Below are 288,358 nucleotides of genomic sequence, written 5' to 3'. Positions count from 1 at the left end.
CATTTGTAGTGATGAGGATCATTTGTTGGCCATGAATTCTTTAATTTTTTTGTTGAATTCTTTTGATATTTTTGACATATCTTTTCAATTCCTCTTCTAGTGTCAACTATTTAAAATAGTATTGTTTATAATTGTGTATAAAGACATACAGCCTAAGTTCCACCACTATAGCTAACTTTAAGTGTGGGGGTTCTGCAGTTTTAGGTGCATTCGTGCTGTGGAACAATCTCTAGCACTTGGCTCATCTCAGAAAACTGAACTCAGACCCATCACAAAGAGCGACCCACCTCCTAGCCAGCCAGGCAGCCGCTTAAACCCCCATTCTATTTCCTGTCTCAATACACACGTGTAAACAGAGTCCTACCATGCTGTCCTTTTTGACTGGTTTGCTGCATTTAGCAGAATGACCTCAAAGTTCATGTATGCTGTAGCCTGTGCTGGAATCTCTTCCTTTTTAAGTTGGAATTTCACTCCGTATGCACTGCCCGCATTTTCCTCCCGCCCATGCGTGTTCCAGTGGTCGCTTGCATCATCCCAGCTTTTGGCACTGTGAAGGACAGTGCTATGAGCATGAGCATGCAGCTGGCCTTTCGAGGACTCGTCTTCTATGCTTTGGGGTGGAAGCTCACAAGCGGAATTGCTGAATCACACAGCCCCGTAGCACGAATCGTTAGAAGTTCTTATTAATAAAAACAAACCTGAGGCCAGTTATTGGGGTGAACACTGGGAGATCAGAGAAGCAGAACAAGCCACAGCTACCTCACCTCACCAGTTCCTGAGCTGATCCTGTTTCCTCAGACTGGAAGCCTCTGAGTCCTCGTCCAAATGGATCTCAGCTGAACTGCTGCTCAAAAGCCTAAAAGCTTAACCGGCCTAGTTCCTGGTTTTCATGCCTAATATACCTTTCTGCTTTCTGCCATTACTTCCTGGGATTAAAGGCTCTTGTTACCAAGTCTGGCTGTTTCCAGTGTGGCCTTGAACTCACAGAGAGCCAGATGGATCTCTGCCTCTGGAATGCTAGGATTAAAGGTGTGTGCTACCACTGCCTAACTTCTATGTTTAATATTATGGCTGTTGTGTTCTCTGACCCCCAGATAAGTTTATTGGGGTGCACAATATATCAACCACACAGCCCCCATCTAATATTAATATGTACACTGGTGGGTGCTCATGACGGGATTTTTTGTTTGTTTGTTTGTTTGTTTAGGATTACAAGAGCACCTTGGTCAGAGAGACTTTACAATCAAACAGGGGGTGGCACTCCCTGGACAGAGCTGAGTCTGTGACTCTGAGGGGCCTCGCACTGGGGACAGTTCCTAAGATAAACATAATTCATAGTGAACTATGCCCCATGTACTACTGTAAGATCCACCACTAGTAAAAGGGGCACAGAAGCTATGAAATGAAGAAGAAGAGAGGAAAAGAGACAGAAAGCAAGCGCTGAGGCACCAAGAGGAGCTTCTCAGAAGGACTTTGCCCAGAGAGACAGTGGAGGAGCAGATGCTTTGGGGCTAAGGAAGCTTCATCCTTGCCTCTCAGCTTCGCCAAGCAGTGGACTCTCAAGGATGGCATTTCTCTAAACTAGCTGTTCTCTCTCCTCCATGTCTCCTCCCTGTGTGACAGCATGTTCCTGGAGAGGGACCTTAACGTCAGCCCAACATGACTGTATATCTCAGGAAGGCTGAGGAGAATGGACACCAAACAGGAAACACGGCTTGACAGTAAGCAGGCCATTGGTGACCAGTGGGTGTTCAGTGATTCAGGAAATTTGACTGCAAACGACCAAAGAACTGAGAGGACTGAGTAAAACATGAAGGCTGACTGTGTTGTGGAACAGAGTATAGTGGGCAGCCATTCCAGCTTTGATCTGGAAGTTCCAATCCCCATTGAGGCTTTGGTAACTGTCACGCCTACAAGGTGGGGCCAAGAGAAGACCCTGAAGACCTGAGATCCAGATGTGCTGCCTCTCTTGGTTCCTGGACCCTGGACGCTGGAGCTAGACCGAGCAGAGTTCTCAGGAGAACACCACCGGACTGAACTATGTCTTTCCCAGATCTTTCAAACAACCTATCCCTTAATTTGTAAATTACGCCACTAAATAAAACTCCCTTTTAAGTACGTGGAGTGGCCTTAATAATTTCACCAATAACAGAGTTCCACAGAAAGAATGTCGTAAAACACAATGCCCTGGAGATCTGAGGGGAGTGACTGCCCAAGGTGTGAGGAACCTCAGAGGGATGCAAAGGCTTTCTGTGGTCATCAGAACATAATGTAAGATCTAAGGAACAGTGCCTTCAAGTCACTGAAAGTAGGGAGGTAAAAACGAAGACCTAACACAAATTGTAGTCTCTTTTTAAGCTAGTATTTTGCAAGTATAATAGGTTATTTCTATCCCTGTGAGAGTCTATTTGTTTTAAAATAATGCTATTAATTGAAAACAGTCTGAGTTTTCTAATACCTCAATTTCATTTTAATAATGAAAACCAAGGAAAATGCATCCCTCAAACAGAAGAAATGAGTCTCATCATGTTCCATGCTGGAGTGGGGAAGGAAGCCAGATGTAGAAGACTATGCATTTCTATGTGAACTTAGATAATTCATTCTTCAGAATCTATACCACAAGGATACTCCAGTTTCTAGTTTCTTTCCCTTTCTTCTGACCCCAAATTAAATGCAAAGCACCTGGTGAAACAATTTTGCTCATATTGATGCTTCACCATTTTGCCTACAGGGTGAAAGAAAAAATTACTTGGGGTTTTATGGGTTTTGAAAAATTATTCAAAAATACTCTGGCAATGTGTATTGGAAAAGGAAAGTCAGGAAAAAAGGAGGTAGAGAATGAGGGAGGAAGGAGGCCATCAGAGGTCTCACAGAAGAATGGAGGAAGAAAGTGAAAAATATACAAGAACAAAAATATAACAAGATGAGCAAAAGGTTGTGTTTTAGAGTGAATTACATTTCATAGCGTCAAGAAGCAACAAGCAAGACAGATGTGGTGGTGCACAGCTTTGATGCCAGCCTTCAAGTAGCAGAGGCAGACAGAGATCTCTGTGAGTTCAAGGTCAGCCTGATTTACAGTGAGTTCCAGGCTGGCAAGAGCTACATGACAAGATCCTGTTTCAAAGCAACATCAGCAGCAACAAAAACAAAACCCCAACCAGGCCATCCTAACAAACTACTAACAGAGCATCTACATGCAAGCAGTCATCAAGTTCTAATGGGACAAAGTGGGGTTTGTGGGAATTCAGGACTGTAGTTGCTTCAAACTAGACCTGAAATTTAAAATAAGAGAAGCTTACTGTAATCTAGCAGAACATGAATACAGAAGACAGCAAAATGATACCAGAGCCATCGCCCAACTTCCCTTGGCACATTCTCTAGACTCTGGGTCAGCTGTTCCTTAACAGTGTAGGCAGGAATCTTGCTCTGTCTTGCTACTTAGGATTTCAGACGCTAAAACTATGGCTAGCCCACAACAAATGCTCAAGAAATACTTGTTGCACAGGCATTTGATCAATAAATTTACATAGATTTTTATATGTAAGCCTCGGGGCTTGGAACCAAAGAAATGCAGATAAATGTAATATATAGTCCCCCATCTAGAATGTGGGAGGGGAAAGACACTGGAAGGGTATGATAGGTAATCTTCATTGGCAACCTGACTGGACATAGCATCACTGTGGAGACACAATGGCCGGGTAGAGATCTGAAAGCATTTCCAAAGGGTTACTTGAGAAGGGAGGGCACCCCCAGAATATGGGTGGCACTATCATCTGAGCTTGGGGCCCAGCCTGAACAAAAGGGAAAAGGAGAAAACAAGATAAATGCCATGCATCATTCTTCTTTCTTGCTTTGTGACCTGCTGAGATATGAGTAACAGAAATGTTCCCATTGCCACTGAAACTGCCTGTGTCATGCCTTCCTCAACATGATGGACTATATTCCCCTAAACTGTGAGCCAGAACCAATCCTGCCTCTCCATGGTTGCTCTCTTTTGTCAGGCACCGGTGAGGGCAATAAGAAGTTAACTATTAGAAAACTTACAGTGGTGAGAGATAGAAAGTGCATATACGAAGGCAAGGCTGGATTCACACTGCCTGGGTTTGAGCCTGACTCTGCCATTTCTATCTGCCATGCTCAGACAAATTAATAAGCCTCTCTCCATGCTTCACTAGAATACAGGGCCACCACAGAGACTGAAAGAGTTAATATACAGGAATTAGGAAGTACACGACACAAACTAAATGCCAAGGAGTGGAGAAGTGTAAAGCTTCTATGAGAACCTCTAAGATAAAGAGTGAGCTTGGCCTGGTGCCTCTGGCCATGAATCTCAGTTACTGAGAAGGCTAAGACAAGAGTATCATGGGTCGACGGCTTGGCTGGGCCAAACATGGAATAAGAAGGAAAGGAAAGATATACAGAAATAGAGAAAGGTTAAAGTCCAAAGGCAAAAGATAGAGAGGAGACTTTAAATTAAGAAAAGCTGGCTAGAAACAAGCCAAGCTATGGTCAAACATTTATAAGTAGAAATAAGTCTCTGTGGTTTTTTTTTTTTTTGGAGCTGGGTGGTGGCCCCCCAGAGAGAAAAAGAGTATAAAAAACAACCAACAATAGCTGTGTCTTCACTTGGCTGTTTGCTTTGCTGTGCATAGACTTCCTTTTAATTTCATAAACTTTATTATTTAAAAAAATTGCAAATAAATAAAAAGATCACACACCAAAGTTAACCAGATCCAAAGTCCATAGAACTCAACAAACTTCTCTATAGTTAGCATAGACACTTGGAACGGAAGCTGTGGAACTTCACATTAAGTTTTTCACTTTCATTATCTAATATATTTTACTCACTTATCCAAAAGCTTTTTCGCTTTCATGACATTTGTTAACTGCTGACAGTATTTCCTGAGTGACTGGTGTCCTATTCAGAAAGTGCCTGTCATTCTCTACCGTTTCCTATATCAGTTCTAACAATTTCAAGTCTTACATCTTTGATTATTTGGAGTTTATTTTAAGACAAGGTGAGAGACACCAATTTAGTTTCATATGTGTCTATGAAAATTGTGAAGTCATATCAGTCACAGGAAAATGACTGTGACTGACAACAGCCACATTAAGTAAATTAAGTCAGTCTCAGAAAGACAAACATCCTTCCTGGGTCCTAAGGCCACGATGTTGTATGTGTGTGGATGATATGAAAGGAGAAGCAAGCTGATCTAGCTCAGTGGTTCTCAACTTTCCTCACACGGCCCTTTCAATATAGTCCCTCGTGTTGTGATGACCCTCTCGACCCTAAAATTATTTCATTGTTGCTTCATAACTGCAATTTTGCTACTGATACGAATTGTAATGTAATACCTTATATGCAGGATATCTGATACGAGACCCCTGGGAAAAGGCCATTCGACCCCCAGAAAGGGGTCACGACCCAGGTTGAGAACCACTGGTCTAGCGGAATGGGGTGGACTTGAGACAAAACAGAATCTTTTGTGGAGCAGGAAATGAGTCCTACCAGCCTCTCAATCTCCTCAGCCCTTCGCCTGTCGATATCCTATACTCCACATCTGTGAGCTGGACATTTCTGTTGTTTATAAGCCAGCAAGATGATAATGTTTTTGTTAAAACAGCCTAGACCAAGAAAGAGCCTCATTTAATTTATAAAATAACATCTTATCTCTTTATATCCCTTTTCAAAAGAATTATGAATTCATTATAGGAAAGTTAAAAACTAATACTGGGCCATAAAAATACAAGTGACTCACAACCCTATTCACCACAATCATCATCCCCAATTTAATATTTATCTTTCCAGTATTTATACTGGTATATTGATTATGCATTTTTTATTTCAAAAGTACGATCATGTGGCATCTACTGTTTTACAGCTTGAGCTTATAAAATTAAAAGTGAACACAATTACATGTCGTTTAGTGTTCTTCTACATGATCAATTTTAATGAGAAGTGTTCAACTCTGTGAGTGTATCGTAATTTATTTTTATCTACTCCCTTATGCGAGCATTTGTTTCTTTTGTTTTCTTCTACCGAGCATTCCTATTGATAAATCTCAGCACACATCCTTAATTTTAGCTTTCCTTTTTAATGTGCATCAAAGTGAGGGAAAGAAGCACAGAAATGTACTCTGCAAGATCACCCCATGCTCAGCCCCTTGGACCCTTCCTAGAAAGTGCTATGTGTCTGTCCCAGGGGAAGAGCAGGACTGGAGACACTTATGTGAAGTGGACAAATCCTGCCTGGGTGGGGGAGTCCAAGGAACAGCTGCTTCAAGCGTCTTCTTAGCCACAGTCACTAAGCATCCAAGAGCCAGCTCCAGGCTGGTGAAGCTATGGAGCCCTATCTCCACAGGCAGGTGATGGATGTAGCCAAGAACCCTCCTTGGAGCGCTACCCAGGGACAAAGAAGAGAGGTGGTCAGAATCTCCTCCCAGCAGAGATCTTTCTTTTAATGAACTGATGGATAAAACAGAGCAACTGGCTCCTCCAAAGTGCGATAGCTGTGGTTCTCTCATGCTATTTCCTAGGGTTGGGTGTCTTAGACTGCTGCATATCTCTTGAGCAAGCTCAGCCAAATGGACGCTGAAAAGAAGTAAGAAAATTCCATCATCTGCCAGGGCTTGCTGCCACCTACATCATCATGAATACACTATCAGATGGAAGGTGAAGAACAGATGGAAGATGGAGAAGCAGGATGGGGGAGGTCTGCAGCTCATTCATACAGAACAAGAGAGTGGATCAACCCAACCACTGTGCTCACCTGGAAGCCAGCATTCAAAGGAAAAGCAAAAGAGCAGAGCAATGCAAACACTCTTTGATCCCTAAGCCACTGTCTTATTTCTAACTCAAACAAAAGCAAGCAAACAAATAAAACAGCCTTGTAGTTATTTACTAAAACTTGCTCTTGGTAAAGACCTCTGCTGAGTCCTCTGGTTTTGCTGCATGGCAGCTGTCCTCCAGCTTGTTCATCACACCTTAATTATTACCGATGCGTCATCTGCTCTGTGCAGGGTATACTGTTGCCAGGTTTGTCCATATAGTAGTAAGCAAAACAGATGAGTCCCTCTCTCTAACATGGTCAATAAATTAACTAAAGCGAGACAACAGAGGCAAGTAAGTGGTTGTAAAATACTGTGGAGGATAAACGAGGAACCATCACAGAGGTCAAGCAAGCTCTGCAAGGGTGATACATGAGGCATCTGCCGTGGGGAGAGCCTTGCTGTTATTCACGAGTTGTTTCATTTTCCTGGACCACAGGAAGACCATCTGCTTGCTCCTCTGCATCTAGGTGTGGGCACATGGCTCGTGGGCACAAGAGGCTTTTCCCACTTCTGAGCCTGGCATAGACACTCCATACATTTCTGTGTCTCACCAGGTGAATGCATGTGATCCTGCTGAGAACTCTGAGAAGAGACAAGGGGATGGAGAGCTCATGAAGTGGCCACACAGGACATGGCTGATCCTTGTACATAACATATACATCTACCATAACCACACTGGATGGTGTCCTGAAGGGCCACATAAGTTCAAATGTTTTAACCCTCTGACGTCTAGAGTTCTGGGACAGAATACTTAGCACTTAAACAGATCTGGCTGTTATTCCCTTCTGCTATTTCCCAAACAGGAGTTTGGGACTGCCCCTTTGAAAATTTTATTGCAAGAAAATAACAACTCTAAGAATAAGGAGGCTTGGAAGTTACCAATACAAATAGGAGGCAGAGGGTTGATTGTTACAAACACATCCATTTCTGGAGGAAACTGCTCATGACAAGAAGAGAGGAAATGAACAACTCTCTGGAATACAGGCCGCCTCCCAGATCATCTCCATCTGAGCTGACCAAGTGCATCCCAGTGCCATCTCGAAAGGACTAACAAAGCTACCGTGACAGTTAGTTAGACCCCCTCCACACCTACTGTACTGGATTCAGTGATCTGACACACATTAACACGATAAACAAAACATTGGAGCTGGGCTTGGTGCCACAAGCCTGTGATCACAACCCTCTGGAGATCCACACAGGAGGACTGACAAGTTTGAGGCCAGCTTGGGTGACACAGAAAAACCATTTCAAAAAAACCAGTGAATGAATGAATCTTGAAGACCCTAAATAATACAGAATAAAATAACAAAAGGAAAAATGCAAAGGAAACAGAAGAAAAAAGGGAAACTAAATCAGACAGCTTTGGTGCCTGTTCCCCGGATGTTTGCTATTGGAGGGTGCTTTTGTCACAGGTCCCCCATGTTAACAGCCCAGTCAGCTTCTTCCCCATGGCCTTGTTCTTTTAGTGATGTGGGTCTCCTGGCAGTCTCCTCTTCCCGGTGGACTCTCATCTATCTTGTATTCCATCAGCACTGAGGGATTTTGTCTTTACATCAGCGTCTCTCCTGTGCTCTTATGTTATAGAGTTCCTTTGTCATTTAGTAAAGAAGTTACTTAATCAAATACCCTCCTGCCCCTTCACATGCTTTCATTTTCAAGAGCTGCTAAATATAAACTTCCCAGAAGACACTTCCCCTGCCCACAGATTTTAAGCTTGCAGCAACTTCCCAAGAAACCAATAAAGCAATACAAATCTTTAATGCCTGCTTCTTAAGACACAACCAGATTAGGGACTCATGGTTCATCGGGTGACACCATGCTGACCAAATTGACTAAACACTGATTAAATTTAGGAAGACTCACACAGTAGCTCCCTAGTGAGTCCTGAAGGGACCTAACTTAGAAAGGGACAGAAAGATAATCACAGCATGGTGATATTTGCAGTGTCTTTCTGACACGATTTCCTCATTTTGTCCACCTAGTGGTAAACATAATAGATATGAAATACAGAAACCCAATATTCAAAAATGAGTCAAGTAAGTATGTGTTTTAAAGGGCTTTGGATTGTGGAGAGAAAAGAGACAAGGAGAAGGGGCGGGAGAACGGGGAGGAAGAGGAAGAGAAAGAGAAGAGTAGGAGGGGACTGGAGGAGAGGAAAGGGATGACAGACTGAGACTCAACATGTCTGCCCTTTCTTGTTCAGAAGACTAAACTTGAAGCCTGAGGATTCTTTCTGGATGTGGTTTCCACGATCTGATTTTATTTGGTGTCCTGCAAACCAAATACTGAACTCTACAATGGCCTTGATTACCTAGCCTCTAAAAGCTACCCGGCTATTGACCTGCCTTTCTGCTTCATCATGCTGGAAAGACATAATAGTGCATATCTCTCACAAGATTTGTAAGAAATCAGAGTAAGCCATAAAGCTTTAAAAGTGAAATCTATCTTTGCCACAGTAGGTTCAAGGAAGCTAAAGTGCTAAATAATTCTAAGGTTGAATGATAGAGATGGTGAATAGCCAGGATAAGGACATTCTTTATTCCTTACACCTGACAAAGATTGCCTGGCAATCTCAAAAACATTTGCTGGATATGGGCATTCCATGTCTTTCAGAATCTTTCCTGTATATGTGTAATGATTTTTGAATAAGCAGAAACCATGGACTGAAAGAAACTTTATTTTGTATCTTTCACTATCCGTTTCAATTGGTTTCAGGTTAATTCTTCCCTGACCAGAAAGACATTTAGAGAAAACTGCAGTTTTCATAGATGACTTTTATTTGTTTGCTTGTTTGGGTTCTGGGGTAGAACCCAGAGCTTTTCCCATACTAAACATGCCATCCCAGAGTCACCCTCCAGCCTTCACATGGCTTTGTTGGGCCATATTCTGGTGTGATTTAGCTCAGCTTCTCTCAGTTCCAAGCTCTGCCTGTTAGGGATTAGAGAATCCATCCATATCCCCATCCCCCACCCCCCACTTGGCTCTTCCAAGGCTATACCTGGTCTGGTCAGCGACAGTCTCAGTCTCTTCTGGGTCTCTGGGACCAGCTCAATGGTAGGATGGAGACCTGGGTAAGGAGCAGGGCTTCCAGAGAAGCCAAAGCCAGGACGTTAGCAGGCCCTTCTGTCTGTGGTAGCTCAGGAGAGCTGGCTGCTGGCTGCAAAGCATCTTCTTTACCTGCAGGAATGTGGAGGACCACCTTCCCTTTGGAGCTTCCATCCCTCTGGGAAGCTCTCCTCACAGAATCTAGACTGACTCCGTGCTTTGTCCTTGGAGCCCAGGTCATTTGTGCCTCATGGGCAACAGTCATGTCCTCTGTCCCGGCACACCTAAGATCATCAATCCCAGAGCTGCTTGCTTCTTGGGTTTTCTACAGTGGGCCAGGTCCCAGCTGTCCATGTCCCGCAAATACAGAAAACCTTATTTAAACTCTCCAAGGAGTCCAGCTCATCTCCTTATATTGAGGGGAAAGGCAGGGATGTCCCATGCCTCCCTCTCTGGGGAAGGTGAGATTTAGAGCATAATATGCACTTCTCTCGAAAATTCTATGGATGGTGTTGAGCCACAGCTTTATAGTCTCATCCATCATGTTGAAATCCACAGGGAAAACTTTGGGTATTCAGTCTAAAACTGAGGTTAACATAGTTCCATTTTAGTTTATCTTATTTTATGTGTGTATATGTGTGCGTGCGTGCGTGCGTGCGTGTGTGTGTGTGTGTGTGTGTGTGTGTGTGTGTGTGTGTGTGTGTGTGGTGTGGCTTCTAGGAATCAAACCTAGAGCCCTGTGCATATTAAGCAAGTACTTACTACTGATCTACAACCTTTAGCCTAAAACAGTTCTACCTAACATGGTATAGAGAAGAACATTCAGCCATACTGGAAAATATGAGACACTATACTTCCAAGGCAGATAGTTAAGGCTGTTATAATCACTCCATCACACTTTACATTGTCCATGTTAAGTGGTCCCTACATAAGGCTCAGCTTCTCCTAGTGTGGTTTCAAAGTACTCCCCTAGTCAGTTTTGGATTCTTAACTCTCAGCTGTGTCTCACATCGTAGAAATCTCCTGGAGATGCCAAAGGATCAGATTTAGTCATATGCAAATTTGGCTGGCTCTGTTCCCTCTCTAATTTAGGTCTTCTATTCTCTTTCTGAATCTGTACTAAAAACCATTGACTTCACACGCTAGAGTTAGGGAACTATTCTGAAACACTGACTCCATGGCATTTTAGGTGTTGGTTTTGTGTTTTGCTCCTGAACCCAGTGATTCCGGCTTGCGCCATTGGCTAGAACTATTGCAATCATTTCTCTAGAGAACAGGAGTCACCTAGCACAATGGCCGGGAACAAAGGCTTTGGCTCTTTCTGTCTCACAACCTTAGGCATGGGCTAAAGGGTTGGAAGGACAGCTGTTAAATAGACAAAGGCCCCAAAGAAAGTCCTACAGGCTGCGGAGTCTGCAAACCCAGCACATGCTGGTGGCAAGGCACCAGAGGATGCCAGGGAGACATGGAAATGGGGATCAGGCTTAAGTAGCCTGCCATGTTTCCATTAACTACGTGATGGCAGTAATTCAGAGAGAGCCTGGCCTTGAGCTGTCTGGCTGTGGTGACCATGGGCTAACACGACAGTGACTTTGGGAAATAAACATTTCAATGACTGCTTGGGGCTGAGAGACAGGTGACAGTATCTAGGCACAGACAGCTCAAAGTATTAGGTGAGGTCCCTGGCACCTGGACAGATAGTGAGACAGGAACCTGGATACTGAACAACATTCCTGTGTGTATGTCTATGTGTGTGTGTGTGTGTGTGTGTGTGTGTGAGAGAGAGAGAGAGAGAGAGAGAGAGAGAGAGAGAGAGAGAGAGAGAGAGAGAGAGAGAGAGAGAGAGAAGAGAGAAACTTGGATCATCTAGGGTTTAGAACATATCAGAAAGGTCAGACCTGGGACCTTCTCTGTGGCAACCCTCCTACCTGCTGCTGCACTTAGACCCCAAATGAAAACCAGACCTGCAGGTACCTGACACTCTGTTCAGTCACTCATCTGCCCATGAGGTTGTTTTCAGCCTTGGCTGTCATGGAGAATGTTGCTAGGAGCATTCACACACCCATTCCAAATGCTATTTTTAATGTTTTGGGGGAGCAGAGAGTAATTTTTTAAAAGCATTCTATAGAAGAAAGCTTCCAACTGTCTGGAATCATAAAAAACAATCAAATTCACTCATTTCAAGAATCCATAAAGGAAGCTGTTGCTAGGGTATCTAAGCTGCCATTAGGAGAGCTTTCCTGTCACAAGCTTTGGAAGAATAATGACAAGTGGCTTTCTGGGCTCTGTGCATTTAAGGACTATACTTGGCTGCCATCAAAACACTTGGCAAACTTTAAACTTGCCACTAAAATGTTTAATAACAATTACAACTTAATTTCTCAGCTCCGAGTAGGAGAAGACAAATGTACATTAATTCCCCTTCTTGGGATTTTTATGTTTTAGTTACTGTACACGTAAGTAAATTAGCAATGCTCTCAATTTTGATCATGGTGACGTAAAGCTCTGAAGAATATCATGCCTTATAAGTTTATTCCCATGCTTTATCAAATGCCTACAAATAAATCACATTGTAGCCCATGGAGCCTAGGAATAGTCCCTTGCTGTTTGAAGAATGGCTAGAGAAACTTTGGGGAAAGCTCCCCTTTATTATTCAAATTATCACCCCAATTTACCTGCTTCACTAAGTCAGATATTCGAGCTTTGGTGCCTTCACACAAAGAAACTCCTCAGGTGTGAAAAATGAACTCATTTTCCCTTAAGTTTCTCTTGTTTGATCCCTTACACATCATCTTGCTGGCTTCCAGTATTTTCCTGATATTTGGTATTTTGAGCAAAATAAAAGAAAGAATAGCATTATTTGGAACTGGCAAAGAATATCAAAGGGTGATGTGTCCCTAGGATGACTCAGTGGCAAAGGATGGAGGCCACAGCAGACACTCACCCACCGGGAAGGACCCAGCTCTTTCTCTTCTCTCTCTCCCGCCCTCCCTCCCTCTCTCTCCCCCCCCTCTCTCTCCCTCTTCCTCTCTCTCCCTCCCTCTCTCTCCCCCTCTCTCCCTCTCTCCCTCTTCCTTTCCCTCCCTCTCTCTCTCCCTCTCCCCGCTCTCTCCTGCCCATCACTGTCACCTTTGCTTCTACTGTTTCACTAAAGATGCTCCCATCTCTCCTCCTTCCAGAGTCCTCTGGCCTCCCCTCACCTCTATTGTCTCTGAAGCACCCTAGCTACAATTAAAACACCAACAACTGTTGTTTGCTCCACTGCTCCCAGCCTGTCTAGTCCTACATACTATTTATCATTGGCTCAGTTTCAAAGTCCATACTCCTCAGCTTCACTTGTAAGACCAGCCATTACCAGACTCCAGGGTTTCTTCCAGATCATGTTTGCACTCAGCCTTGGATTTCTGAATAAATCCATTCTCCTTGGGTTCATTCTGACTTGCTGTCTCCATATCTCACCCGGCGCTATTTTGTCTTGGAGAACCCCTCCACTATTGCAAACGTCCCCATCCTGCATCCCATCCCCATGCTGCTTCACCTACTAAGTCTTCCTGACCCTCCCATGTGCTCTTCTAGACTCTCATTGAGAGAGGTCCACTTGTCTCTTAAGATGCTGTCACTTTTCAGCCCAAGCATTGACCACATGTGATTCTGCTCAATTCCTGAAGCCTCCTGCTTTACAGAAACTCAGGGCAGACACATGATTCACATGGGCTGCTAGGCGACAGTACACAGTATGGCTACGCTCTCTTCTAAGAAGGCAGAGTCTGGAGTTACATGCAACAATAATGATACTGTGTGTGTGTGTGTGTGTGTGTGTGTGTGTGTGTGTGTGTGTGTGTGTGTGTGTGTGTGTGTAAGAGAGAGAGAGAGAAAAATAGAGAAAGAGAGAGTATGCCATGCCCTACAATCTACTGTCTATCGCCCAGACTTCAGATAAAGGCTGCATTTGCCATTCTTACTTGACACTGGAGCATGGAGCCGATGAGAAGTTGTTTGTGCCAGGGGAGCAGAAACTTCCAAAAGTGCTGGATGAACACAGAACAGTTTCCAGAACACAGAACGGTTTCCAGCCAATGCATACCTTTACTCCTGCTTCCAAACAGCTCTAGTCATTAAAGCAGGGTGTCTTACTCTGTGGCCTCACTGCATAGTAGTAAGCAGACTTCAGGTAGAGCAAGCAGGGTGTAGGCAGGACAGAGATCATGTTGGGTCAGCCCTGGCTGTGCTCTCTATGATAGACACATCTCCTTCCTCCAGAGAGGACACCAATAGGGCACCTTCTGCAACTGTCAGAGAAGCAGGTGGGCACAGACTCAGGCTGGCAGAGTCTCGGGACTCGGTTTGCCTGTAGGAAGTCCCTGCACCCTTCGAGGAAACTCACAGGAAGCTCATTAACCAAGGTGCTGGAGTCATGCCTCCTGGGACTACTAAATGGACGAGAATCAACTTCTCTCTTTTGTCCTCACCTTTCAATGGTATACACACACGCTATTGAAAGGAGATGTTCTTAAAAGAATCTGGGAGAAAGGAACTGAGCCCTGGAGCAGGTGACATCTTCAGACAGAAGCCAGCCCAGGCTCTCAGGCCCATGCTCCTGTGGACTGTCCAGATCTCTGTTGTTGGTTTTTGTTTGTTTGTTTATTCTAGCATTCAAAAAATGGAAGTCATTCCCCCAGCTTTATTGAGAGCCCCTAGAAATAGATATAACATTGTAGCATGTGTTTAAGAGCACACACCTGAAATGGCAGGATTGTCTGTGAGCAGGCCTCCCCCTCTTCGGATTAATTTTGCCTTAAGCCTCTCAGCTCCAACCTGGGATGTTTCTACCCCATTGTGCTCATCTCATGGCCAGCTCAGCTGCCAAGATCATGCCAATGTTCCCTCTTTGGGGACCCCGAGCCCAAAGTCTCAGACATTAGTGAGCCTCCCTCAGGACCCTGCTGACTCCAGGCGCTTTGCCAGTTCACCTAATCCATTCTGCTGGCAAGAGCTGCTGCACTACCAAGGCCAGGGCTGCATTAGCAAGCAATTTGCTTACCAGGGCTTGCTTTTTTGAGTTGCTATTAAAGCACATTTTCTTGGTCTTCCTAACAAACATGGGTAAGTAGATTCAGCAGCCAAATGACACTGAGCTATGTCTATTTTACTAGGTAAAAATGTTGGTAGAAAAACTTTAATAACCACAGATGCATTGATTCCCAGGGTTTTGTCTGTTCTAGTACCAAAGATAAAACCTAGGGCCTCACATATACCAAGCACAGGCTTATCTGCCCCAGGCTTTTGCTGTCTTTCTTGACTGCTGAGACGTACAGCTGTGTTGTTTCTCTAAAGAACTGGCCTGGCATAAACACAGCCGTATTTAGATCCCTAGACTAGGATCACAGGAAAGCTGAGATTGACGTGCAGCTCTGTGTTGCAGAATAATGTGATGTGGGTTGAGCTGCAGAGAAACGGTACAAGGCAAGGCAGAAGGTTGGAACTGTGACTTTTGAACAAAGATTCTGTGGGAGAAAGAGATGGACAGCCAGGCCAATAATGAGGAGGAGAGCACGCTAGACCGGGGAAAATGGCAAATGCAGAGGCCCTGACATGTTCCTCACATGACTGGCCAATTGCTGATCATGGGTATTCAAGATGCCTGGAACTCAGTAAAGGAAGGAAAGAGGAAGAAGGTATAAGACAAAGGTGCAGTGGAGGCCAGAGGTCTGAGGCAGGAGGAGGGTCAGCAGAGTGTGGATGTGGAAGAATGACACATGTACCAGTGGAAGATTCGATCATGATTAGCAACCGAGGATCGACAAGGTGAGGCTGGAGCATGGTTCCCCACAGTCAATGCTGAGGACGAAGGGTGTGGCTTGTGAAGGTGTAGATGAGGTGACTTGGCTGGACAGGCTGAATACAAGGAAGAAAGGGAAGGAAGGGCCTTGCAGGGCTTTCTGCAAATGCACCAGAGAAATGGGGTGGCCACTGGAAGAAAGAATACTGACAAGCAAGGCTGTCTGGTCCGTTTGGGTTTTCTGTTTAAGTTTTTCCAAAAGAGAGAAACAACAGTCTGCTTGTCTGGTGTTTGGGTTGGAAAACCACTGATGTGAGTGAGAAGGGGAGAGGGCAGAGTAGACAAGGGGGTGGGGGGGGGTGGAGTGGTCCACAGGGACAGTCACCTCTTCTGGGAAAGGGCAGCTAGGGTAGAGCATCCACCCTTGAGATCGGGAAAGGCAAAGCACTGGGAACTTGGAGATCCTCTTCCGACAGCCCCATCTTTTCCACAGATGAGCGTAAGTAGGACAAGGGGTATGCCAGTCACCCAGAAGTCACCTCAGAGACAGGAAGCACTGTGACATGAACCAGCTGACTCTTGTTTGTGGGTTCAGACCAGATCAAAGGAAGGCAAAGCATGGCAGCGGCGGCGGCAGCATCTGGTAAAGAGGCCACTGCCATCTAGGACGGATATGGTTCACTCTTTTGAGACTAGCATGGTAGCAATAGAAATGGGAAAATGATCAGTGTCTAAATATACTTTAAATACAAATAAGTATGAAAGCATCACTGAGATCGAGGGAGTATTGTTTCTTCCCCGCCCCGCCCCCAAAGCCAATACAACGAAACCAAGAGTCATTATTCCAGCCTTGAATACTAAATCAATAACATTTTAGTTGCTTTTATTGACAAGGATCCAGTTTTTAACTAGCAAAGATTATTCCAGAATGGTGGCAGTATCAATAAGTGATGCCAGGGAATACATAAAACTCTGTTGGCACTGTAAAGCAATATCGAAATGGAAGCTGTAGTTAAAAGCAAGGCGTCTGTGTCTGTTCCAATAAGCCAATTGGCAGGAAGGAATCAATAAATCACAAAATGAGTGTGGAAAAAATACTTTGAGCTTTCCAAGATCAAAGAAGGGGTAGTAAAATATTAACTTGATGTCTTTTTAACTCTCATTTCTCAATATTTATTAGTGTTTGCCCTCCCTTGAAATGAGACTGCCATTATGGGCTCTTCTGATAAATGATAGAGTTCTTCCTGGTGGCCCCTTTCAGTCTTCCATTCTAGCCCATCTCCTGTTCTTTGTAATTCCCTTGACCAGCAGGACCTCTCTCTACTGGGACAGGCAAGGGACCTCCATCCTACTTCACGTCCTCCATCCCAGTCTCTCCAGGTTTACCTGCAGTCTGCCCACTGGGGCTTCTCCTCCCGGCCCATCTCCTTCCTCTTGGGCCTCAGCCTCATGATACAGATCCAGGGTCCCCCTAGCTCTTCCAAACTTTCCTTCTCAGCCTTTCCTTCTTGCCCATCTCTAATTCTTTGTTACTCCCTGCAGACCTATAAAACAGCTCTCTACCAGGGACCTCACAGCCACCACACTTTCGCTAGACTCCAGATTGGGTAACAGCAAGAAAAGAAAGGAATTCCCACCCAACAAAGATGAGATCAGATATCTATACCAAAAGATATCTCAAACATCATAACTCCAGATGTTTAGATCCCATTGCAAAACCACAGACATAACACTATACCTTCTTCAGAAGCTAGCAACCCTGACCTTAGATTATTAGTCTCCAAGGAAAGCATTTCACCTGAAGCATAAGACAAGGACTTCAAAATAGCAGTTATGAATATGTTCAAACATCTTAAGTAGAATATGAATTAATGAGGACCATGAAAAGACACATACAGTTGAATGAAATAATGAAAACAATTCAAGACATTAAAGTAAAATTTAGCAAAGAGATGGAATCACACATACACACACACTGAGAGAAAGAGAGAGAGAGAGAGAGAGAGAGAGAGAGAGAGAGAGAGAGAGAGAGAGAGAGAGAGAGAGAGAGAGAGAAATGGATAGAAATACAAGTGTCTCCAAACACTCTGGTATTTTCTGTTCTCCAGTGTGATACTCTTAGCCTGCATTTTTCAGTAACTCTCCTCTCAGTATCAAGACCATGCAATGCTTTGATCATTTGTAGCCCAATTGTAGTATTGAGGTGATGCTGGTATCTCCCCACTTCCACCCAAGATCCTGTGTGTGGATGCTCTCATAGATGAAGCAGAAATATGCAGATTTGCATGTCAGAGGATACCCTCTGCTGCTGATCTTCACCATTCACCTTACCTGAGAAAGGTTCTCATAGCTGCTGCCTATGCTGGGCTGGGAATTCCTTTTTTTTTTTTTTTTTTTTTAATTGTTTTTCGAGACAGGGTTTCTCTGTGTAAAAGAGTTCAAGACTATCCTGGAACTTGCTTGTAGACCAGGCTGGCCTCAAACTCACAGAGATCCACCTGCCTCTGTCTCCCAAGTGCTGGGATTAAAGGTGTACACCCACAGGGTCATCTGCTTCCAGGAATTCTGCTGCCTCCACCTCTTATCCTGCCATAGAAGTGGGGGTTACTAACAAGTGCAACTTCATCCAATTTTTTATGTTCGTCCTGGGGATTTGAACTCAGGGCCTCATGCTTTTGTGTCAAGGCTTTATCCACTGAGCCATCTCTCCAGCCATCCTTTATAGATTCTTAAGAATTCTTTAAATACCTAAAATTTTAGCGTGATACAAACAAAATACACCAGAAGTCCAGTTCTTCTATTCAAATTCATAGCAGTCAGTAATGCCTGCAAAACTTCCCAAGGGGCAGAAGGCAGAAACCCACTCCTCCCCTTGCAGTATCTTAGGTTGTTTGAGAAACATTACCCACAGCTTTTGCTGCCTCAGCATTCTCTGCCGTACTTAGGGCATTTGAGGCAGATCCTATGGGGGGAAATGGCATATTTGAGCCATACAATTAAACTCCTACTAAACACTAAAGAAAAATTAAAGATACACAAAGACTCAGTATGGTTCATTGGGAGAAAAAAAAACAGAACAAGAATCAATCTAAATATTTACCAATTCATAATGATTAAAATAAATTTTATTTTATTTTAATGTGGAATTGAGTTGTGTACACCAGTTAAAATTATATTAAATATTGCCAGTAGGTATGAGGGAAATCTCATAAAGCCCTTCCCCTAGATTACAAGCCACTGGCAATCAATGGCTGCTGAGAGAGAGGGAGAATCTGTTTTCTTCAGGAACAAGTCCTTGAAAGGTTACCCAATCCCAAGTGATCAGCCCTAAACACCTACACATATGAGCAACACTGAAGGAACTCGGCAGGCTATATTTATATACACATATGTATATGTATATCTATAACAATAACTAAAAAAAGAGATCATGAATTTGGGGAACTGATGGGGGCACAAGATGAGTTGGAGGAGGAGAGAGAAGGGTCAAAATAATATAAATAGAGTACTCACTTATGAAATTATCAAAAAATACGGAAGTGTCGGTGATAGGTTTCCCTCTAAGATCCATGACCACACTAGCCTCAGGGAAGTTGGCTGGGTTTCCAGTACTCAACATTATCTCTCTCCTGTTGAGCCGGACATAAGTCCAATTAGACAGCTGTTGGTTACTGCCAACATATGAGTGCTATTCCACCCTCAGGTACATCTTGCCATGCTTGTTATTGTTGTGGTTCATAGTCATCACTATTGCTTGATACCTTCTCTTGGAAGCCTGTGTAGCTTCTTCTAGTACTATGAAACTCTGTCCCCAGGGAGCAAGCTTTTGGGTCCGATCCAGCTCAGCTCCTGAGTCTTGTGTCTGAAGGTCATGGTGTCTCAGCAATAGGGACTTATCTCTAACATCTGGGAGGTAACCAAGGGCAACAGCAATGACAAAGTTTGGTGGTGCGGGGGGCAAGTCTTCAGGATGTCCCTGACCAACAAACAACTCAAAGGGAAGGGGGTTTCTCATGCCTGGTACTGCTCATGTGTGTTTGTTTTAAATGCATTCTAAACACTTGTCCTCATACCCACAGATGAGCGTAGCGCTAACTGCTCATCAAAGAATCTTCCCTTTGCAACAGATGGAGACCATCACAGAAAATTGCAACCGCTCAAAATGCAGAGAACAACTGACCTGACCGTGGGGTGCTCAGCCCCAGTGGACTTACCTACAACACAGTTTCTGTCCCGAAGGCTCAGAGAACATTGAGGAAGAGAGTGTGGAAAGACTGTAAGAGCCGGGGGACCAGGACATCTGCTGTGCGACAAGTATAAGAGTCACAGACATGCTAACATGGAAGGGGGACACTCCATAGGCTCCACCCCTAGACAAAGAACTACAGGCCACTAAGGACTGCTGAGAGAGGGAGACATCGTCTTCCTCAGAGAAGAGCCTCTAATTGGTTATCTAATGCCAAGTGGTTAGCCCTGAATCATAAACTTACCAGCAACATTAAATTAACTATGCAAGCTGCATTTGTATATTTATGCATATGTATGTGGCAATAACAGTTAGAGAAAAGGAAGTCAAGAATTTAAGAGAGAGAAGGGGGTGGGAGACATGGGAGGATTGGAAGGAGGAATATAAAGGGGGAAATGATGAATTCATAATTTAACTTCAAAAACTAAATTAAAAATTTATATTTAAAAATACGTCAAATATAAAAGTAGAGAGATACTTATAACAGACTTTAAAATCAACCTAACCACAGTTTAATAAAGAGAAATTATATCTTTATACGCAAGTACGTCTGTGAAGAAGATGTCTTCTAAATGCAGATTTTTTTTTTTCTGGTAGCTTGTCCTTTCTCCTCATCATTCTTTGTTTTAACTTGTCCACAAATACCATCTTGACATTCTCTTATTGAAAAAACTGTCAGTAAAATTTGTTAAACATGGTGTATGGGGGCAAACAAGTCTCCAATAAGACCATCTGGCCAAGTGTACCCTTATTGCTTTTGACCTTGCGGGCCTTCTAGACATGTGGTTGTGCTTGAGCTTAAGCCACAGTATGCCCAGAGATGGCCTTCTTCCACGGATCTGTGACGGTCCTCTCAGTGGTCAGGCTCTCTGTCATCTCAGACAGCAAGTGGAAAGACATGGGCCAGCAGCAGGGCCTGAAGCCCCAGAGACCTCCCCTGATGGGACCCTGAGGCTGCTTTCCTATGTACAAAAGCAGCAGGAGCGTCTTGTCCCTAGATGTGGCCAGGACATCTCTGGGGACTGGGGGGAGAGGGACCCCCAGGGGGTCAGCTGAAAGCCCCAGAAAGAGAACCCAAATCCAGCCTCTGTTTGGTCAACGGGTCTCGGGCATAAAATAACTCAAAGAATTGCCAGGTAATTCCAGGGACACAGCCCAACAGAAGGACAAAACAATCTACAAAGATTCCTTTCATGTACGAATCCCCCAAAGAACTAACTTCTAATACCTTGAACTTCAAACAAGGTACTTGAAAGTAAGACTAAGAAATGGGCAATGGGAGGTAAATTAAGTATGGCCCACCAGGAGCTCTCTTATCACAAACTCACAATCAGGTATAAGGTGGTTGAATTTACTGATAGCCTTGATTGTGACTAACCACCGAGGGAGGGGAACCCTGCCCCCCACTCAGTTTCTGTTTTTTTTTCTCTAACACTGAGAACCAAGACACCAGGTAAAAACATACAGAACTTTGCAAAGCAAAACACAGCTGAACGCATAGGCAAGGCCCAGCATGGACTGGCTTTTTTCATCTCCGTGCCATCTATTTACATAGAGAGAGCATGAGGCCTGTTTGCCTGACGCCAGCGTTCCAAGCCGCTCCCTTGCCTTCACCCTCTGTTTGATTCTAGAATTTGCCCGTATTTAATTCTGGCCCATTTTCCACGCTGAGCAGAGGGCGAAAGCTTGAGTGCGCTCCCTCTTGCTTCAACACTCATGCCAGCCCGCAGCCCTGCTGGCCTCTGTGACTCTGCCAGCACCCCTCTCGGAGACATCTGTTGCCTTGCTTAAACAGAGAGGCCTGGAAGCACATGACTGGCCCATGCAGAACTAGAGAGTGCCGCTTCCAACAAGAGGCTTATGTCCACCTTGCCTCTCCCCTGTCACTTCCTCCTCCAGCCTAGGCCTCAACAAGTGGCCAGGCCTCGCACAAGCTGTCAGGGACAGATGCTATGTGAAAAGAGGAAATTGGACTCAAAGATGCTACAGCTTTTTTAATTAAGTCCAACCTAAAAGCCAAATAGCAAGGCATGAAATGAGTACTTACTGTGGAAGAAAAGAAAAAGAGAGAGAGAGAAAGCAAGCACCAGGGATTTCAAAAACAAAGGCTCTGGTTCAGGTTAGCCACAATGCGCTGGCTCTGCCAGATGTCATTCAGCCTTCCAGGTGCCTTTGCCTGGGCCTTGCATGTGCATTCTGTGCTGGCACACAGCTTCCCTGTTTCCTTATGTGATTTTCTTCCCCTATCCTCCACGGGCTAGTGCAGTTGGCAGGACGAAGTGTGTCCACACACAACCAAATGCCCACGCTCACCTAGACATCTCTTGAATTCTCCCTCCCTCCCTCCCTTCTTCCCTCCCTCCCTCAACAAACTCACTGAGTGCCTGCTCCATGCCAGGCCTGGCTTTCCATGCTAAAAGCAGAAGGATCACACCACTGTGGCTTCTTCCTCCCAGCTCCCTGCGTCAGTTCCACTCAGTTCTTTGTGGCTATTTTTTTGCAGTTTACCATGTGTCACCTGCTCGGTTCCCTCCCCTATTGTCCCTCTCTGGGTCCTGTCAGATAAGTAAATCCAACCAGAGCCTGTGAAAGGCGGCGAAGGTGTAGGGAGATGACCATGTGGGATTTTAAGATAGAAGAAATATGTGAGGAAAAAAAAAAAAAAGACAAAGACAAAATCTTCATGGAAAGAGATTAGAAGGTGTAACCTTGAGCCACCAAAGATAAGCTTTAAGATCACCCCAAAATGTAGGTGTGGCAAGCCAAGAGTTTAATTTTTCTGATTCCCCGCCCCCCCCCCCCCCCCCCGCAACCATGTCAGTCACAGAACAGATTACATGCATTCAAGAAAACTTTTATACATCTCAAACTCAAAGAGGGAAGCTCAGCTGTCATTCTGTCTGGTCTAGAGACCAGGAAAGCAGGGAGCTGCACATTACCTAGAACCCACGCCTCTGACTTGCTCTGCATTTTACACACAGCACCAGACAACTGAACTTCCTTTGCTGTGTATCACTGAGTGATAATTTGCATTTAAGTTGTGTTTATATATATTTTATACTAATTTCTAAAGTCATAGTTTTTTGTAAACACCACATGGGATGGAGATAAAGGACTTAAGTATATGCTTGTTATGAAGGTCCAGTTGTAATGCTTGATGGTTCTCACAATATGCAACTTTTTTTAAAGAAATGCTAGAGTAAATTTCTAACAAATATAAACCAAAATATTAGGAGAGGAAATGAGCCCACTCTAAGACCATGTCCATCATTCTACAACAACTGAGTCATTCCACCTTAATATTATTTCAGAAGAGTTGGATGCCAGAGACTCTAGCAAATGGGTTTGAGGGTTATTTTTGTTAGTTTTGTTTGTTTGTTTTTGTTTGTTTTTTGTCAACTTGACACAAGCTACAGTCATCTGGGAAGAGAAACCTTGACTGAGAAAACGTCACCAACAGATTGGCCTATAGACAAGTGTGTGGAGCGTTTTCTTGATTGATGGATGAGGGCCAAGCCTAATGTGGGCAGTACCATTCCTGGGCAAGTGGCCCTGGGCTGTTTAAGAAAGTAAGCTGAGCAAGCCATGCAGAGCAAACAAGGTGTGTAGCATGCCTCCATGAGCTCTGCTTCAGTGCATGCCTCCAGACCCCTGTCTTGAGTTCCTGCACTGACTTCCCTGGATGATGGACTACCAGCTAGCTGTAAGATTAAATCAAACCCTGTCCTCCCCAAGTTTCTTTTTATCACAACAATGGAAAGCAAACTAGAACAATTGGAATCTTTGTGTTAAGTTACAAAGATCCACAACCCAAACTGCCTAATGCAAAAGAGAATTTATTGCTCTTTGGACTAAAAGAAGGGAACCAGGTGAGTCTCATCTTAGGAATTGGCTGGACATGTGATCCAAACGAAGACAGACGCTTGAGTGGCATCCACCCAAGGTTATGTCCTGCTGCCTGCCTTTCCCATGACTCACCCTACAGTTCCCTCAGAAGGTATATAATGAGTCCATCTTACAGCTGAGAAATCAGGGGCACTGAGTCAAACTTGTCCAAGAGGGACCCTTCAAAAAAAGGCAGAAAAATCCAAACCCAAGCAGTCTGGCTCCCTAGTTGAAACCAAGTTTACATTTCCACAGGTTCCTCCCTGCTCTCAAAAGTCTCTCTTTGAATGTCACAGATCTTACACACCTCAGATCAGAGAACAGAGGGTGCTCCACCAGGAACAAAGGGCCTCAAAGTCCAGAAGAACAGGACAGCCTGTCCCAATAGAAGTGACAGTTACGGGAGACTGAGACCCAATACTCAGTGATCACAGCAACACATGGCCACTGCACTGCAAGATCAAACTGGACAGCAGTTCAAGTGCTTCCTTTGAAATGATCTGAGAGAAGCCTAACCCTTAGGTAATTGCCGGAATAAGTGGTTGGAATGAGAAATGTCTCCCCCATATCTTGGGCATACGAACATTTAGTTCCCAGTTGGTGGCATTGCTTGGGAAGGTCTAGAAGGTGTGGGCCTGCTGAAGGCCATACATCACTGGGGCAGTTTTGAGAGCTAAAAGGCTTACCCATTTCCAGCTCGCTCCTCATGCTGGTGGTCCAGGATGTGAGCACGCCACTTCCTTGTTCTACAGCCATGCCACCAATCTTGCTGTCTCTGCCATTATGGACTCTACCATGCTGCGACTGTATGAACTTTTTCTTTTATAAGTTAGCTTGGTCGTGGTGTTTTATCACAGCAGTGGGGGAGTAGTCAATAGAGTAACAGAAGCCTGGTGGTGATTTTCCCTTTTATGTAATGAATGTGAAGAAGGAGGCAGGTTTGAAAGAAAAGAAATGAGGTCATCAGGACAGCTTTATCTACCATCATGGTGTGGCTCCACTAAGCACACCATCACAGGCTTTGCTATCCCTTCTTCATGCACCGTGGAACTGCAGAATCTCCTCTTGGGGATGGATCTAGGAACTCTCCTATCTCTAGGTCCCCTTTGAGCAGATGTTGTCCCGGGTGTGGTCAAGGACAATTCTTCCACTTTTTAAGGCAGGTTTTACTTCTTGATTCTGCTGCTAATCATGGGGTCCTCCTGCTAGAAAACTGGTAAGAAGACAGGCAGATGGCTGTCACCACAGGGGGTGGCAAGTCTCCTTTATCTCCCCCACGCCCCTACACATGCACACCTCTTCTTCGGGGCCTCCATACTCCCTTTTGTATCTTGTCTTGATTTAACTCTCCTTCTCCAACTATCAAGGACAGACTCCCCTCTAGACTAAAATCAAGTTCTGTCTCAGTCTCTCAGGTATCTCGGGGTTCATTCTTACCAATAGGTGTTATGAGGTCCCCTAGTCTTTATGTTTTTCTGTAAGCATAAGTTGGAATGACAGAAAGAAAAGGAAACAGGAGCAAACATTGGTCACCCAAGGTGAAAAACCAGAAAGTATTGGGGTGCTTCTCCAGGGGAAGATGCTGCAATATGCTTGTAAGGGATGGCTAAATCACTTCCTGTCTGGAAGGGACCAGAAAGAGACTCAACAGCTTTTATCTGAACTCCAGGAAATAGTTCACGACAGCTTAATGGTAGCTTTATAAGCTGGATAATTGCCATTAGAAGATATGTAACTAAAGGATCAAACACTGAGAGTTGGTCATCATTATAGTGCAAGAAGAGGTCTCTGACCTCAGCCATGTCCAGTTTCAAGTTCTCTCAATGACTCCAGTGAGGCTAGCTGTGCCATACTTATAAAATGGAGAGCCGAGATGCCGGGAGGCTGAGCAATATCATTGGGTGGTATCATCATACATGGTAGGCCCCCACTCTCCGATGAGACACACAGGGATGAGTGGTAAGCCTGCATTCAGCTTAAAACAAACACTTGGCACATGACTGTGAGGACATTCATATGTGAGAAAGGAGATCTGGTAGCCTCAGTGAGTGGTATGAGTCAGCAATGCACTGTGGTTGTCTAAAAGCGAATGTGGTCTCAGGCAGTATTAACAGAATGTAATATAGAGACAGTGGCTCCTGCTGGGTTTGTTGTTCATGTGAAGCAGACCACACCAGAGGTTCACCCTTGGTTCCTGACCTTGCTCTAACTGAAGTTTGGTGGGAAAGAAAGTATTAGAAAGTCCTGTGAGGACCTGGAGATACGGAAGATAGATTGCTTCTGTGGAACAAGAAGCCATATTTAAAGACATGAGAAATTGTCCTGCAGAAGAAGCTCCACTCTCTGCTTGTTCTATGAATCACCTATGGCTGGACTTAGCTCAACAGCAGCAGGCATTATGGGTGACCAGATTTTAATGAAAAGAAAGAACATCTAAAGAAATGGCCCAAAGACGGGAGAAAAGAATGTGAGTGTGTGTGTGGCGGCAGGGGGGCGGGTAGGGAGGTGGGGATATTCAAACAGAGCCTGGGATGCTGTAAAGGCCCATGCAGAGATGAGATGAGTGGGATCTGAAAACTGTATTTCCCCAGGGTGCCTTGAGGAGAAGGGATAAGGGGCAGCTGCAGACAACAGGAGTAAGTTGGTCAACCAGGAGGACACCATAGAGCACACCGGGGTGCCCATCTTGGGGAAGATGTTGCAGAACAGTTGTGAAGAGGAGATATCATGTTTTCTGGCTAGAAGATGGGGAGGCAGACTCACCCACCTTGTACCTCTCTGCTCCCCATTACAAGCAGAGCAGTGCCCCAACCTGTCCACACAAAGGGCTTCTCCCCCAAAGGAAAGGTTGTATGCAGCCACTGGACTGGATGGTTCCTTTTTGACCCTGATGTTCCAGGATGAGTTCTGGGGTGAAGTGGGTTATCTTTGAAGCCAGAATCCTGGGGGCTCTGCTCTGTGCATATTTACTTTCTGTTGCCACATAATAAATCCACACAAACGTGTTGGCTTACATCAGCACTCACTTCCCAAGTCGATTCTCTGTACTCTCAGAGTACAGGTACGGTACTTGAGCTGGGCACCTACCCAGAGACTGAAATCAAGTAGTACTGCATTGTGCCTCTCAGTGGGGCTCAGAGTCCTCTTCCAAAAATCCCATGGCTGTTGGCAGAGTTCATTTCCCATGGCTGATGACCAATGTCCTCATTTCCCTGATAGCTATTGGCCAGGGTCCACTCTTAGTTCCCAAAGGCCGCTTTCAAGCCCTTGCCACATGTCCCCCTCTTACAGATGAGCTCAACATGGTCATTTATTCAAAAGAAGAGAAACACAAAAATCTCGTTCTTTAAGTCTCTTCTCTTAGGGAGGCCTATACCCTCTTTTAAGGACACACACCTGATTTGGTCAGGCCCTGCCAAGACAGTTTTCCTTTTGACTAGAAAATCAAGTGATACTTGTAATCCTTAAAGAAAAAAAAAAAAGAATTGCCGGGTGGTGGTGGTGCACGCCTATTAATCCCAGCACTCGGGAGCCAGGCAGATCACTGTGAGTTCAAGGTCAGCCTGGTCTACAGAGTGAGATCCAGGACAGGCACCAAAACCACACAGAGAAACCCTGCCTGGGGGGGGGGGGGAGAGGAGAAAAAGGAAAACAAAGAAAAAAGTCTTCCTTCTTGCTGTAACATGTAACCTAGCTGGGAGAGTGAATACGCATCCCCCTTACAATCCTTCCACACCGGGTAAGAGCAGATTCCAAAAGGTGCATTCTATTCAAGGGGCTGGACTAGCGGGTGCATTGTAGATTTCTACTTATACCTGCCTTTTCTACTCAAGGCTTTTTGTCTTGGGTGAGCCATTCTTGCTCTCTGAAACTCAGTTACTTTGTCTATACATTCCAAAGGATGACTCCTCAAGGGGTCGCTACAGGTTTCCATGAGATAGACACAAAGCAGGACCCTGTAAGCTGCCAAGAAGAGCTGCGAGCCTTGTGAGCAGGCTCTCATGGCACCAGAAGAAACGACTGAATTCAGTAGCGTTTGCTCATCCCCAGGCCTCTGTGCTCTAGACACCAACAGGGAAAGTGGGTCAGGCCTCCATGGAGAGGCGGCTTCTGTTTCTTTCCACTGGCCAGCTCTCCTCTCTGTGGCCACTTCCACCGCTTGGCTTTAATCTCCTCTGGCCCTTCAGGGGTCTACCACCCACAGTCATCCTCCTCTGCTCCATGTGGCCATTTCTTCTGGCTTTCTCCTCACTCCTCTCAGGACTCTCATATTTTGACTCTGAGGGATTTGGCGTTATCAGCCGCCATCATCAAGCTGAGCTCACACTGTTCCTTAGCCAGCAGGCATCCCATCCTGATCCTCACGGTGTGGGTTTTCCTATTAGTACTCACCACTCATGGGCTCTCAAAAGTATTTGTTAAGGCTATGCATGATATTGTTTCAGATTCCTAACATTATCAGATTTTGACCCATTTTTCCCATTTTTTTTAGCACAGTTTAGCACCCCCTTAATAGGGAAATTCCCCACTATAGTCAAAACATTACTCATTTTGTAACGATGCATTATTTTTTTTGTAACAATGCATTATTAAACACAGTTTTTAAGGATTCTTCTATCATGCAAAGTGATTCGTCCCCGGGGTTGCAATCCACTTTGCAGATGTAGAATATAATGAATGGCCAGCCAGAAGAGGAAAAGACAAGCCAATGCAGCTTGCCAAAGTCAATGAAAACAGCCAACCCAGTGGCAGACCTTCGTAGTATTTTAAAATGTCGTGCATTTCATCACTTTGCCCTGCACACAATAGGTACACAGTAGACATTTTTTGAGTTGGCTTGAGGTGTCTCAGGAGAAAGCTGTTGGGCATAATTGAGGCACTAGCTCAGGAAGAAGGGCACTGTGGGTCCATTTACTTAGCATCTATTGCTAAATCCTAGGGTGCAAGTTTTCAAAACAGGAACATGAGCACCAAGGAACACAGTCCACGGCAGAGTGCTTGTATGGACAAATAAGTTGACATGCATTATCGGTTACATCTTTCTTGCTAGTGGAGCACCAGGTGAGGTCATCATTTCCATGCTGACCTGTTGTGTCTTGTCATAGCCTCATCAGCATTGCCGTCTCTGCATTGTTCATGGAGGAAGCTGACAGTCCTGGGCCTTCCCGTCACCAGCTCTGCCCGCTGAGGCCTCTGCTGCTCTGTGTCCTCAGACACAACACAAGCTGTATCCCAGGAGTCAAGGTCACCGTGTCAGTCCTAAAGACGTGAGTGCTTTAAGGGGTTTTAAGACCCAAGGCTCCCTCCCTTGTCTATGCAATGGACTAGCATACATCTCTTGCAGGTGAACGTTACATAAAGCCATCCAGGTTTTTTCCTGGCAAGGAATTATCACTTCTCACAGCGTGGAGAACAGACAGAAACTGCTGTTTATGGGAAGAAAGATAAAGACCCTTAGACATGCAGACCCTTCTCAGCCCACACAGGTGTCTTAAACACACTTTGCCGTGAGCATGCCAACCGTCATGCCGTGAGCATGCCAAGCGTCACTTGGTAAAATCACTACGGAGACACCTTTGGCCACAATCGTCAAATTTACAAGCATATGCACTGCCTTTGATGTAGCTATTCCACTTGAGAGTTTGATCCTAGAGATCCCTTACATGTGTGAGAAAAGACACAGCCTTGTTTATAAGAGCAGACAGCTGGAAACGACCTAATGTCTATAAATAAACCTTGAGCAAGTAAAATTCACACTCTTCAATGGAAATACTTTTTCAGGCAAATAGCAAGGTACAGAATAATTAATGGTACCTTGCTGTGGGATGTTAATGTATGTCCTGTGGGAGCCCTTCTTGGGTTCCTTGTGGCGTTACCCAGCAGGTTTGCATAGAGGATGATTAGGACCATGGGCCTGAGTGCAGGTGTCTGAGATGGTCTGCACTTGGCTGTACTGGGGGATGGTCTGTATGTCAAGTTGCTCTGATTGGTCAATAAATAAAACCTGATTGGTCGTGGCTAGGCAGGAAGTATAGGCGGGACTAACAGAGGAGAAATAAAAGAACAGGAAGGCAGAAGGAGACGCTGCCAGACACTGCCAGGACAAGCAGCATGTGAAGATGCTGGTAAGCCACGAGCCACGTGGCAAGGTATAGATTTGTAGAAATGCGTTACTTTAAGATATAAGAACAGTTAACAAGAAGCCTGCCACGGCCATACAGTTTGTAAGCAATATAAGTCTCTGTGTTTACTAAGTTGGGTCTGAGCGGCTGTGGGACTGGCGGGTGACAGAGATTTGTCCTGACTGTGGGCAAGGCAGGAAAACTCTAGCTACAGTACCTTAGCATTTTGTAAAAAATAAAACAGAAAAAAAGGAAATAAATAGGCAAAAAGAAATGCACAGAAATAGTACCATTTTCAGCATGGCAAGAATACATGCAAGGGCACACAAGAAGATGGCATTGGGTGTGAGGACTGCGTGCTAGATGTCAAGACTGTCGTGAATTTTGAATTTTCAAGTGTCCTCACATACTGCTTATTCAAAATACAGCCCTCAAAAGCATGTGAGGCTGTCAATGGTAAGCATTCCATTAGTGTAGCCATAGTTACAGACCATAAGCCCTATGAATGCCTGACTTACGGCTGGGACCTTTGTATCCCCTCCCGTTTTCTTTTTAATGATAAAGTGGAAGCCAAGGTTGGGCAGTGACTTACAATCATCCCACTCACAGTCAAAGGTTGTTGTCATGAACACCTGTGTTTCCAGGCTGATTGCTGAATGCTTCTCTTCACGGCTAAGCTATGGGCAACAGAGCCGAGGGCCGGGTCTACACCCAGCACCTGGAGGATGTCCTGCCCCTGGGGGAATGTTCATTGGATAAATTAGTTGAGAAACTTATGAAATAGTGTCCTTCAGTGGTAGGAGCAATGGCAAGGGTCACTGAAATCATACTGTGGCCCATGGAGGGTCACGGGTGGGAACAGGCGCACCACACCCACACATGTGTAATCCACCAGGCAGGCTGTCTGCTCAGCTGTCCCCTCCACTCCACACTAAATGCTGGTGTTCCCTGTGTTTCCGCTTCAGCCTTCCCTCCCTCCCCTCCTGCCCCCTTCCTTGGCCTTCTTGGTTGCCCCGCCCATCCCTGTCAGCCCCTTCTCTCACATGGGCTGAACTAGCACCTGCACTTCCCTTCACCTCCAGTCTTCGGTTTTCCTGCTCCACGTGACCCACACCCTAATGCTTAACTCCATCTGCACATTCCTCACCCTCCTACACTCAGCTGCTCCTAAGAGGCAATTTATTTCCCCACTGACCAACCACCCTGTGCATTGTCGACCGTAAAGAACTCCCGCTTACCTTTTTCACCCCACGAATTCTGTCCCCTGGGTGCGATCACCTGATCCTGTTTCCCTCCACTCCAGCTTTTGCCGACACTTCCAATGGGGGGGAGGGGGGCTTTGCTTGCCTGCCCACTCCTGCAGCCTGATTCGGGTCCCACCTGCCATCGGATCATGATCTTCCAGCTGCAGAGAGCAGGCTGCCTTCCTCTCCTCCACAGCAGCCCCCTCAGGCCCCAGCAGGTCAGAAACAAGGGGACACCCACCGGGCTGCTCTGCAGAGCCTTCGGCTTCTCTCCAGACTCCACATCTCTACTCTGAAGCCACACACTCCACAAACATGGCTACACCCTTGTCCCGCCTTTGGCAGGCTGGTCTCTCTACCGAGAGGTACCTCTCCTTCTGATTTCTGGCTGGGGAGCACCAATCAATCAGGTTCAACTCTCTGGTTCTATGAGAAGTTTCCCTGAAAACGCAGTTTCCATCCCGGTCCCTCTGGTGCTCCGAGCATTGTCCCTGCCTCGACTCCAGCGCTGCTGGTCCTGTTGCGTAGATGTTTGTCCACACGCTCTCCATCCCTGGTGAAGCAGAACCAAATCTGTAGCACTGATGCCCACAGCGAACAAGAGTCTCAACAGCAAACATCTGTCGTCCACATTTATTCCACTATCTCAAGAATAACCCACAAAGACTGTCGTGCATGCACACTGACACTCTAAGAGCCACCTGCAGTCATGGTTTTTATCACCGTGGTATTTTTTTGTGGTGTCCCTGTGTCCCACCATTAAAGAAAGCTGACATGTGAGAGAAGGTAATTCCAGAAAACATGCTTTGATTTCTGTATTTTAGCAGGCTGAGGCCTAATTTCAGTCACCATGAACAATTCAGCATGGTTATTTCCCCGGGTGTCCTTTTGACTTTGTAAATAATCCCAGCCCACAATCTCAGAAGCACTATATTAATATTCCACAGAAGAAAATGGATATACGGAGTGCTCCTGGGTGAAAATATTATCCCTGGAGATACAAGCCTGAGGCAGACAGGGAAGTTCAGCTGAAGAGAGAAAAGAGATCCTTGAGCAGGGCAGGACCTTCCAGGACCTTCTGGAGACTGACTCCAGAAGGATCCAAGTTGGGAGGACAGCCAGGATGGAGCAGGGGGTGGGATGGGGTGGGGTGGGGGGATGCTCCTGAAGGGGCCATCCTCCTTATCAAACAGGTGGCAGCCTTGTGGTCCATCTAATCCCTCTAATTACAGAGGACTTGGCTGGCAGTCAAAGCTGGGGTGAGGGGCAGTTTTAACTCATTATGGGGCTGGCCGGACAGAAAGGACACCTGCCAAACGGGTGGCAGCTCGTGCCAGATTTCCAACCCACAGGGAGCCAGGATCCTCAATCCCTACCCCACCCCGAAACAAAATAAAGCCACCCTGGAAGCTTGACCCTGAGCCTGCAGCAAGGGGATGATGGACTTAGGTTACCTAGGTTTCTGCTGGGACATCAGATTTCAGCAAGGCACATTCTCATCTCTTGGTGCTAGGTCCAAACAGCCAATGGCAGCCCAATTCCTCCTGTCCTTGTCACACTGTGGCTCAGATCAACATTTTCCAGACACATGGTTTTATAAAAGTTTTGCTAGAACAAGATCTATTTTCTCTCTACCAAAGCAGAGCTGGGTAGTTTCAGCAGAGGCTACATGGCCCCTTGAAACTGAAAATATGTATTACATGTTCTTTGCAGGGGACTTGGCCAACCCTGCCCTAGCAAATGCCCAGGCTGCACTTTAGACCAACGATAAGCAGATAGTCCAGGTGGGACCCAGACTCAAGTAAAGCTGCCCAGGAGATTTCGGTGGGCAACCGAGGGTACGAGTGTCTGCTGAAGCTTGATGCTGTAAGGCCGAAGTGCTGGACAAGTCAAACCTAAGCTTCCCTCTCCTCTCACTATGACTCAGACAGCACAGTGCCATATTGATGGGCCAGGTCCACAATCCTCATTCTGCCATACTAGCTACATACCAATAATTGGTGTAACCCTCTATGCCTTGGTTTCTCCATCTGCAAATGGGGATAAAAACATCCACTCCTTAGGGTTGTTAAGAAAACTAAAGGTCAAGATCTATGGTGCATGTCAATATTGTATGTAGCCTGTGCACAACAACCCTTAAGAACGGGTAGCAGCATCAGGATGGAGGAGATGGGCTGGCTCACCACAGCACAGAGCAGTCAGGAGGACAGGAAAAACTCTCAAAGCCCCCCACATGACTAGAAACACCAATGTGAGAGGCTGAGCATTGCTTCCATGGGCTGCTGAGAAAGTTCTGGGTAGTATGGTGATCAGAACAGCCAACCTGGGTCGGCAGGTTCCTGGTTCAAGAGAGTCTGAGCAACACTCACGGCTGAGTCCTGCCTACTTCTCCCTGAATCGGCTAGCGTTCTTGGATTTGGACCCTCGCTTTGATTCTGATGGCAACGCTGGAAGCTTCTGGTGAATACTCACGGAACTCTTAGTGCTTTGGGCATGCACTGAGGCATATGGGTACATCCAGGAGCAGCTGATCTTGTCCTACAGACTTCCACTTCGTGCCTACCTTGTGCCTCCTCTGTGCCACTGTGAAAGTGACGTCAGTCTGCCAAGTCTGTACTCTGATAACACAAGCAGGGCTTTGCACTCAGACACTAGATGACTTCTCCCTTGGGAAAACCACTGGATGCTTCAGCAGCATCTGAAAGCTGTGAGGGTGTGCTGCAAAATCCCTGGGGCTCCTCACTCCGTACTTAGCTCCTGGCCTGCATCGGGTGCGAAGGACAGTCACTGCTTTGCCCTGCAAAGCCTAGGTCTTACACAGTAACGCTTCCTGGCTGGTGTAAAGATGGATGCTTAGAAAACTGAGCAGAACTCCGTTGCAGTCGGACAGAGTCAAGGGACCCAGGAAACCAGGCAATGATAAGCCCGCAACCTTCCTCAGCTGAGACAGGAACAGGGCTCTAGTCACAGCTGGGGACCCAAGCACACATGAAGATTTCAGGTTTGTTCTAGGAGGCTCAAGATGAGTAGCCTAGCCAGTGACATTCTACACTTATAGAAGAAGTCTTGACACCACACCAGCCATCCTACCCGCCATGGACCCTGAAGCAAGCATCACACAGTGAACAGAAATAGCAGCAAGGATAGGCCACAATAAAGGAAAGAGCCCTCGGCACAGCGGTGGCATCTGCATCACCTTAGTAACTCTAGATAGCATGATGATAACAATGGCTTGCACTCACTGGAGGCTTCCACAGATGGGATGTTCACTGACATGCAATTTCTTAGTGAATGTCACCACCATCCAATGAAAACTTGGAGGCTGGAACCTAGCACGACTGTAAGGATGTATCTTAGTCACTGTTGTATTGCTGTGAAGGGACACCATGAACAAGGCAACTCTCATTTTTTAAAAAAGGCATCTAATTGAGACTTGCTTACAGTTTCATAGGGTTAGTCTATGATCATCCTGTCTAGACAGGCATGGTGCTGGAGCAGTAGCTGAGAATTTTACATCCTCATCTGCAGCAGCAGGCTGAGGGAGAGAGACCCTGGGCTTGGTGTGGGCTCTTGACACCTCAAAGCCCACCCTTAGCTACATACTGCCTTCCACAAGGCCATACCTCCTAATCCTTCTGATCGATCTCAAACAGTTCCACTCCCTAGTAACTGAGCATGCAAATATATGAGAGGCATTCTCATTCCTGACACCGTGTAAGTGGCAGGACTGAGATGTGAACTCAGGGCTCTCTACAGTTCCCACTGACTCCCACTTCGTGCTCCTATATTGAGATATTCAGCCTCTCAGAAAGAGTGAACTCCATCTACTCACATATGCTCCTGGATGGGGATGGAGAAATATACCCTCCACCCTAGCAGGAGATTCTCTAGTGAACTTGAGGGCGGTTCTGGCTCACCTGGTAGCTCTCCTCATCAATTACTTCCTATATACCTCTTTCCCATCCCCTTCAGAAGTTTTGGATATCTGTCCCCCTCCTAACATGTCCGTCTCCTCCATCCCTGCCACAAAAGACTCCTAAACTCTCACATCTTCTCTCCCCCACTGCAAGACTCTGTTCTTGGCTGGATGCTTTTTCAGATCAATGATAAGGATTTACTCATGGACCAGCAGCCACTTAGTCTCCCCAAATACTGATGAAAAACATCCTATCTCTTATCTGTCTACAAAGAAAAACCTCTGACTGGGTCCTCTGCAGACAAAGCATTGCTACCTGCTGAGAATTGTCCCTTATCACACTGGTGAGGGACAGAGACTGCAGACAGCCCACCCACCCGGGGACAGTGCTGCCTGGGGTGACCACCAGAGCCACCTGATGCTGAGTGACTCATACCCTCCTGCTGCGGGAAACCAAGCAGGGTACCAGCACCTCCTCAGAAGGCTGTGGCAGGAAGTGAGACCTTAGACGCAAGTAATTAGTCAGTTCAGTGCTGGTTGAGAAACACTGTTCCCCAGAACTTTGACTTCCTTGTGGTTCTGTGGTTGTTTTGTTTGAAATAAATATTCATTTATTTTCCAATAAAGCCAAGCCTGGTGGCCGATATTTGTAATCCTAAGTACTTGGAAGGCTGAGGCAGAAAGATCATGAATGAGTCTGAGGCCAGCTTGGGCTACACAAAAAGATCCTGCCTCAAAAAAAACCAACAATAAAAAAAAATTGAAAATAAAAATACTCCCCCTATTTCTAACCCAATGCAATCACGAGTTGCCACAGACATAGCACTCAATTGTTCTTTTCACTTGCCCCAGCATAAGATGCCCTGCATCCATGGCAGTTCTCCAAGATGTGACCATGCAGTCTGGCTCTTGGCTGCAGGCACGTGGTCTCTGCTTTCTGCCCCTCCCCCCTCAATCCCCCACACTACTGATCCCCAACTCTGTCCTCTGTAAACTGACATGACTAGAAATAAACCTAGATTCAAGGTCCCCTACCTGCTGCAGTTCTGGAGGGGCCACAGCACCAGTGCAAGCCATTTTCCCAAGGACAGAGAATGAAGCTGAACTTTTTTTTTTTTCTGAGCCACATTAAAAACCACGTCCCTGTGCTACAACACCCGAACATGGTCTGTTTGCTGTTTGGTTTTGTGAATCACTTTTCTTTGATCTGCATATTAGCCACAGACCGACTGGCTGTATCCACTGTCATTCTCTCCAGCAAGCAAAGCCTGGTGGTGCTGTGCAGAATTCCCACCCTTAACAACCCGATGCTCTCCATTCACGTTCATGCGCTCTCAGCTCAGCCACTGTCTGGATCACTGTGGGGGTTAGGGAGGAGTCCCAGTGAACTGAGATGGTTCTGCACCCAGGAAATAGCAGATGAGCCGGGTGAAGGGCTGTGTGGGCTGGCTGGCACGCTTACATCTCAGCTGCTCCTGAGTCCCACAAGCAGGAGCCCATAGAGAGAGAGCTTGCAGCAGCTATTTCTCTATTTATTATAAAGCACCGTGGAATCTGGGAAGAGGAAAAATGCATGTGCTGTCTTGGCTAAGTGGATCACTGATGAGCTGAGGTCACATGTTGAAAGTGTGGAGAGGAGACTGTCTCACGCTCTGGATTATCTTGTTTTCTGGTCCATGCACAAGGGCTTAGCTGAACTGCCCAACAGGGCCTTTGACGTCTGTTTTCTTCTACTGTGTGTCTGGGGTGTATTGGGAAGTCATCCACACTATGCAAATGCCAAACGCCAGGAAAGCCTGTGCTCAGCTCACCATACCCACTTTTTGCTGGTGCAGAAATGTCACATTATACAAGAGAGCCACATGTCACAACCAGAGACAGGCAAATATGTGGTGGCGGGGGCATCCTGGGAAGCGGTGCCAGCATGGACGGGGAGACTGGGGCTCCCTGAAATCACCACAGGAGGTGTGAGAAATCACAACCACATTGTCCTAGTAATGCTGGGACACTGTTCGCTTGCTCATTCTCATTCCCTCCTGCAGAAACAATGAAGTTCTGCAACAGATTGGATACAGAAGCAGATGTGAGATCCAACCATCTCCCACTACACCAGACTCCAGGGAGCCTCAAAGTGAAGTAAAACTGGGACTCATCTCTCACTTATTATTTTATAATAAAAATAATTTATGTTAACATGTAATCGCCATATTGTTTGGAATAAATTGATTATTTTTTTAACACTTCTCAGTTTGAAGTTGTAATATGGCAAGTGTTATGCAACATGACCCCCATCCTGGGATCTATAGTTGTTGCTAAGAGAATAAAGAGGATCAGGGTCCCCCAAATTTGGGAAATACTAACCTGGAAGAAGCTGATACTTCTTGATACCCACAGGACGCACCCTTCCTTCTCTAGCCTGCAGCAGAGTGTCTGCCTTGGGCCTGGGTCCAGGCCCTCCTCCCTGCAGCCTTATTACTTACTCTGTCAGGACCCTTACTACTGAATTATCCTTATTCTGCCTGTTACTTTGATCCTGGAGGTTCACAGTTGTTTATTTTGCCTGGCAGGGCAGAGGATGGCATTCCTCAGTGCCTCAACTGTCAATCACCCACCATCCAGATGCATATGAGTAGCCCAGCTGGCCCATCAATCAAACAAAGGCTTCCCTAAGTTGATAACCAGAAAGAGGAGGACCAAGGAGTTGGAAACAGTCCTAAGCCTAGGCTCCTGAGACTGAGGAGCCCCATGAATCAGTGATGCGGGACTTGAGCTGCCAGGCCATCAATCAGTGGATGGCGGGCTACAGATTAAGTGTCTGTCCCCTTCTGTGTGTGAAAAATACCACAAACACACCAAGCCCCAGGCAAAGCTGCAGGTTGGGGGGGGGGAGCTTCAGCAGCATTCCTAGCAGGGCAAAGGTGGATCCCCACTCCCAACTGTCTCTGGATCCACAAGGAAACATCCACCTGCACCCAAGCACTTGACGAAGCACCTTCTAGACACCCGTGGGAAGGGCTGCAGGGAGAAATGTGAAGATGGACAGAGAACGGACCCTCCCTGCCTTCCAGGAACCTTCCAGCAGCAAAATGCAAGCTCCGTTTTTATCTTATTTCTCTGCTTTGCTGCTTTGTTAGAGGCCATGAGAATATGATGGCAAATGAAAATGCTACCAAAGGAAGCAGAGAAACAGAACCCTGAATAATCCATGATATCTGAGATGAGAGAATTGACTCTGCGAAAGACATCGCCCTGTTTCTCCTTTATAAATGTGATTTCTTCACCTCCAATTGAATTGTAGACTCAGAAAGAACCTGGTTTCCTGCCAAACTGAGGCTTCCCCCATCCACCTGGGTGAGCTTGTATCCCCAGGCAGCGTTCACCTGAAGAAGCCCATAGGAGATGATCGCAAAGACATACCGAGCCCTGGAGCTTTGGGGAGATGGAAAAGGGGTCTGGATCATTTCGAACTGCAGAATGCCTGCTCTTTGTTGGAGCCCCCATAAAGCTGTGGGTTAAAAGAGTGGCATGAAAACTCCTGTGAGTATCACCTGTTGTTACCAAACCCGGGACAGACATGCTGCAAGAGGCTGACAGTGCTCGCTGTCAGCAACTCGTCTGCTTGCTGTTCATGTTAGGTGGACAACACCACAGCCGGAATAAAGATACCCTGGACAAAGCGGCAAGGAGGAAGAAGGTGGGCTGGGGAGTTGTACGCAAAATGTTTGCTGAAGACATTTTCCACGCCCACCTCCCCTCCTCCCGTTCCTCTCAGCTCTGCCACCCCCACCTCAAGTGGACTCATCTCTGTTCTGTTTGTCAAAGTTTCGAAATCCCGGCAATTCTCTCATTTTATGCTTCACCTAACTTTTACAAAGATGATCACGATCATTAGTTCCAAATATATGCACTAGGAACTCAAAGTCCCAGGAACTAATTAGCTGAGTGCTTTTAAGGATTATCTGCATATAAAACATTAGATGAGGTTTATAAATACAAATGCGCATCACAAATCACTTCTGTTGGGAAAAACTGTAACTTTTCTTGCGGCCACAAATTCTGCTCCCCCTGCCCAACAACTCTGTCCTCCTCTCCCTCCAGACCCCTTACCTTCTTCCTCTGCTGGGCAGCTGCAGATGCACAAACTCCAGCGAGCGCCCCTTCCTTTAGAAGGCAGTTTATGGAAAAGTGCATAGATCTTTCCAGAAGGGCACACTAGACTCAGAACCTGGGTTCTCTCTGTGTGAATGGAAGCAGTGGTCATACTGCCCAGACAGCAAGGCACTCTTGAGGATTATACATAAAGTGATGCCTACCACACACTCAGCTCCATCTGGCGTATGATAAGAGGTCGCTCACGATTCAGAATAGGAGGAGAACTAGAAGCTGTAGATCTCAGGGACTTTTTCTTAGCCCCTCTGTGTTCTGCTTAAATTGGTCTAACAGGGGACAAAGCACTTGATTCCCAGGAGAAAGCTAGGATGCAGGTGATAACTATCCCATCTGTGTAAGGGAAGGAAGCTGAGGAAGCGCCTAAGATGGCCCAGCGTAGGGTCAACAGTCATCAGTAAGGGGATGGAACTCAGCCAGGGTATGTGTGCCATTCACAGGCCCTGAGAGGGGACAGTTTCCTCTAGTTGACATGCTCAGTCCTTCTTCTATATTATGGTCCTGCATCATCTTAGGAACTGGTGTTGAACTGAAGAATAAAATGCTTTAAAGGATGTAATATGAAGCACATCTCCAACTAACAACTGGGGCCCATCTGAGGCCCCTCCTGTCCTGGATATATATATATATATATATATATATATATATATATATATATATATATATATATATATATCTTGCCAGTAGCTGTGGGGAGCAGTGTGCCATGTGCAAGGACTTGGCTCCCAACAGCCCAGCTGTTGCTGCCTTCTGTGACCCAAGCCCCAGTTTAGCAGTGAAGATTACAGGCTGGCAGCTGTCAATTATCCAAGGCAGATCCACTCCCTGTGGCATCCCACATCTGGAAAAGCCTTCCTTGGGAATCTGTACAGAAGCATCCCTGCATTCTCACCTCTATTAATAGCTTCAATGCTGCCTAGAGAATAGTGTTGTCAAAACACGAAGGAAGACATGGGAAACATACAGGAATCAGTAATTTTTAAAATTCTCTTTAGCCAATACTGACAACCCAGAGCAATGTTAGCTTTTTTAATGTAGCATAATATTTTAAAGAAAAAAAAAACTGAAAATGGCAAATATCCTATCAACAATCTATTTTTCCTCCATTACCTAAAATGGATGACATTTTGAGTAAGACACATACACTAAATGTGGGTAACTGCTACCCAATTCTTAGTGTCAGGCTTTGAACTAAGCAAAGAAAAGAAAGGTGTTCAAATGGATTTTTGCTTGCAACATACATAGAAAATATACAATGGGTAGAGGAAAGAAAAAGAATTCAATACAAAATATTTAGCCTTCTCTATAGAGAAGAAAGAACTTTCATGGCACAGGGATCTAAGTGGAGATTAAAGTCTGACGGCTGTCATCAGCATGAAGGGGATTGGGCTGTCCTGCTTTAAGCAGAGTCATCCAAATCAGATACTACCCAAAACATGGCTCTGGTGAGCCTGCCACAGTCAGGGGAGCCCGTTCTTGTCCAGCACTATGGGAGTACTCTGAGGTGTGAAGAATGTCCTTGATTCTCTTCAAACTCTTCATCTAGTCACCACAAATCACCAGCCTCTCAGAACAGAGACACCCTGACAAGCCAGCTTATGACACCAGGGGATGCAAAAGGTACCAGTGCTTCATCAAGGTCCTCTGGCCCATGCCTGTCAAGACTCCACCCCTACCCCCGATCTCCTACCTCTCCAGGAAAGTCGTTGTCTTTTTGTGTCCTTTGCTAGACTACTGGGGGATTTGCACACTGTGGCCAACTGAAGAAGTTGTTGGGTTGTCTTGGAGAGCTACAGGGCAATGTGGAATAAGTTCTATCTCAGAAGCTAAGCAGGGCTAGGCCTGGCTACTATTTGAATGGGAGACTCAGGGCACTGTGCTCAATGATATGCCTGCCAGGGAGAGATGTGGAAGTCATTAGGAACTTCATGAACATGCCAAAGGAAGAGGGGGGTCTCAAGTGATCCTGGAGCAGAGGGCTGAAGCAAGGAAGGAAAACATCAAGAACAAAGGTAAGATCTGACCCTACTGAGCCTTCCTTTAAAGATGAGTGGTCTTGAAACACAAAATGAACTTACCCTACCCTGGTAGATGACTTAAATCAATGATATATCTATCCTTCTAATGTTCTGTTTCCTCATGCATAAAATAGGGTGATGTGGCTGGGTGGTAGTAGTACACACCTTTAATCCCAGCACTCAGGAGACAGAGTCAGGTGGATCTCTGCAAGTTCGAGGCCAGCCTGGTCTACAGAGTGAGATCCAGGGCAGGCACCAAAACTACACAGAGAAACCCTGTCTCTAAAAACCAAAAAACAAAAAAATAGGATGATGTCTGTCACAGTAAGGGGGGTTCTCAAGCATTACATAATTCATCTAAAACTTGAAATTCAGCATTTTGCACACAAATGGCCAATAAATGCTAGATCCCATCCAATTGCCTTCACATCTTATCCACTGAATTGAGAATCAGCAAAAAGAAAGCTTTCAAATTTTCCCAGAAAATGTATGATTTCAGAAATTCTTGTTCTGTTGTTCTATCTGATAAACAGTGTGGTCAGTCTGTGATTTATCAAATTCCTTGCTCCTACTGCAAGGTGCAAATGCTTCCTAATGCCTAGCAGCTAATGGATGCTCATTCTTCAGACACATTGCAGGAGGGTTTGGTAAGATGGAGGGAGCAGAAGTTATGGAAGAAGGACATAATGAATTTTCCCAGCTCTGGACCAAGACATCTAGAGAATGCTTCGCAAGGCTCAGGAGTGTCTCAGGGAATTTCCTGTGAAGCACCTCAGTGTATAGCTACTGTATTCTGTAGGGGACATGCATGTTGACAGTCATTTGGGCAATATGTCATATAGCATGAAAATATCTAATGGAGTGTTCTTGAGATGGATTTTCACTAAGGAAGTAATCAAACTTCTGTCCTTTAAGACAGTCTTCATGAGTATCTTGTTATTGTCATCAGCCAAAGCAAAAGCATTCTGTGTACATTGCTACTTAGCATCCGGATTCCTAGTCTCACCGAGGTTTCTATTGAGTACCCATGTCTTTGCTGGAGGAGTCTCTCATGCTGTTCATGTCTCCTAAGCGATTTTCAAAGCTCCCTTCCTTTGTTCACAGTCTGCTTCAGACTCCCTCAATGCAGGGAGTCTTAAGGAAGGAGAAGTGAATGCAGAAGAAACCAGGGCATCGGGAGCTGGAGGGATGGCGCAGTGGTTAAAAGCACTGGCTGCTCTTCAAGAGGACCTAGGTTCAATTCCTAGCACCCACATGGCAGCTCACAACTGTCTGTAAGTAAAAAAGAATTTAAAAAAAAAAAAAAAGAAACTAGGGCATCAAGAGGTTCTGTGACACTGGCCAGTTTGAGTCTAGGACAGCAAGTGAACACTTTGCACTCTACTGGGCAGCAAGTCTAAAATCAGATGAACAACCAGAGAAGTAGGAAGAGTGACAAGAGAGCGTGCACACCCTATACATGTGTCAGGGAGCCACAGAGGCTTGAAGCTGAGTAGATAGTACTTTGAGTGAAGGGAATCAGGGTCATGACATGGACTGTACAAATGAAATAGCAAAGACCAGAGGGAAAGGCGTTCTGTCATGTGTCCCTGACACATATTCCCCTGATTCTAAACATATATTCACCATTGACTTGGGGGTCAGTTTGTCCAAAATCTTCATACCAGCTACTCTCCACCCTCCTAATTTGACTTTATCATGCACATAAGATTAATTCTGATATAGTGCCCTAGCAACTAAATTACTTCCCTGAGAAACAATTGGTCTCTTTTTAAAAGCCAATTGTTTACTATCAAATAGAGCTGTTTAAGAACTTCTATCTATCTATTTATCTATCTATCTATCTATCTATCTATCTATCTATCTATCTATCTACCTATCAATCATCTATCAGTCTGGGGACATGCTTGCCATGGTGTACATGTGAAGGTTAGAGAACAGCTTTCAGGAGTTGGTTCTCTCCTCCACCACATGAATCCTGGAGATTGAATTCAGGTCATTAGGCTTGTCAGCAAGTGTCCTTGCTCATCAAGCTATCCCACTGGCCCCAAATTTAGTCATTTTTGTAGCTTTAAATGATTATACTTTTAATTTTTACTAGTGTTTTAAATACACATAACATGTATTTTCCTGTCTTGGCCATTTTTCCATTTACAGTTCAGAGACATGAAGCACAGTTGCATCACTGTGCCACCACCCCAGGCCACCTGCCACCCACCACTCACCTCCCACCACCCACCTCCACTCAATTTTTGTGTTGCAAAACTGAAACTCTATACTCAATGAGGCCCAGTGTCTTTTTGAGTAAGGAAGTTTCCCTGCAGAAATAAAGCAAAAGAAACAACTAGGTAAAGAAGAAAAGGGTAGAAGTAGAATCAAGTCAACACAAAGAAAACAACTACATTCAACCCATTATCTTTACTGACTTACATAAATAGTTTTTGTCACCTGCATTGACAAGTCTGGTTACTTGATGAATAAAATCAAGTCACGTCCTTTAGTGCCTTGGGACAGCAAAGACAGGAATAAAATGGCTGTGCACAGAAATAGTAAATACATACATAAATTAGCAACCTGATTCTGATAACATATAACTCTCTTTAAGGTAGTACAATTTAATTTATACCAGCCCAGCAAACAGAAAATAGTTTAAAGTATTAGTCATATATTAAGTTGTATCATGATTAACTTAAAGCAGACTTAATGCATCATTTGAAAAGTATTAAAAGTGATCCTATGCACTTAGCATATAAAATATTCTACATATCTTTTTTTTTTTTCAAGACAGGGTTTCTCTGTGTAGTTTTGGTGCCTGTCTGGATCTCACTCTGTAGACCAGGCTGGCCTTGAACTCACAGAGATCTGCCTGGCTCTGCCTCCCGAGTGCTGGGATTAAAGTTGTGTGCTACCACCGCCTAGTTTATTCTACATATCTTTAATTCCAATATCTTTCACCCAAAAATATTATCAAACTAATGTTGTTCTATATAAAAGATGACCTCTTCTGTGCAGCTGGATGGGAAGTTTGATGGACCCTAAGTCCTGGCTTTGTATTCACATCACTTACATTAACTTTTAACAAATAAGGTGTTAGACATTATAATCAGGACTGGAGTCTGTTAGTCTGGGGCCAATCCCTGGTCCTAAGTATTCTTTAGACTTCCTAAAGATCTTCATGTGTGTTCAGTGAGTGTTCAGGTATAAATAATGCTTGGAGCTGTGACGAACCATGGAGAGGGCAGGGGATGCTGACCCTTCCTTAATTCAGTGATCTTCCTTGAGACTCTGATGAAGTCGTGGGTCACCTCCCAGACACCCCTGTCAATCTGCACAGGACTACAAACATATTTCCCCTCTCATGGACTCAGGCCTCCCAGAAACCCACCTTCAATTGTGGGGTACAGGACATAAAGAGACAATAGCAGCCAAGATGGGCAGTGGGAAGCCTGTGCTGCAGCACAAGGGTGGAGGGGCCAGGGCACCATGAAAATCAAGCAGAAGGAGGCACCAATGACAGAAGACTGAGGGGTGTGGTTGGCGAGAGACCGCTGATCTAGCGTCTGATATTGAGGATGGGGATGGATAGCTGCTGGGCCTGCTTCCCGGGTCTCATCCTCCCTACCTGATCATAGGCTTAGTTCACTCTATTCCCTGGATTTCTGTTTCCTTTTGCTCAAGTCACACGGTCTTCACTGACTTCCAGACTCCCAAACAGAGCACCATCTCTCCCTAACCACACGCCAGGTGCCTGGTTCTAGTCCACCTCCCATCCTTTCTCTTCTACATGTCCTCCTGTTCTCTCCCTTTGCCACGCTCACTTAGCTTACCCATCAATAGCATTCTTGACTTTGTAGCACTTCTACTGTGACTTTTTTCTTCACTTTTCTGCCCCCCCCCCATTATATGTGGGTTTGCCAAAGCTCTTTGGGGAAAAATATGTTTTCTAAAAAATGGCCATAATAATGTTTCTAGTTCCATATAATCTTCTATGACATGATGCTGTACTCTTCCCAGGAGAAGACTATTGCAAGACTACCATGCTATGAGGAAGCCAGTGTCCGTGTAGGCATGATTAGATGATTCTAGCTAAGGTGTGGGACTTCACAGAGTAAAACAAACCTCTCCCATCTGGGTCCTTCTAGAATTTCTGATTGGTCCAAAGCATGTTTTTTATTTCATTTATTGAATTTACAGTTTGTTTTATAGCAATAGTGACAGTTCTTTGCTGGTCGGTTGTGCTCTGAGGGGAGGGTCTACATCTGATTCTCTAAGAGTAGAACAGACAGGAACATGGTCTTCTCAGTGAGTGGATCCACCAGCTGAGAACCTTGCCTTTTTGACAGGACAAGATGGTATAAAGTTTCCTCCATCTTGTATTCTTACTGAGGCCATTTCAGATTCAAGTAGAGTTTGATCTCCTTGATGGAGAATTCCACAGAAAATTACCCAAAGAAACTGAGGTCAAGATGAGATGTCTCAGCTAACCCGGCTTTGTTAAACTGCTTGCTTGCACAAAATCTCTCACTGCATCTGTGAAGTAAGACACCAGGATGTGGTTTTTGCCTTTAAAAGTCCCTTGCTCTAAATGCTTGGGGCTATAGTTGGGTCCCCAGATAGTTGAGTGTAGTCCCAGTCAGCTGGAATAAAGACTTTTAGTTGGCTATAAACTGTGTCTGAGTGGTCATCTCTGGTGAGCTCCCAGGAACATTTTCAACACATGAACATTTGGGGGGATATTTCATATGGAAAACCATAATACTCAGCACTAGCCACAGTATGTAAGAAGGAAAGTAGAACATAATTGAAAAGTAGTGTTTTAACTGGAGATTACTTCTAAAAACAAAGCAAGTGTGATTTTCTCAATGAGGATAATGGCTATAAAAATCTTTTAGGGCCTAAGAGGAAATAGTGAATTGTTCACTAATATAAGCTCATAATCACTATTGTGTATGATAATATATTTTACAGCATTGCCCTTTTCATCCAATATTTTATGAGACAATTTTCTTAGACTCCTGACATATGTAATCACAATTGCCAGCCTATAGTTCAGGTCACCTTTCAAGAACACTGACAGGCTCTGGAGTACAGCATCTTCACATTTTATCCAAGGTAGAGCACTTTGGAGCTAGCATATGATGCTGTCTAAGCCACACTATGCACTTAGAGAACTAACATGGCCAGTTTTATTTGATTTCCCACAGAAGTGTATTCACGAACTACACAAAGTCAGTCACCACCAGGTCCTTCAATTCCTTTCTTGCATGATCTCATCTGAAAAGGTAGTGCCTGTGATTCCTAACAGGTCCATCTGGGAGGGCAAAGTCCTGAAGAATCATGACAAACCTGCAAATCAGTTTCCTCTAGAATGGCCGTCACTGGGTGAACCGTATGTATAGCCAAAAGTGCCATTTATTCAGGTAACTATAACCATGTATCCTGTTAAACATTTTTGTGGTTCAAAGTAAATAAATGAACTGCAGTTCTGGTTCAGACAAAGGACTTCATCAGGATACAAGGACAAGAGAAACTTCTAAGTCCTGAGGAATTATTTTTCCAAGAGGAAATGATTACTGTATATGTAAACAGGTCCATGGGAAAATATGTATGAACTGGAGGAGAGAGGCTTGTGGCTCAATGGGAGTTTGAGCTCCAGGTGGTAAACAGGAAGTCTGTAAGAGGTGATACCTGGAGGCAAAACCTCACTGGGAGGAAATCATGGCTTTCCAGGAGAGAAAGTGAGAACCAAAACATCTCCTAATAAGTTTTAAAAGGATTTAAGAAACAAAAAGAAAAAAAGAAAAGAAAAAGAAAAAAGAAACAGAGACCCTCTTGTGATCACATCCTAGGCATGTTATTTAGTACTTCCCATAGTCTTGAGTCTGTTTTCTTCCCCATTCTGTAAAAGAGTTGACTGAAGAACAGCATGAGGCAACATACAAAACACAAGGAAAGGTAAACAGCCAGCCAGCTGGATAGAGAGTTCCAGGAAGCACTGGATGAAGGACAACCACAGTGGTTGACAAAAGAGTGCCTTTGGGGGTCAGGGCAGGGAGTCTTCACCACTACAGAGTATGAATGGATTCCTGACATATTCATTAAGCACCAGGTCCTAACATCTCCCCCTCCATGTATTCGCTGGAATTTTGTTGTGGTGGCAAATATTTGAGATACATAATTAAAGGAAGAAAGAGCAATTGGTGTCAAAACTCAAGAGGTGCATGTTTGCTCAGACCCCATTGTTGTGGGACTGTGGTAAGGCAGAAGTGTTGTTTGTGGAGGAGAGAACGGAGCAGAGCAGAGCTGCTTACCTTTGGCCAGTCAAGAGGAAAAGAGGGGGAGAGGAGAAAAAGAGGAGGAGGAGCCAGGGCAAGATAGGCTCTTCAAAGAGACACTGTTAGTAACCTTCCTCCAACTAGAAAGGCTACAGCATAATGACTCACTCTGCATGACTAATCAGTGGATTGACCCAATGATGAAGGTAGTGTCCACCTTCAACACATGAGCCATCTCGGGCATACTTCATACAGAAAACCATACTAGCTAGCAAAAGCCAAGGTGTGTTAGGAGGCCAGGAGAACACAATTGCGAAGTGGTGTTTTAACAAGAGAGCACAACTGCAAAGCAGTATTTTAACAGATTATTTCTAGGTAAAACTCACTGTGAGTTATATTTGTCAGAGGGAGGCACAGTGTCACAGGGTGAACAAAGGAACTTTTGTTCTGCTATTAGGAGAAACTATGAGACATATGACCAAGGAAAACAAGAAGGATACACAGAATTAACAGGCTGGAAAAGCAGGCTATAGTTCACAAATCAAAGCCCAAACTCTTAAAGTTGCAAGGCAACAGGAGAAACCCCGAATCAGGAAGCTATCTGATGGCTCAGCTTCAGAAAGGAATCCTGGGTGGCAGAGCCCTATCCTTGGCTGGAAGTTGGGAGACTAGCACTGCCTCCACTCAAGGTCACCCATTCTCCAGGCTTCTTTCCCCATATCCAACCTGTCTCATTCACTGGTCCAAAGAACATCCCAGAGCACAGCTCTGATGTCCTTCGGCTCACAGAGGTATTGCACAGTTATCACACCACCTTCTATTTCACAGATGAAAGAATGCTTGACAGTTCTGAACTATCTCTTTTATTTTTACATAGATAGTGCATTTGCATGACTCAAGTCCCAAACTAAACAGAAATAGAAGAACATACTCAGAAAAACCTTCTTTCTATTCCTGCCTCCTGCAAGTAGTCATTTTTCATTAGTTTCTATCTATAGTTCAGTTATATTTGTTTTTCACCCAGCTTTCCTGAGATATAATTGATAAATAAAACTGTGCCTTCCAGGTGTACAGTGGAGTGATTCGATTCACATATACATTGCGAAGTGACTGCCATAGCAAATCAGTTAATACAAATCATACCTATCACCAGTTACCATTTGCATATGGCAGGCAGGGAGGCCACTTAGATCTACTGCTCCCAAATCCCAAGTGCATAACACAGGATCATTAACTAGAGTCAGAATTCAGGGGTCTCCAGAAGATAGTATATGCTTTGAATCAATGTCCAATGTATGGTATATTTTCTCCCATAGCCAGGATCTACAGGTCCAGGATCACCCCTAGTGACCCACTAAGAAAACTTTTGCTTCTTGCTCTGAGAACTTAAGTTCTGCTGACCTAGAAGTTTTGGTTCCAGAGTAGGGAGTGCTTCTGCCATGATCCACAACAAACATGCCATTGAATGGGAACCTCAGACTTCCCTCTGGCCACTTTGGGCTTCTGATGCCTTTCAGTCAACTAAGAAAGGAATAACAGTATTAGGAGGGGTGATTGACTCAGATTGGCAAGGGGAAACTGATTGCTTCTCCACAATGGGGGTAAAGATTATTTCTGGAGTACAAGACATCCTTCAGGGCATCTCTTGGTGCTATCATGTCCTGTGATTAAAGTCAATGGGAAACTACAATAACCCAATCCAGGATGGATTACAAAGGGCACAGACCCATCAGGAATGAGCATGTGGGTCACTCCTCCAGGAAAAAAAGCCAAAACCTGCTGAGGTACTTGCTGAGAGTAGAGGAAATACAGAATGAGCAATAGAGGAGGGTAGTTATGAATACCAGCCGAGGCCATGTGACCAGTTGCAGAATCCATAATTATAAGCAACATGAGTGTTTTGGTCATATTTTGTTAAGACTGTGCTTGTGCAGATAGTTGTGTTTTCTTTCCTCAATTTCTTTATCATGTACTATAACATCAATTAAGAGAATATAAGTGGTTATCGTATTTAAGTTTGAGACACTAAAAGAATATCCCTCTAAAGACATTGGCACCTATTCTAAAATGTATGTGTTTGCAGTTGTACAAGGTATAGTTATAACATGTTAGGCATAATTATGACCTTTTTTTTGTTTATTTGTAAATTAAGCATGATATAAGGAGACATGATTGTGTGTGAAATTGACAAGGGGTGAACTTGTGGTGGCTGTCAACTTGACTACATCTAGAATTTACTAAAACCCAAGATACTGGGCATACCTGTGAGGAATTTTTTTTTTTATTAAATCATTTGAAGTGGGAAGACCCACCTTTCATCCAGATCTTTTGCAGTGGGAAGATACACCTTGAGTCTGGCCCACACCTTCTGTGGGCAGCCTATAGGAAGGACATGGAAGAAGGACGCTTGTTCTCTTTTCCTTCTTGCTCTTACTCTGTCTAGCAAGTCCATTCCTTCACTGGCATTGGAGCCTACTTCTTCAGGGTTCCAGCTGAGACACTCAGCTTCATGGACTGAACAACTACTGAGTTCTTTGACCTTCCACTGGTAGACATCCATTGTTGGACTAAGTGGACCAGAGCCTGTAGACCCCCGATAACATACTCTGTGTGTGTGTGTGTGTACCCTCAGCAAGCACCTCAGCAGGTCTTGGCTCTTTTCCTGGAGTGACCCATACCTTCATTCCTGATGGGTCTGTGCACTTTGTCATCCATATGCATACACACACACACACACACACACACACACACACACACACACACACACACATCTTCTAAAGAACCTTAGTACATATAGTAAATAGAAGTTTTGCCTTTAAAAAAAATAAAAAACAGTCTCAGGTAGCCCAGGCTACCCTCAAACTGGCTATACAGCAAAGGAAGACCTTGAACTTCTGGTCCTCCTGGCTCTACTTCCAAAGCTCTGTGATGAGAAGTATATAACACCACACCCAGCTCTGGAAGTCTCACCTGCTGAATAATACCGTTTCCTTCTGAAAATAGTACAAATGTGTTAGGAGTGCATAGACATGCCTTGTATGCCTATGGTGTTTATACAGGGATATACAGTGAATGTATGATGAATACACACTCTTTGCTAGCCTTCTTTACACACAGTGTAACACACAACACCCATGGTCCCGAGCCTCTGCTTTCTCTCTGTCCTATGTATCTCTCCATATTCATACATAGATTTTTTTCCTTATCTTTTTTTTCAATCGCTGCATAGGACTCCATTGTGCTACATCAGAGTCCATCCATTCAGTGAGTTTCCCAGAACTGGAGCTCTGTTGTCTTCAACCTTTTGGAATTATAGTGATGACTCAGCAATATCCTCATAACATGTTATCTCTCCTGAGTATGGACAGAAAGACTGAAGTAGAACTGCATTGTACTCTGCTAAAGAATGCCAAATTAACTCTTTTCAGTGGTTGTGTAAGTTTATACATTCATCAGAAACCAGAGTTATGGTTTCCAGTCTGGAAGCTTTGCTCATGGTAATGTTTTCCTTCTGTGTGACTATTCTCATGACTATTAAAAAAAACACCTCATTTTATTACTTGTGTCAAATTAGTCATACAGAAAGCAAGTGGGTGATTTTGAAACAACTATACAATCTTGGGTGATGAAACCAACTTATAAGATTTTATGAAAGAAATCAAGTTTAACCAGGCCCGGGGCAGGGGGGGGGGGAGTGTGGGGCAAGAAACTAGGTAATCAAGAAAGGCTGCCAGATTCTCAGGCAGGTATTCTGGCCAAGAAGGATGAGCAAGTTGGAGCAAAATCTTGTGTTGATTCTTGAACACAGAGCTGACGAATGCAGTGTAGCCCAATGGTAGGAAACCTTAAACTCCATGGGCAAAGAGTTCTTCAGAATTTAGGCTACAAGTGTGCACATACACCCTAGTTTGCCCCAGGGGAGTCATCGTTTCTTCCTGTCACCTTAGCATCTCTTTTCATATCAAGAGATACAGTATAGACAATCAATTGTACCGTCAGTCATTCCACATAGGAGAGCCACCATCCATATGAGATGAAAGAGAGGAAGAGAGAGATTATAGAGGAGTTGTAAATAAGTTTGAGTTCTTATACGTACAGAAAAGTCCATATAAGTTGAAGGACAGAGATGGGGGCAGGACATCATGAGGCAGGTGACAAGAACACAAGGAAAAGGACAGTAGGCCTGACTCTGTGCCAGCTGGTATAGACACAGCAATTTCTTTAACCTTTCTGGAGCTATACTTACTTACCTGTATTTTAAAAAAAATGCCCTGGTTGGATTCCAAAGTGTCCCATCAGTTCTAATACTCCAGGTCCTACACTTTTGCTACTCTTAGGTGCAAGGCTATGGGAAGAGAGGGAAGCAAGGGTTGAAGTGATGGTGACAGATAAAGAACAGCTAGGACCAATAGTAGGAGGCACAGGAAGGCAGAAATGTTGCCTCTGAGACATGAAAGAATGCAAACCACTGAACTGGACTGGGACTTGTAGATAGCTCAATCCTATAAGCGCTGTGCTGGAGAACACACAAAAGCCATGAAGTGGTGACCTAGACACATAGCACAGCACACCAATGTGTGACCAAGCCACATGGAGGTGACCAGTGGAAGTGGGTGTGGGATGGACTACTTTTAGAGACTCCTGGCACCTGTCTTCAGTAAGGCTGCTCTTGGTAGCCAAGTCAAAGAAGAAGAGTACAAAGTAAACATAGCTTAAAGGGTCCAAGTTTCAGCCAAGCAGCCTGGAAAAGCACAGTGGGCTTTTCATGGCCGGATCTGCTGACAGCTCCTGCCTTCATTGACAAAGGTTCTGAAGGGGACCCATGCTCTGTCCCAGGTACTCAAAGAAGACCCATGCTTGTAGCTTAGACTCCAAGAAAGCATCATGAGTTTTGACGTGGTTTTGTTTTTCTAGTGGAGGGTTTTGAAGCTAAACTCCTTTCTGTTGGGGGCTCTGTGACTTCTGGAGAACCCTGTCAGGAGACCTGGGGGAGGGGTATCAAGAGTCTTCTTCCTCAAAGGCCTTGGACCTGTTCCTTGGAGAGCTCAAGTTCTCTAACTCGGGAGATCAAGTGGTCAGGCTTCCAATGATCATCAAGAAATCATCCATGCCAGAGCAGCCTGATGCCACTGCACAGGCAGTGGGTTAAAACATAAAGGAGAATGAAGCCAGGCCATGTGCAGGAAAATGGATGCAATCAGAGATTATCATTTCAAACAAATTATGTCAATCTCAGCAAAATAAATATCATATATTTTCTCTCATTTGGGGATCCTCCATCTTATACAGATGCATGAAATCATGCATGTGTATATGATGAGAAAGTAGAAGAGAAACTATGCAGGAACTTAAAAGAGACTAATGGGTGGCTGGGGTAGAGGAGTGTGGGGTAGTGTGCTGATATATTGTATACCCTAACAAATTTGCCTGAAGATCAGAGGGACAAAACAAGTTACTAGATTAAACATAGAAGCCAGGCAATGTTGGCAAACGCCTTTATTCCTAGCAATCTGGAGGCAGAGATCTGTCTAGATCTCTGTGAGTTCAAAGCCACCCTGGACTACATGAGTTTGACTCAGTTTAGGAGAGAAAACAGCCAGGCAGTGGTGGCATACTCCTTTAATCCCAGTACTGGGAAGCACACACACCTTTAATCCCAGGAAGTGATGGCTGGGCGGAGAAAGGTGTATAAGACATGAGCAGACAGGAACTAAAATGAAGTCTTTAGGCTGAGGAAAGCTTTTCAAGCTGAGGAGTCCTAGAGGTAAGAGGTGGCTTGTTCCTTTGTCTCTCTGATCTTTCAACATTTACTACAATATCTGGCTGTGGGTTCTTTATTAAAAGACTTTTAGAAATTCATGTTGCAGGGTAGGATGTGCAACCTGTAGACTGTAGATGAAAATGTCCCTCTGAACGCAGTGCCATGTAAATGAATATATGACAACAAGACATTATCAAAAATGAAATGAGTTCAAAATAACCCCTTCAGCTTCTGGAAGAGTATAGACATGTATTTCCTCTCCATCTTCTACCATTTTTGTGTGTGATAAAATCATAACTTTGGTGGGTTGTCTATGGGTATACTATGCTCCATGCATTCAAAACCATAAAGGAAAAGTAAAATGTTACCAAGTGGAAAGATTAGAACATGCTTTTCTTCTTCCCTTTGAGTAGTCATATGCAGTTCCTCTTCTAAAAAATAGTTTTCGGTCAAAAAGTTAAGTAAAAACAAGTAAGAATGAGTTATCAAGCTGCTGACCCCTTGGATGAAGCACTGTCACTTGACCTGGTGACTCCCAGATAAAGGAAGAAGGCCTCTGGGGCTAGGGGGCAGGGCTCCTCTCATTCAGTCATCCCAGACATGAGACATGTCCTTGCAATTAAAGTCCAGATTATGACGTGACAGCACCTCACTGCATAGCTCCAATTATTAGCCAGAGGTGACAGCCCACCGTATCATCACATAGAGATGTCAAGAAAGAAAACTCAAGAATGAGGCAGGCACCTGTTTGCAGCCAAACTGCTCTGTCTGAGAAACATCTAGGTCTCTTTTACTCTGGCTATCGGGAACCTAAATACCAAAGGAAGGATAAATTGGATTAGATTACATTTGGAAGAGAGTTCCTGTAAGAGGCTCCGCAAGTTCTGACTGCATTTAATGGCATTAAACAGAATCTGTTTCTGGAAAATGGCTTTTGCATGCCACGGGTTGCATTTGAGATAACGTTCTTACCCAAAATACACCAGCACAAAGGGCTAAGATGAGCACAGCCTGCGAAAAAGAAATGTCAGTGAACCCGTCAAATTCTCCACTGCCACTTCCAGAAAAAGAATGTAAAAAGGGCAGGGATGGGGACAAATCCTGGTTGCTTGTTCGATCGTGTGCAGATCCTACTGAACTTGACTCCCCTGAGCTTGCCATCTTAGCCGTCTGCAAGATCTGCTCCAAGTCATTGCTCATTTGTTCCACCCAGTCTATAAAGCACACACTTACATTGAACAGGGAGACAAGAGGAAAGAGATGAGAAAGAAAAATGGCATCCAAGTTTTTCTTCTTCTGAAGATTACTTGGCCTTTTCCTTGGGCCTGGGAGGTTTGAAGGGAGGATCCTCACTGGGACAGGCATTCCTTCTTCTGTCTCATGATTATTACCCTCATACCCCCCAGCCCCCGTCTCGCTCTGTAGCCCTAGTGCAGGATGGGGGGCAACGCTGAAGAGACCGCATGCAGCACACTGCAACAACCTGCAACAACCGCCATAGGAACCCCTCTTTTGACTGCTTTTCTCCCCAGATGAGGCGGAACTGAGCTGTAAGACCCTACTGGAGCCCCCACCAAGCAAAGGGAAACTACAGAAGCAGATATTCTCTGTCCACAATCTACCTGTGCACGCTGGGGTCCCTTCTTCTAACCCTCTCCATCCGCTACCCCTCCTTCTGTCTCCCAGCGCTGTCCATCCCTTGGTGTCTGCTCTGTAGGCTCTTGCTGTATGTAACCAGCTTCCTCCTGTGCCTCCGCCCAGTGATCTCACCTCACTGTCACCTTCAAGCTGCCTTATGGGAATAACTTCAACAGTTGTTCAGAATGGCTTCTGTGCTGGCTCCATTCATTGGCTAAGCACCCTCACGAATGAACGTCCTTTAGGCAAATTTGCCTGTACTGCAGAAGCTGGAAGGCAAAAACTACATTTCCCAGGCTCCTTTGCAGAGACAAGTAAACTGAGCTCTGAAAAGCAGGCATGCTGGCGTCAGCTTTGAAAAGGCATGTCAGTCAAGGACTGTGAGAGAACACTGACTCTTACAGAGATGGCATGTGTGATTTGTCTGGCATGGCCATGACAGGGGTTCCTATGGTCAGTCTCCAATAACACCAATGTGGAACATGAGTGTGGTATCAAGGGAGACACTGCTGAATAGTCTTGGTCCTTCAAGGCCCCTAATGTAACTCTTTCCTGCTTAGACTTCTACTGCCTGTGAGAGTGACACTTATCGACACTGATGCTTGTCATCTACCTTCATTATTTCCCCCCTTAATGTACCTTATAGATGAGAGGAAACTTCTAGAAAGATCCAGAGTTCAGGAGAGACTAGACAGAGGGTTTGAGGCTTGAAAGGCTAGGATAACATGCCCCTGTCCCCTATTTTACATGAACACATGAAGTCTTACTTGAGAAATGGCGACTCTCTGTTATTTTGAACACGTCTTAGGTTCCTGCCAGCACTGTTCTGTCACTTCCTGAACTGGAATTTGCTAAAGGGCTCTGAGCTACCATGCGAATGTGTCACACACACTTGCCTTCAGATAACTTCCAAAAAGGAGAAAAAAATATAGCCACATTCATTTAGCACTGATCAGAGCCAAACAGGACTCAGCCCACTGCCTGTAGGCTCCATGTCCAGGGACTCAGCCAATCACATATCAGAAAGAAAAAAGAAAGAAGAACATTTCTTGGAAAAACATTTGCATTTTTACTAAAGATATGCAAACATTTTGTCCTTGGCATTATTCCTTAAATCATTCGGTATGACAATTATTTACTTGTGCTAGGTCTTACAAGTCATCTGGAGGCAATTTAGAGTACATGGAAGATGTATGTGTGTTGGCTATATGTGAGCACTATGCGATTTTATATAAGGGATTTGAGCATCCTGATCCAGAGGAAAGGTATCCTGAAGTAAATCCCCTGTGGATACTGAGAAGTGACTATAGTTAACACTTGAGGTATTTAATTCAGGTGATTTTCAAAGTAACTGATATTACCATCCCTACTTTATCAATAAAGTAACTAAGAGATAAAGGATGAGTAATTTGCCCATTAGCAGGACTGAATACATCTGTAAGGCTTAGAATTGGAATTCAAATCCACACTAGATCTAGAACCTGCCTCCAATATAAGCTGTAAATCCCTCGAGGGTAGCAGCGTGGGTCACTAGTTCAATTTACCACCAGTTTGGAAATCTCTTTTGTGGAAGATACAAGTATTTACGACAGGCTTATGATGCCTTTCCTCCTTGCAAATACAATATCTATTTTGTTTGGAGGTGCCCTAAACCCACCTCAAAGCTACATTTCTCCAGCCACTCACTGATCAAGTGATCCAGATCTTTCCAAAGAGAATCATGGAGTATGTGTTGGGGAATTCTGGGAAAGGTTTGCTTTCTTGGTGTTGGCCTCTCTGGTACCCCCTTTCCTCTTTTACTGGAAGGAACCTATAGGGAGGTAGAGGTAAGTCGGCCACTTTCAGGTAACCAGGATGAAGGCATAGAGTAAGGACAGGGGAGAAGTAAGAGAGAAGGACCGGGGGCTTCTGTACCTCCAGGCCTGTAGACACATCTCGGGCAGCTTATATGGGAATCTCCCTAGCAAATCCCTGTCTGACTAAGCTACTGTGAACTGGCTTCTGCTAACCGAGTGTAATGCAGCCATGTGCCACTCCCTGGCCTTTGTGTTTTCTTCTCCATCGCAGGAAACTGCCTCCTCATGAGATGGCATTTACACTTTTGGAGGTTACCTTTACGAACTAGTGTTTCTTCTACCTACATAAGCCATCTCTGTGTGTTCTGAGCACTTGGACTACAGCATCTCATGCAGTCGAATGCACTCTTGTGTGGCAGGCTGATCACGCCCACTATTAAGGTTAGGAAATGGTACTCAGAACATGACAGTTCATCTCTGAGCAGTTGCTGCAATGGCTTCCTTGGCTGCCATGACAGACAGTTGGTGGCCTTAGAAAAAGGATGCCCAAACACCCTAATAGGTGGGCCAGAAACCCCATCCAAGGACTGAGGAATCTGGATGCAGACATCCACAGCTAGGCCCCCGGGTGGTGCGCTGGGAGTCTAATTAGCAAGAAAGAGGAGGGTTTATATGAGCAAGAATTGTTGAAACCAAGGTTGGATAAAGCACAGGGACAAATAGCCAAACGAATGGAAACACATGAACTATGAACCAAAGGCTGAGGGGCCCCCAACTGAATCAGGCCCTCTGAATAGGTGAGACAGTTGATTGGCTTGATCTGTTTGGGAGGCAACTAGGCAGTGGGACCAGGTCCTGGGCTCGCTGCATGAGATAGCTGTTTGAAACCTGGGACTTATGCAGGGACGCTTGGCTCAATCTGGGAGGAGGGGACTGGACCTGCCTGGACTGAGTCTATCAGGTCAATCTCAGTCCTCGGGGGTGGCCTTGATCTGGAGGTGGTGGGAATAGGGGGTGGGCTGGGGGGAAGGGGAGGGGGGCAGGAAGGGGGAGAACAAGGGAATCTGTGGTTGTTATGTAGAACTGAATAGTATTGTAAAATAAAATAAAATTTAAAAAAAAAGATTGACTCAAAAAAAAAGAAAGAAAAAGAAAAAGGAAACATTAGTCTCTTGAAGTTCTGGAAGCTATAAGTTTACCATCAGGTATCAGGTGTGCCAGGTTCCCTCTGAAGTCTCTCAGAGGCCTTTATTCTTGTCACATCCTGTTTCTATTAGTTGCCAACTTATTATTGGTGTCCTGGCTAGTGGCAGCAGCACCCAGTTCTTCCTTCTGTCCTGTGTTGGGCCATACCTTTCCTCTTCTCAGAATGGCACTAATCAGACTGGACCTGGGCCCCACCCTAACCCAGCATCATATCATCTTCACTACTTACACTTTCTAAGACATTTTCCCAACTAAGATCACATTCTGAGATTCTGGATGGGCATGAGCCTGGGGGAGGGGGTGTCTTTCACCTTGGCACTGGCAAAGCTGTTACTTCCGTCTCAGCTTCTCTGTTCACCCACCTTTCTGTAACTGTTCAGAGCTTAAGAGGATGTGTCTGATCTGCTTCCGTGTTAATAATATGTAAGGCGACAGAGATAGATATGAAATTTAAAAGCTTATCCAGTAGCCTACAGCTTTTCATTATTTGATTAAATAGTTCATCCTGGTTTTAGTTGCTTGAGTGTTTAAAATAAGTGCCATGTATAAAGTCTTATATGGTCTTGAGTGGTATGTAATCAGATTCTCTTTCTGTGATGCATACAGAACTAGTTGGAATTTTGGCTTCACTTTCATCGTTGAAAATGAACATTCACAGTTAACACGTGCCAACAGATTCAACTTCATTTGAATCTTAGAGCACGGTGTGGGGAGCATGAAACCTCTGTTTACCCATTCATTATTGGTAAGTCTAGATTGTCTTCATTCATTCTCTCTAAAGGTGTGTGCATATGTCCCTTAAAACAGGCTTCCCTAGAAATACTACTTAGCCTTTATTCAGTACTCAGCATGCTAGGTGCCACCGATGCACATCACCCCTGCAAATCTAAAAAGCAATATTATAAAAGGGAAATACTTTAAATTTCAAGTGCTTATAAGCATTTTACATAGTAAATGCATAACCAATACCTATGGATTTTAGCGTTTTTATTCCATTTTGGCAGCCTTCCCCTCAGTAACAACTGGAGAATATGAACTGTAAAGAAGTCCGGGACTCCTGCCTCTGCACAGTTCTGAGGTGAACTCTCCACTAGTGTTCTCTGGTCGAGATGGGTGCCTCTGACACAGTGATAAAGCATAAGTAGATTAATCTCCTATCTCAACATTTCAGGATAAGAGGGAATGTTAATTCTCTTACAGACTTATCAAAGAGAAACCTGTGCTCATTTAAGGATTAAAAAGAAAGCATTTCTGATCCAATAAGTCTCCTACTTCATTTTAGTAATGGATATATAATTTCATTTTTGCAATGCAGATAAAAGGATATTTCCAATGAGAATGTATCAGCAAAGGTGTTTTAAATGGCTAACTCTTGGTATGGAGTCATCCCCAGACTGAGTTACCACTGTAGCTGTTACAGCAGTCGGAACCAGCTGGACTCTCTGGTGGTGAAGGGAACAGCTACAACAGACAAGTGGGTGATAAAATCCTGAGCCTAAGTGAAACTTAGTTAAGTGAGTAGGGTGTTGGGACTGCAGAAGTATTCACAAGCCATGTACTTCTTTCACAGGCAAGACTATAAAGATCATTCTGGTAAATTATTAAATGTGACATCATCAGAATACTTTTATTGTCCTATCTAAAAAAATTTTGTTTTTTTTTTTTCTTTTTTTTACCTGTGCATTTTTGAAGTACTAGAGATTGAACTTGGGGTATCAGCATGCTAAGGAAGTGCTCCACCAGAGTTATTCCCCACCCCTCAAAGACATTTGAGGGCTGGAATCAGATCCTCCCCTGAAGAAGGAACTACATCTGATCTGGAGCCTGGACAAAAGAAAGATGTAATGAGAGAGGACCCAACAGGACCTGGAAGAGCAAGGCAAAGCCCCGGATTCCAGTCCTGACTCATGCTATCACATGACCAGAGTTTAAAAGTCAATGCATTCAGGGGCTGGCTCCCAATTTACTGCAGTACCCCCACCCAGAGAGTAGCTAAGGATTAAATGTTTAACAAGCTCCCCGATACATCCTCTGAGGAACCAGCCCCAGGAATCTATTGATGAAAGGAATCTACAGGAAAGATCTAGAGCCCAGGAGATTCTAGAGGCCTAAAAAACATGGTTAAGAGTGTGAGAACCAGCCGGGCGTGGTGGCGCACGCCTTTAATCCCAGCACTCGGGAGGCAGAGCCAGGCGGATCTTTGTGAGTTCGAGGCCAGCCTGGGCTACCAAGTGAGCTCCAGGAAAGGCGCAAAGCTACACAGAGAAACCCTGTCTCGAAAAAACCAAAAAAAAAAAAAAAAAAAAAAAAAAAAAAAAAAAAAAGAGTGTGAGAACCATGGAAGATGTGTGGTAGATAAACCATCTTTCAGGGAAGGTTATCTGATAGTAGTCCAAAAAAGCAAGCCCAGGAGAGAGACTCCAGTCACTTGCCTATGAAGGAAGTCAGCATGAGGTGCAGGGCCTAAACCAACGTCCCAACATTAGGAGAAATGAAAGCCACTGATACTGGTAGAGACCTGGCTAGTGAGATGGAGACAGATGAAAGGATTGGATCAGTAGGGAAGCAGGATGAACTCGGGTCTGACTGTGAAGTTAGCCAGTCTAGGTCTCAGCATTATGGTCCAATAGCCAGTATCTTTCTTCCTGATGGAACCTTTCGGGACTGGGACCGTTGCCTGTTATCTCTCTCTCCAGATTCCCTGATCTTGCCCTTAGCAGCCTGGACAGACCTCCTTCACCACCTCCAAGAGAGTCAGCTCTGAAGATTAGACTGCTTTTTACTATTATGGGCAAGCTCTCTCTCCAACCCCAGAATGCTCGCCCCATCTCACCCTCACCCCCAGCTGCCAGCTCAGCTCATTGCTAGCTGCCAGTCTCTATCTGCTCTCCAATCTGTGCCTAACCAAGCAGGGCTCCCAATATAACAATGCCTTTCCTACAACAACAAAGTCTCCCTAGAAAACAGAGAACTCTAACCCTTGACCACCTGAGGCTAAGGAACACAGAGGATGTTTGCCTTGTATGGCTTTTGTTTTGTTCTGCTTTGTTTTTAGGTGGAAAGCAAAGCCATGGGAAGGGAAGGCTGGCGAGGAAACAATAGAACAGTGTCCACGCTCCTGTCCCCATGGCTGGGATTGTGGTAAGATGGGAGGTCAGAGCTAGCTAAGAGAAGGTCAGATCTTTTGATGCACCACCGAGCATGCGAAGCTTTTTCATCTGTTTCTACTCTTTTCTATAAACCAGGGGCTGGTGATCTTGCAGGGAAGAGAATCAGACAAGCCCCAACTCTTCTGGGCCCAGGCACAGAGCCAGGGTGCTCTCTGTGTAGGGTGGTCCTTCAGCTATGGGCCACAGCATCCTTGAGCCTCCTGGAGTCTGACATGGGTAGAAGGCTGGCAAAACATGTGGTCCCTTGCTTTGGTGGAGGAGGTTGGGAGGCAACATTCATAAATGATGAAGAGGGAAGGGGCAGCCTCTGCAGGGTATATGCAATTTGCAGGAGGGAAGAAAGTCCTGCCCTCCCTTCTTTTGCTAGCTGTGGTATTGAATAGTATCGGCAACATTTGAAAAGGAAAGTCTGAAATGTGTGGTTCTGCACTCCCCCACAATCCAGTTAAACCAAGGAAGAGGTTAGTGTCTGCTCAGACCTCTGAGCCTACTGATGTCTCCTCAAGAGTGCCTGTTTCTCCCTTAGCCTGCAAGAAGATCATTCATCTCTCATGTGGGCCAAAGACATCACCACTTCCACACAATGTTCCGGGACACTCCTGGCATGCCAGGGCTTTCCTTCCTCTAGTTTCTAATAACATCTGATACATAACTTCATCACGACACACAACACTTTACTGCTGTAGACTGAGTGCTTGCTGTCCCTGTTCAAGTCCTATGTTGCTGCCCCCCAGTGATGGCCTGGGAAGTGATTCGGGCACGGGGTGGAGCCCTCTCAAATGAAATGAATGCCTCCATTAAAAGGACCCCAGAGAAATCCTTCATCCCTTTTACCACATGAGGGTAGAGTGAGAAGACAAGCTTTCACCAGACACCAAATCTGCCAGGACCCTGACCTAATGTCTGGTGTTTACAGGCTGCCTAAGCTAGGGTATTCTACAAAAGCCGGAATGGACCCTTAGGTCCTTCAGACACGGGGACCACTATTTATCCTCATCTGTGTCCTACTTATTATTGACTCCACAGCATCAGCAAACAGCTGCCATGGCCACTGGCATGCTCCCAACTCTCCAACCTACTAATAAACCAGTGAGTAGAAACAATGTCAGCCATGGTCTGATCTTGACTCTCCACTCCGGAAACACCAAGGCAAAAAGGCCTCTCCAGAGACCCATTTTGGCTACTAACTCCAACAAGTAAGTTTCCTCTGAGATTTGGTCCATTCAATGCTACTGCCTGCTCTCCTCCCCCAAAGCTGTGTGGACAATGATGAGTTCTAGGACAAAGCAGAAGAAAACAAAACCCTCCAGGAATCTCTTGCTTCAGATAAGAAGTCATTCTCTGTATGGTGTAAACCCCAGATGAGGACCTCACCATGGGCGTCACCACAGCCTCTTCTATAAAACAGGGTGAAGTTGTTCTACACTTTCTGTTACCATGGGCCCTTGATGAGAACCCCATGAACATCTGTTGAATCAAACAGAATTCTCTGGTCACTTTTTACTGCAAGGTTTTACCTCTCGCGAGAAGCACCCAAATGGAAGAAGAATTGACCTTGGCATTAAGAGGTTCATGTTGTGTATATGTACAAGGGTCTACTCCATCAGGTGCCCAGTTGGAAGCAACAAGGCCTCCAAGGCAACAACTTCATGCTTGAAGTACAGGAAGTATTTCCAGAAGCTGAGAGATAGGGATGAGGAGAGCTGGCCAGGCAGCCAGCAGAGTGAGCAAATGTATGGAAAGGAAAAAACAGAAGGAAGCTGAGTGAGCTGCCAGTCCTTGTCTCGTTGTACTGGGTATCCTGGGTGCCCCTCGGAATCCTAAAGTGAGGATCACCACACCAGCTGTGTGGCTATAAACAAGTTCCTTAAACTCTTAGTGTTAAGCCTTATCATCAGTAAGGAGAGATAATACCCTGAAAAGCTCTTCTAAGAATGTACAGTATATGGAAAAATATGGTAAAGGATAAACATAAAATAAATGCAACTTTCAGCAATTGTTTTTGCTATCATTACTGACATGTCATAAGCTCCTTGAAGATAATTTCCTGCCTACTTATACCCACTTAAGTATACAACATTGTATTTTGCCCAAATTCAACAGGTATAACGTATGTATTTACCTAAGTAAGTCAGCCTCATTGCAACTATATTTTTCTCACTGTTCTGGCATTTTTTGTTTTCCTCTTTAAAGTAATTTTTTGTGCATTTTTTTTAGCTTCATTATATACTGAAAAGTATATTGGAGGCATGAAACATGAATTCCCCACCACGACTTTACAAACTACCTAGGGACAGAATAACAATTGCAGTAAGTATAACGTCATAAAGGTCCCATAAAAGAAGTTCTGTGATACTCTGTATCTAAAAGAAGGAAGGACATTAATAAGCAGGAAAGAGAAGAACGCAGAGGGCATTGCACACCCGGACTACTTGGCTGAAGGTGGGGCAGTGTGGAGCACATCCTAGAACCTGCGGGTGACCTGGCCTGCCCAGGATGTAGGGATCTGGAAATGTGGCCTGTATGACAGTGTGGGGGCAGACTGAGAGAGGCTTCGAGGTCTAGACAAAGACTCCGTACTCACAAACAGTGGGCAGTCACAGGTGGCACAGCCTGAGACCCAGAATTCTTTCCCAGCCAGTCCAGAGCCAGCCTTACCAACCTCAACAGTCCCTGCCAAGAGTCAACAGCTCTGGTGCCTTCACCTTGGAGTCTTCCTACAGAAACGGGAGTCTCATCTCTGCAGAGAAAGATGGGGAGCCAAACCCATAGTGCTTCTTTGAAATTCTTACAGCAGGGAAGGGGGCAGATTCAGCCACTGCCAGAATAGCTTGTGCATCACTCCGTGGCTCTGTATGGGAGACACACTGTGTCCTTCCTGATCTCCTGACTTCTGTCCCCAGACAGCAAGGGTGACTGACCACAGCACCGTGGCTTTCTATACCAGCTTCTCTTCCCAACACTTTCTACTCTGCAGAGAGGAGAGGGGGGAAGTCCCACGCTGGGAAGTGAGAGTGGAAGAGCATAAATAAGTAAACACATCACTTAGGATGACGGCAAGGAAGGGGAACTTGGGTGTGGGGCAAGAAAATAATGGTGTAGCCAATAGGCTTAACCTTAAGCGCCACTCAGTGTTTCCTTTTCAGTTTAGAAACCACTAAAAAAATTAAGGAAAAAAAAAAATCCCAGGAAGTTCCCTCCTCCATGTTAACAATAGAACAATCCAGGGCACTATTTCACAAGGCACTTTCTTTTTAAAAAGAGAGGCACTCAGTGTTCAGATCTGATGGCTCCTGACTGGTCCTGGCTTGACTCAGGTGTACTTTGGTGCTATAAATAGCTCTGCAATCACGATGAACTGCAATTAACTTCAGACTTATTTAAATTATGTAATTTGAGATTGAAAGGATATATTGGCAAGAACATTAGCACCGAACGTGGGAATTTCAGATTCTGTTTCCTGCATAGCCTGGAGGATTGGTAAATTCATCCTATGTCTTTTTAATTTTTTTTTTCTGAGGCTGAGTCTGGTGTCCCTCATATTGTCCCTTGAACTTGTTATACAGCTCAGAGGCTGGCCTTGAACTCTGGTCCTTCTGCCTATACCTCCTGAGTTCAGGTTATAGATGGGAAGACATTGGGCCTCTTTCTTTCCCCAGGACAAGCTCCCTCAGACAGTCTCCTCCCTGGGTCCCTTTCTTCCTGGGACTCCTCTCACACGGGAAGCTTCTACAATAACTAAGGAGGTCCTCCACTCCTCCATGTTCCCAGCATGCTCTTCCTCATGGGAAACATCCCTTCATTTTCAAACCCTGGCTCAGCTGTCACCACTAGAAAAGGCTTTGCTCTTTCTGTTGGCTGAGGATCCAATCCAGGGCCTTGTGCATTCAAAGCACACACTCTATCACTGAGCTAAATCTCCAGTTCATCAAAAGACACCCCCTCCTCTCCCCCCCAATTCCTTCACACTGCTATCATTTGCTCCTGTCCATATCAGTCTCCTCTTCAAGGCTGAGAATCTCCGAGGAGTGGACTGCATTTCATCTTTTTTCCGTACATACAGCCCGTAGTAAAAGAAGTGGTGCCTAGCAAGATGCTCAATACATAACTGTAGGAAAATGAATAAGGAAAGTCCCTTCTACCTTCCCTGAGACTTGCTTTTACACTCAAATTGTTGCTCAGCTACTGTTCTGCAATCTTGCTCACCAGCAAGCATTTATGAAAGAGGTGCTGATTCAATGGCTCTCCCTGTCTCATCTAAGAGATGACATCAATACTCACTCTGTCCATGAAGTGAGGCGGGATGGGAAGAGGGGGGATGAAGGAGCCTAGGACACCACTCTCCTGGGGGCCTGAGGTATGAGGCTCATCTTTTCAGAGAAAGGGACTTTGGGAGCCAAGCCCGTAGCACAATGTCCTTCAGGAACCTCTCAATGGGGAAGTTGCTCATGCCCTCAATCTGCACTGGAGGAAACCAAGATGGAAAATCCAAGAGGTGCTGTCCAGGGGCCAAACCTCAGGCGCACCAAGCTTGCCATGCCAACACATAATCAGTGGGGGAAGGCTGGCTGCCTGTGGAACCGAAACGGGCCCAGCTCTATTTTGTTTGGCCCCCATGATCTTAAAAAAAAAAAAAAATGTTTGGATTAGCTACCAACGGCTTGAAGACGGGGAGATTCAGCACTAAACACTTTCTGGATTGACTCTGAGAAGACTGAGGGGTGCCCCTTTTGGATAAATGTGCTTGGAGGGAATAGAATATGTGTTCCGCAGCCCACTATGTGCCCGCCCACTTCACTCAACTGCGGAACCTCCCTGAGACTTTGCCGTTGGATTTGCAAGCTCCAGCCAAGGACTGGCAAGAGAACCTAAGCTGTGGTCTGAGGAGAGGGAAACAGAAGGACACAGGCCAGAACGAGGGAAGAAGCCCTGGACTCAGAGGTCAAAACCACCCTCACCCCTTTTACGGTGCTAGGGTAGAATCCAGGCCACCTATACATGCTATTCCAAGCTCTACTACTGGGCTACACTCACAGATTCTCAGACCAAGGTTGGGAACTTCTAGGGCAGTGCCAAGTGAAGCCTAGAAGTGATGCTTTTAGGAAACATTACAGCGGAGGCCAGAGTTGATAGCTTTTTTGGTGTGTGCATATGTAGGTGTAAATACAAATTCTTAGACAGGATCTTTCTTTTAATTTCTAGACACAGGTATGCAGGATCCTGCTTGGCATGTCTAATGACGATGTCAAACTGAACATCTCAAAAATGAGGTGTTGATGGGGCCCTCCAAATCAGCTCCTTGTGCTATAGCTCCCACCTCAATTAAAGATGCTTCCAATCATTCTCCAGCAACTTTGAAGTCCCTTCAACTCTACATTGCCTTACTCTCATGGCTAATGAATCCAGCTCTAGCTCTGCTTTCAAACTAGTCTCAAAACCCAACCTCTCCTCACCAGCCAGTCTGCCATCTCTCTGGTCAGAGCCAATGTTTATCTCATGGGTTGTTGGCACAGCCTCCTAGCAGATGTCCCTAATTCTGCCAGGTCCTCTCTTCTCAACACCCACCCCAGGATGTTTCTGTGAAAATAGGTCAGGTCACATCATTAGCTTAATACATTCCAGTGAGTTCTCATTACTTGGTGACAGAACCCATTGCTGGTGCCTCTAAGATCTCCTCTGACCTCAGAATTATCCTCTGCTCACACATGCCAATTTTGTGTACTGTTGTACCAATACTCACCCACACCAGCCATCTTCAAGCACTTAGGGCACGCTTACACTTCAGGGTCTTGGTACTGTTCTCCTGATCTAGGCTCCTCTTTCCCTTAGATATATATGAACTAGTTCCATCATTTCCCTTAGGTTTCATGGAAAAGTCCCCATTTCAGGAATGCCCACATCCACCATCCTCAAGCTCAATGTCCTATGTCCCCAATTCTAGCCTTCGCTTTCCTCATTGATGGGCCTGCATATTTGAATGGAGGAAAGATTTATTTTGGCTCACAATTACAGAAAAATTTTATTCCATCATGGCTGGGAAGGCATGTGACCAGATGCTGGTGGCCAATTGCCTCAGTGTACACAGATTGAACCAACAAGAAGCAGGAACCAGGTAAGAGCCTCAAAGGCACACTCCTAGTGACCTATGTCTGACAGCCAGGCCTCACTTCTCAAAGGCTCTACAGACTTAATTAGTGCCACATCTGGGAATCAAAACGTAGGCCTACAAAAGACATTTTACATTCAAACCATAATATATCTTTACCCTATTTTAAAGATTCTAATTTACTTATTTTATTTCTTAAGATTTATTTATTTTCTGTGTTTGCCTATATGTAAGTGCACAAGCATGTGCAGTGTCTGTGGCAGTCAGAAGTGGGTATCAGATCCTCTGGATCTGGAATTACAGATGTTGTAAGCACCTTGTGGGTGCTGGGAATTGAGCCTGACTCCAACAAGTGCTCTTAACTGCAGAGCCATCTCTCCAACCTCCCTTTATCCTGTTTTTGTTTTTGAAACTTTATCTACTTTCATTTATTGTTGGTTGCTCTCAGCCTGAGTGCAGGCTTCTCAAAGATGTTCCCTTCTGTGCTTCATTAGCTACCATTTGCTCCGTGCCTGGAAGAATACTTGGCATATCATTGATAACTAACAAATATGTGGATGAATGCATCTTCTCTGTATCTTCCACATATTAAGATCATGTTTCCCTATGATCATTGCCATGAGAAAGAAAATTCAGTATGCTGCCTGAAAAAGTGAAATGGAAGATGATAGACATGTTATGGTGGATGTTCAAGTGTGAGTGAATGGAGACAGAGATCCAAATGATGGAGTGACGTAAGTGTATATGACCATGTAACAAGACGGTGTGTAGCAGGAACGATCAGACTGGCATCTGTTAGATCTTGCCCTGGCCCCTTAGACACATATACAAAGCACTGTGGAGCGAGGACGTTACTAGAATTTCCCCACTCTGTGCATGTCATTCAACTCCTCTTGCACTAGCTCATCCCCTCTTTGCATCTTCCACTGGCTTAAGAACCTCTGCTTGGCTGGCCCTGTGGTCTCTGGCTCTATTGCTCAACCTCCGGCTCCGAGCATGTCTCCTGCCTCAGGGCTCACCCTTGTTTCCTGAGTTCCTCTTGGCATTGGCCTAGAGAGGAGCTGTAGGGTGGGAAGGAGCCCAGGAGAGTTTCTGAGGTACTTCCTCCCCATTTGATCATTTTCACCCATCCTTTGAAGTTATCTGGGGAAACGATTAAGTTTCACGATGACTCTTAACTATGAGAACAGAAAGTTGAAATGTTCAGAAAAGTTTTAGACAGATGCACACTAAAAAACATGTCATGTTTGTCTGAAAAAAAAAAAGAATGTAGTGCGAGGCTCTCTTTAAAAGGCAATGGGAGGATGAGTTACTGAAACAATCAGGAATCTGATGAGGAATTTACAGACCTGCAAAGGCAAGGCCTGGAGCTGAGAAATCTGTTTCCCAGCACCCTTCGCCACTGAGCCAAGGGTGAGATAAGGCATTGCTAATTCTAATCACATTGAGCATATTCTATTATATGCATCATAATGGAAAACAAGCTATCTTGGGGTGATGAAGACTTATCTGCCTCCAGAACAGGGTGAGACTGAGGCCTTGGCTTAAGACCTTGATGAAAGTGGCTGTCTGGTGTGGAACGGTACTGGCACTTTGTGATATATACAATAACGGCTCCAAGGAAGACCACATCCTGATCTTGGAATCGCTACATATGTACCCCAGGAGGCACAGGGGACATGCAGGTGTGACTAAGGAACATGAGATGGAAGGTTATCCTGAACTGTCTGGACAGGTCTAAGGGAATTACAAGTCCTTACAGGCAGAAGGCAAGAGAATCTAAGACAGGAGATTCTTAGAAAAGGGAAGCATAGGTCATAGTGATGCCAAGGAACATAAGAAGCTTCTAGAAGATGGACAATGTGAGGAACAGATCCTTCCCTACTGCCTCCAAAAGGATTGCAGTTATGATGATCCACTTTAGAACTCTAACCTTCCAGAATTGCAGAATGTCCATGCGTGATGTGTTCAGCCATTGGATTTTGGTGATTCATTACCAATCAAGAACTAAACACGTATCTCTCACCTCGCTTTTAAATCCAGTCTATTAGCCGATTTTGTGTAAGAATGTGCCTGAGGTGGAAGTTAGCAAAACTGTGTAAAATCACAATTCATGTAGTGATGGTGAACAGCAAAGATACAGGCCCACAAGTAGTCGCAGTGAGCTCCATGAAGGGGCCATAAGAAACTCCAGCACTCCCACACCACTGGTGTATGTATTAAGTTATAAGGATGGGTTTCTAAGCAAGTCTGCACTGATCACTCATAGTCATGTATACTCTTTATGGAGCATGACAGGTATACTCTGGATCTAGCCGGAGAAGGCCAAGATGGCAGCTGGTGTTAGTCACTAGCCCCATTCCACTCTTGGCATCCTTTCTTACCTTCTCACAGAACTCCTTCTCCATCTTGGGCTCTTGTTGAACATCTGGGCTGCTTTCTTCCTCCAGCAAATGCTTATCCTTCAGGCAACATCAGACAAGCCTGACGATTTCCTATCAGACACTAGAAATAACCAGTGTCTGCAACATGTGTGAATCAAGGGGGCATCTGCTTTTCAACAAAGACCAGGTGGAGACTGTAGGCGCCACAAGACCAGGAAGAACTCAAGGTCTTCATCATCAGTACCCCTCATCCCTACCATTCCAGGACTGGGATTTGGCCATGGACCAGACTTTATCACAGTACTAGACAACCCACCTCCTCCTACATTAAATATTAGCATCCCATGTTTGGGTGAAGCTCCAGGAGCCTTACTGGGAAAAAGGTACAATAAAAGTCACTGTCTTGCTAATGTTACCTTAGCTTTCAAATTACCCATGCTATGAGGAATCCTCACCCCTGACAATTGACAACAGGAGGACAGAAGAGTCACATGATGACTTGGGACATGGCATTGCCATGGAAGTCTAAGACATGGAAAATAAGGCATTAAAGTTTCACTGGACTGAACCGGGTTCGAATCTTTAATCTACCTTGTAGCTTTGATGAACATCCACAGGGCCTTTGGCCACTTTGATTTCAGAGCACCCATTACTCAGACAGTCGAGGTTGCTCCCTATACTCAAAGTGAAAGTTTTTCTGAGCTTTGACAAGGAAGTCCCAGGCAAGTCTAGAGTTAAAACTTGAGGTCAATGGAGGGCTTCATTGAGGTGTGTGGGCCTCATTAAATACTAGAAAACCTTTATGATGATGAGGGTGAGCTCCTGTAAAGGAATGAATCTGGAAGGAAGAGAAGAGCGAACTGTGTTGAGAAGTAGCTCCTCCTTACAATTTGTTAACATAATGAAACCTATCTTTCAATGGGATCACGATCTCAAACAATTAATCTTTTAATTCAGTCAGCTAGTCACTCTATTAATTTTCTATTGCTGCTCTAACTAATTACCACATGCTTGGTTGCTTAATATAACTCACATTTATTATGTGGCCATTCTGGAGGGCACAGCTTGAAATGGATCTCCATGGGATAAACCCAAGATACTGGGAAGGACTTCATTCCTTCTAGAAATGATGAAGAAGAAAGCATTTTCCCCCTCCCCAGCCTCTAGGGTTGTCCAAACTCCTTAAGTGTGGGTTCTGTTTCAAGGTCAGCAATGAATGACCCTTTCACTTTTAATCTCTCTGCTGTAGACTTCTCTGTCTTCCTCATTCACATTTCAAGGACTTTTGTGGATATCTTGGGTTCACCAAGAAGTTGTAGGTCAGTCTCCCCATGTTACTGTCAACTGACAGCAAGCTCCATTCCATCTGCCAACCGCACTATAGTCACGGGCTCCAGAGATTAGATGTGGGCATCTTTGGGGCCATTATATGACTGCTATAAATACTTAACAAATTCCCTAAGTGCCTACCTCTGTTGTGAGATTGTGTAGGGATTTTGGAGATAAGCTGTTTTGACATAGTCCTTACTCTTCAAAATCCAACAATGCAGACAATGGTAATAGCCACCTAATAGCTATGGTTGTTGAGCAGTTTCTGCAGTCCTGACTGAATTCTCAGCAAATCCCATGATTTAACTCATTTAACCATGGATTCACCCTAGGAATAAGATGATATTTTTATTGGCATTTTATAGAAAAGAGAACAGTACACAGAGACTGTGCAGGACATGTGACTGCTTTGCTGGCAGAATAAGGTTAAACATAGGGACTCAAAACCCTAGAAAATGGGCACTGAACTTGTGTTAATTTCTTCTTTAATATAACCCCCCAGAAATGCACTAATTGAATAAACAAAAGTAGAGAAATTATAGAAATAAAGTATACTTTCAAGCTAAAAGAAAGACTAAAGAAAATTAAGTCATAAGAAGAAGTGTTAAGAAAACTGGGTTCTATTATAGATGCATGAGAACAATTCAATGAAAAGTCATTGTCCTCCCTGTTCCTTTAAAGTAATGTCTGTCATAAAAATAACTGAAGTTTTCATGGGAAGTATAAATAATAGTTCTGAAAGAAGCCTACAAAATTTAATGGCATCCTGCATTTCATGAGCATTCAACAACTCTTAAGATATGTGAATGCACACAGAGGGGATATGCCATCAGCTCAGATGGGAAGGGTGGCCTCCACCAGACCCCATCACTGCTAAAAGAGATGCCTCTGTTCCGAGGTGGAGATAAATACCAGCTTTAGCTCTGAAGCTATGAGAATGAAATGAACCTTAAAAAAAATGTAAGAATGACTGTTGCCTAAACGTGGTAATTACATCTGTTGGATGTAATTCCAAGAGAGAGAAGGGGAGAGAGAGAGAGAGAGAGAGAGAGAGAGAGAGAGAGAGAGGGAGGGAGGGAGGGAGGGAGGGAGGGAGGGAGGGAGGGAGGGAGGGAGGGAGGGAGAAAATATTTTTCTTAAAGGCAGAAGGAACGGTGGTTCTGGGAGTTAGGCTTCTTGGCTATGAAAAGAAATCTGATATCTGATAAGATGAGAGTACCCACTGGCCACTAAACTAGAGAAAAGGTTAAGGAAATAAAAAGGATTTTTTTTCCCCAGTAGAATTGACAGGAAGACTGGTAAGAAAAGTGATATTCCTATTTTAAAGTCCTGTTTCACTCAGATCCTGACTATAACAATGACAGCAAGTTCCTGAACCTATTGTCTCCTAATGACGTCCTCCCCAAGCGTCCCAGGTTTACATTCCCGTTTACAAATCAGACGATGAATTTCCTCACTGGCCTCTCTCAAGTGCAGCCAGAGGTCTCTTGGTCCCTCTCAACTGCAGCCAGGGGTCTCAGAGTCCAGATGCCCTTTCTGCTCCTCACACAATCAGCAGGATCACAGGATCCAGACACCGGGGTAGGGTGAGGGCAAGGGGTGTTACCATCTGTGCTTTGTTCCCAGTGGTGTATGTGTCAAGCAACTGTTGATTTCTCTAGCATCATTAGTAGTAAATATAAAGACTGAAAGTGCAGTAGCCTGAAGAGGGCACAAAGAGGGCCTCTGTGGGACGCTCTGTCCGTGTAGAATGATGCCTGTGTATGATGAAGGTGAGCAGACCAGCAGAACAACAGACCAGGCAAGGTATGTCCTATTTTACTGAAAGGAGAAAGTCAGAATGCCATCCTTACACACGGACGCCGTAAACCACCATGCTAGCGATAGTACCCGAAGTGTGATTTAGTCCCGAAGGAGGCATGCGCAGGCTGGGAAATAAGCTGGAGGGCATCCACCCCAGAGTGCAGCACCCTTGTCTCATATTCACACGGCACGGCTGCTGCGCCATCTTTGTTCTCTGCCAGGAATCAGAATGTCTATTTATGTATGTTCCCTTGTTTCTTTTACTCCATATTTTCATTAGTGATTCAAAAACTTCGTTTTCATAAGAAAGATGATGAAAAAGCAAGAAGAGATCAATCTTGAGGTGTAGATTCCAAAATGAAAGTGAATTATGGCCCGTTAGACTCGGAAACTTGGGAGATCAGGAGCAACAACCAGCACAGCGCAGACCGTAGCAATGGGCTGCCCATGAGTAACATGGCAATGTAAAGCTAATACTGTCGTCGGTATACACCGAAGACATCCTTGAACACACGTCCCTCCAAACCCACACACCTTTCCTCTACTAGTAGTGAGTTCTAATGAGCTGACCATGCTGTCCTTCACTTCTTTTGTGAACCTGTAACCTGTTGTTGTAGCTGAAGCGTCCAGTGATGAGAATGAAGTAATGCACCAAGAACCAAAGTCCCACTTGTGATGAGTGTGTGTGTGTGTGTGTGTGTGTGTGTGTGTCAGAGAGAGAGAGAGAGAGAGAGAGAGAGAGAGAGAGAGAGAGAGATCAACTTTGAGCTAAAATTAAGTAGCAGATACACAATGAAGGGCAGAACACTTTTCCCCAGAGTGAGCACAGTACCAGGCCCAGCATGCAATGGGCCTTGTTTGATACATCACAGCCTTCCTGGCAGGCTCATCACAGTGCCCTTGGCAGTGAGCAGTGCTGGAAGAACAGGTTTACCAGTTCCTGGTTTCAATCATAAACCAGACAACATTGCTGTCCCCCATCTGCAAAATGGGCCTAATGAGAACTCTCCCCTGCAGAATGAGTACACTAAAAACATTTACAGGCCTCGAATCACAAGCTTGATGTTCGGAGATGCAAGCTGGTGACTCTCCACCTGCATGCACTTTACACTGGTCAACATCAACAAACTACAGCATCTACTGCTCTTGGCAAACAAATAAATGTCACTATAGGCAATGAAAAGGCTTTGTAGTCAAGTCACAAAAAAATATTTAAAAGGGCTGGAGAGATAGTGTAGTGTTCAGAGCATCCTCTGCTCTTGCAGAGGACCTGGGTTCCATTCCTAGTACACTTTAGGTGGCTCATACATGCCTGAACTCTAGCCCCAGGGGAGCAGATGACTGTCTCATGGACCCCGAGAACACTTGCACTCTGTGCATGTACCCCTCCTCAGACATATACATATATTTTAAATAATAAAAATAAGTTTGAAAATAAAATGTTATTCATTTTCTAAAATTCAGGATTTGGAAAAGTCAACAAGAACAAATTCTTCCCATGTGGGGAAAACGGACACACACTGAGACACTTGGTAGGTTTTAAATGTACAGAGAGCTTTCATTAAGCAGATAAGACAATGGATGAACTCAAATTTAAAAGGAAGACAGATTGAGTTTATTCTATATTATAAAAATAGAGAGAGATCAGTCAGGTGCAGTGGCACACACCTTTAATCCCAGCACCTGGGAGGCAGAGGCAGGGCAGGTGGATCTCTGTGAGTTCCAGGAGAGCCAGGGTTGTTACTCAGAGACATCCTGCCTCAAAAACTTTCTCTCCTCTCTCTCTCTCTCTCTCTCTCTCTCTCTCTCTCTCTCTCTCTCTCTCTCTCTCTCTCTCTCCCTCCCTCCCTCCCTCCCTCTCTCTCTCCCTCCCTCCCTCCCTCCCTTCCCCCCCTCTCTCTCTGTGTGTGTGTGTGTGTGTAGAGAAAGGTAATATAATGTTGAATCCTAGAAATATCTTTTAAACAGACAACACACTTTCCTGAGACAACAGAAATAAAAGCATTCTAGAAAGCAGACAAGTGGTCAGAGCTTACCAGCAAGGCTGACAAGCACTTTCTGTAGAGTCGGGAAACTGCTTCAGACTTTGGGGGTATATGTCTCCGTTCTTGTACTCTGCTAGTGATAACAGAAAGCAGCTCTGCTCACATGAACGGGCCTGGCTGGGGTCTGATAGCACTGGATTTACAAAAGGTGGCAGGCTGGGCTTGGCCTATGTGCCAGGGTTTCCAGTTCCTCATCTAAGGCTTCCTTCCAGTTCTAGGATCATAATATACGGAACACAACAGTAGCACCTGCTAACAATCAGACCAAATGAAAAAAAAAAAAAAATACCATCCTTCTCTACCATGGCTGAAAGATATGTCACTGGAGTTGAGGGAATTCTGTCAATTTAAAGTCTGATAACATAATTGATGACCATGACAATTCATCTGGATAATACATCATTGGGGTTTTTTTCTTGTTCTTCTTCTTCTTAGCAAAACAGGAGAATGTTTACATATGTTTATGGCTGTAATATCCAGACTTTGTAATTCAAGTGTATAATATTACAATCTGGTGCACTTGGCAGCACATGCCACTCGCTGTCTTCCTCATTGTGCCCGTCAGTGGGAAGTATTTTTAGATGAGGTGAGGACGTGTGGGGTGACGGCCTCTCGGTCTTTTCTCCAGCCGCCACTTTCGTCCTAAGCATCTTCACCTTCCCCCGACTCCGGCACGCTGGGCCAGGGAGCTAACTGGTGGACAGCAGATGGTCACACTAGGTGAGGAGGGACAGAGCCAGGCAAACCACATCCCAGGGAGCACCGGGGGTTAAAGCCGGAAATTGACTCCATCCTGGAGTCCGTGGGCCAAAAGGGGAGTGCGTGCGCGCGTCACTGTGCTGGAGAATGAGGCCAAGTCGGAGGAGAGCGGGGAGCAGGAGGAGGAGTGGGTGAGAAATGAGCATCCAGGAAGGAGGTGGGGCTGCAGGGCCAGAGGCACACTGCTTGGCACCCTGCCCTGGGGCTGGTGGGTGGACTGGCCTCCTTGAAACCTGGGTCAGAGCAGACAAACAACCCCCGCTTTATCACTGTGCCTGAAGCCAAACCCTCTTGGACTTTGATCCGGTCAGCTTCTCTGCCCTCCTGTATTGATTTCCTGACATTATCCAGTAAAAAGACGGTTGGTTTCTTAAATACAAATGAGTGAAACACAATTTCAAGATGTAACACCCACAAATACATGTATTACCTATGCACACACATAACTATGTACATGTGCATATGCAGTCATCTTGCAGGATCCATGAGCAACTGGCTCCTGGGCACCCTGTGGATATGGAAGTCGCTGTATTTTCAAGTTCCTTTTACAAACGGGCATGATATTTTAATATAATTTGTGCATATCCTCTCAAATACTTTAAATCACCTAATTTACTTATGATAGCAAATGTAATGTAAATGCTATGCAAATAGTTCTTATGCTATGTTTCATAGGAAATAAGAATGGGGAAATGTCTGTGCATGTTAAGGACAAATGCAAATTTTTTTTCTGAATATTTAAAACTCCATGATTTGTTTATTCTGCAGGTGCATAGATACAGAGGGTGTGTGTGTGTGTGTGTGTGTGTGTGTGTGTGTGTGTGTGTGTGTGTGTGTTACATGTGTATTGTGCATGTGTGTGGTGTATGGTGTGGATGTGTGTGGTGCTCGTGTATGTGGTATGTGTTTTAAGGCATCCTTTCTATGCATTATGAGCAATAACATCTAGATACTGTATTTTTTAGTAACATAGGGCAGAAGCCTTCTGTCTAATTTGAAATCTTTTGTATGGCAATATACATGATGGACTAGCACATGAAAGGTTTGCAAACTGGATTTACCAATGAAATAGTTGGTATTAAACAAAGAAAGAGAGATAGTCTTTGTGTTATTTAGAGTTATTTCTGTTGCAAGCGAACCATGTCAAAAGCCTGGTTCTAACTATTTTTGATGAAAGGGGGAAAAGAAAAGCTGTTGTAGCCCAATGACCATGAGTAAAACTTAAGTGACTAATGGCTTCGGGATCAGACAAGAAGCAGGACTCAAGTTTGCTGTCTGTGCTCTGTTTCCATGGGGATGTGTCTATCTCAAGTCCCAAATGTATGATTCCATGATAACTCCAGCTACAACCCAGCAAGAAAAATCCAGACCAAATGCCTGATGGTTCCAGAGCAGTCACATTCCTTTGCAGTCCTTGTCCCTGCAGGTCCTATCACAAGTCATTCCCGGAAGCTGCAAACCCAGGCAGACTTAGTGAGGGAAAAGCAGGCCCCATAAGAGTGAATTTCCCAGAGAAGGAGATATAATACCAAATATCAGGCTCTAGGCCTTACCAGAGAACTGAGCCATCAATCACATCCACCTCTATGGAGTGAAGGATGAAAGCGGAATGCACGTGACCCACTGCAGAAAGGCGGTTACCAACTTAGGAAGGCAATTCCTAGTCAGAAAAATATGAAAATTAAAAACTGACTCATTTGAGTTGGAGGCCAGCCTGGGCTACATAGAGAACTTGTGGCCAATCTGAGCCATATAGCCTAAAACAATCCTGGAAAAAAAAAAAAAAAAAAAAAAAAAAAGGAAGAAAAGGAGAATAAGGATGTAAACAAGGTCCTTAAAATACTCAGACATGAGGTCCTGTTATAGGTCACTATACACTGTAAAAAATAAGAGGAAGCTATGTGAGGCTCAAGAGAGTCTCAGACAGAAACTGCCTTCCTCCCAGGAAATTATCGATTTTTTTTTTTATTTTAAAAATTACGTTCAATGAGCTGCTCTTCAGCTAACTAAAAAAATAACCAAAGACTCATCATCAGTTTCCCAACACCAACCTTGATGGGCTGGTTTATCCCCAGGCTCACTTAGCAAACTTACATCATGGAAGTTTCCACGAATTCCAAATACTTTAGTTCACTTTTCTCCCCATTCATAACACTAGATTTCTGAGAGATAACTTTAAAATGTTAAATTTCCTTTCATTTTCAAAGCTGTGGAATGATACAGGCACTTGATCAAGAAAAGACGGCCCATTGTTCTTTGCTTTTTCCTCAGAGAGAATTTATGTCTCAAAAGACTTTTTTTCTTTTTTTAAGGAAAGTGATTTAATATGGCTCCTCTCCAGCCCAGAAAACTGCTATAAATTTAAAATTCATCCTTATATACAATGTTCTTAATTATAAGATAAGTAATCTCCCTTGTTCATTTAATTCCACCCTCTTTATCTTTTCAAGTGGAATGACACGTGGCAAACACCATTTGAGGAGTTTTATTAATAAAGACCTAATCCCACAGCTTGTAGGACACGGCTCAGAATAATGTATTAACAACAGGCAAGCTCGGTGAATCTGACACCCTATCAATAACCAGAACTGCCCTACCCCTTCCTGTGAGGCAGTAAGTCACTGCCCCACCCCTTCCTGTGAGGTAGTAAGTCACTGCCCCACCCCTTCCTGTGAGGCAGTAAGTCACTGAGGATGCGGGGTGGGGAGGGATGTGATATTAGTCTCACTATGTATCTGGGAGAGCTCACAAGAGGGACCAATGCCTGTACACTGTACTTTGGATGTCCAACAGGGTTGACCTTCCTTCCTCGGCTACGGGACTGGACTACACTCCACCCATCATGGAAAACTAGGCTGGGAAATGAAGACGTGCAAAAGTACGGCACTGAAGTTGTACAGAGCCCAATTGCTTTGCCAAGACAGTCAGGGTTGGGGGTAGTTTAAGGTAGTGTAGTGGACTGATCTGGGAACGTAATCACTTTGTATAATTTTGTTTCTCTCTGCCTAACCCTCAGGTAAGTATGAGCCCCAAATACTTCCCAATAAAGTTTGCAACTGGACAGCTAGCATTCCCCCCCCCCAAACCCCGCTGATTTATCACATCCAGGTTTAGCAGCATATGTTTGGCCATTATTTATGCAACATCTCCTTATGTATTTATATTTATTTCTTTTGAGATAAGGTCTTGCCAAGGAGCCGAGGATGGGCTTGAAATGGAGGCCCTCCAGCATCGGCCTCCTGGTGTTGGAGTAATATGCACGCACACACCACCTGTTCCCCCATCCATCTTGAGTTAGACAAATATCTGGATTAATTTAGCTAATCTTTGACACATGTGAGGGCACTCAGGAAGGCAGTTACCAGCCTCCTTTTGTCTGCTGTTAATCTTTAAGGCATTTGAAACCGGCTAGCATTCCTAACTTTTGCAATTCCCTGCAACTCACTGCAATCTTGCTGTGACTGAAAATGGAGGTGTCAACTGAAGCAGGCTACAAATGGCCAATGGAGGGGATCAGCATCTCAAATCATTTCCAAAACCCAAATAAATTCTCCAGAATGGAAATCTGCCCTTCTCTCTATTTTCGATCTCCAGGAGGCGATACATGTTTTGCTCATTATGAATCATTCTCTCCATCCCTTTCTACTGAAGCCAAGAAGAGGAAAGTGTACTTAGAAGCGCCTCACTGGCTCTGCTCACAGCACAGCATATGACAATAAGATCATCCCGTGCTTTCTCATGTGAAAACATTTGAATAGCACTTTAGCAACTCCAAGACCATTCTAAATATACAACCGAAAACGCTTTATTAACTCTAATTCCTGCATGAGCTGGTGGTTCCAGGTCATTTCAATTGTTCTTCACAATACCGTTTTTTATAAACAGAGAGGGGATAATTTCCGTATTTTTGCAGATATTTTCCACTGAGACAAAAGCCCCCAATGAGAGTCACGCAGTTAGCCAGAGAGAAACGACCCATGAGCCCTTAGATTATTTTGTGCCCTATGATTTCTTTTTAAACAATGTAGGGCTTTAGAAATAAACCATTTGTGCTTTCAACAAAAGTAGAAATTGTTTGTAATGTGCGATTTTTATATCTGCATGTTTTAGATGCTGGGGTGAAACTCAGACTTCCATATTCTATGCATTTACCCTCCACTGAGTTCCATCCTCAGCCTGATTTCTTCCTATCATAACTGACAGATTCAGTTCGATTTTAGTAGCCTCTGACCACAGGCAAATACCATTTCAGTTAAGTTTGCTGTGTTCACTGTGATGTCAATTAATCATAAATTGTTTCATAATGTTTTATAATTGGGAAAATTACATTAGTGGGCAACAATCCCACCTAATAGTTTCGCTTTGGTAAGTGGCCTTCAAATGGGCTTAACTATGAAAGAGCATGTGAGCCTGTCTGTCTTGCCATGCTGTTGTTCTTAAGTTTAGCCAAATGTAATTACTTCCTCCCCCATGATGAAAAACTTCTTGTTCTGTTTCTTCTTTGTCTCTTTCTTTCTTCCTTCCTTCTCTCCCTCCCTGTTATTTCGCGAGTGTGCGTGCGTGCGTGCACGCGTGTGTCTGTCTGCCTGTGTTCCTAGAGACAGAACCCAGTGCCCAATGCATGAAGCACATTTACCACTGAGCTATTCCTACAACTCCAGCCCTCCGCCACCCCTCTTTCTTTTGTGTTTTGGTCTCTCTAAGGCACTTAGGGTAGCCTCGAACTCACTGGTAACCCAGGGAGGCTGCCCTACATTCTCAGTCCCCCTTTTCAGCCTCCTGGATAGCCGAGGTTACAGGCCTGTGCCAGCAGGCCGAAGTTATTGAAATAAAAGAGGCTTGAAGTTTACTGCCACCATGTTTGAAGGCAGCCAAGACAAAAAGATTTTCATACTTTTAAGCCATTAAGAAATACGTCATGGGCACCATGGGGTAGGTATGCCACATGACAAACCTTCATATATTGCTGAAAGGATGGACAAACTCAATAAAACCACTTTAGCAAACCCTGGCAGTCTTCTGTTGAAAATGTGTACACCCTGATCTAGTAATTCCACACAATAATAATAGCAGCGCAATTTGAGTAATAACCTCAAATTGTAAACAACCCAAGAGGCCAAAGAATGAAGAGGTAAACAGAGATAACTGCATAGAAGTTAGAATATTCTACAGCACGGAGCCTTGGGTAGACACAACAGATGAATGAACCTCAAAAACAGCGTGGAATGAAAGAATCTAGTCCCAGAAGTATTCTTAAGGATGTATCACTTGGTTTTGTGTATGTAACATTGTGTAGCCTGTTAAATTGATCCAGTATAGAATCTGTGGTTAATGGGGTGTGGGGAAAACCAGTTATTAGAAAACAATTTCAATGGAGACCCAAGGAGACTGGCGGTAGCTGCCTGGGATAGGCTGAGAAGGCTATGGGCAGAATGGAAGACTAAAGCAATGGGAGGGGAGTGATGGGACCACAGAGAACTCCAACCAAAAAGAGAGAGGGGAGGGTGAATTCTTCATCCAGCATCACCGAGAGGAAGAAGAGCCTGGTGCTGTCAGTCTGTTTCATTTCAGCCATTCTGGCAGGAGGTAGCATACACTGTTATTATCTGCATTTCTTTGAGGACTAATGATGTCATACATTGTTATTATCTGCATTTCCTTGAGGACTAATGACATCAAACATTGTTATTATCTACATTTCCTTGAGGACTAATGACATCAAACATTGTTATTATCTGCATTTCCTTGAGGACTAATGACATCATACATTGTTATTATCTGCATTTCCTTGAGGACTAATGATGTCATACATTGTTATCATCTGCATTTCCTTGAGGACTAATGACATCAAACATCCTTATTATCTACATTTCCTTGAGGACTAATGACATCAAGCATCTTTCTGTATGTTGTTTGGCAACTGTGATATTCTATTCTCTAAAGGACTGTTCAAGAATTCTGCTGATTCTCACCCCAATTATAATTGGGTTGAGTGTATTTTGCCCATTGTTTTTGTGGAATCTATATATTCTCGATACACTTTGTTAGATATACATGTCTGTACCACTTTCTTCTAGACTCTCTTTCTTTGACCTATTCATGTACCCTTAGCCAATACCAGCCATACCACCATAATGATGGTTGCTTTATAGTAAGTCTTAATAACTGGAAGTATAAATCCTCTTTAAGTTCTTAATAATGCTTCATTATTCAAGGCTCTTCATATTTCCATTTAGATTTTGGAGAAATTTTATAATTTTCAAAAAAAGACACTGGCTTAGGTTGAAACTGCCATTAAAGCTATAAATCACATTGGGGAGACTATCATTTTTATAATTCTTTCAATTGGTAAAAGTATATGACTAAATTTAATATCATTGAACTCCATTTGCTTTAAACATTTACTTTTAGGTTCAGGGAATATATTTGGTGGTGATTTTTCTTAGGAAAAACTTCCGCTAATTCATAGAATGAGTTAAGAAATGTTCCATTTTCACTGTTCTCTAGAAGTGTTTGTGTAAGACCAGAATGAATTTTCTTCCTTAAAATTTTGGAGTAATTTATTCCTAAGCAATATGGGTTTGGGATTTAATTTCTGAGAATGTATTGACTTGTTTTCTTATGTAAACACTAGATAATAGATTATTATGATCTATACTTTCTTTGGGCATATTTTTGTAAGTGATGTTTTTAAAGAAATTAGTCACTTTCTCTAAGTTGTCCAGTTTATGCATATGAAATAATAATAATCACTTAGTACTGTCTCAACATCTATATTACCTGTAGTAGTGACTCCCTTATTTTCCATGATGTTCCTAACTTGTGTTTTCTCTTATATTTTTCCTTGATTGGTGCACTAAGCCTTTACCAATCACAGTAATATTTTCCAGAAAGCACTCTGGGTCTTGTCAAATTCTAAGTTTGTGTATCTTTTTCTCTTTCTTGGATGTCTGCTAATGGTTTTGCAATCCTGCTCCTTAATGTGCAGCTGCCTCGTGCCCTGGCCTGCAGCAGCACAGCATTAGCCTCAGTGTTCAAGGAGATTCTACGAATCACTATTGGCTCTGGACTGTGGCCACAGCTATTGTGTTTTCACAAACTATGATTCAGGATTTAATTTGCTGATTATTTTCTGGTTTCCTGAGTTGGAAATTCCAATGAAAACTTCTACTTTTTTGCACTACATACATTTAAAGTGTGAATGGCCCTCTAAGTGCTGTCCCAGCTCACTGTTTGCAAAGGCTGCATTTTCATTAGCTCTGATGCTCATCTTGAAACACTTTTCTGCTGAATGGAAATGCCTCCAACGTGGGTTATTTTAAATTTCCCAAGTATTTGGAAATTTCTTAGTGATATTTCTACTACTTAGCCTTAATTCAATTTTATGCTGGTCAGAAGATATATATTGATTCCAATCTTTTGATATTTACCCAGACATACTTTCTGGCCAAAATATATTCAACTTTGTTAAATGTCCCATAAGCACTTAAAATCATTCATGCACATATTTAAAGAAACAGTTGTTGGGTGCATTACTCTATATTAGTCAATTCGATCAGTTAGCTAATCATAATTTTCAATTTTTTATTCACACTTTTCTTTTTGTGAGAGGGGTATGTGTGTGTGTGTGTGTGTGTGTGTGTGTGTGTGTGTGTGTGTGTGTGTGTGTGTTGCATATGGCCAGAGGCCACTGTGTGCCTTCTTCTGGCATTCTCTCCCTTAGTTGAGATAAGGCCACTCACTGAGTCGGAAGCTCACTGTTTTGACTATGGTATTTCTCAGTACGCTAGGTGCTCTGCCTGTGTTACTGAGGAGCTACAAGGTTAGGGCCTGGGATGCAATGAGGAAATGTCACAATCCCAAATGAAACTAAAATCATCCAGAGTACTTCAAAGTTTACAATTAATTTATAAACCATTTTCTTTGATCTGTCTTTTAAATGCAAGATGAAACTTCATTTTTATTAGTATCTGAACTCTACCAGGCAATCCATCCTTTAAACAAAGTGAGTGGCTTCTGATTACAAATCCAACCCAGCACCATGCTAAGCCATTGAGGTTGCCCCTGACTAAACTACTTTCCTAGAGACCTCCCCCTCCATGTTCAGAGCCTTCCTCTCCACTCACCTAAGCCCTAGCCTTCCAGTCTGATGCCCAGGGGGATGGTGCTGAGATAGCACGTTATCACACCCATATCTTTTATTTAGACACCCTTAGAAGCATGCGCACACTCGAAAGGAAATCACTTATTTGCTCCAAGCGTCTAAAGGAAGAGCCAGAGTTAAAAACAGTAATCCTAAAGGACTTTGGGACCTTAAACACATCCTGTAATCGACCTTCCAACTAAATATTTATACTCAAATAAAAAAACCATTGTTGGGACCCTTTCATCTGGAAGATTAAGCTTCTACTTTAAATTAAAAGATCTGATGCATCACAACTGCCAGGGCTGTTTCAAACATCACAAGAGCCAGGGGTATGTGTTTCCTTAGCCTTCCCAGTCTACTGGTGTTAACAGAGGTCACAATTTAAGGGTTGTTTTCCATTTATATGGAGGACTAATAAAGAGCACATGAGTAGTTTCCAGATAGACAGGGCTATCTGGGAAGAAATGCTCTATGCGCATACTGCTAGTTAAAAATATGCTGAGTCCTCTGCAATTACTGTATTGGCAGAAAGGCCAAGCACCAGGTCAGATAACTACTGTGGTTTGCTCTTTGCAAGGCACAGCCTGAGATGATATAAAAATAATTATATGCACAAACCAGATTTTCCAAACTGCTTATTCAGTTTCTAGGTCAGTATAGCTGGTCAAATCCTCTGGAAGTTAAGGTTTACAGCTGACCATGAATGGCTAGTTTGCTTGTATTTCTACTGTGTGCTGCTACATCTATTTAGACATGATGTTTAGTCCTCATTCTCCAGAGACCTCTACTCCTAATAAGGACAGTTAAGTCAGAGGACATCAAAGCCATGCTCCTGCAGAAGTTGAATACTGACTTCATTACTATGTAATTAAAACTTCAGGCTTCACACACAACCTGGTAATCAACTGCTTGCAACTCAAAGCAGCAGGATGGATTATTTTCATGAGTACAGCCAGCTCCATAGAACACAGTAATTTCCCTTCAGTTCAACCAATTCTTCATCATTTGTATTTTTTTAATGTATTAATTTTGCCTATATAGAAGGAAACTGGATACATCAGCCAGTCTTTATGAGTGCTAGACTACATTAGTGTTTCAGAAATGTAAAGCATCTTCTCTCTTAAACCAACATGAACTTAACCTTGCTTGTTGAGATGTTCACTGCTAGGGAAGAAGCGAGGCCAGGCATACTACAGGCCCAGAGGGGGATGGGAACAAACCACTGCCAGAGACAAATCAAGAGGCAGCAAATAAGAAATGCAATTTCATAACAGATCTGAAGAGTCCAACAAAGGAGACAGTTTCAGGAGACATGACCAATGGGTTTAAAAAGGGACATGTGCCGGCAGAGAGGCCTCTTGGCAGGTTTCCAAGCTCATCAGTTCTCTGGTTTCTGGTGGGATTTCCACCCACCCCTGTGTCCTCCACCAATTTCCCCAACCCTAATTGTCTTCTCCTTCACTCAGATACACTACAGAGTCTCTGTGTCTGGAAATTAATCACTATTTGAGAGATTAATTGGAATTTTAAAGTTATTAATTGTAATTTCCTCTTCCTCTGGCCTTTTTTTTTTATTATTTTAAGGGAATCTACAAGGACTCCTTTAGTGGCTAAAATGTGTCTTAGAGAGAGGGAGAAGAAAGCTCCACCCTACAAAACACCTCCCTCTCTGAGACTTAGTTATTACATGTAGAGAATTACTTAGACTTAGTTACAAACCACACCTGAGGATTTAAGAAAAAAAGTTGGTTTACATAATAAGACGATGGATAAACTATTAAAATGTCCAACAATACCATTTCCACTCTCAGCTGCCTCCTATTCAAAGTAAATCATTTAAGGAAGAGGAGTTGATTATTTTAAAGCAAAAGAAAAGATAATACCTAAAACTTTCCCCCGTGGACTATGGTCATTTGAAGTTTTATTTCCCCTGGGAATGGAATCCTCTGCTGGATACCACAGATATGAATGCATGCACACACAGACCAAATACATAACTTTGCACTCAGGTACATCCTTGCCCTGGAATGACATGACAACAAGTATTTCCAAACATTTTTTAGGCTTATTTGTTATTCTGTGTGTGTGAGTATTTTGCCTGCATGTATATATGTGAACCACACGTGTGCCTGGTGCCCTCCAAGGTCGGAAGGGTAAGCCAGATTCCTTGGGACGGTTGTGAGCCACCAAGTGGGTGCTGGGAATTGAGCCTTCTGGGTCTTCTCCAAGAGCAACAAGTGTTCTTAACCTCTGAGCCAACTTTCCAGCACAGCAGTAAGTATTTTTAATCATAAATAAATGTCTCCTGGCACAACATAAACACTGAGTTGCAGCTCAGAGGAAAGAAAAACCTTGGGTGCATGCTGATTTTAACAAAGCATTCTTTATGGTAAGGAACTACAAAGCTGGTTCCAAGCTTTACAAGACCCTTAATCCAGACATCTGGAAGGCTTCTCCAAACTGTGACATTTACAGAAGCCCAGACAATGAGAAAGTAGGAGCACCCTATTGAACCAGAATAGGTACCTCTGCCAGGGAAAGTAGAGGAAGTAGCCAGCTTCTCCTTGCAGCCTGTACATCCTCAGTCTTGAGGCCACACTGTACCACCATGCATCAGAGTCTCCAGGTAAAACAGCTGCTGGCATCAATGAGAGGATGTGGAAAACACAGGACGCAATGAAACTTGGGCCAACTCTGAGCATCAGCCGTCACTGCTATCGAGGATCTCCCGAGTTCTGTGTCGTGTGGCAGAGCTGCTTTTGCAATTTGGGCTGTGAACTTTTTCAGTGAAGTTAATGTAGTCATTCATTTTGCTTTTGCTCATTTAAAAAAAAAAAAACAACAACAAAATTTGAAGAGCTTATGATGGATGTAATAGTCTTTCTGCTGGGAGCTGGTGACCCCAGGGTCCCTTCCTTCAGAGAGCGACAGTCAACTAGAAACACTCTAAGGAGTTAAAAGTTAGCTGCTGCATATTTCCTTTTGTCCCTAGAGCCAGGTAAGGCTGGAACCAAACCTGTTCTCAATGTATATGAAAGAGAGCCAGGGAAAAGGAATAGGAAGGGGAAGTTGGGGAGAGTAAGATCCAGGCCCTGACATCTTCCTCATACTTTATTCTATAGATTAAGTGTTTGAGAAATTTAATCAAGTAAATAATAAATTAGCATGGAGCATATACTCAATCATAGAAGGGTTTATTTCTCTCTCTGAAATTATAACTATTAAACATACTCAGACGTGACGATGGTTTCAGCAGTTTAAGCCTATCAAGTCGGTCTCCAGCAAGGACTTTGTGTTGAATGGGGCAGATATAAGGAGTGCTCCTTACTGATGGACACAGAAGATCATGGAACGGAAAAGAGGAATTCTGTAAAAGCTGAGATGAAGTTGGAGGTTCCTGTCACAGGCAATGTCAGTTGAGAAAGCCTCCCCCATCCTCAGAGAGATGAGGCTTCCCAGAAATGTCAGCTAATGTTGCAACGTATGGCCGAAAGGAAGTGGTAGGCCAGGAGGCCAGGGGAGAGGTTCCTCCAAAGTCCACACGGGACAGGAAGCAAAGCATTAACAAAAATGTGAGGACATCTGGTGGGGCAGGAAACATGCTAAGCCACCGGGCACTATAAAGGTGAGTAAGACCAGTGCCTTCCCGATTACTCCAGAGCCATAGGACAGGAAGCTGTATTTGAGCATAAACTGAAGTCCACAGGGGGAAAGGAGTGAACTAATGTAATTGGAGGTGAGGTGAAACAGCATTTATTCTTCAAGGAAGCATTGGGAAACACTACCTCTAGACCCAGAGGGAAGAAAACATGACCACAGCTTCCCTCCACAAAGGTCGCCAGTTTCCCACGACAGACAGATGAATTAAAGACAGCACTGTTCAAGCTTTTGGTGAGTGTGCCCACAAGTTACAATCATAATAATAGTGCATCCTCTCCCTCCCCCTTTATCCCCCCCCACCCCCTCTCCTCACCTCCCACCCTCCACCCCCACCCTGCGCCTGAGCCCTTACCAACTGAATATTTACAGATACATGTTGCCAGGCCTGAGTTTTGTTTCAAAATAAACCAGGGCATTGGGGTAGGATGGGATGACCACTAAAGCTAAATGTTTGTCTTTAGGTTAGACTATGTGAAAACGCTTCACAATAAAAAAGTTACTTAAAATATGAACTGGTAACAAAAGCCCACCAGACATGTAGGAGAAGATGAAAATTTAAATGGCAACCTAATACAATGATGCTATTGAGTGTAATGAGTTTAAATATAAACAAACGTGCTTTGAAAGCTGGGATTATATGATCACCAGGTCTCCATATGCCATATACTACATCCACACCCCAAGCAAGCAAACTGGGTCTCATGTTATTGGGGTTCAAAGCCAATTCAAGATGTTTCCAAAGTGCTGGCCGCTACCCTGCAGTGGACTATGTCCTCAACTTGGAAGGCCTGGACTCATTTTTCTATTAGTTCTTTAATAATGCTGTACCATGAGTTTTGATCATAATCACCAATTCCTACCTCATTTCCCCGAGTTTCCCTTCCACGACTTTTTGTCTTTCTCCCCAAATCAAGGTCAATTTGTACTGCCTAAATATTCTTGGATGTGTGGCCTTCCACTCAATGGTGGTTGACTTACAAGAGGCTACACTCTTAGGGAAAACTGGCCCTTCCTTTCCTAGCAGCTAACAACTAGTTTTCAAGTGAATGAATACTAATGCAACAGAAAAAAAGAAACAGTATCAGAACATTTTACACTATAAAACCATTTCCATGGGTATAGATACACACATGTGTATTTTGTATGCATAGCATGATGTGTTAGTCTGTTAAAGCCTAAATCCAAGTATGGCACTCTCCTCTAGAATTGTCACACTCATCGTAGAAACCAAATTCCTGCAAGGCCCAATGGAACCAGCCATGATTTGTTTGTGTCCTGCTTGGTCCCTTTACCTAGCACTCCAGATCACCGGTATTGTTTCTATTCCTGCAACATTTCAAGTGCATGCTCCCATGGGCCTCAGTGCTTGTGGCTCCGTGCCTGGTATGGTTCTTGCACCACAAGCTACACAATGGTTCCTTTACCTTCAAATGTCACCTTTTCAGAAAAGACGTCTCCAACCCCATATTTCAAAATTCAGAGCCCTTGCCTCTTGCCTTCTGTATTTACCGCTGTTTTTGTTTTCCGCCCCCCCCACAGAAGTTCCCACCTTCTAATTACATATTATATATAGTATAATTATATAGGGATGCATGCATATCCTATGCCATTTCTTCTGTTTACTATCTCTCTGTCTTTCCATCTCCAGGAGGTCCAGAGTGTTTGCCTTTCTGGTCCACAGCAGTAGTTTCTCTCACACCTAGAATACCTGTGTATTTGTGCAAGTAAATGTGCACCGGACTGTGATGTACAATACATGTATTGGTGTGGGTCACACAGCCTTGTGTGACAGTGTCTTGGAGCACACTCATGGAGCTCTGAGGGACTCAACATTGAAAGGTGAATGCAGCACACACACACACCCAATAGTCCTTCCTACCTCACAGCTGGGTGCTGTCTACGGAAACTGCCGTTTAAAGCACGTGGGGCAGCAGAGCTGCAAGTGGAAACAGTATTGCTCCCTTGAGCAGCCACCACAGCATCACAAATTGGCAAGAAGAGACAGGCAGTCAGAAAATCATAAAAATTTCAAGACCTTCTCAGACGCTCTGGTCTGACCTAATCATTCCACCGAGGAGCGTCAAAGTTACAAAGCGGTACTGCCGTTTGCCCCAGGGCACACAAAAAGTAAATGCTGAGCTGAAACTAGTGGAGACTTAGGTCATGTGACTTTCCACCTAGAGATCTCCACTCACCCTGCCCTGCCCTTAAAAAATGAGAAACAGGAACGGCTCCCCACTAGCGCTCTGCCTGGCCTCTTTGCTTTAAAAGTCACCTGAAAGCCTTTCTGCAGCTAGATGCCAATCACCTCTTCCAGGAGAGCCCCGGCAATTTTGCAAGAATCTCTATTTTAAAAAACAAAGAGCTGCTAATGATCACTATTTCTCATAAATGAAAGCCTTAAAAATTCCCTGCCATAGCAACCGGGAGAAGTTGACTCATCTACTATTATCCTGTGACGTTCTAATAATACAGTTCCCGTGTATGTCAGGCCCAGGGGTGCTAGTCTGTCAAGAATCAAAACTTTTAACCCCCACAGTCCCATTTTTTTTATTAGAAGTAAAGGGTCTGAACACTTTTCACATCAATACATCTATGTTTCCCAGAGCCATGGGCAAAGTCGTGTACCATAAAGCATTAATAAGAGAAAGTGGTTCTGAGAAAGGCGTAGATCTCCTGAAGTCTGTCCGGAACAAAGCAGTTTCTCGGGCAGTGACGTTCACACAGAGTAGATGGCTGGAACTGCCCTCTCCTCTGACCCTGAGAGGTCATTAGAACTTCATTCTTTGAAATGCCTGTCAAGGATCTCTTGGTTCCCATTTTCTTAACAGAACTCTCTTCTGTCTGGATCTTCAGAAGATGCTAGCCCATTCTCATTCCAGAAAAAGGTTTTGACTGGACAAAGAGCATCATGGGAATCCTACTTCCTGGCCTGTGATGGGTTTACACCTAAGCATGTGCCAACACTGTAGCCGATGAGGAAAAGGAACATTTGCTGCAGGTACCAATGCTTACCGGAGAAGGTTTTCCAATTTTCCATAGAGCCAGTGGGGGAAAGAATCTAGAGATGATTCCAAGACTGTTGTCACCTTGACACCAGAGTGGTGCTAAAGAAAAAAGCTCACCCGTGAGGAAGGAAGAGCTGAGAGACTTGGGGAGAAGCAGACAGGGTGAGAGGTCACGGCGCACAGAACTGTGTGATGTTGGAGGTGTAGTACCCTATCCCCCAGGACTCTTGCATTGTGGCCAGGAAGAAGGGCTGTGCATATGTCTGTCACCCATGCTGCTGTTTTCCTGAGATAAGCTTACTGGTGCGTGAGGAGTGGGTCCCAGGGCTCTTGAGTTAGAGGGAGCTCAACATGTGGCATTAGGAAGTGGGAGGACGGATGGGGTGAGGAGGCAGAGCAGCTGCAGAGGCCAGCACAGAGCACATCAGTTGTCACTGCTCTTGTGCTAGGCGATTCAGAGAGGGGAGCCAGACTTCACCCCAGGGAGGACACAGACACCGGATCCGCTCTACCTCATTCTCACTTCCCTTCTGGACACCAGGAAAACGCTCCTGTGAGACATTAAGAAAAGAACCGACAAAGATGTTCCAGTCCCGGGGTCGCTGTCGCTGCCACCCTAGTCTTCACCTCCACTGGCTCCTGGCCAGAGCCGTCACTCTGTCAAGCTGACAGTCTCCACACAAAGGGCAAAGAGGAGAACGTCTCTGCAAGCCAGTGCTGGGGAGCAGCAGGTGTCTGGAAGATGCTCATTAACCGGAGTCAGCAGTATACATTGTTGGCTCCTGAAACGCTCCTGTTTGTGCTGATTCATAGTTTAGATGTGATTGGATCAAACGCATTTTTCTTGACTTTTTTCAGGATGAAAGTCCACACTATCAGAACACCTGAGAAAGCTATTCCTCTGCAGGGTTTTGGTCTTTCTAAGAAAGTGTTTCTTGTGTAATACTGTGATCTTACATGATCAAAGGGTGCCGCTGGCCCTTTGACGAGAAATAACAAAAGAGGCAGCTGAAGACATCCTTAGGGACATCTGCACAGCCAGGAAGAGATGCTTCGGAATGTTTACACAGCCAGCCTTCGGAGGGCGCAGCAGCAGATGCACAGCTGTATTAGTAACCATAACTGGTCAGGGGACACTCAGCTCTGAAAGACTCACATTCTACTGGGAGGGTATTGTGTCCAGGGTTTGGAATGCTAAAAAAAATCTAATTAACTAGTGATGAAAAACGTGTTAATTGCTTGTCCAACATTGGGGAAAAGACCTGCTGTTCTCCCCGTTCTTCCGTGGGAGGGGGAATGCCCCTGTCCTTAGGGGACAATGGAAGAAGAGGGGGGCATTTGTCCAGTGGAGGCTGAGTGAGCCACTGGTAGAATAAAAATGAATGTGGAAATAAAGGGGAGATAAGGCCCCGGATTCGCCTGCCATTTACAATTTTGGCTATTCAGGAGAGTGCGACAGGATTGCAAGCCCATGGTCTGTCTGAGCAACTTAGTGAGACATAATCTCAGCGTGAAAGTTAGGAAAAAGATCTGGAGATACTGCTCAGTGGCAGAGTGCATGCCTAGGATACAGGAGGCCCCAAGACCAATCCCAGTACCACAAGGGAGGGAAGACAGGAAGGAGGGAGGGAGGGACAGGGAAGGAGGAAATGGGAGGGGGGAGGAGGGAGGGAGGGACAGGGAAGGAGGAAATGGAAGGGATGCAGAAAGGAAGGAAGGAAGGAAGGAAGGAGTCCCACTGGGTGACATGTAAGTGATCAATGGGGTGGGCTCAAATGCCTCCGGATTACTAGCATCCTGTCCAGAATGGATCTGTCCTGTGAATTTTTTCCTATGGTCTTATTACCTCGTGAACATTTTGCCTTCTTGTTTTGTTGCTGTTGTTTTAGTATGGGTTTATTGTTGTTGTTTTGTTTTGTTGAGGCAGGCTTTCATTGTGTCTCTCTGGCTGGCCTGGAACTCCTTTGTAGACTAGGCTGGTCTTGTACTCACAAAGACGCACCAGGCTGGGACTCCCAGGTACTGGAATTAAAAGCACATGCCACTATGCCTGGCCCTCATTTTTATTATATTAACTTTAGCATTTAAAAAAGTAATAGCTTTAATGGGATACAATTAACAGATACCACACAATTCTTCTGCTAAAAAATGCAAAATTTAATGACTTTTCCTGTATTCATAGATATCTGCAACTATTACCACAGTCAAATTTAAATAATCTCAGTGTCCCAAAAGACAATTCCTACCTGTTAGCAGAGTCTCACTTTCGTCTCCACCCCTCCCAACCTCAGGAACAACGAATCTACTTCCGAGTCTATGATTTCTCTCTCCTGGATGTCTCATATCAGTGATATCAAACACCGTGGTCTTCTGTGAATGGCTTCATTCACTTGCCACAACGTTTCTCAGGCTCATCTTGTAGCATGTAAATTGCATCCCTGTATTTACATTTCCTGAATCTGTATTTACATTTCCTAAGTGACCACTATTCACTTCTGCGGGAGCTTGTGAACTGATGTCCTGGTTCAGAAAAGACAGTTTGGTTTTTGTCGGGAGTCTATTGACACAAAGAACTACTTTGTATATTAGGAGTTATATTTGTATATTGTGAATTTAAAGAAAAGCAATATTCTGAAAGTCACTGAAGCAGGAGCCAATGTGAACAGGTAGCTAGTCTTTACACACCTGGAACATGGGTGCTCCTCTGACAGAGTGCCTGACATATAAATATTTATGTTTCCTCACATCTAGCCACTGAGTGTCCCCTGTATGGTGGGTACCACTCAAAACTTCAACTTTAGCACTTAAAAAACAAACAAAAATTCAGAGTCGCGGACTTGATCAGGAGGGGTCAGAAAGAGACAGAGAAAGGAGGGAACATCCGGAGAAGATTGAGGAGAGAGAACACTCCTAAGTTGCATGGTGGCTTCCTGGTCACTGTCTTGTATGATTCACAACACGCAGGTCTACTGGCAAAAATTCTCTTGCATATGTAGACAGTTCTCTAGGGACACCTGGTTGCCTGCGTGATGGTCTGCAAGCAACGCGCATCCAGTAGACCACACATCAAACTTGGGTATTTTCCTGCGAGGTAGATCTTCTCCTTCAATGGTGGGCAACAAGCCACCACCCCTCATCAGCCATGTGAGCACAGGATGGAATCAGTATGTGGGCTGCTAAGCCCCGATGCTCCCCAGTAGATTAGATGTGTCCTGGGCTTTCACAACTTATGATATTTTACATTTACAATGTGCTTATTTGGATGCAAGCCATGTAACTTGAGGAGAATCTGCACTGCATAGTACATATTAGTTAACTTAAAGAGCCAGTCCTCTGGGTAAGAAAGTATAAATAATGGCAGCCCTGAGAACTGTCTAAACTAATTTTAAGTGGCATTGGCAATGTGGGGGTACACCCTGGCTGGCTTGGTTCTACTACAATCCAAGGGTTTGGGAGGCTGCTGAGGAAGACCTGGTCAATGTATTAAGAAAAGGTGTGTCCAGACAGCAGACCATGAGTGGAGTTATCACCCAGGCAGGGCACTCACAAAGCCTCTTTCTGGAATGTAAATAGCTTAAGAGCAGGGATTTTGATTCGTTTCCCCCCATGAATTTTCAAGTCTTCTATACAGTCATTTACAGATTCAGTCCTCAAAGTCTTGTCAGTCCATTTTACAGACTCAACAGCCCAGGTTAACAGAGTCCACCACTGCTGGTGATGCCTTATCAGAGGTGTGTGGCACAAATGCACCCACCTCTGTTTACAAACCCCAACAACTGGATGGTAGAAACAAATTTCTGTGAGTTCCATGTAAAGCAGAGGAAAGAACAGCCAGCCACTCAAATGGACTGGATTCATTGCTAGGAAGAAATGTAGCTCAAACTCCAGATGGAGTCAGACATGTCTCCAGGAACCTCTGAATGACAGATTTACACTCAGCTATTCATGAACAGGAGATGCTGCAGGGCATCTCCTCCCCGAAAGGCTGCTGTGCCTTTTTACAAAACACTACACTAGTGCAGTACAGTACAAGGCTAAATAGAACAACAGCCATCAGCAAGCTCTTAGGACAAGTGACTTTCAAACCTCATGATGCTGGACACGCTTACCTATCTAGCATCTGCTATGGCTGTTCCTAGCCAGAATCTAACATTAATTATGTCAGGAGAGTTTGCAAAGCCCTTGTCAGTTGATTTTTCCTCAGAGGAAGACTCTCTATTGGGGATTGGGGGGTAGAGGGAGGTGTGTAGGTGAGTTTGGCAAACCAGCATAGGGCCCTTGGGTGGTCAAAGTTCAGCCCTAGCGCATAGTCATGTCACAGAGAAAATGAACTTCGTTGGTCAGAGTACCTTCAGCCCCAGACATTGATCATGAGGGAGGTGGCAGAGAGTGTAATGGGTATACGCCAAGGGGGGCCCCAACCCAAAGCTCACAAGTCAAAGGGCACATGCTGTGGGAGACAATACAGTGCCCTCTGCATATAAGAACCAGCAAATAATAAACACGCTTTAATGTTCCCGATGCTGTCTGTGGGGACAAGCATTGGAGAACAAAGTGGCTAATTTTTCTATAATAAAGTGAATATGAATGAGCAACTTAAATCAATATTAGGCACTGGTATTATGTGTATTAATATCTACATATCATTAGCATAATCCCAAGTGAATTTTTTCATTACTAAAAGTAATGCTAGGCTTGACTTTTCATTTCCTTTGGTATTAACTTATATGCAATATAAATTTGGTTAGAAATAACTTTTGTTTGAAAGCTGATCTACTTCCACTCTCTGTGTAGACATAGAAAGACACACAGATATATGCGTGTGTGTGTGTGTGTGTGTGTGTGTGTGTGTGTGTGTGTGTGTGTACACATACAGACTGGCCGCAGGACGCCTCAGCCCAGGGACTATCAGAGGAACATTTTGCACACAAGCAGAGAGAAATGGGCCCCTTGTCTTCTTCCAACTTCAGAGCACTGAAGACTTTCTTTGAAAGGAAGGATGTACACAAATCTAACATACAGATATGTAAAATGGGAAATTGTAGTGAATTTAAAACAAAACAAAAAGCAAACCCTTCTATGCAAGAGTCTAATGAATGTCCCAACCTGCTCTCTATATGGTAATTCAATTCCAAGCCATGAATAGATTCAAGAATGACTAATGACGTTTTCAAGTCTGGGACTAAATTCAGGACCTCAGAAAACAGGCTCAGCTGTTTGAACGGCCAGAGAGTCACTTTCTGGAAAGCATACTATGAGGAACACTAGGTGTGCATCAGCAGGTCGTGCTTGGCAAAGGCTAGAGCAAGATTGCTCACTGGAGCCACCCAGACCAGTTTTGTCTACTGCAGAGGTATTCTGAGCCACACATGCAATATTAAATACACCAAGAGTCACACTAACATTTTAAAATCAAGTGAACTTAATTTTATAAAGTAATTTCAATATTTTCCACACATATCCAGAATTTCTAAAGGTCAATAAGATAATTTTCAATTGTTTCTGTTATACTGTCTTTAAACCTGTGTTGGTCAATTTTATGTTACCTTGACACCAGCTAGAGCCATTTGGGAAGAAGAATTCGAATTCTCAGCTGAGAAAACACCTCCATAAGGTTGGCCTATCCAAACAGTGCTTTCTGGACACATCAGGATGGATGCAGATGTGAACTCAAAGGACCATGGCAGCATGCACAGGACCTGCACAGGTTCAAGCCTGATGGGGTCCCAGCACTGAGTAGGAAGTGGACATGGGATCCCACCCCTAACCGAGAAGCTATCTGCAATTGACACTACTGGAGAGGGAAAATCATTTTTCTCCAATGGAGGGTCACCGGGATTATCAGTCACTCTCCTGGACAGGCCCCATGCTCAGTAGTAGTCACCAGCACAGAATGAACTGGATGGTGTTTTTGTGGATTCTTTTGTTTCATTTTGCTTTGTTCTGGCACTTTGCCATGAACGGGCCTTTTATTTGTTTGTTTTGACTTTCGTTTTTGGGAGGTTTGTTGTTATTGTTTCTTTTCTTTTTTTTTTTTTTTTTTTTTTTTTTTGAGAGAACATAAAGTTGAGTGTGTAGGGCGGTTGGGAAGAGTTGGGGTGGGGGAGTGGAAATGATCAAAATATATTGTACAAAACATGTTTTCAATATAAAAGAAAAACTGGCTTGTAAGGCAAGTTTGTGGAGCATTTTCTGGATTAATGATTGATGTGGAAAGGCCTAGCTCACTAGGAGTGGTACTAACCCTGGGCCGGTGATCCTTCTTTGTACAAGAAAGCAGGCTGAACAAGCCAGGAAGCAGCATTTCTCCATGGCTTCTGTTTCAGTTCCTGCTTCCAGGTTCCCACCTTAAGTTCCTGCTCTGACTTCCTTCAGTGATAATGACCTGAAAGTTGTAAAATGAAATAAATCATTTCCTCCCTAAGATGCTTTTAGGCATCAATAATTCAGAGACTGGCCATAATTCAATGACCCCTAGCCACTTGAGGCCACCATATTGATCAGAGCAGATCTAGGTCTGAGGATGAGACTCTTAGGGGTAAATCTGCAACCCCTGCATGCTGAGAGATGTAGCAAGAGATCGACTCCTGAAGCCATGTTCTTGCTTCTTACTTCTTACCCCAACACGGGCTCTTGGGTTTATTCTTTAGATATAAAACCATTTCAAGGAAAAGGACTTGACATTGCTAGCATGGCACTATCTGAAACAATAAGGAAGCTCTGGGTTTCATTTCCTTGAAACAGTCAGTTCTTTGACAGTGGAAATGTCACCCGTGGGTTCTATGAAACCAAGGACCTGATCCTCCAACGAGAAGAGAATTGCATAAGACTACCACCCCAGAGACTCTGTAAACCATAGACCCCAAAGCTAGAGTCTGAACTCATGTCGATGAAGAACAGGCTATGAACACCACAGTCTTCAGGCTGTTGGTTTCTGAATCCACTGGTCTTTCTGACAGTTACTGACCCTTTAAAGACACTGTCCACCTCTCCACTTCTGCTGTGCCTGGAGGTGGGAAGAGAAATTTGAGGAGAAAAACTTCCTTTCCATAGGAACTCTCAGGATCCTGTATCTTATTTGTAGGCATTTCTCCCAAATTACATGAGCTTAAAATTGCAAAAACTAACTTGATGTGCTAAAATACCCAATTCATTTGCATTGTCCAAATGCTGCCCAGGGGGAACTGTTCTGGGCAAGCTGCGTGATGATGGGCGGGCTGCTCAGAAGGCTTTCCAATCACAGGGCGTGGATGTGCATTTGGTAACCTCAGTCCACACATTCACAATTTTCCTACTTTCTTCACTATTCTTTGGAAGAGACACAATCAAGAGACCCAAACTTTTTCTAGACATAGGCATTTTTTTCCTTGGAGGCTGAAATTAATGCTCGCTGTGGATTTATTTCAAAAAGAAATCAAGTTACCAGTAAGGAAATAACAGACTTTCTTTTTTTTTTTTTTTTTTTTTAGAAACTCGAATCAAACCTCGAAACTAAAGGAGTTTCACAAACATTTAAGTTCCTCTTCCATTCAGCCATCACTCCCCAGTTTCCCTCAAAGTCAGGAAAAAAACTGTAACATATCAGCAGTATAAATTATTAATTTTAAACAACCAGTATTCAAGTCTCCTTTTTCCGCTAATAAAAATGAGCTAGGCTGAGCAGGTTCAGAGTTCAGGAGAGCTTGGGGGTTGTTCAGCAAAAGAAGTCAATTACCAAAATTATCTAGAAAACATAAACTAGGGACTCAAAGGAACACAGAAATGTGATGGAATTTTCTGTCCTCGGCTTGTTCATCTGTATTTCTTAGTCCCCTTTCTTAGCACTATGTATACCCATGTCATCCAAAAGGATTTTTTTTTCCCCACAGTGATAGAAATATGTGTGGTCCAATATGGTAGCCATGGGTCATGTGTGCTTTTGGGCATTCAGATATTGAGGAACTGAATTTTTTTTCAAATGTAAACGGAAATAGCCACCTGTTGCTAATGGCCACTATGGTTGACAGCAGTGTGCTATACAGACCTGGGGCAGGTCAGACTCAGTTAAATCTTGCTGTGTCCATGACATGCAAGGTCCATTTAAAATACAAAGCACTGTGTGTCTTCTTTTGTTGTAGTAACACATAATTAAGCAAAAGATCCTCCATGAAGCCAGACAGAAGAAAGTCCGCAATCAATCCTCTGAGGTTGGTGCTACTCTTTGGCTGAGTCAAGAGGAAGGATGGAGAGTTGGTGTGTGGGAACTGGGACTCTGGAACAGTCAGCCACACTGTGGCCTAGCTGAGTCTCACTGGACAGGCAGTCCTGAGTTCTCTGGACCTTGGTTTTCACAGGCACCAAAGGTCAGGTTCCACTGAACAACCCCCAAGCTCTGCTGGACTCTGAACCTGCTCAGCCGAGCTCATATTTATTAGTGGACAAAGGAGGGTTAGACACTGCTTGTTTAAAATTAATAATTTATGGTGCTGATACAATATTGCAAAAGGGGCGAGGCTGGGTGACCGACAGGCCTACCTGTTGAGACAAGGCAATGTTGCAACTAAACCACACCACGTGACTAAACCCATCCATCAGTGCCCACTATGCTGTGGGATTAATCGTGAAGAAGAAAGCCGGTTATTTGTACAAGGAGCTGGTGGCAGTTCTTCCAGCTAGAAGTAATCTCAAGACAATGGTCCTATCCTAGCCATCAGCTTCAGACCCGAGTGGATAGTAACAGAAATCCCTGGCAGAGCTGACTGCCTGTTGAGCCAGTGCAATCCTAACAGGGGCTGGCTCCCTCTGGCCATGGCAAAGTTGAATAAACTCCTGCTAGTAACTTGGAGGCCCACGATTGCGTTCTGTTCCATCAACTGGCATGCACGGAGGCTCGAGTGTCCTCCACTCTGACTCAAATCCGTGTGAAATATAGAAGGCCAGCTTTTTCTCCCACACAGCCCACGGAAGGAAAGGCAGGAAGAAGCCAAGCGATGTAGACAACGTTGACGGCAAGGTAAACCGAACGTGGGATTTGTGAAAATATTTCTACACAAGAATATGACAAGCACGAGGGCAAAGAAAGAAAAGGAAGGAAGGAACAGAGGCAGGAAGAGAAGGAGAGAAGGAAGGAAGGAGGCAGAATGCTTTTTCTGAAACTTAAATAACATTTTAGAAGCCAGGAAATGCAAACGCACCCCTCAGAGCCAACTGACCAGTGAGTAATAGATGAATGGTATCAATCATTCACCAAACTAATTCTAGGACCACTTTTTCTTTCTTTATACGTATCATGGCAGATATACTGATCTTTTGGCAGAAAATTCTTTCCCCAAACATGCCAGCACAATACTGTGCATCTTTTCCAACTAAATGTCCTGCTGTTGCTACCACTGTGTAGGGACAGGGGAACCTGCTGAGCAGCAGATGGACCTCACAGAGGCCAACACAGAGGCCAAGCCTCAGGTAGCAGCTAAGAGTACACATTGTCCAGTTAAACCATCTGCGGGCTGGAATAGGAAAATGCCTGATGTTTCCATGCCTCAAACGTCAAACAAAGGACAGTCACCTACGCACTCCACGAGGCTAGGTGGGGGAACCCACACCTCAGCAAAACACACAGATCAGTGTGCCCCTGTCAAATTCCAAAAATCTGCTTCCTAATATCAGCCTTTCACTGCTGTAACAAAATACTTGAGAGACTAAAGCAGCAAGCTTGATTTTGGCTCATGGTCTCGGAGGCCTCATCTGTGGTCAGGTTTTAGCTCTGTTGTGGAGCAGAACTTCATGGCAGGGAACAACGGGCAGAGATTTGTTTATCTCCCGGTGGGCAGAGCGGGGAGAGACATACCCTCAACTCAGTAGGCCCTGTCTCCCAAAGTCCCACTACCTCCCAGAAGGATCAGGGCTGGTGACCAGCCCATCAAAGTGTGACCTGACCTTTGGGTTTAAGATTAAAAAAAAAAAAATAACAAATATATTTAAGAAGACTGTCATTAATCTCTCAGATACTGAACTGTTGGGCTCATCTGAGTTACCACAAGCGGGCAGCAAAGGTTACTAAGTGCAAATTGTTGGAAAATGGCCACCAGGAAAGCAGATGTGCCTCACCTGAGAGAATGGTTCCTCCCTCAGCATTAATTCTAGTTTTGTAACTTTTTATTATTTCATTGTGAGTTTTAACTCCGATTTTTTATGCATGTAGTTTAGAATACAGCAGATAATCAACCTTCCCTGCTAATATAGGTGATTATGGCTCCAATTCCCAGCAGCTCTCATTTGAAAGCAAAGCAAGGTCTTCCACACATAGCTGCCTCTGCCCCAGTTCGCTGGCGGACACTAGATCCATGCGGCTCCTAACTACACATATGTTAGTGGTTGCCATACCAACCTCTACATCCCAGGATATAGAAGACTGTGTATGTCTGTGGGCATTCCCTTCCAATGACAAGTAAGAATCATTTCTGCTTAGTGCTTCCATGGTCAACACTAGAGGAACAGCAGAAACAGCACTACTTCCCCGCCTTCAACACTGCTCTGTAAAATCCAATAAATAAATTTTTACCTCAATCTGTGCAAGAAAGTTATTTCCATTAAGGTTGGATACTGTGCTGATTTTTACCTTTTGTAAAAATGATCAGCTTCCTTTTAATAATGTCATGTGCTTATGTTTTCAAAATGTTAAATTCTTATCCAGGGGGGGTCTCTTTAATATTTAATATTCTAACTTGTTCAGTTTCTAGAAAATATCTCATTTGTTTACTACATTGCATGGGCTGCTTTTTTTCTTTTCTTGATTGTGAAATTATCCATTTGGCAATCACATTACTAATATGTGAAAAGTTCTTATTTTAATTATAAAAGCAAATGTGACCCATGATTATTAAGAAAACTGTTTGTCAAATCAGCTACTTTATTTCTGGATATAATCAAGTACCACAGGCTATATTAAAATCCCAAAGCTACTGATTTCTGTGTCTGTGGATGGTTTAAAATCATAAAAGACATCAAACCTTCTTGTCAATCTAGGGGATTGTGAAAATTAATTATCAGTAGTCATCATCAAAACAGAGGCATGCCAATTCCTTTCACACATACTGAATCCTTCAGAAGAAAATTCTGAAAAGTTCTCAGAACATGTATTTTCAAGTGACTATTAACCTGATAACTTCAATCGTTATGTGTCAGTAGGTAACAGGCACAAAGACACACCCGGCCGGCTGCTGTGGTTAAACAAGAGTAAGCAAGATTATTCTAATCAGAGAACCTTGAGCTTATGCTGAGTAAATCACTGCAATTCCCCTTCTTGCAAACACCAGCAAGTTCCATTCCCTCTCAGCTGTTCCTTGGAGACAGGGTTAGACCTTACTGGGACCCTGCAGAAGTCAGCTGTTCCTTTTCTAGGGCTCAGAGGTCCAAGTTCATCCTAAGACTCAAGGATCATCCCAGGAAAGCTTCCAAAAGGTTGTCCAACCCACCAGGGAAAAGGACAATGCCCCAAGAAACACAAAGGAAAATCACAGACTTTCCCATCTCTAGGCCTGGACCCAAGTTCTCCATCTTCCTGAAATGCCTTTCTCTCTACCTGCATTCTGGAAAGCTCCTGCTCATCCGTCAATGCCCAAGCCTTGTGTCACCTCCACTGGCCGCTCCAGACTGAAGCAATCGCTCCCTTGTCCAGCACAGTCCTCTGCAGCATGTACTGTATCACTCTAGAACACAGGCTATCTCTGCTGCTGCTTCTCAAGAGGATTCTTGAATTGTCTTTTCAATGCAAGCCTGGAGCTATGTCCGAAACCTGGAATATGCTCAATAAATGTTTTCTTTTTTGATAGAGCCCAAACTCAAGATCAAATTCGGCATATGAGGGAAGAAACAGCTGAGTTTATTTCAGCACCTATGGTTGGAGCCACTGAGCACCTTCATTTCATTCCTCAAAGCAGACAATCTGCACCAAGCATTTTTTTATTAAAGGTTGTGTGTGTGTGTGTGTGTGTGTGTGTGTGTGTGTGTGTGTGTGTGTGTGTGTGTGTGTGTATACTACATATGTAGGTATTCTGTGGAGTCCAGAAGAGGGCATCAGATCATCTGGAGCTGGAGTTACAGGTTGCTGTGAGCTTTCAGGTCTTCCAGAAGAACAGCAACTGCCAGTAACCACTGAGTCATCTCTCCAGCCTCTCTCAAGCACTCTTAGGCATTAGATCCTGGGTCAAAAACTCAGCATACTGACCTAATGAGGAAATTGAGGATAGGAAAAATAAGTAACCCACCTCAAGATGCCTCACTGGTCAGCAGTGGAGCCAGGATTCAAACACAATGATCTCAGACGTTTGGAGCTACAAAGAAAGCTAGAATTATCTCCCTTGCTAAGCCCTGAAGCTCAAGCCTGGCCCACAGTTGGCCCTCCAGCTTGGTGACTAATGGGTTCACTGAGTGCCCTACTTTCTCAGACTCTGGCCTCTGCCTGAGAGAACCCAGCTGCTCTGAGAAACAGGCTCCATTCTTTCCTGCTCAACACCTCTCACAGGTGTGAATTGCTTGTGTCCTCTGAATTATTCATTATCCACACAATGGTAAGTGTACTTAAAAAGAACTATGATTCCATATTTTGCAAGACAAAGTGTCTTCTGAATTGGTGAACTAAGGTGTATAAGCCCAGAGGTCAGGTTGATTTGCATGAAGTAGTAAATAGATGGATGTCTACTCTTTGCATTTCTGATTTCATGCAGTTTCCAACAGGATTAAAAACAGCAGTCCCTAAGACAGGAAAGAAAGCCAGGGTAAGCATGCCTCCCCTATCTGCAAAACGATTACCACCCTTTAAAGCTTATCCTGTCTTCTTTGAGCAATAGAGTCTTCCCAGGGCTGAGGTAGGGTTTTTCAATCAGACTTCTTAAGCTATAGGAAGATAGAAAATTTCAGAGGCCACAGCCTCTGTATTCCACGTCTCTAGTGTATCCTGCAAGGATCCTGTCTCCTAATCCTTTCCCAGTGTGCCCCTTTGCTACCTCTCCCCCTAAGCTCATCCAGTGGGCAGTCTTTGGAGAGGGAGAACCATGTGCTAATAGGAAGCCAAGGGCTCGGCATTTTAAATTCAGCGTTAGTCAACCAAAATGAATTGAAACGCAGCAGCAGTGGTTTGAGGGTACTAAAAATAAGCCGGAGCATTTGCTGAGTTCTCAGAATTAAAACCACAGGCGGTCAACTTGTTGCTGTTCTTAATAGGAGCTGACTGCTCTGCCCACTGGCCGCTACCGCCAGCAGCTCACACTATGGGACACCTAACAATGCTGTTTTTATTGGTTGTCAGCAATCATTAAAGGAAGTGCCATTTCTCTGCAATTAAACCGGACACCCACCCACCCCCACCCCACCCCCCAAAAATAGTGGATAGCTTTCAAGAGAACACCTTGTGTCACATCACAACTGCACCTTGGTCACCTTGTGTTTAGGATTTGATTAGTTCCACATCCATAGACGTGGTTCCTTTCATGCCTGCCTTCCTGTCCAGTGCTGGATCTCTCCTCCACTCAGAGTTTAAATTGTGGAGTAATAAAAAGAATCCAACAGGGCACATACAATATGAACACACCAAGTATTCCCACAAGGACGTCAAGACCGTCTTAACCCTAGAATTCTGTATACTACACCAAATGTCTTAGCAGCCATCCCTTCAGGGTTTCTTATTAAAGTTTCCAGTGACCAAAAGGGGAGTGGACCTGTGCCTAATGCATCATTCTGATTAGAAATCTGTCATGTTCAGAAACCAGTGGGGCTGCCTCCATTGATTCTTATGCCTTCACGTTCATTATCATTTTTTCCCTCTTCAATTAGACCTGCTGATCAACCATAGAAAAGCTGAAAGCTCTTCTTTCACCCAACCACATTTAATACAGGAAAAAATCGGAAGCCCTGAAAGTAAAATTACAGAGTAGTATAAGAACATGTCCCCCTACACACATTCTCATTCTCTCTCTCTCCCCCCTCTGTCTCTGTGTCTCTGTCTCTTTCTGTGTCTCTGTCTCTTTCTGTGTCTCTCTGTCTCTCTCTCTGTCTCTCTCTCTGTCTCTCTCTCTGTCTCTCTCTCTAACACACACACACACACACACACACACACACACACACACACACACACACACACACACACACACACACACTCCACTCTCACACTCACTATAAACATGCCAGGAGTCCGAGAGGCTGGGCTCGACCTCCATTCCAGTCTCACTTCAGTAAGAGCAAAGCGCATTCTCCTGGTTGCTCTCTCAAACCCATGCCCCAAGCGAGTGTCTCCAAGGAGCTAATTTCTGAAACAAACAAAGAAATCCGAGTTTGCAAGGAGCAAGGGTTTGCACCCTTCTGCCTTGGCTCTGGGTATCAATGGTAGCAGGCACCAAGGCAGACACGTCGGGCGGCTCGCTTTGCCCTCACCTCCCTGACACCGCCTGTCCCTGCTCCAGCTGTGCAGAAAGTGCGTGGCTGCCTTGCTGCTTTCGCTCTCCGGGAGCCCCAGACCCCTGGTCCGCGTGCCTAGGATGCTACCGCGTCCCACCGCTGCACTGTCACAGGTCAGGAGGGGAGGTGCTGGGGCACCAGGATGCGGGCTATCCTAACAAGTGTCCCGCGGGACGTCCTTGTCCCGCGCCGCTCTCCTAGAGCAGGCGGGACGGCTACAGGTAGACTCTCCATCCCTGCACGGGCGACCGCACGCTGAAACTCACCGGAGGACACGGAGGAGCCGGACAGACTGGAGTTGCTGGACGCTGCCATCTCGGCGCCGCGCGTCTCCGCTCGCTCAGTCCCAGTGCGGGCGGCGTCGCCGCTGCCCTTGGCCGGCCGCTCGCAGCCCGCGCGGCCCCCAGCCCATGGCAAAGTCCTGGGGACGCGCGGGAAGCACCGGCCTCCGGACTCTGCCTGCACTTCCTGCTCCGCCAGATGACGCGCTGCTGCCGCCGCTATTTATTCGTGCTCGCCGTCCCTCTCGGCGCCTGGGCGCGCTCCTCTGCGGGCGTCGGGGTGGCAGGGGCGCAGCGAGGCCGAGGCGGCGGGGCGGAAGGATGGGACCGCCGCTCTCACCGTCCCCGCCTTCCCTGCCGCGGGCCCGCTCCCTGCGCGCGACTGGAACCTGGGGCGCCCCGCGGCTCCCCGCACCGGCTCTCGGGATCCCGCCTCCGCCGCCGCCGCACTTCGAGCGGCCCGGGCAAAGGCGGGGGAGACAGAGATAGACAGCGACCTCCCCCTTCTCCCTCCGCCCCAACTCGGCTCGCGCGCGCACACAAAGGAAGGAGAGGAACGCCGGCGCTCCCGGCTGAATCGGCTCCGCCGGCTTGACAGCTCCTGCGCCCCTGGCAGCAGTGGGAGGCTGAGGACCGCAGGGTGGGGACCGACCGGACAGGGAGCTTGCCCGGAGGTGCTGGGCACACCTCCAGGGACGCAAGGCGGGCCGAGCAACAGTGTACAGTGCTGCTTCCCGGGTTAGAAGGGGAGAGAGGGGTCTTAGGAGGAAGGTAGTGGGACTCGCAGCAAGCTCTGGGCTCTGCAGCAGCCACACAGCGGGGGGTGGGGAAATCCAGAAGGTGAAGGCGGAGTCACTGAGGACTAGGTGCTGGGCAGAAGCTGGCCAGGATGCCACTGAGGCTAGGGAGTGCCCCTTCCACCAACCTCCAATTTATCCTTTGTTGCTCTGGAGTCGAAGGTCCCTGCCCTGCCAAAGAAGCGTCTCCTAAGGCATCTGGGGAGCCAATCTGGCCACACTAAGTACCCCAGCCACTGGCGGGGCCGTGCTCAGAAAGTCCATTGGGCTTCTGAGACTGGTCTTCAAAGAAATAGAGACATTTCAAAGGTGGCATCAGACTTACACAAAGAAAGAGGTCCTCTGCCCCTTGAAAAGGATCCCCACAAAAGACTAAGACTCTTCAGCAGGTGCAACTGTATCCTTTCAGGATAAGGAACTGCCTAGGTGTGTGTGAGAAAGATTGGAGCAGGTGTGTGCCATCCTCCTGTATTTAAACCTAAATTAATTTCACTGGGAGGAAATGTCATGCAGACATTTTTTTAAATCCTTTTCACGCTCCCAGCAGGGTAATCGGTTCTTTCAATCCTGAAGCTACAGAAAACTGTGAAATTTGGACAGAAATTGTTAGATCAAAGGAAAAAGCAAACATTAAAGGAATGAAAGTACTCTCATTATAGAGCAAAACGGAAAGTGTTCGCCTTGGGAGCAACACGGTTTTGCAAAAACATGACTAAAAGGACATAGTCCATTTGAAAATTATCAGGAGTGACTCAGAAACAGCAGTCAGGTCCTGGGGGCCTCCACATCTGCAGAGGGCCTCATGTACAGTGAATAATAAACGTTAACTGATAACAATATGCACTCATGTCACATTTTCTACTTGATTTAAAGTGTATTTTAAATTTCCCCTTCAGGATGCCATCCCAGGGTGACTGCCCAACAAATGTCCCCACTCATTGGTTTGTTTAAGGAAAAGGAGTCAACTTGCTAAAAGACTGAAGCCTGGGGGCCTCTTCAGTCACACTGAGTTGCATCTGCATGGTCTCCATTTACAGGACCCTTAAGACAGATCTGTCTGGGTCAACTGGATCCTGACGCTGCCAAGTCTCACCATTCCCACCTACTCTGGGTGGGCATGGCAACCATGGTGTGACCTCACCTGGAGCCCTATAGGGACACACACCTGCCCAGCATACCCCTGACCTCTCTGTGAGAACAGAACTTCCTGGACACCCCTAGTTCAAGACACGACATAACATTTAGTTATTGGGCTAGCCGTTGACGACGTCCCCCAGATCTTTAGATGATGGACATGGCTACATCACTCGACAGGACTGTTGCTACCTGGGCTTCAAAGAAAGCCAGCATCTGGGTTCCAACATTGGTTCTAGGATGTCAGCAAATGTCTTGGATTCAGGCTGTTTCTCCATTTCTATTAGTTGTAGATAATATGGAGTGTTGTTAAGCGTAAAAACAAACAAACAAACAAACTAGGTCTGGAGCCCTATTGTACCAGGCCTAACCAGGCCTCAAGACTGTTCCAGAAGAGGTTGTAAGTTGTTCATCTGATGTATGGAATCGATGGTTTGAACAATGTTTGCTTTCTCTCTGGAGATCACTAACCAGTGGTGGCTTATTTACTGGGGAAATGCCTCATTTGTAGCCCAAAGACTGTATCTTTTTTATGTCCCAAATGGAGCAGTAAGTGTTGGCTTCATTCTCTATTGTAAATCTCACAGAATGTCTGGTTCTATTTGTGCAGATTATAATATTTGCCTTCACAGAACTTTAGTAGCAAGAACAAAGTGTGTGGGCTGGAGAGTTGGCTCAGCATTAAGAGCACCTGTTGCTCTTGTGGAGGACCTGGATTCGGAGCCTAGCACCTACATGGTGGCTCACAAACATCTTTAACTCCAGTTTTAGGTGTTCCAACACCCTTTTTTGATCTCTGTGGGTACCAGAAACCCATGTGGTACACATGAAGACATGCAGACAAAACACTCATATAGGTAAAATAATAAAATAAATGAATATTTTTAAGAAAGCAAAGTACGACCCAGTGAACAAGTTATTTTACTCCAAATAGATGATGGAGGGTCTGTGAAGGCACCGCCCGGTAACCCTGTCCAGTACGAAAGTAGAAGACGGAGATTCTTAAGTGAGGCTTAAGTAGGAGGTGGTAGTACCGCTCCTACCGCTTGTGGTAGGCGGTGGATGGTAAGCCCAGAGCCTGTTCTTCAGAAGGATAAACATAAAGTACCAGTTTCTGGGCTGACATTGAAAGCGAATGGCTCCTTGGGACTGTGAAGCTTAATCAGCAGAGAAAACTCAGCAGACTTAGCTGCTCCTGATCAAGATCTGCTTTCACCAGTTCAAAGGCCAAGGGGCTTGGGGCTCTCCACTGGATGTTTCATACCATAAATCCACAGGCAGGAGCCGAAGCAAAGCGTTCAGTCTCTGCCAGTAGGTGCAGGAGCCACTGGTGGGTCTTCTGACACGTTTCTCCCAGTGAAACAATCTTCATTCATGCATTTTATCCACTTCTGAATGACATTACAAAATCTTGGTTGCCAATGAAATGAGAATATGGATGCCATGAAGATCTGAGATGTTTTAAATTCTAATGTGATCTGGTGCAATCTTCTTAGATACTGTATCTTTCTCCAGATGATAAAAGATGCACGGAAAAAGGAGGGTTTGTCAATGTGGTCCTGACACAGAATTTAAAATTGCCATGTTGCTTTAACTGAGCACTCACCTACTTCCTTCTGAATTATTCATATGGATTTGGTATGTGTGCCTGTACATGTGTATGCATGTGTGTATTTGTGTATGCATGTTTATGTGTATATGCATGTATGTGTATTTATATGTGTGTGTATACGTGTGTGTGTGTGTGTGTGTGTGTGTGTGTGTGTGTGCACATACATGCTTACACATGAGAACAAGTTGCAGGAAAAGTCAAGTTTTCTCCTTCTACCATGTTGATCCAGGAATTGAATTCAGACCCCAGTCCTCACTTAGTCTTGGGGACAAATGTCCTTACCTACTGAGCTATCTTATTTATAGCCCCTGGCTATAATTTTATTATAGATTTTTATCACCTAATCAGAAACTCATGAAGCAACCTCCCCCGCTGCCTAGGTTACCAGGTGTGGAGCCGAGGCCTCTGAACAGGCCCCCACCTTAAAAACTCCCTGCTTCCCTTTCTCGCCTTACTTCCCGCTGTCCCCACAGCTGTGACCTCTTCCCACTGTGCCCTGTGTACCTTGGAGCTCTCAGCACTGGTCCCTGTCCAGGTCTCCTGGCTGTCCCGTGGTGCCGTGGTGAAAGTTCACCCAGAATGCACTTTGTCCAGAGAAACGTCTCACTTCCCAGACAGCTCTTCTGTGGAATGCTCCCACCCCGCTGCACCTCCTTCTGGGCAGTTCCACTTTGCCTTAATGGTAATGCTGGGTGTAAGGACAATCTTCTCCCCCTAGTCATTCAAAGCTTTTTTGGAAGGGGTAGGAAAGGAAGCCGGATGTTGCTTATCCAGCCTTTGTGTAACTCACCATGCTGTGCCCATAGTAGGTCCTCAAGAGATATCTTCTGAATACATGAGCAATGAATTGAATGACTTTTTGCCCCTATGGCTGTGACCACTGAGTGATGAGTAACCCCTCTGGGGCACAAAAGGGCAGGAGAAAGGCTTATGAGACACCCCAGCCTCTAACAAGGCAAACTGAGATGGGGAAAGCCAAAGAGCCACATCTGATGACATAAATGTTTACAGTCTGTGCCCTGCCTCTCCATCAGCAGGGACTGTTACAACTCCTGTAATTTATTGTTTACAGGGTGCTCTTACACTACTGTAATCTGTTATTTTATTTTAGCGCTCCTTTGAAGTTCGAAGGCAGACAGAAGATACCGCAGGGTGAATGTCCCAGCATGTGGAGCTGCCCTCAGCAATCCTTTGGTGTGTTTCTCAGAAAAGGTCATTCCCTTTCCCTGCGCTAAACACAGAATGAAATATTCCTTGCTTTCAAGATAAATCCAGTGGTCGGCGTTCACGGGAGAATTGTGGAGCTGTTCGTCAAGCAGCTTTAAATATTTTATGGCAAATTACTCTGGCCTGAGAAGTGGCCCCTTTGCTGTCAATTCCTCATCATCAACATCAATTTCCCGTTTTAGTTCAAGCCCTGTTTCTTATACAAGATACCTACCCCTGCTGGAAAACACTGGCTCTTCTCAGAGAGCAGGAAGCGAACTGGTGGCAGATGCTGGCAGCCCTTGTGGCCTTAGAAGGTACCTTGAACACCCAGCTGGCTCCCAGGGCAGGTAGCAGCCCAGCCAGGGAACAAAGAGTCCACACCTGGGGTGCAGACAAAGAGAGGCCGCCTGCAAACCCAACTGCCTCTGCAAATCGCCAGCTGCTGGAGACCCCTAGTGGAGATCCGCATGCTGCAGGCACAGATGTCCCTGGAAGTTGGTGCTGTGCCGTGGTGGAGGTAATGCCTCCAGAGTCCAGTGTGACCACTTTGCCAGGGAACAACACACACACAGACACACACAACCACACATGCATTCATTAGCTACCCTCTTTTTAATGAGAGACAGAGAAGTGCTTCATCGGCACACTGCTCATTGTGGCTTTGTTTCCTCAGCACTTGAAAATCATACAACTTTCTGCCCTCATGGTCCCCGGAGAAATCTAAGGGAAACTCAAGTGAAGAAAGCTCCAAGCCTGCTCTGGGCCAAGTGCGGACTGAGTTTGGTCTGTGTGTCCTCTGAGGAGTTACCTCTGGCTACTTTCACCTTTCCTGTCAGAATTTGTCTCTAAAGCCACCTTCTCTGTTACTTGGTCATCTGTTCCTGCATGTAATCCACCCATAAAGCTTATTAAGCACTTACTGTGTGGAGGGTGTGCACTAGACCCATGGAATAAATATATGAGGAAAACCACATCCTTGCCTTGGGACCTCATGGTACAAGGCCAGACACTGCTTTCTGAGATCCTCATGCATCAACTGAAATCTGTTTAAACTCTGGAGTGATCTCTATAAGAAATCAAAGGTGTCATCCACCTCATCGAAAAATGTCTTTCAGCTAGAGAGATGACTCAGTGGTTAAGAGCACTGGCTGTTCTTCCAGAGAACCCGGGTTCAATTCCCAGTATCCACATGGCAGCTCATAACTGTCAGTAATTTCAGTTCTAGGGGATCAGGATTCTTCACACAGACATACATGCAGGCAAAGCACCAATGCACATAATAAAATAAAAAAAAAGCCAGGCGGTGGTGGCACACACCTTTAATCCCAGCACTCGGGAGGCAGAGGCAGGCAGATCTGTGTGAGTTTGAGGCCAGCCTGGTCTACAAAGCCAGTTCCAGGACATCCAGGACTGTTACACAGAGAAACCCTGCTTCGAGAAAAAGAAAAGAAAAGAAAAATGTCTTTCATCTGGCAAGTTGGCTTTTTTATTTTTTAACAAAACCTCTAAAATCAAGTGTCAGAAGCTATTTTCTAGGTAACTGACATTTTCTCAGTCACAATTTAGGCTTATTGGCCCAGGGGATAAAGTAAATAGTATGTAGACAAAGACATGTGCCACATAGCAATATTTCTATTGGTCATAGACTACACACATAGTAGAGATCCCATAGAGACTATAATGGAGCCAACCCACCCTCTATCATGATGGCCCTGTAACTGCTATGAGAATGCATCTCAACCTGCTACCTTTCATAATGATGCTGCTGGGATGAATGCTACCAGTGAGACCAGTACATGCAATTTTGTCCAGTACTCCTGACAATAACCACAGTGACCATGTTACAGCTTTGTGCATTTGCTATATGGTAAGTTTTAGCATGATTTCAGGAGTGTTCTTACATAAAAATACAAAACTTAATGTCAATGGGGTGCCCTGTTATTCAGCCAGCAACCTTCTTCTACACCTTGCAGTTGTTGGGTCTTGTGGTGGAATCAAGAGACATTTAGTAGGGACTAACCTTACCACCTGGATTGTGTAAGCATTAAGAGCACAAGCTTCGATGTTCTCTCGGCCACAGAATCACCTAGTGACACAGATCTCAGAACACATCTCATCAATAAGTGATGGTTATCTTATGAGTGTTCGTGGCCCTCACTCTCAGAAAATCAGAATCAATATTTTCATGTCTTGCCTCATGGCAGCAGTAGATTCAACAATGAAACAATAATTTTTCCAAAGAAGGAGTGTGAATACTGGCAGAAACCCAGCAGACAGTACCTGGGTCCATCTACTGTTGCCAAGAACGCATCTTCTACACGTGTCTCAGACTGTCTGAACACAAAGCATGAACGGGTGATTTTAGAGAGGCTCAGTGTGTATTTTGGGAGTCCAGCAGACCTGTGGTAGTTTGTCATTTGAGCAAGTTACTTAAGCTCAGTTTCCCAGTCTTTAAAACGGGGTTGGTTCTGAACCTCAGTTTACAGAGTACGGGACGGCTGAATAAAACAACAGCTATGTCTGATGCACAGAAGCCTGGTGAGGAGTTCTGGCATTGTTTGTGCCTTAAGGCCAGTGTGGTAGGCCTTCACTTGCTCTTTCAGAAGAGTCTAGAAGGATTATCGTTTGTGGGAAAAGTAATTTTCATCCACTTCAACAATGTCACCCACGTAGGGAGATAGTAAGACCTATAACCCAGGCCTGCGATTTGGAGATAAATCTGAGTTCAGATCCTAATTGAGCTATATTTGTCTGATAACCTTGGACAGGGACTTAACTCTTCCAATTTGCAGTCCCCTTATTCCTGACTGGAGATGATAATCTGCCTCATCTTTTATGTAAATGATTGACCACCATCCTCTGTACTCAATGGCACCCATGCGGCAGGTGCTTTTTAACGGTGGCTTCTGACAGAGACTAGAAACTGCTGGAAAAGAGAGTGGGTGTCTTAGTTAGGGTTTTTATTGCTGTGAAGAGATACCATGACCACAGTAACTCTTATAAAAGAAAAACATTTAATTGGGGTGGCTCGCTTACAGTTTTAGAGGTGAAGCTTGAGCAAAAGAGACCTCAAAGCCCACCCCACAGTGACACACTTCCTCCAACAAGGCCATACCTCCTTATAGTGACACTCCCTTTGGGGGCCATTTTCTTTCAAACCACCACAGTGGGTGGTAGTATCTATGAGTGATAGGCAGACTCTCAAAAGCACAATGTCTCTCTCCATATTCCCAACACCCCACTAAATGGTAAGATGTTTTCCCACCCTTCCTCTACTAGGAAAAACTCAGTTCCCTATCACTGGTGGTATAAAACCCCACTTATTATTCACTGTATGCCAGGGGCCTGCTCAGAACTTCAGCACATTGTCACACACTTGTAACTGTGCTAAAATGAGATTCACGATCTACATTTTCCAATAGGAAAAACAGAGGCCAGAAAGCTCCATAACGGCTTAATCAAAATGCACAATTGCCCTCACTTATAGGATGGTAATACATACCTTCCCACTTTACTTGGTCAAAAAAGAGAAAAGGGAGACAATATAAATAATTTCGCAAGGTCACATTTATCCAGTTTAAGCCAGCTTTGGCTGCCTCTGCAGAACACACAAAGGGAACTTTCCTTCCCAGCTTGTTTGAAGTTTCTGCTCTTGAGTAAATATTTTCCTGTTTGAGCCTTCACTGGGGTGAGACACGAAGGGTTTGAAATATGTTTCACGTACTTTAAATATTTATTTCTTTTTTTATCTGAACCTAGGACAATACTGTCATTTTGAGTTGTCTAAAACACAAGCCTCGGGTGCAGGCTAGGCTCCCTGAGAGCTAAGGATTTATGCTCTATATTACAGAGCTCAGGTAGGGGGACAGGCACGAAGTCAGAGAGATGAAGATGCTATTTACCAAAATGAAGGGATTTCAAAGATCCAAGGGACACTTACTAGTGAGGAACCCTGACTTGCAGACACTGGAAACTGCACAGTTGGAGATTCACTTCCTGGTCCACAAGGTGCCATGAACACTTAGTAGAATTGAGTCACTTGATGGGAGGGAGACTTGGGCATAGAATAAATTAGATATTTTCACTTACATTTCCCTATTCCCCACCCCCCACTGCTGAATTTAATTCTAGGTAGAGGGTCATCATATAGGAGAGGACCATGTAAGCATTAATATTCCTAAGGATCTTTCTTGTACAGACTTCCATCCATCAAGTCTGGCCAGGCTCCACCCTGCATTTCCAAGAAGATCAAAGGGGGTCAGGTGATGAACATCTTGTTAGGCAACAAGGACCTTTGGTTTACAGTTTGCAACTCAGGATTCATCAAAACCATCCAATGGGCTTTCAAAAATCCTAGTGCTAAGACCACTTCTGGGATCATCAAGGCAGGCTCTATGGGAGGACCACACTGATCAGTATTAGTGGCAAGCCGGGCGGCAGTGGCACATACCTTTGATCTCAGCACTCGGGAGGCAGAGCCAGGCAGATCTCTGTGAGTTTCGAGGCCAGCCTGGGCTACAGGGCGAGATCCAGGACAGGCGCCAAAACTACACAGAGAAACCCTGTCTCAAAAATCCAAAAACAAAACAAAACGAAAGAGAAGCCAGAGCTCCTAGCTCACCGCTCTGTGCTGTCAGGTTTGAAGATGCTGGCAGGACGGAGGACTTTAGCAAACAAATGATACTGTGAAAGAAGCACATGGTGATCGGCCAGATCTGGCCATCTCTGGTCCGGAAAGAAAAGGCAAGGTGTCCAATTCTTGCCAAGGTCTCTTGTATGACTGCATCCACAGACATGGAGCAGGGAAATAGAATGTGGTATTAGAGCACAAATTTTCCAATCAGCAGAGCGGCAACTCTTCCTCAGATCTTAGTCCATGCTGTGATTTTTAAAAATGCATGCCTGGGTGAATGAGCATCAACAATAAGCACTTACTTTAGGGCCACTCCCTTGGGGCAGGCAGCTGTCATCGAGGCAGATGTTTCCCAGCAAATCCACTCTATCATTTCTCAATCAGAAAGAAGATTAGAAATGGGATTTTCAACTCAGATGGGGTTGAAGGGTGATGTTTATGCCAGAGAAATGCTTCACACCACAGCTAGAAAAATTGCTTTGGGAAAAACACCTTCAACTTCTGATGTGTTCTGAATATATGAAAATAAAACTTTGAATGGAAAGAGGTGATATCACAGCTGAGCCCACCCACCATGGCGCGGATGGGGGGTGGAGGGTGGGGAGCTTTGATGGAAAGTATGTTTGCTGACACTAAAGGCCCAAAGATTTTGTCCTCCTCCATGTCACCTGCTAGTCCCCAGGGATGAAATGGATAGGGAGGGTGCAAGTGATGTAAACCAGAATGTTTATAGTACTTAACTCTTTTTTGTATAAGTTTCCTTCAAGACTGAAACATTGGACTGGGCTTGGAAACTGATTAAGCAGGAAGGTAAACTCAAAATAACTTCAGGAAGTCCCTGAAACTGACCAGATCCACTAGGTCCCTCCCTCCTGGAGTAAGCAATAAAAGCTGAGAATCAGTCTCAGTTAACAGATAAGCTGCAAAGACTCAGAAAAGTCAAGCTGCCTGGAAGAAACAGAAAGAGGCTGAGTTGCCTGGAAGATTTAGACCAGATTTAATGCAACTGGTTGAGCAGTGTGCTCCAAGTTTCCCAGTTTGTGATCTCTGACCCATGCTGGAGCAGGTTCTGGGGATGACACTGTTTTTCAGTCATTTCTGTTCCTGTAACCCCTCACTCATACTTTTGTAAGTAACCCCAATAAAACCAAGTTGGGCTTTGATGGTATCTGTACCCTGTTCTTTTGTGAGATCCCTAACTGGGGTGAGCAGATGTGTGTTGTGTCTCCCCAGGAAAAGTTTGGTCACACAACACTCACGTGTTATAGTTAATTTATGTCAACTTGACAGAGCCCAGGGCAACCACAGCCTTGGTCTCAAGTATTATTCTGTTTTGAGATAAGACTAACATTTCAGTTAGCAGATTGGGTAAAGTCAATAACCCTTCCTAATGTGGCTTGCCCCTAATAGTCAAGCTGAACAGAACAAAAATGCTACCCTTCCTTCAGGAATGAGAGAAAATTCTTCCAAGCACCTTCAGACTGGTTGCCATCAGCTTTTCTTCTGCCTGCAGATTTGAACAGAAAGACTAATATTTCCTGGAACTGGAGTCTGTTGGCCTTCAAGCTGGAGCCAACCATTCATCTCACCTACAACAGAAGGACCTCCTCACCTCCATAATCTCCAATAACTTAGAGTAAATCTCTCCTTTCACCCCCTACACACATGAATATCTATCTATCAATCTATCGATCTATCTACCTATCTATCTACCTATCTATCAATCTATCTATATCTATCTATCTATCTATCTATCTATCTATCTATCTATCTATCTATCTATCATATCCTGTCTGCATAGATGTCTTACATATAATACATATGTATCCTACTCTCTCTCTTTCTTTCCTGTTTGGTTGCTGTTGCTGCAATAAAACATCATGACCAAAACAAATTTACGGAGGAAAGGATTACAAGTCTACATCACAGTCCACAGAGTCAGGAAGTGAAGCAGAGACGATGGAAGAGCACTTCTTACTGGCTCGCTCAGCCCTCTTTCATATACAACCTAGGACCACCTGCCCAGGGAAGGCACTGTCCCACAGAAGTCGACTGGGTCATCTCACATCCATCATTAATAACAATAAAAAATGTACCACAGACTTGTCCTCAGGTAGGAGGCATTTTATCAATTGAGGTTTCCTCTCCCCAGATGCCCCTAATTTGTGTCAATTTGATTAAAAAAATAAACTACCCAGCACAATTAACCTCTTATCAACTTGGCACATGAATAACTCCCTGTTAAACCGTGATCTTTTCTTTCTTGTTTATCCCTAGGAGCTCATGTTAAATAGCAATATCACAACATAAGACATACTATAACTTTGAAGTCTCACAGTATTTAAAAATCCCGGCACTTTAAAAGTTCAGTCTTTAAAAATCCAAAGTAGCTCAACTTATGGATTCTTGTAAAATTAAAAAAAAAAAAAAACAAAGCCCAGGTTGAATATTTTCTTATTCCAAGAGAAAAGAACCAGTGCATTAAAAACAACCAGAGAAAGCAAAACCAAACTCCAACAGTGAAAATAGCTCGGTGTTGAATGCCTTGGACTCACTCACAAGCTTCTAGGTTCCAAAGGGCTTGGGCAGTGTCATTTTTCTGTCTCTTCTATCTGTAGCACACCCAGCTTGCCTTGTAGGCTCAGACCAGCTCAACCCTGCCCCTCCTGGTGTCCTTGGCAGTTGTTACATGTTCCTGGCACCTCCAATATTCTGGGGTCTCCACTGCAACTGAGGCTGTGCCTTCACCAATGGCCTCTTCTGGCCTCTCATGGCAGCAAATACGAGAGTCTCTCTCTTCCCTTTAGTCCTGCAGTTTTCATGACACCAAAACCAGCAAACCAGTGAAAGCCGGTGAAGCTCTTACACATTACCATGTTCAACTTCCAGTGTGAGACAGAGCCTTGGCCCACTATGGAAAGCAGTTTCAGTGTGCTGATGCTGGGGAAATACTTCACCGAAGATTTCACCTCAACGATACTGATCTCTTGTCAATTAAAACTCATTCTCCATCTCCAGCTAACCAGTGTCAGTTGTAGTAGTAAAAACAATGGTTTAATTTCCACATATTCTTAATTGATGTTCTCAGGTAGTCATCCTCAATACATTTTTTTTTTCATTCCCTCTGAGACTTTACAGGGCAGGTCACCATTGTCTGCACTGCTCTCAGCATTAACCTTCAAGTTCTCACAACAGCTCACTAAGCCCTGAGCACTCAGTGGCTTTCCCAGCCCAAGGCTCCAAGATCCCACAATCAACATGTATAGGCCTGTAACAGCAACAGTCCACGATCCTGGTACCAACTTTTGTCCTAGTTTGGTTTTCCTTGCTATGATAAAACACCATAACCAAAAGCAATTTTGAGGAGTGGTATTTGTCTTACACTTCAGCATCACTGAGGGATGGAACTCAAACACGCACCTAGAGGCAGGAACTGAAGCAGAAACCAGGGAGGAATGCTGCTCACCAGCTTGTTTTCCGTGGATCACTCTGCTTGCTTTCTTTTTTTCTTTAATAAAGCCCAAGACCACCTTCTCAGAAGTGGCAGCATCCTCCAGTAGGCTGGGCCATCCTGCATCAATTGCTAATTAAGAAAATACCCATACAGACTTGCCTATAGACTAATTGGGTTGAGGCATTTTCTCAGTTGAGGTTCCCTCTCCCAAGATAGCCCCAGCTTGCATCAAGTTGACCAAAAACTATTTCTCTCTCTCTCTCTCTCTCTCTCTCTCTCTCTCTCTCTCTCTCTCTCTCTCTCTCACACACACACACACACACACACACACACACACACACACACACATAACACACACACACACACACACACACACACACACACACACACACACACTTCATATCACATTAGTTACTTCTTCCATCCTTGTGACCAGATCCCTGACAAAGGTAATGTAGAGAGATGAGGTGTATTTTGCCTCTTGGTTTTAAGGATTACCAACCAACAGTGCTGGGAGGCATGCTGGAATTAATGATGGCAGTGGTATCAGCCAGGGCTCCTCACAGCTTAGGGGATCAGTAAGCAGATAGCACAGGACAGATCCCAAAGTGAGTATAACATTCAAAAGCCAACACCTAGCAACCTACATCCTAGCTAGCCCCCAAATTCCAAAGGCTTCTTCACTTCCCTGGGATGAGAGAGCCCCACCAGCTAGAGACTGCATGTTCAAACACATTAAGTTGGGGGAGCATAGGTATAGATCACGTTTAGACCTCAACACAGATGCATATATCCTTTGCATGCATTTTCTTGTCCTCTGTCTCCTAGTCTGCCTCTGAAATCGCTACCCAGCATATTGATGCGTTGAGAATGTTCTTCTCCTTCTGTATTCTTCCACATTTCTAATTTTTCAATATTGAGAATGTATAACCATTGATTTTTAAAATGCATATTATTGAAGGTTTATCATGACCAACAGAATGGATTATGTCCTTATATCCCAGGGCCTGTGCTTCAGAGCGATGCTTCTTCTCAAACTTAGAGTTTATAAACACGACCTGGGAGCTGTTAGTATTGATTCCTGGGCTGCCCTCCCCCCAGCTGCTGACTCAGGGGGTCCGAGTATAAATGAAGGCCTGCATTCTCCACGAGCTACTGGGTGGAGCTCAGGCTGCAAGTCGCCAAGCAGTGCTGTGAGCGACACCACCTAGGATTACTAGAGTATGATTGAAGCCCCTTACTAGGGGACTGTCACTTAACCTCTTCCCATGTTCACCATCGGGTCAGCATTTTAATAAATCCTGCGATGCTTTGCAGCTGTCTTTCTGCCTGGCTCTCTCACTCTGCTGAAAAAACCTGGAGGCAGCGATGACATGTCACAGCTTTTGTATCCCTCCTCATTATCCCAGGAACCTTTCCTATAATAGAATTTCAGAAATGTTTATAGAATGCGACAGCTTATCTTTGTTCTGGTTTCCCAAGCCATTTAAAGGCAGCAGACTGCCCTGATTTTCCCCACGGTGGGGCAGAAGCAGGATGAACACAATGGGATGCTGTCTGATAGCCATTCGGCCCTGCCCTGGGAATTTAATTTTCTATAAGCCTAAATGTAATTCTCCTTGGGAGAGTTACATTCATGAACCGGAGCACTTCAGACCCCCTTGTGACATTAAAGGTTTGTCTACTGAACGTTACCAGTCTTGGGGGACACTGAGTTTTCTCAATTTATATTTCTAGGCAAGTGAATGTACGCAATTGTGTAGACAAAATGACTGAATGCTAAACTCATCTCGTTTTCAGTTTTGATCCAGATGTATGATACTGGACAAAAATACCCTAGGGTTAAAAGTGGGTTTTATTGACTGCATTTGTCGACTACTTGAACATGATAATCTGACAAGATTTATGAGAAAAAATAAAGAATGTTACAACTTTATACATTTTCATTTTCAAGTCTGTATCTATATTCCCCTTCCACTACATCCTGCCATGACACCGTGGCCTAGCTTTGTTTCTTCAGGTTTTTTTTTTGTGATATTGTTTTATTATTGATTGGCAGTATCCCACCACCTTAATGGGAATTTTCTGGCATTCAGACTGGAAATCTAACACCACTGTTAACCTTCCTCTGCCCTCCCATTTTTCAAGATCTGTCATTACATTCTCTATTGTGGAGCATCCTGTCACCATCTCATAATAGGAATTCAGTTCATTTGCATATGTATTTACATGTCTTTATTAATAGGGAGAAGACCAGGTGATTAATGAATGGCATTTCCCATTTTCCAAAAGGAATGTTGCCATTAAAAAATTTTCATATTCAAAGCATTGAAATACATAGACATAAGTAAGAAAAATGCATTTATGGTGGTCTTTATATTATTAAAAGTGTTCTTTTCATAAAGTAGTTCAAGTTTCCTATGGGCATTTTAGAGTTTAGAAATCGATAACGGTAACTTTAAAAAATCAGCCATATTGCCATCACCATTGGTAAATGATGTCATTCTCCCCGCTGTGGCCATCTGCAGCTGAACACTCGGATTTTTAAAGTTTAGATTTTGTTGGAACAGAAACATTCGTGGGGAAAAAAACTGTATTGGGACCCTATCATAGTATCAAAGTTATCTGATTATTTAATCTTCCCAAATTAGGTAATTTTTTAATGAGTGAACGTTGACTCTTTTTTTTTTTTTTTTTTTTTTTTGAGACAGGGTTTCTCTGTGTAGTTTTGGTGCCTGTCCTGGATCTCGCTCTGTAGACCAGGCTGGCCTCAAACTCACAGAGATCCACCTGGCTCTGCCTCCCCAGTCCTGGGATTAAAGGCATGCGCTGCCGCCGCCGCCGCCTGGCTGAACTTTTACTCTTTTAAGTTGAAAATAATGACGAAACCACTTTTGTGTATTTCCTTGTGTTATTCATCTCTTAACATGATTTTTAAATGGTGATATAGCTTCATTGTATGAAACTATCATTTGTTATTCTTCTGTTGAATGAAATACACAATGCTAAGTTTTGCTTTTGTGAAATACATTGTGATAAAAAAAAATCCTTACACATAAATCTGTATGTGCTCTTATTTATAGGCTTGATTGTTGTGTACAGAATAAATCAATGTCAGGCCTCACCTGAACAGGTCTATGGGTCCCCAAGTGCAATATACTCTACAAAAATGATGTTCACAGGAGGCCACACCCAAACTTCTGGTCTCAGAACAGCACAGAGAGCCCAGGACAGAGGCTACAAAGATGTTGACAGGCCTTGATAAAATGTCTAAATTGCCTTCTGGGAAAACTGTCTCCATTTACATTCAGTCTGAGACTTACCATGTTTATGTATCAAAACTAAGAATTAGAATATATCTTTAGATTCAGATTTACTAAGCACAGATGGTATCTAACTGCTGTATTAATTTGGATGCTTGATTACTCATACGACTAAAGTTTTTGCAATAATTTGTATTTTTAGCCAAAATAATAATTAGAGTCTTCATAACTACACGAGGCATTGTTCATGTGGGTCCTTATTCTTCTAATTATACTATCATTTTATTATTGTATTTTATTTTGAGACAGTGTCTATAGCACTGTCTAGCCTGGAACTCTCTATATAGATCAAGTTGGCCTCAAATTCATAGAGATCCACCTGCTTCCTGAGTGCTGAGATTCAAGGTGTATGTACATGATCGTGCTTGGTCTGGTCTATCATTTTAAACATAAGTCTAAGAAGTATGTGGGAGTTAGAGATCATGCCCTGTAAATAACACCAAATATCAGGGTCTGGATTTGAGTCTAGAACTAACTCTAGAGGCTCATCTCTTAATCATTCGCCATTGGGCCAATTAATTGGTATGCCAATGTTCTTATTGGCTTGTAATGACTCTTTACATATGGTAACTATAGCAATCTCTGAATGGTCAAAGTTTTAGCAAAGATACCTTTTTTGACTCATTATTTGCTTTAAAAAATTAAGTCTTCTATCAATTTACTTGAATTCCTTTTATAGTCAGGCAATTAGCTTCTTAAAAGGACTTCAAATTCATCCATGATATTTTAAAAAGTTTGCCATGAAATGTTTCCTTTTCCAATGAAAAGATAATCTTGGGATGCAGACTACCTTCAGAATAGCAAGAATGGAAGCACATAGGAGCACATGTGTGGTTTTCTGAAGACAATTTCCCCTGTCAGAAAGTAAAATGAGAAAATAATATAACAGAAGACCCATCACATATTTAACACTGTGAATTATTTTAATGCTTTCAGAACAGGATGGACATTAGATCAAGTTTGTAGCACCTAAGGTAATTTCCCATCTGGTATTGAAGTCAAAGGAAACCTCTCAGGTGTCCATTCTCTCCTGCTGCCTTGTGGGACCTAGGGATTAGACGCAGGTCTTCAGGCATCCATGTGCACCATCTGAGCCATCTTATCAACCCCAAATCTAGTTCCTATCAGTGCTTTGCACTTACAGGATGCAGAGCAGCCTCCAAGGATTTCATAACTGGAGAAATAAACATGAGGTTGTTGTTGATGGTCCTTACATAGGAGAATATTTCTTTATTCACCAGGAAAGTTAGACTTCATAACAAATAAATGCTCAGCCTTTTGTTCTTATGGCAGTTTCCTGTTGCTGCTGCTAAACAAACAAACAAAAAAACCACTGCCACAAGAACAAAAGGCTTAGAGGGAGGACAGGAGACTTTGCTTCCCACCCCGGGAAGACTCTGTGTTGAGTCTGGTTCATGAGTTCTTCAGCATGCAAGGGCTGATAATTGCTCTCGTTCCATAAAACCCAGGATGTCCTGGAGGTCCTTTTTGACTCAGTTGCAGAGGTTTTAGGGGAGGGGGCAGCTGACACTGGGTGAGAAGGAAGACAACACAGAGAGCAAACTTCCTTAAGAATTTGGGGGGCCAGAGTTGGTTCCTCAGGATGGTCATTATGGAACTCTCTGTGAAGGTCTAGAACCTTCTGAGGGGTCCTTCCAGATGACAATGCCACCTAGCACAGGTGAGCCTCCTGCTGTGGGATGTCCTTCTGTATGCTGTGATTATGTGTTCCTCTCATTGGTGGATAATAAGGCTGTATGGCCAATGGCGGAGCAGAATAAGATTAGGCAGTACAATCAAACTGACGACAGAGATGAAAAGGGGCAGAGTCGGGGCAGCGGCCAACCAGCTTGCCGCCAAGGAAGCAAGACATGTAGGAAATGAGGTAACAAGCCATGGACCATGTGTCAAAGCATAGATAAGAAATATGAGTTAATTTAAATGTAAGAGCTAGCTACTAATAAGCCTGAGCCATCGGCCAAGCATTTATAATTAGTATAAACCTCTGAGTGGTAATTTGGGAAGTGACCGCTGAGTATAATGAGCACAGCCTCGTGCACACACTTGGCAAAAGGCAAACAGGTACTACTGTCAAAGGGACCCTCTGACTGTAAGTACACAGTACACAATTCAAAGATCCTCTCCTATTTTAACACTGTAGAAAACTGGGTCGTCAGGAGACCACTAACTCATCATTGTGGATGAGTGGGTGAAGGTTCCTGTTGGGTTTGGGAGCCAAGGTCTTTAACAAATTATTGGTTTCTTGTTTTGTTTTAAATAGTGTAATCACTCTAAGCCCTAATCCACTCAGGCTAAGTACTCATTCAGCAGACAGTGATGGAGTCCCTACTGTGTTCTAGACATAGCTTCAGCCCCTGAGGATTCAACAGCAATGTCTGAAGGAGTCCCCCTCCCCTGTGGGGATTCCATCCCAGGCCTCAGATTAGGCACAAAGTACACCCAAACACCTGTCTTCACAGAGAGATAGATCCTTTATTAAACTGGAAAGAAAAAGCTAAAATGGCTGCTTCCTGACTCAGGCAGAAAAAGAGCAGCAAATGACCTTGCAGGTGTAGATTTTAAGAGGAGAGAAAGGGGTGTGTTGGAATGGGGTAGGATGCAGAGGCATATTTTGATTGGGCATGTTAATTAGGTGAACCCAAGGCGGCTTTCCATTGCTGGACATTGGTAGGCATCCTCAGTAATGACATAAGAAAGTGCCCAAGTAAAGGAATAGACCTTAATGGATAGCTTTAGGAATGTAATCCCACCGTTATTAGCAAGGCAGAGGGAATGGGAGAGAAGGGCAAAGCCTCCCAAAGCCATGTTCGACATGCTGGAGCCAGCCAGAGGCCCTTCAACGCCCCTCTCTTGAGGAGCTTAACTGCTTATAGGAGACATGGTTTTTGTTTTTTGTTTTGTTTTTTGTTTTTTAATGGGTAGATGTTGGTAAATGAGCATGCAGATAAAAATCACAATGAAGCGATTCAAGAAGGTGGCCAGTGCCAGCACCTCGGGACCATTGAGGAGCCTGAGAGACCCACAGGGGCCTTGAGGGAAGACACAGCAATGTGAAATTGGAAAAAAAAGATGGCGGAGTGGAGCTGCAAGAGCAGATGGGAGAAGGGAAAGCAGAGATGTAGCAGTGGCAGTGGGTATGGGAGCATGGGCTAAGGCCGCAAAGGAGCACGTCCTTGATGAGTAGGGTTGGTCCTTAGCCTCCCAGGAGGCTTTGGCCGGCCGAGAGGCCTGGCCTGCAGCTTAGAGCTGCCATGGCTGCCAGCCACTGGATGCTCTCCCTGCTGGGGAGAGGAGAACTCAGGCCTTGGCGCTGCCTGAGGGCTGCAAGCACAATGGCTGTGCCCTGTGAGCCGGCACAGAGGGAAGGGAGGTATGCAAGGCCTGGAGCTCACTTGGATCCTGTCCCCCCACCCCACCCCCCACCCCCCACACTGCCCAGCTGCAAGATCACCCTGGGCAAGAATAGGCTATCCCAGATAAGTCTCAGGGACAGTCCAGTATTTATGGTGCTTCAGAAACCAGAAACCTGGAACCAGACCAATGACTCGTTGCAGTAAGTATTTGCATGTAAAGCTGTTTGGGGGAAAAATATGTACACACACACACACACACACACACACACACACACCACACTGTGTGTGACACACAGCAGTTTGCTATGCCGTTATGATGGAAGAAAGACTGGAGAACAGAGCGGCATGCTAGCAGCCGAAAGAGGCCGAACTAGAGACGAGGCCGCAGAAGGGACAGGTATGGGAACATAGCCACAGTGGGCAAGCGAGCATGTCCTTGTGGTAGGACCAGAAGGGTGGTGTGCACCAGTCTGGAGCTCATAAGATATCTGAGGTGAAGAACGGTTCATAGTCTGAATTAAGCCCCCTCAAAAGACCTCTATGGTCTGTGCTGCCACCAGAGGCCTTGTGGATGTCCTTGATCTGGCTGTTGCAGGCAAGGAAGCACAGTATCCATGGCTGCAGACTCATAGTTGACAATGAGAGACCTTGAAGGCTTCTGTGACAACCCCCCCCCCCCCCGCTGGAACAATTCAGACAGGAGTCAATTGAAAAAATTATACTAAAGATGCTGAGGTGTAGCTCTTTACAGTTAATGGCTTCTGGTGGGGGTGGGGTGGAGAAGGACTCAGTTGTCTTTAAGGGTCTGGCCACTGGGAGTTTGACCAGGATCCAGTGAGTATATGGGCAACACAAATTAGACTTGATATATCTTTTTTCTTTCTGGGGGTAGGGCACATGGATGGGGGGTTGGACCTAGGAAGTCTGGGAAGTGAGGATAATTGGGGGTGCATTGTATGAAATTCCCAAATAATCAATACAAATATTAAGTTGGAAAAAAAAAATCTCCTGTCAAGGATGGGGCATTTTATGGAGATCCAATTGGCCAAATCTTTCTGTTCATTAAAAAGTTTTGTCTATAAATGTCTTTAATTTTTTCTTTCCTTTGCAGTAAGGATTCAAGTTGGCAGTTCATTTTCAGTTTTCTGGAGATGTTAGCCCACGTGCTTGGACAGGTTTTCTTGCAAATGAGAAAACCATGATCATTCTAATGATGGGTTCTTCTACTCAACCAATGACACCCTAATGCTTTTCAGAGTCTGTTGACTGCCTCTTCCCATGGGGCTTGGGATGGAACATAACATTTTTCCTATAATGGTTCTAGCTGTAACATTATTTCTCTTTCCCAAGCCTCATGGGCCCTGTTAAATTTCAGGAGTCTTTTTCCAGATTCAGAAAGTAGCCCTTTCCTCTATGAGTACTGCCTGCTCTCTCCTCTCAGCCCTCAGTGAGGTGAGCCTCTCCTGTGCTATTTCCCTTCTGTGTTCCCCATTCATGTTTCTCTGTCCTCTACTGTGGGCAGTTTATCCTTTACCACACTGATGGTTCTCCACCAATATAGTCTGCTTATCTGCTGAATAAAATAAGATATGATATTTTCTTCTCCAGAGTTTTTATATGGTTATTTTTAAGTCTGAAAATATGAGTTATACCATGACATCACGGTGACTGACATGTCACCATACTGCAGGAATTGTTCCGCTTCATTAAAATCCATGGGAACATTGTCATATGCAGCCTATCATTTATCAGAATGTTCTGATTGAGCTGTCACTATGGAAGTGCCACCTTTTGCTTCACAAGCAGTGTCTTTGGGGATAAATCATGTTTCTACTGCACTGGTTAGTCGTTTTGTCACTTGCAAGAACAGGTATCATTTGGGAAGGGAGCCCCAACTGAGAAATTACCTCCATCAGATTGGCCTGTAAGCACGTCTATCGAGGCATTTTCTTAGTTAAGGATTGATGTGGGAGGGCCGGCCCATTGGGTGATGCCGTCCCTGGACAGGTAGTCCTGGGTTAAAAAGGCAAGTAGGTGGAGTGAGCCATGGGAAGCAAGCAGGTAAACATTCTTTCATGGTCTCAGCTTCCATCCCTGTCCTGCTTCCCTAGAAGACGGACTTTAATCTGTAGGCCGACCAAGCCCTTTCCTCCTCCATGCTGGTTTGGGTCAGAACAGAGGAGCAAGACTCAGACCGCTACTGAGGGTGAGTCTGAGCTCAAGGCCACAGCACCAGGCAACAACTTCTGGGCGATGTTGGCTGGAGGCTCACTCACGTTTATTCTACCGTCCTGCTTAGCTTTCTGGTCTTAGAGAACCCCCTCTAAATTCATGTCTGAACTGAGCTGCAATGAACAGGAAGTATTTTAAATACTGCCACAGTCAGCACGTTTAGATGATGTGTGGGGTAGGGAAAGGGCTCTGCCAGCTAGGGAGTTACATGGCTAGAAGCAGAAGTTGAGAGTATGTTTTGTAATGTTAAACTTATGATGTTTACTTCTCTCCTTATTAATACTAATGACTCTTGAAATTCTTGATGACATAGTTATGTAAGTCAAAACCAACGGTTAATGTGAAATTAATAGTTTAAAAATGTCTTCCATTAATGTAAAAAATTGATTTTTTAAACTAATCTTTACTTAAACAGTCTTGAATAGAGTCTAGAAGTTCAATTTATCTGAAGGGTGTTAATATGAATAATTTAAAACTCATTTTCCAACTGCAAGGGAAAAGAAACTGATTCTAGTGATTTTCTGAATTCAATAGCTTGGGGGTGGGGCTTAGCAAAATAAAAATGGCCAATGGTAATTGGAAGGCAGCATATTGACAGGGGAGACGAGCATGTTATCAGGAGAACATACCAAGGCAAACTTTAGACACTAACCCTACACAACCAAGAATGAGTCTAGACTTAGCAACATGGGGATATGTGGACCACAAAGTCATTTAGTTGGGTGCAGCTAACACAAGTCTGCCAAGATCTCCCCTGGGATGGTGCTCTCGTCCTCAGTGGACTGGGGCCTGGAGTGGAGGGCACTTGAGTTGAAATGGTTCACAGTAAGATGCCCCATTGACAGAAGAATGATTGCAACAAGCTTTCCAGATATAATCTAAGTTGTTCATGGTTTGTGTAGATAGTGAAGCAAGTCAGGCATATAATGTGGTCCAGCTGCCTCCTTCCTCCTCTGTGTCTCATGAGTTCCCCTACCTACTGTTCACAATACCCAAGTAGAGCACTCTGTTTGTTGAGGGGCTAATCTTTCCCGCCACAGCTATGTTGTCCCTTGCAACCAGGGATCTAGGAATTGGAAGCTGCTCTTCAAGGCGGGTTTTAAATTCCTTTTGTAGAAACTACATTTTAAGATATATTGGAGGACTTCAGTTTCAACCCTCCATGACTTTGAAAGTGATAGGATTGGATAAAGTCACATAGATTGGATAGATAAGCAGTTATTATTGACAAAGTAAAATCGCATTATTTAGAGACACATTGGTAGTTTCTTAATTATGTCATGAGTCTAGGTTAAGCCTACAATAAATATCAGGCTTAAGTATTTCCTGGCAGACATTCAGTTTATTGGGTTAGATTATATAGTGTCCCTTAAGGCTTTAGAATTTATCTTCTTGGTTCAGCTACGAAAGAAATGTCTGGCACTCACATCTGCACACAGAAGATCCTGGAGTTGTTTGTTTGTTTGTTTTTGAATTTTTATTTTTGTATTGTAGATTAGGTTGGATTGAGGAAGATTCTGGGCTGAACTGGCCCCTCTGGGATTGCCACCCCCCACTGTGGTAGTACTACTAACTGTCTGTCATGCATGGCCTCTGCTCTGCGCGACGACGCTCCTTGCATTCCCACAGACAGCCAAGTCCACTCAGCAGTCTTTCTCTGCAGTCCTGTAAACTGCCTGGGTAGCCGAAGAGCTTTTGGGTTCCCGGGAGTCATTGGAAAGTGTCTTAGGAAAGCGAGCAGCTGGTGTCAGAACCAGGCAGAAGGGATGCACTGGAAGCCGTGGTGGGGACTGCACATCTACGAGTCTGGACCGGATGCATGACCAGCTGCTTCCTGCTGGCGCACTTTTCATCTTGATTGACACGCCTCATTGAACAGCCATTTAAGAGGAAGCCTGGTTGTATCTGTTAGAGATGTGGATCTGTGGAGTCATAGACCAGCCTAGTTACATTCACTGAGATTAGATATCCCAGAAAGCCACTAGGAAGTATTTCACGGAGTTGAGAAATGAAATTACTAGGAGATGTACATCTGTCACATAATGGTGACAGATAATGACTACCCTTCAAAATACACAGTCAGTCCACAGGCATAATAGTAGTTTTCTGCAGATATATATTCAGTGGACAAAATCATTTTAATGGGAGAATAGGTACAATTCAGTCTCTCAGTGAGCAACTAGAAAATGATGAATGATGGGGAGAAAAACCAACATGTTCAGGTATCCGAAATTAATAAGGGCAAGTCTTCAATATCAAGTAGAACAAATTTTCATTGGTGGTAATGATCAAAGAAACCTTGTTGGTCACTCAGGCAGGGGAGAAGCATGCCAGATAGAAGACAAGGAAGAGTGAGGCTACTGTAGCCAGCACTCTATTGTTAAGCATGAAATGTCCAGGAAGCTCACTGGAACCAGGGTCAGGAACTCAGAGAAGCCCTCCCCACACCCTCAGGATTCCTTGAATTCCACTCTAGAAAATGGGCTCCTGTGGATTTTTCAAGGTCAGCCATAAAGATCAAAAGGACTCACAACTCCTGGTCCTGCCTGACAGCCCCAGGATGAGGGCAGGAAGAGTTACAGACACAGCAAAGGAGCACGTGTGGTCAGAAGGAAGGGAGGAACTTTCCTGGGTCAAACGTGTCAAGTAAGCCTTGAGGACCAGAGCCAGCTGCACGTAGTGATAGGCCACAGAGAGCCAGAGCCAGCCCAAGGTCATGTGTGTCCCCTCCTTAATCTTCTATTCTCTTATAAATGAAAGATAATAGAACAATAAGATAGTTACACTTATTTAATTAACAGAGCATTGTATTTAACATTGTATATATAGTTTTGTTTTGCAATATAAGGGCAGAAATCACCACATGGCACTGTGTTATTTAAGCTAACAATTAAGACATCATTTTAGAGAGAAATGAAACATTCTGAAAGACAAAGGACTTTACACATGAAAAAAGTGACTCAATGGGGCGGGGGGGGGGGAGGGGGGCCGCGGGAGGGTCATCCATTCAAGAAGTCTAAAGGTAGAAAGCTCTTCCTCAGTTCTTGGACAATGCTGATGTCATGGTAGTGCATTTATCCCAAGACACTACATAGTCTGAGTGATACGATTTTCAATGGTGTGGTTTTCAATGAACAGTGCCTAATCCACAATACATAGACTAACTAAAAATGTCATGAAAGGAGGACAGCTGAAATTTGTTGAACAGGAAGAAACATCCCAAATTTATTTTACACGGGGCAAGTTTCTTCTGCTAGCCATTAGAGTGTCCTATATAAATCAAGCCGTGAGCTCCTCCCCGCGTTCTGTCCTAACACTCACCGGGGCTTTTGTTTCTACAGAACACAATTCACGACACATTACTTCTGAATCATGGGCTGGCATTACTTCAAACACAGCACAAAGAAGCAGTTTGGACCCTTTAGAAGTTTAAAGGTCACATGGGACAGTGGTGAACATACAACTATGTAAAACACACAAGCATAGAACATATTTCTTAGGAAGTGACTTAGAAACATGAGTGTATGTTAAGCTAAGTTACTGCCACCACTTTTAAACATAATACAGAGGAGAAGGTTGTCTTTAAGTGTCTCCTGTCACCTGCTCAGCAAAGACACAGGCCCTCCCTGGAAGCCAACAGTCTAGACGGAGCCTTCAGTCTGTGTCTGCAAGAGGGCCAGTAAAGAATCTGCTGAAACAGCCAGTGAAGGTGGGGGCTCCATTAGGGGCGAAGGTTTGCATTGTGTAAGAGAGAAAATATCCAGAGGCATCTGGAAGAGCGCAGAGCAGGGAGAAAAAGAAACAGACTGGACATGGCCCGCCTAGCTGAGGGAGAAGTGACAGGGCAGGAGGGTGTGGTAGAAAAATCAAGGTGGTTATAAGGAGGACAAGTAGCTGGGAGAGGGAAGCCTGTGACCTGGAGCAGGCCTGGGAGTTTAGGGGAGGTGAGAAGGGCTTTGAAATGTGTAACAGGTGCTTGCAAATAGGGACCTGGGAGCCTGGAAGCGTGTATGGTCTTTGATAAGCTGATGGGCGCCACAGGTATATGTCAATAGAGAGTCAAGTGTCCCTTTTGCCAGATGCAAGGGAAATGACCCCTGTTGGTGGACAGAAAACCCATTTCACAAGTTCCTGAGAAATGCTGGCTCTTATCTGACTGCCAGAAATCTTTCTGAAGTCCAGCTTGAGCTCATTTCTGGATGTATGTACTACCTGGGACCTAAGATTCTGTACTGACGAGGAAGTGGACAGACACTTGCACATAAAGGTAGCTCTATACATGACAGCGAGTCCTTATGCTCTGAGATGCAGAGATAAAGCTATATGATGCCTGGCGTTTTCCTCCAAATGACCCAAAGATTCGGGGGAGGGGTAGACAGAGGTTAATCAAGATCGATGATGAGTCAGTAGTTATTAAAGTTGGTGTGTCACACTATTGTGTTAGTTACTTCCCTCATTGCTGTGACTGAACACCTGACAGGAAACAACTCAAGGAAGGGAAGGTTTATCTTGGCTCACAGTCTGCGGAGGGAAGAAGGTGTGGCAACAGGAGGTGAGGCAGCTGATCACGTGGTGTTTATAGTCAGGAAACATGAATATTGGCTCCTAGGCTTGCTTCTTTTCTTATTTTTTATTCAGTCCAGGACCCCAGCCAACAGTAAGGTTCCAGTCCAGGACCCCAGCCAATGGGATGGTGCCACCCATATCTAGTGTGGTTCTTCCCTCTTCAGTTAAACCTCTGGAAACACCCTCAGATGCGTCCAGTAGTGCATCTCCCAGGTGACTCTAAATCCAGTCATGTGATCAGAGCTCTTTCTCTACTTTTGCATGTTGTGGTGGTTTGAATGAGAATGCCCCGCCCCCAGCTCATGGATTTGAATGATTGGTCACAAGTGAAAGAATTAGGAGGTGTGGCTTTGTTGGGGGAAGTGTGTCACTGGGGGTGGGCTTTGAGGTTTTTCAAAAAGCTCATTCCAAGCCCAGTATCTCTCCCTTCCTGCCGCTTGTAGATCTGATGCAAACTTCTCAGCTACTTTTCAAGCACCATGTAGGTTTTCCTGGGTACCACCATGATGATAACAAACTAAATCTCTGAAACTGCAAGCAAGCCCCAATTAAATACTTTATAAAAGTTACTGTGATCCTGGTTTTTCCTCACAGCAATAGAACACCAACTGAGGCATGTATTTAAATTTTCTTTTTAAATTTTTTATTCATTTTTATTCTTTGACAGTTTCATACATTCATATAATGAATTGTAATGATTTTTTACCTCCATTACCCTTTTATACCCTTCTCCCATTGGAGCCCTTTTTTCTAACAAGTCATCTTTTTTCTTTTCTTCTCTTCTCTTCTCTTCTCTTCTCTTCTCTTCTCTTCTCTTCTCTTCTCTTCTCTTCTCTTCTCTTCTCTTCTCTTCTCCTCTCTCTCTCTCTCTCTCTCTCTCTCTCTCTCTCTCTCCCTCCCTCCCTCTCTCTCTCTCTCTCTCTCTCTGTGTATGTGTCCCACTGAGTTTAGCTATGGTGCTTGCATGAGTACAGATGGGACGTCATTTACTGGAGAATGGACAACTTATCAGTGGCCACACCACTGAAGAAAAAGCCCGATTCCCCAGCAACAATTAACTTCATCTAGCCCTTCAGGGAGGGGGAGGGGCTTACGAACCCCTCTCCCATCCATCATACAATGTTGTTGGGTCCAAGCTTGTACAGGTCCTGTGAAGGCGAGTTTCTAAAAGTATGAAGGCATCTTTTTTGTGGTATACATCTCTATCTTTTCTTTTACCCTCTTTAGTGATGTTCCCTGGGTAGATGGCATAGATGTCCCATTTAGACCCAAGCATGCCACCTATTCTCTTCACTTGAACCAGTTATGAGTCACTGTATTAGCCAATACCCACACCAATGGAAGATTCTTGGACAAAGGATGAGAGCAGCACCGATCCTTGGATATGAACATGGATGTTTAGAAGGCATTTGGACCACATCTCCCTCTAACATAACAATAGGTTCCCCACTCCATGGCCCATAGCCTCCCATGTTTGCAGTTCTCTAAGATAGAAGTGTAGTTTAAGAACCAGAAGACTAAAAGGAGAAACATACATCGCATAAAGAAATTTGAAACAAAGTAACAAACAACAACAAAACGAGAATCTAATATGTCTCTCTCTTTAGAGAATGATTTTTTTTTTCAATTTAAAAACTGGGTAAGTCATGAATAGGCATTTAAGACAAAACAAAGACCATCAAAATATCAAAACATTAAGCCTCATTAATATATAGAAATGAGTATTTATATATGAGGTATTCAATACATGATGATGCACTATGTTATACCAACACCCAAGATCCATCCCCCAAAATTCTTACCTCCCACCAAATACCCACTCTGAGTCACCTGGAAGGTTCTGATTCCTAAGCCTTTCATATTTCCAGAGTCATTCAACAGTTCCATCTTGAATGTTGAAGGTCTCTTTGTCAGAGGGAAAAGAGCTATGAGCATATTCGCATTATTATGCAATTGCTCACACTCATTGGCCAATACAAATCACATAAACCCATCAGGGACCAGAAAGAGCAATTCTTTCCAGGTATAAATGGTAGAGGGTGTGGAAGCAAGTGGACATGTTTAAGAAAAACTGTTTCCTTAGATAGTAATTTTTTCCCATCAAATTGGCAAGAATCTATAGTCTGATTAAAGCCATTATCAGTGGCAAAGTAGAAAGAGAAACACCTGAACACCGCTAGTTTCAGAAAACAAGCTAACATTTCTTAGTAAAGGTTTCTGAAGTCTTCAAAACACGAGACTTACATATATATATGTACAGAGGACACACCCACCCACAGCCACATTGTGTGTAGCAGAGCAAGCAAAGATTATAAACAGTTTTCATGTACAAATATACTACAATAGATGAGATTCCTTCATGCTCATTTGATAACATATCATTCAGCATAGAAAATGAATATTAAGTATATATTACTATTTGGTAAATTTTAAAATAATCATATTGAGTGAAAAAGTTACAATTATTGAACTTTTGCCGGGCGGTGGTGGCACACGCCTTTAATCCCAGCACTGGGAAGCAGAGCCAGGCGGATCTCTGTGAGTTCGAGGCCAGCCTGGTCTACAAAGTGAGTTCCAGGAAAGGCACAAAACTGCAGAGAAACCCTGTCTCGAAAAACCAAAAAAAAAAAACGAATTACTGTACTTTTAAAAAGGTCTCAGTAATAAAAATTAATACATTGGTTAGGATTATACAGTTAAGCAAAAATGAACATATACAAGCTATTTTATGGCATGAATATTATGGGGGTAAACAACAACTTTCTGACTGGACTTAAGGCCTTCTCTACAGAAGGAAACATACCTAGTACTGAAAATGTGTCCAGGAACTTGTGTTTGGGAAGCTCACAGGTACCAAGGTGAACCTACTACTATTATTCGGTATCAAAGTGTCCTCTAACTGATACCTCTCTTCCCATAGACCAGTGCAGCTCTCTGACCTCGTCAGAGATACCCAGTGATGGCGGTTCATGCAGAAACTTACAACTGGCCAAAGTATACAGAGTCAGTGCCAGTGGAACCACAAATGGTACACTGCAGCACAGTCCCTGACAAGGTTCAGCGATCACCAAGGAAGAGAAGGCAGAAAGAGTGTAAGAGCTAGGAGCTGGGGAGAACCAGAGCAAAACAGCAGCTTCTGGACATGGCAGAACCTTTGCTCTCCTCCTCACAGCAGCTGTGGTTGTCCACACAACACCTGCACAAGATCAAGTCAGTCGAGGTTCTAGCATGGAGTGGGAGGAGCTCAAGAGGCCCACCCCTAACCTAGAAGCTGTGGATGGCTCAGGGCGAGGGACAATCAGTTTTCTTTAAGGGTATGGCCCCTGGTTGACTATGCTTATGTGGACGGCCTGACACCAAGGAGTATTTGGGCAGGGCAAATTGGTCTCAATAGGTTATTATTATTTTTTTTAATGTGTAGCTCTTTTTTCTTATTAAAGATGCTTCTTGGTGCAACATATGGAAGCTATTAGAGAGATCCCCAACTGGTCAACATGCAGAGACTAAGTGACCATGGGCTACTCAGCCTCAATAGCTACATCTGCAATATGACTCCTACAAAGGCCCAGGGGACATTGCAAAGGAGTGGGTGGAAAGGTTGTACATTAGAGGGCCAGGGTACCTGGTGCAGAAGTGTCCTCTGGACACGACAGGGAAGCTGTACCTGGGACAACTCAACAAGATGATTGCTGAAACAAGACTTGCATAATGACAACACAGGTCAACATGCCAATATGAATGGGGGAATTTTCACAAGATCACACCTCTAAGTGAAGAGCTGTAGGCAAATAATGGCTACTAAGGGAGGGAGAATCAGTTTTCATCAGGGAAGAGCTTCCTGACAGGTTGTCTAATACCAATGGGTCAGCCCTAAACACATTTATATACAAGCAACAATCAATTGACTCAATAGGTTGCACAGGTAGGTGTAGGTGTGTGTGTGTGTGTGTGTGTGTGTGTGTGTGTGTGTGTGTGTGTGTGTGTAAAACAATAATTATGGACAAAGAGGTCATTACTTCTAAAAGGAATGAGGGGAGATATGAGAGTCAGTAGAAGAGGAGTAGGGTGGAAGGGATGTACATATAGTATTCACATATGACATTCTCAAAAACTAAAAATAAATAAATAAATAAGGACATACAATTTGGGGGATAGGGAAATGAGAGTGGATCTTGGAGGAACTAGAAAGTAGAGGAAGTAGAAGAAAACCAAAACCAAATAATGTCCTTGAGATAAAAAAAAAAATCTTTTTATTTGAGATCAAGAAGAGAAAAGAGCCTTAATAGGGGCAGACATAAATTGTCAACTACAGAACTGAGAGGGGGTGCTGGAACTGTGCAGGCAAGCTTCAAAATACAAGAAAGTATAAACAACTCTTGTCACTATAACCAGCAAGTTAGATTAAATACACATAGTCTTTGGGACAGGCGCTCCCCTAAAGATCACTCAGGATAATGCAGTCAACCTGTCCAGCTCCACAGCTCTGAAGCAATAGAACACACAGCCAGTGACCTCCCTCCACAAAATTATAGCCCTAAAACAGTCTGCACCAAAATGCTTCTGAAATTCTACCAAATATTTGAATCAGAATTAAGACTATGTGGTGGTTTGAATAGGATGGCCCCCATAGGCTCATATATTTGAATGCTTGGTCGTTAGGGAGTGGCACTGCTTGAGAGGGATTAGGACATTTGGTCCTATTGGAGTAGGTGTGGCCTTGTTGGAGGAAGTGTGTCACTAGGGGTGAGCTTTGAGGTTTCTTAAGCTCAAGCCAGGCCCATTCTCTCTCTCTTCTTGCTGCCTGTGGATTTGGATATAGAACTCCTGTGGATTTGGATATAGAACTCCTGTGGATTTGGATATAGAACTCCTTGCTCCTCCAGCACCATGTCTGCTGCATACCTCCATGCTTCCCACCATCCTAATAATGGACTAAACCTTAGAAACTCTAAGCAAGTCCCAGTTAACTGTTCTCCTTTATAAAAGTGCTGTGGTCATGGCGTCTTTTCACAGCAATAAAACATTGACTAAGGCATACTAATTCTCCATAAAACCTTCAAAAAATAGATGAAACATTTATGAAGTTATGAGGCCATCATGTATGAGCCAAAAAGACAATAAAGGAAAACAAAATATGTAGATATCTATTATGAACAAATTCACCCCAAATTTACAAATTTTACCAATTAAAAATTTTATCTTAGGAATTCCATGTTGATTTCAGATTTGGAAATTAACCCATGTGATTCACCATATTGACATACCTTTTTAAAAATCATAAAATTGGTTTAATACATATAGAAGGATCATCTAACGAAAATCCAACATCTATTTATGCTGAAAATTTTCAGCAAAAGGGAGAAAATAAAGCTTAATCCGATAAAGGACATCATGAAACCTTACAGTTGATAGCACAATTAATAGCCTTTCAGCTAGGGTAAGAGCAAATATAAAGGTGTCCATTCTTATCACTAGGTGTCATCATATCAGAGTTTATAGAAAATGGGATAGTAAAAGACAAGACACAAAGAAGGCCGTGAGGTGGATCAGCTGTGTCATGGTTGATGTTTTGTCAACTCGACACAAGCTAGTGTCCTCTGGGAAGAGGAACCTCAACCGAGAAAATGCCTTCCTCCATAAGATTAGCCTGTGGGCACAGCTGTGGTGCATTTTCCTAGTGATTGATGCAGGAAGGCCCAATTCATTGTGGGTGGTACCACCTCTGGACAGATGGTCTCGGGGTGTATAAGAAAACAGGCTGAGCAGGTCTTGGGGAGCAAGCCAGTGAGCAGCAGTCTTCCAGGAAAACGGAGTGTTGCAGGCAGTGGTCAGGGAGGGAGATGGGCTGAGAAAACAACAGCAGGATCCTTCCTCCTCCCTCCTGGCCTTCTTTCTTCTTTCATTTTTCCTGCTCAGCCCTGGAAACCCAGTTAGACCTGAGGTTGAAAACATTTCAGTTTTTCTCCTAACGGTAAACAGTTTCCCCTATCTTATTAATCACAGACAAAGATAGGGCTTTAGGCAGGAAACAGGAGATAAGGCTAAAAGGAGCTTAAGATAACATCTCACAAGAAGGCAGACAGCCTATTGCTTTCCTATACAAAAATAAGTTCACAGAGCTGGAAAGAGGACGATATGAATTTAAAAAGTAAGAAAAAGTCAGTGACAGAGGAAAGACTTCGGGAGATGAAACCTCTCCTAATGTGGTATCAAGATGGGCATAGCTATAAACCCATTTCTGGTTTTTCAATAGAGACTTCTGGTCTGCTATTAAGAGACAACGTGATGCCATCATTTGAAAGTAACAAAGAAGTCAGGAGGCAGAACGGTCTCAGTGGATGTGCTGGCTTTGAAACACCGTCTCTAAGACCTCTGGTTCCATCAGTCTTCTCTGCTATCTTCATATCTGTGAGCAGTCCTTCGTGGTGGCCACCAGATGGCTACCACAACACCAGGCATCGCATGATGCCTCCAGACCAAGGAATCCAGGTGTTAGAGCACGTCAGGATTGCTGCATCTCCATATCTTTTCAGAATGGGAATATCTTTCCCAAGCACCCCACTGGGATACTCATTATATCTCACTTCCCAGGACTGCATTGTGTGTTCTCTTCTAGAACAATCATAGCCAAAGGGGGAAGAGGTTGTCCTTGACTAAGGAGGGTCAAACATGGATCAACTCCTGGGCTTGCTCATTGCCCAAACTAGCATGAGATACCAAATACAAAGAATAAGGATGAGGAAATATGCCAGAGACCTTGTCTGTCACTCAGAGGAGGCCAGGACTCCATAAGGAGATTATAAGGGAAGTAGAGGAACTTTATGAGGAAGTAGTCTCATATATTTTAAAATATACAGCCCAGCCGTGCCTGCCACCACTGAATGCGTACACCAACTTCACACACTGCTGGTGCTCAATAGAGATTTTTGAACAACAAAGAATAGATGGTAGCAAACTGAGTAATAGTTAAACATGTAGAGTCATGCTGGTTAGCTGGGGATGAGGCTTAGCCGGTAGAGAGCCTGCCTAGCATACCCAGCCCTGGGTTCCATCTCCACCACAGAACCAAACAGGACATGCTGGTACCTGCAAGTTATCCCAGCACTTGGGAGGTAGAAACAGGAGGTTCGTAAGTTCAAGATCATCTTTAGCTACATAGCAAGTTCAAAGCCAGCCTGGGATAGGTGTGTAAAACAAATGCTGAATTTAATGGCTGGCTTTGTCAGACAGACTAGAGCAGTGGTTCTCAACCTTCCTAATACTGCGACCCTTTAACAGTTCCTCATGTTATGATGACCCTCAAATTATTCTTGCTGTTACTTAATAACTGTAATTTTGCTACTGTTACGAATCGTAAATATTTGGGGACATAGAGGTTTGCCAAAGCAGTCCTAACCCACGGGTTGAGAACTGCTGGTCTACCGGCACATGTTTCTGCTCCTGCAAGGTGATGTAATAATGGAGCTGGCTGAGCATCACCTGGTGTGCTGATGGAGGCTGAGGTAGGGAATGTAAATAACCTAGCAGGAGCAAAGGTGTTGTAAAGAGAGATACCTGTGTCCCGCCTGTTTGGAATCAGACTATTGAGACAATGGTCCCACCGGAATTAGAATTTCCTCAGGAGTATCATGCATCCAGAGGAAAAACTTGTCTTCCAAGAAGAGTGTTAACACAGCTCTGATAACTAGTCAGACTACCTTACATAAAGACAGAGCCTAGACAACCATGATGGATGGGGTGACATTTTAACCAGATCTGTTTAGTTATAATGCCTCATGCCTGCAATGTAGACTTTATTTACTTATTTATTTATTTTGATTTTTTGAGACAGGGTTTTTCTGTGTAGCACTGGAGCTTGTCCTGGAACTCACTTTGTAGACCAGGCTGGCCTCGAACTCACAAAGATTCGCCTGGCTGTGTCTCTTGAGTGCTGGGATTAAAGGCGTGTGCCACCACCGCCCAGCCCACCATGTAAACTTAACACCTCAGATCAGCACTCTCAAGATAGATCAAGGGAGGTCACTGGACCTCTTTGCTCTTCTCAGTGTGGATATATTGAATAATCTCCTTTCTCTGCTTTTCACTGTTTCTTTTCTCTATTGAGGACAGTGCTCAAGTCCAGCTTTGTTAAGGTTGCCAGGGCCTGCACTCTGACCGGAACGGCTCCAGTAACAGGAAGAGCACGCCTAGAATGACTAACTCCATTCTACTTTTCCACATAGCTACCAATCCAGATAGTTTTCTAGTCCCACCATCCAAAATCCACCTTGGGAAGCATAACCAGCCACCTCCAGGACCCTGCTCAGCAGGAGGCATTGATGAGGTCATCAACCTTCAAGCTGCTTCTAACCAGCTCTGAGTCTTGAAAACACCATCCAATCTTTTCTGTCCTCACTTTTCCTCTCAATGAAAGGAACTGGGTCAGTCTTCAGTCATACTTCCATGATTAACTCGAAGACTCTCCTTGCTGGAGTCTCTGATGCTTTTCTTTGGGGCTGGCCGGGAAAGCTGTGCTCTGTCGCCCACCGGGAAAATGAGGCCAAGAATTCTGAAGAGCCGGGTAATGATTTAATGGGCTTTAAAACGGGCAGCTAGGTTTTAATTTTCTCTTAGAGCAGATTCCCTGGGGTGAAGTGTACTTTACAGGGGATAATAAGCACACAGGCTATTTCAATTGCTTCAGGATATCTTATTTGGAAATCAGGTTTAATTCACATTCCTCTAGTAGACTTTACTATCAGAATAAAAGGAAAAGTCCCCAAAGGAATATTCATGGAGAGTTTAAATCTGTTGGAATGTCAAAGGTACCTAAGAGTGAAGCATCTGTAAATATTTAAAATGGGTGAAATCAAATACTACTCAACGGCAACACTTCTATGATAAACTGTTGACAATACGGTCTTGTCTAATGGCCCAAATTTTAAAGAAAGTTGAAGTAAAGGCCTGGTAATTGAACTCAGTGGTGGAGAACTTTTCTAGCTTGCACAACCCCCAGGTTCAACAAGGGAATGGACGGATTTCCCACTGAAGCACACAATCAGTATCATATGTGTGGTGGCATTGGCTTCTAACCCCAGCACTCTGGAAACCAGTAGGAGGAGCAGGCATTCAAGGACACTTTCAGCTACGTAGCAAGTTCAAAGCCATCTCTCTCAATAACTGCTTGTCTCCAAAAAAGCAACCTACCACGTGTGTGAAGTAAATCATACACAGCCCACGCTGAAGAGGCACTGGTAAACTTTAATTCTTTCTTTAGATAATAATAAACTAAAATTCACCAGCAAAAATCCAGGCAGCACAAACTTAAGTGTTGTTATCTGAATTTGGAGCATTCGGCTCCCTGAACCCCAGGCACATGCATCATAGCTCTACCTCACTCGAGCTGTTTTTGATTGTATAGCAGGTATCATGGCAGATGTTTTGTTCACAGCACCTTAGATAATCTCAGCAGTGTAGCACGAATCTGAAAAGGTCTTATTAGTAGAAACAAACCTGGAGCCAGGTATTGGGATGAACGCTGGAAGATCAGAGAAGCGGAACCAGCCACAGCCACTTCACCTCGCCAATTCCCCAGCTGATCCTGTTTCCTCAGATTGGAAGCCTCTGAGTCCTCATCTGAATGGATCTCAGCTGAGATCCTGAGCTAAGCCTGAAAGTTTAACCAGGCACTAGTTCCTGGCCCTCACGCCTTAAATACCTTTCTGTCTCCTGCCATTACTTCCTGGGATTAAAGGTGTGAGTCTCCATGATTGGCTGTTTTCAGTGTGGCCTTGAATTCATAGAGATCCAGGCAGATTTCTGCCTCTGGAATGCTAGGACTAAAGGCATGTGCTACCACTGCCTAACCTCCATGTTTAATATTGTGGCTGTTCTGTTCTCTGACTCCAGATAAGTTTATTAGAGTGCACAATATTTCAGGGAGCACAATACCACCACACAGCAGCCCTGAAAAGTAGCAATTGTTTCCTCTGTGATGCAGTGATGGGAACAGGGGCCTAAGAGATATGTGTGTGCTGTAAACTACTTTTCCCCTGCAAATGCCAGAGAAGACAGCCAGGCCTAGAACACGGGCCTTCAACCATTCAGAAACTCATTCTGTTTCAGGGAACTCAGATCGAAGGAGAGCTTCCTGCTTGCAGGCCAGCCTTTGTCACAGCAGCTTCTGGTAGAGATGGGAACAGAAAAAGATGAGCTCATTTATGTCTTTGTCTCCATTCAATGCTGCTCCTTCTCGCCTCTCTAGGCTAAATTATGAAGTCCCCCTTGCTTGTTCTTTTTGAAGCCATTTTCGAAGGACATCTTTTGGGGAATGGAATTGAAAATAAAAACATGGTTTTAGGAAGATTTTTTTTTTACACCAGAAAGATTGCACATGACATTTCTAATCATCTATGTCGAAGGATCTTTTTAACACCCTCCTAAGTGCCTCTTCAAGACCTCGGTGACAGGAGAACACTACTGACTAATTTGTTCTGGCAGAGAAATGAATTCACGGTTACTGAAAATATGTTTTCTCTCACCAGATCCTATTCAGGTCACTGAGTGGCTTTTCACTGGTGGAGGAAGTAGAAATTTACCACCAATGAGACACTATGGGGAGGAGAGAAAAATCATTTTGCTCTCTGTGGCATTTGCAAAATGCAAATCCCAGTCAATTTCTAGAAGAGGCCACTTCAACACTTCACATTTCCACAGTTGCACATCCATCTGATTTTTTTTTTTCAAAGCAAAATGAATGAAGAGTGCAGGAAGCAGACTGAGCAAACAACTGTGAAAAGTCAACTTGAAGCAGCTTTCGGCCCAGTGACTGAGAAAATGCCATTTCTCTCCAGAGACGTTCTGAAGACAGAGGAGCAATGGGCAGTCCGTTACCACACGGGTAGCTCCTTAACCCGGCAGGGTCTGGGCATGCACAATTGGAAAGCCGACCTAGGACACAGCACCCACAGGGGTCCGTGGGCGTGGCAGGGCTAGAGAGGGGTACACCTCATTTATTACCTTTCCTTCTTCCACAGAGGTGTGCGGACCTGTCATGTACGCTAAGTGTGCACTTAGATGGGCCGTGGGAGAAAAGAAGCTCTTCATTATGCTTTCGGAAATAAATAAGGATAAAACGTTCATTAGTCAGAGAGCCTCTTCACTCCCCACAAACTGGCAGCACAGCCAGGATGCTGGCTTCCTTTCTACAGGTGAGATTACTTCCTGTGGGCATCATGACGGGGCAGAGTGGACCAACATGTGGAAATGATGATCTCAGAGGGTAGCTTTGGTTCTGGTATTTGCTAGGCGTCCTTTCTTTAGTTAAAATGAGACAACCTGGTCACTATGAACCGCAGCCAGAGGGCTTGCATGCTGAGAACACAAGACATCACTCCCCGGACAGTGGTCCCGGCTAGAACAACAGACAGTTTTAATAAAGAATTCCGACTTCTTGGGCTCTGTCACTGTCTCTGCAGAGAAGGGATGTCTGGTTATTTGCCATGAATGCCTGCATCTGTGATGGGAGAGCAATAGTCACTCCCACATAGTGGCCAAAATTGCAACAGTAGGGCCGTGGAGAGCTCAGCCCGTAATGCTCTTGCTGAGGATGCAGGAAGAACTGAGTTGACCACTCACAGACAAAAGCTAAAAGCTGGCTGTGGGGGCATGCATTTCCAATTCCAGGGCCGGGGAGGCAGAGGTGGACATGTTTCTGGGACCCACTGGCTAGCCTAGTTAGCCCATTGGCAAGTGTCAGGCCACTGACACTGTCTCAGAAAACTGAGGTGGACAGCACCTGAGAAACTGAGAAATAGCGCTGGAGTTTGGTGTCTGGCCTCCTCATGGGTGCATAGATACACACACACACACACACACACACACACAACTAAGATGTATTTTTCATTAATTTACAGACTTTAAAAATAAACTTTATTATAAAAAATGAATAAAATAAACTTCGGAAAAGAAAAAAGAATCCAATCTTTAATATGGATGATGCTGATCTTCAGAAGCCTCAGGTCAAAATTCCAACTCAAATAAAATGTGGCCAGCTATTTAGCAAGCTCTCTGTCTTTAAATTTAACCTTTCTTTTTTTTCCTCCCAAATTAAGATTTTTATGGAGACTCTGGATTTTGGAGATGGGCTGGGTGGCTCTGTGTCTCAGACTTATAATTTCTAATTAAACTGTGGTCTTCACATGGGTCTTGGAACTGTAAGCAGCAAGCTCCTGCCGCAGCACTTCATCGTGAGGATGTTTTGACAGTTTTAGAACACGGAGCCCGGTACTGAGATATGATTGCTTTGGGAGAGATTTGCAGGGAAGGAGACAAGCCACAGAAGGACTTTTAAATGAAGAGACAGAGGACCAGGCTGCTAGAGAATGAGGAGAGAAAAAGCTTGATGTCAGAAGAGATGTGTGGTTTGCAGGCCGCCTCTCTGGGTTCTGCCTTGCACACAGTAACCCTTCCCCTCATCCAATCTGGCTTTACCGTCTTAGTTGTTGACCTTGTTAGAGTTCAGGGGTCAAGATTGGTTGCAAATGTGAGGGTTTTTGTTGTTGTGTTGTTTTGTTTTTTAAACTAATAACCACTGAGCAGGGATGAGGTGGGCTCCATAGGAGCATCTCGACTCACTTTAAGACTGTTAACTTGAATTTTTCTGAGGAGGCATGAACGAGCAAGTACCGACTTACTGTATAAATGTCACTAATGGCAGAAACAAAGAACAGATTCCAGGCAAGCGTAGCTTAGAGGCCAATGAATTTATCTGGGGTTATTTACAGAAGTATAGACCACTTATGGGTGGCTGACCCACAGAAGAAAATCTCTCCCTTTCCCAAGCAACCACTAACTGTCTCTATATCCTTAGGGGGGCATGGTCCTTGGGAGTGACTCCTAGTCCCTCAGTAACAGTTAACTGTCTATAAATCCTCAAGGGAGGGAAATGGCCTTTTTAGTTTGGTAACAAGGTCTGAAAACAGTTAAGTTTAGGACAGAGAGGGGGATGGGAAGCTCTTCTCCTGTTTAGTCTAAACACACAAATGGGAAAGAGCCTGGTCTTCAGGATTCACAGCCCTCGGTGCTCCTCATCTTTCCATCAGAATCCTGACGGAGGAAAAGTATAGAAATCTGTCATGAATTCCTCACTGTACACTGAATGAGCATCCTTACCATACAGGGAAGGAACATCCTCAGAGGCTGCTGGACTCCTTGCTGGGATGAGCCTTTCCTGATAAATTAAATATTAATTTAATGTCCAATAGTATATATTCAGATAAACTCTCCACATTCCTTCCCTAGTGTAATAGTCAGAATAGCCCAGGTTGTTACATAGTAACAAACAGGACACAGACATTGTTAGGAGCATACATCAGGAAAGGATCCTTTCCTTTCTTGAGAGACTTGGGACAAGAATACAAAAGGAAGGCTGATATATCACTATGTGTCTAAATATTTCATAGTTTTCTGAACCAAAGAAACAATCTTTCTATACAACAATCTTCTTGTACATTGTGAAGATTTATTACTCTCATTGCTAATAAAGAGCTGACTGGCCAATAGCTAGGCAGGTAGAGGTTAGGTGAGACTTGCAGACAAAAAGAGAGCTGTGGGAAGAAGGAGGGTGGAGTCACCAGCCAGACGTAGAGAAATGGGAGATGAATATGCCATGCTAAAAAAAAAAGGTATTGACGCATGGTAGAGCATAGATAAGAAATATGGGCTAATTTAAGTGAAAGAGCTAGTCAGTAACAAGCCTAAGTTATTGGCCAAGCATTTATAATTAATAATAAGTCTCTGTGTAGTTATTTGGGAGCCAGCTGGTGGGACAGAGCTCACTGGTAGGACAGAAAATTCTGCCTACACAATCTATTAAGTGAAATACGTTATTTTATCTTGAAAAAAAAAAAAAAACCTTTTTACTAGCCTGGGAAACCAGGCTTTTATTTAATATTCTGAGATTACCTTGAAGGTCTGTGCTAGAACATGCCAAGGTAGAGAAGAACAACTTCAGCCTGTCCTACTTCCTATACAGCCTGCCCTGTACCTCCAAGCTCTGCGGGCATGGCCATCGCCAATCCTGGGTTGGGGGGAGTATAAGGTAGGCATGTGGGCTCCAGGACATTTGGGCAAGGGAGGTCCCTGCTATCCAAATCACGATGGTGAGTATGCAAATGCAGATTCCAAGAATAATGAGGACTGACAGTGTTGGTTTGAACTTTTATTTCTTGTGAAGAATTTCTAACAGAAATCAACACTGAAAAGAATTGAGACTTGAGTTATAATCCTTCTGTGGTGGTTGGAAATGAAAATGCTCCCCCTAAGCTCAGGCCTTTGGACACTTGGCCCCCGGCTGGTGGCACTGTTTGAAGAGGCTATGGGGAGGTGCAGCCTGGCTGGAGAAAGAGCTTCACTGGGGCAGTCTTGGAGAGTTTCAAACCTTGCCCCACTTGCAATTCTCTCTCTGATTTACGCTTGGGGGTGAGATCTGATCTCTCAGCATCCTGCTCCAGCCACCATGTTTCCCATGGTTCCCTCCTCTGGAACCATAAACTAAAATAAATTCTCTTTTCTTTAAGTTGCCTTGGTCATATGTTTAATCAAAGTAACAGTAAAGGCAATGGATACACCTTCCATCCACCTCACGGTGAAGGAGGTCAGAATTAAGAAATCGCTGCCGAGCCACTCCTCAGAGAACAGACAACTTCTTTTGTTCTTTTGTTGCTGTACCTCTGGGTAGAGTGACAGGGAACGTATTCAGCTTAGGTATTCCCAGGGATATTTCCGCACCCTCCTCTCTCACTCTGTTTCCTGGTGAGCACTATACAACTCCCCTCCTAGTGTACCCACACTCCTTAGCTCACCTGGTCATCCCTACCCCCTGGGGTCCGACAGTAGTCAAGATGGATGGGCAGTTCAGTTTTGTCCCTACCCCCTGTGGTCAGACTGTAGGAAGAATGGATCAAGAGTGGATGGGCAGTTCAGTTGTGTCCCTGCAACCTGGCATCAGACAGTAGTCAGGGTAGATGGATAGTTTAGCTGTGTCTCTACCCTCTGGGGTCAGATGTAGTCAAGGGTGAATGGACAGTTCAGCTGTGTCCCTAGCCCCTAGGGCCAGACAGCACTAAGGAAGGATGGGCAGTTCAGCTGGGTCCCTACAATCTGCCATTGGACAGTAGTCATAGTGGATGGGCAGTTCAGCTGGGTCCCTGCAATCTGGGGTCGGACAGTAGCCAGAGTGGATGGACAGTTCAGATGGGTCCCTACACTCTGGGATTGGACAGTAGTCAGAGTGGATGGACAGTTCAGCTGGGTCCCTGCAATCTGGGATAGGACAGCACTAAGAGTGGATGGACAATTTGTTTACAAATGAGGAAAACAAAGTTTAATGGCTGTAGCCACAGAGAACAGAGTAAAAAACAAAATCAACAAATAAACCAATAACAACAACAAACAACCAAAAACCTGGGGCCTGGGAGTCTAGTGTATCCTCTTCTAACTGCCAGGAGCTTCCAGGTTGTCTCAAAATCAAGGCTGAGTCCTTTATATGTATAGGAATAAGACAGGTAGGAGGTATGAGCAATTCTTCCCAAGCTTGCCAAGCCTAAAACCTAATACATTGTTTTCTGAAACTCGGAGCATTCTTGCTAATAGCTGCTCTGTTTCGATTCATTTCAGTTGTATTTTTTTATTTGATGATATTGCATTCTTTTGCTTTGTTTCTGTTTGTCTGCTGTGCTGGGGATCAAACTCTGAGCATGTGTTTATCAGGCAAGTGCTCTACCGCAGAGCTACAGCTCCAGTCTTGTGAATCTTAAGGTTATTTCAAGCCCTAATGAGTCATTGGGGGCGGGTGGACCCTTGCTCTTAGACCGGTGGCTATCAGTATAATGAAACTAATTAATTAGAGGCATGATACCTTACCAGTGAGGAGAGCACGTGCAACAGCAACATTTCCACTGGAGGAAAAAAAATAAAATCTGAGGGAGGAGAAGAGAGGTGACTGTGGGTGTTATTTTATAGACGTACTTCCTTTCGCCTCTGCTTATCATTTGGGAATATCCTTTCCTAAATCAGTGGGTGACTGGGTTGCTACAGGTCAGGGGTCACATTAATGGCTCTGCTTGCATTTCATCAAATTCTCAGATCAGCCTGCAGTAGTCTTTCAGTAGTCCCTCTTCCATACAGAAGGCTGAAGTTTAGAGAGGTTAATTAACACAGCAGAGGTCACGCAGCTGACAGGCATTAGGATTCAGATCCCCATCAGCCTACTCCTAAGGCCATGTTCCTAATCAGACACTGACCTGCATCTGAGCAGGTTCAGAATAACACACTGTGCACCTTGCTGTGGTGAAATGACAGTACACAGAGATGAACCTCCTGAGGACCTGCAGGAGCCATAATCCCACCATGTTGCAGGAACCATAAACCCACCTGCAAAAACTGCTGTGGTGATTTGTCTCAGTTTTGCCCAGAGCTAGCTCTATTCTCTCTAGCGGCCAGATCTATATTAATCCTATAATTCATCTTTAAACCCCAACATCTTGTTTCCCAGTTTCCCCCACAGCCAATGGAAAGCTGAAAATATGCCTTTCCTGGAAAAGCTGTAACATCTGCTGTCAAAGGACACTAAACCATCTGGATCATCAGAGAAGTACAGACTCACTTACAAAAGACAGAGATTAATTTGGACATTGTTTCCCTACATAAACCAGGCATAAGGAGGCAAGCAACCCAGGGAAGGATATAATCACGCTGAGAGCAGGAGCACTTATTACAAACGATTACCATGTAATTATCCACAACTTCCCTGGAGTGTGTAGCCCGAGGCTAGTCTTAGAAGGTAGCCTTCCTTAGCAAGTGTTAGGAGACTGGAACACTTCAGCAAGTTATCAGGCATCTGTCATTGTCTCGTGGCTGGGTGATTGCCACCTGTGCCTGTCTCTCATGTGATGAAGTCTTCAGTGGTTCTGGTGTAGGTGCAGAACAGCTGGGCCCGGGGATTTCAGCCAGATCTCCCACTGACCTTGTTTAAAAAATAGCACACTTAAATATTTTTTTTTTAATTTAAAATTAATTGCATTTTTGCAAGTGGAAGTTTTGATGTACCTAACTAGATTGTTTTCTTTGTTTTGGGGGGCGGGGGTGCACGGATTTTTCACACGTGGTCTTCCTATGTCCCAGGCTGGCCTTGAAATTGTGAGCCTCCTGCCTTGTATCCCATGTTCTTGTATTGCCACATCTGGCCTCTGATCTACCAAGCAAAAACAGGCTACTGTGCTGGGTGCAGGGTGTGACATTTCTTTTCGGTGCACGTGTAGACCGTTGTACAAGTTGTGAGGTGGCCCATCAAAGGTTGGTAATGATGTTTAGAGGAGCAACGAGACCAGTCTTGACAAGTCTGTGGAGAGGCGCAGACAGGTCCAAGAAGGGCGTGATCATCGGCAAGGTTAATCAGCTTCTCTTGTGCTCATCCTAGCTTCACATTTATCTCGGTGGTAGCCCCTCTTGTGCACATTGAAGACGTGGCATGAGCCATAAATCCTGCTGCAAAAGAGTTCCGCTGGTGCTCATCTGAGCTCCACATTTATCTTGGTGGCAGCAGCTACAATTGTGAAAGCCAGCCGGGAAGTTGGAATTGTGTGTACCTGCTCCAGACATGTAAACAAGCTGCATTATCCACCTCCTTGACTGACTGGAGTGTGTGGCTCACTGCAGACACCAGCTCAAGGGCAGTGAGGGAGGGGCAAGCCTTCCAGGGAAGTCCAGACACCATTATGATAGACAGAGAGAGCAGAAAGACCTGCAGTCACACAACCAGAATCTTGAAGATTACCCCATTCTCAGTGTTGTTAACTACCGCTTATATCTATGATCATATATGAACTTGGGCTGTATACCATCTCATTTCATTCTCTTTAACCCCTTGCAAAGTAGCCTCCATGGATGAGAAAACTGATTAAGTAACTTGACTGAGTCACCAAATAGCAGGTTTGGGATCTGAACCCTGGTCCGATTCATGCTCCGACCCGCCAAGGAAAACACAAGATCAGGGAACCTGACAATCAACCTCAACCAATCACCCTAATCATTTTCAATCTTTGTCCTCAGAAATTCCAGTCAGAGACAAGTGTGAGACCTTTTGCTAGCCTGGATCTCTGTCTTCTTTTAAGTATATGCACCACCAGGAAGAGCTCAGGGCATGGCACATATCATTAGATCCCCCCCCCCCACACACACACACCTTAAGTCATGATGTTTGATTCTTTGACTATGAAATTAATTATTGTTATGGACACTTGGGGAGAAATGTTTTGGAACTGTTACCATGGAAAGCTTTAGAAATATTTTCCAGTGATATAAGAAAATGTTACTGAGTAGTGTGGAGGAGGACTCCATCTGTCTCTATGGAAAAGCCAACACTAAAATCATCCTTCTCCACATTCCTGGCAACTGTACCTACACAGCTGGCTGGAGGCCCCCCTAAAGGTGACCTTCTCCTCTGCAGTCTGGTTTCCAGACACCATTACTCAGGAGATTCAGCAGGTATGTCTCTCCAGAAGAACAGTCCCTTGAAGAATGGATGCCAAAAGATAGGGCATTATTTAATGGGAATATACAGACTCAATTCCTTTGTCTATGTCACAGTTAGCCCACCCTAGATCTCCTCAATGCATCTAAATCTCTAAGCTGTATTTCCCCCCCACATTTTCCACATATTCTTTTTGATGGGTTAAAAAAAAAACTCTGTCTAAAATTCATAAATACCTAGATCTCTTGAATGTGATCTTATGTGCAAAAAGGTATTTGTGGGTAAAATTGGTAAAGATGAAGTCACAATGGAATAGTATGAGGCTCATGCAATGGCTGGTGTCCTCATAAGAACAGGAGAGGATGTGCAGAGACACTCAAAGAAAGACCAGCAACAGCAGAAGCAGAGAGTCCACACAGGGACAGATGCCAGGCAAATGTCCAGGCTTTGTAGGGGGCAGCGAAAGAGTCAGATGGCTTCTCCTCCAGACACTTTCCCTCAGGGAACTGGGTGAGTTACCATCGTTTCCAGCCATCTGGTTTGTTTGTTTCTTATGGCATCTCCAGAACACCAATGCCCACACTTATTTTATTGAAGTCCTCCCTCCCAATTTTCCCACAGGCACTTCCCCCATCCCATCTCTGTCAACATAGCTGCCCTCTTCAAGCATGGATAAACTTTTCTACACTCTGTGTCTTAGAAGTTCTGCTTTCCAGGTTTTTATATGAGAACACTTCTTGGTGACAGCCATCAGGAAGCATCGCCAGGACCAAACGCTGGGAAATGGCTGAATAAATCATCATATGTCCCCGCAACTGAACATCATGCAGCTATTAAATAGATGTCTTCGAACTGGCAACTTGTGGAAAGAATTGGTACATGATAAGAAAGGATGAGAAACTCCATTTAATATGATTCTGATTGTTTGATATATATGTTTGTTGCAAGGACAAAATTTTATAATTTAGGTTATCTCTGAGAATTTATAATGTGAATATTTATTTAATCTTTTTGTATGTATTCACATTTCTATAAATAATCATGTTGTGCTCATAATAAGCAAAACAATTTATCTTATTCAAATATCCAGGAGTCCTTCAATACTATTATTTCTAGGCTACCTTGCATTGTGACTCAATTGTCCCTTTGAATTGTCTTGTCCAGGTCCTGAGGCATGGTGTCTATAAATGTTCCATCTTTCCTGCCAAATTTGAAGATGGGATTAAATTAAAGAGATGGTGTAGTTATGTTAGAGTACTCAGGTGGACATCATGAAGACGCAGATAGTGTGAAAAACTCCTAGAAGATGGAAGAGGCAGAAGTAGATTCTTCCCGGAGTCCCTGGAAAGAGCACAGCTATTCTATCAACTAAACCACTCTGACTCCTGACCTCAGAATTATAACAGAATACATTTGTATTATTCTGAGACACTAACTTTGCAGTAATTTGTAGCAAAACAGCAAAAAAAAAAAAAAAAAACCAACACTTGCACACAAAGTCCTTAAAATATGATTGGGTCTGGTGTTTTCTTTCCTAATGTGATGGGCTGTATTGTGTCCCACAGGAAGTGTGTGCTGAAGTCTAAACTCTAGGACCTCAAAAGGAGCCATTCCACACCAAAGATTTTTGCAGAAGCAACCAAGTTAAAACAGGGCCATTTTATGACTGTAGTCTTTATAAGAAGGGAAAACTGAGACGCAGAGACAGACAGACAGACAGACAGACGCGCGCGCGTGCGCGCGCGCGCACACACACACACACACACACACACACACACACGAAGTCCTTGCAAAGACAAGTGTGAGATCTAAGTAAGGTTGCCACAAGCCAAGGGATACCTGGGGCTACCGGAAGTTGGAAGCAGCAAGGGGGCTCCCTTCCCTACTGGTATCAGAGAGAACAGGTCTTTGGCGGCCCTTTAATTTTGGATTTGCAGCCTTCAGAACACCCTGCCCTAGTAAACTAAGTGCGTTGGTTCCATTGTTGTTCGCATTAAGCAAACACAGTTCTCAATCTGTTCATCCTGAGTGACATTAGCCTCCACACTTGAAGGCCCCCTCAGACGCGTCCAGTTGATTCCGTCTTCCCTCTCAGAGCACAGGGAAGCTCATGCAGTGAGGGAACTGCCACCTCCTCCTCCCAGTGCTCTTCATGTCACCTCTGGTGACACTGTGTTTCTTCAGAGAGGCACTTGTTCCCTGCTCTCTGGTCGCCGTGTGCTTGAGAGCAATTTTTCTGTCTCCTTCACCTTTGCTCTTCACTGGATTGCAAATTTCTTAGTCTATTAGGGAAAACCATTTATTTCCTCACTTTAAGAAAGTGTTGAGCACAGAACCTGACTTACAACAAACTAAACTACAGCCCGATATAACATGTCCCAAACCACAAACTAAACTACAGCCCGATATAACATGTCCCAAACAGTTTCAAGTAGCGGTTTGAGCTTAAACTTCAGAAGTCTGAACTTGACAAGTCGACAAAACTGTCATTGGAATTTTACTTCTTTGTCACTAAGTTTTAATTACAATCATGCATCACTCAATCTTGGCAGCCCATCCTGAGAACTGTCATCAAGCTATTTTGCCACTGTGCGAACACCACAGTGTATACTTGTAAAAAGTTAGGTGGTCCAGCCTACTAGACACTCAGGCTTATGGTACAGCCTAGACTATAATTTGCAGCTCCTGAGCTAAAATCTATAGAGAGCATTATTATATTGAGCATTGTAGGCAATTCTACTACTGTGCTAAGTATATGGGGCATTAAATATATCCAAATACTGAAAACATGCAGTAAATATGGCATATAGAAATAAAAAATGATGTGTCTATATAAGCTCTGGGTTTGTCCACGAGTGTGTGGGAATGTTGATGAGGAACCGGGCCATCTCTGCACACAGCACCACCTTATAATCATGATGTGAATATACTTTATTACATTATAGTATTACCTGAATCTAACTTTTTATTTTATAAATTTTTAAACTTTTAAAAAACTGTGATTCTTTTGTAAAAATATTGTATAAAATGCAAATGTGCAGCTATGAAAAAATACTTTACCCCATCCAAGGACTGAGGAATCTGGATGCAGACATCCACGGCTAGGCCCCTGGTAGAGCGCTGGGAGTCTAATTAGTGAGAAAGAGGAGGGTGTATATGAGCGAGAATTGTTGAAACCAAGGTTGGATAAAGCACAGGGACAAATAACTAAATGAATGGAAAAACATGAACTATGAACCAAAGGCTGAGGGGCGCCCAACTGGATCAGGCCCTCTGAATAGGTGAGACACTCGATTGGCTTGATCAGTTTGGGAGGCATCTAGGCAGTGTGACCAGGTCCTGGGCTCATTGCATGAGTTAGCTGTTTGAAACCTGGGACTTATGCAGGGACGCTTGGCTCAATCTGGGAGGAGGGGACTGGACCTGCCTGGACTGAGTCTATCAGGTTGATCCCAGTCCTCGGGGGAGACCTTGATCTGGAGGAGGTGGGAATGGGAGGTGGGCTGGGGGGAAGGGGAGGGGGGCAGGAAGGGAGAGAACAAGGGAATCTGTGGCTATTATGTAGAACTGAATAGTATTGTAAAATAAATTAAAAAATATGATAAAAAAACTGTGATTCTTTTGTAAAAATATTGTATAAAATGCAAATGTGCAGCTATGAAAAAATACTTTATTTGGGTATCATTATTTTATAAGTATTTTTCTATGTTTTTACTTTTTTTTCTTTAAGTTCCTTATATTAAAAATCAAGACACATGGACTATTGATGTAGCTCAACTAAGTGCGTAGAGTGCTTGTCTAGCAGATTCCCAGCACCATATAAAACCGGGCACGGTGGTACACACCACCCCAAGAATCCCAGCACTCAACAGGTGGAAGCAACAGGGTCAGAAGTTCAATGCTATCCTCAGATATACAGCAAGTTCAAGGCCAGCCTTGGATACATGGTAGCGCACGTGCGTGCGTGCGTGCGTGCGTGCGTGCGTGCGTGCGTGCGTGTGTGTGTGTGTGACAGAGAGAGATAGACAGGGTGGGTGCCGGCAGGCAGGCAGGCAGGCAAAGAGACAGACAGACAGAGAAATACACAGAGAGTGAGACAGAGACAAATAGACACACACAGAGAGGGAGAGAGAGAGAGAGAGAGAGAGAGAGAGAGAGAGAGAGAGAGAGAGAGAGAGAGAGAGAGAGAGAGAACACATTAGTCTACAAGGCTGGGCTTATTAATACCATTTTCTTCCCTTTTGTTCTCTTGTACCATGGGAAAACCTGCAGGGATGATAGTACATATGGACCTCTCACTACCGGTGACATCATCTTCTAGATCCCTCCTGAGGACCTACCGTAACTCTTAAAGGACTATCCCTCTTTTCTGAGATATGCATGGGGGTTCCCTTGGGTTCTTTTCACAGTCATCGTTAAACTTGCTTGTGAACGAATCATGTGCTGTTGGCATTCCTTTCTGTTAATGAAATGCTGCCCAGGCTGGGCTCCTGTCCTCATACCTTTTAGGGAGCTTTGTGCATCTACTTAAGATCTATTACTGTTTCAGGATTCACTGTGAATTCTACTGCAGTGTTCCTCCTTCCTCTGCAGTTGCCTTAGCTCTGGCCTCATCTTCAGCTATGAATCCCCTTCCCAGCCAATCAGCCCCTCATGCCAACTCCTCAGGCCCCTCCTCCAGGGACTCCAGTGGCATTCTTGCCCATTCCAAGAGCACAACTATTGGTAACTTTCTCAGAGTGCTGGTGTCTTGCACCTGCTTCCAGTTGGCGTCCTCTGAAGTTATGGTGGCCTTCCTGAATGCACCATACACTTCTTGGAGACAGTACCAGATCCCAAGAAAGGATTCTGGTGAAATCACAGCTGTGCTAAGCCTTCCAGAACTACTTCAGTGTCCTCTTGGTGTCTTCCCCATAACCAAACACACACACACACACACACACACACACACACACACACACACACACACACAGAAAACTCGGTCATCTTGCATGCTGGAGAGGCAGAAAATACCACAGCTACTCACTACAAGAATCCAGACACCTCAGCCAGGCGGTGGTGGCGCACACCTTTAATGCTAGCACTCGAGAGGCAGAGCCAGGTGGATCTCTGAGAGGTCAAGGCCAGCCTGATCTATAGAGCAAGACCCAGGACAGGTACCAAAACTTTGCAGAGAAACTCCGTCTCAAAAACAAACAAACAAACAAACAAAAAACCAAAACAAAAGAATCTAGACACCTCATCCAGGAGTCCTCTAGGGTTTAAGACCTAGAAGCTCTCTGGAGTCATTACTAGGGTCTGATGGCCGCCAATGATGGCAGCAGTCACACACACTCATTCAAGAAGAAAAGAGATGTGCATACACAAGCACGCTGCCTTCCTCTGGCTTCTCTACAGCTCTCAGCCCACTGGATGGTGCTGCCCACATTCAGGGAAAGTGTCCCTCCCCTCAGTCACTATCCCACATATAAATGCTCCCAGATACAGATATGATTCGTCACTCTTAGACTCTTGTTAATCCACTCACATATTCTATCAAGACCAAACAGCACACTGGGTATAAAGGGTGGTATTTGGACGGTAAAACACCACTTCAATATTGGCATACAGACCACTGAGAGGGTGACGTGCAGCACTGGTATTGGCTATGCATATCTGGAAAATCAGTCTGTTTTCCAAACAGCATACTCCATCTTAGCAGCAGAACAGTTAAGAAGGATGTCCTGTATTGGGATCTATGTGGTCCATGACTTCTCTTCCTCCTGTGTGCACAAGCCATGTCCTCATAATGGCTGTCTGTCATCTTCTGCTGATGCCTCTGCTTCTTTTGTTGTTTCTCTTCCTTCCCTCAACTTGCTTCTTCCTTTTTGAGACAGAGTCTCACTGTGCATCCCCATCTGGGCTAGGGCTTGATATGTAGACCAGGATGTGCTTGAACTCACAGAGGTGACTCTGCCTCAGCTGCCAGAACACTGGGATTAAAGATGAGTGCCACCATGCCCAGACCACACGTATTTCTCCAAAGTCTTAAAGGCTCTGGGATCCTCACTGTACACAAAGGTCTCCAATTTGTAGCTGTATAACTGGTCTAAATTAGATAGTTTTCTTGGCTGTGAGAGCCTTGAATCCTTGCATTCTGTTATCCTTTTCATGAATGAAAGTTCTTTCAGGCATAAGTTTCCAGACTACAGAAGTTTTATTCTATGGAAGATCTGCTCTGGTAATTAATTTTTTTCCATGACCAAGATTGCCCCCAAATTCTCAAAAGACTCACCACTCATTTTCACATTATGAAATGGCGAATGGCTTGAATTATTTAAGCCACATAGACATCAACACCATGGTTGGGTCCACCATCCTTTCAATATTGCAAACAATGTTTTTGATTTGGCCACAATTGTCTTGGTGTTTAGAGGGTTACTTGTGGAATTTTTGCACACTGTGTGAAGGTGTAGTTTCTGTAATTGGTGTAATAAAACACTGAATGGCCAATAGCTAGGCAGCAGGTATAGGCAGGATTTCCGGGGAAAGAAAGGAAGAGGAGGAGGAATTGAGATGTACAGGAGATGCCAGGAGACATGGAGAGGGCATGGAAGGTGCAAGATGGAAGAGAAGTAATGCCATGTGATAGAGCAAAGATCAACATAGACAGGTTAATTTAAGTTATAAGAGGTAGTTAGAAACAAGGCTAAGCTATAGACTGAACTTTTATAATTTATAAGAAGTCTCTGTGTCCTTATTTGGGAGTGAGCTGGGGGCCCAAAGGAAAGTCTGATTAAAATACTCTCCTGCAGCAGGTCTCTGACCCAAGACATTATATTTCATACATGCATTTGTCAGTGTGTGCATGCATGAACTTGTGTGAGTGTGTGTGTGTGTGTGTGTGTGTGTGTGTGTGTGTGTGTGTGTGTGTGTGTGTGCAGGCCAGAGCTTTATGGTAGGTGTCTCTCTCAATCACACTTCACCTTTGAGAAGATTCTCTCATTGAGTATGAAACTCACTTGATTTGATCTTGGGTACACTAGTTCACCAGAAAGCCTCAGGAATCCCCCCAAACCAATACTGGGATTATAGGATGCTGTCGAACCCAGCTTTTTACAGAGGTGCCTACCATCAAACTCAAGTCTTTGTGCTTACACAGTAAGCACTTTGCAGGCATCTGAGTCCCCTCCCCCAGCCCCTATTTGTCAGTCTTTCTACTTCCGATGACACAGGTCCTTCAACAGCTTCTGCCAGTTTATTCTTCCGGATCACAGAATTTATTGTGCCATACTTTCTCTCAAATTTGATTTAATTTCATGTTTTTCTCATTGTAGCATCCGTGATAATGTTACCAGCAAGAGTTCACATAGTAATTAACCTGAAAATAAAATTAAGAATAATTTAGAACTACAATGGTGAAAAACAGTGTTGGCCATTGATCACTGTTAGTCATATTCTTAATTACTTTTATGAATATTATTGTAATTTTGTTTTCTTCTAGCAAATGTATGCTGACTCAGGAGAACAGAAACAAAAATTAATATGCAAGTAATACTCGACATTAACAAAACGAAAAGATTGTGAAATACATTTAAACTTTCAAATGTTGCAACATTCGTCCCTCCAAAGATAAACTGTAATAGGGATTTTGGTACAACATGCTCGTAAATATGATGTGTGATTCAGTCTATATTTACTACAAAATTCAATTTGACTTTTATCTGACTGGCTTCATCCTTGGCACAGGCATCTCTTGGCTAGCAGCTTTCTTTGCACTTAAATCCAAAAGGCTCTTGTCCAAGGCTGCATGGCAGAAGCCTCTCTGCTTTGGCCCATGACTGGTATTCACTCCAACACAGTTAGGAGTCCATGGGAATGTACCACTGAACACCTCACTCCGAAGTTCCTCAATCCAGGATTGTAAGTTCCTTCCACAAAGGCCACAAGGCCTGCTTCAAGGGTCCGCATGTAAGCAGACTAGCTGTACCCAGGGGAGTCTAGCCCCACAGGCAGACAATGTTGCTCCTTGCCATTCTGTCCTGAAACCCAGGAGGTGGCTAGGGGCAGCTGTTTCCATGTTGCTGAACTGGCCTTCCACCTGTGGTGTGGAGGTTTTCGGGAAGAGGGGAGGTGGCTGCAGAGCAGGGGCAGGATACCACTTTTTCAGGTTGTTACATTGAGATGCAGAACACCCAGGAATCCAAACCTGGCCTTTTGTATCACTAGGATGTCAAGTAGGAAGGCAAAATCTATGGTGGCCAATGGCCTCTTAGCTTGGTAATGTCTGTGCATCTAGGCATTTGGGTAATGAACTTGTATTTGTAGGCTCACTGTGGGTACCATAACTATCCAAGGCTCTGAATATGGTCTTGAAGAATCATTTTTTTTTCCACTAACAATTTTTTCTCCGTGAAGAGTTAAGTGTGTAGGGAATACCTCCATGCATAATGTATGACAGGAAACAAAGTCTGCAGTCTGGAGACTACATAATCTGCATGAGGGTTTTCATTTACTCCTCACAATCACACAACAGGGAGGTACTCTGGAAAAATGAAGATTCAGTGACATTGAGTAATTTGTTCCAGGCCACAAAACCAGAGCTTCAGTTAGCTTCAGTTGCACAATAAACTGCCTTAAATTGAAAGTGACTTAAAATAGCAATGATTTACTCTTTTCTCGTCTGGAGAGTTGGGCTGGCTGCTGCACCGCTGCTTCTCTGGCTGGGTGGGCAGCTGAGGACAGCTGGAGCCTGGGCTGGGAGGGAGGAGTCCTCGTTCCTCTCACTCAGGTCTAGCTTGGTGCTGCTATGGAGGAGAATGAAGAAAAAATCCCCCAATTTTGTCTTCACTGCTTCCCGCTCTGCCTCCTTGCCATTTTAAATTTCTGTCATTTGGCTCACTGCCCACCACATGGTGGCTTTTTATAATATACGCTCAGTTCACTGGCATGCAATGTAACCCTGATGGTTACTTAACCTAAGTCCCAGTTCCCCATTTACAAAATGAGGATACAGCACAGATCACATCTGGTTGCTCCAAGACTCCAGCAGCAATGCAAGAGTGCTTGGCTCCAGGTTGGCATTTGGTCACTATTAAAATGATTGCACGATCCATATGGTATTATCTGTATGCATATGGTTTCAGGACTAACCACTTGTTATTGGATAGCCAATTGTATTTACATATTTAGAAACATAGGAATATATATATTAGAAATGCATATTCTCTTTCTTTCTCTCTATATATGTATATAATTAGTGCAGGACTGCTCATCTTATGAGCAGGAAAGAGGGGGAAAGGAGGGATGAGGGAGGAGAGAGGAAAAAAAAGAGGAGAGAGAGATAGGGCATAAAACAAGAAGTGTCCTCTAATGGCGCATCTTTCTTTCAACTGGACCCTGCTTAAGGAAATTCCTCTCACTCCCAATAATGTTCTCATACTAAGAATCCATCAATGAATTCAACCACTGATTATTTAGGTAAGAGCTCTCATGATTTGTCACCTATTAAAGTTTGGATCCCGTAGCCAGGGATAGCCCATATTCAAAGCCTAACAAAGAACAAGCATTACTATTTAGGCCAATATTCCCAATGGTTTTATTAGGTGGGATTTTCATGGGCTAAACTAAGACTACCTGAAAGAATTTACAAAGGAAAATTGTCATGTGTAGAAAGATGCTTCTAATATAACAACTCATTGATATTCAGATTGAAAGTGTAGGGACTTAGGTTATGTTACTCAGTGGAGGAACACTTGCTTAGCATGCCCTAGGCTCTGGGTTTGACCCCAGCACTGGCACCTCAAACCTGTGTTGACTTGGTAGAGTGCTTTAACCGGACAGAAAGCTTAGAACTGTCTTTTTAAGGTTAAACTCAGGAACAGAGTAGAACCATTTATACTCTGTTTTCAAGTTCATGGATTTAGGTAGCCATGGCTCAGATTTACAGGACCATTCTCAGTGAGTTTTTGGGTGAAACTGGGGCTCTTATGCATCACTGAACCAAAACCTGGCACTGATACTGTACTCCCCAAGAGACATTGCAGCTACCACCTTCAACAGAAAGCATCTTTTTCTTTTATTGCTTTGACTCAGAACCTGGCGGCAAGTTGGGGGTGTTAGCAGTGGGAGAGAGGTAACTAAAACATCAAATATATTAGTTCAAAAATCCCAACTCGTAGCATTTTATCTTTTGAATACAGTTGGGGTTTTCTCTCACCCCTTTCTCTGTGGTTTTGATTTTGGATACAAGTCATCTTTCCATTGCTCAGTTTTGATTACTGGCCCAGATATTTGTGTAGGCAGTGGTTCTCACCCTGTGGATCACAACCCCTTTGGGAGGTCGAATAACCCTTCACAGGGATCACCCAAGACCATCAGAAAGCACAGATTCTAATGTTATGATTCATAACAGTAGCAAAATTAAAGTTATGAAGTAGCAACAAAAATAATGTTATGGTTGGGGGGTCACCACAATATGAGGAACTGTATTAAAGGGTCTCAGCATCAGGAAGGTTGAGAACCACCGCCATAGAGCTTCTGGGGCTACATTTCTTTGTTGAAGCTTCCCATTCCATCACTCATCTTTCCAAAAGCCCTCTTGTTGTATCTTCTACTAGGTGGGTCTTTACAAGTCATTTAATCAAGTAATACTTAATGTTTTTCTAATATCTGAGTATAAAAACATTCAAACATTGAGAAAAAGTGAAGAATTTTTGGTGCGTCTCTCCCATTCTGTTCTCACTCAACTGTTCTGGTGATCCCCCCCACTATTTGCTTCACACTGTCCTTTACAAAGGTGTAAACATGAGAACAACACCGGGTAAAGTCAGAGCCTGGAGCAGAAAGTGTGTGGGGGAGTCATGTGACTAAATTGGCATGTATTTTTGGTAGCTAATTCCAGCATCGGAGACGGGATGCACTGTGGTGGAGAGGAACCGACGCGGGAGAGATGGGATCAGAGGCTTTGCAAACATCCCGGGCATGTAAGCACTGCACTGTGGCCAGTCTGGGTTACACGGAGAGGAAAACGGAAGGCTGGGATTTCGTGACTGACTTACTGTGAAGATTCTTGTCGTTAGAGACCAGGATCTGCAGTCGTAGCACAGTGTCATTGAGCCCCAGGGTCGATGGTTATCAGGAACTCTTTGGTGAGTGATGATTGAAAATAGGAATAGTGTCCTGAAATTGCCACTATAGTGGCAACACTGCACAAGTGTGTAAATTAGTGGCTGGTGTTCAAGGGGTGGTTGAGAATGAATGCATGGAAGGAGAGAAAGAAGGACAAGTATCGGGAGCCGTGTGGCCTAGTTTCAGACCAGTATATGAGTGCTTATCCAATGAGTCTCCAGATGAGGCAAAAGCCCACGGGGACAGTCTCACTCACCAAGGACCAGTGGACTTCAGGACAGCACAGAATTCTGCTGGGACCATGTGGCCTGCACATTCTTTTTTCTCTCATAATATTGATGATTCTCTTGGTGGTTTTACTGTCATTTTGTCAATCATGCATTGGACAGATGTGATCATTCCTGGAAACCCCAGTTTTTCTTGAATATCTTCCCCTAAAAATTCTTTGGGATGCTTCTCAGGTGTCTTGTCTGGAGATGCCAGCTGTTGCTTCAGACCCAGGGAGCTGTTCTAATTCAGTGCTGACAGAATCAGAGGCAGATCACCCCTATTTCTGTTAATATGTTTTGAACAGGATTGTTGTTCTTGAAAACGTGTGCCTATGTTAATAACCTTTTAGTTTTGTAAAGATAGGATGTACCTGGCTTAGTATTGGTATTTGGCCAAGCTAGTAAAATGATAAGTGTTGTTTTGGGTTTAAAGATGTTTTGATATAAAAGTTGGTAAAAAACATATTTGACACATTTGGGTTTTGATAGAGGTTAACTTTGGAGGCCAGGAAAAACTAGTTTGTTATTATGGAAAAACATGCTTGTTTTTGACGTACAAATAACAACAGCTGGAGTTATTCGGGGCTGGCTGCTTGTGTGAAACTCATCCGGTGATCGGACAATTCATTTCTTTGCTCTGAAATCCCTTCCTGGTCTCAGACCTGAAACCAGGCTGGACCACAGAAGACAAGGCCTGGAGGGATGCGTCTGAACTTCTAAGGACAAAGTCCAGGAGTTCAGTTAGGGGAGATCTAGAAACTGTTCTCTGTGTTATAGCACAATTCCTCCAAGAACTTACAGCTGGTGCTGTCTAGGCACCTCCATGCTAGGGCAGCGAGCGAGGCTCGGGCATTTGTCTATCTCTTCGCAAAGCAATGCTTGCCCTCTCTGGCACCACAGCAGCCTGTCCTGGTGGCAGTTGTTTCCCAAACTCAAACTCTGGTGTGGCACTCATTCAGATGTATGGACACCAAATCTTTATTTATATATTTGGCAACCTAAGTCCCCTTTTTTTCTCCCCTTTAATACATGTGTGCATTCCCTAGGTGTTGAATAAATACTCAGCTCCCTGAACATGTCTTATGCAAACTTTAGCACCAGTTTTTTTTTTTTTTTTTGTCTTGTTTTATTTTTCTGCCAAGGGCTTGTTGTTCCAAGATTTCAAGTAGAAAAGGAGGTCAGATATTGTTTTTGTTACTTTCTATGTTACTTTACACACATATGTGTATAGATATGCACATATCCCTTACTTCCATGAAAGCCAGTGGGAGTCTCCACAGGAGATAAGCACTTTGTCTAAAAGTACATGATTTTTCAATGGACAGAAGCCATATTTGAAGTGATGGATACATACTCTAAGTCCCAACCCCATTGGCCAGGAGTCCACTGCTAGGCATGGTGACTCAGATGTTTGCTCAGGTGAGCTCTCTGCTCCATCTTGGGAGGCTGGTAAGTTGCACAGTTGGTTATTCCCATGCAGGTGCCTCTCTTTCAGGTACTCTTGCTCTACTCAACTTCTTGAGCCTGGTGCAGAGGGACAATCCCTCTTCTAAATGCCAGCCTCTGGAAGTGATGTGGTCTTGCAATATCCCACGTCCACATACTTAGTGGTTGCTTCGTTAAGTCTCCCTGAGATGATACCTTCAGCTCTGCTGATTCAAGTGTGAAATGGGGAACAACCTTTCTGATGTCTGCATTACTCATCTGTGGCCTTTCCCTCCCCTCTCCATGGTCTCCAAAGCCAGTGTTTATTTTTTAATCTGTTTTCCCCCCATGGTGAGTTCATAGGGAGAGAGTAAGTTAGGATGGATGCCCATAGAAAAACCACCCCCAGTCATTTGGTAGCCAGGTAGCCACAGGAACTGGGCTTTGTTCCCATAGTCCTATCTTCGCTGAAGTTACAAGTAGCTACTCGTACAGTGAGCAACAAGATTGACCTTGCAATAGGTCATGGTCCAGTGAAAACTTAATGAGGGTAAGATTTATTTTAATGGTCACAGAGCCCAGCCCTTGAACCCCATCACAATGCTCACTTACAGGCCATCTAAAGTCCCTGGCTTCCCTGTGCATGCTTACTCCCCTTTCTAGAACATGTGCTCTTTGAGGCCAGGAGCTATTTCCTTTCCATCTTTCTCCTAAGGTTTGATGCTGTCTGACTCCATAGTCTAAGGCCCTGATATCACTAAAGAACTGAATGTTGTTCAATGAATCAAAGCTTTTTGCATGGAAAAGTATGGTGTAGATAAACAGTCTTATTAAATAAGAAACACAGAGCCAATTGCAGAATTAAAAGCCCAAGAGGTCAGAGCAGTAGCTAAGAGCTAAAAAACCCTTTCTTACCCTTCACTGCCACTGCTGTCCTTCCCCTCAGCAAGGGACCTACTTCCTGTGTATCTGTCTTTTTATTGTCTATCTGTTCTGCCTTCTCATTGGTTGTAAACACAACCACATGACCTCCTTGTCACTGCCTGTCTATACAGACCTCCAGGTCTTCTGTGGTTGGTATTGAGATTAAAGGTGTGTGTCTCCATGCTGGCTATATCTTTGAACACACAGAGATCTGTCTGTCATGTGATCTGGATTAAAGGTGTGCACCACCACCACTGGGCTTCTGCTAAATGGCTTGCTATTAGCTCTGACCCCCAGGCAGCTTTATTTATTAACATACAAGTAAAATCACATTTCAGTACAAATAAAATATCACCATAGTGTGGTGGGGCTTGAATGGGCTGAGGCAAGAGGCCACTTTGTGCTGAGGGAGAGTAGGAAGGTTGCAAGGACAGACGAGGCTAGTAGAACAGCCCCTACACTTCTAAATTAAGCAGCAAGAAATGTAGAAAGTTAAATAAAGATGGAACTATCTTGCAGCCTGGACCCCGTGATATGGCTTGTCACCATGACAAGGGCAGGTGGCAGCCCTAGCTAATCCTGAAAATGAGAAACATCCCTGCCTGGGTTTCTTGACAAATAATATTATCAACAAGCAGCAGATACAACCTCAAATCATTTGTTTTGTTTTCCCTCCCATTCTGAGTATTGATGTGTTTACAGAATTCACTTGCCTTGGAGGGGAAGTGACCTTCTGTGGAGCCACATCAAAACCCAATTTAACCAACAATTAGCTGGAAGGCACTTTTTGGGAATTTGTTGGTAAGGTTTTGTTGTCGTGTTAATCCATGCTCAAAACCATACTACCAAATAGCTCTTCCCGGGTAACCAGTCTCACACGGATGTCCAGGGTGGAATAGTGATGTGAGTTTTCCTCTTGTTAGTGTGGCTGGAGTGAGCTATCCCAGAGACTTAGAAAGCCTGCAGCTTTATCTTCACGTGCTGCTAGATCCCTGAAATTCTGAGCTAGGATGCTGGGACTCATGTAGTTCATCTAACCATTAAAATTTAAAGGAACCACAGTCCAGAGAGAGATTGACCACCCCATGTTTCTGGTTGCTCTCACCACACGTGACTGTTTCCCTGCCCTGGTTGAAGCCCCACCATGCTCATTCTGCTGGACTCTGTTTATTTGCCAAATGCTGATGACTTTAAAATTCGAGTCCATCCTGTCACTGTGGCCTTTCTCCGTCCTCCAAACACCAAGCCTCGAAACAGCTCCTAATTGTTAGAGACAAAGTCCGAGTCCTTAGGGCGTCCTACAGGACTGCACACAAGCTTCCCCTGACTTCTGTGTGTCCTGCGGTGCTCTGTCTCCACCCTCAGCTCCCATCTTGCTTCTGTGTTGCCCGTTGCTACCTAGCACATATTGAAATGGAACGAGAACCATGGAACCCCAGATAGGAGGATCAAGAGGTAGAGGCAACATGCAGGAAGCCAGGCTGGGTTTCTAGTACTGGAGCTTGACAGCACAGCGCATTTCTAACCTTAGCAGGAACTAAAGGAAGAAGTGTATGGACGAGGATAATGCAGTCAGTGTCCGAGTTCCTCATTCCTTTTTATGTTTGTCAACATTGTATGCCTGTGCGTAGGTGAAAACCACTAATACCTTTTATAATTCTAGTTTATAATTCAGTGTTCTTCTCACTTTCCCTGTCTTTCCCTTAACTCGAGGCCTCTTTCTGTGCTTTCTGTTCACTCTAGCTGTACACATCTAAGGAATCTTCTGCTTCTTGGATTTTAAATTTGTAATTTTTATGATTTTTTTTAAGTTAACTTACAAAATAATGGGTTTCATATAATGCTTCCATACATGTATGTCATTGTACTGCGCTCATGGTTACCCTTCCAACACCCTCTCTGGTACCCTGTCCCCTCCTGTTGGCCTCCTTCCTCCGCAGACTATTTCCTGCTTTCCTGATTATAGTCTTAGTCCACAAAGTGAGCACCTAGCATTCTGCACACTGTATTTCTGGACTGCCTTACTCTGCAAGCCATGGAAATGGTTACTAATTTGTTATCCCAAGTCAGTATCCAATGTTTACCTTATTGCATGAGTGTGGTTCATGGCCAAGCTGTGTGGCTTACTATTATTACAATCCTTTGTTGTAAGTTTCATGTAATTCACTTAGTTAAAAATTTTCGGGGGCTGGAGAGATGGCTCAGAGGTTAAGAGCACCTACTGCTCTTCCAGAGGTCCTGAGTTCAATTCCCAGCACCCAAATGGTGGCTCACAACCATCTGTAATGAGATCTGGCACCCTCTTCTGTGTTCATAATAGATAAATAAAAATAATTTTAAAAAAATTTTTTTCTCTTTTGATTTGTCCAAATGTATTTTAAAATAGCATTCTGTTGTTTACTGAATAGAGTATTTTATCTCTCTAAGCATATTTGTAATATAAAAAATACATAACAATATTATATAATATTTATATTAAGAGCTACTCCACTACATGAATTTTGTTCCTTGTGAAGGTTTAGTTAGATATTTTGCTTTACATAGTGCCTTTGGATTTTCTCCCAAGTTGGTACTTTTCTGTGGTTTCTTTGTAGTCTGTTTCTGTAAGTGTAAGAAACTATTACTTAGCACCTCTGTGTAGTAAGGGGATCTGTAATTACTAAGTTGACTGGAGGGGTCCCAGGCATACGACTGGTGGCCCCTCATGTTTGCACATAGGTTCTTCCTTTAGGAAGATCTGGTTACTGTGGAGAGGAACACTTCAGCTTCCCAAGTAGGGTGAAGGTGGAGGTAATCATGTAGATGCCAGCCCTTCTCCCTATGCCAAACACTCCAGGTGTGTGGAGAATATGGCTGTGCAGACTTTTCGCTAGCTCTGGACCGGCACCTCTTCTACACTGTTTCGTATCTACCATGTCTGTTAAATATTCTTAAGAGGAACGAGGAATGTTTGCACAGACTCTCCCTGCTTCTTGTGGTACCCACACCTTCCTCGGGGCTTAGCTCTTGACCAGTTTGAGCCTTTGTGTAGCTTTGTAATCTGAGGTAGTGTGTTTCTCATTGATACCTTGCTCTCTTTTTGGCAAACTGTTTACTTTTCATCCTACATGTCTGAGTCGCCTCATTGACCATTCTCTCTCCTGCCTTCTTGTACCAGAGGATTTGTGCCCTTAAAAAAAGTCTTTAGGATAGATGAAGTCCCAATTTTCTGAGAAACCGCCATACTGACTTTCAAAGTGGCTGTATAAGTTTGCACTCCCACCAGCAATGGAGGAGTGTTCCCCTTGCTACATATCCTCTCCAGCACGAGCTGTTACTTGTGTTTTCCATCTTAGTTATTCTGACAGGTGTAAGGTGGAATCTCTAGGTTGTTTTGGCTTGCATTTCCCTGATGGCTAAGAATTTTGAACATTTCTTTAACTGTGTCTCTGCTATTTGAGATTCTTCTGCTGAGAATTATGTTTAGATCTATACCCCAATTTTTAATTGGATTATTTGGGGTTTTTTTTTTCATGTCTAGTTTCTTGAGTTCTTTATATACTTTGGAAATCAAGCCTCTACCAAATGTGGGGTTAGTGAAGATCTTTTCCCATTCTATAGGCTGCTGTTTTGTCCTATTGACCATGTTCTTTGCCTTACAGAAGCTTTTCAGTTTTATGAGGTCCCACTTATTAATTGTTGATCTTAGTGTCTGGGCTATTGGTGTTCTATTTAGGAAGTTGTCTCCTGTGCCAATGTGTTCAAGGGTATTCCCCACTTTCTCTTCTATCATGTTCAGTGTATCTGGAATTATGTTGAAGTCTTTGATCCACTTGGACTTGAGTTTTGTGCAGGGTGATAGATATGGATCAATTTGCATTCTTCCACACGCTGACATCCAGTTAGACCAGCAACATTTGTTGAAGGTGCTTTCTTTTTTTCATTGGCTTCCTTGTCAAAAGTCAGGTGTCCATAGGTGTGTCAATTTATATCTGGGTCTTTGATCGATTCCATTGGTCTTTGATTGATTCCATTGATCCACCTGTCTGTTTTATGCAAATATCATGCAGTTTTTTATTACTGTAAATCTGTAGTAGAGCTTGAAATCAGGGATGGTGATACCTTTGGAAATTCTTTTATTGTACAGGATTATTTTAGCTATCATGTTTTTTTTTCTTATGAAATTGAGTATTGTTCTTTCAAGGATTGTGTTGGGAATTGCATTGAATCTGTAGAGTGCTTTTGGTAAGATGGCCATTTTTACTATATTAATCCTACTGATCCATGAGTATGGGAGAGCTTTCCATCTTTTGATATAAGACCCAGCTATACTACTCTTGGGCATATACTAAAAAGATGCTAAATCATACCACAAGGACACTTGCTCGGCTATGTTTATAGCAGATTTATTCATAATAGACAAAACCTGGAAATAACCCAGATGTCCTTCAACTGAAGAATGGATAAAGAAAATGTGGTACATTTATACAATGGAGTATTACTCGGTTGTTAAAAAACAATGCCATCATGAAATTTGAAGGCAAATGGATGAAACTAGAAAAAATTATCCTGAGTGAGGTAACCAAGACCAAGAAAGACAAACATGGTTTGTACTCACTCATAAGTGGATATTAGCTTTAAAGTGAAGAATAATTATGCTACAATTCACAGACCCAGAGAGGCTAGATAACAAGGAGAGCTCAAGAGGGACACTTGAATTTCTCTGGGAAGGGAAAATAGAAGAGATTTTGTGGGTGGACTTTTTTGGGGGGACAGGTGGGGAAGGGAACATGAGAAATCAGGTCAAGGAGAGAGTACTGAAAGAGATGACTTGAAAAGGGGTCATTTCAGGGTCAGGTAGAAACCTGGTGCAAGGAAAACCCCCAGCAATCTACAAGGATGACCTCTGCTAAGACTCCTAGCAGTAGTGGACATATAGCCTTGAACTGGCCATCTGGTGTAACTGGGCAAGACTTCCAGTGGAAGGATTGGGACACCAATCCAGCCATATAACCTTTGATATACAATCTGTCCTGCCTAAGGTGTGTGCACACACTGCCTGGAACACCAGGATCCAAAGGCTGAGTGGCCCAGAGACCTAGGATAGAACCAAACAGGACTGGAGAAAAAAAAATGTCAATGTAATTATACCTAATAATATTCTGCTATACTTATAGATTGGTGCCAATCAATAGTCATCAGAGGCTTCATCCAGCAACTGATGGAAACAGATGCAGACCCATAGCCAAGCATAATGTGGGTGTTGGGGAATCCTGCGGAAGACAGGGATTGTAGGAACCAGAGGGTTCAAGGACATCATAAAAAAAACCCCACAGAATCAACTAACCTGGGCTCACAGGAGCTTACAGAGTCTGAATTGAAAACCAGGGAGCCTGCATGGGACTGACCTAGGCCCTCTGCATATATGTGACAGTTCTGCAGTTTGGTCTCCTTGTGGGACACCTAACAATGGCAGCAGGGGCTGTCTGTGACTCTTCTGCTGACCTTTGGGACCCCATTCCTCATACTGGGTTCCCTTGCTAAGGCAAGGTATAAGTCTTACCAGAACTTGATATACCATGTCTTGTTGATATCCATGGAGGCCTGTGCATTTCTGAATAGAAACAGGAGGAGTGAATGGGGGAGGGGGTCAGAAGAGAGGTAGGGGAAACTGTGATCAGGATGTGAAATAATAAACATTTTTCTAAAAGTCTTTACTCTCACTCTAGAGAGGTTCCTGTGGGAACAGAAACAGATGGACTCAGCTCTCTATGGTTTAACAGGACCGGCTTCCATTTTGACATGTGGAGTTCAACACTGAGGGGAATTCAGGTGGGAACTTCACCAGGGAGCTGGAGAGGTGAGCCAGAAGTGTTAGAGAAGCCTGTCAGCCGAAAGAGCTAGTTAAAATGATGACTACCCAGGAGAGTGTGGGGGTGGGGTGAGATAATCATCCAACCAAGATGGGCTCCTGGGAACCCCAGAGGTGGAGGGAGCTGTGATGGAGAAAAGCTCAGATTCAAGGAGGCAAAGCATGGCAAAGCTGTAGAGGCATCGCGAAGTCTAGAAAAGTCAGCTATGAAGACTGATGATGTTTTTTAAGTTGGAAATGAGTTCGTTGGTGATTATAGCAAGATGGTGTGGACAGAAGTCAGAATGTAGAAAGTAAGAGTAAGAACAGTGTTTGCCTTCAGAAATGGCTGACAGGACAATACTGCAGGGTGATTCAAGGGCTTAGGAACCAGACAAGCCAGTCCGTGGGCTTTCTCCTTTGTCTTCACCTTGAATGCCACCCAGATTCTGCAGACTTAAAGCAGTTAGTGAGGTCAGCTTTGGAAAAACCTTTTGGTTGGCTTGAATTTCGAGCTTGCTTCCCATGCTCATTGTACCTCACATGAGAAATGAATGTAGCTCCCCTTCCATTTCATGCTGACCGCTTAGAGTTTTCTTGTATGTACTTAAAGGCAACTTAAGGAGCTCTTGGGGTTTGGTATTTTCTTACTTTCTCTTACCATGCCTCCAAGAGGGCCTCCCCCTGCCTGTATTAGCTTCCTAAGGCTGTGTAAGAACACACATTCTCACTGGAGACAACAGGAACGTGTTCTCCAACAGTTCTGGAGGCCACAGTACAGAGGCAGCTCCGGGGCCCCATCTGAGACCTCTAGGGAAGAGTCTTCCTTTGTCTCTTCCAGCATTGGCTGCTTTCCAAGACCCTAGGTGGCCTTCAGCTTCTAGTTGCACACTCTGGTCCCCACTTCTTGTGTGGCTATATTCCATATCTCTCTATCCCTTCAGAGAACTCTCCTTCCTGTATTTCCTCCTCATCCTTCTTCGAAAGACATGAATCATGTGTGACAAACTCTACCCTAATCCTCATCCTATCTTAACCAATTGTATCTACAAAGCCACTTTTCCCAAATAAGGTCCTGTGTCAAGGTGGTGGTGGGCTTCAACCTCTCTCTCTCTCTCTCTCTCTCTCTCTCTCTCTCTCTCTCTCTCTCTCCCTCCCTCTCTCTCCCTCTCTCTCTCCCTCTCTCTCTGTCTGTCCCCGCGCCTCTCTCTCTCTCTCTCTCTCTCTCTCTCTCTCTCTCTCTCTCTCTCTCTCTCTCTCTCTCTCTCTCTCTCTCTCTCTGTGTTTGTGTGTGTATGCATAAGATACAACCCAGTTTTTAAAAGTTGATGCAACTGGGTTGTATCTTATGCATACAAAGTTGATGCAGCCGGGCGGTGGTGGCGCATGCCTTTAATCCCAGCACTCAGGAGGCAGAGCCAGGAGGATCTCTGTGAGTTCGAGGCCAGCCTGGGCTACCAAGTGAGTCTCAGGAAAGGTGCAAAGCTATGCAGAGAAACCCTGTCTTGAAAAACCAAAAAAAAAAAAAAAAAAAAAAAAAAAGTTGATGCAGCCACTCAGGTGGAAGTCCTGTGGCTTGAGTGTGTCTTTCAGAAGTTCATGTACTGGAAGAGCAATTCTGAAGTTCATATGACTTGTTTTTGGAAGTGTGACCTCTGGGAAGGCATTAGCATCAGACGAGGTCATGAGAGTGGTGGTGATTGCCCAAGGAAAAGAGAGTCCCTGGCTAGTCTGCTTGCTCTGTCTCACAGCAGATGCATTTACCATGCTATGATGCAGCAAGCCTGCCCGATGCCGAGCAGACATGGTTGCCATGCTCTGAGACTCTCCAGCAGAGCCAGCAAATCAATTCCTAGGGTTTGCAGGTTCCCCAGTCCTGGGCGGTTTGCTATAGGAACTGAAAATGGACTAAGACAGCTGTCCTCCATGTTCTCCCCAACCCCAAGTCAACACACCCTATTAACCGACACAGGTGGCCATGCCTTCAAACTACAGCTGGCCATTCCTTACTGCCTCTGCTGTGACTCGCTGGCACAGCCTCTTTCGTCACTACCAACCATTATATACGCCTCTAATTAGTATCCTGGTTCCGTTCTCATTCTGCTAAAGTCCACCTGCTAGAGAACAGCTGGAGTGATCATTTCACAATATGCTTCACACTATTGCTCCATGCCTTAAAGCCCCACAGCAGTCCCGCCCCCTTCACCCCCCTCCCCGCCCCACCCGCAGTGGCTCCCCCTGCCCTCCAACCCTCTGGCCACCAGAAGACTGCAGGTTTAGGTCCCACCCCTCTCTCTGCTTCTTTCTGTGCTACTGAGTCTGTTCCCTCTGTCTCCACCAGTTGGCAAGCTTGTTTGCACCTCAGGGTCTTTGCACGTTCCTCAGAAAGAAATGTAAAAGGGGTAAGATCACAAGGTATGCTCCACAGAGTTATCCGTGCTGGTTGTACAAGATAAAGAGACTTCCTTGTTCAAATATTAACTTGTGGAATATTTCTCAGGCTAAAGTTTCACATTTAAGTAGACTTTCTCAGAGTAGTTATTTGATTCTGAGAGGATGAATCATGTGGTATTTCTATACTTGCCTGAATGAGAAAGAGACATGTAAGGAAGCTCTGATACTGGGGTTATGGGGATGGGCTTTGTAATCTAATTAGAACTGTCTTTTAAAGGGAAAAAAATGTCATTCTCTTATCCATCGCAAGGTTCACAGCCGAGACTCTTACAGCAAAGGAAAAAGGAATTAACAAAGGAACAGCACAACGCATTCATTTAATATAAGTTTCAAGCGAACCAGGAGCCTTCAGAAAGCAAAGACCCAGGGAAAACTTCATTTTGGGGCAAACAGGAGGTCTGGAACACCAGAGTGGGTCTGTGGCAGCAATGGGTCTTTCCTAGTCTACTCCTTCCTTCTGGGAAAGGCCAGGGCCCCTCTGGAAAGAGGGTCTTACAACCATCTTCAGAGGAGGAAAGACAGGTTATGCGTCCATGGCCAGGTCTTTAGAGGGGAGAGTGAGAGGGTCAGCTTGCCCTTGGATGCCCATGTGTCATATTTGGGGTGTCATGTTCTCAGCTCTGATCCCCGAATTCTTTGTTCTGTTATGTATGATTTGTGTGGATCCAGGAAAGAATTCTCTGAAAAGCAAGTTTCTCCCCTGTAAAATAGGGTGATGGATTATACTGCCCACCTGTTCGAAAGAAAGACTGTAAAGCAATGATCACAGTGCTTTGTATGTGAGGAGTGCTCAGGGTTTACCAGTTGGCTGCCGTCTCCAGAGTCATGGCATGATGATGCCTTTGACCATGAACACGATCTGCTTCAAAACACTTATAAACACCAGAGGCATGCTCACTTGAGTTCCCATTCTTCCCCGACCTCCCTCGTTTCCCCAAGTGCAGAGAGAGCCCAAGATGGACTCCACAGTTGAGCCTGTGATTGGATTATGTTCTCCTTTCCCGACCCTGCTCATTCTTTCCTTGCCACACAGTTCTAGTCTGTGTCTCACTCTTGCTCGTGTAAGGCTGCGGTGGCAAAGATAACAACAGCCAGATTATCAGAGAGGTCAGGTGCCGGGTCTCGTGCCAGAAGTGAAGCCTGAGAAAATGAGATAGGCATGCCAGACCACTTCAGCCAAAGCCTCCTTCACCTTAGGGGCGCGTCCTGATGCAAAGACCAATTTTAGAAATTGAAACGATGTCTGAAGGAAATGAACAATGGAGATCTGGAAATAATTTTTGTTTTACTCATTTGCTTACATGGGAATCCTTTAGCAAAATGGCTCCATTTAGGATTTGGACTGCTTTTTTAATACAATAGCCTTTTATTATCAAATTCTCATGCTTCCTTTATGCTCACAGAACCCTGCAAGGGGCCCAAATCTTTTCTAAACAGCAGAACCACTTACTTGTACTCTTTTAAATTACAGCTTTCATGGAAGTGTCTGTTACTGACTTGTTTGATTTTTCAAAATATTATTTATCACTTTGGGAATCTAAAATGCAGTTAAATGTGTAAAGGAATCCAAATGCCTATTTTTTTTTTAATCATGGCAGTAATGTTTATCACATGAAACATTATTGCTTTGGCTGGAGCACTCATAGTGTCCAATGGGGAAGTGAGAAGGAGTAAAGGAGAGGCGTGTGTGTGTGTGTGTGTGTGTGTGTGTGTGTGTGTGTGTGTGTGTGTGGTCTCATTCTAAGATTTTGTATCTCTTTCTCATTACTGAATACTTTCAAGTGGCCTTTCTGGGTTTCTTTTCCTGAGGCTTCTGGACTGAGCACTCTACTCTTGCTCAAATGCACGGAGGGCAGCTGAGCAGGACTTTCTTCATGTCCCTTCTGCCGGCCACTTTGGTGGAGATTGGAGTGGGAGCTGAGGAGAAGTAGGGTCCAGCTCACTTTACAGATAATGATGTGCAGAAAACTCTACAGCAGTGGACTCCATGGAGAGAGAGAGACCTCATGTGAGACACTGCCCATTTCTCTGGTGTAAATACTACTGACAGAGCCGATGCCAAGCTCTCCCCATCTACAAAACACAGCTGGAAAAAGATGCGTGGAGGGAAGCTTTCCCATAGACTGCCCACCAGACACATTTAAAAAAAGGCACGACTCCAAACTAAAGTTAGTAGTAAAATAACCAAAAGTGTTAAGTTGGGGGGTGGTGGGGGTGGTTAATTTGTAAACTTGCTTTAAGATATAACTCATTCCATGATACATTTTTGTAATTTGAGTTTTAAAAGAAGTATCTGTGTTAGAGAACTGCCTCCCAGGGCTCCTGAAGATGTAACTAACAGTTGTCCTGGTCATGGTCTGCCACACTGAGAGAGACACAGAGAAGCTGCTATCTTACCAAGGTCCATGAGTTACGGTGGCAGACCTTCCCCAGAAAGACTGACTTCCCCATATTCCATCTATCTCTTGTCTGTGTATTGTTCAACCATCTGTGACTGGCACAGGCTAAAGACTGGTGTTTACTGAGACTAGAGTCAGAATATGAATGAAGCCAGGCGGTGGTTGTGCACGCCTTTAATCCCAGCACTTGGGAGGCAGAGCCAGGCGGATCTCTGTGAGTTTCGAGGCCAGCCTGGGCTACCAAGTGAGTTCCAGGAAAGGCGCAAAGCTACACAGAGAAACCCTGTCTCGAAAAACAAAAAAACAAAAAACAAAAAACAAAAAAAAAAGAATGATCTAAGATGGGGGCAGTGGAAAGCTGATAGATTCAGAATCATAAGTGAATCCTGGCTTTGGGTCTTGGCCCCACTACTCACTGATCATGGGATCCTCCTGATCAGGTTCGTTTTGTTGTCAGGCTTGGGTTTTCTACCCCATTAGACACCTAGATCATGTAAACATTTAATGTCTCTGTAGATCTAGAATACCTTGGGTCCCTTTAGCTCCATCTGTCTCACATGTTTGTTTAGGGATGCTCACATACATATTTGTTACAGACTCTAATCGGAACCAGATACAAATATCGTAATAACGCATGACAACAGTATTTCACCTTTTTCCAGATCCTTCTAAGTTACCAAGGAAAACCTCACTTTGAGCCTCTGAAGTTCTGTGACTTTAGATCAGGGTACATCTTCATAGAATGTTCGAGAAAAAAGAACAAATAGAACCTTATTCCTAGGAAACGCAAGAGGTCATAACCAGGTAGTAATGAGGAATAAGGAACAAGCCCCCTGGTTTTGTCATGTCTATCGGTTGCTTCATTTTGTCTGAAGGAAAACCAAATTATCAGAAAAACTGCTCTTTTGTATCTATAAGATTAATTATTGTAGATAATTTAGAAAGTTGTAAAAAGTATAAAACAAGGAGAAAATATCTATATCTAGTCTAGTGGTTTACTTTTCTTGACCCAATACTTTGTCGTATTTCCAGAGTGTTCTCTTTAACCATTTCAGTTGTTGTTTATATTAACTTTATTGAGTGGTAACTTGCTTATCTGGTGCGTTATTATAGATGTAGTGTGTTGTTTTCTTATCCTAAAGAACAGTGGGGTAGATAGCTTTGTTTAATATAAACATTGTATGACACTTGGACTCTTAACAGTAATATTTAGTGGTTTTAGCAAGCACAAACTCTTGAACTGCCTGGATTTGATGCTACTAATGTGGCTGGAATTCACGTAGAGTTTGTGTTTCTGATAACCAAGAGGCCATCTTCCCTGAATCCTTCGCTATGACATATTTAGACTAAAGCTTGCTTGCTCTCTGCCCTTCATATCCATTCAAGTAGGCTTGATGAAAAGTGTGGTCAGTAGATTTCTTTTTCTTTTCTTACGTTCTGTGAGTCACAGCTTCTGTTTAGGATAGGTTTATTTATTCAGAGAGTGCCCAGTGTTTAATAAATGAGAGATTTAGTCCAACGTAGTAGGATCAGCAAAACCATCGGAGAAGGTTGGTTTTTTCTTTTTCATTCCTCCAAGCCTGTTAATGGTTTTCATTTCCCTTAGGAGAGATGACAGCTGAGCAGTTGTGGAATTCTGACTGTTAAACGAGAACTGTGAAATGAAGTCTGTTGTTGCCTTAATTCACTGACGTGGAACACCATGACTCCAGTGGTTATTTGATTAAATGTTAATGAGCCCTACTAAATTGACCTAACTCTTACTTTTGTGTACTAAATTTATGTCAATTAAAACAAGCCCCTTTGCACCTTTTTTTTTTTTAAATCGTTGAGTGAAGTTCTGCTTTCTGGGGCGATGCTGTGACTACAGTGGTTGTTTAAATATTAATGGTGCCATTAAGCAGGCTGGAGGCCTGGTGCAGGGAGACAGGGAAACTAGACAACAGGGTGGGTTTTTGTGTCTACCCCAGGGGACTCTCTTCCTGGAAGAGCTTCTTCTATTATTACTATTTTTTTAAACTGTTCTTCTCTTTTCAGAACCAGTAGAATTGTTGATTTCAGGCATTCTCTGAAACTAGCTATGTGATTAAAGCCTTGGTGTAACAAATTTACATAATTAAAAACAATATCTTAACAGTGCCATAGTGGCCATTACCCGTGGGTCTCTTGAGAACTTAATTTCAATTTCTAAATTCATTTGGTTCTTTATTATAGTCAATAATAGGCAAAATCATTTTTAGCTATGTACTATATTTGGATGGGCTTATTTACATTAAGCATAGAGAATTCTATTAAGTTAACCCTGAGAGATATGACAAGGGTCATATATTCAATCAAATTATGATTATAAACCCTTACCTCAATAAGGAAATGTTGCTGAAAAGCTTTTAAAATTTGCCACAACCCAGTATTTTGTAATATGCTAAATTGGGTTGTGTTAAACATGTGGTTAATAGGTTTGTACACATTTTGTCTTTTTAAAATGTCCTAATGGTTTGACGTTTTGAAGCAATGAAAATCAAAATCAGGCATGGTATTTGCATAATTGTACAGTTCCTTTTATAATCAAAAACCTGAGTGATTTTGGGGGGTATTTATTCACTGCACAGTATTTTGTTTAGAATTTAGCTGCTGGGCTTATGATTCTGTGGCAGAGTCCAGCATGTGAAGGGCTCTGGGTTCCATCCCCAGCTCTAAAATAAAATGACCCAAATCAGAATTTAGAATTAAGGCTGTCCATCATGCTTCAGTGTCATCGGTGGTATACAGCCAGGTGCCGGCAGCTGCTGTAATACACGAGGCAGGGTGGGGTTGAGGTGTGGCCAGAGAGACATCCGCCTCAGGTGTAAGACCAAGGCAGTGATGAAAGCTCCGAAATCAAAGTTATGTTTTAATGCAGTCAACCGAGAACTCCATATAATGATTAAAAAAAAAACAACCATGATGGAAATAAATCAAGATTTTACATGAGAACAGGCTCTGACCACACCTCACAGGAGCTTCATGTATCCCCACATATCCAGGGCCCCTGAAGTCAGGCCCTGGCTTCTCTACCTTCAGTTCCTTACATGAGACAACACATCAAGTCCAGTTTTATTACCTAACCTTGATATGAATCACTCTTGCCTTTCTGGTGGAGTTACAAGGCTATTCAAATCAGCTTAAAAACACATTAAAAGTATACAGGAAGGCCCACTGCTGACGCAATTTATGTGTCTATGTAAAGTCTGGATGGCAGGCAACATGATTTCAAGCCGTTGTGAGAACGCTCTCAGCAAAAATCCCATTTCAAGTTTGTTGCTAATATTCTCCTTTTTCTTCTCTCTTTTAAAAAATGATTTGTTTTTATTTTTAACTGTCTGTGTGCATGTGGGTATGTGCACCTGAGTGCAATTGTCAACAGGAGCCAGAAGAGGGCATCAGATCCACAGATCTGGAGGATCAAGAGGTTGTGAGTCCCCAATGTGGGGAACCAATCTCTGGTCTTCTATCAGAGTAGTAGGAGCCCTTGACATCTAAATCATCTCTCTGCCCCCTTTCACACCCAAACTTTTTGTTTGTTGTGTGAGACAGACTCTCCCGTACCCTTACATTGGCTGACAATTCACTATGTGGTCAGAGTTGATCTTGAATGTCTGATCCTTTTGACCCCAACTTCCAACCACTAGGATTATAGGCATGCATGTGCCCTGTGGGCCCTAATTTCTTAAGTTTACTTATCAGATGACAATGAGTAGAGGGTGTAGTTATAGGATCCTCCATCTCTTCTTTCTGTTTTGTTGTTGGATATAAAACTTATGATTTGTAAGAGACAGAGCAATGCTGAAGAAACCTATAGGTTATTTCAAATTCTCCTGTGAAGTGCACTGGAAACCCTTGGTCTCTCCTTTGCTTAAGCCATCTTCTGAATGTTCGGTGCCACACGCGTGCATGCGTGTGTGCGCGTACGTGCGTGCGTACGTGCACACATGCTTGCATGTGTGCGTGTGTGTGTGTGTGTGTGTGTGTGTGTGTGTGTGCATGAGTGCTTTTCCAGTTGCTCCCATAGACCTGAGTTCAACCCCCTTTCATTTCCAGTCACCTTGGGGAGCACTCCCTAGGTCATTCCCTCCTGAAATGGGCACCAGATGCCCTGCAATTCTGCAGTGCTGGAACGGTCCCTACCCCTTACTCAGTGGCCATTTCTAGAGCCTCTGTTGCTCCCCAGCATTACCTGACTCTCTACTGAATTTACTTTCCAGGCCATAGTTTTTCAATGTAACAGTTGCTTTCCAGGTACACTGGAAATTCCTTACAGAATCTTCCTCCAGGTAGCTGAGGTTGGGATCAACAGGGATTGGGTGGACCTTACTTAGCTCCTGGTGATGTCCACGGTGCTCAGCAAACTGCTTTTATACACAACAGGAAAGGGTTTCTTTGTTTGTTTGCTCTGCTTTGTTTTTTTGTTTTTCTTTTAGTAAACAAAATGATTTCTTGCATGTAAAGGGGATAGGCAAACACCGACTTTCGACTCATGTGTGGAATGTTACTGCTCTCACCCCAGGCCAAGAAACAGTTGGTGCCATGTGGAAGGTGATTGTCTCATTGGTCCTGTTTATGGTCAGCCCTGGTGACGGACTCTTTCGCTCCATATACAGAAGCACCATTGTTTCCCCGCCATTCAAGGGATACGCAGGCTGGCCTCTGTTTCTTAGCCCTTATATCCAAGCTGGGAAGATCAAGCTGGGTAAGTGTCCAAAAACTGCTGCTACGTTTCCAATGGTGTTTTAAAAGCAACTACCCCCCAAGATGTAAACCACTTGTCCATATTTTCATTCAGTTTTATTTCAAATACTAGAGGCTTGATGCCATGTGTTATCTGAGTTTTGAGCTAAAATGAGGTGGTTGGGGAAGGAGTATTGATGTCGCTAAGTTGCAGTGTTCCCCTTTACAAAACCAGTGACTGTCTCCCTGTGGGACAGCATTGAGGAAGCCACCACAACCCTTGCACCTTTCATCTGTGAATGTTGACATTCACGCTCCCCAACAAAGCAAGGTGTGTCCGTCCACACAGGAAGACTGAAGTAGGAGGTCGAAGGCCCTGCCAGAATTCACACAGCTGGTAGGTGAGGGCTCTATATTCACAGGGCTTCCCTCCACCTACTCTGCTGTGCCTCTCACCTGTCGACTTATCCACAGGCCAGGCCTCAGTTTCCTTGTTAGGATGATGCAGATTTAATTATCCTCTTACATAACTTGGAAGAATGCCAGGGAAATCTAGTGAGAATAAAAATTTAGAAGACTCCCCATACCCTGTGAATTTCTTCACAAATCTAAGTGTTGACAGAGGCATCATTAAGAGACTACCAGGAGGTCAATACCTTGCAGTTAATAGGAAGAAGTTCCTTCCATTTGGTGTTACTAGACTAAACTGTATGTTTGCATCTGCTCTTACTCCGTCGTGGTGCTGAGGGAAGTCACTGTGGCCATAAAGAACCTCATTTTTGGGAACCCAGTTGACCCCTGAGCTACAAATAGTATGCAGGCAGGCTCTGGCTTTGAGGAATTGTTTGTACAAAGGAGCAGAGGACTGGGCTGGTGGCCAGAAAAGAGTCCAGGGAGGGTCGTAAGCAAAGAGGAGACAGACAGTGAGTGTTTGCTGAAGGAAGGGATGGGTGAGGTGCGATCTGAGGAGCTGCTGGAGGGGACTGAGTGGGAGAGACACAGATGAGGGACTGAGGGTGGATGAGACCAGAAGTTTCAGGGAAATAATGTTTTCAAAGACCAAAAGTAAGTCTAAACACTCTACAAGGAAGTTTAAAATAAAGCGGAGTTTCCTCATTGGAAGTATCCTCACAATCAACGGGTTACAACCATTTTTGTTTTCTTTAATATCAAAGGGGTTGAAGCCTACCTTCAGTGCTTCTCCATGAAGTCTGCCTCAGCTCTAGATTTTGCCAACTTTTTGCTGCAAGGAGGTGAAAAAGCCTTCACTGGGTAATCAGAATATATAAAAAGGGGATTCAGTTTCACTTTCTGCACCAAATTCACAGAACGACGGCTGCCTGGCCACATGGGCTAGTTCTTAAAGATGTATCCGAGTAGGAAACACATCAGCAAACCCAACCCCACAGTGCCAGATCCCACTCAGCTCATCTTCCTTAGTGACTTCAGACGGATGCACAGATTTATCTCATTACCAAGAAGTCAGAGAAAATCATTTGATGTCCAGCTGAAAGGGGGTTAAGGTCATTACAGCCAAGTCCTACCGAGCCTCATGCAAGGAAGGAGACTCAGGCATCTGGATTTGCCTGAAGGGGAGGCTGGGAACAGAGAAGGTGGTGGGGCTCAGGTCTTGTGGCTTCTGCTCTGTGCTTTGCCTACTGTAGTCTATTTTCTTTCGTTTAAGAAGCTTGTGGTCTTCTGAACTAGATGTGCTAATACATGGGAACCAATTAAGGAATGCAGCTGAAGTGTTACATCCATGGTAGGTATGCTCAAAAGTTCAAGAAGGGATGCTATTGATATAATCTAGGCAGAAAATAATAATAATAGTGAAAATAATTAATGATAAAATACCAATAAATTATAAATAAAGTACATATTATAAGTTAACAATTAAAATAATAAGTGAATTAAATAAGTAATAAACAATGATTAATGGTATTTATTTATTATTTCCTAATACTTGGCACAATATTTTTATGCAGTACGCACTTAGTAAATACTTATGCAATTTACATTTGAGTCTCAATCATGTGCCAGTAACCACGTTTTCCATATATTAGCTTATGTAGGTTTCAGAGCAACCCTAATAAAGAACATATGATTATGATTATTGTTCCTATTGCGTAGATGAGAAAACCAAAGTTCTAGGAAGATAAGTACCTTGCCCAGAGCTATAAAACCAGAAAGTGGCAGATCTGAGATCATAACCTTTGCCTAGCAACCACACTATGAACTGCTGTGCCATGTGACTGTCTCCTGACTCGAGGTTGTGGGTATGATATGGGTGACCCCAGAAGGGTCTCTGTGCACACTGAATTAGGAGACAGCTAAGCAGATGCATTAAGTGGAGAAACCATCGCATGCCTGTGCCCTCTGTGGCAGAACTGAGTGAACAGAACACTGTGGAATCCATCCAAGCAAAGGGTCATCCCCATCCCTCCCTTGAGGCTTCTCTGGCCTAGGAGCATTCCACCGTCATGGGCATACACAGTTAGGGAGAAAGCTTGATCTTTAGTCCTTTGGTCACAAGCCCAGCAGATCTTCATCCCATGAATGTGAGGCACGGACTGACTGACTGACTGATAGGTAACTTCTGTCATTAAAAGTGTGTTTCACACTCAGAATTGCTGAATGGAATTTGAATGGTGGATCCCAAAGCTGTCACATCTGGGGACTCAGATGCTGCCCGACAACATAATTAAGGATAATTTTATTCATCCGCTTTCCTGAAAGTTCGGGGAGCTGTGGACAGATGGCCAGCTCCCTCTTTAAATCCCTGTTGTTAATGGAGTCTGTCAAAGCTGCAGGAATGGGAGGCCTAACATCGCAATGGAACATTTTTGAGATAAACAGCAGTTCACAGAAAGACAAGGGGAATTTTAATTTTTTTAATACCCAATTAGCCAGCTTAATTTTATGTAATTGTAATTGCATGTTTGCTTTCTCTGAGGCTAAAATAAATCCTTACGTTCTGGAATAAAAGGCAGAGAGCAAATTTTAGCTTCTTTACAAACACTATATTTTTACAAATTCCAAAGGATGTTTGCTGCTGGATCCTAATTTGTTGCTTGTGGATTGAAAGTGTGTTGTCTACACTGAGGGTAGCTGAAGTGTTTGTGGATCTGCTGTGTACCCCAGTTGGCTGGTTCAACCTTTTACTGGCCATACTCCAATTATTCTCAGAGTGTTAATGTCACAAACACTGGCCACAGCAGTGAACAGCAAAGAGGAAGTGAGATGACTTCAAAGAAAACCTTTTCCTTCTTTAACTGTTAAAAAAACAAAACAAAACAAAACAAAACAAAAAACATTTATATTGTGTGTCACAGTGCCAGAAAGATTAAAAAAAAAACAAAAAACAAAAAAAAAAAAACTACACGTGGGAGCCTGTTCTCCATACTGCATTAACAGCTGACTCTGGACTAAGGATGAAAGACACATTCAAACATATTTAAAAATCGTGTTAGTTGAGGGAACTTTTGATTATTTTACTGTGAGTGGGTGAATAGGAATTTAAACTATGAAATGGGGCAAAAACACTCTTTCATTAAATAGAAAAGGGGTCCTCAAAATTTGTTAAGATATTGATAAGGTCTGTTTTCCAGAGGAGTTTGTAGGATTATGCTAATCCCAAGGTAGTGTCCGTGGCTGCCCATCATTTCTTCATCTGCCCCTTCGTTATGATTCATTCATTGAAAAGTATCTATGGAGTGTCTTAAGTATGTGAACTATCACGCTAAGTCCCAGGGGTTCAGAGATAAAGTAAGACACATTCCTTGCCTCCCTACAGCTCCTGCTGGAAGAGAAAAGGGACAGAACATGCCTACGTACAAGTCAGTAGAGATGCAACCCGGGAATTCTCAAGGGGAGGGAGAAGTGAGCAGCCACATCAATCTAGAGCCACCCTGTGCAGTGCTGGTCTCGAGACAGATTGATCCAATCATCTCTCGCCCATATCCCATTCCCTCCAGCTCCTTTCTATTATATATTTTCTCTTTTTCTCGGTGGACTTTGGCCTCTTTCATTTTTCTCTGTCTTCTATCATCCTGCCCTACCCATTACCTCTCTCTGGATTGTACCTCACTCATTCCAGCCTTCGGTTTTTACTTCTTGGTCATTCTTTTTGAGGAATGGATGTCTGTCTGTTTGATGTTGAGATGATTAATAGGTTTGTTTCAGGTAGGGGCTTTTCAACTCTGGCGTGTAATGTTCTCTCGTTGAGAGGAGAAGGAGAGGAAGAAAATGACAATTGGAGGGAAGTGAGCGCTGAGGCAAGCCTAGTGTCTCAGTCAGTGTTCTATGGCTGTGAAGAGACACCACGACCAAGGCAACTCTTATAAGAGAAAACATTTAGCTGGGGGCTCACTTACACTTTCAGAGGTTTACCCCATTATCACCATGGTTTGTCAGAATGCAGGCAGACATGATGATGGAGAGTTACAACCTGGTCTGCAGGCAGGCGCGGGGAGAGGGGGAGGCTGGGCCTGGCACAGGCTTTTAAAACCTCAAAGCCCACCCCTGGTGAGACACTTCCTCCAACAAGGCCACACCTCCCAATCTTTCTCAAATAGGGTCACTCCCTGATGACTAAGCATTCAAATACATGAGCCTATGAGGGCCATTCTTATTCAAACCATCACAGTCAGAAAACATCACATTTCCTCAGACACTTCTCTTTTCTTTCTCTTAAAATCCTTTTCCTTTTTTCCTTTGTCATTTTTGGGGTGGAGGTGTTAGTCCATTCTCTGTTGCTGTAACTGATTCACACAGACCAAGCCGTTTATAAACAACGAAGGTTAATTTAGCTTGAAGTTCTGAAGGCTGCAGAGCCCAAGACCGGACGGAGGCCAGCTCTGGTGAGATCATTCTGGGCATGGGTGCTTCATAGAACCCTGAAACAGCACAGGCCATCAGGAAGAGACAGAAGGCGCTGGCTTAGGTCCTTCTTTTCTTACAGCCACAGCCCTATTGGATCAGGGACCCACCATGATGGTACAAGTAAAATTCATCACCCACCAAAGCCCAGCTCTCAAATACTGAGTTTTTGCTCTTCTGATACTTCAAAATGAGTATGCAATACCCAACTTGAGTTTTGGTGGGGACATTCAGACACAAGACGGACAAGTGCCCCTGGCAAGAGAGTAGGCAGAACTATGGGACCTGGATTAAACAATCCTGACAAAAAACAAAAACAAACAAACAAAAAAACCAACAACAAAGCTCCCAGACTACTATGCTTCCTTTGGGGGTAACATCTCAGGGGCTAAGGAGACCCCACCTCCTAGAGAGCAGAATCTTGTTTTCTGTCAGGTTCCCTCCCAGGCACATTGATAAGCACTCTTTGTCCTTCGTCATGGAAAGCCTCTAGTAGGGCCATCAGTGCCCACGTTTTGCCCACACGGAAAGAGTCTTGGAGATGAAGTGACTTAATGAGGGATTGAGTTAGGATTATAAACTAAGTCTTTCTGACCAAAGAGTCCAGCTTCCTACCGAGCTAGCCCAGCTGGACCCTCGGTCCACTTCCCACTGCGACCCAGCCTTTGCCTCACCCCTGTCTCTTCCCCCAGCTGCTGCCTGGTCTCCATCCCCACTGGCATTTTAAAGACAATGGTAACCATGCTCTGTGCAAGCAACCTTCTTTTTCTTTCCCTTTTCCCCTGTGTGTATGTACTCACCTGTATGCATTCTCATGTATATGTACTCATGTGTGCCTTAGTGTGGAGGCCAAAGGACAATGTTGGGTGTCATCCTCAGTAATGGTGTCCACCTCCTTTGGGACGGTCTCTCACTAGCCTGCAACACACTGATTTGGCTAGAACAGCAGGCCTGCAAGCCCCAGGAGTCCTCTTGTCTCGGCTTCCTTAGCACTGGTATTGCAAGCACCCATCACATAAGCTGAATTTTTCCGTAGGTCCTGGGGGTTCAACCCAGGATCTCATGCTTGCAAGGCAAGCACTGGACAGATGGAGTGATCTCCCAAGACCCTAAGCTGCCTTCTCTTGACAGCCTTGGCCATGATGACTCTGTGTTCCTGTGGACCCCTAAAGGGTGTGTCTGTCTTAGCTGAGAATCTACAGCACATGGAGGCTGGCTGCCTCCACCCAGAGTCACAAAGCTGGTTAGGCAGTTGTGCTAGTGAGTGCAAACAAGGAGGGCAGGGACGTGTGTTCTGGAAGTACACCCCCTTGGAAAGACATGTCCGTTTCTAAAAAAGGAACTCCTAGTCTCAAAGCTAAGGCTTAAAGGCTATGACAAAGGAGACACATAGGAAGGAGAGGTAGCATGCCCAAGGTCTCCCAGCAGTAAAGAGGAACTGAGGCACACACACCCCAGCATTCGCAGCCCGGCTGCAAGACTCCTCCTTCCTGCCTGCTGTAAGTGGCTGCACTGAGTCGGAGTTATGTGGGAGAAAGGCCCTGGATTTTCCATCACTCCCTTTGGGATTGAATACTCTTACTATGGTAGATTTCTTTGTTCTGTCAGTGATGTGGCTGGGTGTAGATGAAATTCTAAACGGTCTTAGTAAATAAGAAACACAGAGCCAAATACAGAGTTAAAGCCGAAGAGATAAGAGCAAGAGCCAAGACTCCCTTTATCTTACCACTCGCTGCCATCCTTCCCCTGAGAGAGAGAGAGAGAGAGAGAGAGAGAGAGAGAGAGAGAGAGAGAGAGAGCTTCTCCTGTGTGACCTGCCTTTTTACTGCCTTTCCGTTCTACCTTCTCATTGGCTCTAAACCCAACCACATGACTTCCTCATCACTGCCTGTCTAAACAGACCTCCAGGTCTCCATGGCTGGTACTGGGATTAAAGGTTAGGGTCACCGCTTGGCTGTAGTCCTTGACTACACAGAGACTCTGCCTGCCATGTGATCAGATTAAGGGCATGTGTCACCACCGCCCGACTTCTGCTAAATGGCTTGCTTTTAGTTCTGATCCCCAGGCAACTTTATTTATTAACATACAAATAAAATCACATTTCAGCACAAATAAAATATCACCATAGCTGGGTGCTGGCCTGAAAGAGATGCCCACCAGAGTGGGAATCATTAGTTGATGGCATGTTGACCTCCTAAGCATCCTCTAAGTTAATGTATCTCGGACTGAAATACCATTCTGGACTGAGTCTGGACTGAAGGCTGTTTCTCTTCCTCCCTGAGTCCCCTTCCTCCCACTCTGCATGCACCTACACCCACTTTCTCTTCTCTTCCCACCCCGCTCCTTTCGCTACTTATCTTCCACTCCTTGTTGCCTGTACCCCGACTCAGGGCAGCCACCTTCGGGAGGCAGGAAGGAGGAGCCTTGCAGCTTGGCTGCAGCTGCTGGGGTGTGTGTGCCTCAGTTCCTCTTTACTGCTGGGAGACCTTGGGCACGTTCCCTCTCCTTCCAATGCGTCTCTTTTGTCCAAGCCTTGTAAATCTTAGCTTCCATCATCATCATCTAGTCTAAGGCCCCCAAAGCTGGCTGGACATGTCTTCTTTCTCCTTTCCGGTCCCTTGGCTGCCATCAGAAATCCAGGGCCTCTGCCTTCCACAACTGTCCCTGTTCCACTTTGTAGCCATGAGGTTACCCCAGGCTCAACACCCTTTCTTCAGCCACTCTGAGCCCCTCAGATCTGATCCTTAAGAGACCAGTAGACTTTGTGCTCCTAATAGCAAGAAGGTGAGGCTCAGAGGCTGCCCCAAGACTCCCGGACGTTTAGTTTGTTTTCCTGTACCCTTCCTCATGCCCATTCAGTGGGCACAGTAGAAACACCTGAGGTACTAAAGGGATAGAGATGATGGTGATTTCCTTTTCTTAAGAAAAAAACAAAACAAAACAACAAAACAGCTACAAAGACCTGGATCCTGGCCCCCTTTACAACTTCCCTTGACCTTGGCCTCACTGTGAATGGGGAACATATGGGGTCAGCTGGAGGAAGCTGGAACTTGCAGTTGTGAGTATTCTTCATGCCGGCCCACCTCCTCTTGGCTTCTTATCCTGGCCTGGTGGTCAGGATAGGTCTCCACCAGCCTGAGCAGCCTCATGGAGCATGTCCTCCTAATCTTTGGGTACATTTTCTTTCTCTTCCCCAGCGCAGAAGAGGAGCGAGGTCAGTCCTTACCCTGGAATGAACTTGAAGAGTTATGCCGGCTACATCACCGTGAATAGGACTTACAACAGCAACCTCTTCTTCTGGTTCTTTCCGGCTCGGGTAGGTGGCCAAGGCCCGTTAGTGGAGAGCTGAGGGGAGCTCGCTCCAGATGGAGTGGGAATGGTAGCTTCCGTGGGTAGACCCATGGGTTTTGTTAGTGTGTGTGTGTGTGTGTGTGTGTGTGTGTGTGTGTGTGTGCACTTGTGTGTGCGTGGAGGCAGGAAGTCAATGTGTCTTCCTCATTGGTTCCTCACCCTATTTTTTGAGACAGGGTCTCTTGCTGAACCGGAAGCTCCCAGATCCTACTGAGCTGGCTGGCCACCAGCCCCAGGGATCTGTTTGCCTCTGTCCCTGAAATTCTGGGGCTATACACCTATGCTACCAAACCCATCTTTTTTTTCATGTGGCCACTGAGGATCCAAACTCAGGTCCTTATATCCTCAGGGCAAGCACTTTGACCACTGATCCATCTCCCCAGCCCTATGGGCCTTTCTTTTGCAATTAGCCTACAGTAGGTTAAACAATAGGTTAAAACTGACATAGGAGCCGATTTCATCATGGAATTCCTATAGAAATTGGTTTTCGCTGATTCTCTTGCCCCACTTCTTCCCCTTCTGCCTCCCTGCTACCTGCTGTGTCCCCTCTGCCCCGGTAGTCCTTTTACTGCTTTTAGGCCATACGATCTATTACCCTCCCCCACTTTCCTTAAAACTTCTATTTCCCATAAGGCTTAAAAGAATCTTTAAAAAGTACTTTAACATGTTTCCAAAAATGAATAAATGTTTGTGTAGGAGGTGTGGAGATGCCACCCCCCCACACACACACACTTTATAGTAACACAATACCTCCTTCCTGTCACAGCCTTCTTTGTATCTTTTAACTGTTTTATTCAAATAGTACTTGGGGCAGGGTGGGCATTGGAGAGAGTCCAAGGAAAGGAAGGGATGGGGAGAAGCCACTCGCTGCGAGGAAGGAGTGGGGAGCCTCTGAAACCAACAGATCACAGCTTAATCACCAGTGTGGTCTTCGGGAGCTTCTCACCTTCCCAGGTCCCTGGAGACCCCGGAGGGGATGCTTTTGAGCTCACCAGTGAGGGTTAGCTCGTGCCCAGGTCACACAGGTCTTTGGGAACAAGACACTTTAAGGCTGAAGGTCCCTCCGGGACCCTGGGGAGAGGCGCTGTGCTCCGTAAACACATTAAAAGCCCACAACAGAGCCCTTTTCTATTCTCGCTTGCCAAATTGGATTTGCTTTAGAAGCTGGAGAAAGCAAAGCAAAGCCTATCTCCGTGGAGGTTGGTATTCATATTTGAATATGATTTGCATACAACAGTGTTGCATATTTAATAACCTAGTAAATTGCTTCAACCAGTGTCACTGTGAAGTTGAATAGGTTTTTTGTTTGTTTTTTCACTGGTACTGTCCTGCTGTGTTTTCTTGACTTGCTCCTCTCCCCTAACCGCATGACTTCTGATGTACTTCACCTCACAGTAAGCTGTCCTTTAGAGAATGGGGGTGGGCAGGTGAGCGATGGAGAGTTTCAGGTGTTTAAGGTTGGGTCTTTGGACCCTCACTCTCCCTGGTACGCTGTCCTGCACTCTAAAGGGATTTTTACTTCTTCCTCTGTGTGGCTGTTGAAGGAGGAACTGAGGCGCGCAGGGCACAGAGTTTCGGGAGAGATGGGACAGATGGGGAGAGGTGGCTGTGGCCAAGGTCAGCACTTGTACATGACTGTCATCTTCTCCCCAGTGCAAGCTGTTGGAAGACTGCAGCTGGCAGGGAAACTGAGGCCTGCTCCCAGCAGAGCCCAGCGGGGTGAAAGATGCTAAGGGACCCTCAGCAGCAAACAGCCCAGAGGTCTCCAGGCCACTTGATCTAAACGAGGTCTAAAAATATCACCCCACTTTACTACATAGAGACGTTTCTTGTGTGTAGACGAATTTCTAAACGGTCTTATTAACAGAAAACACAGAGCCAGATATAAGGGTGAAAACCTGAGAGAGATCAGAGGAATAGGAACAGCCACATGCTAACCTCACCTCACCAACTCCACAGCTTCCCAAAGCGAGTTACTTCCTGTCTGCCCACGCCTAGATGCCTTGCTGTTCTGCCTTCTGATTTGCTCTCTCTGTCCAACCACATCACTTCCTCTTCCTGCCCAGCTCTGTCACTTCCTGTCTATCTGTACAGACCTCCAGACCTCCATGGTTAACTAGCTTTTGATGTGCCACCACGCCTGGCTCTGTTCCCAGTGTGGCCTTGAACTCACAGAGATCCAGACAGATCCCTGCCTCCCAAGTGATAGAATTAAAGGCAGGTGCTAACATTACATGACTTTTGTGTTTACTTATAATGGCTGGCTCTTTCCTCTGATCTCCAGGCAAGCTTGATTTATTAGAGCACAAATAAATTATCACCAAACTTGGTGTTTCTGTATTGTATTGGTTCCCAAGCTCAGCTTTATACACACCCTAAGCTGGCCTGAAGATCTCCATGAGCTCCCAGCAGGACTTTGTCGTGTTTCTTGCTGTCTCTGTCCATTCCTGTTTCTCCTCTCCACACCTTGTCCCCTCACCTCTTTTTTGCTTGCTTCCCAAACCCCAAATGAGGCTTCACACTTGACTTAGGAAGCACATATGTATTTATTTAAGCTTCGTTTTGTTTTGAGATAGGGTCTTGCTATATAGTCTAGGCTAGCCTTAAACTAGTGGTAGTCTTCCTGCCTCAGCCTTCCCAGTGTCTGGATGACTGGAAGGCACCACCACACCTGGCTATGTAGCAAATTTTAATCTACACATAAAAGTCATACAGCTTTATTGGCTACCACGTGATGTTTTGATACATCTGTACACTGTGTGATGTTTAAATATCAGTGTGATGTTCAAATTCAGATGAGCATGTTTATGTCTTATAAACATTTATTTCTTTGTGGTAGAAATGTTCAAAGCAGTTTTTCTATCTTTTTTGCAATGTACTGAACATTATCGTTATTTACTGACACGATACTGTTCATACACATGGAACTTCTTCCTTATTATAACTTAGTGCCTACAGGGCTAAATTTGGGGACTAAACCTTGCCCCATTCTCCCCCCCCCCAACTTCCTCTCTCCAGGCTACTGCTCTATTCCACAGTGGTCCCCATCTCCATCAGAAAGAAGTGCTCATAGTAGTCAAACCCAGGTGGGAGGGGTGTGCAGTCACCTACATCCCTTTGGGGGTGTCGGCTAGGGTGGGGGTCAGCTTTCTGGATCCTGCTTGGCATTTCACTAAGGCCTTTTGGGGCTCAGCCTCTGTCATCTCACCCTTCCTGTCTCTGTGATCTCCACCCCTATCCCACCCAACAGAGCCTGATTCTCTCTTTTCTGTGATCTCCACCCCTTCCCACCCAGTGAAGTCTGATTCTCTCCTTTCACGTCTACATTGTCCATCCTGGCTTTGTACCAAGAAGTTCTTCATCCATGACTGAATGCTGAGTCTTTAGTAATTATTCAGATTTGAGAGAACAACAATTAGTAAAAGATCAGAGAAGAATCTAACAACAGAAAGAAGGTTTTCTTTTCTTCTGTTTCTACATGGCAGGCCTGGTTGAGCATGGCTTTGTATGTTGGACTGGAAAGGGGTGCGGTTTCCTTATGCTCCGTGGGTTTAAGGTTAGCCTGTTGGCTTGTTAGTGTCCCCCCCCCCCTTTAATTAACTGAGAACCTAGCTGTTCACCCACTGACTGGGCCTTGGTCCTTCAGATCCAGTGCTATAGCCATAAATACTCCTAAGACAGTCCCAGAAGTCTGGCCATGTGTTGTCTCAACACAAAGGTCTTAGGCTCAGGGTTCTGCAAGAAGTGAAAGGCCACAGTGTAGACAGCTGTGGTAGGGAAAGATTGTGCAACACCCCACTGGGACGCTCCCAGGCACAACCAGGTGTCCAAGGCTTCCAGCTAGGAACCGAGGAACAGGGTGGGACAGATACAGTGCCCAAGGAGACGCAGCTGCCAACCACAAGGAGGGAAGTCCCCTTCGTTTGGCAGAAATAGGAGTTCCTTGCCTGTCCCAGGGAAGCAGCTGACATTGTCATCAGGAGAAAAGTGACACCATTTTAAAAATGAGGGTCGCAAAAATAGAGATCCAGGAAGGACGCCGCACTCAGAGCATCCTCTGAGTCATTTTCTGGATGCTGTTTCTCAGATTAGTTTAGTTTTCCTGTTATTTCTGTGAGAGCCCCTGTTATTGTCTACAAATCAGTGCATAATGAATTCCAGAGGACAACGTCAGCGTGCAGTGGGAATACTGTAGGGGAAATGGCAGGCTTTGTGCCTGGGATGGGCAGTGCACTGTAGCCAACAGAAGACAGCGTCTCTGGTGGCTGCTGTTAGGGGGGCACAAGGTCTGTGCTCAACCCCCTTGCTCCTTTGGCTGAGCCAGAATCTAAAGCTCAGTCTTTGACCTAGACATCTTTGTGTTTGACCATCGTGTGTCACTTTCCTAGAAAAGTCATCCCAGAAGGTTCTGGGGTGCAGAGGTTGAAAGTATGACCTCTTGAATTAGTCAGGATTGGGTGGCCAGAGCACTTACCCTCATTTCCTGGCAGCACAGAGCATCTGCTGTCTCAGTTCACAGTGAGAATCAGAACAGCTAGCTGCCTGACCTGGGCCTCAAGACAAAAGAAGTAACAGAGCTAGCTGATTAGAGAAATACCGGACGCACAATAAATATCACTTTTATTGTTATATCCTGTGACTATTATTACCATTATCACTTTGGTGATACCAGTTGCCACCAATACTGAGCCAAATAAATAACAGTTTCTGGGCTTTAAAGGAAACAGAGGGAAATTGCAAATCAGAAGGTTCCAATCACCAGGCAAGAATGTAGATTAATGGCTATTGGATAAGGAAATGACTATTGTAAAATTGGGATTTGTCACACTTGAGAAGATAAAGGGACCTCTGAGGCCGGCTTCATTGGAAAGAGACAGCCAGACTTTGACCTTATTTTCTAGGAACACAAGTAATTTGAAGTGTTCAGAGGTAGCCCCGCCCCTTTCCTGAGGTCCACCCCTCGAGTACCTAGCAGAGGACAAGGCGCAAATCCTGGTTTATTTGGTGCTTATAAAAGAGCAGAGATACCATGAGGCCCCTGGGGGCAGTAGCTGAAGAGGTTCTCACTCAGGAACCTGCAGGTTGGACCCTCCACAGCCATACGGCAGGGAATCAATGTGACACAGGATTAGGCTATCAATCCCTGCCCCCAGCCATGAGAGAATGCTCTGACACTCATGAAACAAGGCATTTTCTCTGGACAGCTTGTCTTGGGAGTGAAGGTGGAATCAGGGGCCCCCTAATCTGTCACGGGCAGCCAGGTGTATTCCCTCTTCTGGATGTCCGAACTTCCTCGGTAGCGGAGTATGTGTGGGAGAGGGGAGGGAGTCCAGACTCCCTGCGGCTCATCAGAATCATCTGGGAGTTTCAAAAGAATGGCAGCCCCCTCTCGGGTCCCCTACCCATCTAGGATCCCTGAGGTCCAGATCAGCACTCCACAAGCGCTCCACATCTATCCTAGTACAGCTTGCCAGTGATCTTGAACTTGGGAATAAAGAACTGGAGGTCAGGGTACAGGGATTCTGTTCCAGGTCTGCAATTCCTGGTTGTTTAACTTGGTATAAGGCATTTATTTATTCTCCCTGGGGTTCTCATCTCATCCAAATAGAGAAGGTCAACCTAATTGATGTGTAAGGCTATGTCTTAGTTCTACAAGACACCAGAGCCACCCTGCAAGACATCACCTGTTTCTGAACCATGGACAGTATGAGGGATGATGTTATCACCAAGTCTTAAAAACTATTAAGGTTTGGAAAGACACTGTACAGTCCTGGATAACTAACACCTTGTTCCTTTAGGCTGAGCTATAGTAGCTTGTGACAATTGGTATCTACTCACTAAACCGTGGGACCCAAACCTCGGCAGTGGTGGCTACTGCACAGGTTGGGTGTGCCAGTGTGCATGCTCGCTTGTTTTGCATCTCAGCTCTAATTTACCGCGGCCAAAGATAACAGCTTTAAGCATCTTTGCTATTGGGTGGGTATGCCAGTAGAGGGCGCTGGCACTGCGGCACAAAGTAGCCTTCCTTTTCTGTTCCCTGTTCTGTGTTTTGCTTTTTCTTGGTCTTGCTGCACAGTTCCGTGATGTTCTACCTTAGTTGTTCACTAGGACCGTGAGACCCTTTGCCTAGGTGACCATCCAGCTGTTGCTAGCTTATGGCCAGGCAACCCAGGGAACTTAGCTCCAAAGGGTTGTTCCCAGGCCTTCTTTGAGGAGGTTTGAAGCACAGCTTGGAGTGTGTCCTCACCCCTCCTTATGGGATTTGTCCTCAATAAGCTCTCTTCCCTCTGGCCCAGTGTTTTTTGTTGTTGTTTTGTTTTTTTTACATAAGTTGTGTCTGTGTTTTTTTTACACTGTCTTTCCTGTTCCCTAGAACACTGGGAGCTTACTGACATGCTGGTCTTGGATCAGCTCTCTGGACTTCTGTCCCACTCGGCCTGATGCTGTCACCCCCCTGTGGCTGTAGCTGAACTGCATCTTGGAGTAGGATTACAGGACAGTGTTTCTGGTTAAATAGAGCAACTGGTTAATCACACAGGGAAATGACTATGTGGGTCCTGTCTTATGATTGGACCCTGAGTGGTATCTCCACTCATTCTCTCTCCCAAGGAACCGAGAATATTCTGGAAAGACCTCAGGGGCTGGATCAGCCAGCATGTCACTCACCCTCATTCTTAGCACATAATATGCTTCCCTTCTTCAGGCACTTGGCCAAATTGGCCAAACTGCAGCTTGCGGGCTTTCCTTGACCTTGGTTGTGGAACCAACAGGGATTCATCAGTGTGTGCCTAAGGGTACAGTGTGATTGGCCAACTGCACATCAGGTGATCATCCTTTGATCCGATCAGCCAAAGGTCAAGTGGCAGAAGCATGGCCAATGGGGCTTTTCTGTGAGTATAGGGGCCGTTCCTGTGAAAGGCACGTGGGTCAACAGATTTCTCAAACTATGTCTATTGCAGGTGTCCACCAAGCCACCCGCACGCACCAGGTGTTAGAAGTCAAAAACTACTGTCTTCATATTTTCTTTGTGATATTCTTGAGGCATCAAAGATCTGAAATAACAAAACCATGCGACACAAAATAAAGTAGCTTAAAATGATAAGTTATAGATCACTCTCTTCGTAAGTATATTTGAACTCTATAGAAAACTTTTTTGTGCCCAGTTGCCTTTTGGGGGAAATGAAAATCCTACACAGAGGTGGAAGTTATTAACGTTTCTAGTCATTTTCATCTTATCTTGAAGGAGTAATAAGACCAGACCCCCACATCCACACTGCCTCTTATTCCTTCTAAGCCAGCCTGAGAACCTGAGAAGCCTTCCCTACCTCTGGGACGGTTAGGGAAGACCCAGCAGAGCAGTCTAGGGGGCTTGAAGCTGGTTGCTTGATGAGAAGTCAAAGCTTGAGAAGAACCCGGTGGAGTTTGGAAGTGATATAAGGAGACCAGGAAGGAAATGAAAAAGTTAATTTTCCCTGTGAATGATCATAGTAAAGGATGCTCTAATGTGTGTCAACATGAAGCGAGATGAGCAGCATTCCCTGGGAACACACAGATAGCTTAAGCAAGCTGTTCACATGTGTTGGGACTGTGTGTGTAGAATTAAAAATGGTACCGCATGGCTGTTTAATGATTCTGGTTACCAAACTAATTGCTTTAAATACAATTCTTTTCCTTGATTAACACAGTGTGACAGCTGAAGTGTCATAAGAGCAGATATCTTTGGGGCAGAGTGGGAGTCCATTCGAATCTACTTTGGGGAATTTAAAGACATTTACTTCAGATACTAATGACTTCAACTGAGAGAGAACGTGTTACTGAAAGCAAGCAAACCATCAATCATTACATATAGAAGTACAGAGACGGACTCCTTGCCTTACAGAGCACACTTCCATTTTTAGCCTGGCTTAAAGTCTGTCAGTGGTTTGGCTATTACGTCCTTTTACCTAGTATGGTGTTTCTTAGGGGCATAGAGGAAAGGGTTGGCTAGAAGTATGTCTGCAGATTGGATACTAGCAGAAATACTGCCCTCTCATGAGGTAAGCTGCCTAAATTCCCTAGAGCAACTGCAGTAAAATCTTCTAAGTAAAGTATAACCTCTGGAATGGTTAGATTTTTGTCAACTTGACACAAAATAGTCACCTTGGAAGAGGGAATAGCCACTTACTAATTGTATCCATCAGATTGGACTGTGGAGTATTTTCTTAATTAATGATTGATATGGGCAGGCCCAGTCCACTTTGGTGGTGTCATCTCTGGCCAGGTGATCTTGAGAGGCATAAGAATGCAGGCTGAGCAAGCCAATAAGCAGCATTTCTCCATGGTCATTGATTCAGTTCAGTTCCTTCCTTAAGTTCTTGTCCTGATTTCCCTTAATGATGGACTGTGACCTGTAAGATGGATTAAACATTTTCCTATCCAAGTTGCTTATGGTCATGGTGTTTATAATAGCAGCAGAAAGACAGCTAGAACAACCACACTGATTAAAATTGGTGCCCTTAGTCCCTGCTCCCAATGTATTGACTCTCCGTTTCAGCAATATGTGTAAGATACAAATAGAAAGTTACATAGACTCTGTCTCATTGCCTGCCTATGTATGTAAAGCTTGGGGTCTGGTCTGGTTGGAGACATGATGGAAAATTCTAGGAGCATAGCTGATGTGTCTCCATTAGGAAAATGATGGGCCAGGTCAGGACCAGTTTAGAGCTCATAAATTATGCTTCCTTCAAATGACAACCCATGAAGGCACGGGATCATTTTCTTTGCCAGTCATTGATAGCAAGCAGTGGAATGCGCTAGTGTAGGAAGAAAAAGTGCTTCCTCCAGGATGGCTGTTCATTATGCAAGAAATGTGGAGGAAGGAGTAGCCAAGTTTGTAACCGGCCACCAGGGGTCGCTAGAAGAATTGAGAGGGCAGCTGATAAAATGGGCCTCTTTCTTTCCTTTACAGCTTTTTTCTCCCCTTCCCTCTTTTTCGTCCCCTCTTCTCTTTGCCTCCCTCCGTCTCTCCCTCTCTCCCTCCTCCCCTTCTTCCCTCCCTCATCTTGACAGGATCTCTCTGTGTAGCCCAGGCCAACATAAACTCTTCATCTCTTGCCTCACTTCCCTAGCAGTGGGATTTTAGGTATGTCTCAACACCCAGCTGCCATGGTTTTCTTGTTTACCAGCAGGGCTCATCCTCTTGGGCCCTATCTTTCCCGTGTCTGCCATCTTCTTTTGCTATCTATGCATCCCACAGATCCAGGAGTCCTCTGTTCCTTCCCATCCCCTTACTCCTCCGTTCTTGCAGCCGCTCTTGTGATAGTTAGTACTCAGACCCATGATTCATTCATAGGTGCTTCCTTTTTCGTCAGATAACCCTTGGCCAGTGGTATTGCTCATCTATGGGGTCCAACACATTTGAATAATCCCCTCAAAAGCAGCTTGGAGTCCTCAATCTCTTGTTCCTCTGCCCATCTATCCGTGTATGTAGTGACACTTAGCTGTTTCCTACCCATCAGAAAAACCAAGCAGAACTGACGTTTTAGAAGGACACACCAGACACTGCCTGAAGTGCCTATGCTTAACAACCTGTGTTTCCAGGCAGAGGGCATGCAAACACAGAGACATGAAGGCATTTGTCCTAGGACACACAGCTGTAAAACAGCAGAGTTGGAACTCCAGTCCTGGCAGTGTGACTCTGGTATCACACTCTTTACCAGTGTGCTTTTTTTTTTTTTTTTTTTTTTTATGGCCACAAGTAGGAACTAACCCACAGCTTGAAAGAGCAGCCTGGGAGAAGACAGTGTGTGCTATGAGATGAACTGTGCTGAATTTGGGCAGCACAATGGTGCTCACTGCTGTGGAGAAATGTCCACAACCTGTGGTCCAGCGACCACGGAAACAAGATCTTGTCTCTTAACTATGTCTACAGCATAGGGAATGTCCATAAGATGACCATAAGTGTGGCATGTTTATTGAGAAGAGTCCCCAGACGTCTCCATGATCAACTTTAGGGAATAAGACTGGGAAGGGCAAAGGGATTTTTGAAAATGATCTCTAAAAATCCCTAGTTAAGCATATATACACTAGTGCTGAGAGATGGTTCAGCATGTAAACCATCACCACCAAACCTAAGGATGTGAGTTTACCCCCCTGAGACCCACATGGCAGGAGAGAACCAGCTACCAAGATTTGTTCACTGACCTCCACAAGTGTGCCATGCAAATAAATTAATTGATAATTAGTAAATATAATAAGATTTCAAAAGAAGTACTCTACTTGAAATATAAAATGTGTTGAGGAAAATGACTTTAAAGCTTTCAAGGGAAGAACTAAATGTCTTGAATCATAACTTTAATGAGATTAATATTTTTAAAGTTCTGAATTCCATCCCACCTGTAGTGAAGTAGCAAACATTTCTTATTTCACTGGCCCCCAAGTTGGCAGTGTGGTTTCCTTCAGGATGCCATCGTCAACTTCTCTTTTCTAGAAGGGCCTCACCTCATAGGTGACAGATATGTCCCAGAAGATTCTCTGTAAGAACTTCAGGCCACTAGTGTGGCCACAGTGGTTGTTGTCTGTCACGGTTATGACGCTTTCTTCATCACAGAAGCCTGCTGTGCTGTAAATGACTCTTGGGTACCTAGCATTAAACAGCACCTTCACATCCCAGCATGTGATGGAGGCATGGCATAAATGCACAGGCTGGATGGCTCATTGTAGGAAGACATGCGGTAGGGTTTCTTTAAAAATAGGCCGCTTGGAGGGCTGCTGAGCATGGAGGAGGCAGGTCAGCTGAGGCTGGAGGCCTGCTAGCTCTTGGTATTCTAGCATCCCAGGAATGCAGGTGCCCTGCTTCACAGCCCCAGGAGAGCCCTGTTTGGCACATTGTTGTTTGCCTTGTCCTGTAGTGTGGCCTCTCAGGACCAGGCTATTTTTCTGAGAGTCTAGCGATAACCTTAACCCTGCCAGGTCACAGGAAGGAGGAGAAGAGAGGAGTAGAGACTAGTTACCTAGGAGACTAAGAAAGCACGATCCCTGTCACCTTATAGGTCCCCAGTCCTGCTTGTATGTAAGAAACTTCTGGAAAAAGCTGAGGGTGCCACCCTGCTCCACACCAGGGCATTGCAATCGCTGTGGCTGGAGCCAAGGCAGAAGTCTTTTTTTTTTTTTTTTTTTTTTTGGTTTTTCGAGACAGGGTTTCTCTGTGTAGCTTTGTGCCTTTTTCCTGGAACTCACTTGGTAGCCCAGGCTGGCCTCGAACTCACAGAGATCCGCCTGGCTCTGCCTCCCGAGTGCTGGGATTAAAGGCGTGCGCCACCACCACCCGGCTAAGAAGTCATTTTTTAAAGAGATTTCCACATTATTTTAATACACAAGCAAGCTTGAGGACCACTGGTATACATGAACACAGTGAGGGCCTGAGGGTTGAGTATCCTGAAGTCAGTGTACCCCAGCACCTCAAACTCCCAGGAGGCTGGGAAGCATGGAGATGACTTCCTTCCCGTTTCCCTGGTTTTCCTACGCCTTGTCGTGTGGGGTTTACTCCCACTGCTGGGTAAATGAGAGTATAGAGGAGTCGGGGGTCCTGGTGAGTGGTAGTGGCTCTGAGAGGAGGGAACCCACATGTCTAAGCTAAGCACACAGTGGCTCCTGGAAGAGTGGGCAGGGCATTTGAGGGAGCTGGTACTGCTGCCATGGGGCAGGCGAGGAAGCCGAGGCTGGAAGAAGCAGAGGGCCAGGGTCACCACAGCTACTCTGTGTCAAGCAGAGTAGGAGCCTCCTGGTTCTAGGTTTCCCTCTCAGCAGCTCTGACACAAGGCTTTCGTTGTTGGGTTTTCTGCTGTGACTTGACAGAGAAACACCTGCCTCCCCCCCCCCCGCCGCCGCCCCCCCAACCTGATTTTGTGTGTGTGTGTGTGTGTGTGTGTGTGTGTGTGTGTGTGTGTGTGTGTGTGTGATGTCAACATTTGAGGCAGGAAGATAAAGGAGTGAAAAATAGACCTGGAATGATAGGGGCCACAGGACTAAAGAAAAGCCACCAAGCAGAGCACTCCCCTACCCTTCTTTTTGTAGATGCGTTGAGCACAGCTCGTCCCTAAATCCTTAGTGTTCATCCTTTGCAGCAGCAGTAGCCAGTGTTTGCAGACACGTGTCACAGCTACTCGCCGGGTCTTATGGGACACAAGTCACCCTCCCGCCAACTACACACTGTAGATCATGGCGCTGGCGCTCATTTGACCGGTGTGGAAAGTGAAGCCCACATTGCTTAGGCATCTCTCCTTAAGTCACCTTAGCTGCGGACAAGGGGAGCCTGGGCTTGTGTCTGGAAGGGTTGAGTGCAGGTATTCGTCACTCACTCATGGCTGACTGTGGCTGCAGGCCTGCAGACCAAAAGCCCGGCCTGACTGTGGGCGTCAGCACTTTCCACACTCTCCCCTCTGTTACAACCGTCATTCACATTTATCATGTCTGAGTGTTCCAAGGGCGTTAGCTATGACACTCGATGTCCTGACAGTTGAGAACAATGCGTCTGGAGGGAGCCCCTCGTGAAAAGGCTACTCTACAGACAATGGCTGTTCCCAAGAGCACTCTCAGAGAAGGGCCAGAGCTTGTGAGGGAACCTATGTCAGATCTTAGATGACAGGAAAGTCGTGTCCCCATGTATCTTCCTCCAGATGCTTGACGTCGGCTCCCAGTGACACCCTCATAAGTTAGTCTAGCCTCCCACGACAGCCTTCTCGCAGTGTTCTGAGGAGGAGTCCGGCCATGTCTGTACTTGTGTGAGAGACTGAGCCAACAAGGAAGGGGCAGGAGTTGTTTGGTCCCCTTACTGTGTTTGGAGGATAGACCATGCAGATCGCAAGATGCCGCCAACTGCAGAGAAAGACACCAGTGTTTGGGGCACGTGTAAATCCCAAAGAGGAAAAGGTGACCAACCTTTCTTTATTGGAGAGTGAGACCTTTGGGGGCAGAGGCGTTCTAGAATGTTGTCAGGGACGTGGAAGACAGAGGCTTCACGCACTTGGGTGTACTGGGCAGCCTTGGTGCGTCTGCTCACTGGTTTCTCCGTTCCCTCCAGATACAGCCTGAGAACGCCCCGGTAGTCCTCTGGCTTCAGGGCGGGCCTGGAGGTTCATCCATGTTTGGACTCTTTGTAGAACATGGGCCTTATGTTATCACAAGCAACTTGACTGGTAAGTGATGCTCCGACCGCTTTAGCCATGGGCCTTCTCCCAGCCGGTATCTACTCTAAAACAAATTTAGAATCAACACAGAACCACCAGGAGTTGCTTAATAGTTCCGGATTAGAGAAACACAACTTTGTGGCAACTTCTGTCCAGAAGGAGGAGCCCCAGGGTGAGTGTCCTGCCTGGCTTACTTTCTCCTGCAAATGTGGGTGAAAGGGTCTAAGCTGTTTCCTGCAAGCCGGCTGCTGACTCAAGCATTCTTGGCTTACAAAAACAGTTGGTATTTATTACTATTTGGGTGAGCCCTCTTGCACGGGCCTAATGGTGGAATTATATCCCTCGTGATCCCCGGGGATAGAATGCTTTATGAGTCCATCACTTAACTGAGCCGATGCCTTGAGAGCAGGATGCTGTGGGTGAGGCCGAGGCGGAGGCAGGGCTGGAGGAAGAACCTGTGACTGTGTCAGGGCGGACTCCATCTCTGTCTCACTGCGGAGGTGGTTCGCTTTGCCTGGGTCAGCATTCCGAGTGTGAATTGGTTTGTGATTCACTGTAAAAGCTTTTGGGCCAGCTTTGGTGGGGCTGATGTTTTCTTCAGCACTGGGGAGGAGGCAAAGGATCCAAGAGCCTGGGTGGAGGGTGGAGGAGCCCTTTACGGGATAGGACAGACCGGCGTTTTCACGTCAGTTCTCGTGACGTTCCGTTGTCACGGCTGCATTCTTAGATATAGATACGGCTACAGTGGGCAAAGGTACAGAAGAGAAGAAAAGGGGGGATGGGCACTGCTCTTCCAGAGTACACCCTATACCCTACACCCAGGCCCGTGGGTCCTTTTCCTCCTCCTCAGGGCTGAGGAAAACATCATCCCCACCAAAGCTGGCCCTTTACAGTGAATCACAAATAAAGTCACCCTGTGAATACGGAGCCAGGGAAAGCGAACGACCTCCCCAGTGAGACAGAGATGGAGTCCACCCTGACACAGTCACAGGTTCTTAACTGTGCCACAGTGGCAGAGGGGAGGCCGGGGATGGAGAGATGAAGCCGGTGTGCTGGGGTCCGGAGCACCTGCCCGGGATGTTTTATTAAAACTCAGCCCTTTCTTCTGTTTTGACAGTTCTTGCCAGAGACTTCACTTGGACCACTACCCTTTCCATGCTTTACATTGACAATCCGGTGAGAACCAGGGGACACGGGGAAACATCAGTGCTGGCATCATGCCCCTTTTCCTTTTGCTACATACAGTCATGGCCGCCTGGTGACAGGTTGGTCAACAGCAGGCCACATACACAATGATGCTCCTGTGAGGCTATCAAGGAGCTGAGATGCTCCTGTTAATTGTGTTTTCCTCTACCTCTTCAATCATCACACGTGTGTCGATCCACAGATACCTGCCACTGTGCTCAAGTTTCTTGCCGTATCCAGTAGAATAACATGATACTGTGTACATGCCTCCAGCAGGTGATGGACTGTGCCTTCTAGGTTTGTGTGTGTCCTCACTGTGATGGACTTACAAGAACAAGTGCTTAAGTTGTCCTCACCATTATGAAATATATCACTGTACATTTTCTAAAATAGAGATACACTTTTTTTCCTTTTTGGATTAGAGTTTAATTTATAAAGTGAGCCACCAGACGTGGTGGAGCACACCTATAATCCCAGTATTTGGAGGCTGGGGCTGGAGGATAGTGAGTTCAAGACCAGCCTAAGCTACATCACGAGCTCTAGGCTAGCCTAGTCTACATTGTGGGACCCTTCCCATGTCAAACAGCATTGAATGCCACCACTTGGATAAGGGGTGGGTAGCCTTTCACTGACGGTTGCTTGATAATGGATTCCCCGTCTTTCGTGTGGACTTCTAGATGCAAAGAACCAAACTTGGTGTACTTCCCTTTCCAAGGGAAGCAGAATGCCTCAGTGATACATGGAGTGATAGAGAGGTCTGGAGTCAGAGGTGTGGTTTTTAGAAGCAGTGAGGGCATCTCCCAGTATGGGGTCTAGTTGAATGTCCCCAGGGAACTTGCATCTTCATGCTTATCTTCATTTCCTCCCCCTTCAGGTGGGCACAGGGTTCAGCTTCACTGATGATCCCCGGGGATACGCCAACAGTGAGAGCGATATAGCCCAAAATTTGTACAGGTATGACATGCATCTATGGCCATAAGGAAAGTCTCCTAATGGTAGAGTCACTACCAATCGGCCCTCATTTGCCCAACTTCCAAAACTTTGTAGAACCTTTCTGCATGAGTATGTGTGCACATACACAGTTTCTTCTGCTCTTTCTTACCTTGTCATTCGTTATTGTTTGTATGACCAGCAGACAAAGTAAACATAGCTAAATTATAAATGTAAGTTGTATAGCAGTATCCTACAAGACACAGTAGAGACTCAACATGCATTTTCAACCAAAGATTCCTTCTCAAGCCGTCCACCCAGGCGACTTAGAAATTTCCAGTTGTCTCTAAGATTCTGTTTAACTTTGTGCTTGCCAGGAGATAACGTCTTTTCCAGGCATTTGCCTTCTTGCCCATAATTGCTCCTTCTGTGGCTCTAGATGTATAGTTCACTCTGGAGCTTTGTCATGACTTTTCCAGGCTGAAAATGGTCTTTCTCCTTCTCCTTCATCTTACAAAATTTGTCTTTCACTTTAAAAAAAAATGGAGGAAGGAATGTAAAGTTGTGATCTTAGTTAAAGTATATACACATAAATTTTCCTTGCATTCTTTACATCTATTTTTAGTACTTTTTAAAAACTAAGTCGACCTTTCTAATTTGGTCAGATTTTTCCAGGCTATAAATTGTTAGTAGAAAACAAGTCTGGGGCTGGAGAGACCGCTCAGTGGTTAAGAGCTCTGACTGCTCTTCCGGAGGTCCTGAGTTCATTTCCCAGCAACCATATGGTGGCTCACATTCGTAATGAGATCTGGCGCCCTCTTCTGGCCTGCAAGGATACATGCAGGTAAAATACTGCATACATAATAAATAAATAAATCTTTTTTTTTTTTTAAAAGCAAACAAACAAACCAAGTCTGAATTCTTTCAGAGCCCCTGAGCACCCTTCGATGTCTCATGAGAATCTACTAGAAGACTCCTAATGGCTGGTCTCACCTGCCCACTCGCTCTGCTAATTACCCAGTGGGCAAACCCGGCACCTAGCGCAACTCCAAGGGGACAGCATATCTGGTCTGGTCGGGACAGAAGCTTTTCTTCTTTTCTGGGGCAGATCAGGCAGGGGGCTGAGGGACCAAGCTTTTGCTGGCTTCCTGGTCTTTATTTTCTGCCAAGGACATCTCTTTCTTTTCCTCTGCTGTCCCAGAAAAGAATTTGGCTGTTCTATAATTTCCCACATAAAATCCCTCAAGATTTGTTAACACTTGTGTTCAGTTTCCAGCAGGGATACCTGGGTCCTGGCACCTTTGTACCTGGGCACAGTGGTTCCCTCGGACATATTAGCTGATCCCCCCAGAGGGACCTCCCCCCTCTACTGTCTTTCCCCCTGCACAGGCATGACTGTGGTGCCTGTCCTCAGAAGCAGACTCAGGTGCCTCCCACCACCACTTACACTATTGTGTTTTCCTTCAGGTCAGACACCTACCCTCAGCCCTTACTACAGCCGTCTTCTGGCTCCATTGTTTAACTAGCAAACACACCCCCGAGGGTGGAGGCTCTCTATCAAAAAAACGTGTTCACCCCTTGCAAGCCAGAGCTTTGCAAAGCACCCCACCCCCAAGCCGGAAACAAGGCTGCTTCTTCCAGCTTGCTGTTGACCCTCCGTGTGGATGTTTACTGCTGACATGTGCTCCGTCTCCTCTTGCAGGACACGGAAAGAGGACGGATTTCAAAGCAGCCGTTGTTTATAGCTGTTTCAGTTCCCTTTGCTTCAGGCTCTTAGAACTGGAAAATAGCTAATCAGGAGTAGTGCAGAAAACTGATTTCAGCTGTTTCCTTTACAGTTTACACTATTCGTTTCCCTTTGTGACTGCATTCTTCTCTCCAGCTTGCCAGATGGGGGTTTGCAACAAGAAGGTTGCTTTGGAACCAGTAAATGGGCTACCGGGGCTTTAAAGAGCCGATCTTTCTTCTCCCTTCGAAAGCCCCGCCCCCACCCCAATCACGTCCCGCCCCTGAAGATGGAGTTCTATTTTTCTGAGAACAGTGCCTGGCCTGGAAGGAATGGCCTCCTAAAGAGCCATTTAGCATTCGCGTTTCTGCTGGCTTTCTTTGTGTGCAGAGAGAAACTTTTTCACTCACGTGCAGACACACGCTGTAAAGCATGCTGCTGAGCCAAGGCGCCTCCCGGCTTAGAAACATGTGAATGAAATGTAGTCAGCTTCCTCATTGTGACGTGGATTTCTTGTCTGGTGCTGCTGTCCTCTGGTCTCCCTTGATCGCTGGCAGACACAACCCCTGGCCTCCTAGAGCTCATGGCCTGGTAGAGCTCCTGAAGTTACCTTCTTGGAGCTGAATGGAGATGGCACAAGGCGGCTCTCACCTCCTGACAGCCTGGAAGTCAAAAGTGAGGAAGAGGAAGAGGCCACAGCAAATCACACCCTGTCAAAAAGTGACATACTTCTTTCCCCTCCTCCTCAAGTTTTTCTCTCCCAATAGCCCATCAAGCTGTGAATCCACTTGTGGATGAATCTGTTCCAAAAGTTGGAGCCCTTGTGAATCAGGCACCGCCCTGAAGTCCCATCTCTGTGCCTTTGGGCTAAGCCTTCAACACTGGAGCTCTGGCAAACCTTTCAGGTTCAAACCATTCGTGAGGAGCTCCTGCCCTGAGTCTTGAGCCTGCGCTAAACGTCTCTTGAGTTCCTGTTGCTTCTACTCAACCGGAACTGACCGGATTTTCTTACGGCCACTGGCTCTGTTGCACATCATTCCATCACCTTCTCTGCCCTGCTGGCACCAGAGGACCTTTCAAAAAGGCATCTGAGGAGTGGTGTTCTCCCAGCCACTCCTTCTTTCAATAATGTATCGTTCTGTGACCAAGTAGCCTTTCTCTAAAATTCTGTTTATCAGTGATATCTAATAGAGTCACCCGATGATAAAAGATTTCTGTGCCAGGTAACATTCGTACCTAAATCTCTCTCTCTCTCTCTCTCTCTCTCTCTCTCTCTCTCTCTCTCTCTCTCTCTCTCTCTCTCTCTCTCTCTCTCACACACACACACACACACACACACACACACACACATTTATTTATCATGCACACCAACATTATGCTAAGCTTTGAAATACATGCGGACATGAGTCCTGATTTTATTTTAAGCAGAACCTCGCTGTGTCATTGGAATAGTGCTTAGCTTAAGGACAGTTAAATGGGCAAGGAGTGTGTGTGGTTCTGGGTACTGAAGTTCTATTTTCATAATTTACTGCTGTGTAAGAACCACTTACCAAGGACTCTGAAACAACAGGCAGTCCATGGAAAGACCTCAACTGTGAGATTCAAAGAGTAATAACTTCTTTCAGCAAGCTTTTGCTTTAGAAACCTCAGCTACGCTGGTGCTTTCCAGACAGAAGTAACACGGGAGATTATCTCCTTTAATTTAGGTTGCCAGATACAGCACAAAATGCCCAGTTAAACTGGAAAGTCAGATAAACAATGAACATTTCTTTATGTATAAGTATCTTTCAAAAGTGGAGAGTATTAAAAAAAGACAGCCAACACAGACCTCTGGCTTACACACACACACACACACACACACACACACACACACACACACACGAGTATATTCTAGACATACTTGTACTAAAGCATTATTTATTATTTATCTGAACTTGGATTTTAATTGGACACCTTGAATTTTTTATTTGTTAAACCTATCAGCCCTAACAACGCCCCATCAAATACCAAGGAAGTAAGCTGTAAGTTAGAGCAGGTAACTTGAAATTTACTGTAGTAAATGAGCCCAAGCAGCAGGAAGAGGGAAGGGAAGTGGATTTTAGCCTGAAGGTTCCTGAGGGGAGGGTGGAGAATGAACTCCTATTTTTACCCTTGTTCTAAAGCCAGTTTACTGCCAGCCCTAACGTGGAAAAACTATCAAAACGCAGTCTCCCAAATTTAGTTCCCCAAAGTCACTATAAATAACAAATAGGGAACGCACCAAAACACCCAAGCGGTACTTCACAGTCGATTTTTACGGAGCCTTTGAAAATTAGGTCTAGCAGGGATCACCGTGGTCATAAGGACTGAGTTTTTCTCTCTGTAACCTTTGAACTCTCTCCCACTCCTGGCTTTTCTGAGCCTCCTTGCCTTTCATCTTCCCTGGAGGGGTCACAGCTTTTAGTCCCTCAGCTGGAAGCTGGGACCAAAGCCCGGCCTGGCTTCTCAGGCCTTGCAGTTCAGGTCAAGACATTCCTAGAGTGCCTGAGCTTCATTTTTCATGTTTTTTTTTTTTTTTTTTTTTTTTTTTTTTTTTTTTTTCCTCTCCTTTTTGGAAAGACTTTGGTCAAGACATTTAAAAATCAGCTAGTCTTTTCTTCCTTATTGCGGGACACCCCCCATCAGCTTGTTTTAAGCTCTCTCAGCATAGCTCACTCAAGTGGCCATGGGATTCTGGTTGCTTTTTTCCCCTCCATCCCTCCTTCTCTCTCTTTTTTCACAGCTTTGGGGTTCTTATTAAAACACTGACGTTCTGGGAGCTCCTTTAGAAAGAGTTCGGGTCCCCCACCATGGTTTGTTGATAAGAAGCTAAACTTTCTATTTCCTTTTCTATTTCCACAAATCTGGTCTAATGGCTAAACAATACGTGGAAGCTGGCATCGTGGACACAAGAACCTCTCGGCAGTTAGACGACCCAGAGTGGCAATCCCAGGTTTAGAACTTGCCCGTGTTGATGTCCGGTGTCTAGACTTCCTAGGATGGCACTGGCAATATCAGCCTCCCTATTTGTTTTGCCTAGCCACCCATGTAGAATGCAGTATTACCCACTCTGGGGGACTAAAACCATGCACCAGAGGAGTGCACAGCCCAGTGCCAGCTCCTTCCAAACAGGGTGCATGCTCCCAGCTGGTGAGGCATGGTAGCCAAGCGCCTGCCTTACTTTTCCACTCAATCTCGATGTCCTTTCTCCCACAGTGCACTGATTCAGTTTTTCAAGTTGTTCCCTGAGTATGCGAAGAATTCATTTTATGTCACTGGGGAGGTGAGTTGACATCTTATTTTCTTGTGTGCCTCCAATATTCAATATTACAAAGACTGGACTATATGATGACAGTTACAGCAAATATATTTGTGTGTGTGTGTGTGTGTGTGTGTGTGTGTGTGTGTATGTGTGTGTGTGTGTGTGTGTATTAGTGTTGATCCAGTCCACCCTCACAATTTCCGGAGTATCCACCAAGCATCCTCGGTAACAATGTTTTGATCCAGGGATCAGTGAAGGTTCACATATTGGGATGAGTGCAGCAGCTTATCATGTTCCAGTCTTCTTCCCCTTTTTGTTATTGTCATTCATATCAATGATTTTAAGGGAGGGGCCAGGTGCCTGTCGTACATTCCGTATTGGGAACATGTTTTATTCTCTCCTCAGTGTTCAGATTAAGTGAGGATTCCACCTGGATAAGCCTGTATGCTTCCTAGGCATTCCACCAGGCACCACACCATGGCAGTTGGCCCCTGGGGTGATGTTGTGTGATATTTTGTTTGTGTTCTGACAAATAAAGCTAACTTGAAAGATCAGAAAAGCAGGGCAGCAGCCACTAGAGGCTTCTTACCTCTAGAAATCCTCATACCGAATTGGGGGGGGCAAGATCCTGTCTCCACCCACCTTATATCCCTGTCTCCACCTCCTGATTATGCTGGGATACAAGGCATGAGATTCCCCAGTGCTGGAATCAAAGGCTTGAGCCTCCCAAGTGCTGGGATTAAAGGTGTGTGCTACCACTGCCTGGCATTTATGTTTAACCTAGTGGCTTGTTCTGTTCTCTTATCTTCAGGCAAACTTCATTAGGGTAAGCAACATATCACCACATTTGCCTCTGAAGCACCCTGTGCATGCCTTTCCTGGGTCCTGGAATCAGTCATTTTTCTAGGGACTCTGGCTCATTCCAATGGAGAGCGGCACTGAAAAGCCAAGCCTTGTTGGTAGGATGGGCGCTGCTTTGGACCTTGTGACTGACTGAGTCCTGTAGCTCTGATTCCCACCACAGGCATCTCCAATGCTTTCCTCCGCGGATGTCTGTGTGCACCTTCTCCCACATGGAGGAGCAAGGCTTCCAGCAGCACCTCCTTCTCCTCCTCTGTGCCATCCCACTTTGCACCCTGAATGACTTTAGAATGACTCTGTCTTCACTGTAGCCAACAAAAGGCTTCCATGTTCCTTTCACCAGGATGTAGTCTCCCACTCCCTGCCGCTCTGTCTCTGGAGCTTTTCTCTTGTCTCGGTTCATTCTCAGGCAAGTGTTTTTCATATTAAACAGCCCGTGTATCCCACCCTGGTGCATATCTAATGAACCACGCAAGTCTCTCCGTACTCCTGCATCTCCGAGGGTTTCTTTAGGTCCCATCCATAACTTGGGCTAGAGGGATAGAATAAAGAACAGTGACCAAGGCCTACTCTGTTGCTCTGGGGGGGAAGGATCATGCTGGGGCCGTCATTCTCTGAGCAATAAGGCTTAACTACAGAATGAGTGATCTTCACAGAGAGGTCAAGGGATGGTGCCAGAGGAAGGCCAGGAAGGATGACAGGCAAGTGGCCTACAGATGTGCTTATTAAGGGACTGAAAGAGAGAAACAGACTAAATTCCTGGGGAATCGCAAGCATGGCACCAGGAATTCGAGCCTGTCTTCCTTTTCTAAGTGGTCAGAGAGAACGGTTTAGCAATCAATACTAAGTTTGGTTTTATTTTTAATACTCAGATGCTCATTATCAAATCACATTTACTTTCTCCATCAGTAATATTTCCCTCCGTCCTTTACCTTTTGAGCATTTTCAGAGGCAAGCTGGGAAAGGAGCAGAAGGTGACACCCTTGTCATTTTCCGAGTTCCCCTGGAAGTCACACGTTTTCCTCTTCCAGCAGGAGACTGGTCTGCTCAGTGTGTAATTCCTTGTCTAACAAATAATGTGGCGATGTTGCTAACCATGATGCTCAGCAAAGCTGCCAAGAGCTGGAGGGAATTTTTGACTTGCCTGTTTTATTTGTGCCTTGTGGTTTTATGCATATCATCTCCAAATGTGTGTGGGAAAAGAAAAAAATTGTATTCTCTGCTGCCAGGATGAATATTCTTAGAGAAACCTGTGCCTTCTGTGATAAAGGAAGATGAACAGGAGGGCAAGAAGGGCTTGGGGGCAGTAACCATGTGCCCTTAGCTTCAGAAGAGCACAGTGGTCTGCCCATGGGTGTCCAACTTTCTGGCATTGTGACACTATGCCATTCCCAAAGTTCACAGTTCACAGTTGAGAATTAAGCAACTGGCCTACAGGAAAAAAACAAAAAACAAAACAAAACAAAACAAAAAACAAAACAAAACATGAAACCTCATATGTTAAGTATGTTTGTGATTCTGCGTTTGGCTACATGCAGCCCTAAGTCTACAAGATGAGCATGCCTACTCTAGAAATCACATTCCTTTATAGAAAGAAGAATGCTGCGTAGCAATGTCCTCTTCTCCTCCGGTCTCACACGTTCTGTTTTGTTTGTCTTCTAAGACCACGAGGGAGAACAGGGTTCTGGGTTGATAACTGGAGAGCTGGAACAGAGTAGAGGAGTTCTGGGTTGATAATTGGAGAGCTGGGTCTCAGTGGATGGCTCCAGGCAAGTCCTTAACCTTGCTGAGTCTTTGTTTTTACCAATCGTGGAGGTTGGTTAGTTTTGAAATCAGTTCCCGTGGCTGTTTTGCTGTATTTATTACAAGTTCAGTGGCAGTCACTCAGACTCACTCTCACAGCATCTCCACATTCCTTCGGTTTGGACATAATACCAACCCTCCCTGCCTCTCGCCAACCCTATACCCAACTGTTACGGGAAAGCCCTTCCTGTTCCGAATGTCCATTTGTTCTTTTTAGGGAGTCACAAGAAATAATACCACCGAATTGCAGACTCAATCTTGAAAAATAATGGATAAACTCAAGAAACGTTCTTTCTGCTTTTCAGTGCACATGTGTGTGGTAGAGCACCCTTTACGTTTGTGTGCCGGAAATGAAAGCAGCCCGCGCAAAGGGGGCTGTGATGCCTGTTCTGAGCCAGGGCATTGGTCTAAGAGAGTCGGGAAATGCTAATAGGACCTACTACATAGTACTAGTTGACTGTGTAATTATATAATCCTCCTTAGATATGTCAAATAGTGACTGACAGCAGTGAGCATCCGGCACATGATGCCTCCGTTAGGGCTCAAAGCATATGGCCCAAGGCGTATAGAGCAGGCCAGAAGTGTTCACAGCAGCTCTGCTTGCTCACTGTACGTTTATAGCATTGCCTGTTCTATTCTGTTGAGTCTTTTTGGCTGGCTCTCTCTCTCTCTCTTTCTCTCTCTCTCTCTCTCTCTCTCTCTCTCTCTCTCTCTCTCTCTCTCTCTCTCTCTCTCTCTCTCTCTGTGTGTGTGTGTGTGTGTGTGTGTCTCCCCGGAGATCTAACCCAAGGCTTTGAGCTTGATAAGTCACCCTCTCCCACTGTGCTCCACTCCAAGTCAAATGCATTTTTAAAAAGCATTTGTTTTACCTAAAAGATGAAGGAGCCCTGAAGCTGGTATTAGAAGTTCGAATGATTTGCTTTATACACATCAGCATGTGTGAGGACCCACCCACAGCCCACTGGCAGAGCATACCAGGGAGAGCGGTGTAGGTCCGCTGTGGGTGTGAAGGACAAGGGAGAAGCCTCTTCTCTCTTTCTTCTCTTCATCTATGCCCAGAACACCAACTGGAATTAATTTTCTCTAAAGAGAGACAAATGTGTCTGTAAATCACCCTCCTTGAGGCAGGAAAAAAATATACTTCAAAAAGAAACAAGCTGTGTTTAATTCCCGTGATTAACTTTCTTTCTAAGTGTTAGCCTCCCCGAGCCAGTAACTATTAGTGAGAAAGCTCTTGTGCTAGAGGCATCTCTGCACTGTCGAGCTCTTTCCAGCTTCCACGGGATGGCCTTGAAGTTAAAGAAGACAGCTCTAACTGGAAGACAGGCAGGTGGCAGGGTGAAAAGGGATTGCCCATTGTTGGAGCATGGGGCTGAACGTACCAGCACAGGTAACCACTCAAAGCTGTGGGTGGTTTTAGAAATGAGGATGCTTCCCAAATGGCAAGGCATATGCTTAAAACTGGACATCTCTTCCCCATAGCAGAAAAGGTTTGTGGTCGTAGACGAACTGGGGACCAAATACAGGCATGAACCTTGAATCTACTTTTATGTTAGTTAATCAGTTCAACGAAGGTACTTTATCTTCATCTGCATGAGAAAAACTCCTATTGGGAGCATGTTGCCATCATTACAATCCGGTGGGCTGAGGGGGCAGCCCAGCACGCGAGAGCCATGCTTGTATCATCTTTTTTCTTATGCAGTGTTAAGCGCTTGCTAAATGTATGTATGATACAGGGTGGCTTCATGAGAGGCTGCTATTAGTTACAATAAACGGATCAGTCGTATTTCTCCTCAGCTACTTTCCATTTCCCTGTCCTCGTCCCTCTCTCCTGCCCAGATCCCTGGAGACTCTCCCATCTACCATCCTCTCTCTGCTCAGTCTCCCACGCTCACTCAGTCTTCTCTCCTGGGCAATCTCATGCTCAGGTTTATTTCTCCACTCTTCTTCCCTATCCAGCTGCATGGTCTGGTTCTCCTTCTCCATTCTGACTTACCAGTTCATGGCTCAATAAAAAGATGAGATAAATTCCACCCAGTGTATTTTTCTTTTAACATAGCTATGTCTGAATTGAGAAAAGTGCCAACCCATGGAAGGATATTTCTAATAGGCAACTCACAAGCAGTGACAGGCAAGTGATGGGGTGACATGGGAGGTGAAGTGGGAGAACCATGCTAGCCGCAGGCCAAGAATCATTCTGTGTCGGCCTCCAGCAGCCTTGTTACTCCAGCCTTGGAGTCGTGGAATTGAGGGGCTAGAAGACAGGCTGAAGGACATCATGTTCAGGGGTTTGATCAGTGGTCTTGCATAAGAACATTTGCTCACACTAGAACACACAGCGGCCATGAGCCCTTGCTGAGTGCTGTCCAGTCCATTGCTTCACTTAATCCCAACAGCCTCCTTATCATTATCCCAATCTTAAAGAAACTGAGACTTAGGCTAAGTACGCTTTCCCAAGGTCACCCAGCCAGAGAGGGGTGAAACCTAATGATGAGACTCCAGGACAAAAGATCGAAATGCTGACATCAGCTGTGGGAGATATAGCCTTGCATGGGGAGGTGCTTTCTGGAAACCAAATCATCTTCAGGAACTCTCTTCTCCCTCTTCTCCTGGAAGGGAGTCTGACACCCCCACTCTTATTTCCTGCATCTGTCTAGGGTTATAACTCTACAAGTGGGAAGAGGCTCCCCAGCTCTTCGGATGTCTGTCTTTCTGGCCAAAACCTAGTTTTAATCACAAAGCCTTGGCTTTGATCATAAAGTTTTATAGAGCAAATGGAAGTTTCAAGTGATATAAGGGCTGGAAGTCCTTGGAATGCAATTATTTCTCGGCCATGGAACTTGCTGAATTTTATTAGATAGCATTCAAGCTGGTTTAACTCTTCAGTCCATGACAAACGTCTATTTTCAATTACATCCATCTGCACTTGCCAACATTTTCTTTTAGAATTGAAAATGGATTTGTGACTGTTTAATGAGTTTAATATTATAAAAATGAAGGTTTAAGCTGTAACCCGAAGAACTGAACGAGGGCATATGGAAATGTTTACAAGTTGGGCCTCTGGCTTTCAGAGAATATATCCAAATCAAATCAGTACATATTTACTGATTCTCAAGTTGCATGGAGAAGAATGTGAGTACATAGACAGAAGTCATAAGCTTTGTCTAAAGTGAACTATCCTGGTGGATCATACAGTACAGTCTAGACACAACATTGGGACCTAGTTAGAGATGTCCAGGGTGGGGACAGGCAATTCTAAGGTAAATCACTTAAGCAGCTTCAACTTTCTAAATTTTATCTACAGAGCACAAAGGCCTTGGTTTGTGCCTGTGGCCCGGCTTGCTCATACTCATTATTTACAAGTCAAATTAACTGGAGTCTCCATTTCAAACAAAGGAGTTTATTCATCTGCTTCGGTCAGCTGGCAGCAAGCTGGCTTTCCCAGTCAGCTCTGAGGTGAGAATAGGATGAAGAAAGGATGCATCTCGTGTCCCTGGCGGGTGATGTTTTCAAAGACACACCCTCAGTGAAGCTGAATTATCCATCATTTAGAAGTCAGCATGTCCCTTTGTGTGGGTTGGTGTGCCTGGAAGTTGGCGGCAGATCAAAATGTTCTTGCTCCGTGTCTCTGCCTGCAGCTCCTGCAGCTTCCTTTGCAAGTTCATATTCAGGAGAAATGGACGGCTGATAATATCATGCTCTTGTTAAAAGCTCCCCTTTTAATTGCAGCGGTGCGGTCTCAAAGTTAGATGACGCATGGTCTAGAAATGTCTAGGAAGCTGTGGAGATTACCACAACTCTACTGATATGCTGGCCTTCCTAGCTCCTTTTCCAAACTGACCATTTGAAGTCACACTTCTCTCTGCAGAGAAAAGAATGGTGCGGAGTGTCTTAGTTAGGGTTCCGATTGCTACGAAGAGACAACATGACCACACAGCTCTTATAAAGGAAAACATTTCATTGTGGTGGCTTGATTACAGTTCAAAGGTGCAGTTCCTTATTGATATGGTGGGAAGCAAGGCAGCATGCAGATAGACATGGTGTTGGAGAAGGAGCTAACCAGCAGGCAACAAGACGTCGTCTGAGACACTGTATGTGGCTTTAGTACATATGAGACCTCAAAGCCCATTTCTACAGTGGCTCATTTCTTTCAAACAGGCCACACCCACTTTAACAAAGCCACACCTAATAATACCACTCCCTTTAGGGGCCAGGGCCATTTTCTTTCAAACCACCACCATATTGAGCTAAAGTGAGAACCCCCCAACCCCAAGGCTAGATGAAGTCAGGGTTGCATTGGCTTCATCTTGATTGGGCTATTCCATTAGATTTAGGTTTTCATTGATTGATTGATTGATTTGCCATTTTTGTGGCTTTCTTTGTGTTTTCAGTGTGTATGTAGAACTCTGTCCATGGCGTTGAAGATTTCCTGCTCTTTTAGTCTATTCCCCTAAGTGCAGGCGGCTGCTCCAAAGCCTGTGCCTGAGAAGAGCTTTGCCCCAGGACATGTGTAACTCTTTCTAGACGTGCAGCTACCATTGCTCCCTTCTGGAGACACAGAGTTCCCTCAGCTCAGCCGTGGTGAATTCTTCAAAGGGGTGGGCATCTTGGCCAGCTGAGTGACTGGGGAGATGGGTGCTCAGGATGACCCTCAGGGCACTCAATTCACTGCTGCTGAGGTTGCAAATTCCATGCCCTTTTCTGCCAGGTAGAAATGAGGACTGTGTCCAACTCTGAATGAGGGATCTATGTCCAGGGCAGCTGTCTCTCTTTGAAAAACCATTGCTTATCATCGCTGCTAAAGCTATGAATGTTTTACCCCCAAATTTATGCCTAGAAACAAGGCAGCGAGTGAATATAATTGCACTGTTTTTTTTTTTTAATTTAAGCTATACTTCACAAATGTGGGTGAATGTGGCTTAAACACTAGAATCCATGGGTACATGTAGCATTTATATAAAGGAGTGTTGCTTCCCATGTAATGTTATTGTCAGCCCCACCCCCTCTTTGAAGGAGCTAACCGAAGCTTGGTTTTAGCTATGAAATCTTTTCCCTTCCTTTAAAGTACCTGGATGGCAGGGACACAGTAAGTCAGCTGTGATGCTGTTGAAACATACAAGAAGGGAGAGACTCAGATGGAATACACAATTAAGTTGATTCTCATTGGACGCTTACACATCTGGGTAATTAGGCGAGCACTACATCCTCTGCAGACTGTTTTACAAGTACAGTAAGCTCTTGACATGATTTCCGGGAAGCTGTCCCCCACACCATGTAAGTATTCACAGGGATGGCAGACCAAGAGTCAAAACTACATTCAGCTATGCTCTTGAGACCCTTCTCTCATGGGCAGAATAAAGGACTGAGAGCTGAACTCTGCCACGCTTCTGATACAGGAGAAGAATCCGAGCTCTGTTGCTTCTTTGAGCTTCAGCAGATGAAGCAAACGGAAGCAAACACAGCCCAAAGTCCCCGGTTCTTCTTGATGGAGGTGACTGGGATTACAGTCCCCACGGGGAAAGTGAGCTAAACACACACAGTGCTGGAATTGGCAGCTTGCAGCGCCTTTAAATATCTGCAAGGAATCCCAAGGCGAGACTGGGATCCAGATGTGTTGATTGCTAACCTCTCCTGAGCTGCTGTGTGAGACGTATATGCTTATCTGGCTGAGTTCCTTGCTCAAAGGTCACTGCCAAATGCTAACACAATGTGTCTGTTCCCGCAGGCAGCACTTTCCCCTCTCCCCGTTAGAATGGCTTTGATGTTGCTCTGAGCTTTTATAAGGCCAGTGTTGAATCCGGGGGTGGAAGGTTACTATTAATTTGCAGACTTCAGGGGCTTTGTTGGCCTGCTGGTGGTCACACTGAGGAGCACCATTGGGAGGTCAGAGAAGGCTCAGGACTGGAATTCTGGTTGTGGTCATTACTGTCCTCATTAAGGGAATAACTCAGAACCAAAGGAGCAAGTGTTCTTATGTCTAGGTCCAAAGTAATGACATCGGCAGCCATAGTCGGATTCTAAGGCAGATACTCCCCCCAAACATGAAGTTTTACTCTTTTTAAGATATATACAGAAGGAGTGGGGAGGTAAAACAAAAAATACTTGATTTGTTAACCTGTTCTCTTCCAAAGTGTTTGTGATAGTCAGTGCATAGTTAAGCAGAGAAATAAATGATTCCAGAATAAGAAGTCTGCTTTTGAAAACACAAAGAAATATATCCCAGCAAGGAATGCAAAAAATAATGGAAATTTCGCTATAACGTGTTGATTCCCCATATAATAATCCTGTAATTGTCTACTGTGTGACAGCCTGAGTCACTCAGCCAATGGAATGATTAATGAACAAGACAATGAAGAATTTGTCACACTGACACAAAGCAAGGAAGTGTGTGATAGTCATTAGAAACAAAGAATGAGATAAACATCCTCACCGCTAGGACAGCGGATGTGGGATGAATATTGAAGAATATGGTGGTTATAGAATTATCCATCTCGTTGTCCTGTTTGTCATGAGTGGCCTGCTTAGTAAGCATGGGGTAGATAAAAACAGGTCCCAGCATGGGACCCGAGAGCCACAGGACACTCTGTGACCACTGACTGAAATGCGATTTGCTAGAGAAAGTGAGAGTTGTGGAAGCAGCCATGCCTGGGGAGAACTCCAGCTATGCATGCCATTAACATGCACAGACCTCATTTCACTGTTGCAAAATGTAAGAAAATGAAGTGTATTGTGCATGGGCTCATATTAGGATGAGTGGAATGGCTTGGTTCATGGATGAGGCTCCAATTCTGGAATGGGTATTACAATGCAGGGTCCTTTTTCATTTCTTACCTAGCTATGTCTCACATGTAATGACCGGGAGGAAGGGTCCACACACTGGATGTTTTACACTAAGTTTACCACCACTGACTACATAGCTATGTAAAGGACGTGGCCTTCCGTTTCAGAAAGGATACATTTCACTTACCAAAAGTAACAAGAAGACAACCCAGGAGATACTATCACTCAGTACATTTCTGTACCAATTTCTTTGGATAAAAATAATTAGAGGTAATATGAGATCACTCATGTGTCAAGTGTGTTTGCATGGGCCTGGTTTGCCCTGGTCATTGTGCACATCATGGGACTATCGTTCATGAATCATATGTTTGCTCTGGTGGGTGGGAGATGGGGTTTCCATGATGTTCTTTAGAAGTAACTATGGCCCTTCTAAGGACATTTTTGTGTTTTATTCCTTTTTGTGTCTCCCCAAGTATCTAGCACAATGACCTTGACCCAGAAGCCCTTGTTGACTGAAGTCTGGGTGACACATTTATCAGCGAAGCCATTGCTCAGGAAAATGTATTATCTTACAGACATTTGATAAACCTTCACTTATTTCCACTAGCAAGATCATATTGCACAGTTATGCAGCAAACCAAACTTCAGACATATAATCCCATCTTTATACTGCCACAAGGAAACCGAAACAGATTCCTAAGAATGAATGCTGGAAGTGTTTTGATTCACTGCTTTACCTAAGGAACTGCTCTTGCACAAGAGGGCTGGCTGTGCAAACAAGATCTCGGATAAGTTATGTGAATTACCTGCTTTTATCAGCTTGGTAAAAGGGAGTTTAAACTTTTGGAGTAGATCGGACCATGTGTGACTCTTACCACTTAACCTCTCCAAGTCCTGTGTCTTAGCTTGAAGGGAGGACAGTGGTGTTTGCAACCTGTGACTGGGATTATGATATAGATCAATTAGAGCAGCCAGATGTTCCAAGCCTGTGAAGAGCCTTGGGAATGTCATAGAAGGTCTGTGGACTCACAGATACTTGTCTAAGGCCTCTAGTCTACCTGTGCATTGCCCTTTTCCAGATGCACATGGACTCATTAGTTTCACAGCTATTTATTGGACACTAGCAGCATCAGGCAGCATGAATAAAAATAAGCACAGTAGATGCTACGTTTATGTTCAGGCATCTTCGAGGATGGGGGCAAGCATGATGATGTAAGCTGATGAGTAGCTAAGTGTTTGTTGAGGAAGGGTGAGGATTAAGTGGGAAAGCAAAGGATATAAAACAAGAAAACAGGACTATTAAATTTTTGGTGAGAGGCCAGAGAAGTCATTGCTCAGGCAGCCTGACTTAAAAAAAAAAAAATGAGGGAATGAACCACCCAGATACGTGGGAGAGAGCATTCCAGGTGCAAAGAGAGATGAGCACAAAGGCCCTGGTGCACATGGGGAGCATTCGGGCCCCCAGTGGGGCTAGAAAGGATTGAGTAAGAAGGTAGCATGGGGTGAGGCTGGGGAAAGGAGAGGCTCACATTAGACCTCATGTCTCAAATACAGCCCGCTGCTTTGATTCCGGTACACAGCCACAGAAAGATTTAAGCAGAGGGGTCGCATGGGCTGGCTTGTGCTTTAGCTGTACCACTGTCTAGAAAATAAAGTGGCTGGGGCCAAAGAAGACCACTCTGGAAGCTGCTGCAGTCACCAAGGCTGCAGATAGTGTGATGGTGACCTGAAGTAGGGCAAGGAACCAGACATGGAAGAAGACACTGTATTCCAGGTGCATTTGATAGGATAGATAGGACTGACATGCCTCGTTGTGAACTCTAAGGGGTACAAGAGAAAGAAATACAAAAATTGATACTGAGATTTTTGGCCGGCACATTCAGAACAAAGTTAACATGAATCACAAGGGAGGTTACGGGAAGACTCAGGATTGGGGCCTTCATTCTGAGCATATGGAGTTTACAGTTGGATAAACAGCTGGACAAGCCATGAAGACAACTCTTGGTCGAATTAATCAAAACTGTGTTTCCAAATACTACTGAGTGGGCCAGTGAGAGGGCTCAGCAGGAAAAAAGTGCTTCCAACCAGGTCTGATGACCTAAGGTTCATCTCTGGAGCCCATGTGCTGGAAAGAGAGACTCGACTCTGACTCGCCCCCCTAATAAATAAATTGTATGTAATAAAAAATATAAATCTGTATGACTGAATCAATAATGGCACTTGCTGAAATAGTTTGAAAGTGGAAGTACTGTGTTGTTATAAGAAAATTGCTCATAAAATAATTTGCCTGGAAAAAGGATCCTGTGCTAGAAAAAGCTGGAACACACAGATAAGTTCAAAGAAAATCTGTGACCAATGTTATTGGGTTGGTCCCTTCTCCTATTCCTTCAATACACACTGATTTTAAATTTTGCATCATTATGCAGATTTTTAAGTCTTAGGTTTAGACTTGAGTTTTTTTTTTCTTTCCTTTAGTAAAAGTTGGAATAGAAGACTGTGGGAAGAGACACCCAGCAGGTGATAGAATTGTGTGTCCAGTGCTCTAGGTCATTCATTTTGTTTTGAAGGACATTAGAATGTTCCATGATAACATGGTATTTATGTGTTTTCCATGTCACTTAGGGCCATATGGTGTGAGAACAGAGGTAAGAGTAAAGCTCTTTGTTACTGTAGAATTTTCAAAGTGAGCCGAAGCTATGGATGGAAATAATTATTGTTAATTAGCTTCAACACATGCAGCTGTGTGTGGATCAATTTGGGACTGTCATTTCAACATCTGTTCTTCTCAGTCTTATGCAGGGAAGTATGTGCCGGCCATAGCACACTATATCCACTCCCTCAACCCCGTGAGAGAGTTCAAGATCCGCCTGGAAGGAATTGCCATTGGAGATGCATACTCTGATCCCGAATCGGTTGGTGACCCGCCTTTTCTTTCTCAATCTGTCCCTTACAGAGACTAATTCCTTTGAATTGGATGAACACCACTTTTACCTCAGAGGCCTAACTTGTTAAAAGGCAATGTTAACTTAGCCCCAATCTAATTCTTAACTAAACCTTTCAGTGCGTCAACTTACTGTTCAAGCCTCATTGGTTGCCAATGAATGCCAGGTTGTACATCTGTAGGCATTGTGCTGTATGTGTGACTTTTCTGTTGTATATGGCTGTGTGTATAATTGTCCGCCTTGACTAATTCCAGCAAACATGAAGAGGTCATTGCAAAGTGTTTCTTCTCGAGGCACAGGGTGTCCTGACCTCTTCTCTCTGGTGTTCACGCCTGTCTCTTCTGTCCCCAGATTATAGGAGGGTACGCGAAATTCCTGTACCAAATTGGCTTGTTGGATGAGCAGCAGCAAAAGCACTTCCAGAAGGAGTGCAACAAGTGCATAAAATACATCAAAGATCAGCACTGGCTGAAGGCCTTTGAAGTGAGTTCTGGGGCCCCCGGCTGCCCTACAGCAATTAAAACCATCTGAGGATAGGCGGGGTCAGGAGGCACACCATGCGGTTCCAGCGTTGGGGATGGTATCTATCCCCTCCTCTGTCTAAGATCAGGAGGAGGGACGAGTGGGCACGAAGAAAAGCATTGCCTGCGTTTCTCTGAATTCACTTTGGCTGTTTTCAGCCCAAGATCATCCTGGCATGCCTATCTGTGTCTTTCATGAGCTGTTCTGACTTCCTTAAATGCTCTGTGGGACCTGAAGGGGTCCTGTAGCATATGGAAATCAGAAGCAAGGCAACCTGGGAAGTGGATGCCTGAGCTTCAACAGATGCTTGGAAACATTTAGAAGGGTTATGTCCACAAGCAGGGCTTCAACTGGAGAAGTGACCTGGTGTGTAACCAAAGTCCCGTGCTTTCAAGTGTCAGGATCAAAGACTACAAAGTGTAGTGTAATGGGAAAGATCTCCCAACAGAAATAGTGTGTGTGTGTGTGTGAATATTATTACACAGTTAACCTAACAATTGAACAAAGTGATGATATGATTTGGATTTGGGTTATTTAAGGTCTGGGGTTATACTTAACACTTTGATACAGGAAACTTGCATGTTTCAGCCAATGTAAAAGCAGAGTAAGCAATCTTCCTTGGGTGATTTTGCTACACATCTGTAGAACCATCCTGTCTGACATGCTGGTAGACGAGACAAGGGCTGGACTCCGAGGACCTCTATATGCTTGCTATTAGACTCATATTCTATGTACCTAAAGTCATTGTGACCAAGGCTTGATGTTAATAGATTTTTCAGGTGCATCAAATGTGCCAATTATGATCAAAACAGGAGACATACAAACCTAGAGAGAAAAGAAGCAGCTTCACAGTGATGCACATTTTATGAGTAGGATTGCAGGATGGACCCCTCATGGAGGTGGCTTGGTTTGCTATGGAGTCTGGGAACAGCAAGCTGTGCAGATGGCTTGAGAAAGGGAAGTCCCAGCCCTAGGCAGGATGCTGACAGACTCCTTTCTGTGTCAGGGTACCAGATGTGGCTGCAAAGCGTGGAGTCAGATGCCTTGTGCAGATGTAAACACAAAGGAATCGGGATTGTCTTGTGAGCATGTAAGATCATACATGCTTTCATGGACATTAATAGTATCTTCCAGATAGGCGTTGGGTTTTAGGCTGCCTGCTATGCTAGAGATGGGGAAAAGAAGAAAGCTTGAAAATTGAGAATTACTACCAAGCTTTATGTGGTGTGAGACTAATTTGCAAGAGAGAGACATTTGCTATGGGCTCGAAGGAGCTCACAGAGATTGTTAAGCAGTGTCAAGACCAGCTGAGAGACCTGAAAGAAGGAGGCAAAATGATGTCCGTGGCACATGATGTGACAGCTATGACACTTACAGGCTGGGAAAACTATTGAAAAGTATGAGTATTTTGTACAGTTGGAGACAATGAGGCTATGGCCCAAGGGTCTCTCCTAAACCAAATTCAGTAGAAACTTAAAAGACCTCCATTGTCATTCCTTGAGGGTATGAGATGTCTCTTCAATCACTGATCCAAGATCTTGAGATGGATTAAATCCTCTGAGTTTTCAAAGGAAACAGACAAAGCAGTGTTTAGTACATTAGCCGAAGATGCTAAGACATTGTGCAGTTCAAAAGGAGACAGATTTCCAAAATCTCAAGTCCAAGAGACTCAGCCTGTTTGATGTTCTGACTCTTATTTTAAAATTTTACTTATTTTATTTTATGTGTGTGAGTGTTTGCTCGAATGTATATCTGCATACCACATGCATTTCTGGTGCCCCTTGAGGACAGAGCAAGGCATCACATCCTCAGAACTGGAGTTACAGTTGCTTGTGAGCCACCATGTACGTGCTGGCAACTGAACATGGGTTCTCTGCAAGAACAGCAAGTGCTCTTCATGGCTGGGCCTCCTCCTCCTGACCCAGGGTTCTGGTTTTTAAAGATGGATCAATTAGTAAAAGAGCAGTAACAGCTGGTGAGAACATGGGAAACAGGCAATGCCATCCCTGCACACACACTGGTGGGGATGCTGGGCACAGAGGAGAGTCATGAGTCGTAGAAGGGTACCTGTAGATTGTGGGAGGCCTAGGGCTGCGATGGGTTGGCCTGACTCCTAGCCCAGTGTTTCTCCCTTCTGCAGTAGTTCCTGGGTATTCCATAAAACTCCTGGGGCATCCTCACAATTCTCCAAGAGTAAAATGGCTGATCTCTGGTTCCCCCTCTCTCCTTCCTGATGCTCTGAATCACAGAACATTCTCTGTGAAACAAGTTTTGATTAGAAAGTAGATTTCAAAAGACTGAATAAACTAGCTGCATTACTTGTTACTGCAATCACTTGTTAAGTGATTTTGTTTCTTGGTAGAAGCAAACCTACTATTTTTTTTCATTTAAAAATTAGCATGTATGCACACATGTATGTGCATGTGCATACATACGAGCACAGATGCGTGCTTACGTATGCACTTGTGGAGGACAGAAGTTGATGTCAGATGTGTTCTTCACTCCACTTTGCTTTTTGAGGCAGGGTCTCTCACTTGCCTCAGAACCCAGGGATCTCCCTCTTTCCATCTTTAAAACTCGGACATTATTAGTAAGCACCATTGCACCAGGGTTTAGACATGGGTACTGAGAATTGAACTTGGGTCCTCGTGCTTATAGGGCAAGAACTTTATCAATGAACCTCCCACCCTAGCCCCAGCAAATTGACTCTTTAAAGGTTTAATCTAGTCAGGCGGCGGTGGTCCATGCCTTTAATCTCAGCACTCAGGAGGCAGAGCCAGGCAGACCTCTGTGAGTTCAAGGCCAGCCTGGTCTACAGAGTGAGATCTAGGACAGGTACCAAAACTACATGGAGAAACCCTATCTCAAAAAAACCTAAAAAAAAAAAAAAGTTTAACCTACATTCTCATTGGTGTTGAGGATGGCTTCTAAAGATGAGTTCCACAAATGATGTGCACATTCAGTACAACTTCTATCCTAGAGTGGGCAAATAAAAGAAAGACACCAGCTCTGGGCTATGAACCTGTGGATTCATTATTTAACACGAAGGTATCTCCACTCTGTGAAGGTTGGAGTATGGGTATTTCTCCAGATGTAGCCTGGAGCAGAATCCTTGGTTTGCCTAGCTCACTTTGCATGGTTTCTTACCCTTCTCCTTCTTCATCCAGACCCCTCATCTCTATACAGCCAGATGTGGGGCCATTGCACAGCCAGAGGTGTTGAGGACGGGGGGGTGCAGGCTGAAGCCGTGGAGGGGCTAGCGTCTCACTCATGCCTTTATCAGTGGGTACCCTGGCAAGTTACTGCACTTCTGTAAATCCTAATTTCCTCACCCAACACTAGGATAACGCTATTTTATCGTATAATAAGCTTAACTCATTCTTGATGGTTTTCAGAATGTGTTGCATTCACGTCATACAGTCCTTTCAGAGGACCCTCTTAAAATACATCATCAACAGCAGCAACAGCAGTAGAAAGAGAAGACATATCTTCACCTCCTCCTCCTCTCTTCTTCTTCCTGCTTTAACCCAGGCCTGACACTCTCCTAACATGCTACACACACACACACACACACACACACACACACACACACACACACACACACGCAGCTCTCCCCTGTTGACCCATAGGTGGGGTAGCTATCTCCCTCCTTCCTCACTGCTGCTTCCAGAACACTTTCCTCTTCCTCCTAAAGCACTGAGCATTTTATTTTAGCCTCAGAGGGTGCCACCAAGCACTGTTTGGGCCAGTTGTTTACTCCCTGGTCTCTCCTCACATTCTCTGGCTGGTTTGGCTCACTGTCACTCCCAACACAATTCCTGGCAACTGTAGTATCCACCAGGGTGATGTTTTAATATTCAATTCTTGTGTTCTTTAGCAGCCTTGTTCTCCCCTTTAGTTACTTATTCCTGCTACAAAACAAAACAAAACCCAGAAAAACAACCAAGTAAATAAACAACCGAAGAGCTGCCAGAGCCATCACCCACACTCTGAAGCTGAAATATCTTGATTCAGTTGCCACATCTTATCCCTCCGGCCTACTTATGTTCATGAACCCAGCTGAAGCCATTGTCCAGCTCCCGTGCCTCTCAGCCCATTGAACCACCACCTCTTCGTGAGCCCTAAGCCCTAAGTCTTCATTTCTCTGAGTACCCAACCTAAACCCAGGTCGATCCACACATTTCAGCCACTGAGTTCCGCTAATGCTTCCTCCAACCTCTTTGGCTAAGCCGAAACCCTGGCTGATGCTCCTTCTTTGCTGCCTCCATGCTGGTCCTTGTTCAGCAGCCCATGGCTGGAGAAAAGCCAACAGCCATGGTGACCACCTTTCCACACTGGTGATGAAGTCTATAGATACCCGCCTGGAGTCTATAGATACCTGCCACCAGCTCTAAGACCCTGAATCTCAGCCCACATTCCATGCCCTCTCTGCTCATGCTGTGGGTGAGTGTTCTAGCGACCCTGTGAAGGCAATCCCTCTCACTGGGCAAACTCCCGAGTTGAAGCATCTGGTTTTAGTGTCTTCTGCCTAGAATAGTCTTCCCCTGGTTGTCTATATTCCTGGCTTTCTGCCAGGCAATGGGTCATAACTCAAATGCCATCTTCTAAGTGAAACTTCGCTTTTCAGTGCCCCCTACCCGTAGACAGACACACCCATAACACCTCCCATTCTTCTCCTTACCGTCCCCAACGCACATATGGCTCTAACACCTGATGCATTTTGCCTTGCCATGCTTATTTGTTTCCCGAGAATGTAAGTTCTACGAGGGATGGCGTTCGCCTGTTACAAATGTTCAGGAAGTGAAATGAGAAAGGTTTTAAAATGTAGGGGCTGGAGAGAGAGCTCAGTTGGGAAGATTTTTGTCATGCAGTCCCAAAGACCTGGAATATGAGTCCCATAACCCAAGTATAAACAAGAGCTTGGGCATGGTGGCATGGGCTTGTGCTGGGGAGGCCAATCTATGCTACTTGGTGAGTCCTAGGTGGGTAAGAGACCCTGTCTCAAAGAAAACAGTGGACAGTGCCTGAGGAATGATACCCAAGGCTGTCCTTGGGCCTCCACGTATATGTGAGTGCATGCAAATGCATATCATGCATATGAACACATATGTAAACACATAAACACACACCTATAGATACACACATCCTAACAAAAAGAAAAGTGAGAAAGACAGACGTCCTGACTGCATGCTACAACAAGGGCTGTGCCTGCTAGACCTCCCTGACACTGTCCTTCCCTTCTCCCTCTCTGACCTAGATCCTGGATAAGCTGCTGGACAGTGATTTAACAAATGATCCATCCTACTTCCAGAATGTGACAGGGTGTACCAATTACTACAACCTTTTACAGTGCACGGTAACGACGTCTTAAAAACACAGTCATGTCTGCTTCAAACTTTGGGCAAACCCAAACAGCCTCTGATGGGAAAGTATAGCTCAATTTGAACTGGATGGCCATGTCCATCGTGTATTGCATAATTTTGTCTCCTGACCCCTGGGACTTGTTTCTCATGGCTGCTTAGAGTGCCACCCATAATATGTGATATTCTAGACAGCGCAGAATGGTGTCTGTTTAACTCAGTGTCCCTACTAGACCTTGTCCCTGGGAGGAGGGGCTCTGGGAAGGGTGCAGGCTGGGACTGCAGCCCTGAGTGCTGGGTTAAGGCTTCAATCTGAGTCTCTTGAAAACATCCAGGTTCTTTGTTATGCACTTAAGATGGCTGAGGTAATCAACACTACCCAAGCCTCCCTGAAAATATTTGCCTTGTCTTACTTTGAACTTGAGGTGTTTAGAACATTTAGGACCGCCCTCACTTCAAGGCCTCTGGAATACTTTTTAAAGTATTCAAGTAGTTTCTTTCATAAAAGTAGGCCAGAGTTGACTGACATCTTTTGTGTAGAGTTAAGTGAATAAGGAGAGCCCGCTTGGCAGTTCGGGTGTGTGGACTCCTTGTCTACCACCCAGGACAATACATTTGGTTTTTAAATTGCCTTATTTATGAGCTATTTGTAAGTAAAATTTTAAGTTACTTTTGGTGGGATTCCCAGCCCTGTGGTTTTGGACAATAACAAAACATGGCAGGAAACAGAGAAACAGAATTTGTGATTATAATGTTTTTCTGTAGAAAGTAATATATTCACAGCCAAAAAAAAAAAAATTGCTGACGAAGCACAGAATTGTTGAACATAAATCCTAAACAGTATTTTTGTAACCTAGAGAATTTTTTAAAAAAATGAACATTTGCTCCTTTTTCTTTAAAGTTTAATGATTATTACAGAGACTTTTGAGTAGGTTTTTTTTGGGAGGCGGGGTTTGGTTTTTAAAAAGGGCTGTGGGTAACTTGCTTTATGTCTTTTACTAAGTATCAGTATTTTGCCTATGATATAATCCCCCCCATAAATTATAATCAGGTGACTGCACGTGGGAGGGGCGAGAGCGATATTAGTGATCAGCAGAAAATGGCAAGCACACCCTGGCTTTAACCCACTCTGCTGCCCCTGGTCCCTTAAAAGCATCTTTACCAACTCACACAGAGCCAAGGTCAAGGAGTGATTGATTTACGTAGTCTACTCTCTTTCCTTTCTCCGGGATTCTCACCATTGAGCTGGCTGATTAGACGGTAGGGCTGCAAGGATAGTGTGAGGGAGAAAAGCCCTTCCCCAGGCACACGGGATACAGACTGCAAACTGAGGAGAGCCTCTGTGCTTGGCCTCAGCGAAAGGCTTCTTCCTCTTACCTGACTAGGGTGCCCCATTAAAATGTCAAGCCTGAGGACAAGTTAACAGTTTAGTCACGTCCTGTTTACCGCGCTGTGTGTTGTGAGAAAGTCTCAGCTTTCCCGCTAGGCCATGCCTGTCATCCTCCTCCATGACACCTTCTGATGTGCCTTCTGCCAGGAACCGGAGGACCAAGGTTACTACGGGAAATTCTTGTCACTCCCACAAGTGAGACAAGCCATCCATGTGGGCAACCGGACTTTCAGTGACGGTGCCGAGGTCGAGAAGTACTTGAGAGAGGACACAGTGCAGTCGGTGAAGCCCTGGCTAGCTGAGATCATGGATCACTACAAGGTGAGCAGGGCACCTTGGCGGGGAGGTCCATCCCAGAACTCCTGGGTCACCGTGAGCCAAGAGGACATTTTATTTTATTTTATTTTATTTATTTTATTTCCTATTTTACTTCTTCCTTTCAAAAAACATCACCTATTCTATTTATACAATAGAAATAACCTTCTTTATTTTACTTCTCCAAGCTGTCTTTTTAATTGTTTCTGAAATTCCCTGAGGCCCACACCAGTCCGCATGCGTTCCTAGTTAAGGAAAAATAAAGCCAAGAAGAGGCCCAGCCGTGTGTAACAATCAGTTGTCCTTGTTTGCTCTATGATGTGAATGACAGCCTCATCGTGGTTAATCCAAGAGTGTGTCTGCTTAAGAATTGCTCCCTGTAATCAGTGATTATTCTGCCTGTATCTGCCACAAGCCCAGCCCTCTTGGGCTGTTGCGTTGGAGTGAACAAAGACACCGTTCTAAACAGAGCAAGGAAGGCACTATGTTTAGGGTTGACATATTCCAATTGGTTGGCCACAGAAAACCCCAATGGAAACACAGTGAACTGCCCCTCGGTCCCTGACAATGAGGGAGGATGCTAAGAACAAGTGATCTGGGTCCCTTGTGCATCGCTCCTTTCCTAGTACCACTCTCTCACCAGCACCCCTGCATCCTAGGGATGGCCTGTGGGGGCATCCCTGAAGGATGTGTGCAGAAATGATGAAGGATTGCATCCACTGAAACTTCCTCCCCGAATCCAGAAGAGGCAAGAGAGATACCCAGAACGAACAAAAGGCAAGCAATCTGTAAGGCACCTTGTATGAATTAGACAAAGTCTTGTCTTCAGAGTATTTAATTTTCATCTCTCATAAGTTGTCCACATTCTGCTTCTGTAGAGTCATGGCCTTTGCTGCTCCTTTCCCGCATGAGGAGCATCCTGGTCTATGATGTCTGTGTAGGAAAGGTCTCGGGGATTCTTGGTGTACTATGTGCACGCTGGTGCAAGAAGCGTCTAAACAAACACAAACTTACAGGCTCGTGTTTTAGAATATTCCTGCCTGGAAGGCTCACCTTTTCTGGTCCTGCCCCTAGTACACAGGGTTTAACATTTGTGTAATGTCTGCTAGCCAGCGGAACATGAGGAAACCCTACACTCTAGGGAAGAAGGGATCACACAAGATCAGGCCAGCATTTCAACTATCCTCACTTTTGGCTCTGTTGAGAAAATATGGTACTCATCTCTTCTTAGCCTATTCTCCTCTCCAAGTGATTTCCCCTTTGGTAAGCTTTATAACATGCTGTTGCTATTCTGGGTGCTTGCTCTGACACCCAGGCAGGTGCAGAACCAAAGCACGTGTCCATAACCAAGGAATGAATAAAAGAAACCCTAGCTATGTCAAAAATATACCCAGAAAACCTATCATAACTAATTAGGTATTTATTATCCTCAAATTTATTAAACAAAAAGCATTTAACACTTGTGTTTTAAGACATAAAAAGTTAGAGATACCATACCAAAACAAAATCCAAAGTGACTTGTTGAAAAGCATTTCCAGTACTGTTCTTTATTGAGCCCTGGGATGGATGGAGACATGTATCTACACACACACACTCATACACACACACACACACACACACACACACACACACACACACACACACACACACACACACATATGCACATGCGCATGCACACACGAACACGCGCACACGCACACGTGCACACATCTGAAATGTGAGCCCTTTCTCAAGCATGCGAGGCTAGGGTGGGGCATACAGAATTCCTGGTGGTATAATGTTCCAAATGTTGACCAATCATCTCAAGCTGAGCCCTGGATGATAAAAGGGAACAACATACTAACTAGCGTACATTTGGATATTTCAACATCTCCCTTTGTTGCCCCTGTAACCCAAATTAGTTGTCTCGAGTCTTCCTGGCTGCCATGATAAAATACTTGACCGGGTAGTTTCCATTCTACAAAAGTGTACTGCTGTCTGCTGGGAGTGCAGTGGGAGTGTGAGTCAGCTTCCTGTTGCCTTCTTGCGGGGTTCTCTCTGCCTGGAATTCCTTTATAGGGCTTGAATCTCATTCTCAAGAGTTCCACCCTCACGATCCCCTTACTTTCCAAGTCCTCACTTTGGAGATTGGGTATCAGCACAAGAATTTGGGGGAAAAGACAGAAATATTCAGACCCCAGCGTCTAGAAATGTGAACTCCAATGAAATCTGAATATTCTCTGTATGTTTCCATTCTGGATTAGTTTCCAGCAAAAGAAAATGGTTTAGCGGTGCAGATAATGCATGTTGCCCTGAAGAAAGAAGGAACTGTGTGGTCAATTGGAACTCCAACTAGACAGGGCGGCTGTGGAACAGACCCTGCATTCATGGAGACAGCTGGCAGAAGCCTCTGGCAGGGATCACTGTTGGCTTGTCCGCTGTTGATGGCGAACCTCAATGTGTATATAGCAGAATCAGAACAACATAGATTGGCTTCAGACATTAGTGTTCTTAATGTTCTATTTATGTAAGACTCAGCTCTCATTTGTCATAGAAAGCAGTGGGCCTGTTTCCGTTCATATGAATACAGGAGTCTTTTCCCAGTACTGTCTTCTCTTCGGCCAATGTGAGTGCCTCTGGCAGAATGAGGAAGGCCTTCAGGAGTGTCTGGGACGGTGTTTTTTTTGTGTGTTTCTATGTGAACATACTGATGTTTCTGTGCAAACCAATGAAAGCACAGCTGTGTTCTTGCAATGAATTGTAGGAGATTCAGATGCCACGATTTTGGATGGTGGAATAGTAAACTGAGATCTACACAGCTAGAATAATCTGTTGGAAGATCTAAATTTCTTCATGATTAAATCAGGTCAGAATGTTGTGAGGATTTTTAGGGGTCATGTAACAAAAGACTGTGGTGGTCTAGATAGAGAACATGCTCCAGGGTCAGGTAAAACACAGTGAATTTGGGCTCAAGGCTGTTCTTTTAACTCTTTGTGATTCAGTTTCTTTGTTATAAAATGGGACAAAAAATGGTGTGCTTTCATGAGGTTTAAGAGTGATTATATTTATAACAGTCCCCGATAGATGAAAGGTGTTTATAACCATAATCTATTACCAAGAACTTTGAGACAAATTACCTAAGAGCCCGCTATATGTAAGAGTGAAGAAGTGATATACCAAGGCAGGAAGGATGGCCCAGTGGGTAACGGCCCTGTCATGTAGGTGTAGGTGTGAGGACCTGAGTACACATCTCCAGAATCCACTTCTATGTAGTCCCAGTTTCCCCATGGCAAGATGGGATTCAGAGACAGGAGGATCCCCAGGATCTTGCATGCCAGCTAGCCTGGAGTATGCAGCAGCAAGTGACAAAGAGACCCTGCCTTAAAACAGGTGGAGGTCACTTCCATGTGACAAGAGAAAGAAAACAGTGACTCTCATGCAGTGACATTACCAAAGGGAGAACCTTTCAAAAGTAACAAAAGTGACATTGTAAGCAGTTAATGACAGACAATTTATGCAAATTAATGCTGTGTGTAAACCATCCAGAGAACATCAGACAGGATAAATGCAAAACAAATAAACAAAACAGGTATCTAATACGCAAGGTGTTCTTTAAAAAAAGAAAGAAAGAAAGGAATTTGCTCTCAGTAGATCTGCATTGTCAGAAACTTTTTCAAAGATTTTCAAAGAGAAAGAAAACAAAACGTTCTATGGATAATTCAGCTGTATGAAATGAAAGGGAGCAAGGCATAGTGGGCACGCCTTTAATCCCAGCCCTTGGAAGACAGAGGCAGGTGGATCTCCGTGAGCTTGAGGCCAGCCTGGTCTACATAGCAAGTTCTGGGCCACCCAGAGCTATATAGAGAAACTTTGTTTTCAAACACACACACACACACACACACACACACACACACACACACACACACACACACCAAACAAACAAACAAACAAACAAACAAACAAACAACCCTCCCCCCAAAAAGACAAAAAAGGAGAAAAGATTTTAAAAAAGGGAATCAAATAATGAATAGCATAGGCTATGTAACAGATCTAAAGGAATCAGTGCAAAAAAAAATCTCCTTGAATAACCATGACAGAGTTGTAGGATATGAGACAAATACACAAGAGGTGACTACTTTTCAATTATCAGCAATAAATAAACAGAATTTGAAATTAAAACAGTACTTTTCACATTAACACACACATACACACACATACACACACACACACACACACACACACACACACACACACACACGGGGAGGGGAACTTAGGTGTAGATCTAGTGAAATTTGAACTCACAAAACTGATGAAAGATAAACAACACAGAATAGAGAAGTTTGCCTGTTTATGCATAGGCCAAGTTAGCAGTACCAAGATGTCAACTCATCTCACCTTGATCCATAATTTCAATTTAACACCCACCAAAATCTGTCAGCAACTTATTTTGTACATGTGAATAAGTTGATTCCAAAGTTCATAGGAAAAGTCAAAAGATTCATATTAATCAATACAACGTTAAAGACGCACATTGTTGGAGGATTGACAAAGACTTCCTCGAGTGGCCAGTACAACAGAGAAACAGAACTTCCCACAGAGCAGGCAATGGAACAGACAAATAGATCCGAAGAACAGAAAAGGACTGAGAAGCAGAGCCATGTAAGTATAGTCAGATGCTCATTTACAAGTTGTAAATGGCAGCACATAAGAGCAGGTATAATCTTAATAAATGATGCTGAAAAACTGGATAGCCACCTGCAAAATGAGGACCGCTAACTCCTACAGTATAAGTACAGTCACAACGCATGTAGATCTAGAGCAAAAACAACACCAGGAAACTGAAAGGCTGAATCCTGTGACGGGGACCTGTTTCTCCAGATGTTCAGCTGGGGACTGTGCTGTGGGTCCATGTGAAGTGCGGTTCCTAACCTAAAGCTCAACACCAGGTCTGGGATGGGCGAAGTACCTACACGGTCCCCATGTTGGCAGTCACCACTCAACCAGCAGAAATAAACAAAACCCAGAAGGACATTAGTCTCTGGGAATTTTCATAGCTAAACTCAATAAAAAATGCACGTTTACGTCGTCTTCATGTTTCTCTGTGACCAAAGACCTGACAGAAAGTGACTCCCTGCGGGAAGGATGTCTTCAGGCTCATAGTTGAAGAGGACAGTGTCCACCATGTCAAGAAAAGCGTGGTGTTGGGAGTGGGTCACCGCCGGAGTGGCGAGCCCGTGATCCCATCGGCGTGCTTCGGAAGACAGAGGAGAATGCTGGCGCACATCTGGCTTTTGGCGCTCATGTGGCGCTCTCCTTTTTTGTTTCTATTCAGTCCTGGATCCCAGCCTATGGGTTGGTGGCACCCAAATCCGGCATAGGTCTCCCTTTCTCAGTTAACCCTCTTCCTCAAAGACACACCCATAGGTGAGTCTCCTGGGTGATTCTAAACACAGTTAAACTGACAACAAAGACTAAACATCTCAGTCCACAATTTAAAAAAATAATTACTTACCACACAAACAGGCTGCCATACAGAGTAAACAGACGTGGAGAGTCAAGATGCTTGATATGCAGGAAACATATAAAATAACTATTTATAGTATACTTAAATATGTAACATGGGGTTACAAAATAAGAAATAAATAAGGAATTATCAAATATCTTGAAGCTGCGCCAGTAAGATGGCTCAGCAGGTAAAGGCGCTTGTCCAGCCAAACCTGACGACCTGAGTTTGATCTCTGGGGTGCTCATAATGGAAAAAGAGAACCAACTATTGCAAGTTGTCCTCTGCCCTACACACACACACACACACACCATGACATGTGCGCACTGCCCCCAATAAGTAAATAGTAAGTATGTAAGTAAGTAAGTAAATAAATGTAAAAGTATTTTTAAAATATGAGGCCAGTTTTAAGGATAACCAACTGGCATCCAATGAAACAGTTGTTGAATAAAACAAAAAAAAAAGAAATGACATTTATATGTGTCTAAGCAAACTCATCCAGGGTAAAAAGGAAGGGATGAAAGGAGAGCATTGGGGTGGTTTGTGCACGTTCTTCAAGACTGATGGCACCCGGCACCTTTCTGGTTTTCCTTTGCTTGCTTTTGTGTCTTTGCAGAACTTTCTATGTACATTCTCTGTCCGCTTATTGATTGGTTTGTCTTTGAATTGTGTAGCTGTAAGCGTTCCTTCTACAGTTCATACACAAGTACCTTACTAACTCACAGGGTTTTATCTCCATGGTGTTCCTCAAGGCCCACAGTTCTTGGTTTTGGTGAATTCTCCTTGATCTCTGCCCTCTTTTATTGTGGGTGCTTTGTTACTGTACCTAAGAAGCCAATGCTTACCCCAAAAGACCAGAGGTATAGTCCTCTGTTGTTGTTTTTTTTTATATTTTACTCACACAATACACACACAAATGAGAAGGAACATTGTTTATCATTCTGAACCTGTATTACTTCCTTTAATATAAAAAAATCAGTTTTATCCATTTTCCCATTCACTTTATTTTTTTATTTTTTATTTTATTTTTTGTTTTTCAAGACAAGGTTTCTCTATGTAGTTTTGGTGCCTGTCCTGGATCTCACTCTGTAGACCAGGCTGGCCTCAAACTCACAGAGATCCGCCTGGCTCTGCCTCCCAAGTGCTGGGATTAAAGGTGTGTGCCACCCCCCACCCGGCTTCCTATGCACTTCATAGGTTAATTTTCTTTGTAACTGAATGAAATTTTATTGTGTAGAATCATCCATTCATCTATTGATAGAGCTCCAAGCTGATTTCATTTCTTTGCCATTATGAATAGAGCAGCAATAAACATGAATGGGCAGGTATCTCTATTGTAAGGTACAAAATCCTTGGGCTAGCTCAGGAGTAGTCTAGATGAGTCATGGGAGAATGTTGGACTTGGTTCAAGGCCTTTTCTGCATTTATCACTATGACTTTGTATTATCTGTCTTACAGTCCATTTGTTGACGTGTTACATTTGTTGAAGTTCCCTCAGGAACCTCAAGAATAAAGAGTACTTGATTATGAAGAACAACCTTCTCAATGTTTTCTTAAAAGTAGTTTTCAGGTATTTTGTTGATTTTTTTTCCAGCTATGTTCATTGGCGAGATTAATCTTCAATTTCCTTTTTTTCTTTTCTTTTCTTTTCTTTTCTTTTTTTTTTGCAGTCTCTATGCAGTTTTGGTGTCAGGATAATGTTGGCTTTGTCACAAGGGTTTGCTAGTGTCCTTTCTTTTTCTACTTTATGGGATACTTTGAAAAGCATTACTATTAGTTTTTTGGAGGTCTGATGGGTTCAGCCATGAATCCGTCTAGGTCTGTCTGGACTTATTTTTAGTTGGAAAAACTATTTTTACTACATTGGTCTCACTGCTTGTTACAGAGTCATTTAAATCATCTTATCTTGATTTGATTTGGGGACATCATTTCATCTAAAAATTCATCCGTTTGTTTTAGATTTTCCAAATTATGGAATATATGCTTTCAAGGTATGCCCTAGTGAGTTCTGAATTTCATTAGTATCTTTTGCAATGGCTTCCTTTTCATCTCTAATTTTGTTAATTTAAGGCTTCTCTCCCCTTTGTTTAGATTGGCTAAGGATTTTTCAATCTTATTTATTTTTTCAAAGACTCGCCTCTTTGCTTCATTGATCTGTGTTCACTTTCATGTTGTTAATGTCTGTCCTGATCTTATTATTACTTTCCATCTGATTTGGGCCTTGGCTTTCTCTTGTTTTTCCAGTGCCCTAGGGTATATAAATAAGCCATTTATTTGCAATTTCTCTGATTTCTTAACATGGACACTTACAGTGATAAACTTCCTTCTTCAGACTGCTTTCATTATAATCTGTATTTTTTAGTTTCTGTGTTTTTATTTTCAGTTTCTGGGAGCTTATTGATTTCCTCCTTGATTTCTTCAAACACCCACCCACCCTTCATTCAACAGTGTTATTTAATCTGCCTGATTTTGTGTATGCTCTATAATTTCTCCTACTGTTGATCTGGAGACCTACTGCATTACAAACAGAAGACAAGAAGTTATTTCAGTTTTCTTGTGTTTGTGAAGACTTGTTTTGTGTTTTAAGATATGATCTAATTAGAGAATAATCCATAGACTACTGAGAAGAACGTGTGCTCTACAGTGTTTGCATGGAATGCTGTGTAGAAGTCTATTAAGACCATTTGATTCATGATGCCATTTAGTTCAGATGTTTCTCTGTTTACTTTAATGTATTAATTTGTTTTATTTGGCTGTTTGCTTTTATAAGGCAGGGTATCGCTATGTTACCTTAACCAGCCTGATCTTGATGAGGAGATGAAGCTGGTGTTGAACTCAGAGGGATCTGCCTGCTTCTCTCTCCCTAGTGCTGGAATTTCAGCACCCACCGCACCTGGCTTTCTGCTTATCTTAGGTCAGGCTAACCTCCTGTCTATGGATGAGAGTAGGGCATCAAAGTCACCATGGTTACTGTGCTGAGGTTGGTCTGTGATGTTAGTAGCGTTTGTTTCATGCCATTAGGTGCACCCGTGTTCAGTGATTGTTTAGAATTGTAGTGTCTTCTTGATGGCTTTCCCCTAGAGCTGTATGGAGTGACCTCATTTATATCTGACAAGTAGGGCTTGAACTTCCTAGCAACCCTATGAAGGCTGGAACAGAAGCCTCATGGGATGCTGACCTCATTAGGGCAAGGAGAGGAGATGAAGTGCTCTGTGTATACTGACTGCAGCAGTGAGATGGACGGAATCGGAGCCTCGTGGACACACACTTGGCACCAGGACAATGGGTTGAGCTGTTGACTCCCAGGTGCACGGGCACTTTGTTCCCTGGGGTACGGCCAGGACTGAAGCCTCACCATGTAGAGTCCTCACTAGGTTGGCAGCTCATTGGCATGCTGACCTCACAGGACAATGGGTGCGGCTGAAGTATCCCTGGTACACTGACCCCACCATCTCAACAAGCAAGGCTGAAGCCCCACAGATATTTTACCACAAGGGGAAGTAGGCAAGACTAGAGCCTTTCGTGTATAGATGTTCCTTGCCAGAATGATGGGTAGAGCTGGAGCCTCCCAATAGGCCATGCTCATGAGTTCAGAGGACACGGCTGCAGCCTCCTAGGAACAGGGTTCAATATCTTAAGGTGGATGGTCCATGTGTGATTGCATTTCTTATCATGCTTCTAAACTATAGATAAGCTAGGATGCTGTGTGGTCTTCGGTGTGTGTCTGTGTGAAATTTTATTGAAGGCACATATTGACTACTTTTATGCAGATATTTAATTTACTGTATTGTAAACATTTGGACTGCTCTGTGGGAAAATGTCCTGGAAGCCTCTCAACCGGATGCAAAGAGTTGTGAGGCAGTGTGGTGGAGAAAAGACCCTGATCTACCCTCATAGAGAATTCTAACAACGTTACTCAATATTGGAAAGAGATCCCGTAATCCAAACTAGCGGTAACTGCTAGAACAATCTTTTGCACCTGGCTCTGCGTACCAAGTGCTTGGCATCGGATTAGCCCTGTAAATCATACGCTATTACATCCTTTTGGTGGTGTTGTGGAAGATCATTCAGGGTCAGAAGTCAAAGTTCTTGGAATTTGGGATCCCCCCTCTCCTTTCCTTTCAGGTCTGTAAAATTGTGTCTTATCTCACAGAAAATAAGCATTCTCAGGGCGGCTGTGTACCCTTGTTCATCACTCTATATTCATATCCTGGCCCAGGGCCAGGTGCATGGCAGACAACTCAATAACCCTTAATCAATGGGAAAGGAATTGTCGCAGGAACAAAGGGAGCAGTAGATGTCTTGATGGATCGCAGATGTCACTAATACACTTCACTTCCTTTAATCTTCCTTTCCTGTTGTCCTGAAGCTCTCCTTCCATGGCAGCTGTGATTCTCATGACTCCCTTTACATCAGGGGCACCAGGGGAACTTCAAAATCACCCAGCCATGGCCCTCACCACGAAGGGAGCTGATGTAGTTAGCAATAAGCATATAGTGGCGTGCAGTAAGTTTTTAAAGATGAAGGAAGGAAATAAAGGGGGGAGTTACAGAAAGGAAGGAGGTTCATGTGGACAGTAAACTGTCCTCACAATCATGAGCACAAATCATTTGACACCTTAACGGCCACTGACTATATTGTATATGTGATCCTCCTTCCTCATGTTAGCAGCATTTCCAAACAAGTCAAATATCAATATTCTCGCTTAGATAGACTGTGCCCTGATTTTAAAATAGTAGAGTTGGTGCCCAGCAGATGGCACATCCCTAGACTATCAGAAGCACAGCCAGTATTCATCCCATGGAGCTGCTAGCTTTGAAACTTCAGCTCTTTGGAGAGGTCCCCTGGTCCTTTGGTTCTTTTCGGAAAGGACATTTCATTGTGCTCATTTTCCAGAAAAGTTGTGAAAATGTTGTAGTTCTCTCCTTCCTAAAAAGTGCATGGGCTGCATATCCAAAGGCAGCCGGGGACCGAGTTAGCGTTTCTGTGTGAAGTCAGCGTTTCCACTGGTAGCAGTGGCAGCTTGCTACAAAGGAGCCAGTGCGGCCCAACCCTTCCCACTGCCCCTGAATCAGAGCCCACCTGTCTTCCAAGTGAGCTAGCAGTGCCCTACAGGTTGGGAAGGTATCTTCCCTAAGTGGCTGTTCTAGCCAACACACGCTTAGGCTTTTAAAAGCTAAGTGGCCCCAGGATAGGGCTTAATGTGCTGTGTTTAAAAGTTCATCTAGCCAGGAAATTGTAAATATAAAGTTACATTTCCCTGTCACTTATCATTCTACAGCTCATTAAATGTCCCCTAATTGCATCTTCAGAATTCAGGGTCTTAATGTTTCTCAGTTTCGCCACCAGACTGAGACCTTAACACCCGGGTCACTGGTGTTTGATTTGGTTCTTGAGGCTATCGAAAGAGCTTCCCTTAGGCCTGAGGAGGCCCTGATTAATGAATGTGACTTAGAAGTTGGAAGGGTAAATCTTTCTAGTTTAGCTTGTTTTAGCACCCATTTTAATTGTATTTCCTTAAGAACATCTTCTAGTGACAAGTTAATGATACTAGGGGCCAGAAGTCTGGGTCTGGTAAATGCCTAGTGTGCCAAGAAAAACCCTCACAAGCGTCCCTTGAGCCACAGGGCAAAAGCAGACTTTGTTGACCTTAAACTTAATGGGACCCCCTTCTTCGATGCTCTTTGAAGACAATGAAGACAGTGATAGTATTGTTCCCTGAGACACCACAGGGAGGAGAAGGTGATTATCAGTGAACAGTAATGGAGGAGAAGGATGCTCATCCGGGGTCATTCATTTTCTTGTTGTTGTAGCCTAGCCTACTACAGACAATCAGTTGTCCCTTAGAGTCACATAAAAATAGTGTGGGCACAGACACTTCTTCTTGCTGAGTCCTTGTAAAGCCAGTCTACCTGTGTTGGTCACAATCCAAGGAAAGAATGGAATGAATTGCCTGTATGAGGTGTGTCTCCAGGCACTGCAGCTGGTTTTTTTTTTTGTTTGTTTGTTTGTTTGTTTGTCTGGTTTTTTTTAAATCATTAAACATTTCCATAAACAAAAGGAAGAGAATGTCCACAAATTGTGAAATAGAAATTGATTTCACCTGAATGTAGGTAGCATCTTTGCATGGTCGTTCTCTAAATTTAAGTTGCAGGAAATGTTCAAAATGCAGGTCAGTGTGCATCCCCCCCCCCTTATCTCTATTCTACAGGGCAGCTACCTGTGAATTATTTTGTTAAGTTGCTTTGCTTGGCAAGCACTGTCATTTTGTCAGGGATTTACTTTGTTATTTGAACACACTTCATGCCAGAAACATTAAAAAGTATGTTGTCGTTTAGGGCAACAAGAAAAGTAGGATTTAATCTGGAACCATCCAAATGTGGCAGAGGGATGATAGTTTGGAAAGAAAGACAATGGACGACAGTGACATTTGTTAGGGGGAGCCGGAGAGCTGGCGACCAGTAAACTGAGAGTTAGTCCTTTAAATCCAATTACTGGAAAGGCAACTGCTAAAACCAGGCAATTCTGTCAGTCGACTTTGCAAAGATGATGTAGGAGTGGTCGGAGCCTATGCAAAAAGATGATGCAGATGTTGAATGACTGGACTATTGGATTCAGTAGATTTCAAAACAGTGGTCTAATACCACCCACTGGGATTGGGGAGGATGCAGCACACATCATTTTTTTTAAAAACATAAGCAATAAACTTTACTCGTATTTAATGTTTAAATTGGGCCTGGGGTGACGATATGGTCTGTATCACTCGTCAGACAGTCTAGTCAGGATGCAAAACTAGTGCTTGTGTTTTGTTTCCATTCTCTGATCATCACATCATCATCATCACTACCACCTCTATCATCATTCAAATTATTTTCTACCTAGTCTGACTCTCAGCCCAGTGTTCCTTCCATGGCGATTTCCCATTCTTCTGAGAATCTATAGCTTAATTCAGTGGCATCTGGCTCTGGTCTGTAGATGGGGAGAGAAAACAGGATTCCCATACTTCCCAGTGCCCAAGGAAGAAGCCACAACAGCAACCTGTAGGGCTCTTCCTAGAAGATTTTTATTGAAGGATTTGCCCAGCCTATATTGTGGGAGTTTTTCAACCTCACCCTTGCTGGGGGACCATCTGTTACTAAATATGGCTGCTATTGTTACTGTAAACAAGCCTTGTCATAGGGGGACAGCCAAGGAAACCCAGGGCAGGCTTCTTATGTGACATGTGACAGAGTGAAAGCTGAACCCTGGGGAGGTGCCCTGACCTTCCCGGCCTGATTTTTCTGCTCCATACCCCAATGGGCTCTTATCACACTGTTGCTCCATTTGTCTCCATGGCCTCCGGCCAGCTTCTGTATTTGTTACAGTGATTTGTGCCATCTTTTTAGCCTGTTTGACATTTTCTAGAAAGAATGAGGAGAGGGCTGCTTTATTCTCCAAATGAGGGAGCTGCACTTCCAGAAGAAAGTAAGCCATCCCAAACCTAATTGCAAGCTAATGGAGTGGCCTTGATGAATAGAGCCATTGAGTGTGTGTGTGGGGGGGGGGGGGTAGACTTGTATCTGACTGACACCAGGTTTTCCGGTGGAGATAAAAACTTTCTCCGTGATAAGGAAAAGCCAGCTACTTGATTTCTTTTGTGAAGTTACCATGGCTCCCTTTACTTCGCTGCCCTCCTGGGTGGGCTCTACGGGCTCCTCTCTACAGATAGGAATCGGACTCCTGGAAGCGGCTCCCCTGGCTCTTTGGAGGAATGCCTGCTTGCTCTCCACACCCAGTCCCCTTGTAAGAGAAGGACAAAGTAATCTCTATTCATGGAGAACTAGACGCCTCTCAAACTGAAAGGCAAGCGTGTCACGGGAGGAGAGAATGCCAGTGGGCCAGCCAGAGTCCATGGTAGTCTGCAACCCATGAGTGCTCTGCTCCCGGAACACTGCATGCTCCCCCACCCCACCCCACCCCCACCTGGGCACTCTTCCTGCTACTTTTGAGAGCCTCAGCGTTCCTATGAATGTCTTTTGCAGGCTGCTTAGGATGTCTCCCGCAGCAAAGCCACGCTGCTGCCCTCTGTCACCTGATGGGAAATAGGCCTTCCTTCCCAAAGCTGCACTGTGGCACTGCTTCCGGGTTTGCTTCCCTTGCCATTCCGGGGAAGCCTCTCCATGTCTAGCAATACTATTGCTTTGGAATCTGAGAATGGTGGTAATGATAGGGAATCGGGGGAGTCAATAGTCATTCTGTGTTGGCAGACACGATTGGGAGTATCTACTGTGCCCCTAAAGTGTCACGTCTCCTGTTGCCTTATCTAGCTTGATGACACTGCAGACTGCAGCCAGGATTGGCTGACCTTGAAGCTTCTTGGGTCATTGGGCAGCAATAGCAGAGGAATCAGTTCTTTCCAGCACAAACTTAACACAAATTATACCAGAGCCTTATAACTGAAATAGAATGCAAGCCACACATATTAAAATTTTCTAGGAGGTGCATTAAAAATATGAGTGGCAATGAAATCAATTTTGATAAGATACTGAACCTAATTAACTGTACAAACATAAAATGTTGCATATAATTATGTACATATATGTACATAGATAAGATATATAAATGTTATTATATCAGTTGCAGAAAATACTAAGAAACCATTGAGGTATTTTGCATTGCACTTTGTATAAAAAGTTCAAAGTTCCGTGTGTATGTTGGACTTAAAGAGTTTGGACTGGCCACACTTTAAGAACTCACTAACCAGCCTACTAACAGCACAGATTGGTACTAGATTTAACTACCCAGAAATGTCAGCATTTTTTTTCTTTGCATGGTTGTTTCTGGTTGGTTAGTTTGTGTGCCAATGCATATACATTAATTAAATACATTTAATTATGGGAAAGGAATTGCCCCCCCCTTCAGAAGGCTAATGATATTAACAAGCCTGTTGTAGCCTTTGAGGTTGCCCCTTGAACATGACTTTGAGGTTGCGCTTTGGTAGGAAGACACCCCCTCTTCTGGGAGGACTTGTGTGGGAGAGTGGAGAGGCTTGCTCCTGGAGTGCGTCCAGCTCATTCAAATGCATTTATTGGTAACAGTTAGTGAACATTCTTGAGAAATAAGTGATCAAGAAAGAAAGAGACTGATCCCTGGAGAGGACCACCAGGACTTGCACGCTCAAACTTAGCAGAACATTAATCTGGGTCATTACGGGATGTCTTTTGCATTGTGTTGTTCCAAGGCAGTTGGTGTTTTCTGTAAGACCCCTGTGTGGGAACACTGGCTTTCTGGATGCTTTTCAAGTTGGCTTTGCTTCGCGCTTCCTTCTACAAGCAGCTCAGTTATTTAGCGTGACGTTGTGAGCAGAAGCGATCATTTTTTGGCTGAAAGGCCCTGTTTGTGCAATCGCTGGACGTTCACTCAAGTCTGTCGCCCCACTTTCACTGTTCTCCATCCTTCTTGACCAAACCAGCCAATGGCGGACTGGCAGGCACACGTGATAGTTATTCCTAGCTCACTTCCCTGCCTCCTGGTCTTCCCTTTGCCCGCACTTGGAAGCAAATCTCTCATTGTAGGAACGGCCTGGTTGCAGGTTCGACTACTCTTTCACTCAAGAGGTACATTATTTTTCTGCCTTAGTCCTTTCCAAGTAATGCTGGGCACTCAGACTTCCTGTGTAACACACTCCAGAGTCCCTGCAAAACTAAGAAAGGAGAAGGGCCTTGATTGTGAGGCATGACCCATGGGAACCAGATCTTTGTCCTCGGAAGGGCGATAGCTTGGCCTCCAGTCAGGACAGTTCCTGAATGTCCTACTCCTTGGTTGAATTCAAGTTTTTCTTTTGCTTTTAAGTGTTTGGGAAGCCTTTGGGAATTATCCTTTGTTGAGCTGGATATTAGTGCAATTAATTCTCTCGGTTCAGAGGCAAGGCACCAGTGGGTCCCGCTAATTGCTTCAAGCAGAAAGAGCTCCCAGAACCTTGGAGACTGCAATAGAAGAATGATAAGAAAAGCAGCCAAAAAAGGAAGCGTGGAAGGCTTCATTGCAGGGGTTTTGATGATTTATCATCTGCAGGGAAAGTTTCTTTAAAAAAAATTTTTTTTTTTGATTACTGAACAGGAGAACATTCAAAAGTAAGACAGATAGAGGCCCACTGGGAATACTGTGTAGCCTGGAACAGCTCAGGCTTCTGTTCAATCATTTCCCCAAACAGGAAACCACAAAATGTTAGAGATTAAGGTCACTAGATCATTGGGAAAAGAGCATAAGTTTGTCTGCAAGGCATTATGATGTATTGTGAATGGGCCAAAATGCAAGCATAAATCTTTCACCGAAAAATGCAACAACAGAATTCTACCCTTCACACAAAAAAGCCCTGTTGCTTTTCCATTGTACCAAGAGGCCCAAGCTGCCCCCAGCAGCATTTCTGTAACTTTCCTAGTGAGGGGACGCACGACTGGAACATAGGGAGAGAAGCCTTGTGCTGTCTGTGGGTGAGGTGTGTGTTTTGCCTTGCCTTTGCACACTTACAAATCAGACAGGTAAAGTTTAGGTCAGTAAGTGGGCCACGTGCCCTTTGTTTTCTACCTTACCCTTTTATACTGGTGGCAGTGAAAATACACCAGCATGAACCTTCATACACATCTCTGTCTCGAGCTCCTTCTAAGTTGTGGAGGCTAGGTTTAAAGCACACCTCTCCATGTTCACCTCTGTTGTCTTGTGGCATCCCTAATTTATTTGAGGTGAAGTCTAGGTTGAGAGAGCTGGAGCCTCTCTGGATGGACCTGAGATCTGTAGGGTGCGTCTGGGAGGTCTCTGGTTATGACCTTGAGACCATCATCTGACTCTGCTCCTTAGAGACAAAGAGAGCTTTCCTGCTGAGAGAGTTACTCCCCGGGTGAATTGCTGATTAATGTACTTTGAGAATCTGCCATGTTTATGGTTTGAGTTGTTAACATGACTAGCATTTCAGAAAGGCCGGGGTGAAGCTGACTTCTGTTGGCCCCTCTTCTGAGGAAAACATCAAAAATGAAAGAGCAAGTGTGCCTTTCCTCTCCTGATTGCTCACTGTTTTGCAAAGTTTGGAAAAGTCGGCTGCATCAGGGTCACCCCTTTTCAGATCTGTTCCCAGGTGCTTGGCCCCTCAGCTACCCATATAAATATTTGTCTGTTGGACAAACATGGGATGACTGAGCAATCAAACCATAAACATCACATCATCTAGCTAAGTGAGAATGCTGTCAGCGCCATCTCAGACAAAAGGCCACTTTCCTTCCAGCCAGATGGAAAAGACACTCAGCTGCCCACAGGTCCAGGAAGGGGAGGAAATAAAGAAGCAGTGTTGGAATGAGAACTATTGAGGGGTTTTGTTGTTGTTGTTGTTTTACCCCAGACAGAGACATGGGTACAAGAAAATAAGTCTTTTCTGTTTCTCAAAATAAAATTGACAATAACAGCGCTAATGTCGACTATAAGAGACAACTGCCCTAACTTCTATGTGTGAGGACACTAGGGAAGGCTAGAGCCACATGGTGGAAGCCACCGCCCAGTGTCAGCTCACCATGGCTGAGGGGAAGTAAGAGTGCAGCTTGGCCAGTTCCATTGTTGTAGTTTGGACTCCTGTTACATATTTGATAGATTGGGAGATTTGAAAACAATAGGGCTTTGTTTTACTGTTTTGGAGGCTGCAAGGCTGAGATCAAGTGCCAGAGTGGTTGGCTGCAGCCAAGGTCCTCTTAGGAGTGTAACCTTCTGATTTCTGGTATCATCACATGTCAAAAAAAAAAATCTCCGGGTTCCCTTCTATTGCTAAGGGGCCCACCTTCATGACCTGCCACATCCCAAGGCTCCTTCTTCTTACTGTATGGCATTGTGGATGAGAGTTTGGCGGAGTGTATTATGGTTTCGTTTCAATCTGAAATGTCCCTGGCACATTCATGCCTCTCACTCCACAGCTGGTGGCACTAACTTGGGGGACTGTGGAGCTTTTAGGAAGTGGGGCCTGGCTGGCAGAAGTAAGTCACTGGGATGGGTCTCTGAAGGTATATTGGTCTGTCCTCTGCCTCCTGGTAGGCTGTAGTACGGTGGACATCCACCATGAATAATGCTGATGAACGCGGGTCTCAGGCAGCCAATAGGGACATTTGTACTGCAATAGAAATACATATTTTAAGTTTGCCTTTGGACTTGATGAAGAGCAGCAATGACCTTGGTCGACCCCTGCACTTTAGATCACAGGACACTTTCATATATGACTTGACCCTCCCCAAACTCTGAGCTATTGAGATTCTACTCTTCCAGGAGAATTTAGGGCTCAGAATGAGTTGGTGACATATCAAAGTTCACTCAGGGAGCACAGGCCTGGTTGGGGAGGCCAGGGCTGGGGTTCACGACTTCTGTCTGCACGTTTCACGGGCCTTTACAAGCCTCTGCTGTTGGCTGTCAGATTGTGGTCCAGCACAGCTGTGTCAGATTCTAATTTTTTTGGCCTTAGTCACACATTTCATTTGGAAAATACCAAGCTGTTGTGAATTTTGCCTTAAAGGTGACTGTGATAAGATTATTACCAGAAATGTTGATTGTTTTTCCATGCCTAGGATACTGTGAGCACTGTGTGCATGTATCACACAATTCTCCCGATTCTTATATGCTTTTTATCCCCATTTTATGGGTGAGGAGATGTTGGTGGATGGGTCTAGTAGCTTAGTTGAGGTAAATCTGCTATTTTGCTCAGAGCTGGGGTGCAAACCCGGGCAGAGTCTGTGGTGTTAACTATAAGTAGGCATTCTTCAGTCCAAAGGATTATGTTTACCTTGAGTTTGACTTGGTCTCTGCAAACAGAGACCTTTGACAGTGATGCACTGTGGAAGAGGGTTATCAGAAGCATGGTTTGGGCTTTGTTCTCTGCACCCCACACAACCATGGGTCTGCTGGCATGCCTCTCTGCATCTCTGCCACCTGGCATTGAAAATGGAGTCCCTAACATCTGCCTTCTGGGCCTTTTGTAAGATGCTTAGCATGCCTCCCACGACAGAACAACAGTGGGGTCTAGTATTATTCAAGACTTTTTGTGGTTGTTGTTGTTGAGCACTACCATTGACCACACTTGCATGGCATTTAATGTTGGGAAATTCCTTGTGATCTTGAATTCCAGGCTCCTAAGTGCTTTGAGAGCGATAATTTAATAAGTTATGGCTCTATCAAGAAAAACTGAGGTGTTATGACCAATTTCATAAAACAAGTATTGGAACACTGGCTACCCTCTCAAGAGTTGGGGTATGTGAGTGCAGACTTACCCTGGCTACATGTCCTCCTGCCGCAGATCTGTGTCTGAATCTCACATGGGAGTCCATCATGGGTCATGAAGGTTTACTTTAGAAGTGCTTCATGGATCCTTTTGAGTCGTTGTAAGCTAATCGGGAAACTGAATAAGAGGGAGATGCCACTCTGAACCACTGCACAGCAGGTTTTTGTGTTGGAAGCGTGGAGCCAATGCGCTCATTGACTCTCACTTCTGTTGTGCCCAGAACAGCAAACAGAACCTCTGTGAAGTTAACGCTCACATCTTGGTGCTCCTAGTCTCAGCATATGGACATGAGCATCACTGGCCCAGTGCTGTGTGCATCTAGATTTCCCAGCATTTAGCAGTGGAAACATGGGAATATCGATGAAAAGATATTAATGGATCACCAAATTCTCAGGACTCGTGAAGGACTGAGATGAGAAAAGAAAGGAACCAAAGAGGTTTGGGACACTTACATAGGAGAGGGGGTTTGCATACTATTCGGGTCCCCTGTGTCCCTTTGCCCACCAGCCAAATTGTAGGGGAAGAGCTTTGAGTCCCTTATCCTCATTCACATACCCGTTCTTCCTGCAGAAGCAGGAAACCAGGAGTGACAGTCTCTGAGGAGCTGTGCCCAATGAGTACTGGGTACCAAAAGTAGTAACCAAGAGAAAAGAGAGTGGACCTGATGAGACAAAACAGCACACGGTTCCACATAGCATGACGTAAAACCTTTGTGGAGTGGAATCTCCGCCCTCCAAGCATCAATACATTCTGTGGGAGTATGGAGTGGGGTAGGTACAGCAAGCACATAGAGAGCTCCTTCCTTAGACAGCTCATGGCATCCCACAGCAGACCCAGGAAGGCCATAGACACCTTCAGGGTGCAGGCAGATGTATGTGTGTACCTGTGTACGCGTGGATGATTGTGCCACAGGACACATGTGGATGTAATGAGAGAGCTCTAAAATGAAGTCAGTTCTCTTCTTTCACATGCGGGTTCCAAGGGTTAAAGTCAAACCTGGTAGCAAGTCACTTTACCAACTGAGTCACCTCACTAGCCCACCCTCTCTGCTTTTTGTCAAAGATGAAAAGGCGATTGTCATCCTGATCGCCTGATCTCTTGCTCCTAAATGCTTCGGTTTGGGAATGAGGTTTCAAGATTGTCTAAGACCCCAAATGAAGCTGTTTCATCTAGTTGCTATGAGAAACAGGACTGGTCATATTGGAGGTTTGCAAGTGCTTTCCTTAGTCATATCCTTTGTTAAACCGAGGCACCCGCTTTGTCCCTGTCTATGATACAGTTTTTTTATTATGACAGCACAGTAACCATGTGATCTAAAACACTCAACACCAAGCTATGAAACACATCGAGCATCCTTTGGCTGCCTTGAAACTGACAGCACATTTCCTCATTCTTGTCACAAGTTGAAAGCATGCATGTGTTTTTAAAAACACAGCAATTATAGAGTATAAACAAATAGAGTGCAATTTTTGATTGATTTTTTTATACAATAAGCATTTTTTTTTTCATCTAAGTTTGCATAACTCTCCTGCTTTACCACTGACAAGCCTGGTCCTGGGAAACTCCTCAGTCTAGGAGTTAGAGCCCTGCCGACCTATCTGGGAAAAGCCGGGGCATGTGTACATCTTTCATTGTCTGCAGGAGTGTGGGGTCAGGCATGGCCCTGAGATCTCCGTATCTCTCTAGATGTGAGTAAATGGCACATGCTCATGGCTTCCAGACTACACTTACTTGGGCTCTCAGCTCACAGATGCTGCATCCGGGGCTTTTTTTGCCCATTCATTCAGTCTAGAGGTTGCCTGATAAAAACCAAGAAGCCACCCACCTTAACTCCAGGGTGTGACTGGTGTGAATGTGTGTTGAAAACCTGGAGAATCTGGAAAACCTTTGAGAAATGGCAGTAACACACAGTATCTGCTGAAGAAGATGGAGCATGTGGCTCACAGGCTTCCGTTATTCCTGACTTTTTGTTATTCCTGTTGGAGGGTACCATTCATGTTCAGGGCAGATGTTCCCTGACTCACTCAGTTCACTAACCTACATGCCAGTTGTCTCTAGAAACATCCTCATAGACGCATGTGGAAGTATGCTTTAGCAAAAAGCCACGTTGGCAGCCATGATGGTCACAACCATTTATTTAATTTCTCTTTTGCTGCATTTGATTTGTGTGCCTTTTAGGAATTAAAAGTGTGTGCCTTGCTTTGAAAAGGAAGGCTATTCATTGTCCCCCCAAAGTGAGTCTCCTACATCATTTCATACGCAAAATTGTGCATGTTGGTCCTCACTACCTTGTCCCAGAGTTTGGAATGGTAAGGAAATCAGCTCAGGGGTGGGCTGTGTCTCAGTTCAGATCAGCAAACACACGCTGCAGTACTGTGCAGACAAGCCTGTAAGCTATGACTTTTGTTATTGTCCCTTAAGATTGAAAAGAGAAACAAGGGAACAACCTTACTTTGGCTTCTAAGGTACAGTGATGACTTAAAAAAAAAAAAAGGTAGCTTCCAGGGACACATCTGGGAGAAGATGCTAGCTCATAGCATGGCCATGGACAGCCCAGATGAGCAGACAACCTGGCGAATTGCTAATTAATCAGCATCTTTTCACTGAACTCTGGGAGGAGAATTACTTTGTATGTGATTATCTTTGTTAATCAGCCCTAATGAGGCCTTCCTAGAATAGTGAAGCATTTGAGCCTTGTTCACTGGTACCCATCACATGTGATTGTTTCCATACTTTTTGCTGAAACAGCTGTACAAGGCTTTGCACAGACCATAAGTACTAGAAGCCTTTGAGGCAGTGTTTTGTATAAACAATGCAAATATTTTATTGCTCAGTTGAGTCAAATCTTTACAAATGGCCTTAAATCCATCAAGGACTTTTTCCTGTGGGTTCCTGTGTAGGAGAAGGGGGGCGGTGGTGGCTGAGCGACATGAAAGGCTGAGTGTTGCTGTGGTGGAGGTCCAGGATGCTTTCATCTTAGCCGGAATCCTATCCCACCTCTGTTTGAGGGTTGGGAGCGTGTCAAAGTCCTGGGCTTTTTAATTACATTTAAGCCTTTTAGGAAGCTGTGCCATGCAGAGCTGGAAACATATGTAGCAAACACTTGATATCCAATTTGAGGACCTGAACCAAAGGTCTCCACTCAGGCCAAGGCTGAGCCAGGGAGTAGGTCAAAGCTGTACAGAGCCTAGGAAAACCTCTCGATCAGGCAAAGTGGCAATGCTTTATGATCATCACGACCTTGTTACCGTGTGAACAATGTCAGGAGATTGTCAAACAAAGGAGGGGTGGCTCAGGTCTCCACTGTGGAAATTAATGAACCACATTATTTTCCAAACTTTTCATTTCATATATGTGTGTTTGTATGTACGTTGAGTAAGGGAATTGTAATCTGGCTTATGTTTGACTTTCAGCTTTCACACTTCAGTCCCATGATAAGCATATCCCACCTCACTTCATGGCTCAACCAAATACTTACATGACTTTACATCATCCCATAGAAGTCCTGTACCACCGTGCATTTAGCTCTGCACCAGTTACAAGATGTTGGGTTTTACTATGGTCTTGGTTATAAATCAAACTCAAGGAGCATAGTTAGATGAATTTTTTTTTTCTAGAGTGAATTTGACAGAATAGGGTTACTGGGAACAGAAAGTATCCATACCTCTGACCCCTTGACATGTAAACTATTGAATTGTGTGGGGAGAAGAAAAGCCACCCCAGCATTCTTTATGGTATCCATTCATATGGGAGGAAAAGGTGTGCTCTGGAATGGAAGGACTCCCCTCGCTCTGGATGAGCGGCCATCACAGTAAAACAAAGAAGTCTTGGCAATGTCCCGGGGTCAACAGACTTGAGAACTTCTGTCTATCTTTCTATTTGAAGAAGCTGTAGTTGCTACAAATGACATAGAAGGCCCAAGCAATGTAAAATTCAAAGTATAGCATTCCTTGGTTCCATTGAAATATACTTCCCTCTAGACAGCCAAGTGAGTTGTTCAAGCTTACATGAACACACACACACACACACACACACACACACACACACACACACACACACACACACACACGGCTTTGACATTTGCTTAAACCTTTTAAGAAGGCTGCATAGCGAAGGCAGAAAGAACAGCCACAGTGAAATTCAATTTGAGGACTCAACCGAAGGGCTCCATTCCAGTCAAATTGGAGACTGAAGAGATCAACATTGTGCAGAGTCCAGAAAAGCCTCTTTGCTTATCTTTTGGGACACAGTTATCTGTTGACTATGATGAATTAAGTTTGGAGGGATGCATTGGCTAAGACAGGACCAGAGTTTCTTTCAGGTTGTCGGTGTGTGTGGCGACCTGGAAGGAAGGGAGCCTCAGATCTGTGAGGCTAGCCTCTTGGGACACTGGCTCCAAAGCTCAGGTTCCCAAGTCTGACTCACGTTCACCCTCTGTCCCTGAGTTTGCTCATTTTCCCCTCTGAATTCCATACTTGCTGAGGGCTGGACTTCATTTCAGGTTCTGCTTTACAATGGCCAACTGGACATCATCGTGGCAGCGGCCCTGACAGAGCGCTCCTTGCTGGCCATGGATTGGAATGGAGCACAGCAATATAAAAAGGCTGAAAAAGTGGTTTGGAAGATCTTCAAATCTGATAATGACGTGGCTGGTTATGTGCGAAGCGTGGATAAATTCCACCAGGTATGCAGTTGGGGAGCACGTTGCGGGAGTGAATTATTTGCTGTCTTTTAAAATTCTTTAAGACAGAGGCCTAGAATACAAAGCTTTTGCCTTCACTTTATATGTGCGCTCAACAGATGTTACATCTATGTTGAGCTTGGTCTTAAGTGTACACAAAAATCCATTATAGTTTTATTGAGCTGAGGCATTCATAATTTCCATTGTATTTTATCCCCTTTGGTCAGTATATTATTTTTAAGTGCATTGATTAATTTTCAATTATTTTGGCTCTTCCATTCTTGCATTTATTATAAACTAAAAGGAATATACTCTATTGTAGCTTTGTGCTTTAAAAGCCCACATATCCTTTATAATTTCAACCATTTGAAATTTACTTCAAAACCTCGAAGTGGTTATTTTTGGCAAACATTCCCTGTATACTTTTAAAGTGATTTCATTCCTCAGTTCGCAGTTGTAATGCTTATGTCAATCAAAGTCTTTAAAAAAAACATTTTTACACTTATTATTTTGAGAATTTACATCACTTACACTCACCCTTCCCAAACAACCCCTGTGTCCCCAAACTCCCTCTCAAATTTACAACTTCTTCTTTAATTATTATTGGTACATATGCACATACATGCATACATATAAACAAATATAGCCTGCTGAGTCCATATTAGCATTGCCTATATGTTTATGTATTTAAGGCTGACCACATGAGACTGGATAACCTAATGGAGGGCTCATCCCTGGAGAAGACTCATTCACCCACTCTTATCAGCCATTAATTGACCATAGCTCTTCACCAGGATTGGGGTCTTATGAGATGTCCTCCATCTATGTTGGAATGTCAACTGGTGTTGTCATTGTGTGAGTCTTGTTTGGGTGACCATATTGTTAATGTCATGGGTGTTACTCTCTGTCTTCTGTAGAAGACACAATCTGGAAGCAGATGTCCTGGTCCTCTGGCTCTTCTTATCTTCCCAGGCCCTCTTCTACAGTGTTCCCTAAGCTTTGGGTGTTGGGGTTTTGTTGTCGATGGGCACCCTACAGTCAGTTGTTCTCTGAATTTGATCAGTTATGCATTTCTGGGATGTCTCTGTCTGCTACAAAAAGAAGCTTCTGTGATGAGAGGTCAAAGTTGCACTCCTCTGTGGATTTAAGGAAAGATACTTAGAATATAGTTGGTAATCACAATAGTTTAGAGAGCTGATAGCAGCATGTTCTTCTCTATGGTCTATGACCTTACCAGCCATGGGTATTTGGTTAGGTTTACAAAACCAGGCATGAATCTTCTCCTACTGAGTGGGCTTTAAGTCCAATTAGATGGCTGGTGGTTAGCACAAGAAAAATCTACTCTCATGGGCTTGGGCATATCTTGCCCTGACAGTCATTGTGCTTCATGGGCTATATAGATGGATAGAACAGTTCTGTCTCTGTCTCTGTCTCTCTGTCTCTCTCTCCCTCTTCCTCTCTGTCTCCATCTGTCTCATTGTGTCTGTCTCTCTGTGTCTCTCTATACCTATGTCTCTGTCTCTCTCTCCTTTCTCTGTCTCTATCTCTGTCTCCTCTCTCTGTCTATCTCTCCTCTCTGTCTATGTCTCAGTCTCTCATTTCTCTCTGTCTCTGTCTCCTTCCCCCCACTACCCCTCTGTGTCCTATAGCCGACAAGAGAGATCTCTTAAAATCTCCCACTATGATTCAAGACTGTTCTATTTTTCCTTTTACTTTGTGCTGCTAACTGCATACAGCCATAGAATCCCTGTTACACATTCCTGGCACTAAATCTTCCTTTCCTGTGAACTATCCTTTTTGTTTGTAGTAATGCTTCTCATCTTAGTCAACTTGATTGATAGTAGTGTAACTACACAAAGTTTCTTTTGAAAGTGTGCACATGGGATACCTTTCTTTTTTTCAGCATTTCCCTGTCGTTTTATGGCATCCTATTTTAGATATGTTTCTTTTTACACAGTATAATGTGTTTTATTTTTTGTGGATCCCAACAATATTTTAAATTTAAAGTCATACATTTGCATTTAATGTAATTACTGATTTTTTTTTTTAAGAATCTACTGTCTTGTTATATGGTTTTTATTTGTTCCCTTTGGGTCTATATTTCTGTTTCCTTTAGTTTTAACTCCTTAGAGTTTTATGTCATTTTATTATTTCCATCAATAGACCTGTGAGATATTATTCTTTTGAAATTGCTTTATAATAGTACCAGCACAATATGAATGCTAGACTTACTTAATGCTAATATAAATTAGAATTTTACTATTTTCCAGACACAGGTGAGAACCTCGTAATATTTTATTCTTTACCTATGCTCCTGTTTTTTGCTATTAAAAAACAATTCTATATCTGGTTTAAACAGGCATTATTACAGCATTTGATCCAACTAGTACTCACTGAGAATTCACCACATATTTAACCTGTCAGCTGCCATCATGTTCTATGCACTTTTATCCCCTCACAAAAACTCTTAAGCATTTATTTTAGAAATATGTGCTGACATCATGTTCTCTATTTTTGTCTTTAAGTGTTGCTCTCTCAGCTTTGATTGGGAAGTGTGGTGATATTGTGTTCCCCAAAAATATATCGTGCACCCTAATAAATTTATCTGGGGTCAGAGAACAGAACAGCCACTAGACAGACATAGAGGCCAGAAAATGGTGGCATTCACACATTTAATCCTGGCCTTCTGGAGGCAGAGATCCATCTGGATCTCTGTGAGTTTAAAGCCACACTGGAAAAAGCCAGGCATGGTGACTCACACCTTTAATCCCAGGAAATGATGGCAGAAAGCAGAAAGGTATTTAAGGCTTGAGGACCAGGACCTAGAGCCTGGTTAAGCTTTTAGGCTTTGAGCAGCACAGTTCAGCTGAGATCCATTTTGGATGAGGACTCAGAAGCTTTCAGTCTGAGGAAACAGGATCAGCTGAGGAATTGGCAAGGTGAGGTGGCTGTGGCTTGTTCTGCTTCTCTGATCTTCCAGCATTCACCCCAATAACTGGCTCCAGGTTTGTTTTTATTAATAAGAACTTTTAAGATTTGTGCCACAGGGAAGGCCACGTCCCATACAATGGGAGGTTGCCATGAATTGTGATGGTCACGTCCCATGCAATGGGAGACTTTCATTGATTGTGATGGTCATGTCCCATGCAATGGGAGGCTTTCATTGATTGTGATGGTCATGTCCCATGCAATGGGAGGCTGCCATGGATTGTGATGGTCATGTCCCATGCAATGGGAGGCTGCTATGGATTGTCATGGTCATGTCCCATGCAATAGGAGGCTGACTTTGATTGTGATGGTCATGTCCCATGCAATAGGAGGCTGACTTTGATTGAGAAAGACTGTGAAAGCTATGTCTCATGAAATGGAATAATTTAATTGTTTTCTCTGAGCTCCTGAAGGCTGTGACTTCTGTCCTCTCCTGCACCCTTGTGAAGAGGAGTCAGACATTAGCTTTTCTGATGCTGCTTTGAATGTGATTTGTGTTTTGTTCTGCATAATGCCTTTCAAGATGATCTCTGTCTTATTTTCCAGCAGTTCTACTGCTTGAACCCAAAAGGTATTAATATGGGTGTCCTTGTTGTTGTTGTCATTGAGTGGTTTATTTTTTTTCTGACTTGATTAAAAACTAGAGCCATCTGGGAAGAAGAAATGGCAATTGGGAAAATGACCCTATCAGAATGGCCTGTAAGCAAGCCTGTAGGGCATAATCTATCTATCTATCTATCTATCTATCTATCTATCTATCTATCTATCTATCTATCTACCTTCCTACCTCCTATCTATTTGGTTAATGATTGAAATGGGAAGGTCCAACTCACTGTGGTGGTGCTACCTCTGGGCATAAGAAAGGAAACTGGGAAGCCAGGGGAAGCAAGCAGCACTGTAGCATGAATCTTAAATGGTCTTATTAATAAAATCAAACCTGGAGCCACGTATTGGGGTGAATGCTGGAAGATTAGAGAAGCAGAACAAGCCACAGCTTCCTCACCTTGCCAGTTCCTCAGCTGATCCTGTTTCCTCAAACTGGAAGACTCTGAGTCCTCATATCCGAATGAATCTCAGCTGTACTGTTGCTAGAAGCCTAAAAGCTTAACCAGCCAAATGCTTCTAGTTTCTGGACTTCACGCCTTATATACCTTTCTGCTTTCTGTCATCACTCCCTGGGATTAAATGCTCGCTTTCTGGATTAAAGGCATGAGTCACCATGCTTGGCTGTATCCTTGAACACACAGAGATCCAGGTAGATCTTTGCCTCTGGAAAGCTAGGATTAAAGGTGTGTGCTACCACTGCCTATCCTCTATGTTTAATATTGTGGCTGTTCTGTTCTGTGACCCCAGATAAGTTTATTAGCGTGCATAATATTTTGGGGAACATGATACGACCACACAGCACATCTCCATGGCTTCCATCTCACTTCCTGCCTCAAGGTTCCTGCCTTGAGTTAGTTCCTGTCCTGGCTTCCTGCAGTGATCCATAGTGACCAGGAAGTAGGCTAAAGTGACCCCTTTGCTCTCCATGTTGCTTTCAGTCATGGTCCTTGTCACACCAGCAGAAAGCTAACTAGGACACTGGGTGTGCATCCTGCCTGGGTTTCTTGAGCATTCGGAAACTATAATTTGAGCGGTTTGTTGTTCTTATTGTCATATTTATAAAATTCTCAGCCTCTATTTCTTCACAGTCATGTGCCATTGTCTCTTTTTTCTCCTTCTAAGACTGTCTTTAGTGTTCACCCTGCTAAGTAAGACCCTGAGTTTGGTCCCTGTAGATGAAATTCTAAACGGTCTTAGTAAATAAGAAACACAGAGCCAAATGCAGTAAAGCTGAAGAGATAAGAACAAGAGCCACGATTCCCTTTAGCTACCACTCGCTGCCATCCTTCCCCTGAGAGAGAGACCTTCTCCTGTGTGACCTTTTTATTGCCTTTCTGTTCTGCCTTCTCATTGGCTCTAAACCCTACCACACGATTTCCTCGTCACTGCCTGTCTATACAGACGTCCAAGTCTCTATGGTTGGTACTGGGATTAAAAGTTCGGGTCACCTTTCTTGGCTGTGTCCTTGACCACACAGAAACTCTGCCTGCCATGTGATCAGATTAAGGGCATGTGCTACCACCGCCAGACTTCTGCTTAATGGCTATGACCTCTGACCTCCAGGCAACTTTATTTATTAACATACAAATAAAATCACATTTCAGCACAAATAAAATATCACCATAGGTCCCTAACACTAGAAAGAGAGAAAAAAAATCACAAAAAGATCTCCAAATACCCCCGCCCCAGCCCCAGAAATGAAGACCATGTCCCACACTTCTCCACAATTTACATTTCTTTTCTACTGGCCTTCCTTCTGGCTTGCTACACTTTTTTACTTATATTTCTAACATGTTGCTTCACCAAGTTGTTCATTTTTCCATATTTCACTTAACCTGACTGTATATACATGCACAAGCACACACACTCAATTACTCTAACCTTACACCCTGTGAATGCATTGTGGAGATAGGACCTACAGGTTATAATTAATGTAAAATGAATATATAAGGTAGAGCTTTTCTTTAACATCCGTCTTGCCCTCATAAGAAGAGACACCAGAGATGTGCTTCATGGCATAGGTCGATGGACAGAGAGTATCACCTCCAGAAGTGGAATTAGCGCCTGGATCATCACCTTCCCAGGCGTCCCTTCTGTGGTTCCTGCCAGGAACCTTTTTTTTTTTTTTAAATGATTTATTTATTTATTATGTATACAGAAGAGGGCACCAGATCTCATTATAGATGGTTATGAGCCACCATGTGGTTGCTGGGAATTGAACTCAGGACCTCTGGGAGAGCAGTCGGTGCTCTTAACTTCTGAGCCATCTCTCCAGCCCCCCTGCCAGGAACCTTTGAGACGATTCAGCTATGTTAACACACAGCACTACTGACTCACAACAAATGTTGCTGTTTCTACTTTTATTGTTATTACATGGATTGCTTATAAGAATGCATACAGCACATGAAAAATTATAAGCAATGAAATTCATGATCTAAGAAAGTATTTGTCATTCAAAACCAACCCATAAGGGAAAGCTAGGTATTAATATTTGGGCCACAGAGGCAAATATGCCCAGTGAGCTGTGAAGGGCAGATAGATGGTCCCTCCTTCACCCACAATGCTCCTCTTAGCGATGCAAATCTCAGAAGCATACACAGGTCTCCTCAGTCACCTGTCACTGCATGCCCCCCATCAGCCTTGTGAATTGCTCCAGTACCTGAGACTGCACACACACAGTGAAAATAAATATAAGAAATGTGGAATGGGAGAGTGGCCTTCAGCAAGTGTTGCAGTTTTCTCTACATTGACACATACATGGCACATTCTATCTGTCTGTTCAATGTATCTATCTATGTATCTATCTATCTCCACATGGAAGAAAGAAGTTGGAAGTCAAGGTGAAGGTGGAGAAAGACACACAGGGATGAAGGGGAGGAGGGAGGGAAATACACTATGTATAATGTACAATCCCCAGGATAGGGATCCACCAAGATCATGGCAGCCTCTACGATGATATTACCCTGGGCTTTTCCTAATGTTATCTCTGGATTCCAGAGCTCTAGTCCCTTTTCATTGGTTGTTCTTAAATGTGGCCAGGTTAAGGCCACCCAGCTGCTGCAGTATTTGAGCTTTAGTCCTTTTCTAAATGTGAAAGCTGGTGATGTGCATTGGTTTCTACTACTTGATCATGTGCAGGTTGTTTTGTGCTGACATCATGGAATCTTAACGCCAGCTAAAGGATGCTTTGTTGGTCTTTGTTTCAGTGCTGGGCCTTACATTCGCTCGGCAAGTGCTGTACCTCTAAACTACATCCTTGGTCCTTTTCATTTTTATTTTGAGACAGGGTCTCACTACATTGCTGAGGCTGGCCTTAAACCTGTGATCCTCCTGCCTCAGTTTCCTGGGTAATGAGGATTGCAATAGGCCTGCCCCAAGGATTTTTTCCCCACAAGGATGTTTTGACTCCTCATTGAGAAATGTATAAAATTTTATCAAGATTCTAGCCACACTGATGAACTGCTTGAGGAACATGTTTCTATTTTAAACTTCATTAAGCTAAATGTCTTGAAGAAAATAATTTAATCATTTCCATTTTGTATCTTTACTGCAAATATTTATTGACACTAATTATTCTCCACGAAAACATTGAAATAAGAGCTTGGATTACCTGTCTATTTTCATTCTTTATTAGATATTACTGAGTGAGAATTCTGTTAACACAAGTTTTGTAAAATTAATAAATCTAGTTTACCTTATTGCAGCTGGTCATAGGTATTGTATTTTACATTTTCGGTATCAGTATCAGTGCACACATATTCAGGACTCACAGGATGGGTTATCTCAGTTGGCAGCATTTTACAACTGGAACATAGAACTCAACATCCCAGAAGCTACATCATCTCTGTATTGGTTACTTTTCAATCACTGTGATAAAACACCACAATTAAGGTGGCTTATAGAAGAGTTAATTTGGTCTAGGGTTCCAGAAGGGTAAGAGTTCGTTATGGCAGGGAGGCATGGAAGCCAGTTGCCAGTTGTCACGGGGAGTTTTGTCTATGTTGTGATCCAATGTCCAGTGGAATCAGGGGTTGGTTTGAGAGGCGGGTTTCACATTCAACTGGTCAGAATGGATCATGGAGTTCCCTGACAGATTTGGGAAAGAGACACCCCAGGGAAGAAGAGGCTGGGCCAGAAGGTTGCCTGGGCTTTTCGAGCTGAGCTGGGAAGTGAAGGATGGCAGTTTGTGTCATGGTCACTTGAAATTATCTCAGGTTTCATCTTTAATATTTGTCCCCAAGTTTTATTTTATAATGAACAGAAATTGCATTAGCCAGCATGATGGTGGGTAGCAGGTAGTTGAGAGCTCGCTCACATCCTCAAATGAAGTAATGAGCAGAGAGAGTGAATTGGAAATGGTACAAGGCTTTTAATCTCAAAGCCTGTCCCCACTGACATACTTCTTCCAGCAAGCCTGCACCTCCCCAGACAGTGCCACCATCTGGGGACCAGGTGTTCAGATACATGAGAGGCGTTCTCATTAAAACTACCACAGTCTCTTTCTCACTCATTATCCTCATTTCTTATCAATGCTGAAATGGGATTCCAAGAGTCCTGGCTTCTTACCTCATGTTTTCTTACCTCATGCCTGCTACTGTCAAGATGGAATCATAGTGTAATGGGTCCAGATATTGCTAGCAACCCACAGAGTCTCCTTAAAGGAAAAAGGAATTTATTAGAGAAAGAAAACTCACTATACAGAACAGAGGAATTATTGCAGGGTCCTAGAAGGCTGAGGCACAGTCCCACGCTGTTCTTTTGCCTGGTCTGTCTCCAGCATCCAAAACCATAGGGAGAGAAGAACCGTGTATGTGCATCTCAGCTTAAGGGTCCTGAGTGACCATGCACCCTGGGCATGTACTTCAAGGTCATTGACAGGTGTAACAGTTACCTGCTACCTCACTAGGGGCAGTGCTTCAAGGTATAGCTAGAACAGCTACCCACTGCATCTCCCTTTTTTTGTCTAAATAAGAAAGTTCTAACCTAACACAAAACTATATTCAATAAGAATGATCAGCAAATATTGTCCAGGAGAAATAAAGGGTAATGACCTAAACAAAATGGAACTACAACCAACAAGAACAGCATCAAACAAGAGACACATACTAAAATCCAGAGATGTCCAGAACATAGATAAATGGCCTGTTACAGAGATTATTCCAAAAGCTGACCTATCCTGAAGAATCTAAATCTAATACTTAATATGTTCTAGCTAAGATACGAGAAGGTTAGAACTGTAACTATTAGTCTTCAACCCCATCAAAGACCTGAGAAGGAATGTAATAATACCTGAGGAAACAGGAACTGCATGGGATCAACTTTCAGGAATCTTGCAAGAGTAGACAGAGACAGCTGGCAGCCTGGACAGTCACCTAAAGTTTCTCAGCATCATTGGGGCATCCAATATGGCCACAGGCCTAGAGTATCTGACAGACCATTTCCAGAAGCAGGAATTTTGAAAGACCATCTTACTCTGTCTTGGCAGAGTTCAGTAGTCACTTTTCCTTGTGTCCTGCTTGGATGGAAAGGACAGCATTAGTACTGTCAGCAGTCAAGGCAAGAACAGTTCTTTGCCCAGCAGGCCATTTGCACCAAGAAGATAAACTTCCAAATGAAGTGTCTTAGAAGCCCAATGTTCTCTCGGGATCAGATCAGTGCTGCCAGGAGCAATTGTGTCCATGTCAACAGAATTCTAAGTTATCAAAACATTTAAATGCCATGTTCTCTAGGCCTATGAAGTGTTTGAAGATTACCTATCCATCTGACCTATGTATCTGTAAATCTGGATAACCTAACTAATATAACTATAGAAATGACAAGCATGGGTGACTATAATCTGTAAGTCTTTTCTACCTAAATAGCCTAAGGACTGAGGATTCATATAAACAAGGCAAACAGTCTGTGAACAGGTGTACAGTAAAAGGACAATGACCTCAAAATTGTTACAATACACAAAATATCTTAAACAGAGGTAGAAATGTATAGTGCAATATGCAATATGACAGCAATTCCTTAATATGTATCAATATACAAAATATCCTAAACAGAGGTAGAACAAATATTCAGTGTGATAAATATAATTTTTGCATTTGTATCAATATACAAGGTATTTCAAATAGGACTAGATATATATATATGTATATATACATATATATAATACAACAAATGTAGTTTTGTATTTATATCAATGTAGAGATTATCTTAAATAGGAATATAAAAATAATTTACATTTGCATCAATATACAAGAATCCATAACAGTGCAGGTTATCTAAGGCTGATATTTTACTAAATTAGTTTACTAGTATATACAATAATCCAGTGTTAAGAAGAGTTGTAACTAGGAACCTGTGATAGTAATAAAATAACAAATGTTGGAAGTGGCGGAGTAACCAGAGAGAATGTGGGTGGGGAGTTGATAGGAGAGCTGAAGTGGGCAGAGCACATTGGTTCATGGTCTGGAGCTTGGAGGAGAGCTGGGAAAGGACTAGAAGGGGGCCATGGGGACCTAGTGGTGGGTTCAAGGACATATGTTCTGTTTGCTAGGGATCACTAAAAGATTTTAAGGACATATTTACAGGTGCAAGAGAACTTTAACATGGCAGTAATCGGATGAATTTAGGCCAGGGAGGCCCTAGGAACAATGTCCTGTTAGGAGCTTTACTGTGCAAACATGCTTCAACTCTTCCATGAAATTGCCTGCTTGATGCTTGATTCTCAGCTCGAAGTAGAGATGGAGAAGTAAGCTTTGATAGCCAAGCTGTAAGGACAGATACCCTGGAGAGATGTTTCTCACCATGTATTCATGTCACCTTAAAAGCTCGTGATGTTTAGAGGAGGCATGCTAGTGCCCCTTCCCTGCCAGCTCAGCTGTCCTAAGACCCTCCAACCCCTGCAGTACAGCCCTGGCTAAGCTTACGCCTGACTCCAGGGGATGTTTACCCCACTGAGCGCTCAGACATACGGTCTGCCATAGTCTTGGGGGGCTTCTCCAACATGCCCTGAGCTTTGGCAAGGAGGGAAGGAGCACAAGGACTCAGAGCTTGACTCTTCCAGAGAGGGGTCATGTTGGGGGTCATGTGGTTAGTGAGCACAAGGTAGACTAAAATTAGATTAATTTGAACTGATTTGAACTCAGTTTGGCCACTTACTGCCTGTTCTGCAAACTCAGAGTAAGAACAGTTACTCTGTAGGGATGTGGCAAGGACCAAGGGAGATACCAAGGACGGTTGACAAGGTTCCTGCATTGGCAAAACCCCTTGGGATGTAGTCTGCCATGTACACCTCTATCCTTGAGTCTATGGAATCTTGTCATTACTCTGTAATCTGTGGTAATATACTTACTAATTTGTAAATGGGGAGGCAGAAGCATCACCTGAGAAACGTGCTCAATGCTCTAAAGACTCTTCCTAGTAGGTAACATTAGACAGCACATCTAGATCTTCCCACTGCACCACAGTGCGCTTAAACGCTTCAGGGACAGTGAGGCAGAGTGGGATGGCATACGCTGGTCAGCAGGCTCGAGACTACATGCCTGCCCATGGATGCGTACACAGTGGCGGTGGCTGTAGTACTTGGCAGTACATCCAGACCATACAGACGACTTTGTTCCCTAAAGGCAAGTGCACTCTTAGGAGGAGGAGGAGGAGGAGGGAAAAAGCAGAACATGCAGACAAAGTAATAGCTACCATATCTCTCCAGCTGCACTCTTTTAAAACTAACTTTAACCTTAGTTTGTTTTTTGTGAGCACACATAACTCAAAAAAGTAGGAGATGATGACCACTGAATGGTCTCTCAATGAAGAGGAAAGTCAGATGAGGATGTGAATGTGTCCAAGGAGAGTCCACTCAGGGAATAACAAAGCCCCATATCTGTATTTACCTGTTGAAAATGTATTGATTTCTTTTTTTACAGTTTTAAATAATATGGGAGCTCGTTAGGGACAGTTGACTCCAGAAAGGTCTTCAGCAAGCCCTTGCTTGTGTTGACATGATAGGAGGCAAAGAGCAGTATATGCAACCTTAACATTTGACTAACTGAGAGAAGATGAGACGTTCATTAAAAACATTGAACAAAGACAAACATTCAGACCAAATACACCTATACCTACATCACCAAATGCAGATTAATGCTCAGAAATGTGTCTTGGCTTTGTTGCAGCATTTGTTTAAAAAAGATCTTTATCCTCACCCCCTCCCCCAGCTCCGTTGCCTTCTGTAGAGAGGTGTGCCCTGACTCTAGGGGTCTATGTCTCCATTTTCCAGACCTGGGGCAGTTCGGTGGTTTGTTGATGCAATCATGGGCAGAAACAAGAACATGTCAGTCTACTACACTTACCTCCTTCCAGAACATCAGGGATGTTTCAGTTAGGGTCTCCAAAAGCAGCTGTTAGGGACGTTAGGGATGACGTATAGGAGCCAATGGTGGTGGGAATGAGAAAGTAGGCTGAAAAGGGCAAGATGAAAATAAGATGCAGGCTAGACAAGGCAGAAGGGAACTCTGGAGAGAGGATTTTCATTAGGATGTTCCTCACAGGTCAAAATATTCCAGCCACTCAGCCATCATATGTGAGCAGGCCATAGTGAGCATCATCCGAGGAAGGCTTGGAGTCATCACATGTGGGCAAGCCATAGTGAGCATCATCTGAGGAAGGCTCGGAGTCATCACATGTGAGCAGGCCATAGTGAGCATCATCTGAGGAAGGCTCGGAGTCATCACATGTGGGCAGGCCATAGTTAGGTGTCATCTTGAGGAAGGCTCGGAGACATTCACATGTGGGCAGGCCATAGTTAGGCGTCACCTTGAGGAAGGTTCAGGTGGTGGGAAGACTGCCAGATGGAGACTTCCACTAGCTGTATCCCTTGACAGAAGTGTCACCGTACTTAGCCCAGCTGCTGCCAAATAATACCCATGGCTGATATTCTTGTCTTGTAGGACAAGACGGTGGGAGCTGGTAGTTTGTGTAAGACCACATGGGAAACTGTCTTCCTTGGTTTGTGTGATATACAATCTGTCCAAGCTCTCAGTACACATTTTGTCTTCTTTTTAACGATTTATTTCATTTTATTTTTATTTTTTATTATTAAGAAATTTTCTATTCATTTTACATAACCACAGACCCCCTTCTCCTCCCTCCTCCCACCTCCCAACCTTTTCCCCCTAACCCACCCTCCATTCCCACCTCCTCCAAGGCAAGGCCTCCCATGAGGAGTCAGCAGAGGCTGGTATATTCAGTTGAGGCAGGTCCAAGCTCCTCCTTCTACACCAAGGCTGTTTAAGGTGTCCCACCGTAGGCACTGGGCTCCAAAAACCCCACTCATGTACCAGGGATGGATCCTGATCCCATTGCCAGGGAGACCCTTAAGCAGGTCAAGCAATACAATTGTTTTGTCTATGCAGAGGACCTAGTCCAGTCTCATGGTTATTGGTCCACAGTTCATGAGTTCCCACTAGTTTGGATTGGTTGTCTCTGTACATTTCCCCATCATGATCTTGATGCCCCTTGCTCATAGAATCCCTTTTCTCTCTCTTTCTTTCACTGGACTCCTGGAGCTCTGCCTGGAACTTGGCTGTGGATCTCTGCATCTGCTTCCATCAGTTACTGGATGAAGGCTCTATGATGACAGGGTATTCACTAATCTGATTACCGGAGTAGACCAGTTCAGGCACCCTCTCCACTATTGCTAGTTGTCTAAGCTGGGGTCATCCTTGCGGATTCCTGGGAACTTCCCTAGCACCTTTTTCCTCCCAATCCCCATGATGTCTCCCTCTATTATTGTGTCTCTTTCCTTGTTCTCCCACTCTGTCCCTGTTCCAGCTCAACCATTCCATTCCCTCATGTTCTCATCCCCATCCCCTACCCTCCATTCCCCCTTCTCACCCTCAGTTTACTCATGGAGAGCTCATCTACTTCCCCTTTCCAGAGCATTCCATGTATCCCTCTTGGGGTTCTCCTTGTTAGCTAGCGTCTCTGGAGCTGTGAGTTGTAGTCTGGTTATCCTTTGCTTCACATCTAGTATCCACTTATGAGCGAGTACATACCATGTTTGTCCTTCTGAGCCTGGGTTACCTCACTCAGGATATTTTCTAATTCTATCCATTTGCCTGAAAATTTCATGATGTCATTGTTTTTCTCTGCTGAGTAGTACTCTACTGTATGTATGTACCACATTTTCTTTATCTATTCTTCAGTTGAGGGGCATCTAGGTTGTTTCCAGGTTCTGGCTATTATAAATAATGCTGCTATGAACATAGTTGAGCATGTGTCCTTGTGGTACAATTGAGCATTCCTTGGGGATATGCCCAATAGCGTTATCATTGGGTCTTGAGGTAGGTTGATTCCCAGTTTTCTGAGAAACCACCACACTGATTTCCAAAGTGGCCGTACAAGTTTGCACTTCCACCAACAGTGGAGGATGTTCCTCTTGCTCCACATCCTCATCAATGTCTGCCATATAAAGATGGATTAGTAGGGTGGGGCATTCACATGAGCAAGGTACAATTTATATATATATATGAAGGTCATAATTGTAGCGTGAATCTTAAAAGTTCTTATTAATAAAATCAATCCTGAGCCAGGTATTGGGGTGAACACTGAAAGATCAGACAGAACAAGCCACAGCTAACCTCACCTGGCCAACTTCCCAGCTGATCCTGTTTCCTCAGACTGGAAGTTTCTGTGTCCTCATCCCAATGGGTCTCAGCTGAACTGTGCTGCTAGAAGCCTGAAAGCTTAATCAGCCAAATGCTTAACCAGCCAAATGCTTAACCAGGCCAAATGCTTCTAGTTTCTGGTCTTCATGCCTTATATACCTTTCTGCTTTCTGCCTCACTCCCTGGGATTAAAGGCTCACTTTCTGGGATTAAAGGAGTGAGTCACCATGCTTGGCTGTATCCTTGAACAGATGGATTTCTGCCTCTGGAATGCTAGGATTAAAGGCAGTGTGCTACCACTGCCTATCCTCATGTTTAATATTGTGGCTGTTCTGTCTCTGACCCCAGATAAGTTTATTAGTATGCACAATATTTCAGGGAACACAATACCACATTCATAATAATGAACTCTTTTCTGGATGCTAATAAAAGTTAACTTATGACACGAAGAAAGGTGGATTGGACCTTGGTTTTCACTTCTTAGATTGTAAATTAGGAACCCTGGTCTCGTGGGACAAAAAAAACTGGCTAAGACTTATCAGAAAACATTTTTCTCTTTTCTTTTCTTTTTTTTTTTTTTGTTATTTACTGTGTAATAACAAATGCTTCTAAAACTCAGTGCTGTAAGGCCACAATTTATTATTTCTCACAAGCAAGTGGACAGACTGGACTTGGTTGGATGTTCTGATTCAGGCAGGATAGGCTGAGGTCACACACACACATACACAAACAGCTGTATCCAGCTGGAGCTTGGCTAAAGTTGGGATGTCAGCATGGTCCCTTCTTTGGGGCTTTCTCTCTCTCTCTCTCTCTCTCTCTCTCTCTCTCTCTCTCTCTCTCTCTCTCTCTCTCTCTTTCTCTCGGGCCATGTAGGTAGTATGCCAGCCTGGACCTCATTACAACATGGCAGCAGCTCTGTCAGATTGAGACTCACACGTTTCCTTTTAAGGTCTGCATTCAAAAGTCACAATACTTTCTTCTACTATGTTGTCTTTGTCAAGAAAACCCCAGAGAAAGGTCGTATTCTTCTTGGGGCAAAGGATAGCAAACAGTTGGAAAGTAGAAACTATGCTGTCTTTTGTTCCTGTTGGCACTACTGTGGCCTTCATCATGCAGAAGCTGCATGTGGCTCGTGTGTGTACAAATGTCCTCTGATTCACAAGGGCATTGCTAAATTCTAACTTATTTTACTGACTAGCTTTCTAGTCAGAAATCAGAGAGCACGGCTCTACCCCTAAAAAATCAGCAATTGATCAGGAGCACCACACTTGGAGATGGCTCGTCCCCTCAGTAGAGTCTACTACTACAGCCTTGACTCGCTGAAATCTTCAGCCAAAAACTTAAGCTAAAATTTCACCTTCTGTTCTTGCCAGTCCTTGTTGGTTATAAGTAGGCCTTGTTCTCTCAAATCACTGGGAGACTGTTGGCGATTTGGATTTGCAGAAAAACGCTTTTATTTATTCAGAGCATCAGCTTCCTTTCTCAAAAGCTAGCAGTTGTGTTCTGTGCTGTGCTGATGTGGTTTTGATGTGAATGATCTTAGATAGTGATGCATCTGTCCTTCTCTGACAGAGAAGGGATTATTTTGGGCAGTGTCTGCTTTAAATACCGTCCAGAGTGTTGGTTCTTAACAAAAGCACTGGTCACTGGCCACAGAGAATTTGTTTCTATTCATTGTTGATCAAATACTATAAGGGGTTGATAGATTTCTATGCCAAAGGCAGGGGGTTGGGGGGAAAGTCTATTGTTTTAGTATGTGTAGTCTTTTTATGAATAAATTTAATATTTCCATTCAGTTATTCAATTAAGCTTCTTAGTCTAGGACTAGAGTCTTTAAGGTTAGGATTCAAGATGTCATTGAACTTAGGGGAAAAAAAATCACATCCTTATTTTTACTAACCTTTTGTTGAAATAGTATTTCCTTCCATTATGAATTATGAAATTCGGCATTTCCTTTTGTTTTAAATGTAGGCAAAAAAAAAAAATCACAGTGGCACTGGTGGTGCCTTTGGCTGCCTCACCAGAAAGGAGAAGCCATTTTCATACCAGATTCACTCTCACAGATGCTGAAGTTGGTACTGGAAATGACTTTGGTGCTCATCATTAGTTTAAGTTACAGACTTACTGAAACTATTGATTTGGGATTAAATTAATAGAATATGTATACACACATACACTTATTGTAAATTTACATTTTACTATATTGATTATGTCTATTTAATAGTTTCATTTGTGATCTATAAATATGGTGTGTGTGTGTGTGTGTGTGTGTGTGTGTGTGTGTGTGTTTATACAGTTAGGTTTCTGTGTCCATGGGTTTTGTGTCTGTGAATTCAACATAGATCAAAATGTGGTTATGATAGATACATCTGCATAGAACATGTAGACAATTTTTTCCTATTCAATATAATATAGTACAATGATTTATGTATCATTCATTTTTGTATTGGTGTTTATAATAGTTTGGCTTTGAAGTGGCCCCCATAGGTTTATGTTTTAAACATGTTGCCTTTTCCTGGGAAGATACAACACACACACACACACACACACACACACACACACACACACACACTTACCCTAGAACAGGAGTCCACTACAGACCAATGTGATAATTAAGCCAATGACCCATTTGGTGAAACAAGTATTTTTGTTGAGGTTCCTAATAGGAATGTGGGAGAGGCATGATTTCCTGGGAGCAGGAATGACCGGAAAGCGTCTGCATGCCCAGAAATCCCATCGCGACATGGATACCAGCTTCCAAACAGTACCCTGCTGCTGCTCTTTGTGCATCTTGCAGGGAGCTCCACAGTCGGGATGTTTATTCCTTTTTGTATTGCTGGGCAAGAATATTCAGTCTTTGAGGCTGGGTTTTGGCAGCTGAGTCTGCCCTTTCCTCCTGTTTCAGTCTGGAGGGAATGTTGTGATTCTGAAGAACATGCTCTACAATCCAGGACCCTGGCGGATGGTGGTGCTGTTTTAGAAGGTTGCTAGGTGACCCTGAGGGTTTATGGCCAGATCCACCCCCTGCTTCCTGCTTTGAGGAGATGTAATTAGGGCAAGTTCAGGCTGCCAGGAGAGGGAGCAAGTACTGCCATGACTTACCATCCATGAACGTGTGAGCCTAGATAAATCTTTCTTCCCCTAAGTTTCTTCTTGTCAAGTATCTGGTCACAGAAATGAAAAACGTAAGAAATGACAGCGTTTTAACTAATTTACAAATGATTTAGCGTGTTCAGAAGTGTGTGCTTAATATTAGCCATAACCACACTTTCATATCAAGGGAGTTGAGCATCCATAGATTTGGCTTTCCCTAGGAAGTCCTAAAATCTATTCCCTGCAGACATAAAGCCCACCCTCACCCCGTCTTAAAACATTATGGCTATATCAGATAAACAGAGGGACCTATGACACCCCCACACAAAAGATTAGGGACCCATGTATTCAATTTATTTTGAATTATTGAAATAATGTATAGAGTCTCCCAAACCCAAATCACAGCCTAGCTTTGGTGACCCAAGGCTGAGAAGTTGTGAGCTAAACTATCAAGTAAATTATTTCCCTAGTGATCCTGCCTGCTTTCCCTGTTATCTGCATATTCTGCTAACACTGTAGGGGGGCGGGGTTAAGAGGACAGATGCAATGGGTTCATGTTTCTCATAACAAATATCTGAGAGGAACTGAGGAGAGGGGCAGCAGTTCGGTTCTCTGTTTCTGAGGTTTGGGGCCCTGGTCACTTGACCCTGTCACTGTGGGCCTGTGGTTAGGCAGAGAGGTAAAAGAGGGCGTACACTGTAGAGCAGAGCACTGGGGAGCGTAGACTCAGAGGGCACGGGACATGGCTGCGATCCACGCCCCTGCTTCCTCCCACTCGAACCATCCTCCCAATCTTGTCATCAAATGTCTAACTCCTCAGTAGCTGAATCTTTCGTTTAGATCTGAGTCCCGATGACCCATCACATCTCCAAAGATTTGATCCATACCACCCCCTCCCCCGGGAAAAGCCTTCAACACATGAACTTCTGAGGGATGCTTCCTATCCAAACCATGCTATGCCTGGTTAGGTTCCTGCTCTACTCCCTAGCAGCGTGACTTCAGGCAAGTTACTTAGCCTGTCCAAGTGGGTCCTCACCTGTGACACATTCGATTTCTTAAACTTGCTGGCAAGGGTAACGGTGTTCATCTCTGATCTGTTTTCCCTTACAGAAGTGTTATTACTATTGAGTATACATTTATACATTTAAAATGATTTCGTTTTAAAAAGAAAAGGAAAAATTCACGGGACGATTAGGTGCCATGATGACGGAACTAATGTTCACTGATTACTCAACACCTGGTGGGCATGTGGTAATTGGCCCTTCCTCTTCGTACCAGCCTCTTCTGCATTCATCTGTTTTCCTAGGCCAGGAAGCTCTTCTCATCTTCATGGGGTCGCTTACTGATATCCTGTTAAAAGTTCAAATGATTAAATTCCTTCAGTAATGTTTATCAGGTTGACTTAGAGCTGTGTCTGGTTATTGCTTCTCTGTGACAGGGAGAGCATCTAGCTTTGTGTTAGAAGGAGGGACAGCTGAGGTGATGCCTGCCATTCACGTTGTCTAAATTGAGCAAAACGTTCTTTCTTTTCCCGTCCCTTTTAGTTGTTTGTTTGGAGATAGGGACTCACGGCGCAGCCCACACTGGCCTCTGACTTACATTCCTCTTGCCTCACCAGTGCTGCGGTTACAGATGTGCACCACCATGCCTGGCTCCAGCACTGAATTATTTCCAAAGCCTCGAGTCCCTTCTAGCTCAACAATGGTCTGAAACATCCCTGCTGACACTAAGTGAAGAGCAGCCAGTCTTTAATTTTCTTTTCATTTGTACCAAATTCCTAACATATGGAAACAAAGGAGGGAAATGTAGGAGCTTAGCTGTAGCAAGCGGCAAGCAAGCTTTGAAACAAGAAAGCAAGCTTCCTCAGCCTGGGCTGTCCAGTGTGGAGATCTCAGTATTTATTTTTGTTCCTAATATTTATTTTGTTACACAGCGGCCAGAGTCCCAGGGTTTAGGTTCTGGCAGCTCGGTCTTCCTGGAGCTGCTACACAAGGGGACCTCCAGGGGACCTTCAGCTTTGGTTTCTGCTCCGTAGCTTTTCTGTGTCCTTCCCACCCACCGTGTTGAGACAGGGGCCCTGACCTCATCATCTCTATGTTGGGAGAAGAGAAAAGCATATCAGATAGCATATTAGGTCTCCTCCAGATTCCTTGTTGTGAGCCTGGCTGCATCAGTAGGCAGTTTTTCTTTTTCCCCTTTAAAATTAAATATTGAATGCATACTCAGTAGTAATAATGCTTATGGAAGGTGAGGTGGATCAGAGGTGTGAATGCCATTATCCTTGCTGGCCAGTTTAAGAAATCCAGCATTCCAGTATCTTGGCTTTCCCTGCCCTACCCCCTCCCTACTGCCTGCCCCTGGGAGGAAATGACATCTTATGTTCTGAGTTCATCATTCTCTTCCTTTGCTCATTTGTATTAATAATCCTTTACATATATAATATTTTCTCTATCAATATACATTTTGTTCCTTCTGTGCTTAATTTCACATAAAGGAACTGCTCAGTGTGTATTTTGTGACGGCATAACTTTGTACCAGCCTACACTGGTGAGATTCACCCACGCCGACGTGCTTGGTGTTGCCGTTCTTTTTCACTACACAGTACGATTGCACTATTCACTCATCCACCGCTGGTGGCCCTTAGGCTCCTCCTGAGACTTTGTGTCTACGGTTGATCTCACCGTGAACGTTCTTGCCAACAACTCTTTGTACCCGTGTTAGCACAACTAGAATACGTGTGTCTTCCACACGGGTTGTGTCCTTGAGGTCTAAGAGGTCGGGTTATTGAACACTGTGTCTTTTTCCTTGTTATCTTTCACTTACCTGGGCTTGTTAGATGAGGGAGACCTTCGCATCTTTTCTGGGTCTTGGTGTTCGTGGTTAGTTCTCTCTTGCTCTTGCCTTCTGCTCTCTACTTTTCTGGCCCCTACCAACTGTACCGACTGTGGCATACCCATCTTTCCAGGGTGCTTTAGTTGTGGGTTTCTTTCAACATATCCCCTGCCATAGCTGACTTCAGGGGGAAAAAAAATCAGAAATACGTTCCTTCAGCACCTTTCAACTCCACCAGCCAGTGGCTCTGTAATAAGAGACAACGAGTCAAACCACCAGGTTTCAGCGGTGCCTTGCAGCTCCAACCCAGCCTGAGGCAACAGCAGAGAGAACGTGATTCTTTCTCTCTCAGAATCCTCATTTTCATCACCTGTCCGTCCAGACAGGGAGGAGACATGATCCAGCTGGTTTGCTCTGCCATGATTCTGCCTTACCAGAAGTCTTACCAGAAAACGAAGGAGAGCCATCATTGTCTGCTCCCCAACTCCTGGTCCTCAGCTGGCGTCTCTCACATCTGCTCTGTTGTCTCCTGCTCATTGGCCTGATTCGATTCATTCCCTAGTGCTCGTCATAGAAACCACAGAGAACCACTTAAAAAGCATAACACTGCATTCATACAAAGCAATAAAAATAGTGCAGTGTTTAGGGGAGCATTAAAACACCGTAAGGGCTTTCCCACACTGAAAATTCCCAAGTGAAACTCGCTTTTGCCTTGTAGCGATGTTCTAAATGATGCCATTTAAGAGCAACTGTATTTGTATTTCAGTTTCTATTGTTCAATTCTTTCCTTTCTCAGGAGCCCCTTAGCTGATGCTAACTCATCAGTTGACCCTTGTCTCGTACTTTTCCAAACTGCAAGTCTGGTCCTGTCTTTTCCTTGTGTAAGGCCTCTTACTGGTTCCCTTGGTTGAAGTCTAAACTCTGCCTAGCTTAACAAAGATACCCCCTCAGGCCTCAATCCTCCTCCCCCCGCCCTTCCCAGTTAGAACCCTGAGATGCAAAGCAACATACCATGTCACTCCCCACAGGAGCCCAGAAAGCCCCCAATGTTCCCACACCTACCCAATAAGGTGCTTGCTGCTTTGGCTACTGAAATATCCCCCCTTTGCTTATTAAAACTCAGTTCCCATGCTCCCTTCGGGACGCCTTCCTTGATTCTACCCCTCAGCATCGCTCTTTCTTCGTGGCTCTGATAGGTACATCCCTATTGCATGTACTACATTGGACATCGTGATTGTCAGTTTCTGATGGACACCAAGCTGCTTGAGGCTGAGATAGTGTATCATGCCTCCGTTTGCACACCCCTTGCCATAGTCCCTGGCACTGAGCGAATGAATGTTCAGTGAATTCAAATCAAACTGGCTTCAATTTCATTCTTGGACTGATCTCCTCTCTCCCTCGCTTCTCCCTCCCTCACCTGTGCTCTCCTACACGTGTGCATTTTAATACATTTCCCAAGGAGTGTGATGGCTTCTGAGCACTTAGACAGGGCAGGGCGTCTTCCAGGCAATGGACTAGACATACAGAGATAATGGAGAATTCAGAACAATTCTCTTCCCACTAAGGACTGCATTATTTCAGCCATGGAACATTTCCCTTTTGTCTTCCCTAAGAAGGAAAACAAAAACAAAAACAAAAAACAACCACAAAGACTATTCTGGAACACAGAGTTATGAAAGTACTTGCAAGCTTCATTATCCTGCGGGTGAGCACAGCATCGTCTCCTTTCAAAGACTGGATTCTTGATTTTTGTTCGGTTTCCTTAAAAAAAAAAAATCCACACAGCTTGCTTCCTGAAAACAAAGGAAACAATAAACAATAGCTACACCCAATTTGACTCTAAGGATTTGCCAGCAGCCTCTTAACTCACATGGTTCTATTTCATTAGAGAGGACTGCTCAGCATACAAAGACTGCTTCTAAATTAAGCTGTCCAAATCGCACTTAGTTAATACTCTGGGAACTAATTTATTGTATGATTAAAATATACATTGGCTAGCAGATCTATTTATTGATGTATTACAGCTAGGCAACAAAACATAATTTTCTCTTATCTGTTGAGTGGTTTTTAATAATCTATTGAAATTTGAAAGAGAACCATTTCATTAAATGGGAGGTGAATAAATGCTAAGAAATATCACATTTAAAGAATTATCTACCCATGGAGAATGGGGTTTGAAAATTAATGGAATATCAGTAGCAAGAAAGAATCGGGTTTGTTTTTTAAACAGTAACTTTTTGTTGTTTGGATTCAAAGCGTAAGCAACAGTCACAACAATCACTATGGGAATGCCAAACAGAGTCAGAAAACAAACAAGGGGGGAGAAATCGGAGGGAGAGGGAGGTAGGCCTGGTTATTTATGGGCAAAATGACACGAAGTTGTCTTAGCAGTGACTGCCATGCTGTCAGCAGGACCAAGGAACTACATCCTCTTACAGTTTGGGGCTCATTGGTCAATGTTTTATTTCAGGAAATGTCATCAGGAACATTTTGACGTTTGGCATGCTCTCTACCCCAAATCTCTGGGACCCAGGAACAATTGTGGGTTCTGGGATCCCTGTAGACTGGGGGTCGATAATACAGTTAAATTCAAATATCCTATCTGGTCTGAGGTTTCCCTAACAGGCCAGCTTTGGAGCAGGCTGAATACTCTGATGTAGATGCAAGGAGCCAGGATCTGGTGGGTAGGCTTGCATCTTCTTATTGCCAGTTATACCAGAAAGCATGGGGCAGGTATGGGCAGGCCAGCAGCAGGCCTCCTCATCTTTCTGCAAATATTTGAAATCTGGCCCATCTGATTTCCAGAGGCAAGGTTTCATCGAAGTTTGGGGCCTTGTAATTTATGTTTCAATGACTGTTTCTTTGTGTGGCGGTGGCTTTCTGTCACTGTGAGAAAAACACAGTGGAAGAGCTGGTGGGAAGGAGCAAAGGTCATTTTTTTAAATTTATTTATTTCCATGTGCATTGGTGGTTTGCTTGCATGTGTCTGTGTGAGGGTGTCAGGTCCCCTGGAACTGGAGTTGCACACAGTTATCAGCTGCTATGTGGGTGCTGGGAATTGAACCCAGGTCCTCTATAAGAGCAGCCATTGCTCTTGACTGCTGAGCCGGGTCATTTTGGTCACACTGTCCATGGTCCCTGAATGGGGTCAGCCGCTTGGTCACCTTCTGGCCTGTGGTGCAGTAACACACGGTGGTAAGAGTATATAGTGAAGCAAAGCCGCTTACCTCATGGTGACTAGGAAGCAAGAAGACAGGAAGGAAGCCACTACCTCTTAGAAGGCCACAGGCCCAGTGACCTTTCCTTCCCCTGAGACCTACTAAAGGCTTTCTTGTCTTCTAGTAGTGCTGAGGGCCAGGGATCTAACTTTCCACACGAGTGGAGACTACTTCATATTCAAACCACAGCGCTTGAGTTTACCTTGAAAAGAGGAAGCCTGCCAGTGTGTTCCCTGTTTGTGTGGAAAAGACAAAAATGTAAGAGAACCATTGTCGGACCATATGTCAGAGGCTTTCGTTTGCACTGTTTGCCGGGATCTGCAGTGACAGACACCTCGACCTCAGCTAATTTCATGTGACTGACTTATGTCACTGACTCTGTATCTAATGGGCTCTTCTGATTCAGTGGGAAAGGCCCAGCCCAGCCCTGTGAGAACCACTCCATCCAGCTTTTTGCAGGAAGTAGAGCCTGAGTGGGTTGGCTGGCTCACGGTGCATGATATCCAGGATACTGAGCCATCCCCACGGCTGGAGGGCACTGGCTGCTTAGCCTCTGCCCTCTCCCTGCCCCAACCCTTGCACAAAAGAAACGACAAATGTAGATCCTAAAGTAAGATACTGGGACATAATGAACCGGATTGTGCTTTCTACCTTCCTGTGGACGTCAGATACAAAAACTGGATTCAGAAAGGCCAAACGAGGAGGGACGTTTCAATTACTGTTTAATTGCACCAAACACTGTGTTGTAAAGTGAGTTCCTAAAAGGGGGAAAGCCAGAACCGTTTCTTGCCCTTCTGCTACGGCAAGTAAGGTCTTGCCTGGTTGTCATTCGTGTGTAGAGCGAGGAAGGAAGGGGTTTGGCACTACCTGTGGGGAGAAGGGCAGAAGGGATGCAGAGAAAGAAAGGGATGGTCGATAGCGTTGGCAAGTGGAAGGGGTAAAATCCCCTAGGTAGTTAGTTAAGTTGAGAGTGCTGATGGAGCTTTGGGCTCACAATCAAGCTGCTTTCTTTTGTTCAGATTGTTTCCATGAGCAAGAGAGATCCCTAATATGGGAATTAAAAAACCATTGAAGATAGCTATTTCCGCTCCTGATGAGTGAATCGTAATTCTTTTTTTTCTAAATAAGTGATCATAGTTTTTTGCCTCACATGTGATATCTCTTCTATATTCTCCTTGCATCCTTTTAGTCCATCTATTATTTCAGTCATCATGTTCCCTATTGTAATCTGCTAATAACATATGCTTTTATCCTCTACCCACTTAATATTTACCTAAGAATTATGCCCAGATATCCCAGTTTAAGAAATATATGTGAACTGGCATTTTGCAACTTTCCAAGTACGCAAGGGTACCTGGAACTATTTTCACTCAATTTACACTACTTTTGTGCAAGTGACACTTTTTACCATTATTATGGTAAGAACATTCATTATTTTTGCTCATTATTTTAGGGATCATTTTCCTTCTGTCTGATAAACGACCTTTAGACTTTGTTGGCCAAAGTGTTTTTCAGTCTCACATTTCCTTGAAAATGTCTCAATGAGGTCTCCATGCGTACTGAGGTGCTAGACCGACTCTTGCAGAACTTTGAAGACACTTTCTCATCATCTTCAGTTTTCATCATTTCTGTAATTAATTTTCTTCCTTCTTTTCCTGTGAAACATTTAAAAGAATAAGTTTTATTTTATGTGTGCGTTCGTGTGTGTGTGTGTGTGTGTGTGTGTGTGTGTGCCTGAGTGAAGGTGTGTGTACCATTGTGTGTGCCTGAGGATGTAAGCAGAGGGAATGAGTTCCCCTGGAACTGGAGTTTCAAGCGGCTCTATGCTGTGCTGTAGGTACTGGGAACCAAACCTCGCTCCTCTGCAGGAGCGTTGGCACTCTTGAATGCTTCTCCTGCTCCTGTCTGCAGTTTCAGCAGTATCCTGTGGTGTGCTTAGATGTTGTTTTCCCTGTAGTTACTCTATTTAGGGTTGTCGAGCTTCCCAAGACTGAGAACGGGTGGCTTTTTTTTTTTTAATCAAGTCTGGACAGTTATCAACCAGTATCTCTAAATGTTTCTATTTCCTTCACCCTGTCCCTTAGCTTTTATTCTCAAAGTCCAGCCAAGAATAATCTGATGCTTTGGAGACTCCTGGCCTTTCCGTTGTAATGTTACACTGCTGCTCACCATGCTTCAGTCTGGATGTTGTTGACTCACCTAGAAACATAAACTTCTGTTGCTAATATGTTTTCATCTACTGTGTATAAACTACTATAATGCCATTTGTTAAGTTTGCAGTTTCTGTTAGCAATGGATGGAAATCTTTTTATTAAGATGTTTTGTTATATGTATGTATGTGTATACATGTATATATGTATTGTATGTATGTGTTCACCCGCATGCTTATATGTGAACCTTGTGTGAGCATGCCTGAAAGAGGGTTCAGTGGTCAGAGGATTTCAATGGAGCTGGCTGCTGGGGTTATTGAGGGTTTCCATCTCCAGCTCTTTCTCCGTCTGCAGGCACTCACGGGTCTAACGGAAAGTCTGCCATTTCCCAGTGCCAAGCCTCCATTTTTCCCCCTTTGGAGGTTTTCACTGAGTTTTGCTTTTCCACATACCCCTAAGACTATAAGGTCAGCTTTCTCTTGAATCCAGAACAGACAACACTTACACCAAAGCTCCAGCTGGATTTCTCCAGGAACATAGGAATGATACTGTGTTGCGGACATTTGGATCCACTAAGGCACCCAGAAGCCAGGTTTCTCCTTCTGTTCAATAGCCATTGCTAGTCTGACGGTTTACAATGGGAAACCCCAAGGGTGGTTCCTCCTGTGTGTTGCTGAAGCATCCCTGCCTTGATCTCTGCTCTGGTTTTTTTGGGCAGTCCTTGCCTCATTCATAGTCAGAGGTGTCTGCTGACAATCTGGGGCTGAGTTTTTTTTACTCTCATTTTTAGTTACTTTTTCTTTTCAATGTGTCTTTTCCTGAGGGTATATTTATCTTAGTTTGACCTGTAGTTACTATCTGGAAGCTAGAAGCCAAGAGTTCACAGCTAGGGTGTATCATGAAAACAGTAAAAGAACTTAAGTTTAAATTTGAAAGCCTAACAAGTAGGTATCTCATGTGCATCAGTTTGTCATGGACATTGGGCTCCTCCAACCCATCCTACCTCTTGTATCTACCATGGGTCCCCTTTTCATTGTCCTGGATAATTACCATCCTTGCAAATCTGCTCAGGTCAGAAGTCTAAGTGGAGGCAGCAGTGAAGGACAATTGTCAGTTGCCTTTGTATCTGATCAATCCCTGATTTCATTGGTTCAGCTCTGGTACTGCCACTTCCTTCCCATTCCCACTCTTCCCTATGAACCTACACCATCCTTCATCTAAGCTGATGGTCCTGGTATCATTCCCTTCTGAAGCATCCTCTGTAGGCAGCGTTTTCTGTCCCATCAGTCGGCTCTGTCCCACCATCTAGCTCCAAAATAACCACACAGAGACTTGTTGTTAATTATAAATGCTTGGGCAATAGCTTAGGCTTGTTACTAACTAATGCTTACATCTTAAATTATCCCATGTTTCTTATCTATGCTCTACCACATGGTGGTACCCTTTTTCAGCAAAGGCATGTTCATCTCCTGCTTCCACTGCATCTGGCTGGCAACTCCACCCCCTTCTTTCCCGTGCTCTCTTTTTGTCTGAAAGTCCTGACTAACCTCTACCTGCCTAGCTATTGGCCAGTCAGCTCTTTTTTTTTTTTTTAACAGTAAGAGCAGTACATCTGCACAGTGTACAGAAGGATTGTTCCACAACATTCCTCATTAGATATTAGGTAATTTTAATAGTAGAAATTTGAGCATGTTATTCCCTACTTACAACCATCTAGATTCTGCCCAGACTAGGCAGATCTACAGAGGCCTGGAGTTGCTTAGGTTGCCAGAGACTGGGAGAAATGAGGACTGGGCAGCCAGAGTATCAGCTGTGGTTTCTGTTGGGACAGTGAAAATAATCCACAACTACCTAGTGATTACAGAGGACACACTAAATGAGACTAGGTTGTACACTTTAAACTGATTAAAGATATAACTTTATGTTAAGTGTACTTTACTGCAATTTAAAATAAACCCCAAATCTAATCTGTTCTCCCCAGCACATCCCAGCAGGTGTGTGTCCTGTGGTTGCTTGTCCAGTCAGCCCTCCTCAGTCTCACTCTGCTACTTAGGGAGTGGGGCTGCATATAGAAGTCGTGCATGCCTGCTGTTTCCTGCACATGCAGGAGCAGATTCCTCCTTGGCAGGACAGTCAAGCATCCATGCACCCCTGCCCACCCACTGTCCACAAATCTTTTCCCCAAAGACCCCTGAGAAGTCAGCTCTCACATGTCTGTACCATAAGGCCATTGTGAGTTTCCCTGTGTTCTGGCAGCCAAAAAAGTCCCAACTGGGAAGCCTTTCCTTCTAGATCCACACCTCTAGATCCAGGGAGAATCGAATCATTTACTGAAAACTAAATTGGAATAAAACTCTAAGTGTTTGTATAACCCTTTTAAAATTCATGGCACACTTATGACCCCCCAGAACATCTGGAACGCATGAGCTTAGAAGCTCCCAAAATACATCATTTCTGGGGATGAGGCTATTTCCATCTGGGGAGCCTTGAGATTAATCTTGTCACATTTACATATGTAATCACAACCCTGCCACATTTTGTCGCACACCTCTGAAAGCTGCTGAGTGGCTTGCATCCTTGATTTGTGAGTCGTGAGACTTAGCTATAAAAAAAACCGAATGTGTTATTTTTCAGCACTCATAAATTTATTTTTGAGGTTGATGTTGGTAAAACTCTGTATGTGGATCAGCTTGGGAACTTGGAGCCATGGGAAACAATCTTGTGCCTATAGAAGCTTATCTTTCCAGTGTGAAGGACGCTGGGTCCCATGTCATTGGCTCATTCCATATGGCAGCTCACAAATAGACCAAGGTGAGATATATCACAGAGGAAAGTGATTAAATAACTCCCTTGTGCTCCTCACCACTGAATGATGGAGGATGTGGAGGGTACCCAGGCTCAAGGATATGTGAGTAGACAGAAGGAGAACAGATGCCCAGGGAGGATGGAATTGGACTGAGCTTGTATCACCTTGGCATCGATAGAAGACCCCTGCTTCCCTGCAGAACAGATAAAGTACTGATGCAGATCACAGCAGGTAGTCCTTGGATGGACCACTCCAGTCACACTTTAGAATTGCTAGTGATGCAGATTCTCAAGACCCTCCGTGGACCCTCAGAATAGGAAAATGCAAATATTTTTATGCACATCCAAGTTGAGCACTCCTCAAACCACTCTTTTAAACCAAGATTGTTCCTATGATGGTCAGAACACCAAGTGTTCCAGGGTAACCAGGTTAAAGCAGATGTTTTTACTCTAGGGCTCCTTTAAAATCAATTTACTTTATTTATTTGTGTGTGTGTGTGTGTGTGTGTGTGTGTGTGTGTGTGTGTGTGTGTGTGCAGGAACACATGAAGCTGTCAGAAGAAGGGAACAATGTCCTCCTTCTCCACTCTGTGGCCTGGCATCTTATGTTTGTGCTAGGGTCTTCACGCCATCCTTCATAATTTCACAGCCTGCCCACATACTACTGAGCCATCTCTCCAATACCAACTCCAGGGTTTTGATACAGATCATTATTGGACAAGTAATGTTAACAACAAATAAATGTTTATTCATTTTGTGACACATAGAGTGAACCCAAGACCTCTACAGGACTAACATTGATTGTATAGTCAGGCACCTGTGCTAAGTATTCCGTATGCAGGAATCCAGTAAGCCTCCACACGGCTCACAATGAACCAAAGAGGAAGCATTTCTCTCCTTGTTGGACAGTCAAACCATGGTGCTCGTGCTGCTGGGAAAGCAAGAGAAGAAATACCTACCTGCTGCAATGGGCCACAGGCAATTTAACCCTCTACTAAACAGTACTGACCCAAACATTTCCTAAATGATCAGGATATCTAGAATCCGAGCTGGACAGGGTTTGATGCAAAGGTTAAGGGCAGGCATGACATGAAGTCAGAGAGGCCAAGCTTTTCATTCCATCTGAGTCATCGTGTGTGTGTGTGTGTGTGTGTGTGTGTGTGTGTGTGTGTGTGTGTGTGTGTGTGTGGAGGGTTTAATCTGAGTTTATGTTGTCCATGTATTGATAACATGTACTTCTCTGTGTTCTTTGTCTTTGTTCATCAAGGTAATTGTTCGAGGTGGAGGACACATTTTGCCCTATGACCAGCCGCTGAGATCTTTTGATATGATCAATCGATTCATCTTTGACAGAGGATGGGAACCTTACAATTCATAAACTCCTTTCCATAAACAGTTATGAATTTTAATCACAAAAGATTTTTTAAAAAGATGTCATGTAAATAAGAAACATATCTTTTTATATTTGCAAGGTATTTCTTATCACTAAAAGTCAAGCTGAAATGCATGACCTTTTGATTTTATCTCTCCTAAATGAGAATCACATCTTGATTTAGGATATGGGAAAAATGGGTTCTGGATGGAATATCTAATCCTTCCCAGGACAGAAAGTTCAATAAATTAATAGATTCATGACAACATCTGGTTCTGTAAATAATGAAACAGTTTATCTCCAGACACATCTGTACTAGGGACTTTCCTGTTGCTCTGACCTGCCATCCAGAAACAGCTGAGGGAAGGAAGATTAGCTTTGGCTGGTGGTTTCAGTCCTTCCCTGCAGGAAAGGCACAGCAGAGGCTCAGTCCATGGCGGCAGGAGTGTGGAGAGAGGCTGTTCACATAGTGGGGGCCAGGGAGCAGAGAGGGAGGCTGGATGCTGGGCTGGGTTGTACCTTCAGAATTCACGCCTTGGTGCTCCCAGCAAGGCCCCATATCCTAAAAGTTGCACAGACTCCTGAATCAGTGTCACCACACGGGAAATAATAGTTCACAGCATGAGTGTGTGGGGACATTTCAGATTCAAACTATAACAGCCTCCGAGGGGGTTGATGAATATTACTATGAAAACAGCTGAGCATCCCAAAGGAGAAGATGAAGGTGTAACAGTCTCTGGAAGGGACTTTGAGCACACAAAATCTCAGCATAGAAGGTATCATGTAATTCTCAGGAGCAGAAACTGTCCTTGTAGAAGAATGGTATGTCACTAGCTCTGGATAAGCAGGGGATGTGATGCAGAGAGCACACTCAATCTGCCTTTTCTTTTTTGGAGTTCGCTGGCTCAATTGAGTTGTACACATTCTGTAAGCAGCCTGCAGGCTATGTTAGAGCTTCTTAAATCTGAGTTTTTAATTCTCTGCTTTCTGTAATAAAATGAAGAGCAACCTAATCTTATGTCATTGTTGGAATTAAAATTGAGCTAACCTGGCACCAAAATATAGGTATTTGGGGAATACACTCATTAGCATTCTCATGACAAAACGGTCACATCCAGATGTATTTTCCTTTTGACATACACATCTCTGAAATTCTACAGCACATTTAGATTTTCAGCATGTATTACCCAGGTATGATTTGGTGTTGCTCAAATTTCTAAAGGTCTTATAATAAAAACCCTGTACCAGATATTGTGGTAAATGCTGAAAAATCAGAGACAAAGGAACAAGCCACTGCCATGTCTCACCTCTCCAATTCCATGAATCCTCTGTTTGAATGTCTCTGAGTTCTCAGCAAAAAGGGGTCCTCTCAGCTGAAAGGCTTCAGCCCAAAGAGCCTAGCCAAAAAGCTTCTAGCTGAAAGGGATGCTTCTGCCGAAAAGCCTTTAGTTCCTGTCTCCTCACGCCTTGTATATTTTCTCTGTCCAGTCATCACTTCCTGGGATTAAAGGAGTGTGTACTTCCCAGTACTGGGATTAAAGGTGTGTGCCACCAATATCTGGCTCTGTTTTCTCTCCTAGACTGAGTCAAAGTCCAGGGTGGCTTTGAACTCACAGAGATCAGACAGCTCTCTGCCTCCGGAGTGCTAGGATTAAAGGTGTGTGCCACCACTGCCTGGCTTCTATGTTTAATCTAGTGGCTTTTCCGTTCTCTGATCTTCATGCAAATTTTGTTAGGATACACAACATATCACCACTGTAGATGTAACCAATCGTATTATTAAAATAAGAAACACAGAGCCAAGGTAAAAGAGAAAAGCCGAGAGGTCAGAGCTCAGAGATAAAATCTTACCTCCTGCAGTGCTCCTAGCTTCCCCGAGAGAGGGAGGTACTTCCTGTGTCCCTGTTTAAATAATCTTTCTGTTCTGCCTTCTCATTGGTTGTAAACCCAACCACATGACTGCCTCATCACTGCCTGTAAGTACCGCCCTCCAGGTCTTAAAGGCGTATGTCTCCAATACTGGCTGTATCCCTAAACACACAGAAATCTACCTAGCTCTTCTAACCACCACGCTCTTACTATGGCTCTAATAGCTCTGACCCCAGGGCAACTTTATTTATTAACATAAAATTAAAATAACATTTCAGTACAAATAAAATATCACCACATTTCCCCTTTTCTATTTTAATAAAAAGAAAAAAGGCAAAAGGTTATAACTAACAAAAGAAAAACTATATACAAAAGTACAATAACTATATACAATATATACAAGTAACAAATACCTAAACGATGTCTAGTCCATTTGTATTTGACAAATCAGAGAAAATAATTCCCTTATCTATCCTATTTTAGTAAGTCTAAAATGTATCTAATTCACTTTCTATCCTAATTAATCTTCAACTATAACTAACTAATCTTCAACTCCCTCAGAGACCCAAGAAGGAAATAATATTAGCTAACAAAAATAAAAACAAGAAGTGCACAAAAGCAACTTCCAAAAATTTTGTGAGTTGACAGAAACAGCCAGCTGCCTGGACAGTCACCTGAGGTTTCTCCACAGTGTTGGGGCATCATCTTCAGCCTATAGGCTTATGGTATCTGACAGACTCATTTGTGAAGTAGGTTGTACACAAGGTCAACAGTTCAACCTCACACTGGGTGAGAGCAGTCCATGTATCAGAAACACCTGAATTCCACTAGTGTCATGTCATGATTCAGGATTTTAAATTCTGGAAATTGTTGATGGTTTTTGAATTCAGCTGTCCATTCTTCTTGGCTGTGTATATATGGCTTCATCTAAGCATCCCCTTCTCCACATCCCTCTATTAAATGCCAGTCTACTATTGAGAGGCGTGAGCTTTCAGTTGCTGTTCCATTGCACAACAGAAGCCATCGGCCCACTGCCTGTTCAGCTGCCTTCTAAGAAAAGGACACTGTACCTTTTCCGGATTGTGAAGTCCACTTCAGGGATGGTGCCATATTGTCCTGGCCTCAGAAGATGCCTTTTGATAAAGCCATAACCACACTTGTTTTGGCAAGAATCAGTAGTCCTTTGTTTCGTGTTCTGTCTGTCCATTTTGTCCTGTTGATTTGAGGATACTTTGTTGTCCAGTGGCTAACTTTTGCCACAATGAAAGTTAACTCCATATGCAGTTTCTTCAATGCCCATATTTTCTCTGAAGTAGATTAGTACTGCCAGGAGCTGACATGTCTCAAAAAAAGAAAAATTTCTAAGTTATTAAAACATTTTAAATGCCATATTCTGTAGATCTCTGAAGGGTTTGAAGATGACCTGTCTAAAACATCTCTGCTCAATTTTTAAAACATATCTAATATGACTACAATTTCTATTGTAATGTCTAACTACTAACTTTAATTTCTTTATATCCTAATAGTTGGTAATAATGTAAAGTATTTAAAACTAGTAATTGTCTTTTTCTTTTCTTTTCTTTCTTTCTTTCTTTTTTTTTTTAAAACAAGAACCTTAAATCTAATCTCCTTTGCTTATCCTTTTTCCTAACCCTTGACAACAACTTGTAACCAACCCCCCTAAACAATTGAAAATTATCCCAGACCCAAAACCCATTAAAAGAACCAAAAAACCACCCGCCCCACACCACTTCTTTGGCAATGTGGGTGTCATATTCTTAAAATTGCTTCCTGCTGGGTATGGGCGAAGTTATCTTTATCCTGAAAGAAAAATTTAGGTTAATTGTCAAATTCTAGGAAAGGTAACTATATCCTTCATTATTATCCAGTCTGTGTATAAAGCCAAAGTTCAGGGTTTATCTCAAGTCCTTATTCAAGTAGTCTTTGAGACTGGATCATCTCAGCTAGTCATCTCAAAATTGTTCTGAGCACCTTGTAGTTCAAAGCTGATCTGTAGATGATGTTTGTCAGCTTAGTGATATTATTATTGTCCACGTGGAATTGTTGTTGTTGTTGTTGTTGTGGGGCCCCATCTTCTTTCCGGAGACTTCAGTTGATGTTAGGCCTGGCCGTGATTTCCTGCAGAAAACTGATAAGAGACTCGAACACAAAGACATATATATGCAGCTAACTGAAGCCTTTTTTCTAGAATTAGTTAGTACTCTATATGACCATTCATATCTTAACAAAGTTTAAAATGTATATATATATTAATCTTGTAAATTTTGATATAAAATTTATACTTTAAGAAAAGTTTAAAGAATCAGAATAGAATCAAAGAGTTGAGATTAGTAATAGAATAGTCCCTTAATTAATTTGGCTTTTGTCCTGTCCCATAGCAGAAAATGGCTCTTTTATTCTGTCATGATACAGGGAGTTTGTATTTTCATTTTAACAACATGCTTGAGTTTAAAGAAGGAGAGAGCCATTCTCCAACTCCAAAGTCAGCTTTAAATTTTAATTGAACTGGGACTATTAGAAAACCAATAGTGTTAAATCTTTAGAGAAAAGCAGAAACAAACATTTAAGAAGACATAAAATTTTTTAGATAATATATACCCATATGCCATATACTCCAATATACTCTGTTTCCTGGGATAGATGATTTGTCCCTTTTCTTCAGTTGTCTCATTTGTCTTGTGTCCTTCAGATTCCTTAACCTTCATTCTCCTAAAAGACAAAAACAAAAACCTTCCCCCAAGACTAATTTTGGGGATGTTCCTTTTTGGCAAGTTATTATCTGATTAAATGAAAAGACATGTGTTACAGGTACAAGTTAGTTTAAATTGGATGTTCATGCTGGTTGATGAACTATCACCTCCTCTAATTAAGAGGTTTCTCTTGTTCAAATCGAACCTTTATCAATTTTGATGGTACCCACAGCTTATCTTCTCCTATAGAAACAAAAGCAAAACCTCGTCCCCAACGTAATACATACCCTGGCTTCCATTCTGAGGTCAGCACATCCTTAAAGTATATAGGCTGATTTAATTCTGTAGTTTTTTCTATTACCCAATGTCTCTCTGCAGCTGTTGTTCCTTTCTCATTGGCATTCAGAAAATTCAAAGTTAATAGAGCATTATGCAGTCTATTTCTGGGGGTTTTTGTTACTCCTTTCTGTTTATTTAGCATATCCTTTAGAGTTCTGTTTGACCTTTCTATAACTGCTTGACCTGTAGGATTATGTGGTATACCTGTAATATGCTTTATATTGTAATAAGCAAAAAACTGTTTCATTTTAACAGAGACATATGATGGAGCATTGTCAGTTTTGATTTGTGCAGGTATACCCATGATGGCCATAACTTCTAGCAAATGAGTGATTACAGAATCAGCTTTTTCAGAACTCAAAGCAGTTGCCCATTGAAATCCTGAATAAGTATCAATGGTGTGGTGTACATATTTCAATTTTCCAAATTCTGCAAAGTGAAACACATCCATCTGCCAAATTTCATTCCTCTGAGTACCCTTTGGGTTACATCCTGCTGGTAATGGCGTTTGATTATAGAAAGAACAAGTAGGACATTTCTTTACTATTTCTTTGGCTTGTTGCCAGGTTATGGAAAAATCCTTTTTTAAACCTTTACTATTGACGTGATGTTTTTTATGAAAGTCTGAGGCCTCCAGCACATTTCCTATCAATAATTTATCAATCTCATCATTGCCTTGTGCTAGAGGGCCTGGCAGACCAGTATGAGATCGGATGTGAGTTATATATAAAGGATGACTCCTTTTCCTGATTGTATCTTGTAATTGAATAAATAGTGAAGTTAATTCTGAAGCATCAGGGATAAATTCTGCAGTCTCAATATGTAACACCACTCTTTCAGCATACTGAGAGTCAGTTACTATGTTGAGAGGTTCTGAAAAATCCATTAATACCAACAGAATAGCATACAATTCTGATTTTTGCACTGAATTATAAGGACTTTGTACCACTTTACTTAAATTTTCTGATTTGTAACCTGCCTTTCCTTGTTTATTGGCATCTGTATAAAATGTACGAACTCCAGATATGGGTTTTTGCCGTACAATTCGAGGCAAGATCCAATTAGCTCTCTTTATAAAATCAATTCTGTTGCTTTTGGGATATTTGCTGTTAATTTCTCCCAAAAAATTACTGCAAGCTCTTTGCCAAGGTTCACTTTCTGTCCATAATTTTTCAATGTCCTCCTTAGTTAAAGGTACGACAATTTCTGCTGGGTCTATTCCTGCTAATTGACGAAGTCTCAATTTTCCTTTCCAAATCAAGTCAGAGATTTTTTCCCCATACGTTTTTAATTTTTTATTTGGTTTATTTGGTAAAAATATCCATTCCAATATAATATCTTCCCTCTGCATTAATATTCCAGTAGGGGAATGCCTAGAAGGTAAAATAACCAAAATGCAATCCAGCTTTGGATCAATACGATCCACGTGCCCTTCATGTACTTTCTTTTCTACCAAGGCCAATTCTTTCTCAGCTTCAGGTGATAATTCTCTTGGACTATTTAAGTCCTTGTCACCTTCTAAGGTTTTGAACAAATTAGTCAGTTCATCATTTTTTACCCCAACAATAGTTCGTAGATGAGAAATATCTCCAAATAATCTTTGAAAGTCATTAAGAGTCTGTAGTCTATCTCTCCTAATTTGCACCTTTTGGGGTCTAATTTTTTGTAGCTCTATTTTATATCCTAAATAATTAATAGAATCTCCTCTTTGTATCTTTTCAGGAGCAATTTGTAATCCCCAGCAAGGCAAAATTTTCTTTACTTCTTCAAACATTCTTTCTAAAGTATCTGCATTTGAGTCAGCTAGTAAAATATCATCCATATAATGATAAATTATAGATTTAGGAAATTTTTTACGTATCACTTCCAATGGCTGTTGTACAAAATATTGGCACAGAGTTGGGCTATTTAACATTCCCTGTGGGAGGACCCTCCATTGAAATCTTTTAACCGGTTGAGAATTATTATAAGTAGGCACTGTGAAAGCAAATCTTTCTCTGTCTTTTTCTTGTAAGGGTATTGAAAAGAAACAGTCTTTTAAATCAATAACTATGAGAGGCCATCCTTTTGGTAACAGAGTAGGCAAAGGAATTCCAGATTGTAGAGAGCCCATTGGCTGAATTACTTTGTTAATTGCTCTAAGGTCTGTTACCATTCTCCATTTACCAGATTTCTTTTTAATAACAAATACAGGAGAATTCCAAGGGCTGGTTGACTGTTCAATATGCTGAGCATTTAACTGTTCTTCTACCAGCTCTTCTAAAGCCTGGAGTTTCTCTGTTGTTAAAGGCCATTGCTGAACCCATACAGGCTTGTCTGTTAACCATTTTAAAGGTAGAGCTGTTGGTATTTTTGGAAGATTATCAGTTGTTGTGCCCTGTTCTTGTATAATATGGATGGCTGGTGACCACTCAAAATAATGCCTTCTAATATTTCTCTCAGAAACATGTGCTAGTTTATGATTTGTTTCTGAGATTGGAGGGATTTTAATCTGAGTATTCCATTGTTGCAACAAGTCTCGACCCCACAGGTTCATAGCTATGTTAGCGACATATGGTTTTAATTTTCCTCTCTGTCCTTCTGGACCTATACATTCCAGCCATCTTGCACTCTGTTTCACTCCAGATAATGTCCCAATTCCTAACAGTTGAACGTTTACCTCCTGAAGAGGCCAAGCTGGATGCCAAAATTCTGGTGCAATTATGGTAATGTCCGCACCTGTGTCTACCAGACCAGACAACAAAACACCATTTATTTTTATGGTTAATTTTGGTCTCT

General features: G+C 44.1%; 2 protein-coding genes across 7 annotated transcripts in view; one reads left to right on the top strand and one right to left on the bottom strand.

The window, feature by feature from the left end:
- Nucleotides 1–105,814, bottom strand: part of Chn2 (chimerin 2) — a 277,744-nt gene extending 171,930 nt beyond the window's left edge. The window contains exon 1 of one of the 3 annotated variants that reach the window (XM_006992173.4): nt 105,035–105,814. In XM_006992173.4, the coding sequence (XP_006992235.1) occupies nt 105,035–105,083 (49 nt within the window). In that variant the 5' untranslated portion in view covers nt 105,084–105,814. Of the gene's footprint in view, nt 1–71,058; nt 71,123–77,077; nt 77,109–105,034 lie in introns of those variants that run through there. The other 2 variants (XM_076566835.1, XM_076566834.1) reach the window with 2 other exon arrangements.
- A 69,259-nt stretch (nt 105,815–175,073) lies between these two features.
- Cpvl (carboxypeptidase vitellogenic like) lies at nt 175,074–280,927 on the top strand. 4 transcript variants are annotated; one of them, XM_076566833.1, is made up of 14 exons: nt 175,101–175,854; nt 178,848–178,876; nt 178,970–179,030; nt 187,084–187,202; nt 200,298–200,412; nt 201,521–201,579; nt 202,463–202,542; nt 207,479–207,545; nt 219,758–219,880; nt 220,262–220,393; nt 225,690–225,788; nt 227,330–227,503; nt 250,766–250,948; nt 280,557–280,927. In XM_076566833.1, the coding sequence occupies exons 1-14, from the start codon at nt 175,806–175,808 to the stop codon at nt 280,665–280,667; spliced, it is 1,401 nt and encodes a 466-aa protein (XP_076422948.1). In that variant the 5' UTR covers nt 175,101–175,805; the 3' UTR covers nt 280,668–280,927. The 4 variants fall into 4 exon arrangements, with proteins under 4 accessions (XP_015841262.2, XP_042129281.1, XP_042129282.1 ...); XM_015985776.3 differs by having other exon boundaries at nt 175,074–175,108; nt 178,848–179,030; XM_042273347.2 differs by having other exon boundaries at nt 175,096–175,854; nt 178,848–179,030.
- The last annotated feature ends 7,431 nt before the right edge of the window (nt 280,928–288,358 follow it).

The sequence above is a fragment of the Peromyscus maniculatus genome, chromosome 3, assembly GCF_049852395.1.
Source record: "Peromyscus maniculatus bairdii isolate BWxNUB_F1_BW_parent chromosome 3, HU_Pman_BW_mat_3.1, whole genome shotgun sequence".
Classification (NCBI taxonomy): domain Eukaryota; kingdom Metazoa; phylum Chordata; class Mammalia; order Rodentia; family Cricetidae; genus Peromyscus; species Peromyscus maniculatus.
The sequence above is the reverse complement of the archived record's forward strand: the minus strand, read 5'-3'. Positions and strand labels throughout refer to the sequence as shown.

Excerpts from the sequence above, each read along its gene's own strand:
- Cpvl (XM_042273347.2), top strand. The coding sequence starts at position 175,806 with ATGAGAGATTTAGTCCAACGTAGTAGGATCAGCAAAACCATCGGAGAA. Across the intron at positions 202,543-207,478 it reads ATAGCCCAAAATTTGTACAG|TGCACTGATTCAGTTTTTCA; the intron begins GTATGACATGCA and ends TTTCTCCCACAG. Across the intron at positions 250,949-280,556 it reads GCGTGGATAAATTCCACCAG|GTAATTGTTCGAGGTGGAGG; the intron begins GTATGCAGTTGG and ends TTGTTCATCAAG.